General features: G+C 45.5%; 13 protein-coding genes and 1 pseudogene across 19 annotated transcripts in view; 5 read left to right on the top strand and 9 right to left on the bottom strand.

Moving 5' to 3' along the window:
- The window catches only part of POLR2F (RNA polymerase II, I and III subunit F), a 6734-nt gene extending 2393 nt beyond the window's left edge, over positions 1-4341 (bottom strand). Inside the window, exons 1-3 of the mRNA XM_083462437.1 lie at positions 4010-4341; positions 2340-2409; positions 1795-1925 (exon numbers count right to left, since the gene is read on the bottom strand). Of these exons, the coding sequence (XP_083318563.1) occupies positions 1795-1925; positions 2340-2409; positions 4010-4029 (221 nt within the window). The 5' untranslated portion in view covers positions 4030-4341. The remainder of the gene's footprint in view (positions 1-1794; positions 1926-2339; positions 2410-4009) is intronic.
- A 1584-nt stretch (positions 4342-5925) lies between these two features.
- On the top strand, positions 5926-12809 carry LOC310687365 (UPF0193 protein EVG1). Its single transcript, XM_083462406.1, has 6 exons — positions 5926-6084; positions 7769-7831; positions 8436-8621; positions 9463-9594; positions 11212-11312; positions 11564-12809. Exons 1-6 carry the CDS (start codon positions 5979-5981, stop codon positions 11684-11686), a joined length of 711 nt encoding a protein of 236 aa, XP_083318532.1. The 5' UTR covers positions 5926-5978; the 3' UTR covers positions 11687-12809.
- Positions 12797-45932, bottom strand: MICALL1 (MICAL like 1). Of its 4 annotated transcripts, none has more exons than XM_083462288.1 (17): positions 45492-45903; positions 45141-45396; positions 36666-36714; positions 33250-33391; positions 32042-32142; positions 30086-30222; positions 28005-28570; positions 26608-26671; positions 25038-25441; positions 23940-24427; positions 22210-22344; positions 21372-21501; positions 19974-20067; positions 19156-19229; positions 16757-16871; positions 16205-16251; positions 12797-14635 (listed from the first exon to the last, which is right to left on the bottom strand). In XM_083462288.1, exons 2-17 carry the CDS (start codon positions 45284-45286, stop codon positions 14514-14516), a joined length of 2814 nt encoding a protein of 937 aa, XP_083318414.1. In that variant the 5' UTR covers positions 45287-45396; positions 45492-45903; the 3' UTR covers positions 12797-14513. The 4 variants fall into 4 exon arrangements, with proteins under 4 accessions (XP_083318414.1, XP_083318416.1, XP_083318415.1 ...); XM_083462290.1 differs by having other exon boundaries at positions 19974-20064; XM_083462289.1 differs by having other exon boundaries at positions 19974-20064; positions 45141-45932.
- Positions 45933-54085: 8153 nt separating this feature from the next.
- On the bottom strand, positions 54086-70215 carry EIF3L (eukaryotic translation initiation factor 3 subunit L). The gene is made up of 13 exons (XM_083462339.1): positions 70076-70215; positions 69188-69236; positions 67600-67810; positions 66882-66961; positions 65844-65905; positions 65597-65666; positions 65017-65090; positions 64731-64902; positions 63039-63193; positions 61653-61823; positions 58153-58650; positions 55631-55711; positions 54086-54309 (listed from the first exon to the last, which is right to left on the bottom strand). The coding sequence occupies exons 1-13, from the start codon at positions 70103-70105 to the stop codon at positions 54271-54273; spliced, it is 1692 nt and encodes a 563-aa protein (XP_083318465.1). The 5' UTR covers positions 70106-70215; the 3' UTR covers positions 54086-54270.
- A 1483-nt stretch (positions 70216-71698) lies between these two features.
- On the top strand, positions 71699-80679 carry ANKRD54 (ankyrin repeat domain 54). The gene is made up of 8 exons (XM_083462403.1): positions 71699-72137; positions 74339-74386; positions 75124-75222; positions 76199-76270; positions 76937-76984; positions 77087-77211; positions 77679-77786; positions 78674-80679. The coding sequence occupies exons 1-8, from the start codon at positions 71900-71902 to the stop codon at positions 78746-78748; spliced, it is 813 nt and encodes a 270-aa protein (XP_083318529.1). The 5' UTR covers positions 71699-71899; the 3' UTR covers positions 78749-80679.
- A 22131-nt stretch (positions 80680-102810) lies between these two features.
- GALR3 (galanin receptor 3) lies at positions 102811-110818 on the bottom strand. 2 transcript variants are annotated; one of them, XM_083464305.1, is made up of 4 exons: positions 110214-110818; positions 105590-105756; positions 105384-105505; positions 102811-104170 (listed from the first exon to the last, which is right to left on the bottom strand). In XM_083464305.1, the coding sequence occupies exons 2-4, from the start codon at positions 105731-105733 to the stop codon at positions 103300-103302; spliced, it is 1137 nt and encodes a 378-aa protein (XP_083320431.1). In that variant the 5' UTR covers positions 105734-105756; positions 110214-110818; the 3' UTR covers positions 102811-103299. The 2 variants fall into 2 exon arrangements, with proteins under 2 accessions (XP_083320431.1, XP_083320430.1); XM_083464304.1 differs by having other exon boundaries at positions 105384-105756.
- A 7626-nt stretch (positions 110819-118444) lies between these two features.
- LOC310688142 (noggin-like) lies at positions 118445-119367 on the top strand (annotated as a pseudogene). The gene is made up of 2 exons: positions 118445-118461; positions 118569-119367. The product of its transcript is annotated as a noggin-like (transcript).
- A 9144-nt stretch (positions 119368-128511) lies between these two features.
- Positions 128512-141153, bottom strand: GCAT (glycine C-acetyltransferase). Its single transcript, XM_083462356.1, has 9 exons — positions 140912-141153; positions 138071-138201; positions 136047-136148; positions 134967-135113; positions 134676-134830; positions 133263-133345; positions 131977-132148; positions 131359-131480; positions 128512-128946 (listed from the first exon to the last, which is right to left on the bottom strand). Exons 1-9 carry the CDS (start codon positions 141111-141113, stop codon positions 128795-128797), a joined length of 1266 nt encoding a protein of 421 aa, XP_083318482.1. The 5' UTR covers positions 141114-141153; the 3' UTR covers positions 128512-128794.
- Positions 141154-146948: 5795 nt separating this feature from the next.
- On the bottom strand, positions 146949-149231 carry H1-0 (H1.0 linker histone). The gene has a single exon (XM_083462434.1). The coding sequence runs from the start codon at positions 148764-148766 to the stop codon at positions 148188-148190; it is 579 nt and encodes a 192-aa protein (XP_083318560.1). The 5' UTR covers positions 148767-149231; the 3' UTR covers positions 146949-148187.
- A 4460-nt stretch (positions 149232-153691) lies between these two features.
- Positions 153692-215976, bottom strand: TRIOBP (TRIO and F-actin binding protein). 2 transcript variants are annotated; one of them, XM_083462282.1, is made up of 21 exons: positions 215856-215976; positions 213526-213717; positions 206047-206183; positions 205422-205563; positions 204088-204262; positions 201688-202078; positions 200881-201013; positions 195643-197016; positions 172158-172214; positions 171547-171615; positions 169962-170051; positions 168601-168710; positions 165809-166370; positions 164128-164223; positions 162689-162836; positions 161740-161851; positions 160391-160550; positions 158894-159007; positions 157996-158082; positions 155704-155857; positions 153692-154482 (listed from the first exon to the last, which is right to left on the bottom strand). In XM_083462282.1, the coding sequence occupies exons 2-21, from the start codon at positions 213637-213639 to the stop codon at positions 154478-154480; spliced, it is 4230 nt and encodes a 1409-aa protein (XP_083318408.1). In that variant the 5' UTR covers positions 213640-213717; positions 215856-215976; the 3' UTR covers positions 153692-154477. The 2 variants fall into 2 exon arrangements, with proteins under 2 accessions (XP_083318408.1, XP_083318409.1); XM_083462283.1 differs by having other exon boundaries at positions 215918-215955.
- Positions 215977-225152: 9176 nt separating this feature from the next.
- NOL12 (nucleolar protein 12) lies at positions 225153-235133 on the bottom strand. The gene is made up of 6 exons (XM_083462412.1): positions 234976-235133; positions 232709-232814; positions 231311-231359; positions 230650-230792; positions 229170-229267; positions 225153-225791 (listed from the first exon to the last, which is right to left on the bottom strand). The coding sequence occupies exons 1-6, from the start codon at positions 235056-235058 to the stop codon at positions 225620-225622; spliced, it is 651 nt and encodes a 216-aa protein (XP_083318538.1). The 5' UTR covers positions 235059-235133; the 3' UTR covers positions 225153-225619.
- Positions 235134-235403: 270 nt separating this feature from the next.
- On the top strand, positions 235404-260834 carry LOC310687350 (arf-GAP with dual PH domain-containing protein 1-like). The gene is made up of 14 exons (XM_083462371.1): positions 235404-235619; positions 235771-235872; positions 243999-244165; positions 245324-245454; positions 247491-247582; positions 247679-247761; positions 250196-250308; positions 250571-250717; positions 251732-251815; positions 252554-252616; positions 253480-253551; positions 255135-255366; positions 256734-259444; positions 260307-260834. The coding sequence occupies exons 2-13, from the start codon at positions 235865-235867 to the stop codon at positions 256760-256762; spliced, it is 1221 nt and encodes a 406-aa protein (XP_083318497.1). The 5' UTR covers positions 235404-235619; positions 235771-235864; the 3' UTR covers positions 256763-259444; positions 260307-260834.
- A 959-nt stretch (positions 260835-261793) lies between these two features.
- Positions 261794-262834, top strand: LOC310688175 (urotensin-2 receptor-like; the record flags this gene model as incomplete). Its single annotated transcript, XM_083464303.1, has 1 exon — positions 261794-262834. One exon carries the CDS (start codon positions 261794-261796, stop codon positions 262832-262834), a length of 1041 nt encoding a protein of 346 aa, XP_083320429.1.
- Positions 262835-266942: 4108 nt separating this feature from the next.
- Positions 266943-273961, bottom strand: LGALS1 (galectin 1). Its single transcript, XM_083462423.1, has 4 exons — positions 273707-273961; positions 272068-272147; positions 268131-268302; positions 266943-267167 (listed from the first exon to the last, which is right to left on the bottom strand). Exons 1-4 carry the CDS (start codon positions 273944-273946, stop codon positions 267021-267023), a joined length of 639 nt encoding a protein of 212 aa, XP_083318549.1. The 5' UTR covers positions 273947-273961; the 3' UTR covers positions 266943-267020.
- Between the last annotated feature and the right edge of the window lie 10658 nt (positions 273962-284619).

The raw sequence follows: 284619 nt of genomic DNA, 5'->3' as shown, positions 1-284619 counted from the left end.
CAGATTTTACAGAATGCCAAGCAGGGAAAATCTCCATCTTCTGCAAGACATCAGGTATCTCAAGTAACAACAAACACAGGTGGAGCAAGGTACTTTCAGTACCTTACCCTAAGGCTTCCCTTTCTCTTTGCCCAGTAGACTGGAGTAGATGTAGTAATTTTGGTGCCTAGATAGATATCCCACCTCCTGCCCTTCATACCTTCCCTTGTGTGAACAGTGAAGTTATTATGTGCTAATATAAGTAGCATCAATGTACTAGAAAAAATTGTTTTACCAGGAAGCTTAAGAGACTTGGACCACACATCATTTATTCAGAGCATACAAAATGTCTAGACCAGGCATCCCCAAACTCAGCCCTCCAGATGTTTTGGGACTACAACTCCCATTATCCCTAGCTAACAGGACCAGTGGTCAAGGATGATGGGAACTGTAGTCCCAAAACATCTGGCAGGCCGAGTTTGGGGATGCCTGGTCTAGACAATACACCTTAAATTCAAGACAGTTTTTATTTTAACAATTATGGATGCAAATTAGCTTTCTAAAAATTCTGGTTTGCACATGAATAAGATTGCCTGGAAATACTGGTCTTTTTATGAAATAACCTGTATATTATTATAACCCAAACATGCACTAAGCCAATGCTGCATTCACATCTAATATTACACCTGGATGAGAAGTTGAAACATTCTCAGCAAAATAACTATGCATGCTATACTGATCTAGCTCCTACAGGCCTATATTCTGTATTCATGGCATATTAAGTTATGCAGCAACAGGTATTAACTCAGAGATACAGAATGGGAACCTCTTTAAGAAGAAGAAAACACTTTTCTCCTTGACTAAGCTTACTTATCAATGTAAAGAAGATTGTGCATCATATACATTCACTGAAAAATGAAATGTATTTACTAACTACAAGAATATAAAATATGAAGAGAAAAAATGAAATATTATGTACCATTTTGTTATATAATTAGTATGTAAGCTGATAAGTTTGTTTTTCCCTTTCATTTCCACTATTTTAAGTATAAACATTTTTTTTAATTGAGCTGATGCTTAAATTATTTTAAGTTTTAACCTTTTCAGGTTTTTTGTTGTTTATAATGCATTTATTGTTTGCTTGTTTGTGGACCCATAATAAAAAAGACCAACCCCCCCTTATCTTAGATACTTTAAAGCACATCTCCATAACAGCACTCTAGAAAAATGAGATACCTACATTTTATGACAATATAAGGGACTGGAATTATATGAAAACCTAGAACCAGAGTAAAAGCTTTCAGTGGGTGGCAGATTATATGCAACCTGTTCTTTGTCACCCCTTATGCACAGCTTACTTCTTTTGGTGATCCACTGCATGTGTAGTTGACACACATGTGGCCCCTCAAGACCAGAGTTTTGTGTGGGTGTATTCTGCAACATGTCACTGTCACAATAACCGTGTGTTACTGGCCGATCCACACATCATTCCACTTCATTAATTGTTCTGAAATGCTTCCCAAATGTTATTTTATTATTGGTTTCTGGAAGGGCACTGTTGCACAATGGGGCAAAAGAAGGGGGCAGACAATTATAGAAAAAGCCTAAAACCTTCTGGGATTTGGCTAAAACACCTAACTTGCTTTATAGCACAGGGGTATTATCCTTGGTTGGAGTGCCAAATCTTCTGAGGGGGAGAGGATTGAGATAAGAACTAGGTGTAGATCTAAACAGAAGTAACTTTAAACACATGAAATAAGTTCTACCAATTTTCATTGACGAATATCCATATTCCTGGACCAAAATCATACTTACGCTATCTGGAGGGCACGTGTACCAAGAACTCTGGCACGCTCATATTTGGTCATATAAGGAGTGGTGATTCGCTTCTGGTTTGCCTGCTGGCGTTCTCCAGAGGGGAGGATTTCTACATTTTCCTGACCCTCCTGTAACACAAATATAAGGAATTATAACCATATTCACAGAGTTATATGTGTATTAGATGTTAGAGCCACTTGAGATCAAATTCAAATCTACAGAGAAGATTTCAATAAAATATATTAAAATAAAGGTCTGAAAGAGGAAAACCATTAGAGAGAAGTATTTATTTGATTAACACAGAAGACTAAGTTTTACCATTTCAAAAAAAAAAAAGAAAGGCTATGAGATATGTTCACCTTAATAGATTAGAACTTGTTCCCTAATCTTTTTCTATTGTTCTCATCACATGAGTTTTGGAGTTGTTGACGTTAGACATAGGAACCGCGCAGGTACAGGTTACAGACACAGATACAAGAACTGCAGGTAAATGTTGGGATGTTTACATAGGCTATAGGACATCATATACTGAAGTCACTTACCTCCTCAGCATTTTCCAGATCATCCAGTCCTTCATCTTCCTCCACATCATCAAAATCATCTCCATCAAAACTGGAGGAAGAAATGTATCAAAGGCTTATATAAAATTTCAGAGCTCAAATCTTACTACATCACTTGTCTTCAAATACTCTCTTGCTTGTTTTCATAATAGCCAGTAAATACTCAAATAACTTTTTTTGTGGAATTGGCTAGTTACTGTATCTTGCTTAAACTTTACTAACAGCAAGATTCCCTTTGCAAAATCATCAACAAAATATGTTCAACTCATCTCCTTTGCCAAGGCTTCCAAGATTGGAGAACTGAAACCTGCCATCACAGCTCTCGTACATCTTCCAAGAATCTCCAAATCCCAGCATGAATCTTTTGCATATCGCAGAAGACTTGGGGAAAGGTTGGTGGCAACATGCAGTAGTGGCTAGTCAAAGTTTGTGGGCCACTAGTCCTGCTTCAAGGCCTAATGTGACTCACTGGATTCCTTCCAACTTTAAGACACTTTGGACCAGTTCAAAATACTATACATAATATGAGGTGAGAAACTTATGAGCATGGCTGCCATGACATGAGATACATAGCATGTACCTCCATGTAAACAATGCACCTTATTCTCACAATCCTTTCCATTGCATTGAGTGGAAGGTTTGGAAGCTAATAGTCAAATTAATTTATGAGAGTTTGAACTGACTGCTTGGCTTATGTTTCAGCTTGGCAACTAGTTTAAAGAGCGACCACAGACAAATCACAGCCTTTCAGTTTTTTTCACCTTAATACAGTATAAGAAAAAGGGAAAGAAAAGAACCCAACCACCACCTACCAAAATCTGGATTCAAGCACAAGACTGCTCTCCCCTCCATGGGCATAGCCAAAGGGGGCAGCTGCCCCGCCCCCCGATCAAGTAAAACAATAGAAATACAGTGGTACCTCGGGTTAAGCACTTAATTCGTTCCGGAGGTCCATTCTTAACCTGAAACTGTTCTTAACCTGAAGCACCACTTTAGCTAATGGGGCCTCCTGCTGCTGCTGCGCCGCCAGAGCACGATTTCTGTTCTCATCCTGAAGCAAAGTTCTTAACCCGAGGTACTATTTCTGGGTTAGCGGAATCTGTAACCTGAAGCGTATGTAACCCAAGGTACCACTGTACGTAACTAATTGACCAATCACATCACTTCTGCCCTCTCCCCTAACAAAAGTCCTCCCCCCCAAAAAAATCCCATGCTCCCCTCCTGTAGTTCTACAAACTGGTATTCAAAGAGATTACTGGTGGCAGCAGGGCATAGCCATTGTGGCCAAGAGCCACTGGCAATATTTGGTCGATCCTCTTCTAAAATCATCGAACTTTTGTGGCCATCACCACCACAAAACTGTTGGTCAGCCATGAAGCTCACTGGTTGAGTTTTGGCCAGTCCCTCTCTCTCCACCTAACCTACCTCACAGGGTTGTTGTGTGGATAGAATGTGGATAGGAATAACCAGGCAGGCTTCCCTGAGTTCCCTGGAGGGAGGACGTAATAAGAATAATGTCAATAATGGCGTTTAATATTTGGGAATCCAGCGGCACAGCACAAAATAAGCGCCCTGCGTAAATACCACCGCTGCTGCCTACAGAAACCCCAGCGACCCACCCCCATCACTTTCCCCTCACGAGGGTCCCTTACTTATCCTCGTTGTCAGACATGCTGAGGCTTTTCCGGGTTCGGCGCGACCTCTCGCGATACCAGAGGCTCCGACGAGAAGCGAGGCGCCCAGCACGAGGGAGCCAAGAAACGCCAAACGGCACCCCGGCCGCCGCGCACAAGCCTCGCAAACGTTCTACCGGCAACGATTTTGCTAGGCGCAAGTCCTTCCGGGTCGCAGGTGACGTCACCGGAAGTGGACGTCGGAGGCGGTTGCTATGGCGACGGGAGCCGCCAGCTCGGGCAAGAGGAGGAGGAGGATGTGAAGGATTCGTCTTACCCTTACAAATGAAGGGAACAATTAAGATCCTATGAGGGAAGGTAAAAGGGTGGAATTGGGGCGTCCACGGTATATGTAAGGCGGAAGAAGACTGTCCCTCCGTTGTTTGCGAGGCAACAAGCTGCTCCGTGGCATCACGTGCGATGCCAAAATGCCCCCTAGAACCAGTCAGGAATAAGAAATGCGCGCAGATTGTTGTAGCAACATGCACGAGGGGCTGTGTGTTCCCTTATGGGATTGCTGCTTTGTTTGTATTTTATTGTTTATGAAACGTGTTCTTATCTTGTATTTTTATACCGGGAACTGCCCTGAGATCTACGGATGAAGGGCGGTATACAAATTTAATAAAATAAAATAAGAAAGATATCATTTTTGTCTTTAAATTGGTCTTGTAAGATAATCTGGCTGAGTGCCACAAAGCACCACAACTGTAGTTTAGCCACCACTGAGCTGCAGTTCCAGCACCATTAACAAACTACAGTTCCCAGTATTTTTTGCAGGGGGGGGGGGAGGCATGTCGGCTTTAAATATATGGTGTGTATACAGCCTCAGCATGAGAAACTCATATGTTGCAATAATACCTGAAATATTTGGCTTCCTAGAATCATAGAGCTGGAGAGACCAAAGAATCAGCTAGTTCAGCCCTCCATCACATGACAGATGACCATCCTGCTTAAAACCCTCCAATGAAAGAGGGAGTTTCTGAGGGAGTTCATTCCACTGTTGAACAGCTCTTACTGTCATAATGTTCTTCCTGATGTTTAGTCAGAATCAGCGTTCGAAACTCCCATTGTTCTAGGCGCTTTGTATTCTTATTAAAAAGTGTGTCTAGACACTCCATTGTGGTGCCCATAACCTAGGTTTAAGGTGCCATTTAGCTCCTAGCTTTCATATCTCAGTTTGTAACACTGGTCAGAATATCTGTTCTTGTAACTTGAATCTATTGGCTTGAGTCCTACCCTCCAGAGCAGGAGAAAACAAGTTTTCTCAATCTTCTGTGTGACAACCCTTTAGATCTTACTTGGTACTAAGCCCCACTGAAGTCTGAAGGGCTGATTTCTGAGTTTTTATGTGTTTTTATTCATACGAGAGGCATATAATAAATTAATCAATATTTAAAATAGCATCTCAAACACAGTTCTAAAAAAAACCCCAGAACTGTAACAGCATCAGCTGCTTTTTGTAATTTGCCTCCTGTCCACCCAAATCAAAAGCCATTTGAAAGAGCCAAAGATTTGCAGCTTTTCAGGTCTGATATCATTATTCAGGATGAGAGCAAATGCTGTAAAAAATCTGCTTCTACCAACTGAGGTTCCCATCCCCTTCAATGATGGAATGCAAAGGGTTTTCAAGGTTAAAACCAGCACCATGAATATGGACTGGAAGCACATTAGCAACCAGTACCCAGTAAATATGCATAGGACTGGACTGCATATAAGGCAATCAAATCCTGAATTCATTTAAACCATTACCTGTAACTTCTCAAAGTATAATTTTCACTCCCCATCTTTTTTTCAGTAGTACCTGACAGCACAGTGAAAGGGTAAAATTTGTTGATGTTGACCAACGTTTATTTGAAAAACTATATTTAGTGTTGGAATATGTCTTAGAGCTGTAGTTCTAACCAATGCAGAAAATGCATTTCCCTACCTTTCTTTTAAAGGTGCTGCAATGGCTTCCCGAGAAAGGACCACACCTGCTGTGGCAAAAGGCTCTGGATTCTGGCATGTTCCCATTGTAACCGAATATAGCCAGGAAACACAGAAACTGTTGAAAGGTAATTAAGGCTGTTAAGCAGATATTAGAACAAGACTGAGCTTTCGTAGACCTTGCCCAGCAACTCTGTACCCTGCTTCATGCACCAGATCATTTGGCCATGCTGCCCTGTATAATCTTCTGTGTGAATGCATTCCCACGCACATAGGTCCTTGAGCTTGTAGATCCACATTCACTATCACAGTCTGCAGTCCATCTAGCACTCATCGCCCCTCTTTTGTGGCCTGTCTACACCTCGGGCAACAGCAAGTGCAGATACAGCAAAGTCTCTGCAGTTACATGAACACTGAAAGGTGCTTTCTACCAGGTCAGATCATTGAGTCATCCCAATCAGTATTGTCTGCAAAGATTGTATGCCGGGTGAGAATCTGGGGCTCTCCAGATGTTACTGAACTCCCACCATTCCTGTTTATTGTCAATGCTGGTTGGGCCTGATGGGAATTGGAGCCCAACAGCATCTAGAGGGCCACAGATGCCCCACCACTGCTCTGTGCTGACTGGCAACTGCTCTGCAGGGTTTCAGGCAGGAGTCTTACCCAGACTGCTTGGACAAACAAGGGGCTGACATCATGCATACTACCACCATGCTACAGGTTTTCTTTGAGCCAATTATTATTATTATTATTATTATTATTATTATTATTAATTATTATTTATACCCTGCCCATCTGACTGGGTTTCCCCAGCCACTCTGGGCGGCTTCCAACAAAGATTAAAAATACAATCCACATGGCATGAGTTTTATTGTATAAGTGCAAGAAAATGGACTTGCATTTCAGAGTTATCTAATTTGTGGGCTTCTCCCACTTCTGATTTAGCCCTCTTTATCCAAGTCTACACTTAAGAGCACAAGCCAAAGAATATATATTACGTCATAATACAAATAATTTTTAATGGTGTTGAAAGTGCAAATCGGGATTATAAAGTAAAGGCCTAGTTTCAGAACCAATTTCATAAATGATGACTACAGAAACAAACCTACATCAAGTCCCTTCTTTGCCTAGCATGTGCCAGGAAGGATTTCCACACCTGCCACGATGTAGTGGAAGCAGCTTTTGGCACACTACCATAAGCTGCCCAAGCTCCCAACGCATGGGGACAAGTGCATGTGTCCCATTTGCCATGCTCTGCGTTAGCTCCATGTCGGCAAATATTGGGTTTCTCTCACTGCTGCTATCCACTGAAGTTTTAATGGAAACAGATTCTAAACTGATCTGCAATTTTGTGTTAAAAAAAAAAAGCTTCTGTATAATGGCCTTTCTGAATAATACTTTTTAAAATGAAAGATCTAGTACAAACTCATAAAAGTGTCTCTTTTCTTTGGATTTCTATGGTTCAGAAGGTATTTAAATATTTGCATTCTTTTTCAGAAATATGGGGAAAATCAATTATTCCATTTGGGGGTCTCTTGAAAAGTTCAAATAGTCATCACCATTTCACCCAAGAATTCCACTTATTGAGATCAGTGGGAGCTGATGGCGAATCACACATTTGAAGATTTAAGTAGTTATTTTGCTGTATATACTTTAATCCCCCCCCAAAAAACCCACACACGTTACCTAAGATCTTTTAAGAATCTGTAGGACAATTGCTCTTCCTGTTTATGTTAAAACTAATCCTGTGAAGGTGATGATGTCCTAGGAATTTTCAGGCCATGATATTTACAGATAGCTTCTGTTTTTCAGTGATGATGCAAGAATCCAAACTTACCAACTTCCAGCAACGTCATCTCACAAACTGCATAAAGCGTGAGTTATGTCTAATTTCAGCCTTGCCGTTACACGTAGCATTGCTGCTGAGTTGTTGGTTGTTACTAGTCCAAATGCGGTTTAGTCACATTCATGTTATCCATTTACAAACAAACAAATCATCCCTTTGGAAAGGAAATTAGCATTGACTCAAGCAGCTAAACAGAATGTAAGTGGAAATGAGTCATGGATGATTCCCTAACAGATACTAGTTCTATCCAGCTGTCTCTGTAGGGACATAATAAAGGCTGTTTTATTGTTCTGGTCACTGCATATACTGTAAAACTAGATTTGTAAAACTAGATTTGGGTAGTTTTTATTAAAAGCTGAGAATCAAAAGATTCTGAACGTTAAATGTCATCTACCATGCTGCACCATGCATTTGCAGCCAAACCAATTGCCAGAGCCGCTGCTGAGAGGTTGTGAGTAGAGCACTGTGCATCTGCTTGGCTGTGTTAGGCCTTTGGTTCAAATCTGAGCTCTTGAAATGCTTGGTTTTTACCAGGTATACCTTTGAAGCCTCAGGATTACATTCACTTGCTTCTGTCAGTAAGTCACAAGATCTACTTCCTTGATCTTCTGCTCTTGGTCTTTCCTTCCTTAGGAGGTGACTCCCTTCCTGATAAATGCAGCCCAACATCCAGCAAGGAACCAGAGCTTTCCAAGCCTGTCTCACCACCAAAGGCTTTTTTGTCCATCAGTCCATATGGAAGACCTCGTCTCCGGCCTGCTGAGATGTGCCGGGCAGGCGATGCATACATCCGGGAGAAATTCAGGCCCCAGGCCACCCGTAAGGAAGCAAATGATAACATTCCCAGGGGACTAATTTTGAAGTGGGAGTTAAGTAACCCTGACAACATTTTGCATTTATGTAGCACTTCAGAATGTAAAATGGATTTAGCGCTCTTCACAACAGCCCTGTCAGGTCAGCATTAACAGTCCTTCCATGTGCAATGGGTGGGTGTGTTTGTGCTAAAGCGGATGGATAAGTGACTTGCCTAGGGCCACCAATAAGTTTATGGTTGAGGGCAGGATTTGAACTGGGAAATTCCTGGCTTCCAGCTCCTAGCCACTGCAGTGCAGTAGCTCACAAGTTTTCTTTGCAGTAATGTTTATGAAAGTTCCTGTTTGTGAAAGCTCAGCAGAATTTTTAGACCACACACTGAAATTTTCCAGGTGTTAAACCAGTTTTCACACCTCTCCTCTGAAAAGCTTAATAGAATCTAGTTTCCATTACTAAGGCTACAAGCCTTATGCATGTTTACCTGGGAGCAAGCCCTGTTGAACATAGTGGGACTTACTGCCAAGTAAATATGAATAGGATTGTGTTGCAACCTCTGCCCTCCTCTTCCCAGTTTTGGTGCCTGCCATACCTTGCTGTGTTCAGGTTGTTTCACATTACCATTGCTGATTGATTTGTGTCAGAACTTCTACCCAAAATGTTTGTCATTTTCATGATGCGTGGCCTCTGCAGCCTACAGTCTGTGGTGCCTGATTTTGATAAGTCTCCTATGCAGACACCTTTGTAGGAGCTCTGAATATCTAGCACAGAAACTGCCTGAAGAGCTTGCAATAGAAGAAAGCACTTCTCCCACATGTTGTACATCATCTGCTTGCTTTGGCATTTGTAGGAGACCTGGAGAAGGAGAAGGAAAGACTCCAAAACATTTTTGCAACAGGAAAGGACAAAGTTGAAAAAAAGCCGAAGAAAGAGCCAGTCAAGGTAGAAGAGAAGGTCCCAGAACCAGACCGGTTTGAAGAATGTATGTACAATGAATTGCCTTGGTTGAAAGCAGTGATCTGATGCTCTATGTATGGTAGGGAGGCTGCTCTCCCATTCTGAAGCATAGGAACTGGTCAGAGGAAAGTAAGGGTTGTATTATTGGGTTCAGGGAGAGCCCTAAGTAAAGAAATCTCCCTTATTGTGTCTTGTCAAAGAAGGTTACCTCACTAAGTAGGAACTATAGAGTGCAGGACAAATTCCACCCTATAAACATGGTCAGTAGTGCCCTCTGTTCCCCGTGATGGCACTACAGCAGTCTGATACAAGATTAATACATATTTAAGATGGGTATAATGAGTTACAAGGGCTAGTTTCATGTCTGAGCACATACAGTGCAGACCTGACTCAGTAAAGCTGTCCAAATATACAAGCAGACTAGGCAGGCAGCCTAGTTTTCCTAGTCAAATGAACTCCTGCCACAATAGAAACAGCACATGTATTGTGGGCTTGTGTCCTCTGTGTAAAGTGAATTCACACTGCAGACCCCCATTAGTTTAGGAGCCCCAGAGGTGCATCCCATGTGCATGGGAACACCTTCACAGTGCCAGTGACAGCTGTGGCATCAAAAACCTTGAGATGAGCTCATTCTGAAAAGCATCTGCCAATGGTGCGGGGGAATATTCTCATATTTGATTTGGAAAACATGCTGAATAGGTGATATACATACATGCAAGTTGGGAAAGCTATGTGTATTTTCCTCTGCATTCAAATATGTTGATTGGTGGTGATCAGGCAAAAGTCATTCATAAACAGGGCTGTACACTGCTCTGATGATTGGTGTGAGGATGGTATAAAATTAAATACTTTTATAAATAAAAATAAAATAAAAAGGAAACAAAATGTTATTTTAAATTTTTAGGACAGTATTTTTACAATATTTGTAATTGTTTACCATTTTTTAAAGTAATTGTTTTATACCATTTTTTAATAGAATTGTATTTTTAATGTATATTAAGGCACCCCAGTGTGGTGTATCAAAACTAGAAGGGCAGAATATAAATGCTCCGATGAAAGATTCCTTCTGGATCAGCGTAAGGGCCATCCAATCTAACATTCTGGCAAGCAACTGTTGGCCTGTACTTGTTGCCCTCCAAACACAGCAAATAGAATTTATATGTTCAGCTCCTCTGAATTTGGAGCTCCTATTTAGTTATTATAGCTCAGCCTTCACCAAGTGAGTAGTCCAAAACATCTGGAGGGCACCACACCCATCTTCCCTGGCCCTTGAGCCATGCTGCCTGGGGTTGATGTATATTGGACGCCAGCAAGTTGATATCCATAAATTTGCTCAGTCCCATTTTAAAGTTACTGAAGGCTCTGACCACCACTTTTCTATTGCAAGCAAATTTGACAAATTAATTAGGCACTTCCTTTTCATACATGTAAATAAACCAATTCAGTCATCAAGCTTTCTTTCCAAGAGAGCAATGGTCCTTTCCAAGTTTAAAGAGCATACTAAAAATGAATACAATATGTGTAGTAATTAGGAAATTGGATGAGTCAGAGTTCCGGGAGTACTTATGTGTTCCTGCCTTCAGGCTCCCTCATTCCATTGTTTCATTTTCTCTCCCCCTCCCCCCCCCAATAAAATGCTCAGTGGTTAATGAAGTTCAAGATCGAAAGAGGTTTCTGGAAGAAATGGAGGCCCTAGGACAAGGCAAATTGTATCGAGGGATCATCCTCACTGAAATATCACAGGTATGTGGCCTCTTCTGGTTTGGACATTCTGTCATGTATAGTACTGAGCATTACTGTTCTAGTCTGATAACTGGCCATAATGTATTTTGAGAAGGTGGGGAAAGAGATTGACCGACAGGTATATGAAAGACATGAAGATCCTTTAAAAAATGCTACAGGGGTGGGAGTAAATCTCTGATACTCGTTGCATGTGATTTTGTGATGAAAGTGTCTGGAATTCTCACTGCCTCCCCTTCCCCTGCTTTTTGCAGAAGGTTCGAGAGATGGAGATCATCGACAAACAGAGGAGTGCAGAACTGAAAGAGGCGATGGCTAAATCCTTCAATATAGGCAACAAACCTGACCCTGAATGCACAAGTCATGAAGACCAGTAGTCGTTTTCCACTTTTCATTTTCGACATGATTATTGCACAAGGGTGCCAGAACTAGGCTTTCCACAAGACAGTTTCAGAAATGCCTCTTAGTCCTTAAGTGGCAAATTGAAGAGTTTCAGTGCCCCCAGGGCTTTGTTTTTGCAGGAACTCAAAATATTCTATTTTCATAGTCTTTAACAGCAAGAGGCCTTTTCAAGGGTGTGGTTTAAAAGTTGCCATAGGATTAATGCCTGGCTACAATAAAGGGCATGAATGGGCATTTCCTCTTTAAACAGACCAGCAAGGGGTAGAACTTCCACACACCTATCTAGTCTCAATGTGAAGCAAAGCAGTATGCAGTTTTCTAGAAGGTTGTGCTTCTGCTTGTTAAAATCACAACAGCCTATTATAGGAAGTGTTTGGGTCAAAAGCTTCTGTCTAAGCTCATATCCTTTACTTTTCACACGTTTTCCGGTGAAAGCTGAAAGTTAATGCTGCCGTCTCTTACAATCTTGTATACAATTATACCTGACAAATAATGGTGCCTGCTGCTTCAGAGCTAGTAAGAACACCGAGAGGACTTGTTTTTAATTTTATGGCGACCTCAGTGAGATTGGGAGCATGTAGGAACATGTCAGGACCAACCTAGATATAACAGAGGACACCCATGTGTGTTTAGTCGCAGGCCTACCCCATTCATGACTAAAGCTGGGGCCAAGGAGGGCTGATATCTTATTTGCTTTAACTCACTGTGCTCGGTCACTTGAAACATTTTCTGCCTGTTTAGCTCATGGTTGGTATTGGAACCAGGGCAAATGCCTGAAGTGACAAGAGTGGAAAGAGGTAAATTTGGGAGGGAGGAGGCAACCGGCTCCCCTTACCTTTTATTGTAAAAAGAACACCCACTCCAGTTTAGTTGTGGGGCAGAAGTGTGAAAACAGAAAACAGCTGCCCCCTCAAGGCTAGTTTACCCCTCATATACTCTTCTCAGACTATTTTTTTAAAAAACAAGACTGTATGAAATATATACCTGAGACTTCTCTATTTTATATGCCCTGGGACTACCTTTATAAGAGAGGGTCTGTTTTGTTTCTACTGTGATTCAAAACGGAGAAATAAACACCAACACTGTTGCTAAATACAATAGTTTTATTTCATTTGTTTGTTCCCTGCATGTAAATGGAGATTGTGGTTAATACAGTGTAATTCTGTCCATCAGGGCTAGGGGAATTTGTGATGGGAGCGTCTCTGGTGGGATTTTGTAACAGTTTCATTTTAGAGGGGAATGTTGTGCTCTGGGATCAAACCCCAGGGTGGCCTTTCTGTGGAGAGCAGGATTCAGCAGGAGGTTGTCATCCACTTGTGGGGACTGATAACAAGGCCCCGAACTAGCGCTGGCAACACTGAAGAACTCAGATCCCCTTCTGGGACAGCGTAGGCTGAGCGTAATAGCCAGGGACTGGCCAAACATTCCATCATATTTGGATAAGGCAGCACAGCAATTTGCTCTGGGCTGGTAGTCTACTCTGCTAACAAGAACCCAAGACTAACAGCTGACTAACCAACACCTACAATACTATCAGTGTTTAACTCAGACCAAACAAACATCTCAATAAATAGCTCCTCCACTCGGAGAAGGCAGAAAGGAAGGTGGGAAGGCCCCTTCCCTCCCAGCACACACGCAAACACACACACACACGCAAACAAATAAAAACAAAGCTGGAAGGGAGAGGTGGAAATTCAAGCTAAGGAAGCAGTATAGAAAGGAGCCCTCTTGCACTCTTAGGAAAGTATATACATGTCAAGCCGAGGGGGGAGCAGCTGGAATCCCTCCCAAATGGGCTAAGGGTGGCACTGGTGAGCAAGGCAAAAAGGGAACCTTGTTGGCATTGAGTACAGCATGAGATCTTACGCCCTCACAGTAGAGGGGAACGCTGGACCTTTTCCCAGCCCACTGTGTCCCTTTGAAGAGCACCATGGATGAAATTTAGCAGCAGCAACCAAGAGGGTGAAAAGGCCCAGTGAGTGTCCGATTCAGACCTTACCAAGTACATGAAAATCCAACCCCCTTAAGCTTTCCTCCCTGCATTGCTAAAAACGGTTTCCAAGAGATTCGGCATTCACAGCACATTGGCAGCAGGAGAGAAATAGGCCACTGGTTAGGCTCTTGGCTGTTTCTATCCGCTCTTATGGCATGGAAGCGTTTCCCGTGATACTCAGTTTTAACAGTTTTAAGCCAAAACAAAAAAATCAACCATGCTCCAAAAGCCCAAAACCTTTCCAAACGACCCAAGTGGGATTTCTGACTAGCAGGCTAATGAGAAAAGGGATTTGGAGCAGGGGAGAGGAGTCCCCGTCCCTGGACTACTATGGAAAGTCTCTTCCTCCCCGAAGGAGAGGGGTACGAGGCACATGTGACTATCACAGTTGAGAGACGGGAGGGGGACAATTAGTGCAAGTTTCCCACAGACACCCAAATTCTGCACTGCTCAGAACCAGTAAGAAGAAGTACACATGTACAACCGAGGAAGCCTAAAGCTATTTCACTTTCCCACCCCTACCCAGAAGCCGAAGAGACAAGTAGCTTCCTCCTCCAGTCTGTCCCTCCAACAATTTCAGTGCTGACTAGGCTTGCCCCACCTCTCTCCCCTTTTACTAGGCAAAGGAGCTTCTGTTGATGGAAGCTGACGGAACTTCTCCAAGGGAAGCCAGCTTTGGTGTATGGCGAGGCACAGCATTGGTGGTGGCGGGAGGGCAGGGAAGGGGCAGGAGGCAGAAGCCCCATTTGCCAGGTGGCCGGCCAAACAGGACCGGTTTTGTCCCTCCCCGCTTCTGGCTGCCTCCTGCTTTAGCTTTTCTCCTTGGGCGACTTGCTCTTTGACTCATGTTTGTTCCCAAGCAGTTTCAACACTTTCATGGGCTTGAATTTCCCTCTCTTCTTGCTCTCAGCTTCGGTCTCCTTATGAAATTCTGGAGAAAGGAGGGAGGGGGAGAGAGAAAGTAGAGTGATCACTTTCTGTGGAATGCACCTGGGGTTGGGCAAGAGAGGAAGGTAAGAAACTGTTTTCAGCTGAGTCAGACAGGAGCTCAGCAACTGGCAGCAGCTCTCCAGGGTTTCAGACAGGAGACGCCAACACTATTTGGAGACGCCAGGGACTGAACATGGGCTAAAGCCCTCCCATATATACCAGGATCTCCATGCAACAAGTATACACAAAGCATACCCTGGCAAGTGCTTGTAACATCATGGATGCTACAGTTCTATACTAAAATTAGATCCAGTAACCAGAAAATCCAAATGCCTCAAGGGATTACATGAGCTAAATTAGCATAAATCTGTTTATTTGCATGCTTCAGACAACAGGCCATTTGTCAAGTCAGGACAAGCATTGTTTACAGAATCTGGAATTATTATTCTGCAAGGGATTGAGAAAGGAGGATCATCACCTGTGGAAAAATGCAAAAAGGGAGGAATAGCAACCACTAAATAGATTTGTGACCCTTGCTGTTTGCCAAAACAAATATGCACCTAAAGGGTGTGTTAGATGACTGTATTAGATACAGTCTCAAGCTGGAATTATGCCTGGGTGTTCAGGGTTGATCCCAAAGCTACGTATATCCTGCCATTCTGCAGGAGTCCAGAAAAAAACCATAATGTTTCCTTAGTCACTGAATTTAGTTTCCTGATTAAAAGAAAAAAGAAACCAGGAGGACAGAAAAAGGTTTCTAGCCTTTTTGGATGTGAAGAAAATGCTTGAAAATGCAGAGTTAAAATCTCAGAAGCCATAAAGGAGACTGAGTCTCCTATGTTTGGGGGCAGGGCTTTCAGTGCCTTGCATAGTTTCTTGCCCTGCCCTGTGGCTAGCAAAACCAGACTAAATTAGCAAATTAGCAAAAACAAGCATGCATCCATGAAAGAATTTCCATGGCTTTCATTCTTCCTCTAAAATAGTTGCTTCAGAAGGGAAGGGAAAGCTTAGATTCCCTTTGCCCCCCAGGGAAGGATTCAGATTTAGGTGCAATGTCTCAGAGCTTCCTCCTTCTGTATTGCAACTGCTTTCGAGATGAAGCACAAGACCTGGGCTATAAGAATTATGTGCTGTCCTGTGCTGGGAGCAATATTCCTCAACAACCGAGGGAACGTGCATGCACCACCCATGGCCAAAGGCAGTTTGGCGAGAAAGCTGAGGAGCATTTGACATCCTTTCCATCCCAAATTTCCCCGACCTCGGCTTCCTGCCCCTACTGCATCTGCAAGCAGAAGGCTACTTTCCTGAGTGATCAGCAGGATTACAAAAAATAAGAAAAATTATGCAAATTTGCTTAATTTTGCATTTAAGTCATACAATTCAGCTTTCATTGGAGCAGAATTCAAATTGCTTGGGTGCATACTTTTAGTGTGTTCAGTATGGAAAGGACACATAAGCACACTGTGTCCTGGTTAACAGTCGTTTTAAATATCTAAATGAAAGCTGAATTAGAAATATTTTAATAAAGAATATTCAGGAACCAATGCCTTAACTCCTGGACCTCTCTTACCTTTCTTTTTAATCATGGCTTCCAGCATTTTGTCCTCTTCTTCTTCCCTGGTAAAACAAGGGGAAGGAATAGTAAGATTCGGCCTTTGCCAGAACAGTTGAAGTGAAGCTTCTAAAAAGATGTCATTATGCCATAGAACACAAGAAGCTGCTCTTCTCCCGATTCTGCCCAGCCAATAGTTTCTATGCTGGGGGATAGGACCCTATGACCCTCCCCTAGAAGCTGCTGGGCTCCAACTCCCATCAGTCCCAGCCATCATGGCCAATGGTCAGGGATGATGGGAGCTGTAGTCCAGAAACAACTGACAGGCCACAGGTTCACCACCCTTGGCCCAAGTAGGAAAGCCATTTTTTCAGATCCCAAATGCACCACATCTTTGGGCAAGCTCCTAGCACCAGCTCCCTTGGACAAAGCTCTTGTGTCTTGTCTAGGGAAGATGTTCACTATAAGAATGGTATTTGGGGCCATGCAATTACAGCCACCTTTACAGTCACCCCAGCCTTGTTATTTAGAAGTAGGCAGGCCATTTCCAACCACTCCCCCTTCTGCTACCTTTGCCGGTCCTCGTCCAAGCAATTGACAATGGCGTTCCGCTGCTCAATAATGGTCACCAGTTCTTGCATCAGCACCTTCTCCCTCACACGGTCCTCATCTGTCCAGTCTTTCTCTGTCCGCCAAGAAAGAGAGAGGTGAGTAGGCGGTTATTTATTTACTAGGTGTTTGTACTTATAAGCCCACCTTCCTTGAAACCGTCCCGCAGCGGATGACAAAAAAAATGTGACAATTAAACAAGTACAGTTTACGTTAAAATCATAAAATGAAAGCACAAGAACACCCAGCAGCAAAACATCAGCACAGAATAGCAGCGAAGAGCAATGCAGGAGTTATGTGATGGAACTTCCTAGGGTTAGATGGTCGCACTTCTGCTCTGCGAAGGATTACATGACAAGTGTGCGCTTGAACCCAGCGTGCTCCTCCTCTTAACATGAACGGTGCTGGAAATATCACAAAGTCTGAGCGAGTTCTGGTTTTCTAGCTTAGCACGTGCCACCCAAAGGATGAAAGGTGGCCCTTATGAAGGGGCACAACCCGTGGGATTGTGTGGGACAGAGTGTGTCAATTCCAGATAAAATGGGTGAGAAAATCTGTGTCCTTCAGAAGTTGCTGGACTACAACCCACACTGTCCATGACGGGGTGTTGGCTAGGACAGAGAGGAGTTGTAGCTCAGCAACCTCTGGAGGGACCCAGGTTCGCTACTCCTGAGTTGAAGGGGTCTCAGGTAGTAAAGGAAAACCTCTGTCTGGGTCCCCAGAGAGCCACTGCCCTTCAGAGTACACAGAACTAGACTGGGCAAAGCAATGTGTAAGGCAGTGACTCAGAACAAGACTGCTCCATGTTCCTTTCTTGCCTGTGAGACTGAACATCTTCCAAGTTCTCCTCACAAAGGGTCAATTGTGGCTCAAGAAACACTGGTTTTGCTCACTATGTTCTTCCCCATACCTCTCTACAGATCATCCGTGCCTTGAGCCTGTTTCGAGAGCTTCCCCCTTGTTGGACTTTCATGAACTAACTAGGGCAGGAAATGTCATCAACTGAAGGCTGGCAGTAGGGAAAGAGCCTCTTGTTTTATTGAACAGTGCTCTCTGCTGGCAGTCAACGCGCGTTGAGATAATATTCTGCTCTGGGTAGTATTCCGCCTACATATAGGTTCATGTCGAAATTCTGAAATCCTTCAATCTCAGCAAGCCTTAGAATAGCTCTGTAAGGTAGGCCGCTATTATTCTGTTCATGCTGCAGATGAGATTGAGGCTGGGAATCTATGGCTTACCAAACGCCACCTAATGCGCCCATGGCAGAGAGAATGTTCAAACTAGGGAGTTCTCCTCTTAGCTGACACAGTAACAGCAGCTGTCTAAACTAGCAACACTCAGGCCATAGTGGAAGAACAGCTGCTGGGCCCCAGGTTTCCAAGCCTGCCATTCCATCAGCCTGAAGCATACAGAAGAAAGGACCGCTCCATCAGCTCCACTGAGAAGCCGTCTCCAGCAGGCTTTTCTTCTCCTTCAAATGCCATCTTGTCATTGTGTCATACTACAGCAGAGCAAAGGGAAGGGAAGCAGGACCACTTTACTGGCTCTGATGCAAAATCAGCAACTTTTGGCTGTTCCTCTCCTTGAGCAGTTTCCCTTCCAGCTAGTCAAAAGAACTCCATATCTAAGAACTAGTTTCTGAGTTTCGTTTCTTTCCTCCTCCTGCCCAATCCTTTTTCCTTTTGTGTTGTGTCTTTCAAATTTTAAACCTAGGGACAGGGGTGTTTGTGGAATGCCCTCCCTAGTGAGGTGTGTCTGTCTCCTTCATTACTGACTTTCAGGAGAACTCTAAAAACACTCCTGTTTCTCCAGGCATTTGATGGCTGAAAGACACTGCTCTTGGCAACCCTGAGGTCACTGACTGAAATAATGTATTTAGCTGGTTTTTAGAATGCGTTTAACATGCTTGTAACGGTTTTTGACTATTTTTAGTTGTGATTTATCATGGCTGTTTCTGCAGTCCTAGACTTTTTCGGCAGGAAAGGTAGGATATAAATTGGATGAATGATTTATTGATTGCTATTCAGTCTTTTTTTGGCTGAAGAGTAGGGTAAATAAACAAACAAACGGACATACACAATTTTAAGGATACTGAAGGAACTGTAAGCACCTTATGAAGAAACATACTTAGGCTAACACTCAAAGTGAGCAGCCTGGAGCACTGGCCATCCCAGCAAAGCCTGAGCACCCCAGGGGAACAAGAAACAGCTCGCATTGCCTGGCATGGTCTCCTCACGTAGGTCCTGTAAGGAACACTGTTCCTTTCAAAGGCATCCAAAATCATTTTCAAGTCATTCTCAAATGCTACGGCAAAGATCACTTTTTTAAAAACTGCTCGTATCACACCCTGAGAGACGTACCAGGTTTGTTGAGGAGGCATCGCAGCTCATACTCCACGTCAGCCTGACGCTGCTCCAAGTTCTGCTGCTTAAAGCTAAAAGGAAGGAAAAGAGGAGAGTTACATGCCAACACGAAGATGTGGGAGCAGCGGGATGGGAATCTTCAGCAAGGCATTTTTTTATTTTTAACAATATCTGCATACACCGCTTAACTGGAAGTAAAACTTCTAAGTGGTTTTCAAAAGGCATAAAATATACATTAGAATTATTGATAAAAGTTAAAGTTAGTTTTAAAAAACAAAATATATAAATAAAATCAGCTAGGCTAAAATGGCAGATTAAAATGTCTGTCAGTTTTTACATGTTTGGGTAAAGTTTCTGGCAGGTGCTGAAAAGAGTACAGTAAAGGCACCTGCCTGGTGTCAATAGGCAGTGAGTTCCAGAGTTTTGGTGGTGCCCCCTTGCAGAACAAGTGCAGAACTAATATTATGTGGCATCTGTAATAGTGCCAGTTAACTAGCTCATCCTCCTTGCCATTATGGCATTCCCTACCACAGCCAATTCAGCATAGTCCAGATTCTTTCAGAAGGTTGGAAGATCCACTCCTGGATGGGGAATCTGAGCCTCTCAAGATGCTTCTGGATGACAGTTCCCATCATTGCTGACCACTGGCCATGCTGGCTGGAGACGATGGGAGATGCAGCCCAACAACATATGGCGCCCCCCAAACCTCTGATCTACCTGTTTGGGGTGGCCTTTGGCGCTTGGGATTGAGCCTGCAAAGAGCGGCACTTGCCCCCTAGAAAGTGTGTGGCCATTCATCAACCATGTGTACTTACATATAGATGAGTTCAGACTCCCGGCGCACCAGCATGTGCTTCTCGTGGATGAGTTTGAACCAGTCAACCAGCAGGCCATCTTCAGGAATATCTGCTGGTCAAAGGGAGGAGGAAGGGAAAGAGCTCAGAAGGCCACACGGGTACGAAGCTACCTTATTGTCCTGGCTTATCTTGGATAAGGAAGATGCACGTCTGACAGTTAACTCTTTGTTAACTAGAGAACCACTTACAGCAGCTTCCATCGTGCTCTGGATACACATACTCAGACACTTCTAGCCTCTATGCAACTGTCCATAGGTCTGGGCCCTACGGAGAAGTTGCAGCAACAGTGGGGCCCCCTCCTATCCTCCGGCTTATCTGACAGGTGGCATGCCCTCAATCTGAGGCCTCCTGCACAGAAGTCGTCACTGCTCTTCCCTTTTCAAGCCCCTCCTGCTCCCAGGAGACAGTGGGACAGAGGAAGGTGGGGAATCTACTGACCTGTCCCTCGCCTGAACCGTCTCTCCTTCTGCCTTGAATTGCCCTGGCTCCTGCCTTGTGGGTGGCATGGCATCCCATAAATCACTGGTCCCTCTCTGGGGTCACTACCCTGTCCCCCTGCCTCTGCCACACACTCTTCAGAGCCTGACACCAATACTGAATTAGACCATTGGTTCATCTACCTTGGCAGTAGCTCTCCAGGGTTTCAGACCAGGGGACTTTCTCAGCCCTACGTAGAAATGCCAGGGACTGAACCCAGATCTTTGCCACGCACAGCATGTGCTCTACCACTGAGACCTTCCCTGAGATCTGCCCACCACAGAGGCAAAGGGATGAGGCAGCTACAGCAGCTCTTACTGTGAGTCCACATTAGCTTCAGGGCACCTGAAACCTAGAAATACTATTTTTGAAGCAGAAACACAACCAGGACACGCACAAAGGCATTTCCTCAATCACCTCCATCTCCGGACACAAATACCAAACATCCTGGAGGGTTGGCTATTGTTTTTAAACCTGACCCATCTTTTCCAAGTTGCCAACACTTAACCTCTTCCCTCCTTGCCTTTGCTCTGAACACAGAAACCCTTCTGCCTGAAAGTTCCCTAACCAAGTATTACGTGGCATATATTTTAACAAACATGGATAATTCATATACATAGAATATTTTTTAACATTCACCCCATGAATATACACAGTGGGATAAGCAAAGATGGGCAGGTGGTGCCCAAGCCATGGAAAAGCAAACTTGGCTGCTTTATATCAGGTGCGGGGGAACCTTTGGCCTTCCAGATGTTGCTGAACTACAACTCCCAGCAGCCCCAGCAAGCATGGCCAAAGATGACGCTCATATATCCTGCGAATATCCCTGCCTTCTGCCTCACCCTGCGCAGCCTCACAGGCAGCGATCCACCACCCTACCATTATTTTCCATGCTGCGAAGCTTCCTTTCCAGCTCAACCCCTCGATGCTCCAGCTCATCCAGCTGTTGCTCAATGCTGTCCATCTCGCCATAGATGTCCTCCACTGGAACATACTGGTCTGACTGAACCTGTAAAAAGGCAAGGAACCAAGGATCATGCTTCCTGTTTCTAACAAGGCAGGTGTGGCTTTCTAGAAGATAACTACTGACTCCAGGGTGGGAGGAGGGAGATAAGACTCATGGGGAATACATTTTAAAAAATATGTATCTGTGAATTAGGGCAAGATGTAGGGCAGAACCTGGCAGGGGTGTCCCACCCAAAATCCCTCCTAGCCCCCTTACCTAAAATTATCACTACTGAATGTTTCAGATGGTTTCCTACACAATCATGAGGGGCAGAAACTTGTTTTGGCCGACATTCTTAAGGAGACAAATTCTGGAGTCCAAATTCTGCCCCAGCACCTGCCCCACACCTGACCCCAGATAACTGTTCCTCTGCAAGCGAAGCTTGCCTTCAGCACCTTCAAAGCCAGGTTTCAGGCTCAGCATTTAGAATCTGCCCCAGCAGCCTTTGTTATGGTGTAGCTTTCAGAGGAAGCCACAACCACTGCATACAAATGCCTCACACCAGCCCTTAGCTCTCAATTAGCCCGCTAGAAAGTATGCAATCCCTCTCCACAGGGGTAGTATTCAATTAAGTTTTACTCAGAGTAGAACCCACTGATGTTAACAAACACGACTGAGTTAGCTCAGTTAATTTAAATACTCCTTTTGTGAGCAATTTGTAGGAAATTAAGTAGCATGGCAAATGAGGCAGAAGCCCCCAATCCTCGTTACCTTCCGTTTAATTAGTGGGAAGCCATGTCCCGGAGCAGGAGGCCTTGCTGGCTTGGGTCCCTTTGGAGTTTTCTTAATGGAGGGGGATGTGACAGGCGACGGCTTCCGGTTGAAGGGATTCTCTTTGCAGGATGACTGGGGACAAACACACCAAGCAGAATATCAAAATATACCTCTTGGGCTGCACCACAATGGTATCCTGAACCTGCCACTCCACCCTGGCACTTTTGAGGACCATATCTCTGGAGCAGGGACTCAGCTCTGGCACGGGGGGGGGGGGGGCGTAGTAGCCAGGCCTCTTTTGCAACAGACACAGGCCAGGGGCTCCTGATTCTGAGCAAGGGAAATGAGGCAGTGCACACGAGAAATCACAAATGCTGGGGACACTCCCGACAGCCATGCTCAGCAACTGAGGACAAGCCAGCCACAGTGAGACTGCCCTGCAGTTCAAGGGATCCTGGTGGAACAGGGAATTGCATGGTGGAGCAGTGAGTTTTATATTTCCCGGGGTAAAAGATAGAGGGGGGGGCTGACACGAAACCCTGCAGCACTCTGTGGCTGGGGAGTTTCGTGTCAGCCCCCTCCTCTGCAGCTCATGAGCCACAGGCAGCCTTCATTTCAAGCCCTCTGCATGTGATCAGTTTAGGCTTATGTTAATGGGAAGGGGGAGAGATTGGAGCAAAAAGCCAAAACTGATGGAGAGATAAAGCAGGGGTAGGGGAATCAGAAGCCCCCCAATCAGATCTGGCCCTAAGCACCATTAAACACAGCCCTAACAGACTTTCCCCATGAGAACAGCCTTTGTTGTGCATGCCATCTTTAAAGCAGCATTGACAGAGGATCTGAAACCCTGTGCAATACTAAGCAGTACATAACATAACCAGCGGGTGGTGCTAGAGGCGAGAGTGGAGAGCAGGCCAAGAAGTTGTCATGTCTCTGGGAATACAGTGGTGTCTTGGTTTACAACCATAACCTGTTCCGGAGGTCTGGTTGTAAACCAAAACAGGTTGTAACCCAAGGCGCGCTTTCGCCAATGGGGCCTCCCCCCAAAAATGGGTTGTAATCCAAAAAAAAGGGACACACACTTCCAGGTTTGACGTGGTTGTAATCCAAAGCAGTTGCAAACCAAGGTGCCACTGTAGGAAGACAGTAAAGCTGTAACTCTGACTGGGACTTCCTGGCCAGACGCTTTGTTACACACACAAACTGTTGAATGGTTTCTTTAAATGTAAAGGTTCATCATTGTTCCACTCCATGTGTATGTCTTTAAGGGGCCAGAGCAAGGGCCAGAGCAAGATAACGAGACCCAGCTTTACAGCTGTGAAACGTAGCAGGTGCTGCTGAGTTGTATTTGATTAAGGTGTGTCAGCATTTGGGTAGAGTATATAAGGAGCAGCACCTAGCTCTCCCATTACCCTGGGGAATGGGTTGGTGGTTGGGTCTGGTTTGTTGATGTATTTAGTGTAAATGGAGTTTTTGTTTTTCTTATTAAAACCTTTAAGTACTTTTTGAGTCCTTTCTTTTTAATGCATGATCTCCCCAGCAAGCTCTCTGCAGCGTTACTATACTGCGAAAAGCCAACACAAACATGCACACATAAAAACTTCTCAGTTCATTTCAGGGACCTTTCAAAGTAACAGAGCAAGGCAAAAGGTCATTGTTTTTCAAAAACCTGCAGGGACGAAGGATGGGTCTCACGACCAGAACCTAGGAAAGCGACTCCAACTTACCTTTGGCTGTGCTTTGGGTGATGGAGAGCTCCTGGCAGCCGCACCACTCAGCTCCGAGGCCAAGAGGATAGGCGTGGGAATGGCCCCGGCCGAAGGCTTGGGGGAGGCTCCCCCAGGAGAGGTTTTCAAGTTCCCAGATGAGGAGGTTCGGGCAGTCTGTGAATGTCCCCCTTGTGCCTCACTGCCATCGCCAGCCAAATCGCTGGAGGACGAAAAGGAGGAGTTGGCCGAGCTGCCGGGCAGGGCCGTGGGACACTCCTCACCAGAGGAGGAGAGGTGGGGGAGCGGAGGGGCTGAGGAGGAGACAATGGAAGTGGCGGCTGGGACGTGGACTGCGGGCTCCGAGGAGCTCTTGGGCACGGAGGTCTCGTCCAAGTCGTCCGCGCCCTTGGCCAAACACTCGGATGCGATGCTCTCCAGGCTCAGGGCGGGCGAGGGGGTGGAGGAAGACGGCTCCGAGCGGGAGAGTCGGGAGATGGAGTGGTGAGCTGCAACCAGGGGAAAGTACAGGTGAGACGAAAGTGGGGGAACTCAGGCCCAAGCATGGCTCTTTAGGCCTCTCTGCCCAGCCCTCTGAACCCTTCCCATGCCACACCTCCCACTGGCCTTGCTTTGGCCCTCAATTTGCCTGCATGGAATGCGTCCTTGAACTCCGATATTGCCTCTTGATTGTCCATTTGGAAGACAGAGAACGATGTGTGCGCGCAAAACCTAGCCTACTGGTCCAAAGGCAAAATTTATCTTTGCTGCCCCAGCCAATTTGCCCCCCCCCCCCACAAAGCACCCAGGAGTGAAGGCAGCGCTTGGGCAGAAAAAAAGTCATAGCATGACAGAACACCTTTTCCAGACAGGCCCACTTTAAAGATGGGGAACCTGAGCATCTCCCCTTCAACGTTGCTGGACTCCAACTCCCATCAGCCTCCACCAGCATGTCTAGTGGTCAGGGATGATGGGAGCTTGAGTCCAACAAAGCCCTGAGGGCACCCCAGCCACGGCAAGCATGGCAGGACCAGGCCTCAAACATCCAAGCCATGTCGGTGCAAGCCATGAGAGAGCTCATTCTTTTCCTTCCTGTCGGAAGGCAGGGTGGAGACTCACCAAGAGGGGATGCGTTGGGGGCCCTGGGAGCTGGCCGCTTCTTGGTCTTGGGGCTGCTGGTGGGGGTGATGCCATACCAGGGGTGAGCCCCCTTGGAGGTGGGCTCGCCCTCACTCTGCTCTTGCTTTGGTGTGCTCTGTTGCGCGACGACTCCCTCCTCTTCCTCCTCCTGCTGCTCTTCCTCATCCTCCTCAAAGGGGTTATACGGCTTGGGCTCCTCCGGAGTGGGCCTGCCTTCCCTGCCTTGTGCTTTCCCTTCTCCGCCTTCATCCTCCTCCGAAACCCTCGAGGGGCTCTCCTTGCGACCACCTGGCGGGGGAGGCGGAGGGGCCGGCTTCTTTTTGGGCTCTCCCTGGACCAATGCAATCCAGGGAGGGTCTTTGGGCCGCGGGCATTCCCCAGTTCTGGCAGGAGAAAATATATGGGGTAAGGAAGGATGAAAGGGGGAGAGTACAAAATGGAAAAGAGGCTCCTCCCAAGCAGGGAGGTGCCCACTGGTCTGTTGCTCGAGAGAAAGCAAGACGCTCGGTCTCTGAAGCCCAAAGCTGCACATATTCCGCAAGCGTGCCACACAAGACCACAAGCTGATACTGAACACAACATTCACTCCCCCCCTGCCAAAGCCTAATTTACTTCATAACCCTTTGCTTTTAAAAAAAGAAAAAAGAGAGACACATGTATAATTTGAAGGCTGAAAAGCAGAAAGCATATTTTCTTGGTACTGAATCATGACTTTGGTTGTTATGTTTAGAATATACACAGCCCTGTTATTTTTTTCTCCAGTCTTTCAGGCAGGAATACTGAGCAGCAGCTTTGGATTCTCAAGCTAAGGATAGTCGGATGCACTGAGAACAACCTTTTCCATCTGTGCTGGACTGGGAGACATCAAGTGACTCAGACATGACCCTGTGCCTTTCCATCTTCCCCTCTTTGTGGCTGAAATTGCTAAGAACTGCTTAAAGCATGATGAAGAGTCTTGTGACACATGGTCCAGGGAAAACTACCTGATTTCTTAGCTTTGCTAGTCCTTAAAGGTGCCACAAGACTCGTTGCAATAGTCTAACATAGCTACCCTTTGGAAATCAAGACATGCTGTTCTTCCTACACAGGGTTCATCTGCATGATTTACTATCTAGTCAGCCTTCCCAACTGGGTGCCCTCAATATGTTTTTTAACTCCACCTCCCATCAGCCCCAGACCGCACAGGAAGTGTTCAGGGATGGTGGGAGTTGCAGGCCAACAACATCTGGAGAGCACCAGGTTGGAGAAGTGTGGTCTACACAGTTGTTTGTTAACTTGCATTTTGACAAGAGGTACACAGATTGAAGGGGGGCTGTTGCTGTCTGTATTGCTCTGCAAGGACCCAGGATTCTCTCTTCAATAGACAGTGGGGGGAAGTGTCACTACTTCAGAATAACAAGTTCTGAATGAGCCTCCATCTCTCACTTAAAACCTCCAATGCATGCCCATCCTGCAGCTCAATTTGCATGAATAGGGGAAAAGGAAACTGGAGGGAAGGTTGACATTTATCTCGCTGTCTGAGTGTGATTTGCAAGCGAAAGGGACATACCGCTCGGAGGACGTGGGTCTGCCTCTGGGCTTCGGAACAGGAGGACAGGGCTCAGGAGGCCTACCTAATCCAGAAATGAAGAACACAAGAAAGGGTGCAACATTAGGGGCTTTTATGTTTAGGAGAGGGGGAAAGGCAAGTAAGGGAGAAAATGATAGATGTGTATACAATTATGAACAGTTTGGAGAAAGTGGATAGAGAAAGGATTTTTCTCCCTCTCTTGCAACAGTTTTCAAGCACTACTGAATTTGTTGGAAAATTCAGGACAACAGTTAATACTTCTTCACATAGCACACAGTTATATCTATGGGATTCATTCCCACAAGACATAGGGATAGCCAGCAAAATAGGTGCCTTAATGGAGGCTTAGACAAAGTCATGGCAGATTGCCATAATGGCTAATAGCTCTATGTTTTCCCCCTGTACTGTCAGAGGCAATCTGCTGCTGAATAATAGCTGCTGGGAACCACAAGTGGGGAGACTGCTCTTGAGCTCTAGTTTTGCTTGCAGGCTTACCATAGGCCTCTGGTTGGCAACTGTGAGAGCAGGATGCTGGACTAGATGGGCCTTTGGTCTGATCCAGCTGGGCTCTCCTGATGCTCTTAACATACCCATGTGTCTCATCTCCTAGCAAGGACGTCCAAATCCATTACGCTGGGATAACTTGTCTTTATAGCCAGGGATGAAAGCTCCCAACATGCAGCTGCGCGGCATCTTGCGAAACCTCAGAAACTAGGAAAGTGGCCAAATAAATCTTCTCTTGCCTTCTGGGAGCATGACTGCACAGCCGCACAGCTCCTTTTCCTCCACTCTGGCTGCGGCTCTCTGGTCTATGCCCAAGGCACACCCAGCCTTGAATCTCCACGCCCTTCTTTCCATCCACTCCACTGGTCCTTACCAGAAAATCATGCTTGTGGAAGAAGAATGAAGTATCACACAAGGAGTGAATGCAGTCAATTTGTGGGCACAGAATCCAGGTTATCTGTCCCATCAGAAGCGTATGTTTCACAGGACAAAAAGGCTTTTGCCAAGCTGCCCACTGCTACAACTGAAAGGTACCTCCAAAGGTTTTCTCGTACAACCCCCTGTCAACTGTATTTATTTATGCAGAAAATTCTATACTGCCCCTCAACAAGAATGGCTGCACTGCAGTTTACAAAAAAGAGACAGCAGGGACTCTGCTCCTGCAACATCACGGGTGGCCACCTACTAGAGATGTTGCAACACCAGGTTTCCTGCCTCAGGAGTCTAACTAGATGGCCTTTGAGGTTCCTTCTGTGATTCTAAGATTCCAATCCACACAAAGTGCAAATGAGGGCTCCCATTTCAGTTTGGCTATTGCCATGGTGCTGCAGATGGGTTTTTCACTGCTTCCCTCTGCGCACGCATTTCCTTACCATTGGCCAGTCCAGCGCCAGGCTCACTGGATCCCTCGCTTTGCACATTGGCTCTGGGCTTCGGAACAGGCTGGGAGCTTGGCGGTGACAGGGCTGCTGCTGTGTCTGTGCTCTTCCTGGGGGCAGGCGTGGGCCGAGCTTCCTTGAGCTGCCCGTGTTGCAGGCTAGCCTTCTCTTGCATGAGCAGAGGTGGCTTTGCTGGCACAGGAGGTTTGGGGGGTGTTTGGGAGCAGGTTTCAGATCCGGGAGCAGGGGCGAGTGTTTCGTTCTTTGGCTGCGCAAGAGGCATCTCGCTTTCCACTCCATCAGCTACCCTCTCCCCTGTTTTGCCTATCTCTTCCGCGGCGGATGGGTGCTCCTCCAGTATTCCGTTCTCTTCCTCCGCACCAGTGCTCACTATCCCGGTCTCTCTGCTTTCCCCCGCGTGCTGAAGATCTGGGCTTGGCCTGCGCTCCATCCTCCCGCTCAGGCCCAACTTGCCACGATGCTGGGTGCACACAAATGTGCCCAGTTCAGGTCCAGGCTTGTAAGAACCGGGGAGCAGAGTGCTGGAGCATTCCTTACACCTGCCAGAGACACAAGCAAATCCTGTCACCGAACAGTGGAGATAGGCAAGAATTGCGGAGTTGTGATCACAGGCACCCTTAGAAGAACAAACTTCCCTTTATAGCTTCGCCAAAGATGCCTTGTGACACTCTAGGCTAAGTCACTTAGCTTCTCTGTTTCTTGATTCCCCATTTGTCCACATAGAAATTACAACTGATTTGCACTTCTAACTCAGGCTATAGGGTTTTCAGAGCAGAGGCTGGTGCCGTCTCTCTCACATGACTTAAACTCAAAAGCAGTTTTGCTCTCCAGGGCTGGATCTGTCTTCCCTTTTTGTGTGGGCAAATATGACACCATAAAGTTAATCAAGTACATTTTATTCCTCAGAGAAAAGACATATTAAGTAAAACAATCAAAGCTGGTTTGGAAAATGTGCCTCTTTCCTGAGAAACAGATGTGCCCCTCACTTTTTCTACACTACAGTCGTACGCCAATAACACGGAAAGCAGGTCACAACTGGGAATGAGAGCGAGACTTATGAGCCTCATGGATTTAGTAGCAGAACATCACAGTAGAGTTCTATATTCCCACAGTTGCTCATGTTTTTGAAAAAAATTGATATGCCCTCATCATTTAACCTACAGTAGTGATGTGAAAAAGCCTTGAAGCCCCATCTGTTTCAGCTTTCTTTTTTCTTTTTAGGCTGTTGGGTTTTAGAGGACTGGGTTTTAATCTTCAGTTTATCTGGACATTCTGGCTATTTTTATGCTGGGCTGTACATTGTTTAAAAGTCTGACTACTTTGTAGCTACTATTCACTGGCTGCTGTTGCAATCTGTGTTTTACCTGATGTCATATTTTTGGAATCATCTCTTAGAGAGGACCTTGAGCTGTATCCAGTGTGGCAGCTCCACTACTACAACAGACTTTTGTGTGTGCAATGTCCTCTCCAGCACCCCTTCGTACCATCAAAATCAGCCCTGGAGGTTTGGGGGGACCCTCAGGAGCAGATTCTGGGCGTTGTGGGGAGAAGGACATGAAACAGAAGTCCTCCTATTGTACTGAAGTGCAGCCTTAAAAAGAAAGTTTTTAATTTAAATATTAATTAAAGGAGGACGTATCTGAAGAAGTGTGCATCCACACAAAAGCTTATACCAAGAACAAACTTAGTTGGTCTCTAAGGTGCTACTGAACTAACTATCTATCTAAACGAGGACAATATCCTATAAAGACAAATAGAGGACAACCACCAGCCAAGTAAAGCCCCTTCTGCCTGATTATCAGAACAGCAGCAATTATGGGACCCACTCAAGTACAGAAGTTTTAGGTTGCTGCTTATTTCTCTCTTTTCATAATGAAGTTACTGACCTCATGGTAGCTGGCAAAAATATGCAGGCAGTATGTTCTCACTACTCATAGAACAGAGATGATCTCCGTGGGCTTGGCATAATTAGAAGGCCATGCCTGGCAAAGAAGGATAAGGCTACAGGAGAGCAGGTGGCTCCACTTGGTCTTCAGTGAGGAGGAAGAGCTTACCTGAAGCACTGGCGGTGGTACAGCTTGCCATCAGCCAGGTAGCGCTGGACCAAGTGGACGTGTTGTTGGCAAGCTGCGCAAGTGCTGCTCAGGGTGGTTCGCTGGGACTGCTCCGCCAGGCCTGCAGCATCCTCATCCTGTGGCAACAGAAAGGTGGCGTAAGAATGCCTCCACAAACAAAGAGATTCAGACATTCTTGGGACTGGCCTCAAGAGAACTCTTGTCTAGCACAGCAGAGCCTCAAACCTGAAGAAAGATCTATTCAGGTACCAGGGTTGCTTACCAATTTAGGGCCCCACCCAGTTCAAAGTATTAAGAAGTGACTTATCCAACATCCGCAGCCCAGATCTCAGCAAGATGCTCTGGCTCTCAGCCAGTCTTGGAATGAATGGAGCATGATGCTCTTTCCTACGATGACTGCCAAGGAGGAAGAGGGGAATCTTCCAATACCAGTTCAATAATGTAAAATTCTCAACAGCTCATGGGAACTACTAAATCTCTCAACAAGACCCTTGAAAGAGGCACATATATAGCTTCCAGGTTACACTATTATTTTCAGAATAGAAGCCGTATCTTGACTTTCCTTCTTCTTCAGAAATTCAGTTGTTACCTCCAATTGGTTTGCATTATCTGGCTTATTCTCAATTTGCAGGTAACTGGTTTGTTTTCTGTAATCAGGAGTGGCCAAGCAGAGGTGTACATGCCACATCCACACACACACCAAAGCAATTTTCTATGGACTCTGATATTACACCTCCCCCCCGCAACCCTTCTGATTAAGTTATGGTAAAAGGTCTGTCTATATTTTCACTTGTAAACATGAAAGTTTCTGAGTTTCAGCAGAGAGGCATGCTATACTCTCTTTTGGATTTTTAATGTATTGTTAAGCCTGAGCAAATGTGCTGCACGACTTTGCAGGATCCCTAATTCACTGTCGCCTCTTTCTTCGCGTGCATGTTTCCATTCCTCGGATGATTGCAGGCTTCTGTGTTATTGTTTGACATGATCATGTGGAACTGTTGGCAGTAGAAAGTGTTATACTGAGAAGTCATGGAAGAAGCCAGTACTTTGTCTTCATGCATTATTGCTGACTGGAGAAAGACAGGTGTTTATCATACAGCAACCCTGTCCAGAGGCAAGCTCTGTTTCACGGTCTCTGTGTGCAACTGAATCCTAGTTTGAAATGTGCATGACAAGGTTTAACAGGTTTGCTATTTGCCCTGGGCAAAAACGTTGACCCCTGTCACAGGAAAAAAGGTTGTTTACAATAGAATCATTTTTATCCCAAGGTGAAACAAGATATGTAGGGCTGATATCCTGTAAACACAGAAACCACTGATGTGAGTTAAGGGATAGTTATTTCAAAATACTCAATTATGTTTAAAAAAAAAGGGCCCTCGGATACCAGGAATAACAGCAACTCTCTACACCAAACCTGCACAATTTACAACTCAGGTATTGTGGCATTCATGGTGCTCAAACACCCCTTTTTTGCAATCCCTGGCAGGTAGCATAAACATAAGGTTTAGCAAACCCTTACAAGAGAACCTCTAACCCTATAGATATTATTGGACTACAACTCCCACTCTCCCAGACCATTGGCCATGCTGCTGGGTCTGCTGGGAGTTGGAAGACTAACAATACCTAAAGGGCCACCCCTGCCTTTGTGGGCTGTTATTAGTGGCACAACGACTGCATTGAACTTTGTGAGTAACACCTGCTCTATACACTGCATTCCCCTTCCTGAAATATACATATCTCTGTGCCAAGTGCAGAAACAATATAAACCCTGCCACAGTAACCACAAAAGGAGAACCGCAAATTCTTCAAAGCTGAAGAGGACAGAATGATCAGCCATACTTTTTGAATCTATTGCTTTTGGAAAGAATCAATTCAGAAACTGGAACCTGAAGCAGGTTAGAGACATCTGACCGATCAGAGGAGCAGGCTCAGTACCTTGGGTGCTGATGTGGTCTCGGAGGCAGGCACAGGTTTGTGTGCTGGCAGAGTAGGTGAGGAGGCAACTGCAGGGTGCTTCATAGGCGGGAGGACTCTGGCTGCAAAGACAGATGGGAACCAATCCATGATGGTGGCTGATGAGTCAGTAAAAGACAGAAGCCCTCTTCAGGTGCTCACCTGAAAGCATGTGGGCTAAAAGTGGGCAGGGGGCAAGTACATGTACCCAAGCACATCTCTGAACACAAACCAGAGGGAAAGTCAGAAAAGGGAGTCTTAATGTGTTTGGGTGAGAGTGCTTAGCCTCCTTGCGATCGAGAACCCAGCTAAGGCATGGGGAGGCTCATGGGGAAGATTCTAGGCTAGTTGGGTGAACGCATTTAGAATCTCCCTTCACTTTCCCTCTCAACATGGCTCTAAAGCAGAGCTGGTAAATGCAGTGACACTGGAGATGGATTTGCTCATCTACCCTCACCCCCTTTTAGCCTGTATGCTTTCAGGGCCAGAAGTTGTAGAGTATCACTGCATTTGACAAAGTGGATTTTCTCACTTCGCTACTGTCTCATAGTTGAAAACACCTAGACAGGGGTGGCAGCACACAGCCTACATGAGTTTCTGTTCTTTCCGGTTGTTGTGGGCAAACTATTCACCCCACTCCTTTATACTTCAAAGCTGCGATGAGCCCTTAAGCTCAGCTTTCAGCCCAGAGCCCAGAAACATTAAGCAGCAGCATTAAAACCATGTGCAGTTCTGGGGATCTGCAAAATTTAGCAAATTAGGAGCAGGCAAGTGTTTGTGTCCTGCCCCACGGCAGTCTCAGGAAGGGTGATGGTGTATTGCTCCCAGTATGGTACTTCGGAATCTACTAACCCACTCACCAAAGGCAAGTATTTCATGCTCATGGGTGACTCAGCAGCTGAACTACAACTCCCATCACCCCAGCAAGTAAGGCCACAGACAAGGGATGATGGGAGTTGTAGTTCAGCAACTTCTGGAGGGCTAAAGGTTCTCCACACCTGCTCTAGGAGAAGGGCATGGATTCATCAAGCTTGGAGAAGTCAGTGCTCACCACTGCAAACAACTTTATGGACTGCAAGCGAGCAAAGGTGCCAATATTGTCATGGGGAGGGGAGTACAACTCCTCCTCTGTGTCATTCAGATCCCTGGAGGGGTAACTGTAGGGAAATGCCCCGCTTTGGAGCTCTCACCTTGGTTGGGGTTGTTGAAATGGTTGTAATACTGAGAGACGTAGGTCATGATGCTGAGGCAGTCGGGGACCTTCATGGAGACCATGTCACTGGGATCCAGCAGGGCAGGGATCCCCAGCTCTTGCTCAGCCACCTCAAAGGCCTGCAAAGGCAACAAAGAGCAGACAATCAGGAAGCGGAAGCTGACTCTGAGAAAGAGGCAGGCAAGCACCGCTGGTGGAACAAAATTAAGGGCAGAAGTCGCCAAGTAGAAACTTGCAGTACAGAAGAAACTAATAAGGAAGATGACACATATTGGGACCTAGGCCAATCATACCACCTCTTTCCATTAGCATTGCTACCAGTCACAATGACTATGTTTTGCCTCCACTGTCAGATGCAGTATGCCTCTGAATGCCAGGGGATCACAAGTTGTCAGGGATCACAGGTTGGAAGAGTGTTGCTGTGCTCAGGTCTGCTTTCAGGCTTCCCATAGGCATCTGGTGCCAGAAGAGGTGGGCCTTTGGCCTGAACCAGCAGAGCTTTTCTGTGGTTCACCCCTGAAATTTCAGCAAGGGTGCAATGATCATTTCCACCATTTTAGTTTAACACCCGCCCTTCCAAATTTCTCTCTCTTTCTCTCTCTCTCTCTATATATTACACACACACACACACACACACACACACACACTTTAATTGGGAAGAAGTTAGTGGCAACTGAAGTGCCCCTGCCAGGATATGGCAAAGTGAATTTCTCCAGTCATTAGCAATTGCTCGGGGACAGAGAATGAAGCAGAATAGAGATGACGATGCTATATTTGCTTCCAGCATGGCCCATTAGTCAGAATTTGGACTCTCACCAATTCTCAGCTGCACCACAGACTTACTGGGTGACCTTGAGGCTCTCTCCCTCAGTTTGAGAATGTTGGCGCTTATCAAATATAAAGAATAAACCATATTGTGCGGAGTATATTTTATTTATTTGTTTGCTTAAAATTGCTTTCTCCCATTCCCCCCCCCAAGAAATATGTGTTCAAAGCGGTTGCAATCAATATAAAACATAAGACAACAACACTGAACAAAACACTAGGAAGAGATGCATATTAAACAAATACCAGTCACACAGAAATGGGAGATCTGCCCACCACAGCAGTAGGAACCTAGGAATCTGTTTTATACTGAATCAGACCATAAGTCCCTCTAGCTCAGAATGGTCTATGCTCACAGGCAGTGGCTCTCAAGGATTTCAGTCTCTCCTAGTGCTACCTGGAGATACCAGGGATCAAACTTGAAAACTTCTGCTTGGTTCCATTTGGTCTTGGGCTGGGAATTTAAACACGGTGAGAAAGCCTGGTACCATGACTTTAGTGCCAAGGAAAACATAAAGGCAAAACTTCAATAAAGGCACTCTTGACTAAGTATGCCTGAACATTTGTACGTACATATAGTTTGCTCTGGTGTTTTCCAGAATGGAACCACAAAGGATTATGTCAGAACCAGCCCATCTCCAGCAGAAGTCTGCAATTACATCAACGCTTGTTTGCCCAGCTGAGATTATTATTTACACTTGCTTGGTATCGCTGGCAGGCCACAAAGAGAAATCTAAGCACATTCCTCCACTGCCATGGCAAGCCCATCATGCTGGGCTGCATATTTGGGTCTGCAAGTTTGCTGTGCAAATGTGGAATCTCATATGCTACCCTGGAAATCTGAACTTGAATTCTGTTTTTAAGGAACAGAGTCGAGGGTGGGGAGAGAGTTTCTAACAAATACAGTCTGGTTGCAACTAGTTTTATTCAGTCTGTTTCAATAAGGATGGAGCTGTACACTGACCACATTCAGATGGCCATATCTCATCTTAATAAGTCACAGCCTCCTTTGGGAGGAATGGTGGCATATGACATTAATAAATAACAAACAAATAACAAATAAATGAGGAAAGGAGAAGAGTCTTTGGGGCCTTTGCCCCATCCTTCACACAAGCAAGCAAACATATCAGGAAGTCTTCAATTTACATCTAGTTTCAAACTATGGGTGGTATTGAGCTAAGTTATTGGACCTAACTTAGTTTTCAGCATCAGTCTGTCTAGAGAGACAATGGAGTGTTCCTCCAAGGGTAAAACCAAACTGTTTTGTAGCAGCACTGAAATGATCTCCCTGGGACACAACCTGGGCAGTGTGACTGGAGGTCCTGGACTGCCCAGGCAACAAAACCCCCTCTTGGCCTCGCTGATGTGGTCCAAAGGAAAGCAGAGCAATATGTTTGGTACCAGCTTGGCTGCAGGAGTTGCCAGAAGGAGGTGTAAAAGGCACCCTCCAACCGTTTTGGGGACTCCAGATTTGTCTAGGGTTTACTCCTTAGCTTTTTCTCCTCCCAAAGATAGCCCACAAAACAGCAGAGGTTTAGGATTAGAGTTTCCCTCTTCCTAGATGGGTTTCCTTCCCAGGTTGCCAAGCCCCTTCTGCCCCTCACCATCCTAGTAATGTTCATTAGATTCCATGGCTCTACACTGATTAAAACTTAGCCAAAAGGTTTCATAATTCCAGCTTGTTCTGAAGCTATTAACCATAGTTTCCTAGTTCAGACAAAATGGGAAACTACAGCTAACGGTTTGATTGTTTGTACAAGGAAGAAAGGATCCAAGAGTCTGTGTGTGCAGCCAAAAGTCTAATTCGTATTTCAGCTTATTAATCCGAGATAAAATCATACAAACTGCCTAAGTGAACACATTCTTCCTTCTTTTCAGTACTGGCTGCTTTCAGTTTCATTTCTGCTCCTTTTCCTATACAAACCAATTCCCTTGCCAGGCCCATCTCTATCCCAGAAACATTAAGCAGCTCATGATCCAAAACTTTGGTCCACATGCCTTGCATGCATCCATTTAAACTTTACAGAAAACTGAAGGTCCAACACTTTCCAGAAGCAAAAGCTTGTAGTTACTGGACAAGGCAGTTCACATTCATCAGATGAAAAGGGAACATCTTCATTTCTTTATATAGACTGAACAATTGGAATTTGCAAGCAAGAACCCGGGTACTTAGAAGAACACAAAAACAGAAGCACACAGGATCATCCCGGTGGACACAGCAGATGATCTTTTGGGTGATTCTATATTTATTTATTATTAATTAATGACTATTTATATTTATTTATACTTCAATATCTTCACTCGCTGGATATCAACATATTTATATTTAGGTAGGAAGAGATAAGAGGGATAATCCCCTCTGTACTTCAAGAAGTGAATGCAGCCATCAGAAACACAATCATGCAGCCAGGGTTGGAAAGAGTTGCCAAAATATCTGAGTGCCAGCATCGTATTTTCTAGACACCTGGGCAACCAGGCACCTGGGATTTTTTCAAACCCTGCTGTAAGCCAGAATGGCGTCAGAATTAAGTGAAGTAATCAAGAGGGAAGACAGAGGTGGGGACTCACCAAGCGGTTGTTCTCGTATACATTGTCCTTGGAAAGCGAATTAAAGTCCCTGAAAGGAAAATAATAATAATAATAAATAAAGGAGGTGTTACAAGAGGAGCAGGAAGCACAGTTCAATCTATACCAGATCACACATGAGATTTGAGAGGCAGCATCTCTGGGTAACCATTAGTATAGAGACACTTCAAAGCACACTTTTCAAACCACAGAATCTTTGTAGTTTAATTGTCCTTGATGTTACAGGCAGGAAAAGAAAGCTTCCGACTATGGCATTTTACAAAACACAAAGGCAGGAAATGCAGGCCATAGAACCTTGATTTTAGGGCGACCAAAGATAAAAAGTGAGCTTTGGTTCTTATTATTATTTTCAAAAGAAAACCAACACTTCCACTGCTGCTCCACAAAGGTACTGTACAGTTCTACACCAATATTTTCATAGCCAGTACACATATGACATTTCAGTCTATCCAAATAGGGATATACCATCATGTGGACTGCTTCACACATGACATTTCCCCTAGCAGAGGGCTGCTATACGTCCAGAATTTTCTGGACATATCTGGGATTTGTCCGTTGGAAATAGCATCTGGGCACAATTTCCCAAAACCGGTAAAAATGTCAAGGAAAACCCGGGTGTATGGCAACCCATGTCAGAAGTGTTGGGTTTTTGGCAAATTTCCTTTAAAAAACAGCTCAAAAACTTCAATTTTTTTGGGGGGGGGAATTTTGGCCAAAACAACAACAAACAAAAAAACCTTTTTTGAAATATGGCAACTCTACCCTAGCATCCTGTAGTTGAAGAAAAACTTTGTGTACAGCAATGACAGCATCATAGGGGAAGGCTGTGGTTTGCCACACTGTGAAGTAAGTTAGTGCTTCCACCTAAAGGGGGTGGGCTGTAAGACCATTACATCCAGTGTCTAAAACTACCCAGTGGCACTTAATTGCTAATGGTGTGGACGCTTGTTCAGCAAAAGAGGTAACATTTGCCAAGATTTCCAGTACCTTTCGCAAAGGAGGAACCTTAACAAGCTAGGGCATGATCTGCAAATGTCTGAGTTGTTGCACATCCACCACAACAGCAACCATGATTGGTTATGATGGCACCATCTGCCCAATGATCTCAGCAATTGTGTGTGTATTTTAAACCTTTAATTAGACATCTCCACGGACCTGAGATGAAGTCAAAGATCATAGAATTGTAGGGCTGGAAGGGACCCAGAGCGTCATCTAGTCCAACCCCCTGCTGCTTCATGTGCAGGAAAACAAGCACTTTGATTAAGGATGGGGCTAAGCTCCCTTTCGTCACATGGATTCATTTCATCAGTTGCACAAGGATTTTATTTTTAATTTAGTCTATTCTCCTACTACCCTAGTCAACCCTGCAAAGCATAGAGTTTTAGCACTTACATTCTATGCAACGTGTCCTGTGTTAATTTATGAATTGTAGACTTAAGGATAACAAAATCTAACTCTGACTGAAATCTTATGAATACTTTCTCAGGAACTCCATATGGCTAACTTCCTGAACAAACATATGTAGGTCTGGTCTATGCATGTCTTTCTTTTCCTGTTATTCATGTTACTTATAAAAACTGCCAAGTAAGAAGAGTTTCAATTTGTGGGCCCTACCTAGCAATGCTCCTCACACAAAACACAGAGAGAACTTTGCCATCTCACTGGCATATTGCTGAGCGAGTGCCCTCAAGAGAAAAAAAAGGTGTACTTTTTTAGCCTTATATGCAGGTCCCGGAAACAAGAGGGACCTGAGAGTATAGAAATAGAATTCCGGCATTAGAGTAAACATTGCTTTTTGTGCACCACCCAGTATCATTACTGCATCTGTTTCAGGGATGCCCATTTCAGGCCCCCAAAAGTTTGATCTGCAAATCAGCCTAAGCAAACCTAGCTAGCACGGTGTGGGTATTCCAATTACTGAAGTGACCTCAGTGAAGAACCTTCTGGCCACTGACTAACTACTAGATCCTTCAGGGAAAGATGGAGTATAAGGCACTCCTGTTCTGCATGAGCTTTCCTTGAGCAACGTAAGCTTGCTGGGCAATAGTGAAAGAGGGAGGGAGGAATGAAGGAAAAGATGCAGCTGAGAGCAGCAGCTCAGAAACACGGTGTGAAATGTGCTAGTTATAGCCAGAGTCGAGGAAGTTCACAACTGGATAATCAAAGACACGTGAAGCTGAACATTCATTTTTCTCCAAGAGGACAAAACACTCTTTTTCTCATCCGAGCAAGGCTCATGCATTTCCCAGCAAGGCCTCCTAGCTTTTAAGCACATCCATCCAATGGAGACTCAACTGCAGGAACTACTCACTAAGAAAGGATGGGATTTCAGCACAGATACGACCAGGAGGGGCTCGGCTCAACACTGGAGCGGGTTTAGGCAACGCAGAAGCAAAAGTGGGTCATACGATACTGCAAGCTTCTCTCTCTGTGCTACTAATAATCTTAGAAACCCACTTTGAGAAGTGAGGGGGAGCTGATGGGCCTTAATCCCTATCCCATACCACAGATGCTGATTTCTCTATATCCATCTAGCCCCCAGGTTGGCAGCACAGAGAGCCAGGGAGCGCCTCTCAGGAGCCAGGTTTAGCCCAGGGCCTCCAGCTGCTAACTCTAAAGCAGCAGGGATTTCTCTTTGTGATGTATTTATTTGTTAATCTCAATATGAAACACCTCCTCTGTCATCATCTCACATGCAAAAAAATAAAGCACGGGAATGATATGCAGCCAGGACACAACATTGACTAGCTGCTCGTATATAAAAGGTGACTTAATGCTTGGCATGTATAGAGGCACCACAGCCCAGAGAAAACTTCACTGAGCCCAAGGATGGTATTAATACTGATATAGGAGAGAGAGAGACCTCATTGGTCAAATGGAACCAACACGCAACTCACTGGCCTGGGGTTTGAAAAGCTGTGTCTGATCCCAGGCTCCTCTGGTTCATTGTGTAGTCAGAAAAAAAAGCGACTACCCTGAAAACAAAAGGGCAAGGCTTATTCCAAGTGCGAGTGAATGACAAGGAACATATGGGTTGCCACACATCACCTTCACTGAATGGCCACAATGAACAGAGAGGGTGGAAGGGGTCTATCATCCTCTTCCTCAACCCATATCTGGTTCACCACCAATGATGTATATGAAGGCAGTTTCAGTGCCCCCTACAAATAGAGCTGTGTGTATTCCACACTGGTGCACAGGGAAGGGGAAAATAACATACTTCAGCTTCCTTGGTGCCTATACTTAAAAAAAATCAAGTTCCTAGTCCATAAGATTGTGAAGATATGCTTAAAAGCATGTTGACAACCCCTGGTGAAATCTCAGGTCAAAATGACTGCAAGATTTCACATGGCCAATAGGCAGGATATTCCTCCCCTATAACTAGCGCAAGCTGAATAAGTCAGTAAACATACAGACTAAATTACGCAAAATAAGAATTTAAAAGTATTCTATTCAAGTCACAGAAATCTTTCCTCAGTGGAGTTTTGATTTATTTGGTGGTAGCGTAGCTGGGACAGCTCAGTCAGTAGAGCATGAGGCTCCTAATCTCTGGGTTGTGGATTCAAGCCCCACTTTGGGCGAAAGATTCCGGCATTGAATGGGGGTTGAGCTAGATGATCCTCACCGTCCCTTCCAACTCAACAATTCTATTACTTTTTACCACACAAAGCCCTGATCATATGGTCTGTGGAAGCTGTGGCAATGATTAATAGCACAGCTGCATGTGAGCATTCAGGGCTTTTATAGAATTCACTGTGGTCTTAAGCAGATTCTTTGAGTTCTCCAAGGCCTCAGCTGAAACAGCCAGTCCATGTGGAGGACCTTGCAACCACAGCCAGAACCCATTAATATGAAGGGAAGGAGAGAGGGTCTGCTTTTGATCTGTTCGAGTGGTTCTTTCCACTCTTAGATCCCCTGCTTCCAAATGAAGGCATACTAAAGTGGTTAAAATGATTCAACACTCCCCTTAGATGCTGCTTCGAAAATCCTTTCTTAACGTGCCATGTCCTTGTAAGGTCCTATGTGTCAAGTCTGCAATATCGTTCACTAAACTGAGAAGTGCTTAGTTAGACCATCTGCTAGAAAAGAGATTTATGTCCTGGATATTTAGCAGCAACGACTTCTGCTTAATGGGATAGAAAAGCTGTTTGGCGAAGTTTGCCACTGCTGAATGTAGCTCTTCTGACCCACTTGTTCAGATGCTGGCTTAGGCCACATGCTCTTTAAACAACTGCTTTTTGGACCCTTAACAGCTGCCACACACATCTAAAAAGTGTATGAATTGTTCACTGTTCTCATGCCTGTCTGTCATCGCACGTCAATGTCACACAGTACTGTATGGAGACCCTTGGCAATAACTTCTCCACCTGTGAAGATAGAACAATGTCCTAGCAACAAACCCTTGTTTGCTACAGGTTGTGGGTTTACTCTCTTGCATGTGGTGTGGACCTGTGCTAAACCAAAGCTGATTTAATTAGAAGCTAACTTTCTGTGTCTACTGAAAACATCTCAAAATTAGAGTAGAAATCACCAAGATAATGTGTTAGCACAATTCAGTCTCCATTCTGAAGAGTAGCAAATGTTCTCATAAAAAGGGCCAATCATGATGATGATAATATAACATACATATTGTAGCAGGAACCCCCCCACCCCAATCATTCTGTTTGTACAAACTTCACACACACTCACACTCACACACACTACATACGCCACATTTCTGTTATAAATTCATAGAAAATCAACCATACATTGGATTTGCAGTGTTCCATTTTTATTTTACTCCATGTGACAAGGACCATCAAAGGGGGGGGGGTGGCTTGGTTCTGGTCAGCCATAATCCCTTCACCATCCCAGCACATCCACAGGAGCCCTGCCCAGTTGCTATGTCAACCCTGATGATCCCAGACAGAAGACAATCAGGATCACAAAGAACTTGCATATGGGAGTGGATTCAGCATGGACTGAAACAAAGGACAATGATCAGATCTTCCCTCTGGGGGCAGGAAACTGCAAACTCCCCTTTGTCTCCTGGAAGTGACTCATGGGCAGGGGGAAAGGAGGAACCAGCCAGGTGACAGGACACTCAGGTTACCACCACAACTCCTCCCTCAAACCCTCCTTTCTGTAATGTATGCATGATGTCAACCCCTTCTGTAATGTATGCATGATGTCAACCCCTCCTTTCTGTAATGTATGCATGATGTTTCTGGGGGTGGGCTTGACCTAGAGGATGGGAATTTCAAAAGTTTTTATAAGGTCTTGCACACCATCTTTCTGGGTCTTTCCTCTCTCTTGCAAGTGAGGGGAACACCCTGTTGCAACAGTTGAATAAAGGCCAAGCCTACAGGCTGCTGTTTTGCTCCAAGTTATCCTGGTTGGTGTCTTTGTTTTTGTCCAAGGGAGCCCTCGGATTTTTCCGGTAACAATATAACAAGGGAATATTTATTTTAACAATTACATTCTGCTTTTCTTCTGTTATGGAATCCAATGCAGGGTACCTAAGGTGCCCAGGTGGTCAGCTATCCAGGCAATTGCCTAGACTTTCTTAGACTTCAGCAAGTCTCATGCACTTTCAGGTCACACCTTGGCACCATTTACATACATTACCACAATAAATTATCCTTATGGCTTTGTAAGGTAGGCCAGTATTCTTGATTCCATATAGAAGAGTGATGGGCCTGAAGCTGAGAGACTACTGGCTTGTGTAAGGCCGCCTTGCAAGAAAATAAAAAACCAGAGACTTCACGTGTTTCTGGAAAATCTACCCCAGCAATCTGTCTCCTGCAGAGGTCAGTAAAATGCCCTGGGAACCTCTGAGGCAGAGCATGATGAAAACAAACCTACTGTCCATTACTGTTGCCATCAGTAGCCCTGTTCTGCCACCAAAAGAGGTGTGGCTAACAGTAAAAAGACCTTCTTGGTAACTACTCAATTGCTGAATTCTCTCTCCCAAAAGTTCAGTTGGCCCTTTTGTTCATAGTTTCCCAGTTGACAGACAAGACTTCTTTAAAAAAAATGATGGCCAAGTTTTTAATGAGTTTTAACTGTATGTTAAATTTGTTTTTATAACATTTTTACTATTTTAAATTTCTATCGTATCTAGACTGTTTTTGTTTGTTCCAAACTACCATGTTGTTGTTTAGTCGTGTCCGACTCTTCATGACCCCATGGACCAGAGCATGCCAGGCACTCCTGTCTTCCACTGCCTCCCGCATTTTGGTCAAACTCATGCTGGTAGCCTCAAGAACACCATCCAACCATCTCATCCTCTGTCGTCCCCTTCTCCTTGTGCCCTCCATCTTTCCCAACATCAGGGTCTTTCCCAGGGAGTCTTCTCTTCTCATGAGGTGGCCAAAGTATTGGCGCCTCAGCTTCATGATCTGTCCTTCCAGTGAGCACTCAGGGCTGATTTCCTTCAGAATGGAGAGGTTTGATCTTCTTGCAATCCATGGGCCTCTACCATACAGGTCCTAATTCAATATATATATATATATATTTAATGCCATCCCCTGTCTGCAGCAGGGCCCTCTAGATACTGCTGGACTCCAGCTCCCTCAGCCCCAGGCAGCATGGCCAAAGGTCAGGGATTATGGGGCTCGTAGTCCAGCAACATCTGGAAGGTCATGTTTCCCAGTTCTCACCTACATGGCTATTTGAAATGCTAGTTAATTTTTTTAAAAAATATTTTAAATTAAAATCTTTGCCAAGTAAGACTTGCATTTGAACACTCTCAAAGCTCTACATAAGGAAGTTTCCTGTTGAAACGGCACCAATTTTTCTCCCCAAACATTTAATCAGATCATAAGGAAGCAGCAACCAGATGCAACCGTCCATTGTAATACAAGCACAGAAGTCACTGAAGGACACAAACTAGGTCACATTCATCAATCTCTTGCTTTTGTCTATGGATGTTATTCTCCGGTGCTGCAATTCACAAGTCATGTTTATAAATAGTAATATGGAAGGAAGCAGCACATTGTCTGAGACAATGCAGGAAGCTTTCAAAATGAGATTAGAAGGTGAAGTATTAATTACTACACTAAATGGCAACGATAATACTGAATTGTCAGGAGAAGTTGGCACTATCACATATTAAAGGCAACCTGTCTCTCTTTCTAGAAAAAGGCTCAATCAGTTTGCAACAACCAGGTGTGTGATAAAGAAACTCCACAGTGTACTGGGTTAGATAAGGAAGCTGAACCAATCAAAGGTTGCACATGAATCTTGGCATTCAGATTTTAAGACAGCACCACCAGCACCCCAATAATCAGATGCCTCTCTTTGGCTGGAAAAGCTCCTCTATGATTTCAGAGCAGCTATGCCAATGGCAGTCTGAGGCCACCGCTCCCATCAGAGCAGCCCAAGCAAAGAGAAGCCCCATTATCAGGTTCAATCTGCTCCCTCCAAGTCCTCTTTGATAAAGATGTTTTCAACCGCCTAACTAGACCCCAGACTTCAGAAAAACAGTCTACAACCTCTCTTCCTTGATATGGGTTGAGGACTTCGTCTGGTATTCCCTTATATATGAGCCTAGTTTGCACGTAAAACTATGGCTTAGCACGAATGATCAATTATGCAAGTCCCTCCCAGCCTAACTGCAGCCATAGTGCTCCTCTCCCAGCCCTAATGTACTACCCATAGTTAAGTCATGGTTTGGCTTAGTGTCCCATCCAGACTCAGGCTTATGGTTTGTCTCCCGCTCTCAAAAAAGAGTGATAAACCAAAAACAGACTTTGGTTACAACGCACGGTGCCTCTGCAGCAAGACCGAACCACGAGACTGGGTTCAAGCATAACACTATGGCTTTGCTCGCTATAGCACAGCAGCTGCGGCTATGATCTTTGGTCTAGGAACTTATACGTCTGCTTGTTCAGGCTAAACCATGGTTACACGCAACCTGGGTCATGAGATCACTTTTAGGCAGATTAATTACTCCCACGTTTTAACTACCCTAATCTCTATATACAACTATGGGTGATCAAAGAAGGATTAAAAGGGCGGACTCTCCTTCCAGCCTTTTCTAGGCTCTCATTTTTGAGGCGAGGCCCTAATTTGTACTGGCAACTGTAATGAGCAAAGGACAGAAGTCACTCAGGATCAATGAATATGGAGCAGAAGGGTGTGCGCTTGGGTGCATGTTTCCGTTGACAAGAAGGCTTCCCCTCCTACCTGCCAGGTGTGGCAACCTGGGCTCCCTCTCCTCTTTCCTAAGGAGTCTAAATCCCACTCGAGGGCTACCCCACATCTACCCCATGGCCAGGGGGCTTCCTTCCTTCCTTCCTTCTCTACGGCTTGTTCCGCCCCTGCCCTCTTTTCAAATCTCCATTCCGCAGCCGCAGAGGAGTCGTCCCCCGGGCGGGCTGCTTGCCCAGGCGAGAGCGCGGCTGCTGGGCCTAGTCCCGGAGGGGGGCGCGGTGAGGTGGGGTCGGGGGTCTGAGGCGCTCGCCCGGTACTCACAGCAAATCAGGCCGGTTCCTATGGAGGATGGCGCAAAAGGCCAGGCCGTCCCGGAAGGAGCTGCTGAGGTCTCGGATCTCCACGCCCGGGTAGCCCTCGCACTGGCGGCGGCACCAGGCCTGCAAGGCGCTGCGGGGCCCCGACATCGGGGCGGGCGACGAGCCGAGCAGCGGGGCGCGGGTCCAGGCTCAGGGAGCCGCCGCCGCCCTCGCCCGGCCGAGGGACATGGATGGGGCGGAGAGGCAGCCGCGCCAGGCTGGCTGGGCGCGCCTTGGTTGGATGCGGGCGGCTCCTGCGCGGCTCGAGGCGGGTCTGTGCCTCCCAGCCCGGCGCGGCTCCTTTGCCCCGTGCTTGGGCGGGGAGGCTGAGCTCCGGGGCCCGCGCTCAGGTTCCCTCTGCCGGCTCCCGGCTCGCCTCCTACCCCCGGGGGGCGCCTCCTTCCTCTCTCGCCCAGCCACACCGCCGGGCTCTGCTCAGACCTGTCTCTGCCGCCGCTGCTTCTCCGCCCATGATGATGATCCCCGCGCCGACCCCACCGGAGCGGTTACTCATGGAGCGGCCCCGGGAGAGAAGCCCGTCTGGGCCGCGAGCTGGCGGGCGAAGGGAGGTGCGGCGCGGCCGCCGGGCTGGAGAGGAGCAGGAGGGCATGCCTCGCTCCCCGGCAGCCGAGAGGGGACGGACTCCGGCAGCGGAGCGCGCTGGCTGGAGATGCGGCAGTTTATTTTTAGGAACACCAAATGGAGCTTCCATGGGCAGAGGCAGCGGGCCGCTCAGCGCCAGCTGCATCCGCGGGAAACGGGTCTGTGAGCTTCCCGGAAGCACCGAAGTGGCTTCTGTGGGAAGCGGGATATTTGGTCTAGAGATCGGGGGGGGGGGGCAACCTTTGGTCCACCAGGTGTTGCTGTACTACAACTCCCAACACTCACACCCCGACCATCGGCCTCTGTTGGCGTGGGCTGGTGGGAGTTTTGAGTCCCTTAGTTGCTTCCGGTTCCCCACTTTTGGGGCTAGATGGGTTTTTGGTCTGCTCCATCAGGGCTCTTCATCACATGACGCTGGGCTGGAGGAGACCAGGCATACAAGCAAGAGTTTGGTGCTGAAGGATTGGTAGTTGTGGCAGAGAAGGCCTGAGCACTGGAGAGTTCAGCGGTCCTCCTGGGAATGCCAGACCAAACTCAAATCTGTAATATCACGCCCCAGACACAGACTGAGTCCTGCGGGCTAAGCTGATTTTCTGTAAAATGATGACTGCCTACGGCCATACATAGGTTACCTGTTTCTGAAATGCCCCCAAACAGTGGCGTAGCGTGGGTTGTCAGCACCCGCGGCAAGGCAAGTAATTTGCACCCCCTGAGAGAGAGTGAGTGAGCCAGGTAGGGGCAGAGAGGCGCGAGCGCCCCCCCCCCATCTTGTGCCCGGTGCGGCCAGCCCCCCCTGCACCCCCACGCTACGCCACTGCCCCCAAATAAGAGTATTAGACCCTTTAATCTATACATGAAGCTGAAATAATACTAAAGCCTGCCCCCTTTATTCCTTACAGTTACTAGGGTAAGGTTACCAGATTTTTTTCAATGAATCCAGGGACAATTTTCAACTTCAATGGATTTTGTATGGGGACTGATTTGTACATCTGGGGACTGTCCCCCAGGAAATGGGGATGTCTGGTAACCTTACACTAGGGGGAAATGGTATATGTATCTACTATTCACAGCTCTAGGGTTCTGGCCAACCAATGCAAATGTTTTGGAAAAAATCCAGCCTAGATAGTTGCACCTAATTCCCTTTGCAATCAGTGGGATTTAAGCAGGTCATCATAACTAATTTTTTCACATGGATTCTCATGGGACATAAGGGCAACTAGTTTAGTTAGTCTGGATCCAACTCAAAGACTTGTAAGCATATTGGACCACTTAATTTCAGGTTGTCATTTCACATTAATTTACAACACAAATACTACCTGCCTGGCACATATTATTGTTGCAGAATCTGGAAAGCCTGAATGGCCAAGGGGGGAATCTCTCTGGGAGAACTAATTATCAGAAGATGGTTTCTGGATGCAGAGATCGCTCAGAAATATTTGGGGCTGAAAAAGCCATCAGTGTGTGTCAGAAGAAGAAAGTAAGTTAAACCATTGTCTCTTGCTTCCCTTGGGCAGGTAGTGCTAATAATTGTTGCAGAGAGACAACACAACAACAGAGAGAGAGAGAGAGAGAGAGAGAGAGAGAGAGAGAGAGAGAGAGAGGAGTTGTGCCCTGGAGGCACCCGGTGAGTTGCAAGGTGCATCCCTCTGGAATGCCTGCGCCCCCAGATATGTTCTACCTGTATAATGGTAAATAAGCAAAATATTGCAGAAACACAGTTTCCAGTTCTCCACTCACACACATACCCCAAACGAAACCGAACTCTGGCAGTGCTGCTTTTTGAACTACTCACAGTTCAGGGAAGTGAGGAGCATGTGACATCTAAAAAGTTGCTGAGAATTGCCTGGCCTCTAGAGCTGAGCTAAATCAGAGTGAGCATTACTGCAGAAAAAAGGTACAAGTGTGAAGGAAGGAGAGGAGTCACAAGTGCCATGTGTGAAGCCTTTGGCCACTTTCAGACTCTGGTTATTTTGCAAGAGGGATTCAAGTACAAGCTGGAAATTTAGGTCTGTGCAATTTAAGTAGCTTAAAGTGCTCTGTTGCCCTTGCACAATGAATTCACTTTAAAAAAGAGACAACAGACTTCTTGTGGTTAGGGAAGTGTGCCCTTTGTGGTCTGCATGCAGTCTATGGCTGCCCAGTGCATGATATGTCTGCACAATGCTATACCAACCTGTGGGGCATTTCTTTGCAAACTGCACTGAAGAGCCAAGCTGGTCTGTACCAGCCCAACCAGCCTGGCAACCATAGCCTGAGCTTTCCAGCCACCAGTGGGGAAAGGGGGCAGCTGTAGTAGTGCAATACAACTCCATTCCACTCTCACCTGGTAATCCAGTTTTTCAATGAAATAGTCAAGTCAGCATTCCACAACTTGGTCCTCAATGTGCTCTTTTTGTTGTCGTCCCCTTTTGTATTTTTAAAATCTGCAAACCTTGGGGTTTTCCCCAACCTCCAGCAAGTGTATGTGTGGTGCCGTTGCCTATTTTGCCTACATAAGCCAAGAATGGAGAACCTCTGGCCTGGGAGCCAAATGAAGACTTCCAAGGCTCTCTCTGCCCCTTGGAACTCTCCTGAGGCCACACCCGTCACTGATCTTGCTTCAGAGCATAGAATGAATATCTGACCCAGTTTCTCAGGGAAGGCTCTAATAGAGGAGGCAAGGGAGGGGGGGCATTCATTGATTCTTACAGTAGTTGGTTGTCCCCAAAACAATGCAGCAAATAAACTTCTTGATGGCTCAGGCTAAAGTTATCAAAATTCTAACTCCAACCCTCCCGTTAACACTCAAGACAGTTGCCTCACTAGAACATACAGAGTTTGTACTGCCTGTTTTTTGATCATTTGAATGCATCTGAAAGACAGAAATTCAGCATCGAAAGGAAGGCCGTATTTAGCATATATTGCTTCTTGTTTGTTTGGCTTTGGATCCCCCGATGAAAAACCAGGACTCTACTAAAACTGTATAAATCTACAGAAATCACATACATTATGGCATTAGTGAGTTCCAGTTGGCATCTTTCAAAACGTCGTTGCCCATCCTCTCTGGGAATGAAAGAGAAGCAGATTTTGGTCCCACGCTGTGACACTAATGAATGTGCATATTGTTACATGTTCCCCGCTGCCAAGCGTTGAGAAGTTCCAGGGACAGCACTACAGAATTAGTTTCTTTTGAATGAGAGAGCACAGGACTATTGTGGCATCATTATTATTTTTTGTAATATTTGCTTTTAAAACAGATAGGCAAGCCAAGCATAGTGGAGGTGAGAGCTACTAATCCTTCATGAAGTCTACAAAAGGTGCAACTTTACACCAAGGATGCTTCAGCCAAATCAACACACACTCTGCCTCTGAAATTCATACTGCAGAACTGGCGCTAAACCATTTCACCTCAGTATCTGCTGGGAATAGTCCATTCCAAGGGCTGGAGAGGGAGACCCAGCTATTAAGGAGCATTAGCATTCATGTGATCAAAAGTCACTAGCCATTCATTCAGAATTATCAAAACCAGGCATAAACTCAACCACATTGTGTAAACCTCTGGAGGGCTAAGGTTCTCCACACTGAATTAAGCTAAGGAATATGATTGAAAGAACCACATATTCATCTCTTGCTTGCCCATTTCCTCCCAACACTTTCCTCAGTTTCCCTGTCTGTATTTTAGCTTGTAAGCCCTTTGGGGCAGAAACCTGTCATACATGGTTCTTCTTAAAAGCACCATACATATTGCTAGGTAAAATGATGATGATGTGGTGAGAAAGGAATAATTAAAAACAGGAACAATATCGTTTGTTTCCCCCCCCCCCCACAAGTTTGATATTCTGCTTGACGGTAATAAAACCTCAAATAACATAATGTTGGATCAGTTGTTTGGGAAAGCAAACACGGCTAGTCCAAGTCGTCTCCCAAGAAACCCATGCAAAAACTGGTCAGACCAGGGGAACTAGAATGAGGAGCTAAGCAAGGTAGGTGTGGAAGGGCGTGTCCTGCATCCAGGCAGAGCTGTGACTTCACCTTTACACAAGAGGATTTTGGGCTCTTAACAGCCAGTCACCTGGCAGCGGTGCGATGAACCAGCCCTGCTGCAAGGAGCTTTGGAAAACAGCGGCATTTTCAGACCAGCGGATACAATGAGTTCTTTGTGGTCTCCAAAGCCGAAAGGGCAGGAGTAGGCGAGCAGAAAGGCTGGAGGCCAAGCAATTCGGAATATGACATGCTCCTTCCAGAGATAGCTGCAGATGTTATGGCCTTAGCTAAGCCAGAAAAGATCCCCTTTGCTGCAGTCAGACTGCCCCCCTTCACATGTTTTCAAACAGTTTTGTGGCTTCCTTGATCCAGGTAACGAGGTGTACATGTCTCGAACTCTTCACAGAGGGTCCTTTCTTCTCGTTCTCTATGCTGCTCTTAACCTGAGAACAGAACACTCCTGAGGAGAACCTTTATTTCCAGAGCCTACTTACTCTATTGTTATCAATAAGGGACTCAGCAGCCACATAAGATGATCTGTGGAATTAAGAATGGTTTACCTTAAAAGCAAAAGTATTTTTTTTTTTTCATTTGACTGCAAGCAAGAGGAGAGATAGCTTCTTTGCTGTTGGCTCTTTTTTCTTGAGCTGGATTCCTGTGAGGGATTAAAACTGAGAGAAACAGCGCTTTAGTTGAGAGTCCCGCATGGCAGGCGTTTGGACTAGATGACCCTCAGGGATCCCTTCCAACTTTAGAAGTTATGAAGTGATTGCTGGAAAAAAACCGGGCCTACCGTGTTCAGCTAATTATCACTGAGACTGCTGGGAGGAGAACTGTTAAGTTTCCCGTGTTACAGAGGCCAGACTAACCTCATGGGTCCCATGTTGTGAAAACCTTCTTCCAGCAGAAATTCGATAGGCACCCTCACTTGTGACTTTCAAGCATCTGTTGAACACTTTTTAATGCCAACGGGTCTATGCAGAATTTTAAAACTTTATTATTAGCCCTATTGTTTTGTATTGTTTTTAAGGGTGTTTTACATCTTAAGTATTGCTGTGTACCTGTTCTATATTGCCTGGAAAAATAAACCACAATGCTAAATGTGCAACAAATAAATAAATGAACTGCATACAGCGTGTCTTGTTCAGACAGAGTTGCTTCAGTATGTGCATGCAATTTTAGCGTGCCAGGGATCAGATGTCTGAACAGGCACCATGCTAGCATGTTATTACCGGGCGCAGAGTTGGCCAATGGTCCAGTTTAAACTATGAAGCCAGGAGCAGTATGGCATGGTGTGGAGATAAGTGCTTCTTCCTGATCTGGTAGCATGGTTGCTTTGCAGCACCTCCTTGTCCCCGCCCCTCTTTGCGTCACCTTTTGCTCACACGAGAGGTCTTGAAGAGCTCGTCGCTATTTAGTCATACTTTGGTTGATTGATTTTGGAGAGTTCTTTTTTAAATGGACTAACACCTTTGCTTTTTACGCCTCACTCCAAAATCTCATGAATGATAACTTTCTTTTCTGATCTGACAAGAGTGTTTTACCTACCCAACGGCTACCAACTTTCAGAATCTATCACAGCAGCTGAGCCTGGAGAGGAGAACCAACAACAATGTTGCTCCACAAAGGCTTCACCAGCGTTTCAACAATTGGACTCTGTTGATGTGGCTGCGTGCTCCAAATTCCTTTTGCCTTCTGTCGGTGCCAGGCACAGACTCTTGACGGAGACCAGCCTTCCTCTCGCAGCAAAGAGCAACTGGCCTGATTTCTTTCCAGGAGGTCAACTGTGGTGAGTGGAGTGAATCTCTCCTAACCTTTAGCGGCTTGAGGGGGGATCACAGTGGCTTAAGTGTGCAACGCATGACATAAGCCATTCCCTACTAAATTCCTGGGAATGCGTAACAGGTGCAAGATGCACAAGTTCCATATTTAAGCCCCAAGCAAAGGCTGCTTTGTGTGCTGTACTCTTTTTATCACACATGTTGAAAACGCAACACGTAGAAGTAGGGATCATTTGGAAAGGAACTGAAAAACTGCCAATAAACTGCATTATAAAAATCTATGGTGCAACTGCTCTTGGAATATTGGGTAGAGTTCTGGTCGCCTCACCTCAAAAAGAAAAAGGAAATTCACACCCACCAGAGGTTGCGATGGTCACTTCAATGGCATTAGAAGAGGATTAGACAAATTCATGGAGGATGGGCTATCAATAGCTACATTCTCCCTCCACTGTCACAAACAGTATGTCTCTGCATGCATTGCTGGGAATCATAGGTGGGGAGGGTGCTGTTCTGCTCAGGTTCAGATTGCAGAATTCCCATGGGCATCGGGCTGGCTACTGTGAGAACAAGATGTAGGACTAGACAGGCCTTTGGCCTGATCCAGCAGAATTCTTCTGATGCATGATGGATAGGGGGTATGTCACAATAGGCTGCAATTCTTTGTAGCATGTAAATCTCCTAGAACAAATATTTCTGCCTCTTTTGTCTCACATGGCACTAGCCATTCTGAAATGGTAATATATGTGCAGGTAGTCCTATTCCCTCTGTCATCATGAGGCTATGTGCATGACTACAGCCAACTGTTACATTGGCTTTTCTCTTTTTCTTTGGAAAGCTCACTATGACAAAGTTGGAGAACCAGTTTGTTAACGGTCCTGCAAACTACATAAGCTTCTGACACCCATTCATATAAACAGATCTTCCCAGACAAATGAACAGGACCTTCAGTCGAGAGTCATCATACATTGCAAATACGTACCGTACATCAACCACCCATTAATACCATTTAGGCTTATGCAGAATGGTAGAAGGTTTAAGTATTCTCTGACTGTACAAATAGTTGCTGCATGCATTTCAAATAAATATCACCCAGCAGCACGAAGCAGTTATATGAAATGTGTTCAGCAAAGTTGCGAAATACAGTGTTTGCAGGACTCTGGTTTTATATGGATCTGATATCTCCCTCCATTTTGGAGGTGAGTAGACAGTACAAGGAAACTCTCACCAGGAGGCAGAAACTGGGGACTGACAGCTGTGTTCTGTCCAAAACTGCTTTCAAAGCCTTCAAGCATCACCCATTCATTACGAAGCCTTATTCCGCAGCCAGGAATGAAAAACGTTTAAGAAAAAGGAACAGAGAGCAGATGCAGGTTCTTAGGATGCCAAATTGTGAGAAGGATCCAATTTTGCTCTTCTGTGGCAAACCTCTGAAGTGAGAGATAAACATAGGCCTACTTACAGTTCTCTCAAGCAAATCCTTGGGCGGCTGCAGCATATGCATTAACAGAGCTCATTATAAGACGCCTCTTACAGGATGCATACGAGGTTTCCAACAGGTGCTAACCTAACACTGAGAGGATGGATGAAAGCTATTTACAGTCAGTTTCACATACTTGCTCCTGGCTGGGGAAATTAGGAAGGAGTCTAACTTGAACAATGTGCTCATGGTTCTTTCAGCACATTGTTCCATCACTGCAATAAGCCTTCCCCAACACCTGTTGCCCTCACTTACACTCTCTGAAAGCTATCCTGGCATCGGATTTAAATATAAATAAGATAGATTTGTGCTTTGTGCAGCTTGATCCTGCGCATGAGTACTCTGAAATCAACCCCAATGAGTTCAATGGGAGTTACTGTCACGTATGTATCGACAGGACCCCAGCCGCAGGTTCTTTTATTTTATACAAAGGGAAACTGAAAGGGCCATTCAGACCTTCATTGCTGTATTTTCTGCTGTAAAAGACTTTTTAAAAGGACCAATAAAAACCGTAAGTTTCAGCATGAACTATACAACACAAGGAAGTCTGAAAACCATTTGATATTGTAGATCTCGTAACAATCCACTGTTACAGTACGTAGCGTACGTTTACCAAAAGGACACCTAGTGATAGTAACGCCCCTGAAAGGTAAGCAGTGAATAGCTTGAGATCGGGATAATACTCTCTAGCAAATTGGATTGAACTCACATGACAGTCTAGAAAGGCCTAGGAGAGATATAGCCAAGCCCTTTCTTTCTTTTAACAGTATACAGCATGTCAAGTCTCCTTCCTATGTTAGGAAACAAAGCAACAGGGGAAAGGGCAGGTGCAAGCTTTTCATTGTAGGTTGTTTCTTAAAAGAAAGAAAGAAAAAAGGACAGCATCTATGGATCACTTTTCAAAGTAGTGGACGGCTGTCTCAGTGTCCTCATGTGTGCTCTGTCTGTCAGCTATCCTGACACACCTCTCACAGAGTGGAAGTGGGTGCTCTCCACAGGCTTAGTTAAGATATCAAAAGAAGCTACGAAATCGGCCACCTCCCCCTGAAGGGACAAATGAACTAGAACTCCAGAGACATAAGAGATATTTCACTCATTTAATTAGATTTCTTAGTCCTTTTATATGAGCTCAGCTGTCTGCTATCCAAGTAAAAACTGCAGAGCCCTACAGAAAATTCCAAAATTCTTAGCTCATTCTCTCTCCCCACCCCCCGCTTGCCCACTTAACAGAAAGAACCAGGCGGTTGATGACGAGTTCAAGATGACTTTCAAGGTCTTTGGCCCATCTTTTTCAGAGTGCGATTCAGCTGAAAGAGACAGACATCTAATTACAAGGGAATTCTTGGAGGCAGGGTAGAAAACACACACACACACACACACACACACACACACACACACACACGGTACTATCTGAATTATGCATTTTTCTCTCAAGGATTTGGGCACCATGCAAGAATGCCAAGTGCAGACATGGGGGAAATTAAACCACTTAGACCCTACCAAGATGAGGTCAGAACACAGAAGAGTTGAACATCAAATAGAAGTTTGCATAACTGCCTAAGTTGCAAAGGACTGCAAGGATATTGAGTAATTTAGAATTTAGTAACAGGCAGCAAAAGGCTCCCCTAAGCTAACTTGTGGCCCTCCAGTGCTGTTGGACTTTTAATTCCCATCAGCCCAAGCCGACAGACAGGGATAATCAGAGTTATAATCCAAAAATGTGGAGGGCCACAGGCTCCCCACCCCTACCCATATGCCCAGTCTTAAACAAAATCAAGCCCTGTCCATGTTCTTGCAGCTGGGAAGCAGCCAGCCAGACTGAAGTAGGCTGCATAAAACCTGTATCCAGAATCTTCCTTCAATGTATTTTTGCTTTCTTGGACTGCATTTTAGAATGCCGAATACCACTCTACTACTATCTCTGCCTCTCCGACATTCTGTGCTACATATTCCCAGTTCTTTCCCTAATCCCTAACCTAGCAATCTTAAAAAACTCAACCCTTAACTTACTGCTCACCTGCAAATCTTGTATTTATCCTTACTCTTACATCTTTAAGTCATGCACAGTACAGCAGATGATGCCCATCTGTTACCAAGAAGGGCACTCTTCCACCTGTGGTGCTGTGCTCAGTGCTTTTGGTTAACCCAGCTCAAAGTGGCACTCTCCATGTGAGTCAAAACAACACAATGGCTATTTCCCCTTCATAGAGCTTTCATCACCAGGAGTCCCACCCAAGGGAATGAATAATAATAATTTAATTATGAATAATAAAAATTATTATTATTCATTCCCTCGGGTGGGACTCCTGGTGATGCAGCGCCCTCTGTGGTAGAGCTCGAACAACTACACTATGTTCCCCCTTGCAAGCAGCAGGAGACAGATGAGGGTAGGTGACATTGGGAGAACTCCTTCCACTCACAGATAGATGGCACTGCTGCCATCTACGTTTTCATTTCTGGCATTCATAGCAATGCTGTTTAGATTTCACTCTCTCCTGCACAGAGAGAGACACACAGATACAGCTCTTCCTCAAACCCTTGCTGAAAGCATGCAGATAGGTCACCCCATCAAATTTTGCAAATGGTAACAATAGTATATTTCGCCTGCTCTGTCAGCAAGTAGCTTACCTCTTCAAACTTATGGATCTGGCGGATGAAGAAATCCCCATAGCGGCGAGCAACCTTTGTGTCTGCGATGTGGATCATGTCCTGCCAGGAGATAGGCAACAGTAAGGAACAGCTCAGGGGTGCTAACAGGCAACAGCTCTGTATGAAGTTCACTCTAGCCTGGAACTAGGGATATTTTTTCAGATAGGCTTCTTCATTCCTGAAGGAGTGAGGCCAACATTAACGTCTTCTTGGTGCCAGGTAAGATCTACATCTTTTCCCAGGCATTTGAAATAATCTGAATACTTGGCTATCTTGGTCCATAAACACTGTGATGTTTATATTTTGCTGATGCATTATTAATTCCAAGCGGCTATCAATGATTTGTTTCTATATATCCCCACTTTCTGCAAGTTGCCTACAGACTGTTTTATGATGCCACAAATAAACATAATACTACTCCATACTTATAAAGAAGAAAAGGATGAGCCTGTCAGGTAGTAAGACAGGGTGCTTCAACCAATGCTTTCTCCGCTGAAGACTGTCCTTGTATTCACCCCTCTCCCTAGGAAACATTATATATATATATATATATATATATATGCAGGTTTTGGTGTCTTCGGGTGTCTTCCCGTGTAAGAGTTGGGGTGTCTAGGCGACGTTTCGACGAGGTCTCACTCGTCATCTTCAGGCTGGTGCTTTCGGCTTCTTGTTACTGGAACAGAGCAGGATCTCAGTGTTTGAGTTCCTATAAATACTGTTGAGGAGGTGTGGTGTATAGCCTCCAACGTTCTGGGCAGAGAGGAAGTTCCCAGGTTAGTGTGCCTTTTCTTCTTTTGTTCCTTAATTACTTGAGGGATATCTTGAGTGATTTCTTGAGTGATATTCTGAGTACCACTTAGGTGGGTCATTAGGTGTGGATTAGTTGCTAAAGCTTTCGTGTCTTGATCTCTTGAGCTTGTGAAGAGTTTTTCTGAGAAGATGGCTGTTCTGCACTTAGTTGTGCTCTGGCTTGGCTTCGTGTATAGGGGCGAGCTGTGGTTTTGTGCCCTGTGCCAGCCAGATCTGTGTAGGGATTGCAGGGGGGTGCAGCATCCGGAGGTGCCACTATGGTTTGGCTACTGGATGGTGTCTGTAATTTATCTGTGGAGAGGGTCTGGGTTTGGGTCTGGTGTGGTTGATTGGCACCTCCGGATGCTGCACCCCCCTGCAATCCCTACACAGATCTGGCTGGCACAGGGCACAAAACCACAGCTCGCCCCTATACACGAAGCCAAGCCAGAGCACAACTAAGTGCAGAACAGCCATCTTCTCAGAAAAACTCTTCACAAGCTCAAGAGGTCAAGACACGAAAGCTTTAGCAACTAATCCACACCTAATGACCCACCTAAGTGGTACTCAGAATATCACTCAAGAAATCACTCAAGATATCCCTCAAGTAATTAAGGAACAAAAGAAGAAAAGGCACACTAACCTGGGAACTTCCTCTCTGCCCAGAACGTTGGAGGCTATACACCACACCTCCTCAACAGTATTTATAGGAACTCAAACACTGAGATCCTGCTCTGTTCCAGTAACAAGAAGCCGAAAGCACCAGCCTGAAGATGACGAGTGAGACCTCGTCGAAACGTCGCCTAGACACCCCAACTCTTACACGGGAAGACACCCGAAGACACCAAAACCTGCATTCCTGTACCCGTGAAAATCTACGAAAGTATATATATATATATATATATATATATATATATATATTACACATACACATGCAACTTCATCCAAGCAGATGAGAATGGGAATTGATTTGATGATGATGTATATCAGGTATCAGGATATAGCCCTCCAGATGTTCATGGGAGCTAGAAGTTGAACAACATCTGGAGAGCCACAGGGTTCCCATCCCTGGTGTATAATCACTAATGTATATGCCTTTAATCTGATGTATTTGCAGCAGATAAACTGATGGAGAAAACTGGGTGAGTAAGGGTAGTTCTAAAGGTGAGAGTGAATGGAACTCTTTGGGACAAGATTCATAGCTTTGTCCCTTTTAGAATGAAATGGGGGGGGGGGCGCTGATAGTACTGGGAAACAAAGTACCTCCTATGGTAGGTGGCACTATGAATTTTTAAAAAGCATGCATCTATTCTTGGGAAAGCCTCTAACCTCTGCCTTTCCCAGCTTAAAACTCATTTTCATTCCAGGAACTCTGCAGTGAGGAGCTCATTTCTAGCAGGTACCTCTGGCTGCCTGGAGAAGGGCGCTCTAGGAACTCTGCAATAAGCTGCTTTCCAACAAGTTAGACCACTAGTTCATCTAGCTCTGTCTTGCCTACTCTTAGTGGCAGTGAACCCAGGCTTTCAGACAAGAGCTTTTCTCAGCCCTACCTGGAGACCCCCAAGATGGAACAAGAGCCCTTTCGCACGCAAGGCAGATGCTCTACCACTGAGTTATGGTCCTTCCCCACGTCACCTATGCAATCTGACCAACCCGGAAAGCTTCTCGTAAGGGATGGAGAGAGGTGAACAGACAGGCGGGAATGGACAGACCTTGTCAATGTAGAAGTCCACCTCGGAAGCAGACTGGAACTCGCCATCCAGGGCAGAGATGCCGCTGGTCCAGACCAGGTTCTTCATTTTGTGTTTGAAGACGAGCAACTGGATACGGAACTCCTGCTCTGTCAGGTCCAGGAAGCCGGCTAGCTTGGCAACCGGCATAGTGGTGTAGAGCTTCAGGAAGCTGCGGATGGTAGAAAGCTGGGCCTGCTGCTGGACCTCATCGGCAAAGACCTTCAGCTGCTGCAGGAAAGGCTCCTTGTGGTAGTTGGGGTGAACGTTGTCATAGTTGGGGACCACAGGGGAGAGGAATTTGGGGCAGGCGTAGCTGAAGAGCTCTTCGTACACCTGAGGGTCGCCTTTCTGCATGCGCAGCATCTTGTCCCCGTATTTCTCTCGGAGCTGCAGGTGGATGCTTTCGTCGATGCGCATAGGGTACATGGTGAGCGCAATGGCCAGCAGGGCGTGCATCTGCTCGTTTTGTTTGTTGATCTGCGACACAAAGAAAGCTCGATAGAAACACTCCGCTCTGTATTTTCAAATTTCCACGTAAGGACTCGTGCAGCGCAGTGGCCAAAAGTCTGAGTGACAGAAGCCTCCAGTCAAATCTCACCTCTGCTTTGAGTTGACAGGTAACTTTCATGGAGATCAAAACAGAATAGACAGGCACACAGCCTGAACTGCCAGGATTAAACTGGAAGCTGCCACTGGCCATTTCGCTACACGGATTCAGGCAACGGAGTCACTCTTACCCTGCATTTCCATAGTAAGGCCTATGTGCCCTTGCACTGGTAACTGAAGAGTGACGACTTCAGAAATGCCAATTAGGAGCGCTTTAGGATCATACTCTCTTGGTAGCCTTAGGTAAGCCACTGCTTAGAGATTTCTAGGTGTTATTAATGTTTTTAAAATGTTTTCAATATGTCTTATCTGCCATATATTTTAAGAAACTAAATTTTGCATGATTGTTCCCAAGATCCAAGTGCACATTTGCATTTATGTTTGGATACAATTGGATGCAGTTTTGAATCAATATGGCAGACCGAACCTTTCAAAACTGCACTGATTTTTTTTGGTTTCTTAGAATTTCTGAGCAGTGCTGGATATGAGGCTGCTAGTATAAAATACACAGAATAAAGTGTATTATTTTGCAAATTTGTTATTCCTCTCTTCCCCAGGATAGAAATGTAATAAATCAATCTTTTGAGTCTCTTCCTCCCAGCTGCAGAACAGGAATAATGATACTGATCTACAGGGCTGTTGTAAAAATTACTGAGATAATGTACATGAAACATTTTCTACAAGTATTACTATGTGAACCTAAGCAAATATAATGGTGCATTATTATATAAGACAAGCATGTTACTAACCCACAGGGAGAAGCCTAGAAATATGTTGTCCGAGGGGGGGGGGATGTCAAGAAAGCTTCCTCCAGCTATTTCCCACCTATTCTTACTCTCTATTACTTCCCCTCCTCACCCTTCAGTTCCCCACACAAAACAAATGTAACTGAACTGGGCTTTAAAGTAGATACATGCAATTTTGGTAAACAAGTTTAATTTGTACAGGTTATTCTGGACAGAGAACCTGGAGTACCTACGGATATGATAATAGCATTCCAAACAGACTCTTCCCACTACAATGGGACAGGTAATAACCAGAAGCGGAATGGCCTGTGTTGAGTGTTGCCCCCTGACTCCTGAAAGATTTAATCAGCTGCATTCTGGAGGAGTTTGGCAGAAGATGTGAGTCCTGCAGGTAGTATAAAATCTTCTAAAATACTATAGAATGAAGCAGCAAGAGTGTGCGTAAAGCAGTGAGGTTTAAGGCCACTGTACTCACACATTGCTAGCTGACTGAAACACTGCAAAAAAGCCTGAGTGGGGCAATTACACCCAAAGATTCATCATTCGTGATACCCTATACTGACTTACTGGTTTTAGGGATCCAGAGAACAAACTCAATAAAGAGAGCAACAGTTCTGGCAGATCATTTTGGCAGATCACAATGATGAAGCTGTTTCAAAATTGGCTCCTACTATTGCAAGTAGGATTAATACAGTGAAGGGGTGGGGGGGGTGGATACACACACAGAGAGAACATCACAGCTGGTATTAATGGCAAGAGAAAGTGTGTGAGCAATGTAACAAGAGACAAGGTCAGATTAGCAGAAGAAAGCCTTGAAGGTGAAGACTAATTTTGATGTATTTGGGGCAGACAGCAAGGAGCCAGGGAGAAACTGGCTCCTGAAAAATTTAATCTGTTGCCTTCTGGATGAAGATATAGGTCCCAGGAAGGCCAGTAAGTCTGTGGCCAAATCAGGCTTAACCACAGGTAATATAAAATGGTGTTTTTTTTATAAAAAAAAGGGGGGGGAGAAAACTTGATAATCTGGTTAGAACACGAGGCTAGAAAGAATAAAGCAGTGATTTTGGTGTAGTCCAATTAAATACAATGGGAGTTACTTCTGGGTAGACAATGCATTAAATTACTCTGGACGTAGAGGAGCATGGTTTGTTTTACATGTAGTGCTAAGACATAGTTTATTTAGCCTAACTATGGTTGTCTGAATGTGCAAACCCAGCCCAGCAGACTAAGCAAGGCTTATTTTCTGCCAACAAACCATGATGCAAAGTCCTAGTTCATGGGTAGGCAAACTAAGGCCCGGGGGCCGGATCCAGCCCAATCGCCTTCTAAATCCGGCCTGTGGATGGTTTGGGAATCAGCATGTTTATACATGAGTAGAATGTGCCCTTTTATTTAAAATGCATCTCTGGGTTACTTGTGGGGCATAGGAATTCGTTCATATTTTTCTTCAAATTATAGTCTGGCCCCCCACAAGGTCTGAGGGACAGTGGACTGGCCCCCTGCTGAAAAAGTTTGCTGACCCCTGACCGTTAAGTCCAGTGATGGTCGACACTGGGGTTGCAGAGCTCATCTCACTTTACTGGCCGAGGGAGCCAGCATTTGTCTGCAGACAGCTTCCGGGTCATGTGGCCAGCATGACTAAGTTGCTTCTGGCGAACCAGAGCAGCACACGGAAACGCGTTTACCTTCCCGCAGGAGCAGTACCTGTTTATCTACTTGCACATTGACGTGCTTTCGAACTGCTAGGTTGGCAGGAGCAGGGACTGAGCAACGGGAGCTCACCCTGTTGTGGGGATTTGAACCGCCAACCTTCTGATCAGCAAGCCCTAGGCTCTGTGGTTTAGACCACAGCGCCACCCGGCGCCACCTCACCAGCTTACCATGCTACAAAAGTCAAGGGCAGCTGGAAAACAAGCCATACTTTAGAGAAACAAGTCATGACTTGTCTGCCTGTTTGTGAGACAACTTGTGGTTAATTGGACAAATGGAAGTTCAAACAAATAATAGTTTAGCATTGTGTACAAATTTGGTCCATGCCTGGGAGGAAATAATCAAAAGCATCAAGAAAAGGCGCTCAGAACAGAAGGAACAAGCAACTGTTTACCATGTGGCTTCAGGGCACCTTACCATCTCATACTTGTAGGTTGTCCTCTGGAACATGCTCTTGGTCCTCTGAATATACAGGAGGATATTTGCAAAGACACGGATGGCATCTTGGTAGCGTCGCATCATGAGGTATGCAAAGCCGACGTAATAATAGGTCGTGACCTGGCACTCTGGCACACGTGAATACATACTCTGGGAAGGGAAAAGATTCAAGTGAGATGCCTGGAAAAAATAATTTTCAATCACTACTGAGGACAGCTTTCTTCCAAAGGATATGGTGCAGGAATTCTGCTCAAGTTCTTTATGTTAGAAAGGGGATCAGTGGTAGTCCTGAAGTGGTACAACAGTGCAGCTCCGTGCTATCTTTTTAAACCAGGCTTGGGGCTTAATATATTATTTATTCCAGTTTTACACTGGGCATGACTGTTGCCTTTCTAATAGGTGTAACATTTTATTTGATTTACTAACAAACCTGAGCAAAATTTACAATTTATTTATTTTTCAGCATGAAAAAGGGGAATGGGGTGTGCCTATTTTCCTGCAGATGTACAAACATTTACACTTGACACTTCCTCAGTGCTAAGATCCCATGTTGTGTTCTCAATTCACTGTACTTGGTCACAATGGCTGACAATGCAATTAACACTTTGATAGATTTATCTGCTTTTATTGAGACCAGTATGTTTGTGTGTACACAACATGCATGCTTTATTTAGAACCAGATGCTCAATGATGATTGTATATATATGAATGAGAGAGAAACATGGCATTTGGGAAAGGGTACTAGAGAGAGAGCAGGTAATTCCTGATCTGGAAAACAGAAGTGGCAACATAGAGAAATGGGCAGGTCATATTTGTAGCTTGCCTTCTCAGAAACATGCTCTTGGGCCTCTGAATGATATTGGAGAAGTACAGAAATAGCATCATGGTGCAAAGGATACAACAAGCAAGATAACAGGACACCTAGCATTTGGGTACTTCAGAATATTAACTCAGGGAATTAAAGAAAATGACAAAACAGATGCTTTGAAGGAGATTCTTTGCATATTTTCAAATATACACCTCTAATTTGGAGAGCAAAAAAGGTTTTTTTCAGAAGAGCTGGATTCTCAAACCCCAAAACTTTGACTGTGCATGGAACTGAAAATGAAGGATTATTCACAGTACCCTCCATTTACACAAAATGGCTGTACACACAGCACTTAAATGGGGCAGCAGAGATTTATATTTGACACACATGACAGCATAGGAGAGAAGAGCATTCAGAAATCATTAGGTGCACAAACCTCCTTGAAATCCAGAGGATTCCTCAACAACAAAAATGAGTGTAACACCCAAGAAGAGAAAAGGAATGTTCTATTTTAATGCTCTAGCATCTGGCAGGATTTGAGTCCTGTGCTCAGTTACCTTCTTGTTAAGTTCAATGTTCTCCAGAACCTTGATGGCTTGATAGTAATCTCCAAGGAGTGAATGGAGGCGCAGCAAGCCCACAAGACTGAAATAGCCCAACATCTTATAGAGAGAATGGCGGCCATACTCTCCAGCTACACTCTCAGGGTCACCTACGGGAGGAAAATAGTATTTGCATATTTAATAGGAATTTGAAAGTACCACTAGGCATTCTATAGCAGGACAGGAGTGAAGAGACCAAATGCAACTTTCAACATGTTGTTTTATAATCAGCTTGATCAAACTTTCCATACAGAAATAGTTTATTTGGATTCATCTATGGTAGTAGAGGCTAGATCAAGAACTGAAAGTGTTTTAAGAACCTTTACAGGAGTTTGAGAATTTACTAGTTCCACTGAGACATTAGAAGAATCAGATCCTCCTGTCTGAACAAACATCCCTATTGTGCACATTAATCTATCCGAAATAAGCACCATCCTCTGGTTTTGTACTTACAGTCACAACTACATCAGTGTACACAAATCGAGTAAAAAAAGATCAATTTCAACATATATAAAAATGTAAGAGTAAGGAACAAAGAGCCTGATCTATTTTTATTCAGAAATAAAACCAATGATTTCAACTGGGATTACTTTCAAGTAAGTATGCAAGCATAATGTCAGGAGTGGGAAACCGGTGGGCTTCCAGATGTTGATGGACTAAAAATCCCATCATCCTTGATCACTGACCATATAGACAAGGGTGGATAGAACCAGAGTCCCACAGCATCTGGAGGGCCACAGCTTCCCCACCTTGAATTACAACCTAAGGCTGCCGCCCCAACCCCACTTACTTGGAAGTAAACCCCATTAAATTCAACTTCTTCTGAGAAGACATGGTTAGGCACTCAGTAAGCTCACTGAACTCAGCAAGACTTACTTCTGGGTAAACCTGATGAAAACTGCACTATAAATGCACTGGAATGAAAATGATCCATATTATGCAATCTCAAGCATGCACTTTACCAATCCAACTGAAGTAATTTACCACTAGTAAATTGTTTTTATGAACTGTTGATTGTTTTATGTATATTTGTTTTTCATCTTATCATTTACAGTCTGCTGTTTTTGTTTTTTAAAAAAATGAGTATCTTATACTATTATGTAAACTGCTAAGACTCATGTTTGATTAAAAGACCTACAAAACAAAACAAATATATTCAAAATGCAGTTTCCTTCCTGGCTAATCTACACACTGGCTAAACCCAAGCATTAGATTTAAGACTATTTAGCTTCATGTAAATAAAGTGAGCAGGATAGAATTAGCTTAACAGGCTTGCGGATTAAACTGTACCTATCACACAGATAAGGAGAGCTATAGCTCAAAGCCTCTCAGTGATAGGATTCTGCAGAAAGAATACTAATAAAGGTATTGGAGGATAAAACCACAACAAATTATGTTACTTGTAGAAAACTACACACATACAGAGCTGGTTTTATACAAGAGAACTTACAGCCTCTACAGGTTTCCAATCAGGCAGGAACTCAGGGAATAAGGCTTTGTTTTATTATTTAATCTATTTATATGTTGCCTTTCCTTGATCATGGAAACCAACACATTGTGGTGAATGCATGGTTCTTCATGTGCCTTCACACCACAACCTGGAACCACTTCTATTCTCTCTAACATGCACCTTTGATTCCTTCTTACCTCCACTAGTGTAGACCTCTAGTTGCCGGTTGATGTTGGATTTGTCCACCAGGGAATGCAGCACATTGAGAACGCTGTGGACATTCCAGATCTTGGGGTTTGAACGCAAGAAATCAATTTCTTCATCTGACTTCTTGGCTGTCTTGCAGCGGTACTGACTGAAGGACTGGAACTGTGAAGGAATACAGAGAACAATGTTGGAGAAAACTGGGTCATTATTTATGTTCACCTCCAATAGTTTGTGCATAGAGAAAGAACACAAATCCCAAACTTAAAGCTACTGCACCTGATAGATGAATTCATCTATGATATCCCAGAGCCACTGGTTGGGCAGTTCCAGGGGAGCTGGTCCATCTGCATCTAGAGAAGAACATTCACAAAGAATTTATAGTGCTTCAGAGACTGAAAGAGCAATCAAACCCCCTTGATGTTGTCTGCTGGAGGGAGCAACCTGCATGCACAGAGAGACTGGCAGATGAAAAGCTACCGTTGGTGGTATTCCCACAAGTGATAGAAAGAATAGTGCTTCACGACAGGGCATTCTGGGTTGGAGCAGAGCTGGCTATGGATCCACAGCTGCTCTGTTCCCCCAAGAGGGGCCCAATTTAGGTCCTTAGCTGTACCTGACTTGAGGTAACATAGCTAATTGCCCCCATTGCTTTCAGTATGTGTGAGTGGGTGAGGGGGATTAAACATAAAAGTATCTGCTGGACAGAAAAGTTCAGCTAAACAGCCACCGACATTGTTTTGTGCATGGGTAGGATAGCATTCTAGGTTGATTAAACCCACCCCGGTATATAAATTATCCTTGTTTTCTCTTTCACAATAAAAGAAAGAAGTTACATATACAGATCCCAGGAACTCACTGAGAATATAGTTGAATAGATTGCAGTAGTTGTAATATGACTCAAATCTCTGTTCCAAAGATGGACCACCCTGTAATTAAAAAAAGAATCAGAGTTGAGATGGTATATAGCTTAGGAGTTTAATTTTCTGGGCTTCAAATACTAGCTGAGCATCTCAGCTAATGATAAGCCCAAGTCAAGACAACCCAGGGATTCAAGGTGGATAAGCAACTGAATAAGTCAATTCACTTTCCATCACAGTACTTACACTGACTTTAGCATAGATGTGTCTATAATACAGCTCCTTGTACAAAATCAGGAAGACAGCATCTTCAAGAAAAAATAGATATATTATCTTATTTAAAATATTTGCATCCTATTTTTTCACCCAAATAATTGATTCAATTTCAAACAACTTTTGCCAACCCGCTGCTCACCAACCTGGCTGGGGCTGATGGCAGGAGGGTCCCATTGGGGGAAAAGGTGATAATAATGATAACGTTAGTTACAACAACAACAAAAAATCCAAAATATTTGGAGGACTCCAAGTTGGTGAAGGCTGATACAGAACAACCAAACAAGATCAAAACCACATCTAGATGCATAAACCTTTCCAATCAACAGCAGTAATAAGACAGAAAAGGTGCAGTAGGAACGTAACAGAATAAAGCTTGGGGAAATAAAGTATGATGAAAAAGAGAGGAAAGTGTTTCTCTCAAAATTACCATCAATTAAAAACTCTCTTCTCTGCGCTCGGACATTTATGAAAGAAGTAGGAATCTGCAAAACTAAAGGATCTAGACATAATCTAAAGGCTCCTTTGTGACCAAGCAGAAACAAGTTTCTTAGAACCCACACAATGGTGGTCGTAAGTATCTAGATTACATAGTGCAGATGCCTTTGGTTTCTTTTCCTGCCACCTTCCCAATCTAGCTTTTTTCAGTTAAATTAATGCAGTTGAATTAATTGTCGGCCAATCGGCCATTACAATACAGAATAACCGTATCACAGGTGTCAAAGACAACTAAGCATTTCCAAGCATAAGTGGGAGCCCAGGTGAAAATGCAGCACAGAGTAAAGCTTGCTTCCGCTCACTGTAAATTCCCAAACTGTCATGGTTCCATTTCTATTTATTTTTAATAATAGGTTAACTGTTCCAATGTATGACAAAGGCCACAATGAGTCTTTACCTTAAGGAAGTGATAAGAGAACCTGCAGCCCTCCAGAGCTCCATCAGTTCTGGAGGGCCGCAAGCTCCCCATTACTTTTCCTTATTAAGCTGACCAAGGGAAATGAAAATACTTACCATTTCCAACCTGCGGTGCAATAGCCTCTGCCTCCGGCCATGGTGTGTTTTTAAAGAATCTTTCTGTCAGTTTGGTCCAACTGCAACACACAGAAATGTTTAGTAAATCAAGTGCTTCACTCATTAGTACTAAAGAAACCAAGACATTTCATGGTCAATAGTCATTAAGTCATTGCTGCTGCAACTTGCATTGCTTTTTCCAATTTTTTAAATCAAGCATATGTAAATATGGATTACTGATTTGCTGTGAGAAAGAAATCTACCATCTATAGACAGCAATAGCAAGACTTTTCATTTACACATGTCTGTTGGTGAGACCTGAAGGACCCCCTTCAGAATGGAATGAAAAAAAGTCGTCTTCTGTAAGGACTATAAGCTCTGCAGCACAGAAACCCCCAGGTTCAACCCCAAGCATCTCTGCTAAAAAAGATCCTCAATATTATGGCTTAGAAAACAACCTGCCAGAGATTTTGGACAGCCACTACCTGAGATGTTTTGCCAAAATAAACAGAACTAGGCTAGTTGCATGATTGGACCAACAATATAAACCAACTTCCTACACAAACCTCAGCTAACTTCCCAGAATTTATAAACAAGGCAACTGCTGCGCACTTTGAATTATTCATTCTCTTACAAGTGTTGATGTGAGGGACTCGATGAAACCACAAGACGTTTATATTTGCAAACTTCACACTTCCCTGAGAAAACCGAATCTTACCTGTTTTCATAGATGTCTTGGATCTCATAAACCTTCTGATCAATAACATCACTAGATACACGACTGGCCTGAAGCTCATACACTTTCTGGTCAATCAAGTCGGACACAGTCTTATGAAAGTACTGGATAAAGTTTTTTATCACCTCAGGAATCACTTGATAGGTTTGCTGCTCATACTGTCTTTCATAGGCAAGATCCTGTTTTGGATCTCCTGTGAGACAGAAGAGATGAAAGAATATTAAAACAGAACAGGAAGATGTAGAACAAGGTGGCATTCCAGATGTTGTTGAACTCAAAGTCCCATAATCTATGCCAATCGTCATGCTAGCTGGACGGAAATTGGAGTCCAACAACACATGGAGGGCTACAGTTTCCCCACTTTTGATGTGGATTAATAGGAAAAAGTTTGCACTCCAGCCTTCAAAAGCACTTGGCACTTAGAACCCCACTTCCCTTCATAATTTCTTTACATGCTTAATTTCCAAACATCCATACACATTACGTAAAATAATACTGGAACCCAGGAACAGCAAGATCGTTTTAATCTAAGAAATACAAATAACCATCATGTTTACTAAAAAGAAAAGTTTTAGGTCTTTACCTAAATTTAGGTCTTTACCAAATTTAGACATTAAATTTGGTAAATAGATATAATTCAAGTTAATCCCCCTCATACCAAATAAAATACAAGAATATAAAATCAGTAACAGTTTAATAGTTACTTTGCTCTGTCAAGATTTTCCTATTAATTAGTACTAATGGAAGGAGACAACACTGAGGGTAGCAAAGTAGCAGGAAGAAGGACCCTCATCAAGAACCTCAGGTATGGGGAATTTATGGTGCTCCAGATGATGGATTACAATTTCCGTCAGGAATAATACAAATTTTAATCAGAAAAGTACCTTATCTAATCTTCAAGGGTTGTCAGATTCAACACAGGAAAAAGTTTGGTTCTTTTAATAGTGGCCCAAAACAGAAAATTCCAAACAATGTTGTAGAATTCTGATGCAGCACTTGCTGCTGGTAAAATTCTCTTAGCAACTTTTGTACAGCAACCCCTTTTTTATTAAATATCAGCTCTGGCCTGTGCATATCCCACAATGTCCCGGCCTAATGTACCATGAAAACATCTTGTGTAGCACATCCACTTTGTCAGCATGTACTGGGAGTGGGCAAGGTCCATGTGTCTTCTTGGTACTCCAGGTCTAGAGGGGAGCCTCATTCCATAAGGACACTTTTTTCAAAAGCGGCACCCTGTTTGCGGACTGCCCTCCTGTTACAAGTACATTTCCATTTTGGCACCAAGTGAAGACATGTATCTGTCTACTCAGGCTTTGTAGATTTTTAAGGAAGGAGTGGGTGGTGGGTTAACCGTCTCTGCTTATTTGTTTCTAGCCTAGTGTTTCCTGGTGTTTAAAAAAATCCCAGCTTTTGGTTGTTGTACTACAGCCTGAGATGAGAGAGTAACAAAAACATTCTAAAAAGTTTGGGGGGGTTAACCCCAAAAGATCTTACAATTTAGCAACGGTACTGATGAAGAGCAGACCACCATATTTTTAACAAATAAAATAAGAACAAAATAACTCACCTGTGTGCATATCATACTCCCCTGGATAAGTATAGGGATCATATGAGCCCTGAAAACAGAGAGAGACCAGAATATCAACACACCTGACCAGTGTCAGATTTACGTATAAGCTAAACAGGCTATAGCTTGGGGCCTCACTCTCTCGGGGGGGGGGGGGGCCAAAAAACTTAAAAAGGGGAAAAAACCTGGATGTACATTTCCAAAATATAAGATAAAATCAAATCAAATAAAACCTACATACAGCAACAGTGTTTTGTGTTGTGTATGGACCTATTAGGTCCATAAATTACCATATAGCATACAGTGGTACCTTAGGTTAAGTACTTAATTCGTTCCGGAGGTCCATATTTAACCTGAAACTGTTCTTAACCTGAAGCACCACTTTAGCTAATGGGGCCTCCTGCTGCCGCCGGATCACAATTTCTGTTCTCAACCTGAAGCAAAGTTCTTAACCTGAAGCACTATTTCTGGGTTAGCGGAGTCTAACCTGAAGCGTATGTAACCTGAAGCATATGTAACCCGAGGTACCACTGTATATTCAACACAAAAAAGAGCGACAATTTGTTGTTGACAAAGGACAGCCGGACATATAAAGGGCCCCATTACCTTCAGTAGCCTGGGGCCTCATCAAACCTAAATCCAGCCCTGCACCCGACACACCCATAAGATGCTTTGCCCTTTCCCTACTCAGATGCGGACTGCCAGCTAACCAGAACGCGACACACACGGCCTCGCCTTCCTTGGGCTGCTCGGCCGCCCGACAAAAACCGCCCTCGCCGCCTCCCAAGGCCAGCAGGGCTGTCCTCGCACCCCCAAGACCGGCCAGGCGAGTTATTTCCACCCGCCGACCAAGACCCCGGGTGGGGAGTGAGCAGGCGAGGCCGGTACCTCTTCGTAATCCTCCGCCGGGTAGGACATGGCGAAGCTTTCGGAGCGAAGGCGAGAGGAGCGCACACCGTCAGGGAAGGAGCGTTGCGGCAAAGAAAGCGCTCCGGTCAGCAACCCTTCCGGTGCCGACCGTCGGCGGAAGTACTCCGGGTGTTCGCTGAATATTGGCTATGGGAGGAACGGAAACGCAAGAAGCGGTTCCTTTTAAGCGCGGTTTAACGCGGGTTGTTGTGGCGCAGCACGACTGAGGATGAGCCCCGCTGGCGCATATTTGGCACGGGAGGGGTTAAAAGAATGAGGAGAGTGCTGTTAGAAAAGAGCGAAAGGCGCATTTAGCGCGGTATCCTATTCCCACTGGCCACCAGCCAGATCGAGGAAGCCTGGTGAGAAACATCTCGTTTCTCACAAGGTATCAGATGTAATAAACAAAAAATCTACAGTTATTCCTTTATGGGGGACACAAGAGCCCTTATAGAGTCCTTTGTAGGTTGTCCATCGGTCGGAGGAAAAAACAAGTGGCCAACCAGAGAATATTGAGAAGCAAAGCAGGTAGTAAGCCTGATCTTTATTGATCTGTTGTAACTCACCACACGCAGGAGGGAGGAGGAACCTAGAACAATGGCACGCAAGGCCTTATTTAGACATTTTAAATTCCCTGCCCTGGAGCTCAAGACCACCCCTCCATACATCACAGAAGGGGTGTAACCCAAGACCACCCCCCACAAACCTACATCACAGAAAAGGTGGTTAAAACAGAAATTTGAATGCTGTTTTTCCTGTTTGCCAGGTTATCTGATTGCCTTTCCTGATAGTCTGTCACCCATTAAAATACTGATTACTCAATACCTGAGACAATGGGAAGGCTCCCTGACCCCCCTCCCTCCTTGCAGGGAAAACATTTGGTCAGTTTGGGAATCAAAATGGTTTCAGGTCGGACTTCCTGTGCTGATCTATGTACGTGCTTGGTTGGTACACGTATGAACATTTAGCATATATCTAAGACCTCAAAATTCCTATCACAGTATGAAATAAACTTGACAAGAATATCACTTCTCCCACCCCCTGATGGCGTTTTAAAATACATCATGGCAGGCAGCAATTCTGCAGATAGAAATGCCGCAATGTTAAAAGCTTCACCGGTTGAATTTACACAAGCAAAGGCTCAGGAATGTACCTTACGCCTTCTTTCTGCTGCAATTGCTTTGAAAGCATTTCTGAAATGGGGCAAAAATAGTTTTTCTTTAAGGGAGAAAGCGAAAGGGTATTTTAACCTTGCTGTATAATGCAAATCATTGTGGATTCCTACATGTGAAAAGTGCAACAAAGGGAGCACTTTGCACATGTCTGGAGCTCCAGCCGGCTATCCCATCCTCCCAAGATACTCCATTTTACTTCCCTTCCACAGTTAGCATTCCCACCCAGCCACATCAAGCTTTTTTATTAAAAGAAAAGAAAACTATTATTAACATTAACAGCTTGCCCCGTCGATGTAGCCCCGCATATGGCGGATTCCTGCGTGGTGGCTCCTTTCTCATATAAAACATCTCTTTGGCGCACGACCCCTCTTCTGACGTCATTTGCCCCGCCTCTTAGAGTCGCTCGCCTTCTGCCATTGGCTACGCGGCGGCTTCTGGGGAGCTCCTGAGTGGATGTTTGCGGTGGCGGCGGCCGGACTATCTCTTCTTCCCTCTTCCCCCTCCCCCACCTCCTCGCCCCACATTCTATTGTTCCTATGGTTACGCGAGTTCGCCCCCGCCTTCGCGCTCTGAGCCTGGGCCCGCTTCGCTTGAGATCCGGACGCGCAGTGGCGCCTCGACGGCGGGGATGGAAGGCGGAGGCGGCGGCAGCGCGGGAGACCCGAGTCCGGCCTCCGCGAACATGTTCTCCCTGACGGGCCTCGGCGCCGCGTTGCGGGCCGTTCCCGAGGCGCCGGATCCCGCCTCGCTGCACTACCTGCAGCTGCCGTGGCAGTGCGAGCACCGCGTGTGCAAGCTCGTCAGCCGCCGCCGCAAGGCCGCCCGGCTGCACCGCAGGGTGGGGCCTACCGGCAAGGAGATCCACGGTGAGGGGCTGGGCGCGGAAGGGGGCTGTCCCCGTCCGCCTTGTCGGCGCGCCGCTTGAGGGAACCTCCAGGCCGCCGCCGGGCCTGTGCTGGGAAAGATTTGTCCAGGAGATTGCGGGACGGTGGTAGCCCAGAGTGGCTGGGGCAACTCAGTCAGATGGGCGGGGTATAAATAATAAATTTAATATTATTAGTATTTATTATTGGTAGCCTAGAGTGGCTGGGGCAACTCAGTCAGATGGGCAGGGTATAAATAATAAACTTAATATTACTATTTATTATTGGTAGCCCAGAGTGGCTGGGACAACTCAGTCAGATGGGCAGGGTATAAATAATAAACTTTTTTTAAACTGTTGCACGACTAACAAGCCCAACCTGTGGCATGCTTTACTGGGAGGAAATCCTAATGGGTTCAGCAGGGCTTGCACCCATGCAAATATGCATTAGGGGAGTGTAACTTCAGTGGGGATTCTTGGGCAGCTGTGCCCCAATAAACACGCACAGAGTTGGGCTTCCATCCCAAATGTGCTTTCTAGGAAGTGAGGCCTGTTGTGCACTGAATCAACAGCCACAGGACTGGGCTTTCATGCTTGGTCACATGGTCAGGTATTTCAGCTACACTGCCTGGAAGTTGTGGTCCACTGTGCTTCAGCTCTTATGTTGCTCTATTGAAGACCCACTGTAGTGTAGCGACCAAAGTGTGCTTATGGGGCACAAAGAACCATGCTGAGCTCCCCAGAAAAAGGGTGGGATGCAATAGTGACACACAAATCTGAATTAACTATAGTGGCTTGGTTTTATAGTAACTGGAACCTTCATTTTACCTGTTTTACCTATTGAAGGTTTGGGGCATGTTGTTGTCTTGATTGGGAGTAGAAAGGGTATCTGAAGTTTAATTGATCTGTTTTGAATAATTCTGAGTATGCAGCCTTACAAGAGCAAGACTATTAAGCATGCTTATGCAGTGGAAAGACCACTGGAGCTTGCTCCTGGGTAAGTGTGCATAGGACTGCAGCCCAAGTGAAGTCAGTTTTGGCTTTGCAGAACCTGGAGAAATAGCAAGCAAAAGAGAAGGGGGAAAGATACTCTCTTCTGGGTCACTGCATGGGAAGAAAAGAGATGGGAATACCCTGTCAAATCACACTTGTCTCTTTATACAAATACAGCATCACTTGAAGAGTTTCTTCAGAGTGCACTTGTATGAGAGGGTGCAAAATGAGGAAGTGATGTGAGAGAGAAAACAGTTTGCAGGTAGACTGGCTACATGAATGCAGCCAGGCTGTGGGTAAATTTACACTCCCATGTACAAGATGGGGCAGTGCAAAACCTTCAAAATCTTTTGTAAAACTTTACAAAATAATGAGACTATCAGACAGGGTGGGGGAGGCCTTGCTGCTGTTTGCACCTGTAGTTTTTTTCCCCTTAACAGATGAGCGCTCTTGCACAGGAGTTATATGGTGGGGAAGCAGATGGCCTTCTAGATATTTTTTTAAGGAGTGCATATGAAAGTAGAAGAGTGTTGAAATGCAGGAAATACCCAGTTTAGTGTCAGTGGGAATTGAACAAGCACCTTCTGCATGGCAGTCACAATGAATATTATCTAGACAAAAACTGTATTTAGCTGGGTGAAATAAATTGCATTATGTAAAAATCTTAAATGCAGACATAAATTAGAAATATTATTTGTATAATCAGTCCTAACTTTTATCATGCATATAACATAGCATTATGTTAAGTTCTTATCCTTAAACAATTACAAATGTCATTCCATTCTTTGTAGTTTCTTCTTTGTTTCTAATATTATATAAAATTATACTACAAATCCAAAGCCCTCTCTAGGTTTTCTTTTAATTTAATAGGTCATCAGCACCATGCTCAGTAAGTTTCTATTCCATTCATCTAATAATGGAGATTGCTGACTTTTCCAGTTTTTCTGACATTTCCAGTTTCCCCCCTTCAGTATCAGAGCAGTTAATTAACATAGTTCCTGCTAACTTTCAAAGGTTGTATCCCATAAAATAAGTTCAGCCTTGTGAAAAGGTATGGCTTGTGTACAGGAAACGAGAAACTAATAAGCATCTGTTTTGCAAAACCTGAATTATTGAATTATTATTTTTTAGAACAAGCCTAGGAGTCAGGAATTAAGCAGTTCTTCTTGTCCTATTTGCTTTCCAAAAAACTCACCCTCTCTTTTTCCACAGCTTTGAAACGCTTGAGAGAAGCTGCCAATTCTAATGATTTAGAAACAGGTACGGTTACATGATTTGGGCCCTAGTGTATATCTTTGTGTGTGGTTGTCTTCTACATCAGTTCTGGTGATGTGTATCTTGTAAGCTAGAAATGTGGCCAGCAAGAATGTGGTTTCCTGCATGGTAAGGAGAATGCTTTGAACTGTGGATTTCGGTGGTTTCAAAATCCCCTTGGAAGGAACATCTTTAAAAGACTCTTGTCAATAGATTCAAGGAAATTAGTGGACTGAGGAAGTATCTAGTGACCAAGCTATAAGCTTCACTTATTTAAAGCATTTTTACCCACTCTTCAGCTGTCAAATGCCTTCAGAGTAGCTTACAACAGTCCCTCCTAAGGAGGCCAGTGCCCTCAAGCCAGAATCCATTGTGCACCTTACAAGGCCTGCCTCCTCATTTTGGCCATGCCCACCTGCCCTGTACCTGCTGCCAAATCTGACATCATGTGTGGGGCAGATGAAAGGGGTTTGCAGGCAAAACCTCATGCAAAGGGCTTCAAAAGACTTGGCTCTTTGGCAAATCCTGTAAAGTGCTTGAAAGGCACTTTGTGAAATATGCATTTGCCCTGCCCAGCTATCAGATTTGGCTCAAGGGGACTTAGTTGGGGCGGTGGGGAATAACAGTCTAGCCCACCAGCTAGATCTAGTTCCACAGCCCGGACACAGAAGTTGGAATTTGAATGATGAATCACCAACAGAACAGCTCTCTGACTGCTGTCTTGTCTTCCTTGGTGGCACCAGTGCAGCAGCTTCTGGAAGATGGGGTGGACCCCTGTGCAGCTGACGACAAAGGTCGGACGGCCCTGCACTTTGCTTCCTGCAATGGAAATGACAGTATTGGTGAGTCACATTGAAATGAGGTGGGCCTGTCAGCTTCTGGCCCCATTTCTCCAGGATAGATTGCTAATCATTTTCTTTCTATCTTTAAAAGCTGAGCTTCAGAAAACAAAACAAAAAACCCCATATCCTTTTTGCAAGCATCCCACCCAGCTTGTGCAAGGAGACTGAGGAGTGATGTTATGCACACTGATAAAATTTTGGAATATTCTTCCTAAAATACTGTGTCACGCAAGATTGTCAGAATATTTCTGAACAACTTCAAGAGGAGCTGAAGTTTTGTGTCATGAGTCCTGAAATGCTTAGTTAAAAGAATCTTAGAAAGCAGGAATAGGGAGGAATTTTGAAAGCGCCAGAAGCTCCTTCCAAGGAAGAATGGCACATTGATGCATATGATGGCTTCTTAATACTCTGTGTGCAAACTTAAAAGAGTTTCAGGGGACATAAAATAGGCATTTTACTACAGGAGATCCTAGTTCCTGTGGAGCACTTTGTGAGGGATGGATTTGGGGAGATTCAGGCAAGGGTACTTTTGCCATAAGGGATACGATTGCTCCCCTTCTTGTTATCATTTAGAAGGGCTCAAAAAATGTTCTTCTTAATGTCTGCTTTTAGTGAGCATATATAAGAGCTAGGGGGCTCTTGGTTTTTTATGGATGGCTGATGGGATGGAATTGAAGTAGAAGTAGTATTGATATTTGTAAGTCAGTCCAAGAGCCTTTTTGGCTAAAGGGTGGGGTTTAAATGCAAGAAACCAATCATTAAAAAGTGAAATGTTTTACTGCTACTATGATTAGAGCATTGCTTTATGTTATATATGCTTTTAAAATTTGAATGGTAACATATTTGTAACATTAATGAGTCGGCTCTGTTGAATAGCCAGTCTTATCGATTGTAGAGGTAAATAGTTCAGATCTGGTGGGTTTTCTTTGCCCATCATGTTCAAGACACACTTAGGATGGGTCTGTTTGTGTTTTAGTGCACTTGCTTTTGGACCATGGAGCCAACCCAAACCAGCGAGATGGGCTGGGGAACACCCCCCTGCATTTGGGTAAGCGTCTCTCACACCCACCGGACTGCAGCAATGTTGTCACATTTGGCCTTACCTTTGACCTGCCTATTTCTTTCCTTTATATCTTCTTTCCTTCCTTTGCCTCACAGTAGCAACTTGTGTGATTAAGTATATTTGGATTTTCTTCAGCACTACAAGGAGAGAGTTAGAAGAAGCTGTTCTGCCTTAGGGAGTTTGAAGCCAAACTGAGGCTAGATTTGTATACCGCCCTATACCCATAGATCTCGGGGCGGTTCGCAACACAAAATGACAATATAAAAAACACAAAACACATTAGGAACTGAAAGTAAATGCAGGTGAAGAGTTTCTCCTGGCTGTGCAGGAGGACAAAAGATGTGTGCATGAGGTTTTGCTCTGAATTGTTCCGGCTTCTGGGTGTAGCACTAAAAGCCATGGTTTAGGTTACATGCTAATGGGGACATTATCTCTAGAATCCTTATCTCCATACTGTTGAAAGTGATTGCTGAGGCTGAGGCAGTATTGGCTTGTTTAAGGCCGCCTAGGGATTCAAAGTTGAGATATTGAGGATTTCTTGGCACCTTTGTGAGAGTGCCATGTGCCAACCATTACCCCATTAAGCAGAGTCTGTCCCCCACCAAGTTACTGTAACTACTTAGTTGTGTGTCTCGTGTTTTCCCTCCCCAGCTGCCTGCACGAACCATGTACCCATCATCACCACACTGCTTCGTGGAGGTAATGCCAATTAGAAAGCTGCCTTCTCTGTTTATAGATACCCGGAGGGGGCTATCTTCATCCTTAAAACACCCTTTCTTCTTCTGCATGTGCATCTTCCAGGAGCTCGAGTGGACGCCTTAGATCGAGCTGGACGGACCCCTCTGCACTTGGCCAAGTCGAAGCTGAACATCTTGCAGGAGGGCCTCTCACAGAGTCTGGAAGCTGTGTGCCTGGAAGTAAAGCAGGTGATAAGGATAAGGAGAATGGGTGGGCAAGAAATCTAATACATAATATAGTATAATAGAGCCTGGTTGCAAAATGTTGATCTTCTGTGCATAGAAGTTTCTTATGGAACTTTTCCCATAAAAGCCATTTTCCCTCCAGGAACCCTTGAGGAAAACAGGCTCCTGCCATGCGCTTCTCAGATTTAATATGCATATAAAAGTTCAATCTTAATAGTAGCAAAGTAGTCTGCAGATCTGAAAAGTATATTTAGTTTGTTTCTGTGCCAGTGGAAAAGCCATGGTGTTTGCCGCCATTTAGTTCTCATTTGTTCTGTTTTATTTATTTCAAATGTGCTTCCATTTTATTTCAGAATTCATCAAAACCTATAGCAGAATTACAGTACTTAAATTTTGACCTGATACTTAGAAGTGTGAACCCTCTCCATTGCTCATAGTAAATCCCATCTCTCCTATGCTGCTTGTTTCAGATCATCCAGATGTTGCGGGAATACCTTGAACGCCTCGGGCGCCATGAACATCGGGAACAGCTGGATGATCTTTGCTCCAGGCTACAGAAGACTAGTACAAAAGAGCAGGTGAATGAATGATGGGGGATTTTGTATATTTAATTAAAATCTGACTTAACCAAGTTTAAATATATTTCAGTGTTGCAAAATGACAGTGCCTTTTTGAGACTCCTGAAGGGTAGAGAAAAATATATTTATTAAATGATACACTATTTAGTTACAAGACATTGTGGGGGGAAAGCTTTAGTTTAATAATACTTTGTCAAATTAGTGACAGCACATTACTTTCTATTATTAGAAACACAAGGATGAAAAGTTCAAGACCCATCAGTACAGTTGGAGAAGTTTAAATTTTAAAGGCTATCCTGATTTCAACAGAGCATTGCCCACTCCACTTGCACGTGGTTCTTCTTGCTAGAAGCAATGTTGCAATAGCTTTGCTGTGAAAATAAAATGATTTAGTAGCTGTGGCTCCACTTAGAAGGAAAAGCCATGGTCCTGATTTCTTTTCCATCAAATCTGGTACAGGAGGAAGCCTGTGCAACTCTGCTTCTGCATGGCAGCACATCCTTTTAACAGTCCCAAGTCTCACTGCCAGCCCTCATGAATCGGGGACCAAATTTTAAAATGTGGCTTTTGTTGATGAATTGCACCATTTTCAAAGCTTGCAATGGTCATTGTTGGAAAATGATTATTGTTGAAAAATGATTATTGTTAAAAAAAATTCTCTTTTCCTGACCATACCCATTCTTCAAGGTCTCTTACTTTTGTAGACATACTTCTCTTTACTCTATGTCCTTCAGTAGCAGAAATTTCTCTGGCTCAACAGGACAATACCAAGTCCCAGTCTTCGTGAATTAATGAATTCTGTCACCTCACAAATTTCATTTCCTTCATCATATTCTTATTTGACTTCTGTAACATGTTCTTATGCTTTTTTCCCTCCCCTCTGGAAGGTGGACGAGGTTACTGACCTCCTGGCCAGCTTCACCTCCCTCAGCTTGCAGAAGCAGAAGATTGAGAAGAGGTAACGGGATTTCCCACTGTTTCGTCAATCAAACAGAGAAGCCATGGGAGAAAGAGCAACTGGAGCTCCTCAGCAAGACTTCAGACTTGCTGCTGCTGGTACCAGGCATGCTTTTCCTATTGGATATATTTGCTCAGCTGCCCAAGACTTGTTGGGCCGCTATTACTGCCGTGGAAGCTTCCTTCAGGACAAGAGGTTCATACTGAGGCCCTGACTTTCAGAACAATGAACCACTCTTTTTTTTTTAATGCATCAGTGACAACTGTTTTAGTAAATGCGGTCACCTTGTACAGGGGAGTTGCCCCATTTCAGAAGCCTCTTCATGGTCCTACAAGTGACAAATCCAACGTGCTTTGAGAACATTTGGGGAAACTGAAGCTGTTGGGCACAGCATCCCACACGAGTTGTCTGACTTCTAAGGACATGAATTGTTGAGCAATTGCATAAACAGTGAGAAACTACACCCTGTTGGGCAACTAAGTTTTAAATGAGGTTTATTTTAAACTGAGAAAGGGCTAAAGGGCCAGCAATGCTAGCTCTGCCCACTAAAATGCTATTTAATTCCCTCCTCCTCTGTCCCATCCTCCAAAATAGCAGTGGAAGATTTTTACAGGGTTCTTTGCTTATGCTCCTCTCTTATGAACCATATCGTTATCATTTCCTGCCTTTCTCATGTACCTGCATCAGTAGCTGAGGTGTGCAAGAGAAGAATTCTGCCAAAATCTCTTGTCTGAGAGGGCGAGTAAGAGACTTAAAGAATTCCTTGCTTGCATCTGTCAGCTTGCACCAATATTTTTTATTTTTCATAGTTATGGGCTGCCTGGGATTCAGGCCTAATAGGGAGCTATAATGAGTCGCCAGGCTACCCATTGCCTACTCCTGCTTGTTACTGTTCCTTGGACTTTCTTTTGCTCTCTGTGCCAGTTAACATAATCTATGTCAGTCCTCAAAAACCTGAGCTGGAAGTAATGGTGTCTCTCAGGGCTGCTTCGTACACTACTTTTCTTCCTTCAAAGACAGGACTGATTCAGAAGTAACACAAAACCAGTTTGGCAAGTTTAGACGCAGTGACAAATCACAAGTTGTTCTGAAACCGGAACAGAAGCTTTAAATCCCTACACACACACACAAGAAAGGGAGAGGGAAGAGTGTGAGCCCAAGGTTTGTGATCACAGCAGCAAACCAAGGCAGTACTCCCAATGTGGATATTGCCATAAAGGGAAGAGAGGTTGCTTTCTCAGTGTGTGGGCACATGCCTAGGACAGATATTTTCTTGATGACAATGCTGTACGTTGCTTTGGTTGAATGGGCCTTGGAAATGTATGTCTTCCCATTTGCAGTAGTTGCCTGTCACTGAAGCGAGGGAAGCTTGACTTCTCATTCTGCCGCTAAAATTAAAAAACACAAAAAGACTTAGCAGCCCTTATGCTCACAATGAGAGAAGAACTCGTTTTGCCTGATACATGCCAACTCATCGGATTCAAGGATGTTGCTGCCACATAACAGCGTGTTTTGACTTCAGCCAACCCACATTTTTTAATCGGAGGAGGCAGGGGGCATTTGTAGCAAATCCATTATTGTGATCTGATTCCTGCATCATTGAAATTCCAAGGCTGCTTCTGAACCTTGAGCCTAGTAGGCTATTATGACTGTCTTTTGTTGTTGCTTTAAAAAGTGTGCTGCTTTTGTGAAAGACAAGATTGAATGGGATTCGTATCTTTCGACAGAAGTCCACGTTTTCGATTTCATAAGCTAAGCAGCTTTGATAGGAGAAATCCTGAATGCTCAGGGGAGGAAAGTTGGGGACTGACTTGACTCTGACCTTGCCAGAGCTGTCACTGTGAATACGGAGAACTTTAATACAATGTGCAAGGAGGGTGGGAGGTGATTTGAACTTTTCCATTGTAAACTTCAATAAAGTGCTGTCTGCTTTCAGGGTGGCTTTGCACATTTCTGCCTGCCTACTTTTCCTCTTTCTCCCCCACCGCCCTGTTGTCTTCTCTGCCTGGGGCCTGGAGGTGGACTCGGTAGTTTCTTCACTTGAGCAAACTGCATTGAAATGAAAGCTGACAGTGTCTCATTGCCTTAAGCTCAAAGACTGAGGCAGTCTGTAGACCTGATGTAATTTGCTGCCTCCGTCTTGTGTTTGCGGCTCTGATCCCACGGTTGCGGCCTCCTAACTCTTAATAGACTTGCTGAGGACTCCATGAAAATCAATGTCTCTGCTACCCCCTGCTAGTTTCCTGGCAGTCACTTACGTGCACTGTACCTGGGAAACAGCGAGGCTGTCTAACTGAATCACATTTTCATATTGAGCTCCTTTAGTGTGCAGCCGGCGAAAACATTAATCACCGTTGGGGGGAGGGGAATAGCCGAGAGGAGGGTGCAGAATGTCCTTATATTTAAAGCAATTCACCAGGTTGTGGGAAACGTGGGCGGTTTTTTTCAACAGGAGGACAAGTAGGAAAGGGCAGCACATACAAAGGGCCGTTCTGGTGATAGGAAAAGTATGTAGTACAAGAAGCATAACCTACTCTTCGTTTCTGAGAACATCTCATTAGCCACATTTTAAGACAGGTGTTGCTAAACTATACCTCTTGTCAGCCAGTGTGGGGCGAGGTGTAGTTCACCTGTTTAAAATGAGGAAAGGTCTATGTTGGAGGTGTGGTAAAGCAGAGGGGACATTTATACATGTTTGGCGGAGCTGTGAAAAAAATAGCTTCTGGGACATGGTGTATGATGAACTTTAGAAAATGTTTTAAGTATAACTTTATGAAAAATACAGAAGCTTTCCTATTGGGGATAACGGACACAGGTATAACAAGAGAGGATCAGAAAATATCCCTCTATGCCACAAGCATGGCAAGGGCCTTAATTGCCAGAAATTTGGGAAAAATTCGTGCCAACAAAAACGGAATGGCAGGATAAATTACTAAACTATATCGAATTGGCTAGATTAACAGAGGCAATTAGGGGACTCTCCAGACAAGTATTTCAAAAAGAATGGGGGAAATGTAAAGAATACTTTACAAAACAGTGCCCTAAAATATACACCTGGACTTGTTTCAATTAATGTCTGCAGGAGACTTTGTGGTTTGTTTTTAAGTCATAATTTGAAAAATTGTAATAACAGCTCATAAAAGAAACAGTTCATAAGAAGTAAACAAGGCGGCCATGTCTTTTCTTTTGTTGTTTGTTATATTTTATGTTATGTTTATTTTTTGTTATGTTTATGTCAAATGGTGGTGGATTTGTTTATTTGAGTTGTGGTGGATTTATGTTGTAAATAAATAAAATAAAAATGAGGAACGGTCACTGCAAGTTCTCACCGTGTGGGTAAAGGAAGCAATAAAGGACCATGCCTTTCTGCTTAAGATACCCATCCACACTTGAAAAATGAAAATGGGGAACAATTCCATGGGAAGCTCTCCGGTGCAAGCCCTTTGGAAGAACAGGAGCTGCGTAAGACATAAGAAGCTGCCTCACACCAAGCCAGGCGGTTGGCAGTGGCTCTTGAGGGTTTCAGAGAAGTGTACATACCCAGCCTTGTGTGAAACCTGCTGGAAATTGAACCTGGAACTTTCCACCCACAAAGCAGATGCTCTTCCTTTGAGGGACAGTCCCTCTCCAGTGGAAGCAGCCTGGTTCGTTGGCAAGGCAAACTGAAACACCCTTGTGTAGGAGAGGAACAACCTCTTTTCTTCTGCTGTGTAGTTAGCCTCTGCTGTAAACTGGGCCCTCCTCGCCAACTGTTTACTCCCAAGAAAAAGGGTTAGGGAGGGGTAATGAAATCCAGGCTTCAGCTCAGGCAGGCATGCATGCAGGGGACCTGATCCACTACAAAGTTCACCTCCAGTGTGAATGCTGGGAAGCTTGTAGTGCTCCTACACCATATATTTGCACCATCCTTGACTTAATGCACAGACTAAAAAGTTCTACACTCATGCATGTTATTTCAGGCTCTGCCCCTTGTTACCGCTTCCATTTCAGAAGTAGTCTAAACTATACACACATCACAGAAAATGTCAGGTGCTTCGTACTTCACCATTGTCCTTTGACTAGACATAATTACCATGTTTGTTTATTCATAACAAGGGCCTGAAGAAGTGTGCATGCACACAAAAGCTTACGCCCAGAACAAACTGAGTTGGTCTCTAAGGTGCTGCTGGACAATTTTTTTAATTTACTTTGATTGCGTCATACCAACACGGCTACCTACCTGAATCTCTAGTATCATGGGCCTGAAAGCTTCACCTTTCCTAGATAGATCTGTTTCCTGATTCAAAGATAGTATGGACATCTTTGTATTATCTATATACCATGGTACAATAAAGGTAGTTTGGCATGTAGTGTTAACAAATACCAGGGGGCACATAATAATGGGAATGGGAGAGAGAGTCTGCTCAGAAGCAAGTTTCACTGTGTTCAGATCTCTCCCACATAACGGCATAGGATTGCAACCTTGAAATAAGCTGGAAATTGGAGTAGTTGATAGCACTTAATGTTAGTAGCCCTCAATGTGCTATTGGACTGTACAGGGTTTGGAAACCTTGTGCCTTGTCGGAACCTACGTTCGATCGAGCTCCTCCAGAATCGCCTCTGACGTGATTAACGACCTGAGCCCCTGATAAGGCTCCAGGCACATTCCCCGTTACGCAGAGTTTCAAAGCAGCATGCGGAAGGACGAGAGAGTATGAGCTACATTGCAAAGAGTTTTATTCCTAACTACGCAGACAGAAAAGAAATAAACATGCTTTCTCTGTGAGAGCAGAGAGCAACTGAACAACAAAGGAACAGGAAACCAGTAACATCACATCCGTCTCCTGTCTTCCGTGAGACTTCTAACAGCCTAGAATGTCTCTGGAATGTAAACAGAGTCTTGTGACTCCAAGAGCACTGCACAGTGGCAACACACAGAAACCAACAGGCCTGGGGGCCAAATACAGCCCCCGGTCTGGCCCTTGGAATGCTCCCCGGCCACACCCACCACCACTTGCTTTGCATCCTCCTTTATTTTTGCCTCGAAATGTGCCTTTGAACTCTGATTATGGCTTGCTTGCTTGCTTGCTTGCTTGGATGGAGGACAGAATGTCTGTAGAAAGTAGCCCTACTGCAGCGAGGCCAAATTTACATCCATTGCTCCACCCACTTTCACCTCTGGCGCCTCCTACCTCCTCAGGGTCACCCAGAAGGGGAGTGCAGTTGTCAGGCTGAAAAGCCATTTTCTAACCCCAGGCTATAGCTCCTGTCCTCCCTGAGCATTGGCTTTGCAAGAGCTTCAGCAAAGGCCACAGATCTCCCCTTTCCCTAGCGCAGCATTTCCCCATAGTTATTTGCAGGTTGCTTTGTTAGTGTGGGGCATGCATTTCTTAAGAGCTAGCGAATGAGAGCAGGGATTGTAGTTCTGTGGTGTAATCTATTCCCAGGGATTTAGAGGACACCTGCGTGAACTTCACACTCTGTGCTGGGCAATGATGATACGAAGAGGACCATTGACCCTACAGGGCCACAGGTTCTCCACCCCTTGCTATAGGCCATCAGCATTGTGATAACTACAAAAATCCAGCTCTGCCGCACTGTTTATCTTCATCTGGGGTGCATCTGCTATCATGAAGAATTCATAAATTCCAGATACTGCGGCAGATGTAGCCATACAACCTAAAATGAGCACCACCAGCTCCTCAGCTACTGAAATATTTAAGCTAGGCTTTGAGACAACTGGCATTTCTAGAATCAAAATATACCTTTGTCTTCCCCTCCTGTTAATTTCATACTCCAATCATTTGTATTCATTATCCCTCATTGGACCTTTGATCCGACTTTTGGGATGACACGTTTCTCGCTACCCGTTCTTTGAACTCTCTTTGTTTATTGCAGAACATGTTTGTAAAACAAGGTTCTTATTCACTGCAATGAGCAAGGCCACTGCGGGGAGAGAGCAGCCATGTCTGTGGAGGAGAAGCATTTGATGAACGTGTGGATAAGTAAGAACTGACAAAGTAGGCTTTCATAACGTCTTTTTAAAATTAAGGCCCCTTACAATGATGCTGTTAGCAAAGGGTTCACCAAGCAGCCAACTGGGAAGGTATTACAAAAACATTGAAGACTGAAAAATGCTGATACATATATACATACACATTCTTCGAGGCAGTGGAGTAAACGAAGAGGCAGAATGTATTGCTCATCACATCCCTAATGGTTTTAGTAACTACTGGAAGAGAGAATAAGAACTGCAGAACAACTGATACTAATGGCCAGTGAAACTGAACAAAATAAAAAGGTGTCTTTATTACAAACAGCTTTAGTTGGTGGTATAATGTTTTCAGTTCGGACCACGAAGCCCTGGATTCAAATCCCTTCTCAGTCTTCAAGTTTGCTGCATGATCTTGGGTCACTCACTGTTCATCCTCAAAGGGTTGTGAGGATAAAATATGTATCAGAGGTGAAGAGTTTTGCATTCTGAGCTCTTTGGAAGAGGGGAAACAAGTGCCTAAGAAATAATAAACATCTTTCATTGCAAGTTGGACTCAAATTTGATGGTAAAACCACAGGATATTCTATTAACTGAATTGCAAGCCATGTGAATCAACAGTTTTGCTGATAAGAATTGTATTACGACTACGTGGTCCTTTCTGGCTGACTCAGAACAAATCCAAGTTATCATCCGTAGCTATTATGCACAGTACATTTTCACAGTCCTAATGGCACTATGTTAGGTTGACAAACAGGTCAGTTTGACCCAGATTCTTGCTGTTCTTGTTTAAAGCATCCTCTGGTAACAAAGGGCAGGGTGGGGGTACTAGGAAATGGAGAATTATTCAGAGAGTGTGAATACCCTGCATGGCAGTGGTGGTGGTGGTCCAATTCCTCATGGGTGTTATAGTGATGAACCAGAGAACAAAGACTGCAAAGGACTTCCAGTGGCGAAAAGAGGATAGAGAGTTTGATAAGGCGCACTGGCAAAACATGAAGTCCCAGAAAAATGTTTTGCCCAGTGTCCTCACTGCCTGGCATTGGATTGTGAAAATAGTCAAAGTAAGTAATCTATTTTCACTGTTTAGAACTGTTTGTCGTTATTAGCACGATCCGTTCCATGTCTACTCAGAAGCAAGATCCACTGAGTTCAGTGGGACATACTCCCAGGCCAGCAGGATATAAATAAAATAACAACGACAATAATCCATATAGCTCAGTTGGCAGAGTGTGAGACTCTTAATCTCAGGGTTGTGGGTTCGAGCCCCACGTTGGGCAAAGGATTCCTGCATTGCAGGGGGTTGGACGAGATGAACCTCATGGTCTCTTCCAACTCTACAATTCTGTGATTCTATGCACTCATACAAAAAGGTTGCAGCATTTAAGGCTTTTTAGTTGAGATAAAGGGCAAGGTAGAAGTTTTTAAAGTGATGAACAGCATGGAGAAAGTATTTGTCCTTTATAACACTGGCACTCATAGACGTCCAATGAATCCGAATGTTGGGAGATTCAGGACAGAGAAAATAAAGTTATTATTCGCACACCACATCACACCACATCATCCACACCACACCAGGGAACCTACTTCCACAGGAGCCAGTAATGGCCACCAACTTTAAAAGAGGGTTTGGCAGATTCATGGAGGACAATGCTATCAACAACTACTAGCCATGATTGTTTTGCTCTGTCTTCATGGTTGGAGGCATTATTCCTCCTTTTGCCACTTGTTGGGACTCCCAGATGAGCAGAGTTATGTGGTGCTCTGGTCCTACTTGAGAGTTTCCCATATGCATCTGGTTGGCCACTGTGAGAACAGGATGCTGGACTACAGTGGACCAACAATCTTGTCTTCTGCTCCTACGTAACCCTGGCACCAGAGGACCCTGCACTGCCTCATTTTGTTGCAGTTCCCTTTTGTATAAGCTAATAGTGAATTCAATTCTCTCAGTGCCAGACCTTAATGCAACCAAAACAGCATCGCCCACACACGCAAAAGAGAGGTATCAGCAGGCTCAGGGAAATCCCCAAGGTTTGCAGGCTTAAAAGTAAGATTTATAAAGCCTGTAAAGCTGTGCTATGACTTTCCTGAGTGAAATTTTCCATTCAGACAGATTCAGCAGAAAAGCAAGGTAAAACAACGCATTAAGAACTCCTTGCATTCATCTAGTAAGTGAGACAGGAGAACAGCAAACCTCAACCCACAAAGTAAATGATTTTAATTAAAGACAGTGCCCAAGAGCTGAAACTCCAAATTAATTCATTTGGAGGAAGCAGCAGAGTTCTCCAGAAGCCAAAGGAAATATTAGAAATGTTCTTTTCCCTGTGAGCAGCTGTGGCAAAGGCAACAACAGCAAAATACCCTTGTGGCGCTTTTTTGCTCCTCTTCCAATGAAACTCAGCAGCTCAGGAACATGGCTGCCCTTTGCTCGCTAATATTGATTCTCCTCAAAAATTTATTGTATTACTAGCTAGAGGCCTGTGGGAGAGGGGAGCAGGTTGCATTTGCAGGAAGGGGGGAAAGGCATCCACCATTTCCCTTTTCACTTCAGTAGTCCAGCTCCTTTTTCTCCACTGCGACCCCGTCTTCCAGTGACAGCCCAATATATTTTGTTGCCTGAAGTGAGGGACAAAATGGCTTCCCCTTCCTCTTCCACATACAGAAGCCAGCTAAACTGGCAGGTTACTTGGATGCTGGCAACAGGACTGTGCCCTCCTCTCACTACACCTGCAAGCAGGCTATATCACAGGCTATATACGAGATCTTATTCAGTACATCTCTGTCACTTCCTGCCACATCTTCTGCCTGAAGTGACTGTCTTAATTTGCCAGTGCAGGGATGGGGATCCTGTGGGCCTCCAGATGTTGGACTACAACTCCTATCACCTCTGACTATTGGTCATGCTTGCTGCGACCGATGGAGTTGGAGTCCAGCAGTGTCTGGAGAGCATCACATTGACTATCCCAGGCCTAGGGCAAGCAGTGTCGGAAAACCTGAAGTGCATGGGAGATGGTGCTGGGTGATAACAAGAAGTATTGCAGAGGCCCAAGAGGAGCCTTCCCCACTGTGGCTGGGACTGATGGGAGTTGTAGTCAAAAACTGTTGCCTGGGACTATACCCATTACACTGCATTGCTTCTCAGAGTAGGATTGTCAACACTGCTGCAGCTGCCAAGACTAGGCAAACAGTGTGCAGTGGGAACTAGAAGATTAGTTAAAGACCATAAACAGAGAACAGATGATGGTATTGGTTCCATAAGAAGCATTGGTGTCCACTGCAAGACAATACAAACATAATTACAGAATGCGAAACCCAATTATGAAGCTCCCAGAAGCTGCAGCAAACAGGAACAAAACAGCCCTGAAGTGACAAAAAAGCAAACAGCTACAGAACAGGGTCAACAAAAGTTCAAACGAACAGTGAACAAACAGGTACCCTATAGAGAATGGCATCCCTACTTGACAGGCTGCAATTGACTCCCACCTGTAAATACAGTGGTACCTTGGTTTACAAACTTAATGCGTTCTGGAAGTCTGTTCTTAAACCAAAATGTTATTAAACCAAGGCATGCTTTCCCATAGCAGCAGGGGACTCAATTTACAAATGGAACACACTCAACAGGAAGCAGAACATGTTTTGTTTCCAAGGCAAAGTTCATAAACCAAAACACCCACTTCTAGGTTTGCAGTGTTCTTAATCCAAGTTGTTCATAAACTAAGCTGTTCTTAAACCAAGGTACCACTGTAGTGATATTCTAAAAGTGCCCATAGTCTTCCCCACTTTGGTGAGATACATTGTATTTATGTTTAAATTATAGTATTTATTTATAAATTGGCACCTGTACTTATTAATTAGCACATGAAACCAGAGTACTTTTTTGCATTTCTTCTTTTTTTTTGGCAGTGCATAAGTGTGGACACCTTAACTTAGTTGGGAGTAAGTCTCATTAAGTGCACTTCTGAGTAGATATGTATAGGACTGCACTCTAAAAACAATACGGTAATTATAGTGAAAGCACCAAGATTCTTCCGTTGTCATGCAAACTTCAGACCATGGGTCTTCAGCTCAGATGCTGCTGCTCCTGTCATCAGTTGCATAACCAGCTTATTAGTGGCTTTTGTGAAAGTGCAAAAAAAAACAATTGAGGCTGCAGGGGACCCCTTCAGAACATTAAATCCAGGCCACCTCCTTCCTACCAGTCTGCTCTGTGACTGAAAGGATGGTGCTCAGCAGACAAGAGCTGACTATGGGAGACAATGATGTGGGCTGCAATCCTATAATCATTTACCTGGGAGCAAGTTCCATTGAACCCAATGGATCTAGACACATACAGAATTGCACTGTTGGAATAATAACAACAATGGGTTTTATATGTGGCTCATCTGACTGGGTTCCCCAGGCACTCTGGACAACTTCCAACAATCACAGTAACACACCAAGCTTTAACAACTTCCCTAAGCAGGGCTGCCTTCAGATGTCTTCTAAAAGTCAGGTATTTGTTTATTTCCTTGACATCTGATGGGAGGGCGTTCCACAGGGTGAGCGCCACTGCTGAGAAAGCCCTCTACCTAGTTCCCTACAACCTCACTTCTTGCAGTGAGGGAACTGCCAGAAGGCCCTCGGAGCTGGATCTCAGTGCCCAGGCTTAACGATGGGGGTGGAGATGCTCCTTCAGGTATACAGGAAGCTTCAGGAAGCTTGATAAAAGTCCTGTCCTTCCTTCCTTTCTCAAGAGCTGCAGCCACAAACCTCCATGCTGGCGGCATGCATGTGTGAATAGAGCCATCAGCAGTGACTGGGTTAGCATTCTGTTGTAAACAAATTGTGACATCCCTCCCTCAATATCTTTTCCCTCTTTAAAGCAGCAAGGGGCCTGGAGTACACTCTCTTTCAGACTCCTGTACGGAATATAATTTCCTTCTCTTTCTAATTACAGTCACTGCTTCTGCTCTCTATTGCATTAGCTGGAATTATAGATTCTAGCCTGCGGGATCAATGAATTATTCACATGTCCCCCCCCCCCCATTTGGTTCCCCACGCTTCTGTTTGCTTACTCCTTGTCTTTGACATTATTCATATCAAGGCTGGCAGTACAATGTGTGTGATCCCAAAAACCAGTCCTAGTCCTTGGGTAGGCTTTTAAAAAAGCCTGTAATATCCACACACAACCCAGGGATTCTGATGTCAGCTCTGTTCTCCTCTCTGATACTCAGTTAATTAGCTGACTGGTGTACCATCTTTACATAAAACCCAGAACAGTGCATGAACTTTTGCAGTTCTGCAGCTACCGAATTCTCCACAGTCATTTTCTTTGGTTCTCAAAAAAGGTAGAATTTTATTTTAACCAGTGAGGTACCGTATTTTTTGCACCATAACACTCACTTTTTTCCTCCTAGAAAGTAAGGGGAAATGTCTGTGCGTGTTATGGAGGAAATGCCTACGGGTGGCATGCCCACGGATTTTCCTCCTCTAAAAACTACGTGCGTGTTATGGTCGGGTGCGTGTTATAGAGCGAAAAATACGGTACCTGGTAAAAAAGTCCAGGGGCTCAACACTGCGGAGTCCATAGCTATACCCCCAAGGTGTGTCCAAAAATGTTGGCAGTTCTGTTGATACATTATTTATACTAATACCCCCCTGAAAAAATCTTCCAGTAGTACATAGCATATTACCCATTTTATTAGGATCAGCTGACAGTTACAGAATTATGAGCTGGCAAAGGGTGATTTGTAGGCATGGGCAAACATGTCAATTTTTGTTACTCTCAGTTTCTCATTTTTCCAATTCAGTTTGCAATTTTTGCGAAAAAAGAAGTTCTCATGAAAATTCATCAGCAATTTTAGTGCAAATTTCTCCTAATAAACATATACAATTTCCCAAACTATAAAGCATTTTTGCATGTTATTTTCACCAATTATTTTCACTAATATGTGCATTTATATGTACACTTAACACTAATAAACACACACTCTCATTCATATACAGTAAGCCTGCAAGAGTTATATTCCAGGAATCAAACCTAAACCAAAATCATGTATCGTCAAAACCCATTGGACTCAATAGTGGCTGGGATCCCCAGATGCCTGCCCCCTTTCCACACACACACACACACACACACACACACACACACACACATATATATATATATAATGTGTATAGCATATATATATATATATATATATTATGTGTATAGCATATATATATATATATATATATATATGCTATACACATAATGCACACAAGCTGAATGCATGTAAGTTGCAGACTTAACTGTACAGTGGTACCTCGGGTTAAGTGCTTAATTCATTCCGGAGGTTTGTTCTTAATCTGAAACTGTTCTTAACCTGAAGCACCACTTTAGCTAATGGGGCCTCCTGCTGCCGCCGCGCCGCCAGAGCACGATTTCTGTTCTCGTCCTGAAGCAAAGATCTTAACCTGAGGTAATATTTCTGGATTAGCGGAGTCTGTAACCTGAAGCGTATGTAATCTGAAGCGTATGTAACCCCAGGTACCAATATACTGCAAACTCCAAATTAGCATGAATTTTGGAGGAGGGTGGTGTTTAGGTTCACATCTTGTTTTGGAAAGCAAGTTTGCCTTTACGTATGAACTGAATCGGATTTTGCCCCCACTTCTGGAGGTGTCAGGGTTTGCACGTTGGACTTAGGCCAGGTTCACACCCCAATCAACCCTGAAGCTCACTCAGTGACCCTGGATCAGGAGGGGCTGAAGAAGTAGAGGAGAGCTGAAGCAACAGCCGCCTGGCAGGGATACCACTGCTGCTTACCAGGAAGCTGTGGGGTGAGGCAGCGTTGAGGTTGGGGCTGCCCCAGCAGAGCCAATCCAACACTTCCACTGCTGTGTCTGCACCTCCCTGACTTTTCTGCCACACTCCATCCCTCCACCTCCTGGCGAACATCAGTCACACCAATGTGGGAAGACTTACCACTGCAGCGGCACTCCCTTGCTCCTGGCTACCTGATGAACTTCAGGACTGACCGGGGGGGGGGGGAAACATGTTAAATGCAGCCGCACATACAGGGCCAGATTTAGGTTTGATGAGGCCCTAAGCTACTGGAGGTAATGGGGCCCTTTATATGTCCAGCTGTCCTTTGTCAACAACAAATTATCGCTGTTTTTTGTGTTGAATGTATGCTATATGGTAATTTATGGACCTAATAGGGATCTAAAGCCATTTGCACATGCTGCCATGCAACCAGTCCATGCAGAATGTAGGCACCCTATATATAGAAATGAGCAAACCCGTGCTATTTTACGGAGCCGGCTAGCAGGCAGGGCCCATTACTTATATCACAACACAAAACACTGTTGCTGTATGTAGGTTTTATTTTATTTTTTTTTATCTTATATTTTGGAATCAATATTTTTTTCCCCTTTACATTTTTTGTGGGAGGCCCCAAGAGAGTGGGGCCCTATGCTATAGCTTGTTTAGCTTATACGTAAATCCGGCACTGCAAGCATATAACGTATATATGTTTTGAAATTCAGGAAGTCAAAAAATCAGGTAAGACCATTTGTAATTTTACATAGAACCATATAATTGTAGAGTTGAAAGGGAGCCCAGGGATCATGTGACCCAACCCCCTGCAATGCAGGGATATCAGCTGAAGCATCCAGGACAGGTGGCCATCCAAAATGGGTTGGGGTTTTTTGGGGGGGTTGGGGTTGGTGCACCACTCTTATCTCCTTAGGGAGGAAAACACGATAGAAAATTGTAAATTGCAAAAAGTAATAAATGAAAAAGGGCTCGTTTATTCAAAGGGCTGCTGTGCATATCTTTGACCACCCTGGCAATAGCCATGAGTCATGGATAATACCTGTAATAAGATACTTTCTGCTTCTTCCCTTCCTTGCAATCTGAAAATGCTTCACCATGGTGACAACTAGCTACTTTGCAGTTCTGAGACATGTTCCTCCCCAAAGAATTCCATTTGGAGAATGTAAGCAACATTCAGCAACTGCTTTGATTAGGCAGGATCATTAGGAATTGATGATACAAAAGGGCATCTCTTCAGACTGGCAGCCGGATAGATTTAAATTGGTCCGTTTTCCACTTTTCGCCTTAGTTCTATCCAAATGCTAACCCATGCTGATTATTATTTTTATATAGAAAGAAAAACAGTATACATTGAAATGAACTGACATTTGCACATGAACAGGAGACAGGATTTTTGTTTTGAGTTGCCTAGCTGGGAGGCTGCATATCATCACTGAAGACTTCACAGAGCAGGGAGGAACACATCTTTCCATGGTGGAACCATCACCTGCAAAATCACGTCTAGATCTAAGACCAAAACACTGTGCATGATAACTTGGGAGGACACCCCACGGAACTCAGTGGGGCTTATTTCCAAGTAAACATACAATGTACAGGGCTGTGCAAATCATATTGGCCACAGGATGTTGAAAAAAATGGCTGCATTTCAGAGGAAGACTAGAGGAAATTATTTATTATAGGAGAAGATGAAAGTCTATTTCACATAGGTCTGATAGTCAGAAGGGAAGACTGTACAATAACTATTCAGAAGCCAAACCAAAACCATCAAAGCCCCTGAATGGTCAAAATAAACATAAATTCATAATTATGTATTTGGAGTAACACTCTTATGCCCAAAGGAGCTGTATACTGACAGGAAAATTGGGGATGAGTAAGGAAGATTCATAATTCATAATTTTGAATTATGGTGCTGGAGGAGACTCTTGAGAGTCCCCTGGACTGCAAGAAGATCAAACCTATCCATTCTTAAGGAAATCAGCCCTGAGTGCTCACTGGAAGAACAGATCCTGAAGCTGATGCTCCAATACTCATGAGAAGAGAAGACTCCTTGGAAAAGACCCTGATGTTGGGAAAGATGGAGGGCACAAGAAGAAGGGGACAACAGACAACAGTTGGACAGTGTTCGCGAAGCTACCAGCATGGGTTTCACCAAACTGCGGGAGGCAGTGGAAGACAGGAGCACCTGGCATGCTCTGGTCCATGGGGTCACGAAGAGTTGGACACGACTAAATGACTAAACAACAAGGAAGAGCAGGGGAGAAATACATACAATAGGGTTGCACTGTATCTTATTTTGCAGAGTACAGACCTCTGTTTGAACAGCTGTCCAATTTGAAGATAAAGAGCACCAAAAAGCCCTGGAATTGCTTATCAGCAGTCAGAGCTTGGACAACAGACAGAGGTAAATCCATCACCCGGTCACAGCCCACTACAGTGACAGCCATCCGGAATGAGAGGCAGACACAATCAGGACAGGAGGAGGGCTAGGAGAGAGAGATGCAGCAGGCTGCTGAAGAACCCAGGGAGTCTCTCCCTCTTGCTGTAACCAGTTCCCCTCTCCCCCTGCTCTCCCAGAATCCAAAGGGGTTCGAAGAGGGGAGAGCAACAAGATACAAGGCAAGAGAGCTTTGGGTTGCTTGGGAAGGAACTGAGGTAGAATCTACACACATAAAAAAACCGCTGTGAAAATGCTTAAAAAAAATTTTTTTTTTTGAAAAATACATTGAAATTTGCATAGCTCACTCTGTCGCCATCTAGTGCCACATTTGCATATCACACATTAAAACGTTTTATTTGCAGGTGTATAGCTGAGTCCCAGGAGAGGAGCCTTAGAGACCAGTGGGAAGGCAGGGACCTTCAGTCCTCACAACTGTCTCATTGGGGCCAAGGCCTATTGGGAAGAGTTGCTGTTCTCACTAGGCCTATGCTGTTTTGGTTTCTTTGAATAAAGTGTTAAATTCACTGACACTGTTGATTTTATTGCTACTCCTACTCCTGACAGTAATTATTTCTAAATATGCACATTTGCAATTGTGGTATATGCAGATAGGAACATAAAAATGTTATGCAAATCTGAGTCTTCCTATGTTCTTTTAAAAAATATGCAGTCCTCTTCTTTACTTCTGTTTCAAAATCTAAATCTATATATTTGCATATGCAAATTTTAGGTTAATTTGTGTCCTTTTATGATGATTAATTTGTTATTTTTGGTGATATAGAGATAGCCACCCTAATATAAAATGATATGCTACATTTTTCTTTAGCATGCTTGCCTACAAAATGGTGTTTGAACAACTGCACAGAGCCTGTTACCTTCATATGGCTATGCACATACTGTTCTCTGAATGATGAGAGGTCTTGGGGATCCAGTGTCTATCTTGGTTTTGGTTTCCCTGGAATTAAGGTCGCTGCAGTGAAAACCGATACCATTTCTTAAGATGTAATGTTTGTTTACACAGACATATAGGCTTAGTGTGAGGTGGAAGGCTCCAGCCAAGAGGTCTTGCTCCTAATCATTTGGGGGGGACGACGGGGGGAGGAACCCAAGCCATAGCTTTGGTTTATCACGGAGAACAAGCTAAGCCTCTGTGTCACTTTCACTTCCAGTTACAATACTGAATCCCAGACGGCAGGCTGGCTTGCCCACCTCCCACTCCACATAGGCAGAGGATAGAACAGGGGTCGGCGAAGTTTTTGTGGCTTGGGCCAGTTCACGGTCCATCAGACGCCGCGGTGGGCCAGAGTGTGTGTGCATGCATGCGCAAATGCTGTTTCTGGTGCTCCTTTTGGCGCAGAGGAGGCGTGCGCCGCTTCCCATTGGCTGCAGGAGCTTCTTGCAGCCAATGGGAAGCCAGCCAGCATCGTGGAAGGCGGTCCCCACTCTGCTCCATGCCGGTTTAGCACGGCGCACAGGAGGCGACTGAGCGAGTGTTGGGACTCCCCAATCAGGCGGCGGAGGTCCATGGGCCAGTTAAATGACCCCCATGGGCCTTAGGTTGCCGACCCCTGGGATAGAAGCATGAGTTATCCCTCACCTAGAACCCATCTGCACTGTATATTTAAAGCACTATGATACCACTTTAAACACTCATGGCTTCCCCCAAATAATTAGGGGGGTTGTTCTTTGTTAAGGGTGCTGGGAGCTGTTAGGGAACCCCTATTCCCCTATAGGGGGCCCTGAGGGGGTTTATCAATCAATTGCTATTTACAAGGAATTCTGGGAATTGTAGTCTCCTAACAGCTCCCAGCACCCTTAACAAAGAACAACTCCCACAATTTTGGAGGGGAAGCCACGAGTGTTTAAAGTGGTATCATAGTGCTTTCAAAGTATAGTGTGAATGAGGGTCATAGAGGAAGCTCCTCAGTATGTCTAACTGACTTATTTGGTTTCCCTGCTCCTGAACACCTCCCACCAAACTCCTATTCACCTGCACATCGGTGTCTATTTGGGCATTTGCAACGGCTGTCTTAAATGTGCACACCTGGCTCAAATACAAAGCAAAAGAGGCTTAACTTTTCTAGGTAGAGTGATGCTGGTTTGAGGGGGGGGGGATGCATCAAACAGCCGTATTTGTCAAGAAACTACAGGGGCAGATGCGCCTTGTCAACTTGGGAAGGTAGCCCATTTAGGAGAAGGAAAACTTTAATCCGAAACCTCCACTGCCTTGCAGGGTATCTTTGGGAGAAGAAAAGGCTAAGGGAGCAAACACTACAGAAATCCCGAGTGGAGTCCCTAAGATGGTTGGGTGGTACTTTTTTGCCTCCTTCCAGCAACTCCTACAAGCCAAGCTGGTGCCAAATGTATTTCTCTGCTTTCATTTAGACCACTTCAGTGAGGCCGGGGAGTTCTTGTCATCTGGGCAGCCCAGGACCTCCATATACACCATCCAGGTTTGTGCCCGGGGGGGGGGCGGTCACTTCAGCAGTGGCGTAGCGTGGGTTGTCAGCACCCGGGGCAAGGCAAGTAATTTGCGCCCCCTAACCCGTGGATTTGCGCCCCCTAACCCTAACCCCAGATGTTGCGCCCGGTGCGGCCGGCCCCCCCTGCACCCCCACGCTACGCCACTGCACTTCAGTGCTACTAATGCAGCAGTTTGACTTCACCTGTGGAGGTGCACTCCATTGTCTCTGAAGACAGATGTCAACAACAACAGGAAGAAGAGGTTTGACGTGGATTGTGGCTAACATCATGTGAATGCAACTCCAAAAACTAGCACTGGGGACACACCAGGATGTGGAGTAAGCAATATCGTGTGCACAGGAACAAGCTGGGGACATTAAAATGTAGGCAGAGGACAGATGATTGCGTTTTCAGCAAACTGAAGGCAATTTGGAAAAGGGATTACAGTGGTACCTCAGGTTACATACGCTTCAAGTTACAGACTCCGCTAACCCAGAAATAGTGCTTCAGGTTAAGAACTTTGCTTCAGAATGAGAACAGAAATTGTACTCCGGCAGCGCGGCGGCAGCAGGAGGCCCCATTAGCTAAAGTGGTGCTTCAGGTTAAGGACAGTTTCAGGTTAAGAACAGACCTCCGGAACGAATTAAGTACTTAACCCGAGGTACCACTGTACTTTTCATCCTGCTTTTGCCACAGCAGATTTGGGAAGCTTTTGCGTTGTTTCCAAAACCCGGACAACCTATTTGAACGGCGTCAACAGTGGGACAAAAGAACTAGACGTGTGCAGCTTCAGAACCAAAGTCTCAAGCAACTTCCATCTGACATAAAAATCTTGCCTGCCTCAACGCGGCCTTCAGAATGAATTTGAGCGGGGAGATGGCTGGCGGAAAGGTCAGCCTGATGAGTGATTAGACCTTTTCCGTCTGTAGCTTCTGTTTCCATCAACCAGCAGAGAGTTGGAATGGCAACAACAACATGTAAGAAAAGCAGGAAGGTTTCCATATCCTCCCTTCCCCTCAAGCTTCAGTTATTCTGTTGAGCCATAGCTCCCGGGGTGAAAATGGAATAATAAGCTTTTTATATGAGCTGCCAGCTTTCCTTCTGGTTAGGGCTTAGTAGGAACAGGATTGAAAATGAGGCTCTCCAATACAAAGCAGCAAAACAGAAGAGGCAAAGGATTAACCTCCAAATGCACCATGATCATGCTGCAGTTTTCAGAGAGAAGAGAGAGGCAGGAACTGAATTGCAATGCGTATCACTTGCACATATGAAAAGCCTTAGAATAATAGTATCAGAGCTGGAAGTGACCCCAAGGGTCATCTAGTCCAACCCTCTGCAATGCAGGAATCTCAACTAAAGCATCCATGGCAGATGGTCATTGAACCTGTGCATGAAAACCTCCAAGGAAGGGAGAGTCCACCACCTCCCAAGGGAGTCTCTTCTACTGTCAAACAGCTCTTACAGTCAGAAAGTTCTTCCTGATGTTGGAATCTCCTTTCTTGTAACTTGAAGCCATTGGCTTGTGTCTTACCCTCTTGAGCAGGAGAAAACAAGCTTCCTCCATCTTCCATGTGACTGCCCTTAAGATATTTTTGAAGATGGTTATTATATCAGCTCAATATGGAGGTCAAATGGCCGAAATATTGGGAAATTTTGGAACAAGATGGAGATAGATTGAAATTGCAGAGTTTTGAAAAACTAAAAAACAAAGTGCGTGATTGGCTTCATTATTATCAGATAATGGAGGCATACAATTTGGATAAGAAAATCAGCTTCCAGGTGGAAAAATCAAAATTAGAAACAGAATTGTTAGAACCCAAAACTAAGACTTTGTCAAAGATGTATAACTTGCTGTTGAAATGGAATACTCAGGATGAAACGGTGAAATCTGCGATGATTAAATGGGCACAAGACGTTGGACATAACATAATGATGGCTGACTGGGAACAGTTATGGACCACAGGTATGAAGTTTACGGCATGCAATGCCTTAAGAGAGAATATTATGAAAATGATATACAGGTGGTACATAACCCCAGTCAAGCTTGCAAAAATCTACCATTTGCCCGATAACAAATGTTGGAAATGTAAAGAAACTGAAGGTACATTCTTTCACCTTTGGTGGACGTGCCCAAGGATTAAGGCTTTCTGGGAGATGATATATAATGAATTGAAAAAGGTATTTAAATATACCTTCTTGAAGAAACCAGAGGCCTTTCTCCTGGGCATAGTCGGCCAATCGGTGTTAAAGAAGGACAGAACTTTCTTTATGTATGCTACAACAGCAGCAAGAATACTTATTGCAAAGTATTGGAAGACACAAGACTTACCCACTCTGGAAGAATGGCAGATGAAAATGATGGACTACATGGAATTGGCGGAAATGACTGGCAGAATCCGAGACCAGGGAGAAGAGTCGGTGGAAGAAGATTGGAAGAAATTTAAAGACTATTTACAGAAATATTGCAAAATTAATGAATGTTAGAATGATGTTTGATTGAAGTTAAGTGGTTTCTAGCTGTAATGGTATAAAAGAATATGGAAAAATTGGATTTTTAATAGGTAAAAAATTAATGCTACAATATATTAAGATTAAAGATCAGGATAATAAGGAGGGAAAGGAATTGCTGAACTAATAAATTGAACTGGAATACAAAAAAGGGAGGTATGAGGAGGTCCGGGAAACAAGTAAATGAAAGATAAGTGACGAAAAGATGGAATTATTTTTAACTGTTTTTTATTTTGTATTTTTTCTTTTTCATTATGTAATACTGTGACAACTTTAATAAATATTTATATATATATAAAAAAGATGGTTATTATATCTCTTGGGATGCGGGTGGCGCTGTGGGTTAAACCACAGAGCCTAGGGCTTGTTGATCAGAAGGTCGGCATTTCGAATCCCTGTGACGGGGTGAGCTCCCGTTGCTCAGTCCCTGTTCCTGCCAACCTAGCAATTCAAAAGCACGTCAAAGTGCAAGTAGATAAATAGGTACCGCTCCGGTGGGAAGGTAAACGGCATTTCCATGTGCTGCTCTGGTTCTCCAGAAGCGGCTTAGTCATGCTGGCCACATGACCCGGAAGCTGTACGTCGGCTCCCTCGGCCAATAAAGCGAGATGAGTGCCGCAACCCCAGAATCGTCTGCGACTGGACCTAATGGTCAGGGGTCCCTTTACCTTCACCTTTATTATATTTCTCTGTCTCCTCTTTTCCAGGCTAAACATACCCAGCTCCTTCAACGGTTCCTCGTAAACCTTGGTTTCCAGACCCTTGATTATCTTGGTTGCCCTCCTCTGCACACATTCCAGCTTGTCAACATCCTTCTTAAATCGTGGCGCCCAGAACTGGGCACAGCATTCCAGTACCAGAGTGGTACTGTTACTTTCCTTGATCTGGATTCTGGACACTATACTTCTGTTGATGCAGCATAGAAAGCATTAGCTTTTTTTTTTTTTTTTTTTTTTTGCTGTTGCATCACACTGTTGACTCATTACAAGCTTGCGGTCCACTAAGACCCCCAGATCCTTTTCACAAATACTGCTAGTAAGCCAGGTGTCCCCCATCTTATATTTGTGCATCTGGTTCTTTTTGCCTAAGTGCACAACCTTACATTTGTCCCTACTGAAATTCATTTTGTTAGCTTGGGCCCAGTTCTCCAGTCTGTTGATGTCACTTTGAATTCTGATACTGTTTTCTGCGACATGAACTACCCCTCCTAGTTTGGTGTCATCTGCAAATTTGATGAGCATCCCCTCAATTCCTTCATCCAAGTCAATTATAAAGACGTTGAACAACAGGCCCAGGACCGAACCCTGCGGCACCCCACTTATCTCTTTTTTCCAGGATGACAAGGAACCATGACAAGTGAGTACTCTTTGGGTTCGATAAGTCAACCAGCTACAAATCCACCTAACAGTTACCTCGTTCAACCCACATTTTACCAGCTTCCTCACAACAAGAATACCATGGGAGACTTTGTCAAAAGTCAAGATACACTACGACCACAGCTTTCCCCTGATCTACCAATCTTGTTCTAACCATGTCTACTTGGAAGCCAGCTGCATTGATCTGAACCCAAAGCATGATTCTAAACATGCTAAACTAAATGCATACTCCTGAATCTGATAAAAGACTCTACTCCCAAGCAAACATGCTCAGCATGGTACATGCACACATACAGAAGCAAGAGTGGGGAAGACACACTTTCCTTTCCTATTCCCCTGAAATTTCTCCTTGCCCCCCCTCAAATGTTCAAGCTCTGAGCCTGAATCCTTCAGCACCTCTGGGTCCCTCCTGATTGGTGTCTTTCTCGCAGGCTGCAATGCATCACTGGTGAGATAATAGTACATTAGTGGTGGGTTTATACTGGACCATCCATCCATCATTCTGCTTTCATAGTTCTTTGGTGATGCTTTCCCCATGTTATTGCATTCTTGCGAACCTGACATTCTTACATTATAGTGCTGCAAAAGCAGGACACACAAACCCAGAACGTTTGCAGTATGAAAAGTTACAGGATTTCAGCAGGAAACTATGGGACACAAATCATTTGGAAATGAAGCAGTGTGCCCACCTCAAAACTTTTGCAAGCGTAAACAGTTGGACAGTGGGATCACGTATAACCACCTTGATTCTGTCATGAGCACAAATAATCACAAATGCACAAGAAAAAGGGCATATGGAGCCCATAGTAGACATATTCCTGTAAGGGACTGGGGGATGCACGCAATGACATTTTTTTGTGGGTCTGTGTTCTGGCTTTCAGCAGGAGCAAGACTTGTGCTATCAGCCATCCCCCGTGTCACTCTGAAAGGCAACTTCCTCACTTCTCAGAACAGCACCAACCTGGTGTTGCAGAGAGTCTTTAAAAATATAAAATAAAAGCACTGAACAAATTTTTGGTTCAATAGACATGTGGTCTCTTGCGGAGAGGGGAGGAAACAAAGCAGACATGTCTGAAGACAGAGGTGGTGGGGCAAAGAGGAAACAGCAATCCACAGGATGTACATGTATCAGTGCAGGAAGGGGCTGATCAAACAAACAAAAACCTCAACAACCTCTTCTCTTTCCAGGTATTTTTGCTTTTATTATCATTATTTATTGAATTTATCAGTCACTTTCCACAGAACATCTCAAAAGCAACTTACAAAAATAGCAGCACACGGTACAAAAATGTTTAAAACCAGTTATAATACTTGTAGCAACATCAAAAAGTGTTGATGTTCCTCAACAACAACAACCACCCCAAAATAACAAATCCCGCCCCCACTCCATGCTCCCCACCAAAGAATTAACTAGCTAAAATACCATCAACTGCTGCAGAAATTAATACTGCCCAGGAGAAGAAAGACAGCTTCATCTGGCAATGAAAATACATTGGTGTTGATGCCAGGCAAGCCACTCTGGAGAAAGCAGCTCACAGATGTGGGAGCCAGTACTGAGAAGACCTGTTCTTACCACTTTCTGGACAACACAGAATAAGGCCTCTGATGATGACCTCAGGCTCCAGTCAGGCTCGTATGGGAAGAGGGGTCTTGTAGAAAATGGGATCCCAATCTGTATAAGGCTTTACAAGTCAGAATCAGCACTTTGAATTGAACCAAGAAACACATTGGTATCCTCTGTAATCAAGCCAGAATTGGTGTTACATGTTCAAAGCACCTGGTCTCCACCAATAAACTGGCTGCTGAATTTTGCCCCAGCTGCAGTTTCCCCAAACCATTGTCAAAGGCAGCTCCACATACAATGCATTGCAGTAATCCAGCCATAAGTCATAGCTGGGCTGACAGGTAGAGCTGAAAGAAGGCATTCTATGCCATTTGCATCTCCGGTCACAGCAATGGAACAAGAAGTATCCCCAATCTGTGCATCTGATTATACAGTGGGGAGATCCAGTTGCACATCACCTACCTGGACCAAGGAACCACCTAGTAGCAGTATCTCTGGCTTAGCTGGATTGAGTTACAGGTAGGTAGCCATGTTGGTCTGCCATAGTCGGGGGGGGGGGGGAATCCTTCCAGCAAAGTGGGCGTCACTGTTTTGCGGCGGTTCCTCTCCTGTTTGGGTGGTCCACTCCAAAAAGTGCACACAAAGGCTCATACCAATAACAAACTTAGTTGGTCTCTAAGGTGCTACTGGAAGGGGGGGGGGGTTATTTTGTTTTAACTGGATTGAGTTTCAGATGTTTTCCCTCATCCAGTTGTTTACTGCAATCAGGCACTGATTCAGTAAATCCATGGAGGGATATGATGAATCCCTGTGAAACCCCACAGTGAAGGCTCCACAGGACTGAACAATAATTCTAAGCATCACTTTTTGAAGTGGACCTCCCAAACAGGAGAGGAACCACCACAAAACAGTGACACCCACTTTCCATTCTGACAGAAGGTCCATGCCTGGATTTGGTCAGCAACTACCCGCTGAATAACTTTGCTGAGAAAGAGGTTGTTTGCCACCAGTTTGTAATTATTCAGCTAGATCTTCCAGATCTAGGGATGGCTTTTTCATGTTTTAGCGCCATCGCCATTAGCTAGTCTGGGACCATCCACTCTTGTCAAGAGACATTAATAAATTCTCTGACCCAACTGACCATCCCTTCACTGCTGGGTACATCTCTATGCACCCCTTATTTCTACAACCATTTGGTGGCTTCATTAATAGTTTTTGTAGCCATTACCCAAGGACAGGGTGTAAATGGAACCATTAAAATGCAGTCTCAGCTGGGAAACGTTGACATTCTCATTGAGAAATTCTGGGTAGTTTGTGTGTTTTGAGAAAAGCTATCTAAAGCCAACCCATTCCACATCTGATGCTGATGGGGATAGGACTGTGATGCTCAGAGGCACTGCCCTCCATTTAAATCATCTGCCATGGATAATTAGTAGGTTACAGTCCCTCGTGTGTTGTCACAGCCGGTAGATTGTTGTCAGTTGCCCCAGAACCTTCTTCATTCATTAGCTCTCTCTGATCCGAGATGGCCGTGTCTTCTAACTGATGAGACCATGCCTCAGGCACCCCCCCTTCAGTTTCTTTCAGCAACAGGCCCTGGTAGCATCGGATATTTTCCTCATGGAGTTGGGTTACCTCAGTGTTCCCTCCACAGAAGCCTGCTGTATGGTTGGCTAAACCATTGTTGACATTGGCTACGTGGACCTTGTTGCCTGCTCGCTTCTTCTTGTTCTTGTCCTGAATGAGGAGGCAGGTGAAGACCTGCTTGAATCTCTTGCGGAAGTGCTTGGAGATGAGAGCGTAGACAATTGGGTTGAGGCAAGAATTGGCGTAGGACAGGCAATGGGAAGCCAAGCGGCAGGCGTAGGTGGCCCGGTTAAAGGGGAAATAGCCAAACCAGAAGCACAAGATCACTAGGTGGTGGGGCAGCCAGCACAGGCAGAAGAGGACAGCCACTGCTATGATCATCTTGGTGACCCTGCGCTTGGCTTTACGGGACTCCGAGATCCTCTCAATGGGATCTACAGCGGTCCACAAGAACTTAATGGTCCTAGCGTAAGCCAGGCTGACGACAAAGACTGGGAGGACGTAGCCAAATACGAAGGTGAGGATGTCCAAGATCTTGCGGCGCTGGTCCTCCCAAATAGGGACACAGATGGGCACCTCCTGGTAGTGGACTATTTGGTAGTAGCTGAGATATGGCCCTGCAAAAAGCAGCGACAGCGTCCAGATCATTACAATGGCAAGCGCTGCATTGCGAGAGGTCCGGAGATCCCGGGATTTCAGGGGGTAACGGATAGCCAGATACCTGGAAGCAGAGTGGGTGTGGGGTAAAGGGGTTAGTTTCTTGAACACAATAAATTTTGAGAAGCCCCATAAACATCACCTTCCCTTTCCTACGGTTGCTTCAGTGCCTGACCTCCTTATTCTCATTTCCACATATTATCTCGGGTCACAGCCATACCATATGTTGGGAAAGCACATGACTTCCCCCAAAGAACCTTGGGAAGTGTTGTTTATTGAGTGTGTTAGGAATTGTAGCTCCATGAGGGGGTAAACTACAGTTCCCATGATTCTTTGATGGAAGCTATGTGCTTTAAATGCCTGGTGAGGGTGTGACCTTGGTGACAAGCCAACAGAGTTATTTTCTAGGCTCTTCCCAAAACATCTCAAGTTTAAACTGCCAACGAAAACTCCAAATTGGGGCCCACAACAACTTGTGCAGATCTAGGAAGAGCTTCCATAATTCACAAATATTTTCATATGTGTACAATGTGTTTCCTTCCTCCATCAATACAGAAAACTGAGTGCAGAAACACATATGCCTGAGGAATGCCAAAAATCCAAGTGAACTGGGAGACTGCATGTTCAGGCACGAGTTTATTAAGGTGCCCCCTATGCAGAAACAGCAAGAGGTGCTAAGTGGGATTAGGTTGCTAAGGACAAAGGAATGGAGAAAACTTGAGAAGGGTATTGAGAAATTTATGTGGAGCAGGTTTGGAAGGATCTTTCATTTTTCCAGTCTTAAATTCAGCTCTCCTCATTTTGTAGCAATTTAAGATTCATTCATTTATTTTAAATTATCATGAAAATTCATCAGCATTTTAGTGAAAATTTCTCCTGCTATAAATATTTTTCTATACAATCTTTTCTTATAACCAATCTTCCCTAATACAATCCATTTTTGTATGCTATTTTTGGTGATGTGTGCATTTTAATAAACACTTTACTTTAGTATATGCATCTTTGTACACTGGAAAACTGACTGCAAAATTCAGAAAAGCGTGACTTTGGAAACAGAGCTGTGTTTCTGTTCCCAAGCGCAAATTTGGTAGGTTCACCTTTAAATTCAAAGTGGATCAAATTTCTCTCCCATCCCTGAAAGGCATTCAAAGGAGCAATATTTTTTGTCCTCTATTCCTTCCTATGGAAGAAGTAGTATTCTTCTATTGATCAAGCAATATATTGGTTTGGAGAACAGAGAGGGAGACATGCCAGAGAGGAGGAGTGCTTATACTTACCTGTCCACCGAGACAGCTGCCAGGGTGAAACTGCTGGCATACATGGTGAGGTAGATGAGAAAGTGCACTGCCTTGCAGGCAAAGGCACCAAAGAGCCACCCATCCAGCGTGTAGATGGTGGCCTGGAAGGGGACACAGAAGACAATGAAGCACAGGTCTGCCACCGCCAGGTTAAGGATGAAGAGGTTGGTGGTGTTGTATTTCACCTGTCCATTGCGCAGCAGCACAACCAGCACCAAGCCGTTCCCTACTGTGCCCACGAAGAAGATGAGGGAGAAGACCACTGGCACAATAATGCCTGCAGTTCGTGCTTCTAAGCTGTCTGAAGATGTGTTCCAGCTGTCTGGCATCTCCCCATCTGAGAGAAAGGGGCCTGGAGAAATAGGAAGAGATGAAATGAACAGAGGTAAAAGTAGGAAATCATGGGACAAGCCCTGCCTCAGATCCCTGCACTAGTTTCCTGTCCGCTCCCGGATCCTGCACATGCTTCTTGTCCCTTCAAAGCTCTCCAGGGCCTTGTCTTCCATTGTCTCTTGTATCCCAATTTATCCCTGCTCAGGATATTCACTCCTCCAGCTCTACCTTCTTCACCAGCACACACAGCAAACATACACATAATTTCATTTTTCTCTCGTATGTGTGCGCGCACACAGAAACACACACTCATAAAGACACCATCATACCATCATAAAATTGTACCACACACACAAGATTGCTTTCAGTCACGTTTTATTAATAAGTGGGGAAATAGTCCAGATTTATCAATAAGTGAAAAAAGAGTAGCCAACCAAGAGGTTGATGTTGTTTCATATATCATCTGGACCTGTTGATTGCCCACTGAGGAATACCAGGAGGCAGATATAGCTGCAAGTTATAGGAACCATTTTATAGGAACCTTTTGATGATGGTTAAAGACGGCCTTAAAATGGTTCTCCCAAACCCTGGCAGGTACAAGACAAATAGACCACTCACATTAAGGACTAAAATTCCCGAAGCTAATTGCCCAATATTTTCAGAATTTCAAGAATGGGAGGCCATTATCAGTTGATGCTATTAACTTAATACAGCCTGAACTGTGAGAATTATAAGGGTCTTGTACTTTTTTTGTGGATCATAATAAGAGGTATCAAAAGACTTCTGTCATTCATATGATAATTTATATATCGGGTATGCGATTTACTCCTAAGAATCTCTTTATCAACCAAATCTTGTACAAATAGCCATTTCGGAAAGCATGCACTAGATTGTCAATCTGAGCATATTTTAGGCACAATGGATTCAAGCCTTAATGTACCGTGCTCAAGTGAAGAGTCTACTATTATTCTGCCTAAGCACTTCTGTATCGTGTCTTGAGAACTGAATCCATATGCCAGCCACAGCTCTAATAAGCAGGAAAGATTACATTAGATCATGATGCATCAAACACAGCCAATGTCCCCTCACACACCAATGCAACTCCAGTGAGGGTAAGATACTAGAGTTAGTTCCCAGTTCCTTACTTGCCCATTAGCCTGGATTGGTCAAATTGTGTGCATTTGAAATTGCATTAAATGGAATGTTCAGGAATGGGTTATGGCTGGCAACTTGCACTTATCAGACTCTGTTGGGTACCAGCATGAAACAAGTTAATTTAACAGTGACATCAGGATCTGTAAAGCTCCTCTGTGATGTAAATGGCTCAGATTACATTGGCATGAGACTGGATTAACTCTAGGTCACTCTGGGTGTCTGGGTTCAAGACCCCTTTCTCCTTCAGCAGGCACAAGCCTTAACCCTGACCACCAATCCATCGTGGAGAAAGCCTCTGCCAAGCACTACTTGACCCTCTTTAGTTCATTACATCCCCAAAGCTCTTAAGCCTCTTGTTTTGGTGAATTAAAATGCCCACCTTTGTTTGACAGGACTCAGCTGCTGCAACCAGCCTGGAAAAAGCTGGAAGGAGGGAACAGAACATTTAAAGAGAATGGTGGTGAAAAGGGAGGGCAGGCCTGGACTGCATTTTGAAGTTGTTGATTAATCATAGACTGGATTTGAAGTATCTCTTTTAAGGTTGTATTTCCTCCCTCTGCACTTTTAACAGTGGCATGTTGAACAGATGCAAGTTTCCCCACCTGCAGACTGTATCTTCATCCAGGAAATCTGAACCTGCTGAATTCCTGCAGGGTAACCTGTGCTTCCAGGAATGGGATTGGTGGGGCAGGGGTCATGGCAGCCAGAGCGCTCCGTGCACCTAGTGCCTTTGCCTGCCCTCACATTCCATGGGGAAGCGAGTGCCAGACTGCCAGGCAAACTGCGATGAGAGCCTGGTTCCTCTTTCAACCAAAGAGGAATGCAGATAATGAAATTCCCCCATCATTATCTGATTATCTTGGTCTGTCTCGCTCCCGCAGTGTTGGGAGACTCTGTTCCTGGTGCACGGGAAACAGGAAGCCTCCTGCAGATACCATCTTATCAGGAGAACTATCCCACACAAAGTAGGAATTGGGACTTTAGCATGGTAGCACCTACCCTTTGGAATTCCTTCCTTTTGAATATGTTAAGTAGAATTGTTTAATTGTACATTGAAATGGAAAATGACTCTGAATATGTATTGCTAAAGGGAACATTGGGGAAATTCCACTGAAGAGCTTTCTGAGCAATAGGTTGATCATTAACTTAGGATGTATCTCTGCTGCTCTCTCTTGTGGTGTTTAACTGTAGATCACATGGGAGGTTTATTCAGTTACAAATCACCCTTTTGAGGGAGTCTGTGTTCTCAAGCCAAAGGTGAAGACAAAGGTGTTCTAATGTCTCCCCTGGAAAGAAAACAGCCTCCAGATTAATGGATGTGGGAGAGACAGAGCTCTGTGTGTCAGCTCTGATTATAAATAGTATTTCATATTTGTAAGAAGCTGAACATGTGCTTTTATGTAACTATTTGGATGTATCATTATTTGTTTTTGAGACTGTTTGAACAGAGTTCTGTTAGTAAAGCTTTAAAACCATATTTTGGGTCTGGACAATTTTTATTCCAAGAGTTTTTATTCATCGTATTGCTTCAAGCTGCACAATATTAATATTTGCAATAGAATACTAGATTTGCACCAATTTTGTTGTCTTTTTGATGCCTATAGACCTTCCTTTTTCAGCAAGCTTTTTAAGTTGAAATCTTTCCCAGTCTGCCTCTGTATTGGAATTGTTTTAAAGATATTTTTACTCTTCCCCCCACCTATTGTTTGCTGTCCTGGGCAGGATATAAAATTAATAAATAATAAACAATAAACAAAAAGTTATAATCTATTTCCAATCTTAGCATCATTAGGCTGTGGTAGTAAATCATTTACTCTGGACTAGTTTTGGGACTAAAGCTGCACCCCAAGCCAGCAGGGGCTGATGGGAATTCTAGTCCAAAACACCTGGAAGGAACAAGTTTGGCAAAGGTTGCAGTATGATCTGATGCACACAACTGCCTTGCCTGTAGCAGCTGCTTTTATATTGCTTTTCCCTGCTCATGTTGAATGAATAATTTTATTTGCTGCAAGCAGAAGCGAATTATTTGAACACTACCAATCAACCCACATATAAGTGGCTTATGGTGGCGTGCAATATTCCAGGTGCTCTTTGTGACAAAATGAGTCCAACCACCCCATTTGTTGCGAATGTGGGGTTGCACACAAATGGGTGCCCTTGTCCCTAGCTGGGTTGAGTATGGCAGCTTTCTTGAACAGAACACACACAGCTTGGAGGTGTGAAGTTTGATCCATCCGAGCAGCCAATAAAATCACATATGTTTTAGTAGTGGATTCAGAATCAGAAAGACTTTGCAATGTTAAGATGCCATTTTCGGAATTTGGGAGGGGGTGGGAATCACTCAGAGCTGGGGTTGGGTGGAACTCACATGGTTTTATAGCATGCTGAAGATTAACATTGAACATGGCTTTTAATTTCTACTGTGGCGCTTGTGTCATGCATCAGCTACACTCATAATTAAAATATAAAACATTAGCAAGCTCTACAAAACTGAGAGTGGGTAGGGGGAAAGGATAGATCATTGCTACAGAAGGAAGAATGCTGTTTTGTTTCAGCTGTGATTTGCTTCTTTAGCTTTTAAGCCTTTCCGCATGTATACCAGAAAGATTGCTGTGTGAGCAAGGTTTGTGCCTTTGCCCCTCCTTCCCAGAATTCTCTTGAGCCCCCTACCCCCGCTTGCTTCCAGGCTGCACTCGTTCTCTCCACAAGATCATTCTTTCTTTAAAAGAATAGTCATTTCCTTATTGCAAAGGGTTGCGTACATAATAACCCTTGTAAGCCAAGTATCACAATGAAGAAAATCTATATTTATAAATCATATGGCAGAGCTTATAAAATAGAAGCTACAATATAGCTATAGAACACTCAACATTCAAATACATCGTTAAAGTAAAGCCATAACATATCCACGGCTGTTCATCGCTTGCCCAAAGAGAAGATGCTCAGATTCTGTCCCATTGTGGAAGGTGTCATTTCCCCCCCGCCTCCCGTTCCAGCCCATCTGCCTCACACTGAACAGAACTGTCTCTGAGCTGGAATAAAGACGCAGCCCTTTCCGATCTCTTACTTCCCTGCCTCTGAAGAATACAAGAGAGTGAAGCAGCATCTGCTGAAATTCTCCCCTCGGTACAGCAATTAAAAGCAGGCAGGAGCCTTGCCTACTGAATTTTATCACTCTAGGAGGAACTCCACACACATACACACACCCTCTTGAAAAACCCCCTTTGAGCCACATTGGGGGGGGGGGGAGACAGGGAACCCTCCTCTTGTTTCGATACCATTTCTATTTTTTGTTTTACTTCTCAAAAGCTGTGTACTCACTTGTTAGAAAAGAGGTGAGATCCTCCTGGCTTCCTTTGAGTCTTCGCTATCCGGCACCGATGCTTGGGCAACACGAAGAAGCCCTTGCCCTGCTTCTCTCCAGTGCCAAGGGAAAAGAAACTGCCCGGAGGGGACTCTGCAAGTTGAGGTGCTCAGCAGGTCTTCCCTGTGCCTCTTCCTCTAGCTACTTCTCAGTGCATCCACCTTGCTGCATCTGCTTTCTTCTTTCTCTCTCTCTCTCCTCCCTTGATCTCTCTCTCTAGATCTCTGCTCCCCCTCTCCTGCTCTTGCTGTGCCAAGCCCATTGATCCTTTTTTTCTTTCCTTGAGGTTTGGTTGGGTGTTAACCCTCCTATGGCCAGATCTCCAGTACTATCTAGCTGCCTATCGATCCACCTACTTACCTTCCTAATCTAAATGTCTATCTGCTTATCTACCTACCTAACCTATTTTATCTGCCTATCTATCTATCTATCTGATCTCTCTGCTAGCCTCCTTTCCTGACACAGCTGGTTCTATTCTTCAGGGATCCACAGGCATGAAGATGCGAATATATATCCATATATCACGGGTTGCCCTCCACACCCTCTCTACGAGCGCTGCATATTTTACCACCGGCTTTTAAGTGGCAAGATCACTTTTGCAGCTACAGCCAAAAAACGTATTTACAAAACCATCTTGATAGCCAATAGGGAAAGAGCATATTCTGCCCCCTCCGTCTCTCCCAAGCTGTACAAAAAATGCAGGCATGCCAAGGATCAGGCACTGGGGACATCTAAGTTTCTGAATACTTCTTGGGGTGTGCTATGTTTCTGCATGTGGCATTGAAAGCCACCAGCTCCCCTTGGACTTAGCATCACCGCACAAAGGCTTTCCCAGAGCTTTTCTCACAGCCTACGTGAGCCTGACCATTGTGTTTCGTTTCTGCCAGGCTCACTGGATCCAGGTGCTGATGGAAGTCATAATCCAGGTGCTGATGGAAGTCATAATCTAAAACATCTGGAAGGCACTAGCTTGGCAAAGGCTGGCATAAATCCTGCAGGGCCCATTACCAGATTCTGAAATGTGTAGTCTGGAACATCTGGAGGGCACCAGCTTGGCAAAGGCCGACTTCTACAACAGTAGAGCAAACATTTTGCATGCAAAAGATCCCAGATTAAACTCCTGGCACTTTCATTTTAAAAAAGGAATGGGTAGTAGATCCCATTCTACACATCAAGGAGAAAGAGAGCAGTGCATTTGCTACCCAGTGAAACAGATCACATTTTCCCAGGGACACCCCACTCCCACCCAAAAAAACACATTTTGAATGCTGGGGAAATGTGACATGTAATAGCTTGAGGAAACATGCCCAGATCCCTCCTTGTAATTAAGCGTTTTATGCACTTATACCATAGCAAAAGCTGATGGGCATGAGTCAGCCAACGATCAATACTATGAAGTCCCATTAACTGCAAGATGGGGATGTTAAGCACATTCTTAATGCTTCTATGGAAATGTATGGTGAAAACCTAAAATCGTACCCTGTGTCCAGAAGGGTCTTGTCTCTCTCATATTGTGAGCTCTCTTTGTTTGTGTGCTGCACATATATACGCATGTACATTTGAAGGCTGACTGGAGAGAAACATACTCCTCCAAGTGCAGAAGGCTTTCCTCACCATCTCTATTAACAAGAGACACTGCTAACTTCCAGCCATCTGGGACTAGGCGGTGCACAGCTTTGAACTAGGCCTCATCAGTTACGGCGCTTCGCTTTCCACAGATTGAACACATCAATATCCCCACTTTAAATCTAAGGCGCTGAAACGAAAAGTAGGCCAATAAAAATTATGCTGTAAGTCTGCAGCAGGGTTTTTAAACACAGTTCTCCATGTTGCACTGCAATGTACTCTGCAATGCACTCGTGCTCAAAGATGTGCCGCGCGGCTCAGCGACTTGCAAAACTTGCTCGTGGCAGCGGCTAGCAGATGGGGACATATTTCTCTACGTTTTATTTCACAGAATCTGTATACCACTTAATTGTAAATTAAACCTCTAAGCAGTTTACAAGAATGCTAAAAAATACATTCAAACTGTCCATAAAAGTTTAAAAAAAAAAGTTAAGAATCAAAACATAAATAAAGTCAACAGATTTAAAGTATACACAATAAGCTTAAAATTTCAGATTAAAGTACTTGCATGTCTGGGTAAGCTTGCTTAATTTTTTTTTAGTAGATGCTGAAAATAATACTGTTTAGTGAAGGCACCTGCCTCATGTCAATAGGCAGGGAGTTCCATAGTGTAGGAGTTGTCACACTAAAAGATTGATTTGTTAACAAGTGCAGAATGAATGGAGCTTGTGAAAGTAGCAGACTCATTAACAAGTAAACAAAGCAAGTGAAGTAGCAGCTGTGCCCATAGCCCTGCCCACTAACTTCTCCCAAACACACCCTTAGCAATGCTTCACATACAAGCCTCATTCTCAAACCTTCCAATTATCCACAAAGATAACACTGCTAATCCCCTGCCAACCAGCAAGCATCTGGTCTACAAAAATAGAGCCGCATTAAGCAATATAGTGTCATACAAACAGCAACATATCAACTCTCTATGGGGGGGGGACGGGACCACTAAAACAAATTGTCCCCGAAGAAGGATCAGCGGCAGTTTTTCCTTTATCACTGTAAAGTTAAGGATATAAAAACCCTACCATACTGCATCAAAATGGTATCGGATATCCATTTACTGCTGTCATGAACTGGTAGGACACTGGGGAGGAGGAAGATCCCAGCAAGGACTGGGACACACTGGGGCAAGCAGGGGAAAGAAGTACAGTGGTACCTTGGGTTACAGATGCTTCAGGTTACAGACTCCACTAACCCAGAAATAGTACCTCAGGTTAAGAACTTTGCTTCAGGATGAGAACAGAAATCGTGCGGCGGTGGCACGGCGGCAGCAGGAGGCCCCATTAGCTAAAGTGGTACCTCAGGTTAAGAACAGTTTCAGGTTAAGAACGGAGCTCCAGAACGAATTAGGTTCTTAACCCGAGGTACCACTGTACTCACAGGGTGACGGAGCATAGTGAGGAGATGGGGGTCAGGACACAGGAACCAGAGCAGCAGGACCCATCACCAGAGTCAGAGAGTCCCCTCTTTTCATGAACACGGAGGGCTCTGAGGTGTAGGGAGCAGCAGGCTGGGCACTGCAGGAGGCTGAGGCAAGCAAGGGCCCACAGCCCAGCTCCCTACTTGGCCAGGTGGGTCTTGCTAGCTCTGGGAAGAGGTGTGTGATTCCTCAGCTGGAGGAGGCTTGGAGCAGGTGAGGGTCACATGTCTCATCAAGCCCAGATGCTGCAATCAGCAGGCAAAGTACAAAAGGGCAGCAGAGATGCGGGGCTGTCTCTGCTCAACTGCCCATGTTGGTGGACTGTGGCTTGGTTGTTTCTGGAACTCTATGGGACTGTGCTTCTGGTTTGACTCTGGACTGTATCCTGACTGCTGGACTTTAGACTTGGCTACTTGGATTGACCCTGGAATGTGTTTCCTGACTTTGGACTTTGGTTTTGGTATACAGTACTGACTTGCTGCCAGGTAGGCCAGGGGTGCAGGACAACGGCAGGTATGGGGAACCCATGGCCCTCCAAGGGATGCTAGGAAATTACGATGGAAAAGGAAGTGGAAATTGCCACAGTTTGCATGTTCATCTGGTCAGGAGCAGAAATCAGTCAAGCATATATGATCAATATTCACATTGTTATTGGTTTTTTTAATCCGCAGAAAGTAATTGCTTTTTGGTTGTTTCCTTTGTTTGAAATGTGGGTTAGCTGCATAACATAAAGGCAGACAACAAGGCAAATATAGTATTTGGAGAAACCGAACTGCAGCAGAATGTAAATAGAGCTGATTGTAATGAGGACAGGTCAGAACAGAACCCACTGCCTTCTTACACTCCAAGCCCTCCAGATGTTGCTGTGCTCACTTCCATCAGTCCTTGCACCCCAAACCAGCATGCCCAATGGTCATCGACACGTAGACCAACATTTAGAGAGCCACAGATTCCTTATGCCCGCTTTACGATCAGCCTTTACCAGCACATCATCTCCGATATCTTAATGTAAATATTTTCCCAACTTTTAACTGGAGAGAATCAAGACGATCCAATGTGCAATATTTCTGTGGGCTTAAAAGAAATGGGATAGGTGAATCCCATTACATATTGTGAAACCCTCTTAGCTCAACAAAGCAGATAGTTAGACTTGTGGTGGCAATGCAGAGAAACAGATGTAGCAATGAAGCTAAGCATTATTTAGTTCTGGAGTGAGAAACCTGTGGCCCTCCAGATGTCATTAGGCCCAGCCATCATTGCCAATGGTCAGGGATGATGTGAGTTGTGTAGCCCAAACATATTCATGGCTTCCCAATGCTTGATTTACTTAATATGTTTTATTACTACAATATTTGTTTTTCCATTTCATCTTGTGCTGCAGGTAGCTTATCTGCTGGTGTGACCTAGCCACGTAGCCAGCTGACTTACAGAAGCATGGTGTGAGTAGGTCTAAGGGTATGACTGCGTAAGATTTTTTTTACAAGGATGATTTGCTGTGGAGGTTTCTTGGACCACTGGGGGAATTAGACATTCTCATGGCTGGGCTCAAGGACTCGTTACATGAGCTTCCAGTGAGGTGGCAGCCTCTAAGGCTCAAACCCAGATAAGGAGGGAAGACGTTGGCAGAAAGAAATGTTCCGGTACAATGTAACAGACATCCTTGGATTTTGTTGTTGAGTTCATATTCTGGATCGTTTATGATAGGCTGCTTAGGGCACCAGAAATGATGTGTGATTGCTGTGTAAACACAGTTGCTAATCCCTAAGGACATATTTCTGTCTGATCATTTCTGGTGCTGATTATTTTTAAGGTCAATGGGACACACGTAAGGAGCTTTTTCAATTGAGATTCTAAAGTGAACCAAACCTGCTGTGAGACAGGATGCATAAGGTATCACCCACTCAATGGCTGAGCGCAGACTGTCCCACATACTTTACCTCCGACCAAGGGACCTCCTGTTGCTCTAACCCAGCCTTCTTCATGCTGTGGGCCCACCAGATGTTGTTGTGTTCCAGCTCCCACCAGCCCCAGCCAGCATGACCAACAGACAGGGATGAGAGTTGCAGTCCATCAACATCTGGAAGGCAGCAGTTTGAGGAAGGATGTTCTAGCACAAGATGCTGATGTTTCTGTTATGTGTGAGCTACAGTACAGATATCTATTTTAGTTGCACACCGAGTTACTGACTGATGAAGCTGAAAGGGGGGGGGAGTGCTCACATCCTCTTGTAAGTGCTTTGTTGCCTTGGAAACAGAAGCATCTAGAGGTATTTGGCCTTGTCAGTGTGCACTGCAAGTGAAGGATTTCTCTCTATTTTTTACTGCCCAATGTGCTTTTCTGATTAAGAGAAATCAATACATTTTGGATGAAAGTAGGAATGTTTTTCCCCTCATCATGCTCGAAACTGGAAAAAGTATACCTTGCCAGGCAATACCAGTAGAGGCTTACGGAAGGTCTTATAAATGTTCTTGTGCTTCTGTTGACCTCCTCTATTGCTTTCTCACAAAAACATGCTCTATTGAGATGATACAGGAGCGGAGCCATCCCTGTCTTGAGGCAGATTGAGGCAACCACCTCAGGCAGCAAATGGTGAAGGGCAGGGAATGGAAGCAGCTGCATGTGTCATGTGGTCTGACTTGTCCTACCTAAGCAAGCCTGCTGTCCTCAGAGTGGAGTATGCTCCCATTGCCAGTGTCAAAATAAGATCCAACTGCTGTCAATCTGATCAGCTTTTGTACATGAAAAGGGGAAAGTGTCCTTAGGTGGTAAAATGTATTTGGTTGGCACTGCACAAGAGGTTTAAATGGAATCCAGCTTTCCTGAGTGGGCTGGAGAAGTGCAATTTATTATGCTTGGGAGCTGGGATGGTAGAGAATGTTTACTGGAAACTTGTTTTACTTGAAAATTCAGAGATGCAGAATACTCTTCTCAGTTCTAAGCTTCAACCAAGGGCATTACTAGCTACTTAAGACTCCAGACTAGGGATGTAAGGAGGCCTTGTTTTCCGTTCTGCCCTGTATTTGTCACACGCAGCACTATTCCCATTCTGCTGTATTTCATCTTCTGCCAAAAACTTTGTTTTTCATCTATGTATCTGCTGTGGTAGGCTGTATATTGTCCCCCTGCTTATTTAACTTATATGCAGAATTCATCATGCGAAAGGCTGGGCTGGATGAATCCCAAACCGGAATTAAGATTGCCGGAAGAAATATCAACAACCTCAGATATGCAGATGACACAACCTTGATGGCAGAAAGTGAGGAGGAATTAAAGAACCTTTTAATGAGGGTGAAAGAGGAGAGCGCAAAATATGGTCTGAGGCTCAACATAAAAAAACTAAGGCCACTGGTCCCATCACCTCCTGGCAAATAGAAGGGGAAGAAATGGAGGCAGTGAGTGATTTTACTTTCTTGGGCTCCATGATCACTGCAGATGGTGACAGCAGTCACAAAATTAAAAGACACCTGCTTCTTGGGAGAAAAGCAATGACAAACCTAGACAGTATCTTAAAAAGCAGAGACATCACCTTGCGACAAAGGTCTGTATAGTTAAAGCTATGGTTTTCCCAGTAGTGATGTATGGAAGTGAGAGCTGGACCATAAAGAAGGCTGATCGCCAAAGAATTGATGCTTTTGAATTATGGTGCTGGAGGAGACTCTTGAGAGTCCCATTGACTGCAAGAAGATCAAACCTATCCATTCTTAAGGAAATCAGCCCTGAGTGCTCACTGGAAGGACAGATCGTGAAGCTGAGGCTCCAATACTTTGGCCACCTCATGAGAAGAGAAGACTCCCTGGAAAAGACCCTGATGTTGGGAAAGATGGAGAGCACAAGGAGAAGGGGACGACAGAGGATGAGATGGTTGGACAGTGTTCTCGAAGCTACCAGCATGAGTTTGACCAAACTGCAGGAGGCAGTGGACGACAAGAGTGCCTGGCATGCTCTGGTCCATGGGGTCATGAAGAATTGGACACGACTAAATGATTAAACAACAACAATCTGCTGTGGTAAAATTAGGTAACTTATATATTTTATGTACTGGGAATTAGTTATGTAAGTTATATTTTGGGAGGTCAGTTTGGGAGGTCAGTTTGAATGATATCCTTGGATCCCTTCCAGACCTGTGATCCTATTTCCATTAAGAGTTGGAATCTAGTTGAAGCGGCTGTGGAACCTGCCAAACTGGTTCCTTTGTTATGGTAATGGTTTTATCTGGCCACTGAAATGGCCTTATTAGTATCTCAAAGAATGAACTAGATCGCAGCAGCTAAGTCACAGAATCATAGAATTGTAGGGTTAGAAGGAGTCTAACCCTCTGCAATGGAAGGCAAGCCACCCTGGCTTTTAGGCAGAACAACAATAGCCAGAGCTGTGGTGTATGTGAGCGGAAACAGAGTGGGAAACAGAGACATGTGCTGCTCTGGTTTGGACCACCCCCAAACAATGCCCCTGGCTTCAACCCCACAGTTCAACAACTTGTTTTGCAGTTAGGGAAGTGAGAGAATTGCACTGTGTGATGAACAAATCATAGACTACATAAGCAACCCAGGATGGCTGCAGGATGAATGCTCACTGCCACATAATCTCCCCACAAGCAAATCAGAACAAATGCTCCAGAAGAACTGGACATAATCTAACCTCCATGTAAGCTTTGTGCAGGCAAACCAGGATGAACTCTTAATAAGATGCTGAGTTTGAGATTTTAAACAAAGGTTGGATGGCCATCTGTCAGGGATTCTTTAGCTGTGATTCCTGCATTGCAGGCGGTTGGAATAGACCATTTGGTTCCCTTCCAACTCTCCAATTCTATGATCTGGAGAAGGCCTAAGGTAGACAATAGCATAACATAGAAAAGCATGGGGCCCAGATAGACACTCACTCTAGATATTCATTATTGGCCTCTGCTCATGGTAAAAAAATATTTTAAAAGCCCCCTTCTTGGTTTCTTTTCATCTTTATAATTGTTTGTGTCTGGGAGCAACACTGCAATCTGATATCAAAGTCTGTAGCAGGGAGAAAGGGAAGCTAGGAGGTTCTTAGCCCAAAGGATCTGCTGATTTAAAAGGGGGGTGGGTTGAGAGACGCATCCCGCATACTTTGTTTGCTGCAGCTGAGAGGCACACAAGTCTTGAAGGCTCTGCGGCAAGCATGGGTGTCAAAGCTTGGTTCGTCTGTCTCCTGCTTCTGGAGCCCTGGTCCAGAGAACCGGAGCAATTTCCTCCTCTCAGGAAAGAGACTTTCCCCTTGGAGAGGCTCCCCTGCTTCCTGATAGGATCGGCAAGCAGCACAACCCTGACGTCCATTTCATCTGGAGTGAGCTGGTTGCTCAGGCGAGGCCCTACAGCCTCTCCCTCTCCCTGGATGACTACAACCGCTATTTGCCCAAGCCCAAGCTCCTGCGTGCCACACGGCTGATGAAACTGCTGGACTCTTTCTACAACCCCTTCTGGATGTCTCTCAAGGACCCCCGAGTATCAACACAAGCCTAAAAGAAGTGAGCATCCTCAGCCAGGACTTGGGCAAGTGTACAGCATGCTTTAGGAAGAAGCTTCTTCAGCAGGCAAAGGGTTTAGATCTTTCCTAGCTGCTGCCTGTTGTGGATGGGATCTCCCTCGGCCTGAGCAAAACCCTCCTCCACCACTTCCATCAGTGGCTTGTAGATAGTGCTACCTGCTGCCTGACCTCTTCCTGGGTGGACATGGGACCCATCTTCTGGCTACGCTGGGTACACCATACGGACTACAACCAGACTCGCGTAGGGTGTTCTTGGCCTCCAGGCATGACTTGCCAGCCTGCCCAAGTCACCCAGATCAAACTCCAAGCGTGGCACTGCTGGGCAAGGAATGACCACATGCTGAGGCCGGGGAAGTCCTCACAGCAATACACTTGGAGGCAAGTCCCTTACCCTGTGGTGGCTACGTGCAAGTGTTCCTGCTGATGACAAGGTGATGTGGGTTTCGCATTGCCATGCTACGGATTTCTCAAGGAGTTTGCTGCCGTTTGCTGATGAGTTGAAATCTGCAGAGCTGGTGGTCACCCATAGTCTCAATGGGTCTCTGAACCAGAGGGTAACGGTAGCAAGGGACGCCAGAAAGCAGTGAAGATATTAAAGACTGCGTCTCAGTGAGATGTTTACAGCAAGCAAAGAAAACTAGACTTTGGGGTATTGCTGCCGTCTTTCAGGAAAGGAAGTCAAGGCAGTGGTATCTCGTGGGAAGCAGAGATGGCCAACATCTTTTGTGGACTGACAGGCGTGATGACAAACTGACAGCAGAAATGGAAAGCATTTCACCATTGACCTCCTGGGAGGCAATGTACTTTGGAAAGTCAAGGAATTGTGCCCATCATCACTGTTGGTGAAACCTGTTCTCTTTTTTTGGTGGAGAAATAAATGGTTTTAATAAGTGTTTGGGATACTTAGCCTCATTTAATTTTTCTCTGGGCCAGAGCAATTGCTATGCTGTTGGGTGTAGAGGGCTGCAGTTTTGCTTGAACATAATTTAGTAAGGTGGGTTTTCTACACTTCCTGTTTTCCATGAGACTTATGCTAGTGAATTGTGCCCCATGATAATCTAGCTGGGTAGCTATAAAGATGGGAAAATACTGGTTTAGTTGACTTTGACCTAGGTCTTTGATTCTGAAGGGTTGCTGTGCAGTTTACTTTTCTCTCCATTAGTTTTTAATATCCATTTGTGGCAGGCATGGGGAAACTGTGGCTTTCCAGATGTTGAACGCCAAGTCCCATCATCCATTACCATTAGCCGTGCTTGTTGGGGCTGACTGGGAGGTCAACAACATTTGGAGGACTTCCTCATCCTTGATTTAAGAAAGTGGATGGAAGACGGCTGCATATGTAAGTTAAATCTAATAGGGCATGGGTCTCGCAACACTCATTTTGCAACCTCCAAAGAAGCCCACTAGACTCTGAGATACACACCTGGCAACTTACAAGTTACAAAAATGCCCAATTTCTACTCCCTTTGCACCTCTTGCCTTGTTGTTGTTTAGTCGTTTAGTCGTGTCCGACTCTTTGTGACCCCATGGACCAGAGCACGCCAGGCACTTCTGTCCTCCACTGCCTCCTGCAGTTTGATCAAACTCATGCTGGAAGCTTCAAGAACACCATCCAACCATCTCATCCTCTGTCGTCCCCTTCTCCTTGTGCCCTCCATCTTTTCCAACATCAGGGTCTTTTCCAGGGAGTCTTCTCTTCTCATGAGGTGGCCAAAGTATTAGAGCCTCAGCTTCACGATCTGTCCTTCCAGTGAGCACTCAGGGCTGATTTCCTTCAGAATGGATAGGTTTGATGTTCTTGCAGTCCATGGGACTCTCAAGAGTCTCCTCCAGCACCATAATTCAAAAGCATCAATTCTTTGACGATCAGCCTTCTTTATGGTCCAGCTCTCACTTCCATACATCACTACTGGGAAAACCATAGCTTTTATTATACGGACCTTTGTTGGCAAGGTGATGTCTCTACTTTTTAAGATGCTGCCTAGGTTTGTCATTGCTTTTCTCCCAAGAAGCAGGCGTTTTTTAATTTCGTGACTGCTGTCACCATCTGCAGTGATCATGGAGCCCAAGAAAGTAAAACCTCTTACTGCCTCCATTTCTTCCCCGTCTATTTGCCAGGAGGTGATGGGACCAGTGGCCATGATCTTCGTTTTTTTGATGTTGAGCTTCAGACCATATTTTGCGCTCTCCTCTTTCACCCTCATTAAAAGGTTATTTAATACCTCCTCACTTTCTGCCATCAAGGTTGTGTCATCTGCATATCTGAGGTTGTTGATATTTCTTCCGGCAATCTTAATTCTGGCTTGGGATTCATCCAGCCCAGCCTTTCGCATGATGAATTCTGCATATAAGTTAAATAAGCAGGGGGACAATATACAGCCTTGCCGTACTCCTTTCCCAATTTTGAACCAATCAGTTGTTCCATATCCAGTTCTAACTGGAGCTTCTTATCCCACATAGAGATTTATCAGGAGACAGATGAGGTGATCAGGCACTCCCATTTCTTTAAGAACTTGCCATAGTTTGCTGTGGTCGACACAGTCAAAGGCTTTTGCATAGTCAATGAAGCAGAAGTAGATGTCTTTCTGGAACTCTCTAGCTTTCTCCATAATCCAGCGCATGTTTGCAATTTGGTCTCTGGTTCCTCTGCCTCTTCTAAATCCAGCTTGCACTTCTGGGAGTTCTCAGTCCACATACTGCTTGAGCCTTCCTTGTAGAATTTTAAGCATAACCTTGCTAGCGTGTGAAATGAGTGAAATTGTGCGGTAGTTGGAGCATTCTTTGGCACTGCCCTTCTTTGGGATTGGGATGTAGACTGATCTTCTCCAGTCCTCTGGCCACTGCTGAGTTTTCCAAACTTGCTGGCATATTGAGTGTAGCACCTTAACAGCATCATCTTCTAAAATTTTAAATAGTTCAGCTGGAATACCATCACTTCCACTGGCCTTGTTATTTGCAGTGCTTTCTAAGGCCCATTTGACTTCACTCTCCAGGATGTCTGGCTCAAGGTCAGCAACCACACTACCTGGGGTGTACGAGACATCCACATTTTTCTGGTATAATTCCTCTGTGTATTCTTGCCACCTCTTCTTGATGTCTTCTGCTTCTGTTAGGTCCTTACAACTTTTGTCCTTTATTATGGTAATCTTTGTACGAAATGTTCCTTTCATATTTCTGATTTTCTTGAACAGATCTCTGTTTCTTCCCATTCTGTTGTTTTCCTCTATTTCTTTGCATTGCTCGTTTAAGAAGGCCTTCTTGTCTCTCCTTGCTATTCTTTGGAAATCTGCATTCAATTTCTTGTATCTTTCACTATCTCCCTCGCATTTTGCTTGCCTTCTCTCCCCCGCTATTTGTAAGGCCTCATTGGACAGCCACTGTGCTTTCTTGCATTTCCTTTTTATTGGGATGGTTTTAGTTGCTGCCTCTTGTATAATGTTACGAGCCTCCATCCATAGTTCTTCAGGTACTCTGTCCACCAAATCTAAATCCTTAAACCTGTTCCTCACTTCCACTGTATATTCATAAGGGATTTGGTTTAGATTGTATCTTACCGGCCCAGTGGTTTTTCCTACTTTCTTCAGTTTAAGCTTGAATTTTGCTATAAGAAGCTGATGATCTGAGCCACAGTCAGCTCCAGGTCTTGTTTTTGCTGACTGTATAGAGCTTCTCCATCTTTGGCTGCAGAGAATATAATCAATCTGATTTCGATGTTGCCCATCTGGTGATGTCCATGTGTAGAGTCATCTCTTGTGTTGTTGGAAAAGCATGTTTGTGATGACCAGCTTGTTCTCTTGACAGAACTCTATTAGTCTTTGCCCTGCTTCGTTTTGATCTCCAAGGCCAAACTTGCCAGTTGTTCCTTTTATCTCTTGATTCCCTACTTTAGCATTCCAATCCCCTATAATGAGAAGAACCTTCTTTGGTGTCACTTCTATACGGTCTTGTAAGTCTTCATAGAATTGGTCAATTTCAGTTTCTTCAGCACCAGTAGTTGGTGCATAAACTTGGATTACTGTGATGTTAAAAGGTCTGCCTTGGATTCGTATAGAGATCATTCTATCATTTTTGAGATTGCATCCCAGTACAGCTTTCGCCACTCTTTTATTGACTATGAGGGCCACTCCATTTCTTTTACAGGTTTCTTGCCCACAGTAGTAGATATGATAGTGATCCGAACTGAATTCGCCCATTCCCGTCCATTTTAGTTCACTGATGCCCAGGATGTCAATATTTATTCTTGCCATCTCATTTTTGACCACATCCAACTTACCCAGGTTAATGGTTCTTACATTCCAGGTTCCTATGCAATATTTTTCTTTACAGCATTGGACTTTCCTTTTGCTTCCAGGCATATCCGCAACTGAGCGTCCTTTCGGCTTTGGCCCAGCCGCTTCATCAGCTCAGGATCTACTTGTACTTGTCCTCCGCTCTTCCCCAGTAGCATGTTGGACACCTTCCGACCTGAGGGGCTCATCTTCCAGCGTCATAACTTTTATATGCCTGTTTTCTTTGTCCATGGAGTTTTCTTGGCAGGGATACTGGAGTGGCTTGCTGGTTCCTCCTCCAGGTGGATCACGTTTGGTCAAAACTCTCCACTATGACCTGTTCATCTTGGGAGCCCTGCTCGGCATACTTCATAGCTTCTCTGAGTTCTTCAAGCCCCTTCGCCATGGCAAGGCAGTGATCCATGAAGGGGCCTCTTGCCTTAGAGTTATTAAATTTGTATCCCACCTTTCTTCAATAGAACCCCAGGCAATCCCCATCCAGGTACTGATCAGACCTAGAACGTTTCAGCAAGTGCAAGGCTTCTGCTGCATTTTGTACCTTCATCCCATAACTTCTCTTAAAGATGTGTGCAGGGAAATATTACAAAAGACAACTCAAGGACCTGCTACTTAGTGATAAAATGTGACCTTCCCAAAACAGAATACTTCCTGTACTTCTGTATTTGAGTATATCCACACTACAGGCTTGAACTTGTTCAACAGTTCCTTTTTTCCTGGGACTCCCAGGATTCATAATTTTCCCAGGGACCCCCAGGAACAGTAGTCTTCTGAGGGAGCCCTAGGAATTGATGTTTGGTGAAGGGAGGATGCCAGGAAACCTCTAAGGTCTTAGAATCCAAACCAAACTGAAATTCTTAGCATTGTCTGCTGGAAGTGATGACTGAGGGTATTGATTTAGGTGTGGATGTATGGGATCAGAGCGCTAGTCCTGGGTTCAACTTCTGCCTACTGTCGATAGCAAGTCTGAAAGTAAGGTCAGGTCCTGATTTGCACAACTATTGTTTACCTTGCTTGGTTCAGGCAGCCTTTTTAATCAAAAGAGCCCCAGGATTTTGTAAAACAATGAGCACCAATTTCTAAATGGAGGCCCGCTAGAGGAGAGCAGGTATGTTGGAAATATAAGCAGGACAGCGATGCTTTTAAAGTATTGCTACCTTGAACTCCTTTGTCCTCGCAATTTCAAGGCTGCAATTTGTTTCCATGTTACAACAGGAGAAATTGCAGATGAGAGCAACTCTATTGATGGCTCATAATCTCTAAAGACAGGAATCATCGGCGACAGGAATGAGACAGGAATTTAGTAATTAAGGAAATTGCAGCCCTGGGATGCACTGATGGATCTGACAGTGACCGAACCAGAGTAGCAGAAAAGCTGTGGCTGGAGCAACAAAAGGTGTGTGTGTGTGTGTGTGTGTTGCTTTTGGCAGTGCATTGTGATGGATGGCAAGACAGACGCTGCATATGAATGTTGCAGGTTACATTAAAAGGAAGGGCTGTGGTTCAGTGCTAGAAAACATGCTTTGAACCTGGGCCTCTTTGCATGCAGTCTCTACCACCATCAGGTAAGGATGGGAAAGAGCCACTATTTGTTACTATAGAGAGTTGGTGCATCTAGCTCTGTATTATGTGACTTGGTAATCTAGAAGCTATCTTCCTTTGTCCCAGTGTGGTTCAGCTGCAGACCGGCAGCCTGCCGTACATCATGGATGCCGACAAATCAGAAACTAGCCATGACCTTTTTATAAACATGAACATTTTGATCGAAACCAATTGCATTATTCATCTTTCCCCTCTGCCAAATCTTTTGATACTGCAGCCCTTTTTATTTCCCAGCATGCCTCTTGCTGCAGGCCAGTGCAGCACTTGGCTGCCAAAAAATGTGGGAGGTGGGAGCAGAGAAAAGGTGGACAGAGATAAAATATTTGGAAGCAGAAAGTGGAGAAGGGCCATCTATCCTTTTGGAAACCAACGGAATCACTGGAAACTGAGCAACCTTTATTTGAGTGATTTAACCAACCCCAAAAAAACAACAGTTGTTGAATTTCTTGAAGGGCAAACCTGATTGTGAGGTACGGCAGAAACGATATGGTTTGTTTTCAGTAAGGAACTGGAAGGGAACAGCAGCAGTGGGGTTTGCTGGAAGTACCAAGACATTGTTTGCCAGGGCAAATTTGATTTTCCCGAAGTAGCATTTCTGAAACAGGTTCCCCTTGTAAAAAAAATACCCAATTTTGTACCCAGGGCTAGCCCAAGACTTTTTCCTGCTTGAGGCAAAAGATAAGCTGACATTTCACTTGCTTCCCATTCCCTTTACAAGCATGGAGCAGGCAAGCCGTTGAATTTCACTTCAACATTGTAAACAGGGCAGTCCTCCACTCCAATGATCGTGAGAGCAGCAGCTATCTCACGGCAAGCTGCATGGCACACATAGGTCAACATCTTCCCTGTTTGAAGTATGAGTATGCAGAGATCCACACATGCTGTCATATGTACGTGCACAGCCTGTTCTTGTGTATGAGTATCTCTGGACTGGGAAATTAATCCAGCAATCGAAATACAAGGGGGGCTGGGAGAGAAAGAAAAAGCACCCTTGTGTTCCTCTCCCAAAGTTTGTTTATAGTGTAGAATCACAAAACCAGATTGCTGGTGGAGGGTTTTTTGTTTGTTTTTTGTTTAGCATTCTGTAGTGCATCATGATGAACACATCAAAATGATGGGTTTTTTAACGATGCATTATCATTGACCTCTTGAGACAGTTCTTCCCTTATGCAAGAGCAACTCATTTGGGATTGTTACAAGGATGCCCTCTAGTGAGCAGGCTGAAGCAGCTGTTTAAATAAAGATGGCATCTTTTGCTAGTCCATCAATGCATGGCAGGAGAAAGAACAAAAAAACTCATTGCTAACTCCCCATATTTTTAATAAATTATATTATTATTATTATCATTATCATCATTATTATTATTACCCCACCCATCTGGCTGAGTTTCCCCAGCCACTCTGGACAGCTCCCAATTGAGTATTAAAAACAATGCAGCATTAAATATTAAAAACTTCCCTGAACAGGGCTGCCTTCAGATGTCTTTTAAAGATAAGCAGCTATCTTCTTTCCTTGACATCTGATGGGAGGGTGTTCCACAGGGCAGGCGCCACTACCGAGAAGGCCCTCTGTCTGGTTCCCTGTAACCTCACTTCTCACAATGAGGGAACCGCCAGAAGGCTCTCGGCGCTAGATCTTGGTGTTCAGGCTGAACGATGGGGGTGGAGATGCTCCTTCAGGTATACTGGGCTGAGGCCGTTTAGGGCTTTAAAGGTCAGCACCAACACTTTGAATTGTGCTTGGAAATGTACTGGGAGCCAATGCAGATCTCTCAGGACTGGTGTTACCATGGTCTCGGCAGCCCCTCCCAGTCACCAGTCTAGCTACCGCATTCTGGATTAATTGTAGTTTCCAGGTCACCTTCAAAGGTAGCCCCACGTAGAGCACATTGCAGTAGTCCAAGCAGGAGATAACTAGAGCATGCACCACTCTGGCAAGACAGTCTATGGGCAGGTAGGGTCTCAGCCTGCATACCAGATGGAGCTGGTAGACAGCTGCCCTGGACACAGAATTGACCTGCGCCTCATGGACAGCTGTGAGTCCAAATGACTCCCAGTCTGCGCACCTGGTCCTTCAGGGGCACAGTTACCCCATGCAGGACCAGGGAGTCCCCAACACCCACCTGCCCCCTGTCCCCCCAAAACAGTACTTCTGTCTTGTCATGATTCAACCTCAATCTGTTAGCCGCCATCTATCCTCCATTTATATCTCAACAATCCTGAAAGGTACGTTATGCTGAGAAAGTGACTGGCCCATGGTCAGCTAGTGAGCTGCATCTATACACACACAAAAGTGTGTATAGATTAGGTATGAACTGCATTGGTAGCAATCACACACATGCCTAACAGTCCAGCTACACAGTAGTTAATTCTGTTTCCCCAGTGTTTCCCTGTTCTATTTTACATTGTGTGAAAACTCAGATAGAATGCAAACATCAGCCTCGCTTTAAGGCATTCCTAGCCCCTGGAAATCTTGCTGAGCCGTGTTTTGACTTCTGAAACTGTGTCAGGTATTCCTTTCACTTGCCCAAAGCTATCCTTGAAGCCCTAAGGCTAAAATCCATGCTTTAAAGAACTTTAAAGAAGAAGCAGAAATCCTCAGTTTCTGCAACCAGTACCAAACGCCAGGCTTGTGTAGCTCAGCCACAGGATCCTACGATATCAGAGAATAAACCATGTCATCTAGGGCAATCGGTCAGGTACTAGGTGCAGCAAAGGAAAAAGAAGAGGGCACTAGGACAGGGAAGGAGGTGGTAGCTGGGCCCACATATAAAGCAGTCCAAGGAATGTTTAATCAGGAGTGAGTCCCACTATGATCAGTGGCTCTAGATCCTGGAGATGAGCCTACTGGGTAGTACAACAGACTGTTCTCTCCGGAGAAATGAGGCACAAAATCAGCTACAGGGCCTAGTTAAGGGCATAAAAAAAGCCTGGCTGCATCAGACCAAAGGCCCATCTAGTGAGCCAGTGTGGTGTAGTGGTTAAGAGCAGTGGACTCGTAATCTGGTGAACCGGGTTCGCTTCCCCGCTCCTCCACATGCAGCTGCTGGGCTAGTCACACTTCTCTGAAGTCTCTCAGCCTCACTCACCTCACAGAGTGTTTGTTGTGGGGGAGGAAGGGAAAGGAGAATGTTAGCCGCTTTGAGACTCCTTTGGGTAGTGATAAAGCGGGATATCAAATCCAAACTCCTCTTCTTCTAGTCTAGCATCCTGGGTCCCACATCAGACAACCAAATGCCCATGAGAAGCAGGACCTGAAAACAGCACTCTCCCCAGTTATGTTCTCCTGCAACTGGTATTCAGAGCCACACTGCCTCTTATGGCTTTAGCAGAGGAACAGATTCATGATAGATGGGCTCTCAATAGCTACTAGCCTCCAGAGTTGGAGGGGCTGAACAGCAGCTGCTGGAAACCACGAGAGAAGGGGATGCTCTTCTGCTCAAGACCTGCCTGAGGATTTCTCACAAGCATCTGGCTGGACACAATGAGAAGAGGATGCTGGACTAGATGGGCCCCTGGCCTGATCCTGCAGCCTCTTCTTAAATTCTTATTCTGGAGGGAGTATATAGTCATCATAACTAATAGCTGTGAATAAGTTCCTCCTCCATGAATTTGTACAATCGCCTTTCAAAGCTACCCAAGTAGGTGGACTTTTGACACTACGGAAATTGGTCCGAAGCCAACTCTTTTCATTGTATTACCCATTCCTGCCTTTAGCGTCATTTCAGGGCAGGGGAGGGGGAAATATCAGCAGATCAAGATATATACAAAGGCAAATATGCATCATTGATGCACAAGATAAAAGTACCAGCACTGTCTCTCCATGAGCAAATTTATTTCAGCAGATGTGTTGTACCAACAAAAAGCTTCCTTCAGTCTAGGGTCAGTATCACCTTTATTACTCTCCTCCAGGCACATTGCGGTCCTCCTTAAGCAGAGGTAGAATGCACAGGTTCTAGAGTCTGGCAACAGAGCACCAAAAGTGATGTGAGCAACGCCTCTTTTCAAAGCCACTACCACCTCTCTGAAAAGCAGCACGGTCCACCTGCAGGTTTCAGGGTTCGAAAGGCACCCTACAGCTCACGATCTTCAGCCATTCAAGGCAAGGCTCCGTGCTTACGGCCAACTTCCACAAAGGCCTCCACACACCGATCAATATCCTCGTCACTGTGAACAGCCGAGATCTGCACCCGGATGCGAGCTTTTCCCTTGGGCACCACGGGGTAGCTGAATCCAATGACGTAGATGCCTGACAGGTGAGAAAGGGGCGGGGGGAGAGAGATGAGTGTTAGCAGAGGCAGCAGATCAACTGCATAAGCAAGACCTTGTTTTGTTTCTTTAATAAATGAGTAAAATAAATAATAAACAGAGATTAATAAATAAAACCCTTTCACAAGGCAGCACACAAAAATGCATAAACAAATATATCACAAGAATATAAGATTACACAATTTAAGAAAACAATGCATTAAAATATCAGCATCCATCCCTGTAACTCATATGGGGGCATGCCACGTTTGACTAACGTCCACAATTTCATGAACTTCACTGCCAGGCTGACCTACAGAATATACATTTGATGCGGATTGTTAAGCATCACTCGGGATAAAACCCAACACTGTATCAATGGTTAAATTCCATCTCCATTGTGCAGATATTTCTGTACAACAGCACATGCAAGCTTCTTGCCAGGCAACTTGCAGGAAGCCGGTGACAGATCCCCACTCCCTGAATCTCTTATTTATGTTCTTAGTGTTTTGCTGAGAATAGCAAAGCTCCACATGCTCAGAAACTGCACCAGGGTCCCCAACCCTATTATTATTATTATTATTGGAAGTTTTTAATATTTGATGTTTTACCATGTTGGACGCACCCAGAGTCAGAGAAAATAAAGATATACACATGGTGGCAGAGGGAAAGCTAAGAAGTAAGAGGACTTGGTTTGGCTGCCTTCACTACCCTCTCGCACTGCAGACTATCACCCTAGCTGTCATACAGCCCAGGAGGACCAAAAAGGCAGTTGGCAAGGTGACAATGCTATACTGCTCTGAACTAGCCAACCACTTCTTGGGTTGCAGACTGTTGTTTAGTACTGCCCAAGATTTATTCCAGTGTGGCAGATGGCGCACCTCTTGGATCAGGTCTTGTCTTAGGCCAGCTCTGGATTGCGACCAAGAGTACAATAAGGGGTGTGTGTTTACCAGTGTCAAACTTCCAGGATGGTTTTCTGGAGACAATGCTGCCCTCTACAGAGCTGCCAGGGAAATTCCTGTTGGAAGATGCAGGAGGGGCTCTGTGACAGGTTAGAGGGACTTCTGCTGCTGTTAAGGTGTGATTGAAACCAAAGCAGAAAGGCAGCTCTGGAAGGACGTCACTTGACTGAGCAAATCTGGGTTGAAAAGGGGGAAAGTAGCACTGAATCAAGGAGCAGGAATCTGCAGGAGTGGAGAGCGCTGGTTGGTCACTGTGAGAACAGGATGCCAGCAGGCTGTTCTTATCCATAATGTTTTTGGATGTGTAGCAAACATCGTTTTAGGAACTTAAGTGAGAGAAAAGCAGAAATGCCTCTTAAGACTGGCCAACTGAAGTTTTTTTAAAGTTGCAATTACTTAGTATTTTTATATGCTTATTTTCAGATGGCAGATTATTATTATTTTTTTAAAAAATGGATCAAACAGATTTGATTCAATGCTGCAGCTTTATGCTGTCCTTGTCAGACAGCACTATGATGCCCCTCTTATACTTAACAGTGTACAACAAGCAAAAAGTTCGACAAATGGCATTCATCCCAGCTTCCGCCCAGGGTGGAGGCACAAGTGGGTATATTGAATTGCTGCCTGTTCTGGAGTAACCCCTCAGAACAGGAAGAAAGAGGGAAACTGAGCAAGAAGCAACATGGGTTGGAGGCATGAGGTCTAGTCTCTACATGTGGCGCATTCTCAAAACAGTCTCTGAAATGAAAGTAGCAGGAGCAGCAACACATATTGGCAGGCAGATTATGGTTCATGACCACTGGTATAGGGGATCGGGGATAATGCCACTGCCAAATCATTAAGAGAAATGCAGGAACACTTAAGAGTCAAGACAGGGAGGAGAAAAACAAAGGAGGTTTAAATAAGAGTCCCATGCTGTGTCTATGGTAAAGCAACTGGTACACAGCATGGAGGTTAGGGATCTGAAGACAGAATTGCCATGCCTTAACCAGGAACAGGGTCTGTATTATTAAATACCTATTTTACAAGAAGTGCTGAGAATGCTAGTTAGTATAGCATAATGCACAATATAAAGCAAAACAAAAAACAGCCCAGCCAATTTTATTAGCTCTGAAATGCAAAACACAATTCATGCTTGATATATAAAGATGCACTCTGTGTCTTAAAGCAAGAATTAGCTCATCAGGTTTCCTCCTTTTGTCCTCAGAGGCTGCCTGGGAGTTCCCTTTACTTGCTTCCCTGAGTTACTTGCTGTGCAGAATTGGCTTCACATGAAATGGGGATACAAGGAGAGCCACACCGATTGTGACAGCTTCCAAAGCAAAGAAGGGTCTCTGGGTTTTTCCTCCCAACTCAAAAGTTCTTAAAGCCATCCCAGGGCTTTTCAGGCAGTAACACCCAAAGATATCATAAGCTACGTGAAGCATCCCCTGTCCCACATTGGTTACCTCTCTTCAGCATGTCATCAGCCATCAAGGACGCCAGCCGGGCATCACCCAACATCACAGGGCAAATAGGGTGGTCATTCCCTGAAATGGTGAATCCAGCTGCCGCCATCTTGCTTCGGAAACTGCAAGGAAGAGGAACGCCTTCAGCGTGGGACCTGCTTTGCCTGTCCCCTCTACGGAGCACTCCCTCCCTCTCCCATTTACGTCTGTGGAAGGGACTGTGTACTATTTTGCTTCCATTCTGACACAGAAACTCTTCTGACAGCAGAAAACATCACACCCTCTAATAAAGCACCGGTGTGTGGAGTGCCGACAGCTATAAGTCAAAATGTGACCAGTGACAAATGAAAGGAAGACGACAGTATATTTGGAGGAACCAAAAGATGTACAAAAGTACAAATAGTACTTTCGGGGGGAACGGGACTAGCTGAGCAAACTCCCCCCCAAAAAAGCCCAATGAGGGTTCAGCATGTTCAGTGGCCAAAGAAGGTGGAAAACCAGGAAGGAAAATGGAGTATCCTAAGAAGGGGTGAGCACTGTGGGTTGTAAACCATCTTGAGGACAATTTGAACAAAAGGTAGGGTATAAATGCTCTAGATAAATGACAGGCTCCCTTACCGTGTGGTCTTGGCAGCCATGGACTGTGCAATGGCATTGCTCTCCATGAGGAGATCCAGAGCCTTGGAGGCACAGCCCACCACGGCAGGAGGCAAACTATTGGAAAAGAGGTAAGGGCGCGAACGTTGGCGCAGAAGGTCAATGAGCGCTTTGGGGCCGGTTGTGTAGCCACCTGCAAAGAGAAGCAAGACAAGGTTAGTTCAAGGCCCCAATGGGCCACCATAGATGACATAGATGACTGTGCTCTTCAAGGGGGCGGAGGGAGACACTCATTTGTTGTGCTCATCTGCTCTACCCAACGGAGGTGTGGGAAACCTTTGACCCTCCAGATGTTGCTGGCCTACAACTGCCATCATCCCTGCTGCGGCCATGCTTGCTGGGGGTGATGGGAGCTGTCGTTCAGCAACGACGGGAGGGCCAATAGGTCCTCACACCAGCTCTAGAGCAATCCCTTCTAGATTGTAAAATGGATTTTGTCAATGGCAGATGCTCAGAAATGAACCACTCTTCCTTTAAGGCAGGGGCAGGGAGAGGGACGAAAGTGGGCAGAGCCAAGGATGCACTTTTACCTTTACACAGCAGGCTGCATTGCAACCACACACACACACACACACACACACACACACACACACAGGTTTTCTACACACACAAACACACACCTCTCTCTTCTCCATCCAAGCAAGTGAAATACATTATCACAGTTCAAGGGTATATTCCAGCCAGGCAAAAGCATTTGAGCACAGAGCAGAGACAGTAAGGGCTGTGGTCTACGGAGAAGGGGGCTGGCCAGACGAGGGGCATTGCCTCCGAAGAGTTCCAGGGGCCAGGCAGAGAAGCCTGGAGGGCCACATTCTGCCCCAATGCCTGAGATTCCCAATCTGCGCTTTAAGGTATCAGGTGCTGCCAAAGTCAAGGCAGAATTGGGGGCTGGGGACTTTGCTGCTCTCCAATTTTTACTTGAAACGGCTTCCTTCAACTCAGTGGTTTCTCTTGACTCTATTCCCTGCCCCCATATTCAAGGATGTTCCTTGTGTTTAACCTCTCTAGCTCTGGCTCAAAGATGACATAACCAACCTGCCTCTCAAATCATCTCTGTGAAAGAGAAGTGAGAGGAAGAATAATGAACAGGGGGAGCTCTGGGAAATGGATGGTGGTGAAGAAGATGTCAGCTGTTCTGAGTTTGGAAAGCCAAGCAGGGCAGAATTTATTAATACAAAAAATAAATAAATAAATGTATTTTTCTCCCCTACACTTCTAATTAGGGTACTACAAGTTAACAACTGCACCTGCTGCTCCCCCAAGCGCCTTCCCAAGTGTGGAGTTGATTATAGTGACTTGGTCCATCACTCCCAAGAGTTCGTCAGTGCCCCTGCAAGGAGAAAATAACTGTTATTAGCTTAGGCTTCAGAATTCTCCCATTCGTCTGTGCCAGAGCTGGGGAAGCTTTCTCCTCCAGGTGCTGCTGGACTACAACTCCCATCATCCCCAGCAACTGGAAATGCTGTGACGGCCTGCACATCATCTGGGAAACAGCTATGAATATAAATGTAGGCCAGTCACCAACTCTCAGCCTAACCTACCTAAATAGTAAGGCAGGTTGGTGAGACAGTGCCCCATTCACTCTAATGGAACAGACTCCACAGCAGGTTTGCTTCCCTTCTAAGAAGCCCGAACTGCTAGCCAGGATTAAACCATGGTTTGTTGTTTGCTTACAGACTGTGGTTTGTTACAGAACAGCAAACCATGATCTTGAGTTCAAACAGAAGACAAAGCAATCTCCTTCCTGATTTTTTGCCCTCTTTCCATTAATATTATTATTTATCCAATTTGTATACAGCCCTTACATCACAAGATTACAAGGAGGTCCACAACATAGGCCAGTTAATGGGTGTTCTATAAAAGCCATAAAAAAGTACAGTGTGGTTTATTAAGCTTCCTGTTTTACTGCTATGAGCTAACTTAGCCAGGGCATAAAAGATATCACTCTTCTTCAACCATCCCATTGGTCTTTTTATGATGACCGAACTGCTGTTCTCGCCCCAGAGTCTGCTTTATATTCTGCTATTTTAAGTCATTATTATCATTGTCACTATCATCTTATAATGCAACGCTGGGTTTTATATAGTGTGTTTGATACTGTATTTTCACTGGTGTGCCACTTTGGGGGCTAAAAAGCAGCACAAAATTAATCCTGACTCATTATTCTCAGGGCTGCTACCCTTGCTCACTTCGTTTGCCAACCTCCCTCCCCGCTCCCTATGCTTGACCAACCCCCCTCCCTTTACACTTGGCCCACCTTGCCAAACCCACCCTTACAGGTCACTCAAACCCCAGCACAGGTAAGCTACAGAGCAAGAGGCAGGACAGGCTGGGGCAACTCTCCAGCAACCATCTGGCTCTGGGATCATTTCCCTCCTCCTCGGTCTCTGACCCTGCTGAGGCCAAAATAGCAGCATCAGTATGGTGTCCTGGTGTTCCTCTGTGGTTTGCCATGACCACCTGTTCATTCACCTGCCTGCCTGGGCTGCCCACATGCTATTCGCTGCCTTGCTGCAGCTCACATGGCTGCAGCAAACTGCACCTTGACAACATCCTTACAATTTTATTATATAGTTAGAAATCACTTGCGATAATTTTTCTTTGCTAAAAACGACAGCAACAAAGAATGCGACAAAATAGAATAATTTGATATTTTTTACCGTCCGTTGGGCCCAAGAAATCCAGTGGCATGACATTCATCAACAAAAACAATGGCTTTGTATTTCTGGGAAAGCCTACAGATTTCCTGCAAGGGAGCAATGTCACCATCCATGGAGAAAGCACCATCCGTAGCCACCATCCTCAAACGATATTTCTGCGTAGGAGAGCGAGCAGGGATGTGGTCAGTGGAGAGCAAGTAAGCAAGAACCTAAGGAAAATTGCTCATGGGGAGGTGGACACTTGGGAAAGCAGCAATCTGACATTGCTTTGGAGCCACAGCACCAACTTACTTGGGCATCCTGCAACTTGGCTTCCAGGTCCTGCATGTCCATGTGCTTGTAGCGATATTTGTTGGCTTTACACAGCCGGATCCCATCAATGATCGAGGCATGATTCAGTTCATCTGAAAGTATTGCGTCTTCAGGGGTCAGTAGAGCCTGTAGGTGCCGGAAGGCAGAGAGAATAGTTACAGCAAGCACCTGCTTAAGATACATCACTTAACAACTGATGTTTCATACTTCCCTAAAATAATAGGCTACTCCACATACTATTAAAAAATGCCCACAAGGGTCCTGTGGCATTTTTCTTTCCCAATACAAGGGCTATCTAACTTAAGCCAGTGTTGTATAATGGTTAGACCTGGGAGACCAGGGTTTGAATCCCCACTCATGCATGAAGCTCACTAGGTGATCTTGGGCCAGTCACCATCTCTTAGCCTAACCTCCCTCACAGGGTTGATGTGAGGATGAAATGGGGAGGACAAGAACCATGTACACTACCTTGAGCCCCTTCAAAGAAAAAGGTGGTATATAAACTAATAAATAAAATAACTATGTTGTGACGCTTGTGTTATCCATTATGGTCATTGTGAATGCTCTGTGTGATTTTTTGGATACATAGAAGTTTAACACAGGGGTTGCTAACCTGTGGCCCAGATGTTACTCCACCCAGTGTGGCTAATGGTCAGGGATATTGGGATCTGTAGCCCAGCAGATTCTGAAGAGCCATAACTTCCCCAAGTCCACTTTAACAAAATTGTCATGAACTATCTGTATTTTTTGCACGCTCTTTCCTTTTGTTCTCACTGACACACACACACCTCCCAGTATGTGGCTGTGCATGTCTGCCAACTGAAGATAACCATGCATATTATGAAGTAAACCTTAGTCCACAAAAACTTATGCTATAATAAAGTTGCTTAGTTTCTAAGTGCCGTGAGATTCTTAGTTCCCTGTTGGTGCAACATATTAACATGGCTACCCCTCCAGAAATCTGTCACAAAGAGAGTTGCTCGGGATTTTGATGCTTTCCACTGACCCCCCCACCACCACCACCAACACCCAACTTCCTACACACAAAGTGCTATGAACCTCAAAGATCCCAGCATTGGCATCAAAGCAGCTGGCGTAGAGAATGGTGTCTTCTCTCTGATGGAAACGGGCAATCTTCTCCTCCAGATCCTTGTGTATATTCTAATGAGAAAGCACAGAAGATTCCAATGGTTATCCTGTTATGTTGCTTTGAGACATTTTCTTTTCCTCATACAGCAGCTAACAAATTTAATACATTATATATTATTGTCATCATTAATGCTATAGCCAGACATCCTAGATCACTTATTTATAAACACTGAAAGTTAAATTGGGATCCTCTTTTGTTCCAGGGTTCCATCCCTGCTAAGATTTGTAGAGGTACCTTGGTTGTTGAATGGCTTGGCTCCTGAACAAATCGGCTCCTGAACGCCACAAACCTGGAAGTGTGTGTTCAGGTTTGCAAATGTTTTTTGGAAGCCAAACAAACAACATGGCTTCTGATTAAGTGTAGGAAGCTCCTGCAGCCAATTGGAAGCCACACCTTGGTTTTTGAATGGTTCTGGGAGTCGAATGGACTCCCGGAATGGATTAAGTTCAACAACCAAGGTACCACTGTACTCCAGTCCTCCTTAGCCAGTCTGCTTGCCCCCAGGGCCCAGCACTGAAACATCTACATGACTATACCTTTTATTCTGTAGGATCTACCTTGACTGAAACAGGCATATGGGAAAGGCTATCACTTCCCACCATCCAAAACAGGCCCAGCTTTCTTGCCAGAAACATCTTGATGACTGTGGAAATACCACCATTAAGGAGAGTCGTGCTGGATCAGGCCAAAAGCACATTTATTCCAGCATCCTGTTCCCCCAATGGTCAAACAGATGCCTATGGGGAGACAGCAAGAAGGACCTGAACGCAACAGCACTCTCTCTACTTGCGCTTCCCAGCAAACGGGAAGCAGAGACATACCGCTTCCAGCTATGAAATTTAAGATATAAATTCATTTCCCCCGAGGTTGTATATTGGCAAATTGATATACAGTGGTACCTCGGGTTACATACGCTTCAGGTTATAGATGCTTCAGGTTACAGACTCCGCTAACCCAGAAATAATACCTCGGGTTAAGAACTTTGTTTCAGGATGAGAACAGAAATTGCGCAGCGGCAGCACAGCAGCCCCCATTAGCTAAAGTGGTGCTTCAGGTTAAGAACAGTTTCAGGTTAAGAACGAACCTCCGGAATGAATTAAGTACATAACCAGAGGTACCACTGTACCGATAAGTTTGGCAGCTCTGTGTGTGTGGTGGTGGATAGGCGTGTACAGTGATCCTTCCCATTATTATTTTTTCTTGGGGAGTGGGTGATGGAAGGTGTATGTGTCCGCACTCAATTCAAAGGCTAATTCCTGTGCATGATGACAGGTTCTTCATCAATGAAGGTGCACTGAAGCCTTAGAAAGATGTCTTTTGTTGTTCAGGACCACTTCTGAGACACATGAGAAAATTTCCCCAAGAGGAGCTGCGTCATCATTCTATGGGGATAGTTTTAGGTGGGGCTGTGTAGCTGCCTAGGGGCAGAAATTGTTAACTTGCGCATCGTGGGAATCTTTTCCCTTAAAGTGATGTTTCTAGCCTGTACATGTTGAGAGTGTGTGGGTAACATCTGATAATATCAAATAGTCAGCTATGGGGTGGAGACAGGGTGCTCTGTGTGGTTTCTTCTTACTGCTTCTTCCCACAACCATAAGAAGTGTAAAATTATGCATAGCATGCAAATACACGTAAATATGCTTATTCTGCATCATTACTGCTACACACTTTCATTGTTTTCTTCATGCAGAACTTTGAATTTCCTTCTCCCCTCCCCCCCCCACAAAAATGCAAAGTCCTTGGATTACAGCTGCTTGTGAATTAATAAAAAAGCATCAATGCAGCCAGAGCTTTTCCTTAATTGCTAAAACAATAGCAGTTTTAATCAAGAAGCTTGCCCTCAAAGCAATTACTTGAAGCAGGCCAGAGGCATTTTCAGACGCTTGCACTGCAAATATGGTTAGGTCTTTGCAACACTCCTGCTCATCCCTACTTGTGTTCCACAGATGAAGCGGACGGAACTGAGGCCAGCTCCATACTTCTCCAGGGCCTCCAGTCCAGAACGGATCACCTTGGGATGGCTGGACAATCCTAGGTAATTGTTGGCACAAAAATTCAGGATATCTGCAACAACGAGAAGAAGATTGAAACAAACGAGTGATGCACACACACTCTTACCTTATTCATCTTCTTAAGTAGTTGCACATTTCTCACTTTGATTCTAGGAACATAGGAAGTCGCCTTGGACCACGCCAGGCTATTTAGCTCTCTACTGTCTTCAGTGATGCTCTTTAGGATCTCCAGCAGGTGTTTTCTCTACCACCCACTATCTGATCCCTTTAACTGGAGATGGTGGGGGCTGAAACTGGAGCCTTCTACATGCAAACCATGAGTTCCCCCATCAAGCCGGCCTCCCCCCCCCCCACCTGGCGATACCCAGATATTTTGCACTGCAACTCCCATCATCTCTCACCATTCACTATTCCTTCTTGGGCAGATGGGAGTTGTAGTCCAAAATATACAGAAGGCACCTGGTTAGAGAAGACTGCACCCAGTTATAGTCTCTTCCCTATAGTTGGAGCTAGAGGTCAGGTGGTGTTCATAGCATAATGCTTCTGTAGAGGGAAATGAGAAAAGAAGTCACTGCTGTTGCAATACTCATATGCCATGTCCACCCTACCTTACCCAGCTTAAGGAAATTTGGGGTGGAGAGGGTTGGCTGGCTGGCTGGCTAGGGAGAGAGATTTTATTACAAATCAAGCAGCAAATTTTATTAAACGAAACAAACAATTTACTGGTAGCTTTGGACATGTTTGTAAAACAGAGGATATTAAATGCCTACTTTGTGACGAAGCACTATGCCCACTTGAAATGCTAGGAATTTAAAGTTAAAATCCCAAATCAAACTTTCTAGCCCATTTTTGATGCTGAGAATTTGCGCTTATGTAACGCACTGTATTTTTAGCCACTTGAAATGTACAGATAACTTGAAAGAACTGGCTGCTTGAAATCTTTGGAGGAGGAGAATTTGATTCATGAGAAATTACAGTTCAAAGCAGAGCTCCATCAAGTGCCCCCCACCCCAGTTTGTGTGTGCAGCAGCTACATAGTTCAAACACAGGTCAAGTATCTGTGGCCTCCAGATGTCGTTGGACAGTCATCAACTCCAGCCACCATGACTAATCTTCCTTATTAAGGGTGGTGCAAACTGTGTCAAACCACATTGGGAAGGCCACAGATTCCTCATCCCTGATGAATTAAATGGAAAGGATACAGCTTTTTCTCAAAAATGACAACTCAACTCAAAAGACATTAGGCAATAAGTCAAAATTCTGGAGTTTACACAAAAAGACCTGGCAATTGGTAAGAAAAGCAGAACTAAAACTCTCTCTCCATTTGTTTAACAACGCTACTTGGAACCAGGTCAACTAATCAAGCCTCCATGAGATAAAGAGCTAAAACAAACACACCAAGAGTACTGAGCACAGGATCAGAACTATGGAAACAGTCCAGTTAAGGAATGTTCCATCAAACATATGCTAAGTTTCTACTGGCTATATCAATTACAACAATATATATTCTCACAATTGTGGCTCATTTTGTAAGAATAAATAATACTTAGTAATCTATATAATAGGCTATTACAGACATGATTAGTTTTCATATCAAGTCAGTTTTAAGGAAATCGCTTTACGTTTGGTGGGGAAAAAATCAGTTCAGTGTTATTAGTCTAGCCGTGGCTGAAGTTAGAGAATGGTAACTCATATTGATAGAAGGGAGGGCTTTTACAGTGCCCAAAGAGTGTGAAAACATGGATTGGGGCACAGGAAAAGAGGTAGTTGTAGGGGATGAGTGTATTGTTTAAAAGGTTGGATCCAGCTGATCCATCAGTTTCACAAGGCAGATGAATAGCAAAACAGAAACAAGCTTAATCCACAACATTCAGGCCCTGTGTCAGTTTTTCCTTCCTCCTTTTTGTTTGTGAGCAGGCTATTAGCCAACACCTGTTTGCAAGTATACTTTTCGTTCTGCATAGCTCAGTGGAACTGCAGCACTCACTAGATAAATTACATTGCTGAGGGTAATAGGAGCCATGATGCTTTTCCTTATAACCAGCACCTAAGTTCAACAAGTTTAACAGGCCAAGGAACCCTGATGGAAGGGGGAAGAAAGGCGGCTATGTTCTCTTGGAGCTGTCAAAAGGAATCCTATTTGCCTAAGGCAAAAACTTTCCTCTGTAACAAGGCCTTTAACTACCTGTTGCCTTTTAGAAGTGAGTGCAATGTTTTAATCTCTTTCCTCTTGGTTTTAATGTATCTATGCAGGCAGTGCTTTTTTCTGGGGGGAAGCATACCCCTAAACATTTTGCAAATTTAAGTTTGGCCTCATTGAGGGGCAGTATTTCAATATGAGTAGGAAAATGAGAGTATCCTAGAACATTTTTTGTAATTATAATTTTAGAAATGTGGAGAAAGTAAGGAAACGAAGGAATATCAGATGGGTTGAGGGAAGTCAACAAGGAGAAATGGGATGTAACTAAGTTGTATGGACTGTATAATTTTGTATTGGAAAGTGAATAAAAATATTATGAAAAAGAAAACAAAACAAAACTTTTTTTAGGGGAAAAAGCACTGTATTTAGGGTTTATTGTCTGTCTGTTTTGGTTGTTAAGTCGCTTTAGGTTGCCCTGGGCATGATAAAGCGACTGGCAAAATTCAATTCATTAATTTAATATAATAATAAGGCAACTCCAGCCGAAGCTCTCTTTCTCCTATCCAAGTCCCCGCCCCGGGATTTTGCCTCCAGCAGGGTGCCTTCCCGCCTGCCCACCTACCTCCGCGGCTGCCTTCCACCTGGATGCGCGGTCCTTGCCTCGAGGTGATCACCCTCTCGTCCTTCCAGGTGCCCGCGCCGCGGATGCCCTCGAGCTCCCCCTCCAGCACCTGCTGCAGCTGCGCCAGGGCAGACTGGGCCCGGGAGGGGCTGCCCAGGCCCGAAGAAAGCGGGGTCCTCAAGAGGTGTCTGCACCACCACATCGCCGAGCTCCGCGTGCAAAGCAAAAGAGAGGAGGAAGAAGAAGAGGCGAGAGGCAGGTCGCTGGAGGCGTAGGCCGAGCCAGCCAATCAGGCCTCCGCGGAAGCACGACCAATGGGCGGCGGAGCTCATTTAAAGGGGCAGAGAAGAAGACGCGGGCTGCGGGAAGAGGTGCCAATTGCAGGATGCTCTCAGCTTCGTGGATATGACTTTCACTGCTTTTTTTTGGGTAAGTTTCCATGATTTTTAACGCAAGCTTCCAGTGCACGATATGGAGCGGGACCTTACGGTGGTGTATTCGGGCTAGCCCTTTTCTCCATCCATATCTATTCAGCCCCCGCACCCTGCTTCAATTTATACTTGGGGGAGGATTGTCATTCGCTTCCATGGGACATTTCCCCCGTATGCGAACTGCAGGCATGGATCCGGGTCGGGACCGTTTTGTGTGCAGACGACAAATGCTTATTACCGCCTCCCGCCTCACACACTCTTTTTTTTTTAAGCGATCTAAAATTTTAAAATAAATTAATAGTTGTTCGGTCTTAAGTTCCATACCAGCGGCAAAGCAGGTGCTTTGGAAGGAAAAAGGTTCGAGGTTCACTCCGTTCTCTCGTATGAAGCCCAGGAGAGCCGCTGCTGCCGGTCAGTGTCCACAGTACTGAGCTTAGATGGGCCACTGAACTGGCCTGACTTCCTACGGCCCGGTCAGCAGGACCTGCGGTAGAAAAGGTGTTGCGCCGATCCCTAGAAGCGGCCTAGGGATGGATGAGGGACAATAAGAGCGTGGCTAAGATTAGAGGTTTCGACCGAAGAGGTTTCATGGAGCTAAGAGGGCTGCTTACATGGGTTTGGCTTGGCTAGGAAACACCAGGAAGGTCCTGAAAGGGGCATATGTCTTTCTGACCCCCTGCCACCTGCACCCTAGCTAAGGATGACGTGCTTTAGGTCTGTGAAAAAGAAAATAAGCTAGAGAGGGAGAGATCTGAGGCTCTGTTCTGGGGCAGTAGGCTTTAGCTGTTTGTTGGAATGTTTAAGCTGTTCCTCCACCTATTACCAACCTATATATCAATATATAATATGTATACTTCTAGGTTAGAGTGCATTTGATTTATACTATGTCCATTCATTATGAATTAATTTTAATGACACAATGCACTTCTAAAAGGGGAATTTCCTCCCATGGAAAGAGAGATTACTGGAAGCAGGGTTGCACTGCTGGCCCCACCTTCAGATATCCACAGTTAGGCTAGACTGTGTGCATATGGAAAGGTTCACATTCCTGTTCAGTGACAAAATTTTCTTGGGAATATGGTCACCATTATCTCTCAGCCTAACCTACCACAAGTGAAATGGGAAGGAAGAAACCCTGAGCTTGGAGGGTTGGATAGAAATAAATGAGAACTATAAGGAGGACAGGGAGGTGTGGTGGACAAGTTTGATGCTTTCAGATGTGGGTTCCATAGAAACTGAAGTGCCTAGTTCAGCACATAAAATAATAGGGGTGTGTGTGCACTCATGACACATGCATTAGTGCTTAAGAAAGTGCAGAGCATAAGTATATAAGAAGAGCTCTGCAGGATCAGACCAAAGGCCCATTTATTTCAGCATCCTGTCCGTAGAGAGGGCAACTTGATACCCCAAGGGTGCTCCCAAGCAGGCCCTGAGTGCAAGAGCACTCTCTCCACTTGTGATTCCTCGCAATTGACAGGCAGTCTCATACTGCCTTTGACAGTAGAGGGAGAACATAGCCAACATGGGTAGTAGCCACTGATAGCCTTATCCTCCGTGAATTTGTCTAATCCTCTTTTAAAGACACCCAAATTGGTGGTCATTGCATCATCTTGTGGGAGCTTTCTCCATAGTTTGACTATGTGCCTTTCCTCTGTCTGTTTTGTCCTGAATCTTTCAGTATTCAGCTTCAGTGGATGGACAGGTCCCTGCCACAAGGAGCTTACATTTTTTAAAAAATCTAATCAAAGGAGGCACTTGGGTCAGTAAGGGACAAAAAGCAGTCTTTGAAGTGTGCTGGAAAGCTGTGGATGGTGGTCAATGTGGAGGAGGAGGGCTGGAGAAGTGAAGACCACAGGGCAGGGATTTATTGGAACATAAAAGCAGAGAGAGAAGCAAGGAGGACACAGATGGCTTTGACGAGAAGGACAAGGAACTTGTGTTGGATGCAGGAACAGGCAGAAAGCCAATGCAGGAATTTTAAAAAGTGTGTCACATGATCAGAACAATGTGAGAGGTGAATGCTGTTGGTGACAGAGTACTAAATAATTGATATGATTGGCATCAGTGGCAGGGCAATGAAAATTACCCTTAATTTTATAAAATTTGTATATTCTGGAAGAAATTTATGGAGTCAACTGACTTGAAGTTTAGCCTGGGATCTTCAGCACCTTCTTCCCATCTTTTAAATTTGATAATGAATGATCTAGCTGTTTGTTCTCCCACCTTTCACAGAAGCATTGGCAGAGAGATGTGTTTCCCTCCTCTGTAGTTACACAACCTCACATTTGCTTGCCTCTTTCCTTCTTCATTCTTTTAAAAGTGCTCAGAGAGTCTGAGTCTGCGACTATTCCCAGAAGATTCCGGCATCACACCTAAGTGGATGTTGTTTGTATAAATGTGTGCAATGTGCTGGCAAAGTATTGCAGTGGTTTAATTTGCAATGCAATCCTAACCACATCTGCTCAGAAGTAAGTCCTATTGGATTTAATGGGGTTCAGTCCCAAGTGAGTAGGGTTAAGACTGCAGCCTAAATCCAATTTATCCCCATTGATTAAAAAATAATAATTGCAGTTCCTTATAAACCTTTGCTACTTTTAATATACTGTTTATAGGTTTTAATTGTTTTAATTCTGTTTTAAGTATGCATCTGTAAGTCAGCCTACGAGCTTGCATGAAGGCAAAAAGCATTTTAATAGTAACACCACCAACCACTGCTGCTCTGGATTTTGCTCACAAAATTATGTTACTAGACAATGAAATAATGGATTAATAACTCATTATAAAAGGTAGCAGCACAAACTGAAGCCAATGCAATCTCTATATATTTAGAGTAAGCAGCGGCCTCTACTAGTTAAGCCATAGATTTGTGTTGAAAATGCAAGCATTGGAAATCTCAAACTGGATTAGGATTTGGGCAGAGAGCTGGGGGAGAGGCAACAGAATTCTTCATCAGAGATACATATACTGAATTTTCTTTTTGGGTCATCTGTTTTCCACAGCTACCAGCTGTGCATTAGAACAAAGCTTTCTTTTATATTCCACGCTGGCTTGCCCTGAGCTTTACCCACTACCCAACCCAACCTGTGCTACAAGCTATCTATCTACTCAGCCAGAATCTGCTCAGACTTTGTTTATGGCTAGGGCAGCCAGAGACAGACACTTGCTACAGGAGAGACAGCTGCCTGCAGTTTCTTCCTTGTCATAGAGTAGGGTTTCTCGTGCCTTTTCCAGGCACAGGCTGGGCACCCAACTTTCAAAACTCGACTTATAAAGTGATACCAAGAACGTTATTGCAATAGAGCCACAAATTGAAACTATATTTTGTGTTCCATCTGCAGGCTTTCATTCTGCTTGGTGACACTGGGACCTTCAACATGGCAGTATAGTGTGGAGCTGTTCATGCATGCACATTTTGTTCAGTGTCTACAAGTCAGCCTCATCAAAACAGTGCTCCATACACCTACTCCCAATTCAATACAGATTTATCATTCCCTTGGTTGTTTTCACTTATCAAAATTTCTGGAGAAAATATGGAATGAACAGAAAACAGCATGGGATGGCATTTTTATGAGGGAGCCATCATGTGAGTGTTGCACAAAACTTGCACCATGATCAGCACCCATTGGCCCTGATGTTGCACATAACAGTGCACTACAAAGACTAGCAAAATGCAGTTAACAAGCGCACTGGCCTGAGGCAGTGGTTTTACATGGACGTACCTGATCTGCATCACAAGCAGATGAGGAAATGTGCATTGCCACTATGTAGCATGGTGAGAGATTGTGGTGGATGCACTATACAATATGCAGACACACATCAGCATCCAACATATTCCACAGGGTGGGTCCTGCATGTGACCCCCGCATTGGAAACCACATGAAGCTCCTAACCCTGGATGTAGGGAATCAGTGTGGAGAACTCTGCATGTTGAAGGTCTCAAGGTTTAGTTCTCAGCCTCTCCAACTAGGGATGGGAAAGACCCCTTTATGAAACCTTGACAAGTCTGGATTGGTCAGGGTAGACAATACTAAGGCTATGTACACCTGTTTACTCAGCATCCAGAGTGCTCCCATCACCGATTGGAGAAATGGTGTACGCACAGCATTAACCACAATCCACATGTAATCTGTAATTTGTTATAATCAAGTACCTTTTGATGCCTTTCCCCACAAACCAGCTTCAATCTCAATTAAAATAACAGTTTAGCTGCAGTTTAAGCCAGTAATGTGTAGACAGCCAAAGTTAAATGGACCAAAATTCTGAATTTGGATAGGACCTAGATTTACATGGGGGAAGTGGTAATATGGTGATCAGCAGAGAAGTCCCTTTCCCACCTAAAATTTCCATCTATAAGCATGCCACACATATTTCATTGATTTTAATTTCATAGAACTTCACGGGCATTTCAAGCGATCCGATGCATTCATTCTGTAAATCTGTTTCCTGCATTCCCATGTATGCTGCCCTTTATTCTTACCCGAAACAGTAATTGTAGACCAGCATGGGCCTTGGGGCATCTCACTGTGTTACTATGCAACAGAAAAGTAACTGCTCCCCTCCCCCACAGTTATCTTCAGTGAAGTGGGCAAGTATAAGAACATGTAGTGGCAAACCAGTGTTTGGATAGGAACTGTGTTTGCCATGTGGACTTTAGAATGAAGCACTGTTTTAAACATATAATGGACACACCTCAAGGAGCAAAGTTGGGTAGCAAAGGGAGAGAAATTCAGTTCTTTTAACATTAAATGTGTGATCTACTCTACTGAACCAAGTGAAATACAGCCATCCTTAAAAATTCATACTTATCTGAATTTTGTAATGTAGTTCTCCAAGTAAACTGTTTGCAAAAATGCATATATTAGGGAAAAGTGTGGATAAAAATGAATGTATCCATGGAAGTAACATACAAAATTGCATATGGCCAATTCATTGCAAAAAAAGAAATGTACATTGGTTAAAGCTGCATACAAAAATGTGATTAGGAGAAATTTAAAATGCTGGTGGCTTTTCATGAGGATTTTTTTTAAAAAACCAAACTGCTACAGAAATGTGGAAAATTTAAGATTGGAAAAATGAAAAAGTGGGAGAACTGAAATTGACAGTTGGGTTTTCATGCACGTGTCTATTGTGCTCACAAATACATTTACATTCCATAGTACTTAATCACTGCATTTGCTGAAACATGCTTGCCACATATTGTGGATCAGTTTGCATAGGACTAAGGAACCTACTTGCAAATTGGTTGGCCTTTTCCTTGTGAAACACACAACTATTTCTTAACTGCCTTTTTTCCATTGTAAAGTGAGATCATGCCTTGCTAGGCTGCCATCTAGTGGCTAATTATGTGGAGGTTTTCATGGTGAAACTTTCCATTCATCCAGATTCTTCACAATAACCCAAGAAAGTATTCCCATAGTTTAGACACCAACAGAAGTTTGTTTCCTTCCATTGCACTTTCACTGATGCAGAACTCTTTCCCCCTTCAAACTTTACAGAATCAACCGCGCATGGTCCCATTTTGAGAATGTACAGCTGAGCCTGAATTTTCAATGTTGTTTTATATAGCTGTATTGCAAAAGACAGTACACCGTGGGAAACCTAAGCCATTATGCTGTTTACATTTTATTTTTAACTCTAAAATTACAAAGACAGCTAAATCCTTCTTGCACAAAATTACACATACAAAATAAAATGGACAATCAGCTATCAGTCCTATGAGAATCTTCCGTTGTTTAAACAAGCATATCTTTTTAAAATGAAAATAAAAATGGGAGTACTGAAAATTATCCTTTCCATTCCCCCTCCTCATGGGGAAAAACCCCAATCCCAAACCTAAGCAATGGTAACACAGCTTTATAAAGTTACCTCAATAACAAGTCTGCCCCCTCTACATTCATTCTTCCCTCCCTGCCCCATTCAAGATCCACAGTTGAAAAAATAAAGATTGCTGGAGGTGTAGGATGCACTGCAGACACAAGACTTTAAACACAAAAAGCTGTGGATAGGCACTGAAGGGTTGGGAAGAATGGAGCTTCTGTTAACACCTGGAAGTTGGCAGCGACCAAGACAGTGGTCAGACTTGTTTGGAAAGAGACAGGAAATTAAATTTTCACTCTATCCCCACTTTGTTGTGGTCAAACTATCATGATTTTAAATAGAGGATCTCTCTCCCCCCCCCCCATTCATTTTAATTCCTTGTCTCCAACTCTACCACCCACTCCAGACAACAGCACAGTCCCCCCCCCCTTGAAAGAGCAGTGAAAAGCTTATCTCAGTCCATCCCAGGGCTGGAAAGACATCTTCCTACATGTATGCAGTTACATTAGAATCTTAGCCACCATGAAATTTTGAAGTTCTGTAAAAAATGAAGTTACCCTATTCCATCTTAGGTGGCTTCCACTATTAGTTATTTTCTTAATCCCACCATTTCAGGGCCTTGGCTAAGAAAGTCATCCAATGCAAGTCCCTTTCTTAATTCAAATATTTCTAAAAATCATCTCCAAGCAATAGGAACACTAAAATATTCCCTTATCTGACCTGGTCTTCCCTCATGCTCAAAACACAAACAAGTATTGCATACCTTTAAGAGGGAGAAGAAAGATGAACACAGAAATCTATTTTAAAAATTCTAATTGGGGGAAAAAATTCAAACCAAAAAAAAAGGGGGGGGGACTTTCATATTGATGAGTGTCATTTAAAAAAGCTATTGATTGAAAGCATTATAGGCGGAATAGTTCAGTCTTTTATAAAGCTGCAATAGAAAGGAGTAGAGAACAAAGAAGGAATCTATTTACAGAGTAGAGGTCAAGAAGAAAGTCCAAGAAAGAAGGTCCCAAGCTTGCACTTCACTTTTTCTTGGCCGACTTCTTTGCACTGGACTTTGCTTTGGGTTTCGACGCTTTTGCCTTTTTAGGCTTTGACGCCTTCACTGGCTTAGCCTTGACAGTCTTTGGCTTCTTGGCTTTCTTTGGAGCAGGCGCTGGCTTCTTTTTGGCTTTTTTGGGCGCAGGTTTGGGCTTCTTGGCCGGCGACTTGGCAGCAGCCTTCTTGGGCTTGGCTGCTTTCTTGGGTGTTGCGGCCTTCTTGACTTCCTTCTTGGCCTTCTTGACGGGCGCTTTCTTGGGCTCATCCCCCTTGGCCAGGCGGAAGGACCCCGAGGCACCGACGCCTTTTGTCTGCTTGAGAACACCTGTCGTCACCAACCTCTTGATGGACAACTTGATCTGGGAGTCGGCGTTCTCCCCCACTTTGTAGTGGCTCTTGATGTATTTCTGGATGGACTGGCGCGAGGAGCCAGCTCGGCTCTTTTCGGCTTGGATGGCGGCCACTATCATGTCCGAGTACTTGGGGTGGTCCGTCGACTTCTTGGCGGCCTTGGCCCGCTTGGGCTTGGCAGCAGGTGCCGTGGACGAGTTCTCGGTCATCCTCGCTTTGGAAGTTTCCCTTCAGGAAAACTGGCTCTTCGCCTCTGCCACGGGTGCACGTGGGACTCCTCCCTTGTTGATGAGGGGAGCAACACTTTTCACCCCCCTCAAAGAGTCTCCTCGTGGCTTAAAACAACACCACGCGCGAGTGTGGCTGTCGCCCCCCTTAAGGCTCCTGCTGGCGGGGTGTGGTCTGGGCAGCCGTCCCAGCGAATGCCCCCCACGGAAACTTAAGGAGCTCCCGGGCTCAGGCTTCTGCTGTGCACCTGACCAGCTTCTTCCGCGGGCAAGCGGCCACGGTCAGCCCTCGCTGGCGTAGCTCTGTCCAGCGGCCCAGGCCCTGCTCGCCCCCCTCTTTCCCCGCTTCTCTCTCCGGGGCGCCACTGGACACCTCCTTCCTCCGCCGCCGCTGCTGCCTGTGCCTCCCGCTCTGCGTCTGGCTCTCTAGGCAGCAGCCGGCGCATCCGGGTATTTAGCGCTCAGGCGCGGACCGCGGTGAGGACAGGGCTGCTGGCTGCCTGTTCAGGCCCCGAATGGCGCCGCGCCGCTGACATCTGTGTTTCTTCCGCCGCCTAAAGCGGCTTTTTCCCGCGTCCCCCGGCGCCTCCTGGGCCCCGCACCGCGGCCGCCGGCTGCTCCGGTCCTTGAGCTCTTGGGCCCCGCCGCCGGCTCGCTCTCCCGCCGTCCCGCGCCTCCTCAGGGCGCCCCAAACGGCGCTGGGTGCGAGTGGGGCGCGGCGACATTTCCCCTTTGCGCCCCCATAGCCGAGCAGCCGAGGGGAGCCCCGGCAGGGGGAAAGGCGAGGACCAAGGGGCACCCCTGAGCCACCGGGGGACCCCCGTCCCGGCCCTCTGAGCGCCCCGAGAGCCGCGCAGGGGCCCCGGGAGCAGACCCCAACTAACACAGGGAGCCCCGAGCCAGGCGAGGCTCAGCTCAGACCTGGCCGGGGAGGGGGGAGGAGTGACTCCCCCAAGGGTGGGGGGTCTTTAGGGGGACCCTTGCCCCCCATCCCGTGGACCCCCTCCTCCAGACGCCCCCTCCCCGAAGCCCTAGCGCTGCGAAAACTTTCCTTTTTGTCGGATGGGAAGTTTGCAGCCATCCCCTCCCCCAAGGAGCACCTGGCAGCCCCCTGCTTGGACTTGGGGGTCTGTGGCCAGGGTGGGGGGCACAGGCCTGCCTTGCTTGACCTAAGGGGTAGAAAGGGACGGAGGGGGAGTTTGCCTCGCTAACTCTTGTTCCCCCAAAAAGTATTTCACTGGCCGCAGTGGTTTTCTAAATAATAACAAGTATGCCTATATAGGAAAGGATTGGGGAGGGGGGACGCGAAGCCCCCATATCTTAGTCAACCTAGGGTCGGCGCCTTTTCAGAAAACCCCCCTATTCGTGCACTACACCTGTCCCCCCGCCCTCGGATCACTTTGAACCCCCACAAAAATGTTATCGAGATTTACATAGGCTGTTTTGTTCCTCCTTGGATTTTCAAGGTGGAGTCGATCCTATTACTTAAAAATACTTTCTCGACAAAAGTTATCGGGGAGGGGGGAAAGGTAGGTGACGAATTGGGGTGCAGGGCAGTTTCTTTAAATGTGTTAACCCTAATTTGCCAGTCCTGTGGGAGTGCTTAACTGTTGTTAGGAGATTAAATGTACGTGCCATCGCCATCTTGCTGGAAGAACTGAGGTTGTTTTTTCCCCATCTCCCCTCTTCAGATTTTTTTCTTCCTTAATAAAGATATTAATTAAAAGCGTTGTGGATGCAAAATTGAAGATGCGGAGCTGCAATCTGACGGCTTGTGGTATTGAGTAACTCCGGGGTGGGAAAGTAAAAAGCACCTCTAGAATACTTTTTAAGAATTATAAAAACAACCTGGGATCCTAGCAACACGGAGAGCACACTAGCAACAAATATATGTATATATAATCGGGCACTTTGGTACCTCTGTCTCCACCTCCCCCCATCCTCATAGGATCACCCCCCAACCCCATCGCAGCTCAATTTAAGGCTTTTAAATGTGCGCTTTGCCTTTAGCTTTATTTAAAAATGATCATGGGGATTGCAGTTCTATGGCTGTGGCAGGCGAATAAACGTCAATATCTTTGAAATGCTCGTATCTTTTCTAGTGTTTTTATCTAGTAGAGTTCTTCCTCCAAAAGCAATCGGACTGATGTTTGTCTACTTGGAATAAGTGCAAACACTAATTTACATATTTTAAAAGGAGTCTTGTGTCCGGATATGATTCTGCTCAGTGAGGGAGAGCTACAGACTTGCGTGGTAGTGTTAACCCACCACTAAACACGGTTAAGTTGCTTAGGGGAGTTCCAAAGTGAAATGATAGCAGGGGACGGTCGGGGAGACCCGTCCACACACACCTAGCCCCTTTCCATTGTTTGGATTCCCGGTCTGGATAAGGGTGTGGGGCTTTTTTGCCAAGATACAGAGTTCCGGGATCGTCTTCCTTCAAGTAGCCTCCACCCTTTACCACTATCCTGATGAGTGCATGTATATAAACTGTATATATAAGTTTTTGCATCTAAGTTAAGAGAGTTAACACTTGGGTGCGAGGATGGAGAGGCGAGTAGATAACGTGCTGTTTTGAAACTCTCTTTTTAAGATGTCTTTCCTCTTGACTTTCTGATAACGTATCAGAAACGTTGTTAACAGGGGAGAGGATTGCATTAATGTAAATTCTACATGCCCCGCTAACCAATATTTTAGGGGGGGGGCGTGGATTTTTCTGTAGGAACAAAGTTATCGATGCAGCAGATAGAGTAAAAAGGCAAAACTGCAATAGGTGTTTTTCGAAAAAGGCAAAGATGGAGTGTTTTTAGTGAAATAATGACAACGACAAAAGGTGACATCGCGCTTTTAAAAAAAATTGTGGGCTGAGAAAATTGTTCTCATGGAAGTGGCTTTATGAGGGCTGGGCGAGTGTTTAGTGAAGAGTTGAGAATGATCCTGAAAAAGGACCATGGAAGAAGCAGCCCCGTGCACAATAGCCCATTGACAGCCCTCTGTTGACAGTAGTCATAGTTGCTTTGAAGAGCCTCTCATCAGTCAGCTGATTAATTCTTAAAGAGGGTACAGCCGAGGCGAAAGCTCGCGTCGCTCTGGGCCACCGTAGGATGCCCGAGCCGTGGCTTGTGGGAAATGTAGTCTGCACGCTGCTGGGTGCCCTCTGATGGGCAGCAGCAAATGTAGAGCTCTCAAAAATGCGACGGGATAGGATTGCCGTAAGCAGCCGCTGGCTGGCCAATGCACGGCGCCTGTCAAGAACTCGCCTTCTTGCACTGTGCAAGGAGTGCCCCTTCCTGCTCTCCACATTACGCGCACACACAATATAACAATTTTTTTTTGCAGATTTCGTTCTCCTCAACCGTAAGCAAGATTTCGCTGCCTTTGTTGTAACCGCTGATCGAAGCCACTACAGTGGTTTTCTTTTTGATTTCTCGCGGTAGGTATTATACTTCCCTTTTTGTGGTTTGCCACAGAACTAGTGGCTTCCTCTCGTATCTCTACCGATGCATCAGACGTTTTTTGGAGCGCACCTCGGTGACAGAAATAAGATCGGAAACGGCTTTTTAATGGGCTGTTGTTCTACTACATGCGTTAGAAAGGCTGTTGAGCTCAGTTTCTTACTTCCGAGTAGGCATGCCTAAGACTGCACTGACAGCCATTTTGAAGAACAAATTTGCATTCTTAAAAAGAAACTTCGATTGAAAAGGGAATTTTAAGCAGTAGGTTTACATACAAACCTGTGACAATTACTAATAGTGATTCATATTTAAGATAATTCTATTTTAAAACTCAGGATTTTAATGCCTAGCCCCATCACAAATCTTATTACTAAGGCAAGAGGTGGAGATAAGCAATGGTGTATGACTTATTTTAAAAAACATATAAATGCAGGGCACTAGCTTTCTGCCACGCTAGACAAGAATGGCATTTCCTTTGCGAGTTACCTCATTACCAGGTACTGAAGATACCCATCCCCAGTTTTGTCTATCTTTATTTCACCCCCTGCAGATGCTCCACCTGTCAATCATCTGGCAGGTGACTGGCAGGTAGATGGCCCCATTCACCTGTCAATGATGGCAAGTGGGAAATGACGACCAAGCAGAATTGAACCCTGTCACCCATCAGCTGAGCAGTGGGGGTTCAATCCCGCTTTCTGCAAGGATCTACTGTTAATGTCACCAGCCCACTGGGGTGATTGACAGGTGAGCATGGTTTCAGAAAAACTGATGTGGGCCAAACTGCAGCCTCTGACAGGCCAGAGGTCCCCCCCCCCCTTCAGGACTTTTGTCACAATGCAACGAAGGCCATGGGTGAGGCATGAGGTTACCATATTATTGAAGCTAAGATGATCTGGGTAAATTCTGAAGTACTGGTGCTTTTTGTGACCACTCTCATAGCCATGCTGCTTCCAAGGATTAACTTTGGGCCAATGGATGCATTATATGTAACTTTAATGTCAAGCCAGCTGTTTCTCACAAACCAACTCACTGTGCTCAACATCCAGATTGATGAATAATTTTTGTGAACTCAGAACCACATTTACGTCACCTTGGGTTCCACAATGGAAGAAAACCAGGAAACTAATGTAAGAAATAAAATTAAATGAGCACCGTAAGGACTGCTGTGGTCCTTTCTGGGTCTATGATGATAGCCTTGGGTGGGGGAAATCTCAAGACTGGTGCTTGTGAGGTTTATAAATGCACAGATGGATCTGCAAGAACTATGGTTTCTTGCTTTACAATATGTACTTAACAGTCAAACAAGCTACAGATAAGTGCCAATTATGACGATACCAGAGAAGTAGACATCGCTCTTCTGCGAATGCAGAAGTTGAATATTTACCAAGGCTTAAGTTAACTGTAAAGAATTCATGTTAACTTCTTTTGCCCATGCCAAAAAGCAACACCATCTTTGGTATTTGAGGATTTTTATTAAGTTAGTTTATAATTGTGCAGAAAGAAAGAAAATTCAGCCACCTTCATCATTTGGCTCTGGCGACATTAGCAGTGACATCCCTCCCCACAGGAACACACAGGTGGAAGACTAGCTTCTGGAATGTGGCCGGTGCTGACTTTGCAGTAGGATGCATAGACGTTTCATCGGCATAAGGGGGGAAACAACTGCCTTTGCTTTTAGTACGTGAAAACAAACGGCTGGTCCCAAACAAAAAACAAACCAACCCATATTCTCGGAACAAAACCAGTTTCATTTGAAGAACATCCTCCTCCTCCTCCTGGCACAGTGCATCTCAAAACATGGATCACTGTGGATCAACACTGTCCGTCCAAGGAGACTTGCCATAAACTTGGAACATGTGTAAATTGTGTCTCTTTGCTTGGAAGAGAATTGGAAGCAAGAGGTCATGTGTGGTTTCATATATATTCAAGGACCTGGAACAAGGATTCTGTTGTGACTAAAAGAAGGCTGGGGAGAATCTCTGGCTCACTTCTCTTGTCAACTGCTGGTTAAAAACGTAATACAGGATTTTAAAATATAACACCCCACCCCCATATAAAATATATTTTCATGTATAAAATCCCAAAGAAGGTGCAAGTAGTAGGATCCAGCCCCAAACACGCCGAGTTATGTAGGTGCACGTGATGGATAATCTGATGGAGGCTTGGTCCATTTCCTGGAGAGGGATGCTGGTTGCTAGGATACAGCTTTGTCCTCCAAAGCAAGGTACACAAAGCTGACTAACCTATGGAGCAAACAGACAAAGTTAGGGATATTGACTTACACCTGAAACGTACCAAAATGTGCAAGGCTTAGGAGATGGCAGTCATCATACCACAGGTTTAACAGTTCTTGTTTATAAACTTTTTTTAGTCCCGGGACCATTTTAAGGAAGCACAGGCTTGAATTCAGGCCTATATAACTGTTTCAGGATATTTACCATATTGGCCTGAATACAAGACGCACATGCAAATAAGCCACACCTTTAAAATTCAAGGCTTATTTGCGGGTGCGGCCCGCCTTCTGGCTCTACCGCCATGAATGGGGTGGGGGTGGGGGCGGCTGGCACTCACTTCTGAGCGCGCTGTGCGCCCACCTGGCACTACCTCCCCAAGCCAGCGCCTGGTGGGGGTGGGGCTTGGGCCCCCACGACCCTGTGGGCAGCTGTTTCAGCAGCGATACCGTAAGGTCGTGAATACAAGCCGCACTTAAACTTTTCACAATCGGAATTTGGGGGGGAAATGCGGCTTATATTCAAGCCAATACAGTAGATCCTGTAGAGCAGAGATAGCACTGTGGAATACAGCTCCCATCATCCATGCATGTTGGCTGGGGCTGATAGCAGTTGGAGTCCAAAGGAAAACTAGAGAGGGGAAAACATTGTGCTACTCTTCCTGCCGAGAACAAAGGAAGTGTTCACATCTTAATGTTGGTATTTTTAGATTCTTGGGTCACCAGAAGAATTCTACAGGCCCATTCTGAGCTTATGCAGGGAGGGCAGCCTGCTGCTCTAGGCCTAGCTTCAAAAACACAGGGAAAGTTGGCAATTCAGACCTGTGGCAAGTGAAATTTGTCCCTTCCCCTGGAGCCTGTTGGGCAACATGGAAAAGGGGGAGAGAAAAAAGGAATGGCCCCATCCATTTTGGGGTATGAACCACCCTACTCACCACTAGCATGTGTGCTGCCACATGCTACACCCACACCCATGCATGAGAATGGAGGCAAGAAAATAGCAGCCCCTAAAACACTATTCTTGAAGGAATAGCTTCACATTGTTTTATGTTAAGACTAGTTTTGATCATTGGCAAGCAGAAGGCAGAAATGCCATGTCCAATATAAGTGCCATCCCCCGGGCTGGAAGCAAAGGTGGCCTCTCAAATCCTGTCCCTGCCTCTGCACCCTTGCTCATTCATAGCTATACCCGACGTTCTCTTGCCAGGCCTGATAGCTGCTCTCGTCTACTTGCCGATACTGTTGTGCAGCATCTCCTTCTCTTGCAGGGCTGCCATGGCCAGGCGCAGGTGTTCCTTCAGCTGCTCAATCTCTCGCTCTGACCGCTGTTTGACGTGGTTCAGCTCCATGTAGACATCCTGGTATTTCCCCGAGGCAAACCTCTTATCCTGCAGGGCAAAAGGAATCCACACACTGATATCCAACCCAGAGTTGAGACTCAGTTCAAATCCTATTCTCCAGGATCTCCTGCAGTCTACACACCAGGGATATGGAACCTGTGGCTCACCAGATGTTGTTCAGACTCCAGCCCCCAGCTAGCAAGGCTAACCAACAGGGATAATGGGAGATGGAGTTCAACAACATCTGTCTGTGCTGTCCTCTGCAACAGTCTCAGTAGCTGATAAACAGAAGTAGAAGATTTGGAACAGGGGCAGGGGACCTCAGACCTGAGGGCCAAATGTGGCCCTCAATACTTTCCCCAGGAAACACCTTCCACTCAAGTGCTCTTTACCCAGCTCTGCATTCAAATGCTTTTGGCCTGGCTGGAACATGTCCTTGAAATGTGATAATGCTTTTTGCTTGCCAGGATGTAAGCGTGTGTTTCTCCCTGTATAAACCTCTGACATGTACATGGCAGGAACACAGCCTACTGTTCAGAGTTGAAAATCTCCTCCGTTGCTCTACCTACTTTTTGCCTCTGGCCCTGCCTACCATCTGGTTAACCACTGTGAGAAGGTGGGCCGTTGTCTGGTCCAGCAGGGCTATTCTTCTGAAGATCTGCCGTTCTTTCCCATTTTTCCAAAGTCTATGCCTTCAGCTTCCACTGGCCCTCGATGGTCCAGAAAGGATGGAAGCAAGGAAATGAGTGCAGGGGAGACTTACTCTGACCTAACTTAAGAAGCTGCCTTATACCAAGCCAGACCATGGGTCATAGAATCATAGAGTTGGAAGAGACCCCAAGGGCCATCGAGTCCAACCCCCTGCCAAGCAGGAAACACCATCAGAGCACTCCTGACATATGGTTGTCAAGCCTCTGCTTAAAGATTTCCAAAGGAGCAGACTCCACCACACTCCTTGGCAGCAAATTCCACTGTCGAACAGCTCTTACTGTCAGGAAGTTCTTCCTAATGTTTAGGTGGAATCTTCTTTCTTGTAGTTTGGATCCATTGCTCCGTGTCCGCTTCTCTGGAGCAGCAGAAAACAACCTTTCTCCCTCCTCTATATGACATCCTTTTATATATTTGAACATGGCTATCATATCACCCCTTAACCTCCTCTTCTCCAGGCTAAACATGCCCAGCTCCCTTAACCGTTCCTCATAAGGCATCGTTTCCAGGCCTTTGACCATTTTGGTTGCCCTCCTCTGGACACGTTCCAGTTTGTCAGTGTCCTTCTTGAATTGTGGTGCCCAGAACTGGACACAGTACTCCAGGTGAGGTCTGATCAGAGCAGAATACAGTGGCACTATTACTTCCCTTCATCTAGATGCTATACTCCTATTGATGCAGCCCAGAATTGCATTGGCTTTTTTAGCTGCCGCGTCACACTGTTGGCTCATGTCAAGTTTGTGGTCAACCAAGACTCCTAGATCCTTTTCACATGTACTGCTCTCAAGCCAGGTGTCCCCCATCTTGTATTTGTGCCTCTCATTTTTTTTGCCCAAGTGCAATACTTTACATTTGTCCCTGTTAAAATTCATCTTGTTTGTTTTTGCCCAGTTCTCTAATCTGTCGAGGTCGTTTTGAAGTGTGATCCTGTCCTCTGGGGTGTTAGCCACCCCTCCCAGTTTGGTGTCATCTGCATATTTGATCAGGGTGCCCTTGGGTCCATCATCCAAGTCGTTGATAAAGATGTTGAATAAGACCGGGCCCAAGACAGAACCCTGTGGCACCCCACTAGTCACTCTTCTCCAGGATGAAGAGGAACCATTGATGAGCACCCTTTGGGTTCGGTCAGTCAGCCAGTTACAAATCCACTGAGTGGTAGGGTCCATCTAGCTTAGTAGTGTCTGTACTGAGTGGCAGTGCATCTCCAAAATTTCAAATGGGACTCTTCCAGCCCTCCTTGGAGATGCCAAGAATTGAACCTGGAACTTTCTGCATGAAAGCAGATGCTCTACAGAGCAGATTGATGTTGCAGGTGGGAATCGCACAGTGACATCAGCATCAGGGTACCAAACGACACCACACAGAAGTCAGCGTACAGAATACAACTAACCCTGGCCCTGCCTGCGGGACTTGAGCAAAGGAAGGGCTCTGCCTTTTCCCTGCTGACGAGCGAACCTGACTTGCTCCTAGGAATCTACCTTTTGCATCATTTGGAGTTCATCCCTAAGACACCGGATTTCTTGCTTCAGGTACAGAAGTTCGTTCTCTTTCACTCGCAGCAGCACCTGCAAGAGAAGAGCAGAAGGGGAGAGGTAAGGAAATGGGGTTGAAAACTTGCTGAGGGCACAGGTAAAATAGGCTTCCTAATCCCCTTGGGAGAATAAGCAACAATAGCTAGGTTGCTCAAGTGTCCCATATAGCATATTTGCAAAATGGCTTCTGGTACGAAGCAGAAGATCAGAACACACACACACATTTTCATGAATGGGCCAAGTGGTCGTCTAAGAGTGCAGCTACATTCAGCAAGTCATCCATCTTGAGCAACAACAATTGGGCCTCATCACAAGCTTCTTCAAATAACTACTTCACAGCCTATGGCAGCTTTCCTATTGCAAACTGCTTTGATTTTTTTAATGATGTGGTATATAAATGTTTTTATAAATAAAACATATAACTCTTTGCTACTTCATCATGGCATTGCTTGAGTAAGAAAAGCTTCACCGTCTTTACAGTGCTCACAACCGCCATCTTTTTACGGACTGGGCTGCCCTAAGATTACTCAGGAAGCCCAAAGCCAAGGGTCACTCACACAAAGTCAGACAATATCCACTGTCCTCCATATCAAAATCACTCTCCTTAGTTGCTGTCCTCTGTGTTTTATCTGCTTTACAACCATTCCAAGCACAGTTCTCACAGGCAACTGCACAAACGTTTCCCCTTTCCAGCCTTTGATATCTACTCCTTTCCAAACTGATTACTCTTCTCCTGACACTTTGAAAGCAGCAAGCTCTCAGATATAAGCAGCATTTCATATCTGAGACACTTGGCACACAATGGGCATTGAACCAGGTTATAAAAAGAAACAAGAGTCCTTACCTCCAGCTCACAAGAGTTCCTCTCGTTGTTGTGTGAAGCACCATCACGTGAGCCTTGGGCTGCAATGAAGGCTCGTAGTTGCCCAATTTCCTCCGATAGGCGCCTCTGTAACTCCTGGGGACAAGGAGCAGAAGAGTCAGGCTTCATTTATCTGTTGCTCTTAAACAGGCAGATACTTGGCATCTTACAAAGCCTGTCTTTCCAGGGATCCTCAATGGAAATGGTCAAATCCTAAATGCCTCCAGCTTTAAAATATGCCCCCTGCACAAGAATCCTATGAATTGGCCATCATCATAATCACAGCTGTTGCCAACACCAGTCAGTAGCATGAACCACCACCAGCAGCTCAATAGGAATTTTAGGTCATCGCTGTAAGCCTGACTATCATGGCTACCAGTTCATTTCTGGTCTCCACCCAAAGTGCTGGTTTTGACCTATAAAGCCTTAGGACCCTAAAACCTCAAGGACTGCCCCTCCCCACATGAATGAGCCCAGATCCTGTGGATAGTCATCAGAGGCCCTTTTCCGTGTGTCTCATCTAAGGGAAGGGCAGAGAATGGCCACAAAAAATTGTGCCTTTTTGGTGGTCTTCCCACCAATATTTGTGGAACACTCTCCCCAGGGAACCTTGCCTAGTACTATCATTGTCAGTTTTTAGGTGCCAGACTAAGGGGTTGGTTAGTTATTTTTGTATAGGGAAATTATTTAATGTTTGATGTTTTATTGTGTCTTTATATTTTATTGGAAGCAAAAAAAAATTATCATCATCATCCCAGGCCTTTGGGAATGAAGTTAGCTTCTACTGCAGCACTCATATTTTTGTGTGGTGACAGTCTTCCTCATGTTGCTGGATGCCCATTTTAGGGCTTTTTTCTTTTGGCTTTTAATTAATTGATTTTATCTCTTTATATTTTATATTGTGCAGTTGCTTTGATACCCTTTCATATAAAGCAATTAATAAATGCAATTAATGAAAATACAGTAATGAAATTAATGAAAATCACCATCGTTATTATAATTTATCATTTATACCCCACCCATCTGGCTGGGTTTTCCCAACCACTCTGGGCAGCTTCCAACAAAATATTTAAAATACAATAAAACATCAGACATTAATAAAATTCCCTAAACAGGACTGCCTTCAGATGTCTTCTAAAAGTCAGATAGTTGTTTATTTCCTTGACATCTGGTGGGAGGGCGTTCCACAAGGCGGGTGCAACTACTGAGAAGGCCCTCTGCCTGGTTCCCTGTAACTTCGCTTCTCGCGGTGAAGGTAAATAATGATGAAGATGAAGAAGATACTCTCTTCCACACCAACTTTCTTCTTCCCAATTCCCACCCTTGGATCAGGTGTGGGAAACCTTTGGCCTTTCCAATGTTGCTGAGCAATAATTCCCCTCATTCCCCAGCAACTGCTAGGTCTGATGGAAGTTGTAGTTCAGCAACATCTGGCGGTCCAAAGGTCCTCCACTCCTGTCTACGCAGAAAGCCACTCGCCTGGTTTTGCCGCAGCAACTCCTTTCCCTCCTGTTGGCAGTGCTGCAGCATAAGCTCCTGCTCTTCTGCCTTCTGCACAAGGCCCCCAATCTCCAGGCACTTCTGGGAATACTGCTCTGAAAGCACCTGCAGCTCCCTCTTCAGGGACTCGACGTCAGACCTGCAGCAGAGGTAAAAAAAATAATGCTGTTGCCAAGAGCTGTCATCCCATCCCAGGGCTCTTCCACAAACACGGCTGACTTCCCCGTCTCTGATGGTCTCTTCTGCCGTCACTGGTATCCCAGGGTTCCCCTTGTGGGCTGCACAAGCTGCCCCTTGACCAGAGAACAAAGGTGCTAGATGACAGGTGGGATTGGTCACGACTCTGCACAAATGACCATTGATTACAAGATCATTGTAATCCAGTGAAAACTGATAGCATCTATTATACAACAGCACTTTGGCTTAAGATAGCTGCATGCTCAGAAACACTAAAAGCTGGACAGAGACAGTATTCAGGGCACTTTCCTAACCTAATCTGATTTCCAGTGTATCTTGGGATAAGAGAGTGTCCCAAACCAAGCCATGTGTGTCGCTTCAGGAGAAGGGCTCTTATCAACTTCCCTGAATCACTTTTTGCTTGGTGGGGATATGGTAGTTTAAAGAAAAGACACCGACAAACAGTTTTAGGTGGGAATTTTCTATCCCAAGCCAAATTCAAATGTGCCTCAAGGTGGGAAAATGCCCCAAAATAAAACCATTTGTGGTGTGTCAGATGAAGGGCTCTAATCTGTTTTTCCTGGATTGGTTTTTCTTGGAGAAACCACATGGGACTTTAAAAAACAAACAAACAAGCAAAAGCCAACCAAAAAACTACAACCCAGTACATGAATATTGATCAGAGCAAAAAAGCACCCCAATAGTAAACATCAAAAGTCTTCATTATTATTTTCTTCTCCAGATGTTTTTCATTTACATAACCAAAATGCTAAATTGTTAAGGGTCTGAAACTTCTGGACAGTGTTTACTACCAGGGAGGTAACAATTATTTCTGGAGACTTATTTCTATGTAAATTCTGCAATGTAAAGTGATCTCAGGCTGGATTTCCACCCACACTTATGTGGAAGAGCTGCATGTTGGACAAAAGATCCCGGCATTGGATTAGATGACCCTCCCTTTCAACTCTACAATTCTATGATTCTGTGATTAGTTATCAGGATCCCACAATCCACCCCCATCCCTCCTTTTTATCAGACCCAACGATGTCCCAAGCTGCACTTGGGAACAGACAACCCTTCCCTCCTCTCTAAACTCAGGGACACAATTCCAAGTTCAGAATGGAGGCCGAAGAGCCATTTAAGTTACTTACTGATGCTGCCGCCGGAGTGTGTCGGTGTCTAAACCACCCTTCTGGAAGCTGCGGGTCCTGCCCAGTTCTTTATTCAGCTCTTCCCTGTGTGCCTTCTTCAGTGCTTCAATTGCTAGAGGGAAAGAAAATTTGAAAAATGGGCAAAAGAAACAGAAGCCGGGGAAGACACGCGAGATGTGCTGAAGTAGAAACTGTAATGCATTTTAATGCTTCCTAGCTAAATGGGAGAAGCCAAGCCTTCTTGGGGAAGGGACAGAGCTCAGTGGGGACACAGCACAAGCGTTAAATTCAATCTCTGCCATCTCGCCAGTTTAAACAACAGCAGCAACTGAGAAGGCAGCAGGAAACAAGGAAGATCCTTTGTGCAGGAACCTGGAGAGATTCTGCCAGTCAAGGTAGACAACAGTGGGTTAGATAGACCAATGGTCTGTCTCAGTAGAAGTAAGCCTCAAATGCACACAAAACACCCATTATTCTATTCCATGTATCAGAGAAGATGCTTGAAGATGTCTAGACAATATGCATAAACGCACATACACCTATGTATATAGACATGGCATGTGTCCTGATGATATCAAATTATGTCCCACCTTTCTAAGGAGCTTTAAAAGATGGAAAAGACAGTCACCCCCCAGCCTGCATTCTACCCTCACGATCATGCTGTGCAATAGGTTAGGTTGAGGGTGGTTGGCTAGCCCAAAGTCATCCAATGGGCTTCATATCCATTTAGAGCTGGATTTCCCCAATCCTAGGGCCCGTCTGCACTACACATTTAAAGCAATATCATGCCACTTGAAACAGTCACAGTTTCTCCCAAAGAATCCTGGGAGCTGTAGTCTGTTAAAGCTGCCAGGAATTGTTAGGAGACCGAAGGGACCGCTCTAATGACCATATCTTAGCTAGGCAAAGGGGCACATCCAGCAACCCAAGAACACACAGTAGCTCCTACCTGCCGCTGTAGCAGCTGCCTCCTCAGACAGAAGCCGCTCCTTCTCTTGCCGCAACCGCTCCATCTCCTGCTGGTGATGCCGCTGCAGTTCCGTCATAACCTGTTGATGGGAAGTCTCCATCTCTGCTAAACTGCGCTCACATGCCTCCTGCCAGAGAGACCGGGAGTTGGGGGTGGCGGGGGCGAGAGGAGAGGAGAAGAAAAGAGAATGAAATGCTGCAGGCAGCCTGACTGCGAGACTTAAGTGGGGGGAAATCTAGGGTGAACAAAGGCTAAGCTTGGCAAACCAAGCCATGGACCCCGATTCAAGAGAGATTTCAGGTGCTTAAAAGACAGCTGGCTCAGTGGCCATGTATACCCAACTTTTTCCTATAAGTAGCAGCAGCAGCAGCTGTAGTCATCATGATGTCATCCTACAGCTCTCCCCTTTGTTCAGGGATGGGGAACTTGTAGCCCTGCAGATGATATCGGGCTCCAAGTCCCTTCAGCCCAAGTCATCATGGCCAAGGATCAGGGATGATGGGAGTTGTAGTTTAGTGGCATCTGGAGGGCAATAAGGTTCTCCGCTCCGGCCAGAGCTGGTTGCATGTCTTGAAAACACACACACACACACACACACACACACACACACACACGGTGAAATGGAAATATTCAGAAGTGCCTTTCCCTCTCATGCTTATATCTTGGGTTGCCACATGGGGGCACCCGAAGAGCAAATGATCGCAAAAGAATGGTAGAGATCCCCCATCACAGACACTGTACACTAGATGGAGTCGTATGACCGTTTGTTTATAAAAACCACATCGCAAATGGAAAGAAACGTATAAAAAACACAAAAGCGGGGCAAAACTGAGCCTTTATAAGGCTTACAGTTCATTACATGAAGACTGCAAACCAGTTCTCAATTTCTTCCCGCGGCTTTAATTTATGTACCAACAATTTTTAAAATGTAGTGTGCAAATATACGTATTTTACACTTGTTTCTAGACTGTGATTCAGCAGATGGCTGCAATCATATGGCAACTTGCTTCAGGGGCCAAGAGTGCAATAAACACTTTCAGTGTTAGCTAAACTTGCCGCTCTTTCCTCCAGACCTACGCTTTGCTTATTTTTGGTGCATAAATAGACCAACGAAGGTGACGCATAAGGGCAGGCCAGGATCAGGCTCCCTTCTGATCTTTCCTAAAGCAGACTGCCCTGGCCATGCATTAGGCAGGGAGGTCTTTGCATACAACAGTTACAAATAATTAGCATTGATTACAGATGGGTCTGATTGTGGTTGCTATGGCAGCAATAAGCTATATTAAGTGCAAGCAAATGAGGTTGACTCCACACACACCCAGTCCTTGCTTCCCTGCCCTTATGGCATGGGCTTGGTGGGGAGGAGAGAAAATGAAAAGCTGGCAGATTCAGATCAGCACATTAAGCTATGTTGTTACCTGAGAGATGTAGCCTCGGGGTGCATGCCCATCTCGGTGAGATTTTGCTTCACTGTGAGCACGCAAGGACTCTAGCTGTGACCTCAGAACCTGGACCTGTGTAGGGGGAAAAATGAGGTCTAACCATACTGAAGGATTTCTTCAAATCAACATGCCGCACTAACCTCTGTCTGCCCTTATCCAGTCCCCACCTGCCTGCCATCTTGCCAGTTTAAGGGGTGGGCACTGCCTGGCAGCTTTCCCCTCCTCCTTAGTCTCCATGGTGGTCCTTGCAGGACCTAGCAGGGAGGAGGAGGGAGGATAAAGCTGGAATCAGTGCGTTCTGCCTGTCATGGGCTTTGGCTCCCCCTACTGCCCGTCTCCCTGCCTGCCACCCTACCAATCTCAAGGGGCACCAGCCACCACTGCTCTTTGCAACAAGGCAATATACACTCAGAACAGAGAGAGGCCGAGGCACCCAGAGCAGGGTCAGAAATGAGCCAAGCGCTTTTTGCGACTGGCGAGGGTCCAACTGCGACGGTGTGGAGATCTCTGGATTCTGGGTTGGCAACTGACATCTGGCTGGCCTCTCCAGCTCTCCTAAGCAGGCAAACCAAAGAGCTAATTTACTGCATTTAAATCCCACCTTTTTCTCCAAGGAATACATTGTTCAACCCGTTCCTCAGTTAATCCCTACAACAGGCATGTCCAAAGTTAGTTTCGGGGGCCTAATCCGGCCCGCTGGTCGGTTTAATCCGGCCCCTGGGGCAGTTGTTTAACTCCTGAGGTAAAATCCTAAAAAAAGCTCAACAACTTCGGCCGGCCCTCACATATGTTCACTTCATCAAATCTGGCCCTCTTTGGAAAAAGTCTGGACACCCCTGTTAAGAGGCTGTGAGTTGCCCAAGGTCACCTAGTGAGCTTCATAACTGAGTGGGGAATTGAACCCTGATCTCCCAGGTCTTAGTCTTGACACGCTTAAACACTACACTACCCTGGCTTCCTACAGTACTTCTGCTATGGAGCAGCTATATAAAATAAGTAGGAAAATAAACATGGGGAAAAGCCACATGTCATTTAGAGAAGGATCTGAAAGATTTTCCTGGAAGCTTGAATTTGTTTTATTCTGGATTGTTTTATTTGATGTTTTAATGTGTTGTAAAACCGCTTTGAGATTCCACCCCCCTTTAAAATATAAAGCAATATAGAAATGAAATGAAGAATAATAATAGCAGTAATTAAAAAAAATCTCATTTTACGAGATCACTGTAAGCAGATGAAAACATTAGCAGGATTTTAATCTCACTTGTAATGTGACAAACACTATGGATAATATGGATAGATACAAAATATAAATTATGAAATAATACGCAGTTGAAAATGTTAACAATAGGACCCATGGAGGGGATGGGGGGGGGGAGTCTTGAGATTCAGAGAAATCTCTTTATACGGATATGTATTTGGTATTGTTATAAATTTATATTTGTAAAATCAAATAAAAGCGATATAAATAAATAAATAAATAAATAAATAAATAAATAAAATCTCATTGCAAAAAAGGCACCTAGACATACCAAGGGTTAAGGTGCCATTGGGCAATTAGTTTTTAACACTGACACAAAATATGAAACAAGCTTGTGCAAAAAAGGAAACAGCACTTTCTTCCCCAAAACGCTTAAGGCCACACCATGACTAACCGTACCTCTTTCTCCAGCGCCTCGCTTGCCCCCTCGTGGGCTCCTCTGCCCTGGTTCAGCAGTGCCATCAGGGGCACCCGCTTAGATTCCTTCAGGGGCAAGCGCTCCAGCTCCTGCCACTTCTTCTCTATCTCTTCGCTCAGCCGAGTCCTCTGGGCTTCGGAGAGGGGCCCCCCCGGAGCCTCGTGGCCTCCTGCTTTAGGGCAGACGTCCCCTGCCAGGCCATCTGTCTGCAGGACCCCAGTGGCCGGAGACTCAAACCACTTCCGCCTTTCCTCGGAGCGCAGAGCCAGGTCCCTCTCCAGCTCCTCGCGCTTGGCCACGCCCTCCGTGGCTCTCACACTCCCTCTTGTCCATTGCGGAGATCCGTGGCCCGTGGGCCCCTGCTGCAAGGGGGACAGCTCCACATAGTCAAAAGCGTGGCGCGGCCCATCTGCTCTCCTGCTGCTGCCGCCGCTCCTGGTTACCGCCTCAGATCCTGTGCTTGGCCGCTGCTCCTCTGTCCTGACGGAGCTCTTGGGGGATCCGTAGCTGCGGAAGGAATTCTCCTTATTGCTGTCAGATAGCCTAGAATCAGGAAGAGAGGTGGGAATGGCGCAGGTAAGCACTGCGAAAGTGGGCCATACAAAATTCTCCCCAATCCTGTTATGTGGTCATGCCCAGACCTGGGAACAGCCCAGGTGCAGTCAGCCCTGCTACGTCACGTGGCGACACAAAAGGAAATTTTGTGTGTGGCTGCAGCATCAGGCCAAAGACCCGTCGAGCATCCTGCCTAGGCCTGGGAAATGTATTGATATACAGTGGTGCCTCTGGTTGTGAACAGGATCCGTTCTGGAGGCCCACCTGCAACCTGAACAGAACGCAACCCGCGTCTGCGCAGGTGACGACTTGCCGCTTCTGCGCATGCACATGACGTGATTTTGCGCGTCTGCGCATGCGGAGAAACCCGGAAGTAACCCGTTCCGTTACTTCTGGGTTGCCATGGGATGCAACCTGAAAATGCTTAACCTGAAGCAAACGTAACATGAGGTATGACTGTATCGCCCAGGACAGGTATGAGGGGCAGACCATGACAGAGGCTTCACCTGGCAGTATACTGGCAGCTGTTACAGCTTGTTCCTTCCTCGGCTACTTTAAACTGCTCTGTGGAAGCACAGACAGCTACGTGCTTCTCAGTGGAGCAACTGAAAGAAGCCTCTGGCTTGTGCAAGCCAGAGGTGGGGTGAGAGCAGTTTAATGCTCAGCTGGGGGGTCGGGATCGGGAGCCTTCGTGCCCCCCGGCTGAGCAGTGCAAGTTCCCTCCATGCCAAGTGCTGGGGATGGAGGGAATCCCTCCGCCCCCAGCGCCGGTTACAACTTGCACCGTCCCCGGCCCCACGAGGCGCTGAAGTGAAACTGCCTTAGCTCCCTCGGACAGCAGCAGTTTCAACCTGGCGCCTCGAGGGCAGGGGTCAATGCAGCTTGCTGTGTCAACATCGCAGTGTATCGCCAGATCGTGATGTTTGGTGGGTGATAACATCGTGATGTTGAAAACCCGGCATCGCCCAACCCTAATCCTGTTCTTACAGAGGCCTGCCAGATTGCAGAGGCTTGGCATGTAGGAAGTCTCAGATTCAATCTCCTGCATCTCCAATGAGGACTTCGAAAGACCCCTGCCTGATACCCTGGAGAGTGACTGATGGTTACTATAGACAACACTGAGCAAGATCAGTGGGCCGGCTCATACCTGCTGGGAGAGCTCCGTTGGTAGAGCATGAAACTCTTAATCTCAGAGTTGTGGGTTCAAGGCTTACACTGGGCAAAAGGTTCCTACATTGCAGGGTGTTGGGATAGATGGCAGCTGTTACAGCTTGGTCCCTTCCAGCTCTACAATTTTATGATTCTAGGTGGGCAGAGTGACATCAGACGACTGTTGTTTTTTTGGCTGCCAGGGTCTTGCAGAGCACTTTGTAATGCATGTTGCCGCTTTGACCATCGGCAGACAACAAGCTGATGGGTGGTGCCTGCAAACCCCCTTTTCAGGTGAGCCAGGTTTTTTACCCATCTCACCCGATGCCATGTCTGACCTCTGGTATAGGGCAGGTGGGTCTGCCATGGCTCCAATGGCCAGCAGGGCCAAATGGGGAGGTCTGGCACACAGGCTGGAGACTCCTTAATCTCAAGCTAGATAGATGCAGCTTCCGAACTCTGTAAAAACTCTCTGCCAGACTCTTTAGCATCACAGTTCTACCATGTTTGTTCTGAACATGGCCTCCAGAACTCCCCACTCAAAGGATATGAGTATTAACCTACTGTCAGAAGTACCAAAAGAGAACTTGTGCGTGTTTATTTGCTTGTTTGGCTAAGAGGTCATTACTGCCCACCAGCCCCTAAGCAGCAGCTAATGATTTGCTGCAGCAAGCAACTGTCTATTACAGGAGTAATATCAGATAGCTTATCTGTGACATAGGATAACACACTGAGCAACTGCAATGGCCAAAGGAACAAAACCAGATTTACTGAAACAAGTGTTCTTGGCTTGTTCTCATGTATTTTTGGAGAGAGAGAGAAATGGTGAGCATTTGTTTCTTGCCTAATGCCAAGCCAGTGCTCTGATCCGTTTCCTCCCAGTGTGGCAGGAGGAGGAGAGGACCCATTTGAGCACCACACACCAACCCCCTCAATCATCCCCAGTAAGCCACAGTTTGTTTAACTTTGGCTTACTGTTTCATACAAATCAGGCCAATTAATAAATCAGGAAAACGGATCAAAATTGCTGTGCTGTCAGACAAGGGGGGAAATATCAGAAGGTGCCTACTTTGTGACATCTGGCACACTGGCAGGGCGTATACTTTTCCTCAGAGCTTCTATCCAGTTCCGCCGGATTCCCGATGTCATTGCAGACAACGTAAAGACGCCATCTTTAGTCTGAAAGGGGAAAACCGGACACAGACATGTATTCTCCTTCCGACACAGCAAAGAGATCTGAAGATGCAATGCAAGGCTTCATTGCCACTGAACCCTTCAAGCATATCTGGCAAACATATCTATTTCCACAGAGCCTAAAAATGTGGGGCTTGGCTAAACAGGGCCTCGTATATGCTCATCCCAATAGCAACTGCCAAGCCCCCCCTGAGCTCCCCTCCCCCACCACATTATTATTCTATTATTCTATTATTATTGTTGTTTTCAATTGAGTTGTTTTGGATTTAGGAGGGTTGCCTAATTTTTTGGCCTGGTGCCATTGGTGATTCATGAATTTTGCCTGTTTGGAGGCCCTGAGCACGACCAGTTTTTCTTCCGTGAAATGGGTATTTCTTATATTTCCAAAATCTAAAGAGGAGAGCCTTTTGAATTAAGTGAGACTTGAGTCCAAGACTCTTTGGTCCAAACCAAACTCTTTATTTACTGGGTCTCACTTTCTACATGTAAATTACAGACACGTTTTGCAGACACTTGGTCCTTGACTCCGCTCCCCCTTCTCCTTTCTGGCTGCAGGTGCTCCTGTTCCATGGGATTGAAGCCAAGTTACAGGGAACCAGGCAGAGGGCCTTCTCGGTAGTGGCACCCGCCCTGTGGAACGCCCTCCCAACAGATGTCAAAGAGAAAAATAACTACCAAACGTTTAGAAGACATCTGAAGGCAGCCCTGTTTAGGGAAGCTTTTAACGTTTAATAGGTTACTGTATTTTAGTGTTCTGTTGGAAGCTGCCCAGAGTGGCTGGGGAAACGCAGCCAGATGGGCGGGGTATAATAATAATAATAATAATAATAATAATAATAATAATAATAATATATCCATTAGAAAAGAGAGCTCACTGAAGCTGGCAGCAGACAGCCCTCTCCAAGCATCCCCAGGGGTGCTTGCCACCTGGAAGTGTGTCCATGGGCTGTGGTACCTCTTCCTTTCCTCGAGGAGCAACGTTATCAATCAAGAATTGGGCCAAGAATAGAAGAAGCCCCTTGCCACTCAACCACCCAACACATGTGCCCTGGTGTTAGAATGAAGAACTTGTACACTGTATAATCAAGGACTGAAGTGAACTGCAGGCAGAAATATCTACCCCACCTCCGCACTTCAAACAACATGGTTATTGCAGCAGTATCTAATAATCTAAAATACGCATAGGCCAGATGGCCTTTTTGCTCCATCCAGACTCTACGGGTTCTAAGCACTCACGTGTATCTGGAAGCCATAGTTCCGCTGCACTGCATATTCTGTCACGTCGGTGCAAGAGCGAAGGTCAATCTCTCCATCCAGTTCATCGGCCTGAAATAACCACCAGACCAACAGCTTAAACAAGGAACCTCACTTAATAGCACCACCACCAACAACAACAAGCATGCATGTACACACACAAACACACACACACTGCACTTGTCTATCACATCCTATCTACTTTCCTCCAATATTTTCCCCCATACCCCACAGACCTGACATTATTAAACTTCTAGTTTACTATTCCTCCTCAGTTAATAGAAAATAAATAGGATATAGGATTCCCATAGTTTCCACTCTGCCCTTACAAGCTGTGTCCCATGTACACTTTTTGCTTGTCCCCCCCCCCAAATAATAATGTCCAACAAGCAGAAACTGTAACAAAGTGTTGCAGTGTGATGTGTTCAGGATTCCAGCCATTCCCACTCCCACCCCTCCAGTTTTCTATTTTTAGACCAACAGTCAGCATTGGGGTGAGCACTGAGCATGCTCAGTCCTCCTTGAGCTGGTTTGGGTTCCACCCCCTCAAAGATTCTTGCACTTTTGCAAAATGGATTTCCCCCAAGCCTGCCAATGCCTCCCCTGCCTACATCTGCACCATACATTGAAAGCAAGTTCCCAAGGAAGGGGGATTCATTGTTAAACCACTCTATTAATATCAGGCAGCACCTTCACTGTACTCTTTGTGACTGCTGCAAAAAAAACTTTTTGTTTAAGAAAACCTATCCAGACAATGTAAAATATCTGCATGTGTTTCAATCAGGTTTTTAGCTGATCGGTGATTCTGATTACATTTTGAATGTTTTAAATCACTGCTTTTAACAGTTTCTTACTTGTAGTTTTATAAACTGCTTGGAGGTTTTATTACAATAAAGTGGTATCTAAATCTTGTGAAACAAATTTAGGGCATCCTCCCATCAGATGCCAAGGACATATAAGGACATAAACAACTACAGTTGTACCTCTGAAGTTGAACGGAATCCCTTCCAGAAGTCTGTTCGACTTCCAAATGTTCAGAAACCAAGGTGCGGCTTCCGATTGGCTGCAGGAAGCTCCTGCAGCCAATCAGAAGCCGCGTCAGACGTTCAGGTTCCAAAGAACATTTGCAAACCAGAACACTTAATTCCAGGTTTGTGGCGTTTGGGAGCCAAAACATTTGATTCACAAGGCTTTCGGGATCTAAGGTATGACTGTATCTGACTTTTAGAAGACATCTGGAGGCAGTCCTGTTTAGGGAGGTTTTTAAGGATTGATGTTTTTAGATATGTTGTAAGCCGCCCAGAGTGAATGAGGAAATAATTTTTTTTTTATTATTATTATTAAACAAACACATGGTGCAACCAGGACCTGTGCTTGTGTGGTGCTGTGTGGGCTACACAAGGAACGACACTCACAACCTGAAAATTGGAAACAAGAGGTAATAATGGCATGCTGTGCTTTTAACAAAGAACACCTGTAAATTTCTCTCCATCGCTGTGCAAGTCCCGTCCCCGTCCCCCCCCCCCCCGTGCAGGAGAGGTCATGAAGACCAGGAAGCTTTTCTTACCTCCTCAGCATTGGAGTCCCTGTAATACCTCAGGCTCGAGTCTGTCAACACAAACCAATGCTTCGTCCACTGCAGACAGAACCATTAAAAAGGGAAGGAAAAGGGGGAGGGCAAGACAAGAGGGGAGAGCTAAATTAAAACATCGACGGAAGTGCACAGCGTTCATTGACCTTTCAAACTTGCACTCAATAAAAAAAGGAGAAGGTGCCAAACTCAACTCTGACCACTCCATCTGCTCAGGAGACACCTCCCTCCCAGCGTTTATTCAATGAGATGTAGGGCGGAGATTGACAGGAAACGTGCAACAGGGGTTGTGGAATACACAAAGCATGCTAGGTAAAAGTAGCAGTAAGAAGGCCTAGTCTTGGGGTTCCCAGGTTCTCAGCTGTGCATCCATTTCATTCCAAAAAGGAATTCTGCAAGAGAGGTTCGTTTTCTGTACATTTATTGGCTTGTTTTTTAAATCCAGAGAGATTTTCACGCACCAGGCACAAGAAAAGTTTCCGAGAAACAGCACATTCAACCATGAAGGGAAGTCAAAAGCAACAGTCATCCCTGCTGCTTGTTGGGGAGGAGGGAGAAGAGGAATACACTTATTTCTTTGGACCTACCTCTCCTGGCTCCTCCAATATGGACATCCATCCCTTCTTGAAATTGAGAAGATCCGGCTGGAAAGAGGGAGGGGAAAACACACAGAGACATTTATGAAATGGCATGAGATTGAAAACAAATGTAGACGTCTGCAAGAAATCTGTATGTCTGAGATCTAACAATACCTGAACAAAAAAATGAAGACTTTCTTTTTATTCTAGCAGGCGTTATCACTGAATTCTGATTTTATAGTCTGTATATGATGAAAATAATGGGCTGAGTTTCTGTATACCCAATTGTAATTAAGATGGATTAAATGGTTGAAATAAATATCTGGAAAACTGGAGCGTAGAAAGATGACACTTGTGGCAATTAGAAGAATCAAGTTCTACGCTTACTTGTAATGAGCAGAGGAGGTGTCTGGCTAGTCTCTGGTTGTGCAAAAATGAAAATGATACATTTCCCCAACCTGCTGGCCTGCAGAAGGTTTGGAGTAGAATTCCCTGGTCCCTGACTATTGAGCATGCTGGCTGGGGCTGATGCGAGGCCAAAACATCTGCAGATCAAGGAAGGCAGGATCAGACAGACCCTTAAGCTGATTCAGGAAGTTTTTTTAAAAAGAGAGGCACCCCAGACTTTTTACTATGCCCCTGGTTAAAGCACTCCAAGAGAGAAAATTCATGCTAGATCTAATTTGCCTAGCCCCAATAACTATTACAGTTCAGCACTCCAGGGATTTCTGTTCTTTGGAGAGGAGCAATTATCCCCAGCAAACATGGTGCAATGGTTAGAGTGTCTGACTAGGACCTGAGAGATCAGGGTTCAAATCCCCACTCAGCCATGAAGCTCACTGGGTGACCTTGGGCCAGTCACTGTTTTGCAGCCTAATCTACCTAACAGGGTTGTTGTGAAAACCATATATGCCAACTTAAAGCTCACTGGAGGAAAATTGGGATATAAATGCAATAATAAATAATTGCACAATCTTATGCTTGCCATTAATTGATGCTACTGTGAGATTTTTGTGTGTGTGAAGCATTTTTATTTTAACCGCACTGTATTTTCCTGAAGCCAAAACATAATATATATTTATCTGGTTCTTTGGGTTTTGTTTAAAAAACCCACAATGCTGAGTGTATATACACATACATAAACAGTGAATTAGCCTCCTGATTCAATCAGATAGCACACAGCATCTAACAATTTCTTTTGTAAGCAGCACGCCAGGAACAGAGAAACAGGAGACACCAGATTTAAATTACGTATTCCTTAGGGACGCTGCTAAATTATTTCAGTTCAGATTTTTAGTAACACTTATAGCATCACTGTAGTACCGAATCATAGAATCTTAGAGTTGAAAGGGACGTCAGGGGTCATCTAGTCCACCCCCCTTCTATAGGGGAATCTCAACTAAAGCATCCCTGACAGATGGCCATCCAACCTCTGCTTAAAAACCTCCAAGGAAGGAGAGCCCACGACTTCCCAAGGGAGTCTGCTCCACTGCTGAACAGTATAAAAACTCACAGCTGCTCATTTGTGCAAGTAATTCTGGCTGCCCCCCAATGATTTCCTCACTCATAATGAATATTGTGTCAAGTTGAGAGACATGATTTGAAGAAACGGACAGACCATTTCCTATCATTAGCTTTCCTTCAGAAATTGCATCTTTTCATTATTAACTAGAATCATTACCATGAAGTAGAAAGACTGGGTTCTGTTTTGTTTGTGAAAATGAAAAAAGAATCCAAAGCGTATTTTCATCGGCTTTCGTTTGAACAAGCAAACAAGCATTCGTTTTGTCATGTCCACACAAGAGAGGAGTAAACATACAATATATTAAAATTACTTGCCCAAGGCTATGGAACAAGTCAGATCTGAGATTAAAAGCACTTTTCTTGAAGCGCAAGGGAGGTTCAACCTGCCCCCCCACTTTCCACCATCACCCCATCTGCTGGCAAAGGCCTTGTGCACAGTCAACAGAAACAGGGTGGATGCCATGCGAAATCAAAGCCAAAATGCCACACACTCACTCACTCTCTCACCAAACGGCTGCTACAGCCGAACCAGTTTTGCCTCCCAGTTCAGAAGAGCTGACATAGAGCAACATTCATCCCTCTTGCTTCACAAAATCAAACATGGGCATAGCTCCCACCCACACAGCACACACACAATAAAAATCCGGAGAAAACAATTAAATATTTGGACGCACCGCTTACTATAAATATCAAGGGGGAACGGAGGGACAAATAAAGGTATCAAAAGCAGCAAGCTAGATACACCCCCATTCACAAGCAAAATGTACCCCCACTACACACAAAAACCTTCCTATCTTGCCTCTCCTCCAATTCTCTTGGATTTCGGTACTTTTCAGAACCGTTTCAACTTTGCTAATGACGCTGCCTGCCTTGCAGAGGTTTCATTTACTCTGCTTCCCCACATAGATCCGTTCCTAGTGAGGCAGGGAAGATCTGCTTTTCCTCAAAAAGGAATTGGGGGTGCCTCAGGCCCAGTCTGAACACAAGTCAGTAGGTGTATATCTGGATTCTACAATCCTGAGACTTCAAGATGGGTTTCCATGCCATAGCGAGACCAGACAGGTGCCTCTCTCCACCCCTGAAATGGGAAAAGCAGAAGGGGACATATCCATACCAGAGAGTCATCTGCATCAAGATGGCCATTCGCAGGAAAGCTGTCCAGCCACCGTGCCACATCCTGCCACATCCTCCACACCTGGGAAGAAGGTAAGAGTAGGAAGCAGCTCCTTCCAGGTGGGTGCTCAGAGTTCCCTGCAGTTTTCCTAAGAAAGCATCCGTAAGGGTGGCCAGGTGATTTTGCAAACCCAGCTCAGCGAAACTTTCCCTGCTTTCATCTCCCAAGGCTGAGTTATTGGGTTACACCCAAGGTTATGGCAGGCAGGCTCAAAGCACAGAGGAGTCCCGGCCCGCCCCAAACGGTACAACCGGATTGGACACGGGGCAGGGCCACCTGTTGCTACAACTGCCATTCCCAGCCTATCGCTGCCCGGGCTGGGCTGGGGTGTCCGATTGCAGGGAATGAATGTCAACAGGAAGGAGGGGAAAGAAAAGCCACATGGAAACCAGAGCCAGGTGACCCAGGCTCCTTCACTCTGCACCTCCAGGATTGCTAAACACCCCAGGGAGGAGGCAGGGGACGCAAAGTCAACAAATGGGACTGTGCGGTCCTCACGTCCTCACTGCTTCATGCTCAAACCACCCTTTCTCTGCCGAGGTACAGTTGCACCTCTGCCCATCCATACAGAAGGATTTAAAACTCTCAAGCCCAGAAGAACGTTTAACTTTTAAAAGGGATCGGACGTTGTTTGTTCCACTTTATTGTTTTGCAACTTGTTAAGTTGCCACGGAATGATCCCTACCTTTTAGAAGTCAGGATTATTATTATTAACATTTCAATGTCATTCTGTTATTGTTACGTTATCCTGTGTCTTCTTTTGTTTCTTCCCTCCCCCAATTCCTATTTACTTTACTGTAAAAATGTATAATAAAATTTAAAATTTTAAAATAATAAAAGAGTTATTATTTAACAACAGTAACAACAATGCACCCACGATGACGACAAAAAGTGGAGCATACACCAAATTTGGCAGATCCTTCCTCCTGGAGCAAGTGTAGAAGCAACACTTGCATTCAATAGTGACATTTTTAATTTTGTCTTGGATGCATACAGTGGCTTTTGTTCAGGTATGCAGCCAGTCTCCAAGAGAGATCTCGTTGCATTGTCTTTTACCCATTTCCAGGCACCCCTTTAAGGCCACATTCAAACCATACATTCAAAGCACTATGATACCACTTTAAACAGTTGTGGCTTCCTCCAAATAATTCCGGGGACTGTAGTTTGTTAAGGGTGCTGAGAGTTGTTAGAAGACCCTTATTTCACTCACAGAGCTATAAATTCCCAGAGTGGTGTAAATCAATCCCTCTTCATAGGGAACTTTGGGAATTGTAGCTTTGGGAGGGGAATAGGGTTCTCCTAACAACTCTCAGGAGGTGGTTGGAGGATGGATGGCGGCTAACAGATTGAGGTTGAATCCTGACAAGACAGAAGTACTGTTTTGGGGGGACAGGAGGCGGGCAGGTGTGGAGGATTCCCTGGTCCTGAATGGGGTAACTGTGCCCCTGAAGGACCAGGTGCGCAGCCTAGGAGTCATTTTGGACTCACAGCTGTCCATGGAGGCACAGGTCAAATCTGTGTCCAGGGCAGCTGTATACCAGCTCCATCTGGTACGTAGGCTGAGACCCTATCTGCCTGCGGACTGTCTCGCCAGAGTGGTGCATGCTCTGGTTATCTCCCGCTTGGACTACTGCAATGCGCTCTACGTGGGGCTACCTTTGAAGGTGACCCGGAAACTGCAATTAATCCAGAATGCGGCAGCTAGACTGGTGACTGGGGGCGGCCACCAAGACCATATAACACCGGTTTTGAAAGACCTACATTGGCTCCCAGTATGTTTCCGAGCACAATTCAAAGTGTTGGTGCTGACCTTTAAAGCCCTAAACGGCCTCGATCCAGTATATCTGAAGGAGCGTCTCCACCCCCATCGTTCTACCTGGACACTGAGGTCCAGCACCGAGGGCCTTCTGGCAGTTCCCTCACTGCGAGAAGCCAAGTTACAGGGAACCAGGCAGAGGGCCTTCTCGGTAGTGGCGCCCACCCTGTGGAACGCCCTCCCACCAGATGTCAAAGAGAACAACAACTACCAGACTTTTAGAAGACATCTGAAGGCAGTCCTGTTTAGGGAAGCTTTTAATGTTTGATGTATTACAGTATTTTAATATTTTTTTGGAAGCCGCCCCATGGGCGGGATATAAATAATAAATAATAATAATAATTATCATCATCATCATCATCATCATCTCAGCACCCTTAATATACATTTCCAGAAATATTCAGGGGAAGCAACAACTGTTTAAAACGGGATCATAGTGCTTTAAATGTATCGCATGACTATGGCCTAGAAGTCTAGTGCGGGAGTCAAGTGTTTTTAGCAAATTTGAAAAAAACCCACAGAATTGTCCTGTCCAACCCAGACATACATACGCCCCAATGGTCTTTTTGTTGCCTCAGATCAACAGAGACGTCACGTTACAAATCAACTCGGAAGTGGAGTGATGAGCCATCTGGTTGAAACCAAAAGGCCTCCCTTGGCCAGCAACGAGGCAAGAATGAAAAAGTCACAGGAAGCCAAGGAACTCATGCTGACAATTGGGATGTGATAAAAAAATGACCGCAGTCTAAACATTGCTAGAGCATGAATACCGAAACAATTGCTTGGGCAGCACATTGGGGGAGGGAGGGAGGGAAAGGAGTGAAGAGCCACTGAAGAACACTGTCAGAATGTGCTGAGTTAGGAAGCCAGTGCCCATTCTGCTTCTCAGAAAGGCAACTAGAAATCACGGCGGAAGGTAGAAAATGGTGCAAACAGCAGCAAGCAACAGCAGTTAGAATCATAGAATTGGAAGGGATCTCAAACAACATCAAGCCCAACCATTTGCCAATGCAGAAAATCTGTTGCTACAGCATCTCCAATTAGCAGAGGCCTAAAAATATCGAACCAAGTAAAGCCCACAAATTTCTGAGGCAGTCTGCTTTCACTGCAAAATGGCTCTTACTTTCAGGAAGTTCCTCCTGACGTTCTTTCTCGTAATTTAAACCAGCTGGTCCAGGTCCTAGGACTGTGTATGCACCATACATTTCCCGCTCCATCCAAAGAAGACTGGGAACTGTAGTTTAAAGGTACTGGGAACAGTGTGGGGTTAACTACAGTTCCCAGAATTATTTGGGAGAAGTCGTGTATTTTAAATGTATGCAGATTCCATTCAACAACAATTTAAGATGGCTATGCTAAAAAATGTGCAATTAACCATGAACTTCAATTTTACTCCATTGCCCACCCGCCCCTGGGTCACAACAAGCAATGCTAAATTCAAGTAACCCTAGCAGCACTGTGCAAGGCAACAACAAATCTAGATCATCTCCAATGACTTCAGATTCGTTAGGATTGCTGTTCTAGCTTCGTTAAGAGTCAGTCCCATTTGATCCCAGAATACCACATATGTTGTACAGTACTACAGTGGTGCCTCGCAAGACGAAAAGAATTCGTTCCACGAGTCTTTTCGTCTTGTGATGTTTTTCGTCTTGCGAAGCAAGCCCATAGGGAAATTCGTCTAGCGAAGCAACGCAAAACCGAAAAACCCTTTCGTCTAGCAAGTTTTTCGTCTTGCGAGGCATTCGTCTTGCGGGGCACCACTGTAAAACATTTGATGCACCAGAAGCATCATTGCATCATTTACCAAACCAGAGAACCATGCTCTTATCCACTTCCTAGTTTCCTCCATCTCATTCCAGATTAACCACCAATGTCTGGGTTGCTAATTCCAGAAGAAGAAATACACGAGGAGTTTTGCAAGAAAATCCCTAGGTATTTAGATGGTTACAGAAACATGAACAATAAACAGCAAGCGATTATAATGGATCACTCGAGCCAGTTACACCCAGGTTTCAAAAGGGGCCAAAGGAATGCAGCATGTGTAATATATTTGCATTTTTGCAGCCAAATGTTGTACTGCGTCTCCATGGCATTTTAAGTCCAAATAGACTGGGCCGTCACGCAGATTAGAAGCAAGATAGCACACAAGTAGTAGCCGCAACAAACATCAAAGTAATGAGATGGAGTACATTTATCTAAGAAAGATGCATGGTGTGTCAGGCATTTTCCCCAGTGGAAAAAGCGCAAGGATAAAATTTAACCCTGTATGATGGCAACACTAAAATGATGGAGAGCTGCAAGCCCCACGGACCAGGCTTCAGCTTGTGGATCTTCCACATTATACAGTGTGAACCTGTGATATTGCTGGACTCTGAACTCTCTGTCAAGTTCAACCCAGCCAGCATCGCTAATGGTCAGGGCTGATGGGAGTGGTAGGCTAAGCACATCTGGAGGATCAGCAGGAAATGCCAATTTTAAAATGACCGTTGCATGATTCTGCAGGAAACAGCCAAAGCAATTTAGCAGCACTGCCATGTGTTGTGTTTCGTCTTAGGACACCATGCCATTTGACACAGAAACAAAGCCAAACTGATCAGAGGGATGAATCGGCTGCATTGCATGAAAAGATTAAAGGGAATTAAATATGCTGAGCCGGCAAAAGCAGGTCTACAGGGGGGAGCATGATAATAGAGTGCAAAGAACGCAAGCACCAAAAGAAGGAAAGGAATTGCATAGGATGGCCCAAACGGGTAAAGGAGGAACAAGAAAGAAAGCTCAGAAGGCTTGTATGGAGATAATTCGGTCCAGTGGTGAGCATGCAACTAGCCTGAATAAAAAGGCAGTCCATAATTTCCTGAGAGTATGGAAGATATTTAACCTCCTGAGGGTGAAAGCTCAATTCATGGCTGGTTACATCCTCACCACAGAGTCTATCTGGTCCTGGAACAAACCAGAAGGCCGAGCTGGAAAAGGATGCTGGAGAAAGCCAGTCCCGAGACTGACAAGAGAGAGAAGGGTAGTTGGGTGGGTTTGGCACATACAGTGGTGCACCGCAAGACAAATGCCTCGCAAGACGAAAAACTCGCTAGACGAAAGGGTTTTTCGGTTTTGCTAGACGAGTTTCCCTATGGGCTTGCTTCGCAAGACGAAAACGTCTTGCGCTTTTTTCTTAAAGCCGCTTGAAGAGGTGCAGTTGCGACGGACCGTGCTTCACAAGACGAAAAACATCGCAAGACGAAAAGACTCGCGGAACGAATTATTTTCGTCTTGCGAGGCACCACTGTAATAGCAACTGACCCACGTCTGGTGCAAAAGAGGAGAATTCTGCTGTGAGGAATCAAAATTTTAATCCCTGTTTACTCGCAAATCTTACTGGCTGTTCTGGCAAAGTTACTATGTATTGACCCTCTTCAACAGGCTGTTATGATGATTAAAGTGGTACAAAGTTTTCAAACATGCTTTGGACCCCAACAGAAATGATATGGCAATTTGTAACAGAATCACTAAGACACCCTAGCACCGCATTTCCTCTCCTTGTCTATTTTCCATTGGGGCAACTGAAAAAGGAAGTAGATATTGTCAAAATGGCAGATCTTTTCTATGTGTAAATTACACACTAAAAATAGTGAAAACCAGTCTAGAAAATTTAAGTGGACAAAAGTTAAGGCAAGCACAAGGGCTCACCCAAACCACTACCCAAAAGCTCGGTGAGAGGACATCTGGTAACAGAGGGCCAATGAACAGAGAGCTGGATCTGATCTGCAGGAAGACCTAAGTTTGGCTGCATCCGCACTACACATTAGAAGCACCATACCACTTTAAAGTCATGGGTTGCCCCAAGGAATCCTGGGAACTTGCAGAAAAGTCCCACTTCCAGCCAAGATCAACCTCTAAACCACCTGAACTGCACATCCCTTTCCCTACACACCAAAAACTGGCATTAAAAAACCCTGTTTACGTTGATAACATGGAAAGAGTCCACATCCCGATCAAAATTATTCAGGATTCAAACTCCATCAAGTCAGTTGACCAGCTCACCCCAGCTGAAGGCCCCCATTAAAGTAAACAGTGCATGGTATCCAGGGCAAGGAAAAACAAACACACACTTTATTAAAAATAGGTTGTGTGACAGATAGGGATGAGATAAGGAGGACGCAATATCGGCTACAAGGAAAAAAACCCAAACACAGCATGCTGTTCCTTTGCTTAGGGTCTTTTAACCCATTCCACATCTGGTTTTCACTAATGAAGTTTGACCAGCAATAAGAAAGGTCTTACGCTTAGTGTTGCATTATCCTGCTGTGGAGTCTGGCTCCCGCTTCCACTCTGGATAATCATTTTATGGAGCTCAGAGTCTTATCTAGCAGTGTAGTGGCAAATTCAGAGGTGTGGGGTCCCTTCATGACAGTCACAGCTATGCGCCTTCTAAGATTATACAATAATCCTATAATTATGCAATAATAACTAGGGATGCATTCCTGCAAATCTTCATGCACTGCCTTTCAGCTAGATCTGTGCGTATCTATCGTGCAAAGCCAGCCGTGCGGGTTCAAGCACAGGAGGAATTGTAACGAGTTAAGATCTATGCAAACAACTTGCTGCAGGAACCAAAGCAGCGTCAAAAGCAGCATTGCCAGTAGCTACAGTGGTGCCTCGCAAGACAAAAAGAATTCGTTCCGCGAGTCTTTTCGTCTTGCGATGTTTTTCGTCTTGCGAAGCACAGTCCGTCGCAATTGCACCTCTTCAAGCAGCTTTAAAAAAAAGCACAAGACGTTTCCGTCTTGCGAAGCAAGCCCATAGGGAAATTCGTCTAGCGAAGCAATGCAAAAACGGAAAACCCTTTCGTCTAGCGAGTTTTTCGTCTTGCGAGGCATTCGTCTTGCGGGGCACCACTGTACTTTGAATGTAAGTAGAAAAGCAGCAATTTTTTTTTATTTAAATAAAAATAAAGTGGTGCAGATAGTAGTAGCTAAATACCAGAAACACAATATTCCACAACCAGGATATTAATGGATCTTCATCACTACCACACAGAAGCAGTTAGCATCACTGTACCATGTGCCCAGTTTGCCAACAAACTAGATTTGTTGTGGGGCAATTCAGGTGACTGTAGATGTAAAAAAAACACCCACAACAACCCACAGAAACAGTTAAGCAAGGGAGGGTGGAATGGAAGGGAAGGGAAGGGAAGGGAAGGGAAGGGAAGGGAAGGGAAGGGAAGGGAAGGGAAGGGAAGGGAAGGGAGAAAACGATGTCCTCTGCTTTCTTTAAAAGCTTTGATGTGTCTCTACTTCCTAATTTTTAAATGCAAACCCTTCTGCTGGGTGCACAATTAATCTATGCTTTACAACATTGTCCTGATTCACAACACTAGTAATATGATCTTTCAAGTAGCACGGTCATGTGTTTTTTAAACAGGCATTCAGCTAGTTGCTTACCTGGAGTAAAAAATCAACCTTAGGTGACAGAGCAGGAACACTTTTGTAAACTCCGTGTTAGGTCTCTCCCGCCTCACCCAACAAAACAGGCTATTACCATGTCACAAATTACTTTTTTTTAAAAAAGGTATGTGCATGCAGGCTAGCTAGTAACTTTCCAAACATACTTGAGGGCAAAAAAAGCTGCCGGCAATCCCTGCTAGAAACCCTTCCCTAGCCAGAACAACTCCTCACAGGGCTATCAAAATAGTCAGGATACTTCCAGATGATCTTTCAAGATTAATTGTGGGACACGCAGCTGAAAGAACTCCGATTTTGAATAAAAGTTGAGGACAGAACATTTGCAAATCTCTTCCCTGAACGTGAGTGGGGAGATGAACTGTATGCCTAAATAGTTAAGTGATTTCAAACCCACCTGTAAAGCGTACATTGAACAGACAACTCAGCCCTATTTAGGTGTTCACTTTCCACGCGTAATCAGAATAGTGTAAGGGAGAACGAGGAAGAGGCCTGCTGCCTCTATCAGGGACCCTTTGTGTGGCCATGCTGCCTTCCATGTGTAAGTGCCCCTAGCAGGAAGCCTGCTGTCCACAAGAAGATATGCCACACAGTTTGGACTCCTAATTGTTCAGGGTTCTAGACTGCACAAGGAGCTTCTCAGCAGATGCCTGGCTGGAAATGTGTAGAGGGATTGGCATCTGGGCACAACTGGGGTGCAGGTTAGCACATTTTCACATATGAGAAGAATGCATGAGCAGCTTATTATCAACAATGGAAAACTGTGAAAGGAAAATAAAAGATGAAACTAATAGTCAAGACCCAAGACAAAGGTTTATCTTGATTGGGACTCAGATTGGTTAGGGAAGCAGCCAGGAACATGCATTTAGGCTGGCACAACTCCTGCTTTCCTAAGATATTCCAAGCCAGTAAATGGCCCTAACCCAGGGGTCTGCAACCTTTAAGACGAAAAGAGCCACTTGGACCCGTTCCCAAAGGAAAAAAAAACTGGGAGCCGCAAAACTCGTCATTATAAAAACAACTTTTTGTCACTTTATTATTTCTTTGTTTGACCCCTCAGAATTACTCCTCCTCATAGAAATAAACGTTAAATTAACAAGTTACTTTTTTTTGTGTGTGTGTTCTTCACTCCCCTTCAAAACAGTGACCAGCGTACATGCCCCCTTTCAATGCAGTGACCAGCGTACATGCCCCTTACAATGTAGCAGGCGGGCGGGCGGGAAGGCGACGTCGGGACGGTGCGTGACTAACGCACGCACCGCCCCCATGCGATGTCACAGCCAGTACAGCGCCCACCACAGTGGGGAGTGTCGGGGCGCACAATGCGCCTCCTCCCCTCGCTAGTATCCACCCTGGAGCCGCAGCAAAAGTGTAAAAGAGCCACATGTGGCTCCGGAGCCGCGGGTTGCAGACCCCTGCCCTAACCTGAAAGCTTTGCTCCTTGGGAACTGCTGGAACAGCCTAGCTCTAGAGAATGTGTGGAGAGCAGACAATTAAAGGAGGTGGTACATCACTACCCAATGCCCCCCTGCGAAGCCACATGGGCCATTATAGGCCTCCCCAATCCAGTTTAGGACGGTGGGGAGAGAATGGAGAGGCATGATCTGAGTAGCCTCAGATGGGTCATGATAAAAGCTACTTTACTCTGGGCTTGTTCAGACATATCACTAAACCATGGTTTGGTCTCATCAACCCTGTCCTCATAAGTTCTCTTTTCCCCTGATCTATGGCACTTAGAGGCAGCCAAACTTTGCTTTGCAGCAAGCCGTAGTTTGGTGTTTCATCTCACTGGGTAGACGATGGTTTGAATCAGGATCCCAAATACGTTTGGCTTTGCAGCCCATTGCAAACCAGAGTTTGCCCAGCAGGACAAAAGGGCAGAGTATGGCTCAATACAATACATGGATCAGATGTTTCCAATTGCCATGAGCACAAAGAATGAGCCGAATGCTCATTACATTCTCAACATACCCTACATGGGCAAAAGCTACAGCTGACTGGTTCTCCGTGTATTTCTATAAATATTGCTCTAGGTATGCGCCTGTTAAACTTCTGCCTTCTCACCCTTTTTGGTGAAACTCTGAGGATCAGGAGGCACGTCTTTCCAACCAATCCTTACATGAGCACCGATTACAATCTCCTTTCTGCCCAGATTTGTCCTGGGGTGAGTCTATCTAGTTAACCATGTTCTATGCTCGGAAAAGCAGTGAGAAGGTTAATCAGATAACAAAGCGCCATGAAATGATCTGGAGGAGGAGGCACCCAATAGATGCTGAACTGGGAACAAGACCACGCCGGCAGAGGAAAATGGGTGGCGGTGCCTACTTCAGTCTTGCGTATCTGATGAGATGGAATCCAACCCTCCTAGAGATTAAAAACAGCTCCCTTTCTGCTAGGCTTGGCTATCGACCAAAGACACCCACTCCCTCCCCTCCCCAGCCTCCCCCAACAAAAGGCAGGGGGGACGCAAAACAAACAGGGCGAGCTTGGTTAGGATTTATGCCACTGTTAGGCAAAAGGGTTAAGGGGGGAGGAAGTTATTACAATTCTACCCTTCAGGCCTCAAACAGGGGGAAGAGCATTTTCACATGTCAGTTTCTTCCTCTCCCACTCCATTAGCAATTATGCTTGGTTTGGGTGCCAGAGGGTGTGGAGGGAGAGGAAAAGGAGCGGTGTCTCCAGGAAGGATAGGAAGGGCTGCAGGATGTTGTGAGGCTGTAGGAAGCACAGGCCAAGAGAACTCACCGCCGAGCTCAGAGCTGTGGGTCATTGCCTTCCCCTAATATAGATGTGCACGCAGGCATGATGCCTCCGTTCCCCACGCAGCCAGCCATAGCTAATTGCCATCACATACACACATACACCTCATTTGCACCGGGCCTTTTTTCCACACACAAACTACAATGCCAATGGCTACAGAGGTGGAGAGAGGAAGGGAAAGGAGCCAATGTGCTCATTCATTTTTGCCTCCTCTTGATTTCAGGAGTTTTCACGTAGGAGTCTCCTGACAAATCTCCCATTAGACCAGGGCTGGCAGCAAAAGCAGCAGCCTTCCTCATCCTTGGGTCCCCAGATGTTGCTGGATGATAATTTCCATCATCCCCTAATCATTGGAAATTCTGGCTGGAGGCATTGCGGGGTGGAATGTTTATAGCTGCTCAGCCATGTCCGGTTGGTGGACATTGGTCCCCAACAGAGCCAGGGAACCTTTGGCTCTCCAGCTGTTGCTGAACTGCATCCAGTGTTAGAAATTAGCCAGGCACCAGGTGCATTTTGCGGCTGGTGCAAGTCCAATTGCGACCACACGGAGATCTTCTGGACGCCAGGTTGGCGACTGGGGAAAGCAAAAGGCCACTTAGAGAAGGACCTGAACTATTTTCCTGAAAGCTTAAATTTGTTTTATTCTGGATTGTTTTATCTGATGTTTTAATGTGTAGTAAAGTGCTGTGAGATTTGTTCTTTAAAATATAAAGCAATATAGAAATAGAATTATTATTATTAATAATAAACTCAATTGCAAAAAAGCACCTAGGCATTCCATTGTGGCAACTGTAATCCAAGTTTAAGGTGCTGTTTGGCAATCAGATTTTATATAGCTGCATTTCTAACACGGACCACAACTCCCATCAGCCCGAGCTGGCATGGCCAAGGGTGATGGGAATTGTAGTTCAGCAACATCTGGAGGGCCAGAGATATTCTCCACACCTGCTGTACAAGAACAGAAAGTGAGCTATGTAGCGACCTATAGCCAACATTTGCAAGAAGCAGCCATGACTTCTTGCTCTCCCCATCAGGAACGCACACCACACTTATCTGTCCCAGTTGTGATCAGCAATCCCATTAAATGCTCACTCAGGTAGAATAGGAAACTCATTCTCAGGGTTGTGGGTTCAAGCCCCATGTTAGGCAAAAGATTCCTGCATTGCAGGTGGTTGGCCTAGATGACCCTCATGATCCCTTCAAACTCTGTGATTCTGTGACACTGTCTGCAATGAGCCATGGAGATGGGGACTGGACCCTTAAAAAACCTTTGCAGGAGGAGAAGCAGGGAGGAAGAGATAGGAGAGTTAGAAGAGAACAGGAAGGCCAAAAGGTGAGGCAGCCCCAGAGCTTTCTAAATCCTTTGGCTGCTTTGTAATGTTTTCTGACATTGCAAAAGAAAGCAAAAAGACACAGGCCAAAACAAGGGAAATAATCGGGGCTTTTCCAAAAACAGCATAATGATCATGTCCAAAACAGAGAGTGAATCCATTCCATGATTGCAGCACACCCACCCACTCCCAGGAGGCCAGGGTGGGGGAGGAAAGGGGCTGGAGGAAGGACTGCAGTTGTGCAAACTGGCTCCTGGAGCACCTCCGAAGGCCAGGACGGGAAGCAGCTTCCCAGAGGCAACGATCCCTCCTCGGACAGGGAAACATTTCCCTAACCCGGCCGCAGAGACAGCAGTTCTTCCTGGTTACATACACGCCTGCTCCAAGGGCGATTTTAGGGGTGGGAACAGAGTCCATCGAGGAAGATCGCTTGCTTCCTAACCCCGCTTTTTGGAACGGAGAGAATATATAATATTAAAATAAAAATGGAGACCTATGTATGCTGGCTTTCCCGTTAACACAGAACTCTTTCCGCAGTCGCCCTGTTTTGAACTCGGAACTGGCACGCGCCTAGCCAAGCGGAAGGTGATCTTAAAAAAAATTAAAATGTATCGTGCTCTCTCTATAGTCTCTAACGGCCCTGGAACACGGCAACACTTCGTCCTCCACGCCCGTGTTCGAACGTGTGAATCCTGCCAGCCTCGGCACAACAGCAGCGTTGAGGAAACTGGGCCTAGGAAGGGGCACGTTAGCTCCGGGGGTGTGATGGAGGTCTAGCCCGGAAACCTTTACGAATGGGAGGGTGGGCGGAAAAAAGGGGCGGCAGACTGGCACGGAATCCAGCACCCCTCTTCTGCCGCAAGAGGAAGCCCCCCCCACCCGCCCCGCGCCAAGCAGGAATCCGGATCTTGTGGCCGAGGAGTAGCTGCCTACCTGTCCTTGCCCTCCAACCCCTTAACAGAAACAACTGCACGAATACGGTGGAAGGAAACCAAGCCAGAAAGTGGCAACTCACCGTCATGCTGCCGGCTGCGCTCAAAGCGGTTAGAGAAGTTCGCTGGTTACTTTTCAAAACCAAGCAAGGCAAAATCGAAATCACCTCCAAGCAGTAGCGGCGGCAGCCTCGATGTCCATTTCCCCACCCTCCCCCTTTCTCTCCCTCCGCTCTCCGCGCTCCCAACCTCTTCTATCCGCCCAGAATAAACTTTTTTTCCTCTCTCTTTCTTTAAAACTTCCTGGGAGGACCCTTCCTAGCCAATGGGAGGAGATCAAATTTGCAACTTTTGCAGAGCGCAAGTCGCGGGCAGCCAATGAGCAGGCGAGGAGGAGGAGGCGGGGGCGGAGCCCGGCTGCCCGAATGCAAAGAGAGAGAGAGAGAGAGAGAGAGAGAGAGAGAGAGAAGCGCCAATGAGGAAGCGGAGGGGCAAGGCTTCAGCCATAATAATGGAAAAAAGAGAGATACAGGCTAAATGTTAAGAGAGGCGCCCGTGAGTCCCCTTTGCCTTGCCAGAGGACAGAGAGAGCGTGCCAGGCAGCGCTGCCAAGGGTCAGTGGCAAGCCGTTGATGGTGGCTGGGGGGGGGGGGGAGTGCTGTCTGGTTGCCGGCAGGCTGGACAAAGCTACCGCACCATTTATGCAAAGCCACAATATTTTGCACCCCACCCTGGTTATAATTCGAGCAAAGCTGCAGAGGACAAGATCTGAGCCTTAAAGTTCTGCTAGTTTCTTCGTGCTTTTTCCCAACGCTGGAATTGGGGGTTGGGGACCGGCATCTGGTTGCAATTTACAGAAAGGAAAGGAGCCCGTTTGACCTACTGCGGAGGCCTTGCACCTCTGCATTCCTGGCTTCCGAATGTTCAACTTGTGTAAAGACGCCCCAGCATCGCAGTAAGAAGCAGTGGGGCTGAGGGGGCAACAGAAAGATGGGGAATTGAGAGGAGGTGATGTTTAAGTGGATTTCACGATGGTTTAACTGGCAACTTTTTCCTTGCACAAGTGGCAGTCTGATGATCCTAGTGCCCCCAAGCTATAAAGCAAACAAGCACATTGGCTGTATTTTAACACCAGGTTAAAATCAATGGGGCTTACTTCTGAGCTGCATGGTCACCTCTAAACTGTCAATATTTTTGCAGGAGGATCATAGCAAATACCTGGAAATTTAGGTCAATACTCTTTGTCTTCCTAGTATAAAAAATCCACTTTAAAAAAAGAAACACAGTGAAACAGGAAAGTGACTGTGAAATGCACTGAAAAATGTGGGATGAACTAATTATTAATGGGGAAATGTACGAACACAGTGCAAGCAAATCACAGCGAATGCTCAATAGACAGGTCATCTGAGTGTGGTTACTCATAAATATTCAGTCAGAATAAAAATGTTCAGCTTTCCCTTACACCAGAGATCTAACAATTACACACATATTGGACTCAGAAATCAGAATGCTACTGAATGGTAACAGCTCACATATGAATTTTGTTTCCATGAAGTTCCTAAAATTAAAGTTAATGCCACTTAAAACAATCAAGGTTCAAGTTCCTTTGCTGGCAATTCACACACGCACACCTCAACATACAAAGACATTTAAGGTCGAAAAGGACCCCCATGAAGTCCACAAAACGCAGTAACCAAAAAAGAAACTAATATTGACCAGTACATAGTAGCTCCCTTGCCTACTCCAAGCACTAGAAAATTGTCTACCTCCACTGCACAGATGCACACAAGGGCACAGAACAATTTGGCCCGTAAAAACTCACATTCAAATAGAGTGCGTGCACATAGAGACACACATGCCTCCCCCTGCTTGAACCATCTTAGGGAAGCCTGCCTCACAGCAAGACTCATACCACTGAGAGAATGTTAGGAATGCCATAAAGAATTTGTAAATATAAGGAGTAGGAACTGCACAGAACATACCTTCCAATGTTTCTTCTCTGTTATCCTTATTATTATAGAGATCTGCAATTATGTTAGGCGCTTTGGAGTGTTTGGTTGGTTATATCTGCCAGCTGTGTTTATTCCAGCATACAGCACTGGGGACAGACGGAAGAAGACTCTCCTTTGCTTTGCCTACAAGCCCTCTGAATATTACAAGGTTAGCAAGTTGCCTTTCCTTCTTTCTCCCACAGTCCTTTACAAACCAGGCTCTCATGCCTGCAGTTCAGCCTGGAGTGTATCATGTAAGCAGGTGATTCTCCTTTCCAATCATGCTCAACTGAAATTCAATCTAACAGCTGAACTTCACACTGTCTTAGCTGTGCCGTCCTGCATTTGAAGGAAGGTCCCGTTCACCTGCGGCAAGCACTAGGGAGTTGCCACACACCCACCGCCTCATCTGTTATGATTCCTATCACATCTCTGGTTGCATAAGTGAGTAGCAGCACAATAGCAAGCTATAACTGAACACAGATACCCGGCTCCAGTATTCAGTAATTCAATGCGTTAAACCAGCATTCAGAGATCTCAGGGCCAATTCCTGCTGGAGGTGAATGGCTTCGCATTGCCATCTGCTTCCCTGGAGAACCAGGGCACTGAAGCTTTCGGGGCATGAAGCAGCCCTCTGCCCTTGCAACAAGCTGAAGACCAGCCAGTAGCAAGCTCACTTTGCATGTGTGTGTATCAGCAATGATGGGGAACCTCTCTCAGAAATTTATTTTTCTTGCCCATACAGTGGTACCTCGGGTTAAGAACTTAATTCGTTCTGGAGGTCTGTTCTTAACCTGAAACTGTTCTTAAGCTGAAGCACCACTTTAGCTAATGGGGCCTCCTGCTGCCGCCGCGCCACCAGAGCACAATTTCTGTCCTTATCCTGAAGCAAAGTTCTTAACCCAAAGTACTATTTCTGGGTTAGCGGAGTCTGTAACCTGAAGCGTCTGTAACATGAGGTACCACTGTATTTTATAACATCACTTATAAACTATACATTGTGTTAAGAAGGCAGTGTGGGAGTTTCCTGAGCCTTGAAAAAGAATATCAATCCTATTCCAAGGGTAACGTAGCATGGGTTTGACCTGGGTCAAAGTTACTTAAAGGACCCTATCACTGTATGCACCTAACAGTACAACAGGAGTGGGGAACCTCCAGCCCTCAGGCAAGATTTGATCCACCCATTTGGCCTGTAAGGCTGTTTCCCCTAAACCACACTCAACTGCCCACACCAGACAAAATGACATGGCTACAAAAGAACAATCTATCAGAAGCTTAAAATCAGTGCCCAATTGTTCATTTGCTGGAGCAAGGCACGACTGATGCATAGGGGAAGTGCACCTTGCTCCAATAGTACCAATCAATTGCCATTTAAATTTCTGCTAAAAATGAGGCTTCCACCTCTGTTTTGGCAGTAGCTTTAATGCAAACCATTCGGTGCAGCAAAACCCCTTGTGCTGTGGTACCTAAGTGACTAACAAGCAAGTTAGGTGCTGGGCACCTGGGAAGCACTGGGCAGCAGATTTCTGACCGGTGGGCTGGACGACCCAGCTGTCAGACAGAGGACATCAGCTGATCGGCAGATGGGTTGTCCCAACTACCTGTCAACTTTGGTCCCCTACACCAAAAAGGTTCTTCACCCCTGCAGTACAATCACATATTCAGTGGAGTCGAGGACCTTCTTAGTGGTGGTGCCCCAGTTATGGAACGCTCTCCCTAGAGAAGTTTGCCTGGCACCTACTTTATTTTAGTGCCCTTTTTATTTTTCTGAACTTTTTAGATACAATTTGAATATTGACTGTTTTATGTCACTTTTACCATTTTGTGGCTCATGTTTACATTTTGTCTCATTCATTTTGTAGCCCATGCTATAAGAGTAAGCCAAAGCACTATAAAACCAACCTCATCTTGCTAAGCATCAAGGATCCCCAAATATTGTTCTTGCAGCCTATGTAAAGTTTGCCATCTCTAAAGCCAGTTAAGTAATCCAGCATAGGAGCAAGCTGTCAGCTGTAAGGTCAAGGCCACTCTAGAGCAGAATTAACACATAATCCTATGCTTGTACCCCCAGAAGTTAGTTCCACTGAATTCTATGGAGCTTCCTCTCAGTTAAGTGTGTATAAGACTGTAGCTTTAAACAGGTTGTGGAGCAAAAGGAAACAACTGGGAGACAGTTACCTGATTACTTTACATCCTAGTAGTAAAAAACCTCTACATTTTTAAAGAGTTTCACTTGGATCAAGAAGCCACTGAAATGAAGTCATTTTTTGGCTGATCTTGTTTCAGTAGATTCCGAAAGGATGCAGGAGAAAAAAGACATCAAGAATGCACACCTCCAGAGAAAGCAAGATAGGCTAGCTATCACCTGTACACTATATCCAAGGTGTTAAGCGACTGCCTCTGCCTCCCATCTGTCTGTCTTACTCAGGAATACATCTGTCGTAGCAAATTATTGTCCTGCTCCTTCTTAAGCTTAAGTTACACAGCTCACCTTGACAGGGGGCTTTCAGACAGGGGGTTTAATATTGCAGACAGGCCATTCAGCTATCCCAAATAGGGCATTGGCAACAGGTTTTGTTTTGTGTCTAATGTAATCTATTTCGCTCAGAAAGGGTAAGTTTGGACTTAAATGGGGAAGTGGGGATAGAGGCTGGCATTTTGATGCTGATGCCATTGTGTGAACACCCTTCTAGAAGCATGCATAATTTTTTTCCTTTTGCATTTTTACGGGTCACCTAGCATAATGCACATGCATTCAAAGCAAATATCAGGAGCCATTAGCTGGGTGCCTGTATTTAACATCACTCTGTTCCCAGCGTTCAGGGTGTGAGGTGCTGTTTCTTGTGTAGCCAAAACAGCACCACATAGGGAGGTATCAACAGGCATGGGAGAAGGCCAAGGTTTGCAGAAGTACAAAAATATTTTGAGAAAAATACCCAGGGGGTGGGAGCCCACACACGCCAAACAATCCAATGGAGGACACCAAATTCTTGGATGTTTTGGGGTAGGGAAATGAACAGGGGGAAAAGAAGAAATGGAACAGAATAGCTGAACTCCTGAACAGCAGCAATCTATGCTACCACATTTTCTTGCAGGCCTTGCTTATGAATTGTATATTTGTGCAGATGCCTCAAATGTCTCTACAAATATCACCCACCTTGTGATGATGAATATAGTCTGAGCACATGGTGAGAAATGTTTCTAGCCTGGGCCTTTGCCAAAGGCACTGTGGCCTTGGGATACTTCACTCAATTCACCTCTGAATAGGAATTAATTGAACTCTTGGGCTATTTGCTTTACTGCTCTTACAATTAAGGTGTGTTGCATGCTCAGCAGCAGAGAGGCAATGTCTGGAAAAGAGATGAGATGCAGGTGCTAGGCTTGCCCAAGGCGTACAGGTAGACACATATCATTCCATTTCAGCTGCATTTCGAGCAGAGGCTTGTTCAGGAGGGTGGGGGGGCATTGTATAAAAGGTACGTGCCGCTGCACAGGTTGAGGAATCAGGCAGCAAGCAGTGGGAAGGATCCCTGCCTAACAGCCGCTGCCAGACAGAGTAGACAAATGTTGAGCTCATATAAGGCTGCTTCTAATGTTACCTAGATAGGTCTCAAATCCATTTCCCCAGGATATCATTGCTTCCACTCAGTGGCGGAGCTTTGCTGGGGATGATCTGGCGGCAGGAGCCTCCCAGGCTGCGCCCCCCACCCCCACCGGCGGGCAGTGTTCGCTTTCCCCGGCAGCCATCGGGCGTATTTGCACGATCAGCGGTCAGATTTTTGCAAAGACAGTTGGGCCAATTGTGAAAATCTGCCCAATGGGGGTGCCAGTGCTGCCATGCCCAGGGGGGATTTTGTCACACACACCCCTAGGCATGGCACCCGGGGCAGATCGCATCCCGCTTGTGACGCCCCTGCTGCTACTGTCCTAGAACTGTGACCAAACATTCCTTAACTGAAGAAACCAGGGACTGAACATGAGGCCAAGCCTGCCGTCCTACCACCAAACTACAGCCTTACAGAGATAATATCCACTGCTCTATTGATCCTTGCCTGTATTACCAGCATACATTACGGTGGCCCATTTTGGACATTCATCATGGCTTCTCTGGTTTAATGTCCACATCTCATGGACACAGCTAAATTGAAATCCTTCCATTTCATAAACTATTGACCTTTATGAACAATAGCTTCTTGGAGCCCAGAAATGAACATCAGGGCTATGTTCTCCTGCCTTAATGTACTGCCTTCAGAGCTATGATCCTGGTTTGCATTAAACCTTACTTCCCCATTTCAGACACAGAATAGAACCCAGGTTTAAAAGATTAACTAACTAACCAGGGTATTATTTCCTTTGGTTTACATCTGCCCTTCCTTCTGAAAGTGTCCACAGGGCGCTTAACAATGTAGAATCTGAAAAAAACTATACTTCTGGCAAAACTGACAGTTATTAAAACGACAGTGCCTCCGTGTATCTACCCCTTTCCAAAGGACTGGGCAAATAAAATGTTCTGTCTGAACACAGTTGGAAAAGGGAATGGATTTCACCTGAGAGGGAGTTCCTGAGACAGGGTGCCACTATGAAGAAAGCCCCGTCTCGCGGTCACACCCTCCTCGCCACCCACAGTGATGTTACTGCGAGAAGAGTCCCTCCCTCATGAGTTGCATGTGAGAGACAGATGGAGAAAGGTGCTCCTTCAACTATACAGTTTAAATGTATTTAAGTATATGCAAGTATATTTAGATTAAATCTAATCCTGCTTTAATATCCTGCTTAGCTTTTAGCCCAATAAATATTTATTGCTTGCAGCCATACGTCACTGCAAATACAGTAAAATGCCTATTAGCACAGACATAAAACATGAATAAATATATTAAAATCACCCATAAATCTTCCAGGGGTTACTCTTAAGACTTAGCTTGCTCAAGTTAACATGTAACCTTTACAAACCACTGACATTCGGTTTGAGATTTCTTTGTTGAAATTGCAAACAGTGGGAGGGAGAAAGGTTGTTTTCTGCTGCTCCAGAGAAGCGGACACGGAGCAATGGATCCAAACTACAAGAAAGAAGATTCCACCTAAACATTAGGAAGAACTTCCTGACAGTAAGAGCTGTTCGACAGTGGAATTTGCTGCCAAGGAGTGTGGTGGAGTCTCCTACTTTGGAGGTCTTTAAGCAGAGGCTTGACAACCATATGTCAGGAGTGCTCTGAGGGTGTTTCCTGCTTGGCAGGGGGTTGGACTCGATGGCCCTTGTGGTCTATTCCAACTCTATGATTCTATATATACTCATTTTCATCAGATAACAAGTTAATTACTATCTCCTGTATTGGACACCCACCACATTGTGACACAAGATAACAGTTTCGCTTTCTAGGATAGGCATACGGTGGTCTATCCCCATGCAACTCTTTCCAAAGGACACACAATCTGTTTCTTACAGGGATATGACAGTGCCTGCCATCCAAATAAGTGGGTAGCATCTGTTTAACTGTTAATCCGCAAAAGCATTCCTCAACTGCGGGTAGGTAGTGTAAAATAAACTTTTTTATCTTTTTTAAAGTGCAGCGTACCAGTGAGAGGAGCGATTATTATTAATCACTTCCCTATCCCAGGACAGATGGAATGTTCCCATTTAAAGTGGGCTGAACGCCAAGGATGGCTGGCTGCATGCTCTGTAGGAACTGAGTACAGATTAATTCTGTCCCGGCTGATCTTCCTTCCCCATAGCTCTCAGGTGTTCATATTAACACATCTTTTGGAACCCTGAGCCAGCCATTTCATGGCATGTGTATCTATCCTGGATCATGCTTTCATTAACTCTCAATCCCAGTTTAATATCCTGGTTAGTTGCCAACATTAAACCCAAGCTTTCCTTTTGGGGCAAAATGGGGAACACTGGTTTAATGCAAACCAGGTTTGCAACACCAAAGACCTTGCACAAGAGGAGCATGCATTAGGGGGAAAGTGTGCATGGAAATGAATATATTCATGAAAATAAAATACAAATGCATCATGTTAGGGGAAAATGCTTGCAAAAATATGTACACTGGGTCAAAACTGCGTATAAATATGTGTCTACTAGGAGAAAATTACACTAAAATGCTGATGAATTTTCATGCTGTTTTTACCATATTGTTAGCAGCCTCAAGTGTCCTTGGACAAAAAGGTGGGAGAGAAACTGATTAAAGACCAGATAAACACTCCATTCCTTGTGCAACTTGATTTGTTGTATGCCATTATGAGGAAACCTTCGTGACCCAAGTTTTGAATATTAGGCGCAACAAATTTAGTCTCCGTTTAGTCCAGAGGACAAAGAGCAAGCAATCCTGACTAAAGGATGGGAGAAGTGTAAGAGTTGGTGGGTGCTCCTTTGCAAGCAGTATTTAACATTTGAAGGTGGCTGATATATGAGCATACTGATGCCAGGGAGATGCTGGGGATTGAACCTGTGACCTTCTGCATGCTAAGCAGATGCTCTACCACTGTGCTATATGGTCACCTTCTTACCTGATACAAGAGCTTCTCTTTGTTGCTCCGGTCACTCTCCGGCTGACTCTCTGGCCTTGCAGGACTTGGACACTTTCCCCGATTCGTACGTTCATCCTCTACCTGTTCCATTGGACTCCCTTGATTTCTCCAGTGACCCTCCAATTGCTGCTGCTGCTGCCCAGGCTTTGCCGAATGAGGACATTCTCCTTGGCTCATCCAGTCTCTCTCCAAGAGCTGCATTGGATGCACGTGGCACAAGGACCCTTCATGGCTCTTTGGGCTAGCCTCCAGCCTTGCGGGGCAAGAGGGGTCTCCTGGGCCAGCCCTCTTCAGCTCAGCCACCGGCAGGCTGGCGAGGCACAGGGATGTGCTGCTATCCTCCCAGTTGTCCTGTCTCCTGGGATCAAAAGGGTTGACCGGCTCTTCTTCGCCCGGCCAGTCAGTGTCTAGACTTGTCCGTAGGGTCCTGCTACAGGCCTCCCTTGGGCTTTTCCAACTGCCCTCTGTATGCTGCTTGCTCACAGCGCAACACCTCGCCTGCTGTGGATATGCGCGGCTACTTTCTGCCAGCCGCCCAGGACTGGGAGACCGCCTGACCTCCCCAGAGCTATGCCGGCCACTTTCTCTGCAGCTCCCCGGGCTCAGGGAGCGCCTGGTCTCTCTTTGGCCACCCCCAGGACTAAACAGACCCCCAACCTCCCCACGGTTTTTCAAACCAATCCCTGCATCTCTCCCTGGGCCGAGAGACTGCCTAGCCTCCCCTTGAGCCCCTCGGCTATCTTCCCTGGGCCTCGGTGGACTCAGGGTCTGCCCTCGGCCTGCCATGGCCCTCCCCGGGCTGAAATCGCACACAGCTCCCCGGTAGTCTCTCGGCTCCTTCCTCGGGTGCTCGCCCGTGTCAAAGGGGAGCAAAGGCTTGCCCCGTGCCTTCCGGTCACTCTCCTTGTACCTCTCCAGCTGCCTCGCTTGACCCTTGTCCAAGCTCCTCCTGGAGTGGGCTGTGCTCACGGCGCCCAGGCAGCTTTTCCACTTGGTCTCCGTGCTTTTCCCAGAGCTGTGCGAGAGCTGCGGTTGGCTTTTCCTCCCGTCACCCGTTGGCTTCCCGTGACTCGTGGGACTGCGGAGAGGAGCCCTGTCCCTGTCACCTTTCGGATGGGGCACAGGGTCCGCCCATTTCCGCCGCTCCGCCGGCTGCTGAGGGACCACCAAGTGTGGAGACACGGCCCTGCTCCTGCTGTCTCTCTCCAGGCGCTGAGGGGAGCTCCCAGAGCGACTGGGCTCCCCTTGGCTCCTGCTGCTTCGCTCAGGGCGCTGCTCTGGTCTCCCTAGGCGCTGGGGGCCTCCTCTGCTCCTGCTGGGCTGCTCTGGCTCCCAGGGAAGTCTTTTGCTAACCTGAAAAATAAGAAGGAAATAAGTAGCCTTGTGAGAGCAAAAGGCTAACACTCTGGTCGTATGTTGGGACTTAAAATTGCCTTGGATCGCATCCATCTTTTTCTCCAACTCAATAACTGTCTCCCCTGACTGACAGTGTGGAAGCAGACTAAATTAAATCAGCTGCTGCTGCTTCAACTGTGTCCAAAACGCATCACTTCTTTCGGGAATTATAGGGACAGAACTACCTAAACTGTATAGAAACTTATTCATGTATGCTACTACAGCGGCAAGAATGTTACTTGCCCCAAAATGGAAAACAGTAGATGTCCCAGCAAAGGAAGACTGGATACAAAAACTTATGGAATATGCAGGAATGGCGGAACTTACCAGAAGAATAAGAAATCAAGATAACAAACTTTTTTATATATAAAAGAATGGAAATGGTTTATTGAATATTTACAGATAAATTTTGAACAGATAAGAATGTTGGCAGGATTATTGTAATAACCTGCAGTTTCATAAGAGTATATATTTAAAGTAGATGAATAAACGAGCAAATTAAGTTAATTTGGATTTGCAGAAGGTATTTAAAATAAATTTAAGGAACCGCAGAAAAAGGGAGAAGGAAGTCAAGTTCTGAAATGTCAAAATGATTGTAGTATCAGTGAAATGTATAAACCTGAAAAGAGTGTGTGTGTGTGTGTGTGTGTGTGTGTGTGTGTGTGTGTATCTGTAATGCATCACTTCATCCCACACCATGAGAGAGTCAGTCTTACTTATGCTCAAGACCAACTGGGCTTGAACGCCACCTCCTTCCTGGGCTACTGTGATCTTTCGGCCTAACACCACACAGCATTAGACCTATTTTTATTTCAATGCCTGAAGTAACCAAGTAACAGAGCCATTTGCATCCAGGCAGTGCTTGGAAAATAAAGCCCAACTGCAGAAAAGTATCACCAATTGCCCAGTGCACAGATGGGGAACCTGATCTGGACAGTGGTCCCCCACAGGCAGAAAGTGAGAGGTAGGCAGGGCCGCTCACCTGTCAATCACCTGACGTCAGAACAACATCAACGATTGCTGGGACTTCAAAGCACCATGTAGGGTTTGCAAACAGCTAACCAGGTGCTTCAAAGTGCTGCTGATCAACAGGCTTGAAGCCACCACCTACCAGCTGACGGGTGTCAATGCCAAGACTGCTTTCTGCAGGGATTGGCTGCGTGACTGAGCTCCCCATTTCCTCAGGCCCCTCACATCAGATGTCACACGAGACTTCAGATGCGGGGCAGGTGGGAATGGTTTGGGGAAAACATCCTTGTGGGCCAAATTGGGACTTGCACTGGCCTGCGGGATGGAGCTTATCACCAGTACCCAGGAAGCCTCATAAAAGATCAAAGTGCTCCTTCCTCTTTTCATCCATCCATCAGCTGTTCCCAATGGTTCTCAATGGGGCTAGGAAGGCATCAAAGTTGGGAGCTGCCATTTCAAGGTGTGCATGCATGTGTGCAACCTGGGTATGTGAAAAAGAAAACTCAGCCCTTGGGCTGGGAAAGGTTTTCCACCCCTGCTGTATACGTTAGGGAAATTAAGCAAGATTGGTGATTTCTTTTCCATAGTTTGGCATTAATTTGTTGTGTAAGCAGCCATGCAAGCCACTTTAAGACCAGCTTCCTGGAGATGCCCCCAAAGTTCAGGATGCTTGGCCTTCTTTGGATCCAAACACCCAAACAGCTGCCAGAGGTTAACGCTACATAGCTATGCTGCCACCTCTATCATTACTGACCACAAATTGCTTTAGGCATCTTTTGAAGACCTGCCTTCTTACCCACAAGCTTTCCCCAGTTGTTAAAACTGTCTTCTGGATGTTACAAGGCTTGATTGCATCTCTGTACTTTTTAAATTGCTGTCCTTGGTAGTTTGTACTGATGCTTTTATTGCATATTTTTTGTAATATTTGTGGTCTTTTGGTTTGCTTTAAACCACTTGAGGTATTTTATACAATAAGGCACATAGAAATGATCTTAAATAAACACCACTCAGCCCCTTTCTTACAGCCTCAGAAATTTCACTAGCCATTGGCAACACAAGCCTTCTTCGTAGTAGCAGAGGCTGGGAACTAGGGTGTGTGTTTACTTGTCATAAAGAAAGCCAAGTCAGTGAGGATGCTGGACTTGACACTGGTAAAGAATTGCAAAACATGCAGAATGTGTTGATAATCCACAGAAAGCAAACATGGCACAGGCCAAACTGGTCAGCATTGGACTAACTTGTCCAACAGGCTGTCCCCAGCTGATGACTTCTGATCCCAGGCATATCACCTGTGCTCTGTACCCCTTCATCATATTCTTTCCCTTTTTTAAAGGATCACTAGGTGGAAATACAGTTGTACCTTGGAAGTCGAACAGAATCCGTTCCAGAAGTCTGTTTGACTTCCAAAACATTCAGAAACAAAAGCGTGGCTTCTGATTGGCTGCAGGAAGCTGCAGCAGCCAATCAGAAGCCACAGAAGCCGCGCCCGGATGTTCAGCTTCCAAAAATCGTTCGAAAACTGGAACACTCACTTCTGCGTTTTGATCGTTCGGGAGCCAAGGCGTTTGAGATCCAAGGTACAACTGTACAAACTGAACAGCCGCGCTGCCTCCCATTTATGTATAGTGCTAGTATTTTAAAAGACTACGCATGCATGTGCATGCCTAGCACCACAAAAGGAGAGGGGAACCCCACAGAAACTGGGACTGTGGCACTGGCAGACACAAATAGCAAAAGGTAGTAGGGAAGTACAAGCAGTCTGCAGCAATTTTGGTCACCCAGCTGTACCGCTGCCACCCTTTGGCAAACGCAATGAGTGGCCAGACTTCCTTCCAACGCAGATATGGCAGAGATGGGCGGGGAACATCTGAATATCAGTGTGGTGATCCCTTCCCCAATCTAAGGATGCAAGAAAGGCTCGAGGCAGAAGCTTCGAAGCTCAGCCATCCTGATTTTCGGCTTGGCTGGCAATGCACGTCAAAATGGTCCACAAACACACAGAGACACATACTAGTGGTGCTAGGAGGGAGCAGAAAAGGTTCAAGCGGCTTTGAGTAGGGATGGAGAACTGGCATCCTTCCAGAAATGGCTGGAATTCAGCTTCCCATCAGCTCTGGCCAACATGAGCCCATGGTCAGTGATGATGTCTCCCAGTGGTGCAATGGGTCAGTGCAGTTGGCTGTTAGCTAGAAGGTTGGTGGTTTGAGCCTACCCAGGGACGGCTGTGGGTAGGATTCCTGCATTAAATGACCCTTGAGGTCCCTTCCAACTCTATAATTCTACAATCTCTGATGCGGGAGGGTGGAGCCCAAAAACATCTGGCTGACCCCCAGATTCCCCAATACTGGCTTTGAGGATCTGGTGCGGCCAGAGGCTGCCAATTGAGGGAAAGGGAAGCTGGTTAATTGTGTGCCAGGAGGGGGCAGCAAAGGAGGCACAATGCAACAAGGTAGTCAACTCTCAAACCAGTGCACCTTCTGAGGTGGCGCAGTCTTCTGTTAAGACGGTACCCTGGGTGGACCTGAACAGCCTCATTCTCTTCAGCAGGCATCCCCAACCTGAGGCCCTCCAGATGTTTTGACCTACAACTCCCATGATCCCTAGCTAACAGGACCAGTGGTCAGGGATGATGGGAATTGTAGTCCAAAACATCTGGAGGGCCGAAGGTTGGGGGTGCCTGCTCTGGAGTAAAGATTAGAAAGCAAGAGCTTTGCCCTTTGAGGAGGAGTGTTGTAAATACATGGAAACAAAATGAGGAAAATAAAGGCCAAGAGAGAATACAGTTTAAGCAGGCCCCATTCTCCTCCCCCTTAGCACCACACTGCCATTCCTCACTACGGATTAGCCACTCACATCTCTGCGCAGACTGGGGCTTGATTGCCTCCTGACTAATCGCCCTTCCTTTGCCAGCTTCAGGGTCTTACTATCCAGTCGCTCCAAGAGTCCCTCTTCCAGGGCTTGGAATGCCCCCAGCGTCTCCGACTTCCTAAACATCAGAAAAGGGGGAAAGGTGGCGGTGGGGGAGAACAGATAGTTACGAGGTGCTGAATTAACAGCTGGCCTTCAAAAAAAGCACATGACAAGGGACTTTGGGCCCGTTATCGGATCTTGGAGGGTGGTGTTACCTTCCTCACACTGGCATTGTTGAGGCTTAGCTGGGTAAAAAAATATATGTAAAGGTAAAGGACCCCTGGACTGCTAAGTCCAGTCAAAGGCAACTATGGGGTGTGGCGCTCATCTCACTTTCAGGCCGAGGGAGCCGGTGTTTGTCCACAGACAGCTTTCCAGGTCATATGGCCAGCATGACTAAACCGCTTCTGGTGCAACGGAACACTGTGATGGAAACCAGAGCGCACGGAAATACCGTTTAGCTTCCCAACACAGTGGTACCTATTTATCTACTTGCACTGGCATGCTTTCGAACTGCTAGGCTAGCAGGAGCTGGGACAGAGGAACAGGAACTTGCCCCATTGCTGGGTACGTCAGGGTGGTAGCCAGGTCAGAGATGTGCAGGTGCCCTTCTGAAAAAACTGGATTGGTTCTGCTGGCCCACTGACTCTGCCTTAGCCCTACTGCCAGGGCAGTGGTGCTTGTTTCAGGAGACCAGCTCCACACAAAAAGACAAGGCGCGAATCTCCCAGGGCTGCCCCATTTCCTCACCTGCGCTCGTGGCCAAAGATCCGTTCCACCTCCGCCCGGCCAGGACTTCTGGTGCGGCTGCGCTCTTTTTCAAAAGCTTGCCGGTGGTCCAGCCGCTTCACCTTGGGCAAGTCAGCCAGCATGCTGTACTCCTGCTTCATCAGGCCGTGGCGACCCTCGCTGCTGCCGCTCGTGCGCCAGCTCTGGTCCGAGTCAGCGGAGCTGATGGAGGAAGCAGGCCACCTGCTGGGGCCAGAGGCATCACCACGGGCAGGCAAAGCGCCACGGCCCGCACGGGGAGGGGAAGGGGCCCGGCTCGGCTCGGACTTGCGTCGCTCTAGAGAGAAATAGCCACTCTCGGCTTGATGCTTCCTCCTGCCGTCCCCTTGGTCCTGGCTCACAGCCCTGGAAACTGGGAGGGGGGAAAGATCTTGCAGCAATTCCTCCCATGCTCAAAGTGTGTGCACAGGCAGGAAAAGAGCACAAACCAGCAGCAAACTTGATGTGCCAAATGGAAATGGGTATTAGCTCAGGACACCCAGTTGCCTCTCCAAGCAGAAGAGATTTATTTTTGGCCAGAAGTGGGCAGCACAGGAGCCATAGAAAGGGAAGCTGTGACCCTCCAGATGTTGTGGGACTCCAATAATCATCAGCTCCAGCCAGCATGGTTGATGGTCAGGGTTGATGGGAGCTGTTGTTGGCATCCGTCTGTCTCAAGAGACAATGGCGTGCGCCCCCGGGGGTGAAGTCAAACTACTGTAATAGCAGCATGGAAGTGACCTTTCCGGGGCACAAGCCTGGGCAGGGTGTATGGAGGTCCAGGGCTGCCCAGATTACAAGACACCCCTCTCGACAGCTTCACTGATGTGGTCCAAGGGAAAGCAGGGCAATACATTTGGCACCAGCTTGGCTGCAGAAGTTGCTGGAAGGAGGCGTACAAGGCGCCATCCAACCGCCTTAGGGACTCCACCCTGGATTTATGTAAGGTTTACTCTATAGCCTTTTCTTCTCCCAAGATATCCTGCAAGGTAGTGGAGGTGTAGGATCAGAATTTTCTCTCTCCTACATGGGCTACCTAACCAGGTAATTCCTTCTACAGCACGTGCAGAAACCACCTTCTTGACTGTTGAACCCACTATTGGTCTCGTCCACACAATCCGCCAGAGCCTATCCTCACATGCAGGGGAAGCCCCTAATTCACCGAGGCTTTGAAACCCATCGGCTACTCTCACCTGTTTTAGCCAGCCAGTCAAAGCCATTTCCTGGGGCATGGTCGCTGTCGTATGTTGACAGCATCTAGGAGCCACAAGTGAGAGCTGAGTGCAGGGTGGGGACCAAAAGAGGGCAAACTGCCCCAGAAGGAGCATGACATGTCCCCCATCATGAGAGCCAGTGTGGTGTAGTGGTTAAGAGCGGTGGACTCGTAATCTGGTGAACTGGGTTCGATTCCCCGCTCCTCCACATTCAGCTGCTGGGTGACCTTGGGCTAGTCATACTTCTCTGAAGTCTCTCAGCCTCACTCACCTCACAGAGTGTTTGTTGTGGGGGAGGAAGGGAAAGGAGAATGTTAGCTGCTTTAGACTCCTTAGGGTAGTGATAAAGCAGGATATCAAATCCAAACTCCATCAGAGCTAATATCCATCCCCTAACCGCGAGGACTGCAGGTTCTCCGTCCCTGCCCTGTTGCATAATGAAATGGCTGGTCCCCTAAGCTCAGCCCTTTTGGAATATCCAGAGGGCCACGTCCTCAACCACACTAGGGGTACGTGTGCATTATAAAGATGATGACATCTACATTTATTATAAGCACCTCACCAGCAGGTCCCAGGTCAGGTGATAACAATTATAAACGACATCCTTCCATTAGGTTATTGTACTGTGGGCAGAATCCAGTTTCTGGCATTTCCAGATTGACTTTTCAATGTAAAAGCTCCCCACTCTTAATAGCCCTCCTGGTCAAGGAACAAAGGGAGGGATCCGAGTAGCACGTCTCATCAGACAAGGATTTCTGATTGTGCAATGGGACTTTTTCTCTTCTCCCCACTGCATGCCAAATCTGCCCCGAAAGGCTGGGGGAACCCCATAACAGATTTAGGGGGTATGTTTACGAAGTCCCATCAAACAAGTGGAAATTATTGCAGGGACAGGATGCTTGACTCAGCACATTTTGCCCTTTGCCATCTCAGAATCCCGCTAAAAGTTGCTTGAGATCCTAATCAGTGGGAGAACTGATTATGCAAATGTATTCCTGTTTATTAAATCCAGGCACAGGATTTGGGTTCCTAGTGCAACGCTGCAGTTACAGTTCTTTCCTTTGGGATGGTGTGTTCCCACCCTCGGAAGAAACAAGATCTACGGAAAGATCTGTGCTGGCAGGAGGTGGGGAGAGGTCAGGAGACTGAGGAGGGGGATGACACATACCTGCTTTTGGGCAATTCCAGGACTCTGTTCTCCCAGAGGATGCTGGGTCCGCCCATCTGGGTCTATCAGCATGCAGTTTTTCAGGTCGTGCCTCTTGCTTCTGGCCTGCATAGTACATCGTGCTGTCTTTGTCAGGCTCCAAAATGCTCTCAAGCAGCCTGGTCATTTCCCAGTCCTATGTAAAGGGGAGGCAGGGAACACACAGAAAAAGAGAGGCTGTTTCCTACACTGCCCTGCTGCCTCTGTCCGTCAGCAGGAAAGCCTGTGTGTCAGAGATACCAAACATCAGGTCCCTAGGAGAAGGGCCCCAGATGCTTTAAGTCAGGAACGGGGGGGGGGGTGTCTTTTTTCAAACTGAGGGCCACATTCCCACCTAGGCAAACATCTGGAGGCCACATGCCACTGGTAGGCAGGCCATGCAAATTTCACCTTTGTACAGTAGGCTAGTTTTGACCCTCCATTCAGGCATGCAGGATGCCATATCAGAGCCCAAGGGCACATTCCAGCTGAGCCAAAACACTCAAGGAAGGTGTGAAGTGGGGGGTAGCCTGCAGAAAGCTCCGAGGGCTTTGGTATACAGTCTGAGCACTGGTGCCAACTCTATAGGGCCGAGGTGTTTTTGCCGCCCCTTCTGTGGGGTGTGGGCCAGGCCCTCTCAATGTTGAGGGGGCAAAGGAGGCCAAGTGCGCTGTGGCTTCAGTGGCCGGCTCCTCCTGAGAGCAAAAGAGAAGGAGCTGCTGGCCACTGAAGCAGTGCCACATTGGGCTCCGCACTTGGTCTTCTCCTGATGATGCGACATTGCATGTGCAATATGCACCGGCTCTCTCGATCTCAGGCGCAAGTCGGTGCCTCTGAATCTGAGGTTCCCCAAGTTACTGTACATATAGAGCATGTGGCTTCCCCCAAAGTCTCTCGGAAACTGTACTTTACCCCTCACAAAGCTACAGTTCCCTTAAACTACGGTTCCCAGGACTTTTATTTTAGGGAGAACTGCAGAGTTGGAAAGGACCACAAGGGTCACCTAGTTCAACCCCCTGCAATGCAGGAATCATTTGCCCCATGTGAGGCTCGAACCCATGGCCCTGAGGTTAAGAGTCTCGTGCTCTACCAGCTGAGCTATCCGGGAGGCAGCCCTGTGCTTGAAATGCATGGTGTAAAGGTGACCTTAAACTGCAAGGCAATGTATAAGGATCTGCTCTGCCTCCCTTTGCTTGGTGAGCAGGGATGCAGTGGTGCCTCAGCAGGGATCTAAAGAGGCTCAGAAATAAGGAATATTACAAAGGGAACATGAGGCTGCCAAGAGACGTGTACACATACACACAGTTCCATCTCACCTCGAGCGTGGCACGGGCATCTGTGTCAACAACATCCGCTTCTGCATCAAGGACGGTGCTGGTGCTGGGACAGGTACTAACTTCTGTGGGTTCTTCCTCAGCTCTGCAGCTCAGCTGGGTGTACTCCAAGCTTTCCTGCCAGCTGTAGGGCGGCAAAAACACACACAAATGGTTGACAACCACCCAGCAGGTGAGGGCTAAAGCCAAGCGCTGGGCCCATGGCAGAAAGTTGCTCAAGATGGCCGAGCATTGCCAGTGTAAAGGTAGCCAACGCTAAGAGCCAAGGAAGGCCTCAGCGGCCACCTTATTGTTACACCAGCAGACAATCTGAACCTGGGGCTTCCTCAGAAATTGCTGGACTACCTTTTCCCACATTCCTTACCCCCTGCCAACGCTGGTTGGGGCTGATGGGAATTGGAGTCCCAACACAGCTCCCATGCTCTAAAAAAATTGTGCTAGCTGCGCATGCACTACCAAGCCAGGTTCAAGGTTCCTCTATTAATCTACAAGGCCCTTAATCATTTGGGCCTAGGATACCTCCCTAATCACTCATATTCCGTTCACCAACAGGAATCACCGTGGGGGGGGGGCGTTTCCCCCCTCCCGGCACAATCAGAAAACTTACGTCTCATCTTTGTCCTCAGAGCCCACACAGACATAGAGTTCACACTGGGGCACTAAAATGCACAAGGGGTCACAGGGACTGGCCACGTTGTCACCATCGAGGGAATTGGGAGTTTTCGCTGCGTGTTCCTTCAATTCCTGTCAGAAAGAAATGGGAGTCGGTGGGAGATATTTCAGGGGCACCATGGTGCTCCCTCTGTACTCTTCAGGGCACATAAAATGTCTTGCTTGCACAGCAGAGAGCAATAAAGAACGTTGCCACATTCCATACACCCACACCCCAGTTGCCTTCTCAGTCTGCTTGATGAAGAGTTCTGTATAAGCTTTAAAGACTGCAGTGTCCTTTACATAAAAAAGCTCTTTGAGACACTGTGTACCACTTGTATAGGAAAGTAATAGGTGGATCCACTTTTTGTTTTTATCCTCTTCTTATTTAGGCAACAGAACTTTTTTTTTTAACAATCTGATCCTTGGTTATTTCACTCCAACCCAAGCCCATTGTGCAATTTCCCAAGATAAATCGAAAGATCAAATACAGCACAGCCTTCTTGATGGTGGCTCCTCAACTGTGGCACTCCCTCCTAGCATATTTTGATGGGTTCATCTAGCAACCCTATTAAAACAGCGACCTGTGTCGGATTTACGTACAATGGTATGTCAGGTTACATACGCTTCAGGTTACAGACTCTGCTAACCCAGAAATAGTGCTTCAGGTTAAAAACTTTGCTTCAGGATGAGAACAGAAATTGTGCTCCGGCGGCGCAGGGGCAGCAGGAAGCCCCATTAGCCAAAGTGGTGCTTCAGGTTAAGAACAGTTTCAGGTTAAGTACGGACCTCCGGAACAAATTAAGTACTTAACCTGAGGTACCACTGTATAAGCTAAACAAGCTATAGTTTAGGACCCCACTCTCTTGGGGGCCCCAAAAAAATTTAAAGGAAAAAAACCTGGATGTACATTTCCAAAATATAAGATTAAAAACAAATAAAATAAAACCTATATACAGCAACAGTGTTTTGTGTTGTGTAGGCTCCTATGATGTAAATAATGGGCCCCGCCTGCTAGCCTGCTCCCTAAAATAGCACTGGCTTGCTCTTTTTTGTATACAGGGTGCCTACATTCTGCATGAACTGGATGCATTGCAACATGTGCAAATGGCTTTACAGTAGATACCTGTTACGTCCATCAATTACCATATATTCGACACAAAAAACAGTGACAATTTGTTTTTGACAAAGGACAGCTGGACATATAAAGGGCCCCATTACCTTCAGTAGCTTAGGGCCTCATCAAACCTAAATCCAGCCCTGTTTGAAAAGAGGGTTGAGGAACCACATGACCAAGAGCCAAATATCTCCCTCTGCTTTTTGTACATCCCAGCCACACAAAGGTACAACTCTCATTCAACATTCATTGCTATGCCCACTTTTATCTCTGCCCCCCCCACTCACACAGCCCCCAGACGTTTGTCCACAAACTTTGGACTAAAAAACAAAAGGCACACCCCCCCCCACAAAAAAATAATAATAATCCCTGGCTGAAAAGGCTATTTTGCTTCACATTGTTGCAAAAATTTATTATTGTATTTTGTAATCATTGGCTTGGGTCCTAAGTGAGCACAAGGGAGTTCACAGAAGGAAGGGTCTGTCTCCTCCAAACTCCAGCAGACTCCTGTACCCGGCACCACAAGGTTTTCTTGAGAAAATCAGGAAGAACTTCCTGACCAATGATATATGGGGTGCAGGGAGCAGCTGCAGAAAAGCACTGATGGGGTGGGGAAGCACATCCTGCCTCTTTCACAGCAGAACCTGGAACTCCTAACAAGAGGAATATAACTTTAGGGCCACTTTTGCCGGAGACTGCAGGAACTTTATTGTCTTTACAGGAACACCAGAAAGTGGAAGACCAGTCCCTAGGGTTTAAACCAACATATGGATTTTATGACAACCAAATTTCACATAGATATACAGACACATGCAAACATATATATTCCTATTTATAGAAATGTGTGCTATTATTGTGTGGGAATTGTTTTTATCACAACAGCGATGGTTTCTCCAGAGCGAATAGTTGCAGCTTTTTGGTTTTGCTGATTGTGGTTATGTAAGACAACTATAAAATGACAATAAAAAGTTAATTCCCCCCTCTTTTAAAACTTTTAACAGCATCTGGCTCCACTGCAAAGCACAGCTGGTGAGAACCTAGCCCAGCCACCCAAATTTTCCACAGCAATCTATACATCTAAATTTTTTTTTGAAAATTTGGACCACAGGCCTTTGCTCTGAGTCCTTCAAGTGCCTAGCAACACCTTGCGGGTGGGGGGTGGGAGAGAGAGAGAATCAACCCAGATTAGTCTTGGATCTTAAATTAACTTTAATTCAAGGAAGGAAAACTCCATTACTTCCTTCCAGTACAGCTCCCCATGCCCCATTGTTCTGGAGGGGGTCCTGATCCTCCAGAGAGCCTTTTTCTGAGGGGGTCACAGATGCTTTCAGAGAAGGGAGGGATGGGCAAACTTTGCTTTTGTGAATTTGCTTAAGGCAACTCATGAGATCCAGGCTTTTGGCTTGGAGCTATACAGTAATTCGCTCTGAGGACAGTGGCTTAAAGAGCAAGTTACGGGTTCCTAAAGAGAGAGAAAACATTCTCAGACTCTAGCATGCTTAGCGACTGAAAGTCTGAGAGTCATTTGTTAAGACGAAGTATTCTTTGTGTTAAGGCTCAACCAGGGTCTGAACCAAAAAGCTTGCAAACCAAAAATATAAATAGCATATGCCAAACGCCGTTCTCCCAATTGATCAACCGTGGCAATCAATAGCCGGCAAAGGGCACGCTGCCTCCTGCGCTACATTAACTGGAAGGTGTAGACTGGATGAGCAACGCTTGCCTTGCGCTGTCACAAACGTAAACAGAGCACTCCTCTCTTGACAACCATCCTCTCATGGAGCCCTGCTCTCAAAAGGTGCCTGCAGCATCTCCAAAGCTGAGGAGACTTCCTTGTTTCTTCAGGCATGGCACCGGGTCACCTAGATGTCACAGGCTAATCGGGCAGAGATATAGAAAATCTTCCTGCCTTGTGCAGGAGGTTGCTCATCACCCAATCCTATGGTTCAGGAAGTCTCCACTCCATCCCTCCTACTCAGCCCCACAAGCAAGGCAGGGAAGCACCCCGGAAGCACAGGCGGGCTCAGCAACATAGGAAGCACTCCTTATTGCTTGACCTCCAGTGCTTGGGAGAGGGGATTTCACAAGGCTCCAGAAGCAAAGACAAACAGCAGGTCCTTCCCTGCTCAGATCCAGAGTTCCATTTCAAGCGCGCCTGTCCCTTTAAGAGCTTCCTCGCTGCCCTAGCCAGCTGGAGAGTCATCCCACCCACCCCGCCTTCACCCCAGCCCAGTTACCTTAGCAGGTTATGATCTCCAAAAGGGAGGGTCCCTAGCAGGCTGGTTGTCAGCACCACTTCCCCTCCATTGTCCTGATCAAGTGGGGGGGGGGGGTTGAGCAGGGATGGCTCTGAGCAGATCGCAGGCGAGCCAGGAGGAAATTCTAGAGGGCCAGGACTGGGGAGAGAGGGAACCTCATTACTATTTCATAACCCCAGGCTGATCCAGCGCAGCAAACAATGAACAACACGAAACCCTTTGTTAACAGGACACCAGCTGGCACCCCATAGGGAGGGATGGAGTTTACACCTGGCCAGCCAGCGAATGGGCCAGGAGCTGACAGGTGACTAAGGCTGCCTGGCCTTTTAATCCAGGGCCGCAGTTAAAGACCAACACTTGCTAAACAGTCCCTTGTCAGGTTGGCATCTCTATCCCAGAGCAGGGACAGGGAAGGTGCAGAGCTCCACATCCTGCTGGATTACCGCCCTGTCATTCCTAACCCCTGGCCATGGTGTCTAGGGCTGGTGGGAGCTGGAGTTCAGAAACATCTGCAGAACCACAGGCTCCCCCCCACCCCGATCCTGGAAGGAACTTATAAACTCTGGGCAGTAGAAGCAAAAGCATGACTTGCCAAAGTGAAGCGAGATTCACAGGTTGCAGTTATTTCTAATGTGGAGTGGAGGAATTAAGGTGCCTCTCTCTCCCCGTTATCCACACCTGTGAAATGTCGTTCTGCGGGGAGATTCGGGAGCTTTTAGAATGGCCTGTATGAATTTCTTGCTGAAACCAAGACAGGAACGCAGGTTTCAAGCCAGATCAATGTTTATAGTGTAGAAGTCGCTTCGGTACTTTCCTGAGCGGAGGAGAGGGGTGTAACTTTGACCACGACCATTTCAGGCATCCTCTTAAAACTGTAAGGAAGATTAAAAAGTGGGGGCTTGACACTCCACTGTTAGAAATATCACAGCCGATCCACTTTTCCTAGGTGTGGACTCCTAGTGCGGCAATTAAACTGTTTTATTTAGCACAGAAGAGCCTGCGTTAGTCCTGAGAAACTTAGGAAAGTCAATCATTTAAAGCACTGCAGGTGACCCCTAAATTTGTAGCAGCTTCTCCTCTGCTCCAATTAAACAATTGGTGAGTGTTAATGCTGTGGCATCCATACTCCTTTATTCGTTGCAAGAGATCAGTTCCTGAATTTATTTGTTTTTAAATGCTGGAATGCCTATCTACTAGGCAAGGTCAAATGTAGGCAGGAGATGCATGATCTGTAGTTTCTTCGGCCAATGAGCATTGCATTTTTTGTGCCCATGGGAAAACATGACCAGATTCAACCGCTGGCATCTTCAGGTGCAGCTGGGAAAGGGCTGCCAGTCAGTAAATAGATAATACTGAGCTGAAGGGAACAATAGTCTGACTCAAATTAAAGGTAAATCAGACAAGCCATCCTGACCGCTGCATTTCAGGCTTGCAAGCTCCTTGAAGAACAGCCTCTTAAAGCACCAAGCCCATTGATAAGTGTGTTTATCAAACAATACTGGGGAAGTTTTTCCTGCTGAACTACTCCCTGCCCCACAGTTGTTAAAAATACAGAGCCCATCTCCATTAAAACAAGGAGACCACTAACTACACTGCCCAGCAGCCATTGAGACCTCATTTGCAGCCTTTTACACCTCTTGTCGGAACCCTTAGTATCTCATTAACACATAATCTAGCAGCCTCTGTGGTCTCATTCAAAGTCCACATTCACAAACAGCACTCAAATGCCTTTCCTTTCTTGCTGCTTGTCAGCAGGGGAAGCCCCTGCTTCCCTCCAATAGCTGCTCGGATTACCAGAGCCAGTTCCCGACACTGCCCCCCTCCCCCCAAAAGTTGCTCTAAGATATGAAAATGGATGAGCTGGGCAAAGGCCAGATCCATTTCCTGCTCTGTGGCAGGGATGCTCAGCCTTTTGACACTGCGACAGCCGCAGAAAAAGGACATTTCAGCAGGTGGAGCTCGTCACATCGCAACAGGGCAAGGGGAAGAAAAAGCGGAATTTACCAACATTCCCTCTTCTACCCAGCTCTTAAAGGTATAAGAACCCTAATGTTGGAAGTTTGGTGCTCCTCACTTTCTGGGTCCAGCCTTGATTACAGCCTGCAGATACATTAAAGCCAAAGGAATTACAATGAGGATGTGGGAAGGGCTATAGCTCAGTGGCAGAGCGTCTGATTTGCATGTAGAAGGTTGCAGGTTCAATCCCTGGCCTCTCCAAGGCCCCTGTCTGAAGAGCTGCTGCCAGAAAGGGCAGACAGTCCTCAGCTAGATGGAGCAACCCGTCTCAACTCTGCATGAGCTGGCTTTCTATGTTGAGAGAAACTGATGTGATGAATCTGGGAAGAGAGACCAAGCGTGAGCATAGGCAGCAATTCCAAACAATGAAGGGGGGGGGGGGCTGATCCATTGAGGAGGCAGAGTTCCATCCCCAGGCTGCCCTTAGAACAGGGGTAGGCAACCTAAGGCCCGTGGGCCGAATGCGGCCCAATCGCCTTCTAAATCTGGCCCGCGTACGGTTCGGGACTCAGTGTGTTTTAACATGAGTAGAATGTGTCCTTTTATTTAAAATGCATCTCTGGGTTATTTGTGGGGCATAGGAATTTGTTCATATTTCCCCCCCAAAAAATATAGTCCAGCCCACCACATGGTCTGAGGGACGGTGGACCAGCCCATGGCTGAAAAAGGTTGCTGACTCCTGCCTTAGAACAACCCAGTATAAAAGACCATGATGAAAGGACCGGAATTGGAAGAGAGGATGGCAAGCAGAGGCTGGAAGGCAGCAGTTTACTCCAAGACAACCTGTGAGTCCGTGACTGAGATATTAACCCAGTTCTCCAGATCACAGTCAAAACATTAAACCACTAAACCACATGGGCAATCGTCATGAAAGAGCTAACATCTAAGGAAAATATTATGAACACCCAAGCTGTGGCGATGGTCACACTCAGTGATCTCTGTGTGTTGCTGCAAATTTAAAGGCACCAGCCTCTCTCGTGATCCTGCACATGCCTCAGTCCTTGGCTACCGAATCATTTCACAGTTATGCTTCAGTCCCATTCACTCAGCTCTGCCGATAACTCACGCCACACCATTTTCTTATTTTCCCAGCCTTTAAAAAAAACTTACCCCTCCCTATGATGCACATGCCATGCTGCTCTGGCAATTGTCATGCTCTGTCACCTGTCAAATTGCCAACTTTGGGGAAGGTTTAAAGTTATTTATTAAAGAGATCTATCGACTGCTTTTCAGGCCTCATTGTCCTCACTGGGCAATTTTACCAAAAAAAAAAAAAAAAAAAAAAGGGAAAGAGAAAAGATTAAGGCATGCAGCATAACCACCACAATTACGTGCGCCAAAGAGCCTACTAAGTTAGAAACAGCAGCAAGAAACATTTCAAAGCACAGCACATTGAAACTAACTGAACACAGACTGGAATGAAAATGTCTCTGACGTTCTCTTCAAGACAGCAGTTATGGGTCCCATTCCTATTTCCCAAGGAAAGATATTCTAAACGGGTGGAGCCACAACCAAAAAGGCCCTGTTCATGGTAGGAGAAGGCCTACTCTCAAGGGCAGAGCGTCTGCTTTACATGTACAAGGTCCCAGGTTCAATTCCTGGCATCTCCAGGTAGGGCTTTTGGGGTGGGCTACTGCTTTGATGCAGTATAAGGCAGCTTCCTATGATGCCCAACAAGTCAATGGCTCAGTGCATCTGGCTGTTAACCCAAAAAAAGTTGGTGGTTTGAGGCCACCCAGGGATGGTTGTGGATAGGATTTCTGCATTGCAGGGGGCTGGGCGAGATCACCCTTAGAATTGTCGAGTTGGAAGAGATCCCATGATTTTTTTATCAACAGAGCAGTGCATCTTATGCAGATCATAAATCTTGGAAAGCCTTATACAACTGCTCGTTTAGGAATATTGCCTCTTAACATTACTTCGCCATGGAATGTTCTGCTTCCTACATTTCCTTGGGAACAGCACCCCCCCCAAAAAAAAAAACATGCAATAGAGGATACTCTCCCCCTCTGCCCACAATAACCAAGGTCAAATATAAGCTCACCTGGTTACCACGCTTGTGAGCAGTGAGAGTTCGAAAGCAGTTCTGGCACCGGGTCTTGGCAAATACATTGGCCTCGAATTTCTCACACAGAGTGCTCTCTGACATTTCTGACATGGTCCATGCAGGGAAGGGAAGATTCCCCCAGGCATGCAGTTTTAGGGAACTAGCTTCAGGGTAGGGGTGGGGAAACAGCTGCAACGAAAGGATCATAAGACATAAGACACAATACATCAGTACACCCCCCCCCCCAGTTTCCTCCAGCCTTATCAAAGAGAAAATGTTCTGTATAGCCTGGTGCTCATTGGCACCAAGCAGCAGGAAGTGTCTCGTGCTCCAAGAACATCAGAGGAGAAGGAGGAATCTTCAAAGAGCATCAAAGTCTGCAGGCCAAAAACAGACCCGTCCCATATGTGGGGCAGTGTGGTGTAATAGTTAGTGATGATAAGTGGGGAGACAGCAGCTCAGATCCCTGCTCAAACCATGAAGCTCACTCAGACAGTCATTATCATTCAGCCTCACCTACTTCACAGGGCTGTCGTGAGGATAATACTATTGGGTCGTGTAGCTCAGCTGGTTACAGTGAGGTGCTGACAACGCCAAGGTTGCAGGTTCGATCCCCATATGGGACAGTTGCATATTCCTGCACTGCAGGGGGTTGGACTAGATGATCCTCAGGGTCCCTTCCAACTCTACAATTCTGGAAGCCTCATTTTAAAATTATACAGGACAAGTCAGACATGTAATAAATCTGTGGAGTGCTCTTGTTCAGCATACTCCGTTCCAGAGGAAGCCAATACCCTCTACAGAGGTTGTTGAGCTACAACTCCCATCAGATCTAACTGGCCATATTGACCAAGAGATGTCGAACTCCACAACATCTGGAGAGCACAACTTCAGTTATGTCTGCCCTGTTCCATTCCTCTCCCCACCCTACTTTTCAAGTTTACACGCACATCTAGCAAACAGTTACGTCAGCATTCTAGGGCCATTGAGCTTGCTGAATTCTCATTGGGCTTTTTCTTGGGGGGGTGGTGTTCAATTTTTTGGGTACTTTTGCAAGCTTCATGGTTTTTCTGAGCCAGCAGCTACTGCTCTCTTATGTTGGGGCGGTGACATTTTAGCTATATTAGCAAGGGTACTCATAGTCTGGACATTAGCATGAGAAAGAATAGCATTTAGCATGCAGTAAGATTATCACATTCACCCCTTCACCAGGTGGGTTAGGTAAGCAACTTTAATTTGACAGACACTGGAAATGGAAAGGGCCAAGTTCATGCAGAAGGGACAACTTGGGGGAGGGAGAACACATGCTTGGTCACCAGATTAATTTTAACAGTGAGGCATCAATCAATGGGTGTTTCCATAAGCATTATGTCTGGATTAATAACCATTGGCACCTACCCTTGCTTTTAATCTATTCGTGCTCATGAGGACATAAGGAAAGATGAATAAAATGAGGTTACTTGAACCAAGCATGAAACAAAATTGCCTTTGCAATTTCGCAACTTTAAAATAAATGTAGGCCTAATTTGTTTCCCACCGCCAACAGGATATTTCTTCAGAGTTTCGACACATACTATTTCTGTGTGCTGGATTTTATGAGCCACCACAGTAATTTTATTTCTTTGAAAGAGGTTGCTGTGCTCTTCTTTTAAGAAATAATCCATCCATATCAAACACCACTGTGGGAAGCAAAAGGCTGTGAAGAACAGACCAAACCACCATACAATTATCATGTGCACACATCACAAAGCACCATATCTAGTCCGGCTAAACAATCAAAAGACCATTTTAGTATTAATCAGAACTACCATAATATTTTTGGTTAAAGCCAGTTAAAATGAATTTATCCTACTGCCAGTGGCGTAGCGTGGCTTGTCAGCACCCGGGGCAAGGCAAGTAATTTGCGCCCCCTAACCCGTGGATTTGCGCCCCCTAACCCTAACCCCCAGATGTTGCGCCCGGTGCGGCCGCCCCCCCCCTGCACCCCCCACGCTACGCCACTGCCTACTGCAGAAGACAAACTCTCACAATTAACACATGCTCTCCAAAGCTTCTTCACTTCTCAGCCTTGCAGGACTTCAAATTTCTTTTTTTGGCCCCCATTTGCAACGCCTCTGCAGCAATAAAACCAGGTTTTATCATATCACCTGGGGAAGCCACAAACACCTGACAATCCACTTTCTGCCTTTAAACGAGAGTGGGGCGGGGGCGCGTTAGGTAGTTTCACGTGTGTTTATCAAAATTCGGAAGATACCACTAAAATACTTCCGTGTTGCTTCCCCCAATTAAGTTTATCAATATGCTCGCAACTTATCAATAAAACATACCGACAGAAAACAGCAGAAACGCGCGCACCCTTCAAAATGCAATCCTAGATATATATACACACGCGACTACAGCTGGAGCCCTTCCGCCGCTGTCTTCTCTCGCTCTCTTTTTTTTAACAATGAATACAAACGGGGAGGTGGACTGAGAATACAAGCACCGGCCCCTTTCCCATTGGCTGAACGAATCACCTTCATTTAAATACTACGTTTTAAGTGGCTGTTTGGGAGAGGGGGGGTGGGCTAATTCGGTAGCGAATCAAAACCGCCGGAATGCTGATCAGTGCTTGGAACTTTCGGAGTCGAAACTTTTGTTTTGTTGCGTTGTTTTATACATAATTAGCTCGGCGCCTCTTCATGTTTTGCGAGCCACGTTGCAGCGGCGCTGGGGATGTGATCGATTTCTCCCTCCCTCCCTTTGCAGCGTGAGCTCGCTTGGCCTTCGTGCCAAACCAGCGTCTCGCTGACGCTCCGAGTATTTTAAGTAATGGGAAAAGAAACGTGGAATCTACGCAAACGCAGCCACATGTGTTTTTGAGTCCCTGCGGAGTTCTCTGCCTCTGCTTTCGCCGTCACGGAAGCCTCTGCCTCGCTCTCTCGGCTTAGCACTCTTCAAAGGGTCGGCGCAATGTGTTTTGCAGGTTGTTCAGGGAGCAGCAGCAAATGACGCCGCCTCTCCAGCCCCGCCCCGCCCCCCAACAAGGTGCATCTTAGTACCTTGGGGCAGTTAATTTATTTTGGCACCTTAAGCAGAAAAACAAAAATCCCATAAACACCTCTTCGCTTACCTGGCAGTAAAAACAAACGTCAAATTAAATAGCTAAACCATTTGCTGACCTTTCCCTGACACTCAAAATCAGCTGCCTTAGGCAACCGCCTCACTGCTTAATAATGGAAGGGCCAGCCCTGATTATTCGTCTCCCCTGATCGCCTCCTTCCATCTTGCTCAGGCAACTAGTTCATGATCATCATCATCATGATCATCATCATTGCAAGAATGCTGTCCTCAGTCATTTTACATATTACCGTCTGGGGAGCTTATTTTAAAACAGCAGTCCTAAAAATGCCACAAGGCTCTGGATTGTGTTTGCTGCTGTTGAGTGCACTATGATTGGAACACAGGAAGTAGTGTTATGCCTGGTGGTCAAACCACTGGTTCACTTAAGCTCAAGTATTGCCACGGGGACTTGAGGTCCTCCTGATGTTGCCAGATTACAACTCTCATCATCCCAGACCATTGACCATGCTGGCTGGGGCTGATGGGATTTGGAGTCCAACTGTATCTGGAGGGCCACAGGCTTCCCATCCCAGTTCTATCTTGACTGACAGCAGGTACAAGGGTTCAGATAATACAGTATTATTTCCCAGCCTTATCTGAAAATGGTGGATCTAGCAACTGAGAACATTCATATGCAAAGCATGCGAACTTCCCCTGCCTCTATGAGTTACCTGTGCATTGGTGTAATTTTGACTCTGGACTAGGCTTTGTAAAACTCTGTATCCTGAAGAAGCTTACTGGGGATTTATTAAGAAGATGATCATCAGTATGGAGGACTAGGTTTCCTTAATGACTGCTGGCCAACTGCAGCTGATATTCCCTTCAAATTTGCAGCAGCAAGGGTGGCTGTGGTCCAAGGTGTCCCTCTGAGTTCAAGATGGGTGACAATACGAGAACACACATCAGAATTTGGTGCAGCTCTGGTTTTGCAGCAGACAGTCCAATCTGGAAATGAATCCCCAGAAGGTAGAGTTTCAAAGCCGCTGTCCTTATGTACAGACCAAGTAAGCTCTACAGCATAGAACTGAGACTATAAGGTTATATCGAAGGATAGTCATGCTCAGAACAGACCCATTGAAGTTCTATGCACAGCCAGGCTCAAAGGCTAACCTGTTCCTGTCCAGACCTGCAAAAACTTCCATTACCTGTGCCACACACCTATGCAGTAAAAGGCTGGGTGCAAACCAACTCAAACTACATCTGTCTCCCTTTGTTCCATTCATTTTCATTTCTCCTTGTTGCACCCAGTTGTTGTTTTGGCCTAGTGCAGTCTAATCCCAGCTTCACTTGTGGAAATGGTGCACCTGTCATTTCTAAACACACCCTTCGAGGGGAAAAAGGGGTCAACAGAAGGCCCAGATTAGCCTTTCAAAATAGAAAATTACTAGCCCAATCAGAGCAGATGAGTGGAACAAACTGGGTCCTGCACCTGTGTGAGAGACTAAACAAAGTCACATTTGCAAAGGGAGGCCAGCACTTCCAGCCGCAGCCCCACATTCCTGCTCTCTCCAAGCTACCCTCTAAGGACGCTCAGAGGTATTTCTCACTAGCTTTCAAGCTGCAGCATTGGGCACCACATGCTAGAAGCAGTTTCTGAGATCTTGGTCACAGGCAGAAGACGTGAGTGTGGGTACCCTCAGTCCTGGGGGCCAAATCCTGCCCTCTGGTCCTCTCTGTCTGGCCCTTGCAACTCTTCCAAAACCACATCTGCTTTCACATATCCCCAAGTGTTGTTGTTTTTTTTGGCCTGATTGGAATGTGACCTTCAACTCTGATAAACCCCTCTTGTTTGTCTGGACGGAGGATAGAGAAGGGTGTGTGAGTGTGCACAGAATATAGCCTACTGTACAGAAGTAACGATAACAACAATAGCTTTCATTGCTTGACCCGTTTCTGCCTCTGGCCTCACCCACCACTGGCACGGGGCTTCCTGGAGGTTGCCCAGAAAGGAATGCAATCTTCTTATTGAAAAAAAATCTCCGCAATTCTATTACATAGATAATATGTTTGGTGCCTGTGAGATGGTGTTGAACTTCAAGCATGATCAGGGATGATAGGAGTTATGGTCCAATGACCTCTGGTGAGCACCCTGTTGGATACTCTGCGTGTGGACTATCTGCATAAGAGTTTGAATATGAGCTCCTGGCATCCCCTTCCCAGGACGGAGAACCTATAGTCACGCTTTAGGTGTTATTGGACTCCAAGTCCCATCATCATCCCCACTCAGCATGGGCAATCAATGACCAGGGAGAATGGAAGTTGTATAGAATCAAAGAATTGTAGAGTTGGAAGGGACCTCAAAGGTCATTGAGTCCAACTCCCTGCAATGCAGGAATCTCATCTAAAGCATCCATGACAGATGGCCATCCAACCTCTGCTTTAAAACCTCCAAGGAAGGAGAGTTCACCACCTCCCATGGGAGACTGTTGTAGCAATACCCAAAAGGACAAACTTTCATGAATACTTGCATGGGCTGCATCTACTGAAATTAGCTCCATTTTCATAGACCTTTTCAATTCTCATAAAATCTGGGGTCCCTGCAAGCATGTCTGGAGCCTCCTTTCTCTGACGCTCAGTCTACCTGCCCCCCAAGGTGGGACGACAGCCTCATGGAAGCTTTGGCTTTGATACCCTTGGCCATGTTGTTCTCACTCTCCGCAGGGGGAAACTCACTAGAGCAAAGCCTGCGCATCTCTTCATTAGACCACCCAGCCACTGAAAGCTGCTCTTCCGCCCATCAAGAGGAAAGCTAATTCATTGCACATTCAAGCACATTTCTAATTGTGGGCAATTCCCAGATGGAAGCAGCCGACTGCAGACAGGCCTTGCAATCCTACGGTGCAGCTAAGCTGGCAACTGCTACACAATAGGCAATGATGACGTTGCTAGCTGGGGTCCTGCACTCCCGCATCACTCTGACACACTGCAGCACAGACAGAGGGGCAGGGAGAAAGTGCAACCCTTGGGACTGCCAGAGGAAGAGGCACACCCCCCTCCTGTCCCCAAGACCACCGGTGCCAAAGGCTTCAGGTCCAATACGAAGAGTGAAAACACAGTATGCATCTTTGGACCTGGAGATATTGGTCTAGTTGTGAGTAAGGGGTCTACTCATGAGTAAGCAATCCCTGATACTCCTCTACTGCCAGCAGCTGTGGTTAGGGTGTGGTTTAGGAGGCCAGAGTATAAGCCTTCTTTGCAGGATCAGGCCCATGATCCATCTAGTCCAGGGGTAGGCAACCTAAGGCCCAGGGGCTGAATGCGGCCCAATCGCCTTCTAAATCCGGCCCACAGAGAGTCCGGGAATCAGCGTGTTTTTACATGAGTAGAAATGTGTCTTTTTCTTTAAAATGCATCTCTGGGTTATTTGTGGGGCATAGGAATTCGTTCATTCCCTCTCCCCAAATACAGCACAGCCCCCCACAAGGTCTGAGGGACAGTGGACCGGCCCACGCCTGAAAAAGGTTGCTGACCCCTGATCTAGTCCAGCATCCTGTTCTGGACAGTGGCCAACTAGATGTCTGTAGGGCATGCAATGTTCATGGCTGTTTGGCTGCCTGTATACTCATCTCACTCCTTGGGGGCTTCAGAAGTGGGGAGTGCAGGAGACACATCTTTTTCCATAACCTCCTTCCACTATTTAACTTCTGGTGGAGAACTGCAATGAGCTCTGGATTAGCTAGAATCCGATTCTCCAGTGTGGTGGGAGTAAGGCTGACATCTTCAGCTCCCCATCAACTACAGCGGGTGCCTATTCAGCTCAGGAATTATTTTGCTAGTGTAATTTCACATACAAGAGAGCAGCAGACTTTGGGCTCTCAAATATCAGCAGCGCCCTGCGAAACGCTAACATTTGGTACTCCCCCCTTCTACAACATCACTGCAGTGCCCAGTGCAGCTGAACTGGCCATGCTACCCTAAAACTGCCTCTGGAGGGACCCAGTCATGTAGAAGACCGGGATCTGAACTGAGGGTGCTCACCATGCCCTTAACTTCGCCCCCGCCTCTCTGCACCATTATAATTATGAGGGGCATTTAGAACAGTAGAGCCACGATATTGTCCGAAATTCACTAGGCTTTTGGCTAGGTCATCTAGCTTGAAGGAGTGATGGCATCTTCTGACCACTCATGTAACCCTGATACTGCTTTGTACTGTTGACCTGTTTTGTTTTTATTGTTTGGAATAAAAATGATATTTTATATAAGAACTTCATTAGGCTGGCACAAGGAATCGAGTGAATAGCTCTCTTATCTTCATCCAGCTGCTGCAACGCAGGGCTAGGACTGCTCCCCCCCCCCCCCGCAAACACTGGCATTTGACAGAAATTCTTTTAAGAATCGACATTTGAAATTTTCACCCCAATCTTGTATGATTTCAACAGAGGCAATGGCAAGCTAATGCCCTCCGGTTTCAGAGGATTATACATGGTTAAATAAAACAGTGAAAAAATAGGAGCACTGAGCTGTGGAATGTGACAGAACCAGACCATTACGAGTTACTCAGAAGTAGGGCAAACCCATTGATATTTCTTCATTTACCACCAAAACATCTGGCCTTTTTCCAACTCAATTTCCATTCTCTTTGCTAGTTAACAACTTTGGGGTACAGAAAACACTTCAGAGGCTGTCCAAGAGCCAAACACTGCTGCTTAGCAGCAGCCAATAGCCAATAAGAAAAATATAAAAGACATCATTTACACCCCCCTATTAAAAGAAATAAACAGAGAAAGGGTTCTATAGCAACCTAGGAAGCAGAAGATGTAACGAAAAAGCAGAAATACTTCTGATTGTCACGAAAATGGTGCTTTTTGCATTTATCCATGCACCAGGAGTGGCGTAAATATTTAATCCTATGAGCTGCATACCAAAAATCCTCATATGATCGGGAGTCACAAGACACACACACAACTATGCCTCTTCACAGTCGGATGCAGTAATGCTTCTTAACACCAGTTGCTGAAAACCCCAGGAGGAGAGAGGGCTCTTGTGCTTGGATTCTGCTTGCAACTTTCTCACTGGCATCTGATTGGCCACTGTGAGAACAGGATGCTGGAGTAGATGGACCACTGGTCTGATGCAACAGGCTCTTCTTATGTTCTCTCCTCTTCCCATCCCCACACTTATCCAAGAATCCCAAATATCTCACAAAGAAGACAAAAAACAAGCTGCTTTAACAGTCAGACATTCCTACAGTCCTCCTGTGAGGGGCATTTTGGATACTTATGCTTGCTGTTTACAAATGTCTACGTACTATATCTTGCTTACATGAGTAAATTACTCCCCCAGTTCCTTGGCGCACTGATTGTTACTTCTACAATACAACTCATAATTAAAAATGGCACAAGACCAAATGGGACAGATTAAGACAATCCAGCATGAACATGAAGGCTAGGTCTCTTGACTGATGTCAAAAAGATATGAAACTTGGGGCAAGAATCCTGCACAAGGTATTCCATATACAGGCTGTCCCAACTGATAAGCCTCTCTGACCCATTAAGAAGTGGTGCCTGAGTTTGCTTTTTTCCTCCTCCTTCTCATCTCCTTTTCCTTTTATGTTGGACCTTTTAAGCCCAAGCGCAGGGATTTGTCTTGTGTAACTGATTTGAAAGCAGAGACTTTTTTGTCCAAAGAGAGGTGGTGGTGCGTGCTTTAAAATACCGTAAGTAAATTATAACCACAGAAGGCAGGAGGACTCAGTTGATGAATGTAAGGTTCACACAGTCTCATATGGGAGAAGACTGTCCTTACATACCTGAGTGTCTCAGGTTTTAAAATGTGCAAAACCAGCACTTTTGAATTGTGTGCAGAAACAGAACAGCACCCACTGCAGCAGTTTAAAAACATGTTCCTTGAAGCCCTTTCCAGTTACTGGCTAAGCAGCTGCATTTGAACTAAGCGAATCAAAGAATTGTGGAGTTGGAAGGGACCCTGAGGGTCATCTAGCCCAACCGCCTGCAATGCAGGAATCTGAAGTTTCTGGACAGTCAAAGGCAGCTTTGCAACCGTCTAATCTTGACGTTTTCATCCCCCCAAAAGTTTTTGATTTGAGTTTCCATTGAAATGAGGCTGTATTTTAATGTTGCATTTTAATCTTGTTTTTAAGTTGCATTTCAATCAATTTGTTTTTATATTGGGTGTTAGCCGCCCTGAGCCCGGTCTTTGCTGGGGAGGGCGGGGTATAAATACAAATTTATTATTATTATTATTATTATTATTATTATTATTATTATTATTATCAATAGGTTGCCAGAACACAGATAAGTGCAGTCAACCTTTCTATCTACATCTCATCCCACACTTAGGGCTCCAATGACAATGCCCGATCTATCAGTGGACCAAGAATGAACGCAATTCTTTAGAAGTGCTATTCCCACTAGAACAGGTTAAATATCGCCTCACCATTATGGGGCGGAGGGTTTATACGGAAGTCAGTCAGTGGGCAATGCAATGTTGCTGGCCCTTTCTAGCCTTTGCTCAATTAAAAAAACCACACGTCCCTTGTGAAAACTACCGCTGCAAATCTGGCTTCTATGATTTCAAAACATGCACACTATATAAGCAATGAATTATCCTGCAATATTTAGACAGGCCTGTGAGGGTTGTCTTCAGCACATCCTTCTCTACGCACCATTATTTTTAAAAAATTGGTGCCTCCTCCAATTGAGAAACAGTGCTAATGAATACCAGCTACCACGTAGACTCGTAGTATCCAAAAAGCAAAGCAGAGCCTGATTTTTAACATGTTCACTGAACAGCTGTTTTGAGAATAACCTCCAAGGCAGTTCTAAAAGTTCAAAGGGGGAAACCCCAGTCTGTGCTGCTGCTACTCCACAAGAGGCAGACAACAGACGTCTGAGGGGCTCTGTCTGTATTGGTGGAGTGGACATACTGAAGCAAATGCCAGGTCACGACACATGAAATCCCAGCCTTTAGTAGCTGAAGAGATTACTTTCCTCCTAACACCACCCAGCTCCAGATAAGCAAGAAGCACTGTCCAGGATCTGAAGAACTATGCTACAAGATCTACAGACAGAGAAACATGGGCCTCGTGTTTTCCAGAAATCCTCCACCCCCATCAATGCATAGATATTCCATTTTTGAAATTCAGGGGAGATTCTGTAACATTTTACATAACAGCACAGGGTCCGTTGTTAGGGGGAAAAAGACTAAGAGAGGCAGTGTGGCGTTGCAGTTTTGAGTGCTGGATTAGGACCTGGCCGACCAGGGACAGACTCCCCATTTAGCTATGAGGCTCACAGCGTGACTTTGGGCTAGTCAGTTTCTAAGCCTAACCTACTTCACAGGGTTGTTGCGAGGATAAAATGGGGAGGGGGATAAGATGTGTGTACACCATCTGGAGCTGCTTGGAGAAATGCTAAGATATAAATGTAGTGGTAGTAGTAATAGTAATAACAGCAGCAGCTGGAATACCCAAACTTACCCTCTTTGCCCTCCCCAGCACTTTCCTTTTGCTGCTACTGCTAGCTTCCTTTGGCTACCCCATTGATAAGACCCCCAGCCCCCTTGGCACTGAATTTAAGACAAGTTAAATAGCCACCTGTCATGGATACTTTAGTTGGAATTTCTGAATTGCAGGGGGTTGGACTAGAAGACCCTTGGGGTCCCTTCAAACTCTATGATTCTAGGACTCTAAGTTTCTGGTCATTTGGAGGACAGCAGGACTAACTTTTTGTTGCATGGGTTAGCTTTAGTGAGTGAGTGTCTGTGCACGCTAAGTTTGATTTTGCTCTGCATTTACATATTAAGTCTAGATTTACAGTGGTACCTCGGGTTACATACACTTCAGGTTCCAGACTCCGCTAACCCAGAAATAGTACCTCCAGTTAAGAACTTTGCTTCAGGATGAGAACAGAAATCATGCTCCGGCGGCACGGCGGCAGAAGGAGGCCCCATTAGCTAAAGCAGTGCTTCAGGTTAAGAACAGACCTCCGGAACGAATTAAGTACTTAACTGTATTTCTTTAATAAATCCTATTTGAATTTATTAAGATGTTCTGTAATCATTTTTCCCCTCCAAATGTCTTGTATTTTGACCGTCACTGTGGTTTTATTAATTAAGCAAGATTTATATACCACTTAATCAAAAATAGCTATCTCAGTAGTTTGCATGATGCTAATGCTGTGAGTGGCTTTGGGCATTGTGGGAAATGACACCAAAAATATCTTTGAAAAATCCCATCAGGTAAATGCAAACCCAGGGATGCAACTAAGCTAAAGTAGCTCTTGGATCCTGGCCATGCTATTTGTTTGGATGGAGCAACAGCCTTTGATCTGGGAGACCTGCCTTCCATCCCCTTCTCTGCTGTAGACTCACTGTCTGTGACCACAAGGAAGTAACTGTGTGTGTTTTCACATCTAAAATGAGAATAGCACAAATCTTTTATGAGGGTAAAGCAGAGAGTTACAAAGCCCTTTGTCGCAGATGCTCTATAAATAATAGTACCCAGCAGATTCTCCTACAATCCAAGTGTCAGAAGAGTTCGTGAGAAATAAAGGCATACAAAGTTTCCTCCCAACAGACATTTATATAACAAAATAAAAAAATGATGCAGGCAGAAGAAAGAAGTTTGCCTGGGGCCTATGTGGTCACTCACTAAGCATTCATAGCACCAGATCTCCCAGTGAGGAAGGACACAGACCCTGGACTTCTATGCAGACGTAACCATTTACCAGTTTAGCTGTTATCAATACTTGGGAAAAGTGCATCTGCTCTTTCTTTCTTTTGTGTGGGCAGTTACAGAGCAATGGGCCTACACACAACAATCACACTTGCTTAGTCAAAGTAGGCTGTTGTGCACAAAAATAATTTTACTTTTCCAAGCAACAGGCCCAGCACTCCTTGGCTCATGAACTAGTTTCAAGAAAGTTTTGCACTTCCACTGAAGCTCTGAACGAAAGAGACATCGCTGACACAAAATGAGCTTTCCAAGTAACCCAGAGCTCTCAAAACTTAGCAGGCTACTGTCTTCACTTCAGTCTTGGAAATGCCTCCCTTTGCCTGTCATTCTTCGGCGCAGGGTCTTGCTCGTCCGCCCTGTACTTGGCTTCTGGGCTTTCTTCCTCGATCCTTGGCTGTGTCTGGCCTGCCTTCCTTTGGTCTTTTTCTGGCTACGGGAATGCAGTGTGGCCGTGAGCGAAGAAATCCTGTAACGGGGAGGAGAACAAATAAATGAATTCCAGAGGCAAACCAGTTCCCAGTCTTCATTTATAAAACGCTTCAGCCCCAGCTACACTTCCCACACCCATTTCTTGCTTCAGCTGAAGTTAGGCAGTTCGGTTATTGCTGAAGTTAGGCAGATCTGGCCCTGTATGCTACCTAGATGGGAGATCACCTGGGAGAAGGCATAGCTCAGCGGTATGAGCATACAGCTGGCATGTGGAGGGTTGTGGGTTCAATTCCTGGCATCTCCAGGGATCTCAGTAGGTAAGACCCACACTCGAGACATGCTGCCACTGTAGATTGTACAAGGACCAACTGGCCTGACTCGATACATGGGATACATCATATGCTCTGAATGCCATATTCTAGCCACTCCTTGTAGAAAGAAGAGGGATAGCCAATGTGGCGCCCTCCAGTTGTTGTTGGAGCCCCAACCAACATAACCAATAGTCAAAGGTGACAGGAATAGGCAGTCCAACAACATTAAACCTCATCAGATGTCTCCCTTCTCTCTGCAACCTGCCAGAGTTTCCCCCTGTACCAGGAATATTAATCAGTCCTCTTCTCTCTCCTTAAGACCCCCCTTTCCCCCCAACCTCAGTCTAGGTAACTCTGACCTGCATAACCAGAGGCCTGTTGGACCAGGCCAAAGGCTCATCTAGTCTTGCATCCTGCTTCCCCACAGTGGCAGCCCAACCAGATGCCCCTGGAAGACCGCAAGCAGGGCATGAGGGCAACCATCTTCTCTTGCTATTGCTTCCTGCTAACTGGTATCCAGACACATGCTGTGTCTGGTTCTGGAGGTGGTATAGAGGCATTACTAACAGCCACTGATAGCCTTGTTCTCTGTGAATTGCTCTTATTGCATTTGAAAGCCATCTAAGTTGGTGGCCATCGCCACGTCTCATGCAAGCCATTTCTGCAGGCTAACCCAAACTTTGCCAAGCTGGTCCTCTCAATATGTTTTGGACTGCAACTCCCATCAGCCCCAGCAGCATCTGATGTCATAGGACAGCGGCCCAGTCAACAGCCTGGGTCAAGAGGCTTGGCTAGATCCAGTCCCCCACCTTGACAACCTCTTTCGTCGAGTGCTAATCCTAAGGAAACCCATTGCAATGTGACAGCAAATTGATGCAGGAATGGAAAAGGTCTTCAGAGGAACCAAAACCTAACCAAACAAACATACACACATGTTCGGGATAAAGGCAAAACTCCAAAACAACACCAACACCCATTCCCAATGAAGAATGAGCATGATCAGTGGGCACAGAACATTGGCTGACTATTTTGGACAGGATGTGGGAGAGGGAGGAATGTGAACCAGGCTTCCTGGAACCCTGAACTGGAGCTCTGCACACAGCAAGACTTTTTAAAAATGCACTTGCTAACATACAGTATTTAAAAAGGATAGATTACAACACAAACAATGTCATTAATGGTGGAATAAAAACATTCTCATATGAACACGTGTGATGCAGATAGCTGCTTGGACAACAATAGTTTTTTCCTTGCCTCCTAAAAATTTAGAAAGTGAGTGAATGGTGCTGAGACAAGGCAGAGAATGCCCTCTTGTGGTGCAGCATGGTTATCAACCCTTTTTGCTACATAATGGTATTTCAGCATTGAACCCATGTTGCATTTAACAACACAGTAGCCACTGGTGACCAGGAATTCCATGCAGGTGAGTGAGTGGGATGGTTGAGGAGAGGCAAATCTCTCCATTCCTCCTCCAGCACTCTGCTTGGTTTCTGGGCTGGTTGCAGAGGAAGGCAAGACAGTACATTTGCATTGTCCTCTCTGCACCACTGTTTGCTAGAAGGCTTTACAGTGGTACCCCGCAAGACGAACGCCTCGCGAGACGAAAAACTCGCAAAACGAAAGGTTTTTTCGTTTTCGAGTTGCCTCGCAAGACGAATTTCCCTATGGGCTTGCTTCGCAAAACGAAGCTTGCCCCGGGGACAGCGGGTCTTCCCTTTTGAAGCAAGGGGCTGCGGGGAGATCGCTTCTCCCCACCGCCCCTTGCTTCAAAAGAGGTCCGGGGGCAGCGGGAAGCGAAGCGCTTCTTCCCCGCTGCCCCCGGACCTCTTTTGAAGCAAGGGGCTGCGGGGAGATCGCGATCTCCCCGCAGCCCCTTGCTTCAAAAGACGTCCGTGGGCAGCGGGGAAGAAGCGCTTCGCTTCCCGCTGCCCTCGGACCTCTTTTGAAGCAAGGGGCAGCGGGGAGATCGCTTCTCCCGGTGCTCCGAAGCCGGGCGGGGGGCAGGGGACACCTCCCGCCGCCGCGGGGACACCTTTTGAAGGCAGGCGGGGGGGAGCAAAGACTTTCGCCCCCCGCCCGCCTTCAGAAGAGGTCCAGGACCTCTTCTGAAGGCTGGCGGGGGGCAAAAGTCTTTGTCCCCCCTGCCTGCCTTCCCAGGGGCTTTTAAATCGCCCCGGACAGCGGAGAGGTCCTCCGCTGTCCCGGGGTTTTTTAAAATGCTGGGGGTGGGAAGAAAAGCCCTTGTCCGTCCCCCCCAGCCTTCAGAAGAGGTCCGGGGACAGACTGTCCCCGGACCTGGTCTGAAGGCGGTTTCCCTAGGAACGCATTAATTGATTTTCAATGCATTCCTATGGGAAACCGTGCATCGCAAGACGAAAAAACCGCAAGACGAAGAGACTTGCGGAACGAATTAATTTCGTCTTGCGAGGCACCACTGTACTTTCCTTTTTTCTTAACCAGGCTGTGAAAAGTTACAACCTTGCACTTCCACAGCGGCCCCAGAAGATGGCATTTCTCCTCTGTGCCCACCATCATGGAGGCAGTTTTGGGTAACTAACAGTGCAAACCTAACTATTTCTACCCAGGAGTAAGTCGTATCTAGCTCAATGGGGCTCAAATCCAAGGTAAGTAGGATTGCAACGTAACTTATTTACAAGGCTGTCCTTAAGACTCAAGGTCCTTGGCACACCGCTGACATTCAAGACAGTTTGTTCACAGATCGGCTTGTGAGTGGGCGAAAAAGAGCAAGGGGAGGGTCTCTTCCAACCCCAGAATTATCTCTCTGAGGGAGAGCAAACCCCTATAGCCCTGCAGTTATGTAAGAGGAGTCCTGGTGGATGAGAATTAAAGCCCATCTATTCCATCATCTGGTTCTCACAGAAGCAAACCAGATCCCTATGGGAAGCCCATCAGCAAGGCATGAGTGCAATTAACTAGAATACAGAGGCATGGGGCCTCTGATACTGAGCTCACATCAGCCCCAACCAGCATAGCTAATGGTCAGGGATGAAATGAGTTGCATTCCAGCAGTACTTGGGAGAGCCACAGATGTTCTGAACTTGGTTTTGAAGGTTAAAAGGTGAGGGTTAACCAATCATAACTACCTCTGAGACAGGAAAGGATCTCTAGATTTCTTAGGAAAGATGCACGCAGGTTTGCTTGAAGCATCTTCGTCTTTTTTTTCCATTCCAGCATCTTCTCCCTAAAAAAAATAAAAAAGAGGCATATGAGCCACACAGAAATCTAGGCACTGCTAGTGTAAACATATATGAACCCGGGTCAATTTGACAAGTAACTTACTTACTAAGCTAGTTTCAAAATCAGCTATTGCATCAGACTTGTCTTCTTTTGTAGGGTAAATCAGAACTTGCAGCATGGGTGTAAAAACCTCTCGCACATATTCATTAAGTGTGGTGGCTATCAGTGTGACCTATGACTCAGGAAGTCTCAGCTTGAATCATAGAATCATAGAATCATAGAGTTGGAAGAGACCACAAGGGCCATCGAGTCCAACCCCCTGCCAAGCAGGAAACACCATCAGAGCACTCCTGACATATGGTTGTCAAGCCTCTGCTTAAAGACCTCCAAAGGAGACTCTACCACACTCCTTGGCAGCAAATTCCACTGTCGAACAGCTCTTACTATCAGGAATCAAGGATACCATGTGCGGTTATGCAAGCTTCCATCACCATCTCTAATACTGGCCTGTCATACAGTGCTATTGTGGGTATTAATGAGATCTAGGATGTTAAATCCTTCAAATACACGGAGCACCGTATGTGACAGTCAGGATGCAGGACCAGGGAGATCCAGGAACAGATCCTCACTCCATCATTTTATTCTAGCCTACATTAGAGAATGTGAAGCCATGTGTTTATATAAAGATCTATTTTTTTTATTTTGAAGAAACAATTCTGATCAAAAGCAGATTTGACTGAACAGCACAGAGCTTGTGCTGGGCTTTGAAAAAGCAGCTTGTGGGAATCTGGCTGATGCCAAAAGAGGCAAGGACTCAGCACAGAAAATGCTCCTCCCTCCAGCTGTTCACGTTTATCCCAAGTGACTAATGTTGAGGATTTCCCTTGTCAAGCACTGCAGGAGTTGCAAAGCATATGGCAAGAGACGCTTATATTGAACTTCTCCAAGTACCACTTTGGACAGAGACACAGTTCCTACTTAGCAATAGCATATTCTCTTGAGAAACGGTCGGCCCTGAAAAATGCTTAGATGGCTTTTCTATCTTACAAGACGTCTCATGAAATGAAACATTTTCAAACTTGGCTGGTTCAGAGGTTCAGTCTTCAAAAACGCAAATGTGAAGCTCCATGGAAATTAAGTCCAACTACAAGGTCCAAACTGAATGCATATTCTTCCACCCCCAATGCCTTCTCTATGCTGAATTGTAGGCTGCAGGCTCCTTGGGGCAGCAACCTTTTTTTGTGGCACATCCCACACACATGGGATTGTTAAATAATTTAAGAGAGATGCCAGACCTAAACTCCAGTAGTTAGTTAATCAACAAATATACACCTCTAGAAAAAAATAGAATTGGGCTGAACATACAAGCTTGCAGAGAGGAATTACCTCGTTGGTGCTTAGTCCCACCAGACGTGCTCCTGAGAGGTCCAAGTCACTGATGGTAGTAACAGTGACTGTGTGGTTTGGGTGGTCATAGCTCACAGACTCCGTTTGCGATGTTACCAGTTGCTCTAGCTCATCAGCTTCCTCTGGGAAGATTAAATAAGGAACCCAAAGAAATCACAAGTGTCAAAACAGTTTCTTCAACGTAAAGGATGGAGAATTTAGGGCAGAAACTCAGCTGAGTTTGAACTTCTCAGACAAACTGCTACATATTCTATTTCTTCATACACACAGGCGTTTGAGACTCCCAACTACTTTTTGTTGTAACTAGATGATTTCTGCCACGGTTTTTAGAATTCTAATGAACTATACCAATACGCTCCAGGTGATTTGAACTACAAATCCCATCAGCCATTCAAGAGGGCTGATCTTTGCTAGGATTCCTGCAACGTCATACAATAACTATCCTTCTAAAGGAAGGTGGAGGAGAGGGAAAGTCCATCAGTAACACATAACCAAAAAGATGCACAAAATGAACCGCTATCTCCACAGTCTTGACATTTGTAAATTCCCTTGCGACACATGTAAAAGGGGATTAAATAACAATACATTAAATAACAACACAGACAACTTTAACAGTTACACCTTCAGAAAGGACACGTACCCAAGGCTTCTTCTCTCTCTTTCAACATCTTCATGTATTCTTTGTGCCTCTAAAAACAAAAAATTCCACAAATAATTAGAATGCTTTCAGATAAACAGTTGCTTGGTCTCATCCGAGACATCAGCCAAAATCCCAGAAACCAGAACTTGCACACCTTCTCCTTTGGAGCCAAGTAGTAAGTCAGCAGCTACCTGGGGAAATTCCAGCATTTAGTTTCTCAGATAACAACACTGTGTCCATCAAGCCTGCAATCCCAGGGTTGTTGCTTTTTTTACTGTGGAGTAAACAAACACAACCTAGCAGTTCGAAAGCACGTCAAAGTGCAAGTAGATAAATAGGTACCGCTCTGGTGGGAAGGTAAACGGCGTTTCCATGTGCTGCTCTGGTTCTCCAGAAGCGGCTTAGTCATGCTGGCCACATGACCTGGAAGCTGTACGCCAGCTCCCTCGGCCAATAAAGTGAGATGAGTGCCGCAACCCCAGAGTCAGTCACGACTGGACCTAATGGTCAGGGGTCCCTTTACCTTTAAACAAACACAGGTCTGGGCTGCATGTCTAGAATGAGATGATGAGTAGGAAAGACAGGGAGGAATAGGTTGTCAGGATAGTGAACAAGTGCAATTTTGCATACTTTTGTGTGGTGTTAAAGGGCACGAAGGGAAAATGGAAGGCAGGCTTCTGAGAGGTAGGACTGAAAGGAGACTCGAGGTTATGACCAAGTCAAAATAAAAGGAGAGCAAGCCTAGAAAGAGACCTTTGGAAGAGCCATGAGGATCAGGGTGCGGTAAACAACAAGGGATGTAGCCCAGTTGCAGAGTATCTGCTTTACATGCTCACGTTCCCATGTGCAACCCTGGGCATCTTCAGATAAGGATGGGACAGAACCCTATTCTGAAACCCTCAAGAGCTGCTACCAGTCCATGTAGACAATACTGACCTAACCGGACCAATAGTCTGGCTCAGTATTAGGCAGCTCCCTAAATGATCTTTTGGGGGCCAAACCAGTCATTGTAGGAATCTCATGTTCCTTGAGAAATCCTGTCTGTCAGGCTATTCTGTTGGTCATAGGCTCCCAGAAGGGATAGGAAACCTGGGGCCCCCAAACAATGCTGGACTCCAACTCCCATCAGGTCTGGCCAACAGTCAGGGATGATGGGAGTTGTAGCTTGGCAACATCTAGAGGGCCACAGATTTCCTGGCAAAAACTGTTTCTGACCAGGAGGAAACTCTAACGAAACTCATTCAATAGTTCCTAGGCAACCATTGCTTCACTACAGCTTCACGAACCATGCAGCATTACTTAATACAGTGACACTTCATCAGAGAATTGGAAAAGCTGACAAAGGTCTGATATTTTATTGTTTGCTTTGAAAATACACCCCCCCCCGGGAGTATATACCTCTTCCTTCATCTTCTTTTGCTCATCTTTCAGTTTGCGTTTTATCTCCTCCACAGCCGCTTTCCTCCTCTCAACCTTACGCTTGTGGAACCCAGTCAAGTAATCCCTGGGAAGAGTAAATATACCAAAGAGCAAGTTAGAGACAGTGGAAGAACAACTATCCCCTAGCAGATCAAAAGCCATCTTTCTCAATCACAATCACCTCATAAAGCCACAAACAGCACAAAACCATCAGCATCATGGGCTAAGCTCCTTTTGTGGGGTTTGGCGCACACATGCAGTAGAATAAGGAGTTACAATCTGGACAGGGATAGCCTAACTTCTGTTATCTACGCTCTGGTAACCTCTAGGTTAGATTACTGCAACACATTATACGCTGCCCCTGAAGGTGGGTGATTATTCACAGGGACAAGACAGTTTGAACATATTACAGTGGTACCTCAGGTTACTGATGCTTCAGGTTACAGACTCCACTAACCCAGAAATAGTACCTCGGGTTAAGAACTTTGCTTCAGGATGAGAACAGAAATCGTGCAGCGGCAGCGGGAGGCCCCATTAGCTAAAGTGGTATCTCAGGTTAAGAACGGACCTCCAGAATGAATTAAGTTCTTAACCCAAGGTACCACTGTACACTGCTCCTGGGTCGACAGCACTGGCTGCCGAATTGTTTCTGGGCCCAATTCAAAGGGCTGGTTCTGACCTATACAACCTTGAAACGACTCAGGACCACCTCTCCCAATATGAACTGACCTGGACCCTGCAATCATTGTATGCGGCCCTTCTTCGTATGCTTCCTCCCAGAGAGGTCTGGAGCGTGGCAACACAAGAGTGGGCCTTTTCTGCTGTGGCTCCCCATTTGGGGAACGCTCTCCCCAGGGAGGCTTGCCTGGCACATTCATTAAAAAACATTTAGGCGCCAGGCAAAAACATTCCTCTTCTCCCAGGCCTTTGGCTAATTACACAACCCATGGCCTTTCAAACTGTATGAGAGGATTAATGTTTTGTTTGTTTGTTACTCTGGTATGCTTGTGGTTTTATGTTGTACACTGGGGAATCTGAGCAGTATAGAAATTCAGTAAATACATAAAATAGGCAGAATGGACTTTACAGTATTATAAAACTCAGTCCAGCTATCTGCCGGTTATACACCTTTAGGCACCAGGCAAACCCGTTGCTTTTTAACTAGGCCTTTGGTTGATCTTATTGACACCCAACACCCTTTTAGAACGTGGCTGGGGGTGGGGTATTGGGTTACTGCTTTTAGTTTGATTTTTATATGTTATGATTTTGTTGTGAACTGCCCTGAGACCTCCGGGTATAGGGCAGTGTATAAGTTGAATAAATAATAATTATACTTGTTTGCTTTGTGGGAATGTTGTGTGTGTACAGGGGGCACCTTGGTTCTCAAATGCTTTGGTAGAACTTGGAACTCAAACACTGCAAAAAACCTGGAAATAAGTGTTCCAATTTGCAAACATTTTTCGGAAGCCGAACATGCTCCATTTTGAGTGCCACGCTTCCGATTTGAGTGTTACGCTGAGGTCTGTTTTTGCAGGTTTTTTGTGACTGTGTGGAACTCAGTTCAGCTACTGATTGATTGATTGTGTGGCTGCAGTACATTGTTTATTGCTTTCATTTTATGGATCAATGGTCTCGTTAGATAGTAAAATTCATGTTAAATTGCTGCTTTAGGTTCAGGTGGTAGCCGTGTTGGTCTGATGCAGTCGAAATATATATATAAAAAATAAAAATTATTCAGTAGCACCTTAGAGACCAACTAAGTTTGCTCTTGGTATAAGCTTTTGTGTGCATGCATTAAAGTTGGTCTCTAAGGTGATGCTGGACAGTTCTGCTGCTTTAGGGTTTGTTTTTAAAAGTCTGGAATGGATTAATCCATTTTGCATTACTTTCTATGGGAAAGCGCGCCTTAGTTTGGGAACGCTTTGGTCTTGGAACGGATTTCTGGAACGGATTAAGTTTGAGAACCATGTACCACTGTATATGTATGTGTTTCCCTCGCCCCGTTGAAGCACACGCCACTGCACCCCCGTCCCGCTGCACGCGTGCACAAGACCCTCGGATCGCAGTGCTCGCGCGGTTTGCTTCCGAGGGTTTCGCAGCTGCCCTCCGGGCGCGAAACCCCGCTGCCTCCCGCGGCGAGAGGCACTTCTGGACGGGAGACCTCGTGCAGGGAAGCCGCGCCCGTCGCCTCGCGCGGGGAGGGAGAAGCAGCTTGCCGCCCGGCCGCCCGCTTTGCCTGCACTCACCGCCGGTTCTCCTCGTCGAAAGTGACGACCCTGCGAAGCGCCGCCGCGCGACGCTCCTGCTTCTGCTTCTTCTTGCGGCCCATGCTGGGCTCCGGAGGCCGAGGCGCGCTTCTTCCGGGGCCGGAGCCTCGACGCCGCCTCTTCCGCCTGGTCCCTTCCTCCACCGAGCACAACCGACTGGCGGCGCCCGGCTGCCTCTTCAGGAGGCGTGTCGCTCCCCAAGCCTTGCATTAAGAGAAAGAAAGAAAAAGCAATGCAAGACTGTGTGCACGCGGCATATTCGAATTACGTCCCCCTCTCCACCGCTTCAAAGAATTCTGGGCGCTGATATTAATATTGGACTAAGTTTAGTTTTGATTTGTGTTTGTTTGTTTGTTTAAAAATGTGGAAAATTAATTAAAAAATTGGGGAAAAAAGAATTCTGGACTCGATCGGTAGAGCAGCTCGAGACTCTTCATTTCAGGGTTATGGGTTTGAGCCTCATAGGTAGACTAAAAGATTCCTGCACAGCTAGGGGTTGGACTAGATGACCCACGGGGTCCCTTGCAACTCTACCATTCTAGGATTCTAAGGGGCAAACTATATAGTGTCCAGAATTGTCTTGAAGGGGAAAATGCACCGAGAATCTGCTCTCAAGAGTTACAGTGCAGTTTGGTGGCGCCATAAAAGACTAGCCCGGTTTATTGTTGCAAGAGGCAAGCTTTTCCCTCTGGAAATTGCTTCATGCATCTAAGGGAGTGGATCTGTATGCCGTAACAAATTGGTCGAAGGTGCCCCGTTTCTTGTTTTTTTAAGACATGGCTGCTGACCTGGGAAAGGTTTTAGTTCTGTGGTTAACTGCAGTCCTGTGCATGTCTACTCAGAAGAAAGACCCATTGAGTTCAACAGGATGTACTTGTAACTGTGTACTGGACTGCAGCCTAAAAGAAACCATCAGCTACAATTGCCAACCACTGTACAGTGGTACCTCGGGTTACAGACTCCGCTAACCCAGAAATAGTACCTCGGGTAAAGAACTTTGCTTCAGGATGAGAACAGAAATCGTGCAGCGGCGGCACAGCGGCAGTGGGAGGCCCCATTAGCTAAACTGGTGCTTCAGGTTAAGGACAGTTTCAGGTTAAGAACGGACATCCGGAATGAATTAAGTTCTTAACCCGAGGTACCACTGTATTGCTATGCATCTCCTCTCATTCAGTAAGCTGATGTTTTCTATTTCTATTATTATTATTATTATTATTATTATTATTATTATTATTATTAAAATTTGTATACTACCCTATACAGATCTCAGGGCAGTTTGCAGCACAAAATTACAATATGAAAGGCACAAAATATGGTACATAATAAAAATAAGAACAAAAACCAATAATCCCCACTTCCACAACACATTTAAGTGGGCATCTATAGAGTCCAGTGGGCCTTATTCCCAAGTAAGGGTGCATACGATTGCAGCCTAAGCTTTAAAGGGGGCTTGTATGCGTGCAATACTGTCAGCTTAACATTTTTAGATGATAGCATTGCTGGTGGGAGATGAGAGTCCCAAAAGCATCTCAGGGGCACCAGGTTGGCAAAGGTTGCTGCAGGGAGACTTCTTTTTTTGTTTTTTAAAAATGATTTTTATTAGTTTTTTAACACATATTTAAAACAAACAATACACAATACAATGACAAACAAACACATAAACATGTAAAATTTCAAAACCTTTTTTTTAAATAGTTTTTATTGCATTTTTTCAAACATAAACAGAAGACAGAAGAAGAAAAAGGAAAAGAAATAAAAAGAAAATAAAAAGAGTCATAACCCTTCAACAGCTTATTTCAACTTTCTATCGAACTTCCCCACATCTCCCGCACAATGCATTCTTAACAATAAATTTATCAGCAAATTATAACCTTGTTTCATGTGTTTCTTTGGTACTTTCAATTGCAGTTTAAGTTTAAATCCCTTATTGTCCATTTACTCTGAAAACAAAACATATTATCATTTTTAACATTTAAACTTTGATTCCTTCAATATTGTTATCCAATTTCATAAATGTTGCACTCTCATTGCTGGGGCTAGCATTTCAAATTATGCGTCATTTTATAGTTCATATAACTTATAAAATTTTTGCAGATAATTCTTAAATTTTTTCCAGTCCTCCTCCATTGCTTCTTCTCCCAGGTCTCGGATTCTGGCAGTCATTTCGGCCAACTCCATGTAGTCAATCAGTTGCGTTTGCCACTCTTCCAGCGTGGGCAAATCTTGAGTCTTCCAGTATTTGGCGATCAGAATTCTTGCTGCAGTAGTAGCATACATAAAAAACGTTCTATCCTTCTTTAGGACCTTTTGGCCGACAATACCCAAGAGGAAGGCCTCCGGTTTTTTAAGGAAGGTGTACTTAAACACCTTTTTTAACTCGTTATAGATCATTTCCCAGAAGACCTTCACTCTTGGGCAAGTCCACCAAAGGTGAAAGAATGTTCCTTCAGCCTCCTTGCACTTCCAACATTTGTTGTCAGACAAATGGTATATCTTAGCAAGCTTGACTGGGGTCATGTACCACCTGTATATCATTTTCATAATGTTTTCTTTCAAGGCATTACATGCCGTAAATTTCATACCGGTGGTCCATAACCTTTCCCAGTCTTCAAACACAATATTGTAACCAATGTCTTGAGCCCACTTTATCATGGCTGATTTGACTGTCTCATCCTGTGTATTCCCTTTAAGCAGCAAGTTGTACATTCTCGATAATACCTTGGTCTTTGGTTCTAACAACTCTGTCTCAAGTTTCGATTTTTCCACCTGGAATCCTGTTTTTTTATCCAACTTAACAACCTCGTTAATTTGGGCATAGTGAAACCAATCTTGCACCTTATCCTTTAAATTTTCAAAGCTCCGCAACCTCCAATTGTCACCAATTTTTTCTATTAGTTCCCAATATTTCGGCCAGCCGGCCTCCATATTGCGTTTTTTCCACGCCTTAGCCTCCACTGGTGATAGCCACCTCGGAGTCTTACTTTCAAGTAAGTCTTTGTATTTCATCCAGACCATAAAAATTGCTTTCCTGACAATATGGTTTTTGAACATTCCATGTGTTTTTGCCTTGCCGTACCACAGATACGCATGCCATCCTAACGAATTGTTGAAACCTTCCAGGTCTAGGACATCTGTATTCTCTAATAAAATCCAATCTTTCAACCAGCAGAAGGCTGCCACCTCATAGTATAACCTTAAGTCTGGCAGGGCAAACCCCCCTCTTTCTTTTGCATCAGTTAGTATTTTAAACTTTATTCGGGGCTTTTTGCCCTGCCAGACAAACTTTGAGATATCCCTCTGCCACTTTCCAAAACATTCCACTCTGTCCACGACCTGCAAGGTTTGAAATAAAAACAACATTTTTGGCAAAACATTCATCTTAACAGCAGCAATTCGGCCCAGCAAGGAAAGCTTCAGTCTCGACCAAGTTTCCAAATCTTTCTTAACTTCTGACCAGCATTTCTCATAGTTATCCTTAAACAAATTCAAATTTTTAGGCGTCAAGTTTACCCCCAGGTATTTCACCTTCTTAACCACAGTTAACTCTGTTTCCTTCTGAAACCCCTCTATTTCTAAAGGCGTCAAGTTTTCCCCCAAAACTTTAGTTTTTTGTTTGTTCAGCTTAAATCCTGCCACCCGACCAAATTCTTGTATCAGTTCCAGAACTCTTTTTGTACTAGATTCTGGCTCCTGTAGTGTTATTACTAAGTCATCTGCAAATGCTTTCAGTTTATATTGTTTCACTCCGACCGTGATCCCCTGTATTTGCCGGTTCCTCCTAATCATGTTCAGCAAAACCTCCAGGACTGATATAAATAGTAGGGGGGATAGGGGGCACCCCTGGCGTGTTCCTTTTTCAATATGGAACTCCTCTGTCACCACATTGTTCACTATCAACTTAGCTTTTTGTTCTGAATAAATTGCTTCTATACCATTTTCAAACCCTCGTCCCACTCCCATCCCTTCCAAGTTTTTCTTCATAAATTTCCAAGAAATGTTGTCAAAGGCCTTCTCTGCATCAATAAAAATTAACACTGCTTTAGTGTTAATATTTGTTTGTAAAAGTTCCAGAATATCGATAATATTCCTAGTATTGTCAAACAAATGCCTGCCAGGGAGAAAGCCTGCTTGGTCCTTGTGAATTACTTCATTTAAAACTTTTTTCAATCTACTTGCCAAAATGTCTGCAAATATTTTGTAATCCACATTTAGGAGTGAGATGGGACGGTAGTTCCTAAGTTGAGTCTTTTCAGTTTCCACTTTGGGTATCAATGTGATGAAAGCTTCTTTCCACGTTTCCGGTGCCCTTCCTCCCCCCAAAATCTGATTGCAAACCTCCATTAGTGGTAGAATCAAATAGTCTTTTAATGTCTTATAGTACTTGGAGGTAAGCCCATCTGGGCCTGGAGATTTGCCCAGCTGCATATTCTGAATGGCATCCTCAATTTCCTGTTGTGTTATTTTACAGTTCAAAATTTATCTCTTCTCCTGAGACAGTTCTGGTAAGCCGTTGAGTTTCAAAAATCGTTCCATCTCAGACACTTCCTCAGGCCCTTGTGTATACAACTTTTTGAAGTATTTCTGGAAACACTTTCTAATTTCACCTGGTTTCTGAATATTTTTCCCTTCCACCTCTAGATTGGTAACGTAGTTAAGTTTCTGTCTTTTTTTCAACTGCCATGCCAGCAGTTTCCCACATTTGTTTGCTGACTCAAAGGATCTTTGTCTCATTTGTTTAATTTTCCATTCCACTTCTTGATTTATCAATTTCACATATTGTGCCTGATGAAATTTAATTTCTCGCAAGATCTCTTTGGATTTTGGTTTAGATCTCAACCTTTTTTCTCCATCTCTTATCTTCTCTAATATTTTATCCTTTTTCCCATTCCAGAGTTTTTTCTTAATTGTGTTTTGTTGTATCAGAAACCCCCTCATTACAGCTTTACTAGCGTCCCAGATTGTTCTTTTTTCCACTGAAGTGTTCAAGTTGATTTCAAAATAGTCCTTTAAAGTTTTTTGGGCCTTCTTTACGATCTCTTGATCTCTAAAGAGGGTGTCATTCATTTTCCATCTGAAGGAGCCAGCTGGAGTAAGTCTCAATTCCATTTTCAGGGCGTTGTGGTCGGAGCAAGTCTTTGGGCAGATTTCCATTCTTATAATCTTCGGTGCCAGCCCTCTAGTTGTCCAAATTTGGTCGATTCTCGTCCATGATGAGTGGGCCTCAGAAAAGAAAGTTCCCTCTCTACCTAGGGGGTTCCTTGTCCGCCAAATGTCAATCAAATCCATATTGTCTGTCAGTTCAAAAAAAGTTTTCGGTAGTCTGCCGTCCTTAGTTATTTGGCTTTGTGACTTATCCATCAAGGTAGAGACCACCCCATTCATATCTCCCATCATAATGATGTTCGAATAGTCCAGATAGTCCAGTAATGTCTCATGTAGCTTCTTATAAAATTCTGCTTTCCCCTCATTTGGTGCATAAATTCCTAATATCAAAACTTTTTCTCCTTGAGATTGTATTTCAATTGCCAAAATTCTCCCTTGCTCATCTTTAAACAAAAATTTCGGTGCTAGGTTCTCCTTTACGTAGATCACCAGGCCTCTCTTTTTTACTTTGTCTGATGAAATAAATTCTTGGCCTAGTCTTTTGTTAATTAGTACTTTCCTGTGGAGCCTAGTCACGTGCGTTTCTTGCAAGCAAATTATATCCAAATTTTCCTTTTTCAAAATATGGAAGATCCTTTTTCGTTTTTCCGGGGAGTTTGCGCCATTAATGTTCCAACTGTACAGCTGCAGAGACATCCTGTATCAATCTGTTGTTGCTCTTTATGGGGTGTCCTCCTTTTTGTCCGGGTCCGAGGGAGATGGTGTTGGTTCCAATTCAGGCTGTGGCGGGGACCAAGGAACTGCTATTCCCTTCTGGAGATCCTCTCCGTGGTCGTGCAGGAACTTCTGGTTGTCCTCTTTTGTCTTAATTCTAACCTTCTTTCCTTTGTGTTTAAATGATAAGCCTTGTGGGAACTCCCACCTATAAGGTATTCCGTTGCCTCTCAAGAGTCTTGCTAGGTCAGTATAGATGGCTCTGAGATCCAGTAATTGTTTTGGTATATCCTTATAAATTTCCGCTCTTCTATCCTGGATCTCAAGTGATTTATTAAAATGAAGGTCAAGTATTTTGTCTCTCTCCTGTTTGGTCCTTAGAATAATCAGGCAATCTCTGGGTCTGTCCTTCCTGGTAACACTTCCCAGTCTAAATGCCGTTGTTATTTTAAAGTCTTTGTCTTCCTTTATTCCCCAGAATTTGGAAAATTCTGCTGTCAAAAAGCCAGTCAAATCTTCTTTTTCGACCTCTGGGATAGAACGTAATCTTAAATTATTTTCCCGGTTTCTCAATTCCACCATGGACAGGTAGGCCTGCTGGTCAGTGATGTGCTTGTGTAGTGGCCTTACCTCTCCTTTCAGTTCATCCACTTTTTGAATTGCTTGGTCAGCTTTTTCGTTCGCAGCTTCGGCCAGTTTCCGATTCTCAGAAGTAGCGTCTTTTAGATTCCCAATTGCTTGTGAGTGCTGTGCCACTTGTTCCGATAGCTTTGTGATAGAGGATGTGGCTAAGTCAATTTTTGCTGTTTGGTCATCAACCTTCTTATTTAAAATCGCAAATTGTTGTAGCATCTCCTTCATAAGTGCATCAGATCCACCTGCAGCCATATCCTCTATTGCTGTTTGTTCAGCTTCCTTTAGTTCAGCTGTTGTTGAAGGTTCAGTTCCCTTCAATTCAGCTACTGTTGGAAGTTCAATTCCCTTCAGTACAGCAGGAACTGATGATCTACGTGACTGAGAAGTCAGAGTTGTTTGCACAAGCTGGCCTTTTGTTGCTTTCGCTTTTGCAGATCTTGTTTTCGGTTGGCCACTCATTCCCCACCTGTCTATGAGTCAAGGTCAAGCTGTCAAAAGTTCCATGGGAAGGACAGGCCTCAGTGTAGATAACAACAGCGGAGAGACAAAACAAAGTTAGTTCCCAAGAAGTTGTAAATCCCAGTCTCCACTAGAGGGAGTACAGTTAGAGGGAGTACAGTTGGAGTTCAGGAGAGAAGGAAAAAAGTTTTGGTCGCCATTAAAGTTCCTGCAGCTAAATAGTTTGCCAATAGTCCTTAAAACTTTTTCCACTAGCAGAGCCCTTCCAAAGTTGACACAAGTTTCACCTCTCAAGGCGCAGGATACAGTTACTTAGTTATGTAGTCCAAAGTTGCCTTTATGTATCTATTTCAATTTTATAAATTGTATCCGCAAAAGACATTCTTTTCCCCTGCCATCCCGAGGCTGGGTCTTAAACTTTAAAGTCCACCAGAGGAGAAGGTTCCCAAATTACTTCCACCCTATAGAGTGAATTAATAAGAAAACTTGCCTTTCATTTCCAACCTCAGTTCTGTCAGACGCATAATGCTTCCACTTTTAAAATCCTTTTCCACTGCTTCCAGCCTGTCAGTTCCTTTGCCTTTGATCTGTAAGCCTTGCCGGAAGACGGACTTCCTGTTTATCATCACTCCGCTTTCAGCCAAATTCTAAATCTTGAGAGTCTTAAAATTGTAAAGTCCAAATTACTCACGGGTTGTAACTTTCCGAATTTGAAGGTTTCAAGAAGAAAGGTCAGCGCTGACCGGCAACAGCAACGCGGCTTCGCTCCGTTGACTGCGAAACGTCCCTCAGCGCCGCTACCCCCTCCGCGATCCGGAGCCCCGTTACGGGGTCCCTTCAACGTTTTAGGGGCTGCTTCTGGCACCCGCCGGGTCCCGAGACCACAGGCTTCTACCACCTGTGGTTTTCCTAAGTGGGTCTCCGCTTCGCCGTAGCGGGCGATCCGTTTTCAGCGGAGCTTCCCTCTCCTTACAAGGAGCAGGCAGCCATTACCGGACGCGCCGCCTCCGGAAGTTCCAAAACCTTCTTTTCTTGAACCCTGTTCCTCCGACTTCCCCATACCTTCCCTTTCTGCATCCCTATTTTCAAATTTCTTCCAGCAAATCCTCACTTCAGAATTTAACTAATTCACCTTTTGCTCCCCCTATCTTTTACCAAATCAATACAGCTGTAACTTATTAATTTCCCTAACCTTGGCATTTTAGCACTCATTAATTTTACAATAGTTCTGAAGATATTCTTTAAATTTCTTCCAATCTTCCTCCACCGTCTCTTTTCCTTGGTCTCGGATTCTGCCGGTCATCTCGGCCAGTCCCATGTAGTCAATCACCTTCGTCTGCCATTCTTCCAGTGTGGGTAGATCTTGTGTCTTCCAATACTTAGCGATGAGTATTCTTGCTGCTGTTGTGGCGTACATAAAAAAAGTTCTGTCTTTCTTTGGCACCAATTGGCCGACCACGCCCAGGAGAAAAGCCTCTGGTTTCTTAAGAAAGGTATACTTAAATACCTTTTTCATTTCGTTATAAATCATCTCCCAGAAGGCCTTAATCCTTGGGCAAGTCCACCAAAGGTGAAAGAACGTACCTTCAGTTTCCTTACAGCTGCAGGGAGACTTCTAGCCTTTGCCACTGCTTTGTTGTGTGGGCTTGGTCAAGCTACAATCTCTTGTCTCTTAGATAAGACCAATACCAGCTGCAAAGGGAGTGTTAGTGTAAGCTTAGGAGTGCTCTTAAGAATCTTTTTAACAAACAAGGGCATAGTAACGAATGTGGGTTGTGCTGCATTTTATCACTTTGCGTGCTGCTTGAGTTCCTTTTTCTGGGGCTTGGCCTTTAGCGCTGTGAGATGTGGAAAAACCGGTTTTTATGTTTAATAGCTGCACTTCCCTTACTACCCACAGGCACAGCCTCCTTTGCCGCGGCTGCTGCCTCGCCTGCAGCTAACACCTCGGCCTGTGCTGCTTTCCCTTGCAAGCATTTTCTTACCACTCCAGCTGCCTCACACAGAGGCAGCTGTGTCTCTGCCTCTCCCTCCTTTAAAAGGAAAAAAAAACCCCTCTAAAAGTTCTCTAAATCTACCTCTTGTGCAAGGTGGACGTGTGATCACAGGTACCAAGGAAGCAGATTTCCGCTCTGCCCCAGAGGGTTCCAAGGCATTCCAGCGATGATGGCTACAGAAGATGGCAGGAATGTGAACCGCCTCAAGGAAGTGTGGAGCAGAGAAGAGAATGCCTTGTGTGCAGATTGCGGGGAACCCGGTAAATCAATTTTTGAGGCTTCAGGGCAGAAGTGGAGGGCAAATGTGATGGACGTCTGAGGCAGTCAAAGAAATGACCGTTCCTTGGAAGGTGTGGCGGGTTGTGGGGAATTAATGAAGGAGAAGCAGCGCTGGCACGTTTGGGCATTGTGTTTTTAATCTAGCCTGGAGCTCCTCCAGATAACTTATGCCTTGTGCAAAGCTTCCATGGAGATTAGATTATATCTGGTATTTGGTGAGTGTTCGTTCTGATTTGTTTGCGGGTATGTTATGTGACAAGGAGCATTCATCCTAAAGTGTGCGCAGGGCATTCATATATATTTCCATTAATCACTCGTTCATTCCTTGCTGTTTTAAAAGTGAATTTGTTGTGCTAGAATCATAGAATCATAGAGTTGGAAGAGACCACAAGGGCCATCGAGTCCAACCGCCTGCCAAGCAGGAAACAAACCTCTGCTAGGGCAGAGGTTTGGGGACCTCAAGCCTGGGAGGCCAAATGTGGCCCTCTGTACCTCTCTGTTTGGCCCTTGCACCCTTCTCAGGCCACACCCATGGCTTCACCCCCTCGAAGTGTTTCTGGCTGATTGGAAAGTGTTCTTGGATTCTAATAATGGTCCTTGGGTTGTTATTTTTACGAACCGCCATGTGACAGGAAATCCCAGGGTGGGCCAAAACGAAGTGAAATACAGCATTTATAAACAGTCTTGAACAAATTTCAGTCAGTGGGGCCTAAAATGAATGCCTCTCAAGGGTCAATGGGCTTGGTGAAGGGCTGCATCTTCAAAACCCTTGAAGAAAGCTTGACAATGAAGGTGACAGAAACATCTTTGTGGTGAGGGAATTCCACCACTTGGGGGCCGCTGCAGAAAATGCCCTCTCACTAGCCCTGAGTTTGGGGCTGTCAAGATGGCGGATAGAGAGTGGACCTTAGAAGATTGCCCTGGAATGATTGTGGCAAACCTAAACTGTGCTCCTGTCCTGCTTGTGGGATTACCACAGGCATCTGGCTGGTGAAGGGCCTTTGTCTCCATCCAGCAGGACTCCTCTTATATATTAGTCAAACAAGGCCTATCAAGAACTTTGGGGTGGGTTAGAACCTGTTTATTAAATAAATATAATACCCAGTCTCCAACCACTGATACACTTTTATTCCCCTTAGACCCTGACTGGGCCTCCTATACTTTGGGCGTCTTCCTCTGCTTAAACTGCTCAGGGATTCATCGCAACATCTCTGACATCAGCAAAGTCAAGTCACTAAGGATGGACCACTGGGATGAAGGTCAGGTGCAGGTGAGTCTTGTGTCCCCAAGAAGCTACTCACTCGATAATATATTTGCATAGGAGATGCAAACAATTCGCCCCTCTTTTCTCTCAAGAATGCTGGGAGTAAAGAGGGAAGGGAAGAAAAGAAAAGAAAAGAAAAGAAAAGAGAGCACCAAGCTTCAGAAATGTAAGACTGATAATCATGGAGGATGAGAAAAGGTTGAGTTCTCCTGAGGTTGCTGTGTCAGGGAAGGAGGGGACCCCGGGGCCTTGTAGAGGTCAAATGGCATGGTGGTGTGGCTGGTGCATAAGCGTGGAATAGGGAAGATAGGGATTTGTGTTAGATGAGGAGCCACTCAGGTGGCTTCTTCCTCTCCCCCCACCAAAGCCTGGATTGCTTTGTGAGTGTAGCAAAAGGGTTTGAATTGTTTGTCACAGATCTGAAACAGTGAGCTGGGGCATAGCCACAGATCTCATTAGCAGGGAGTTCAATAGTGGCAGGATTCTGTGATCAAGAACAAAGCTTGCCAACTGCCTGAAAGTGACTGGTCCATGCTCAAGAATGAAAACATTTGGGTGCCAGTCTAATAGACATGCAATTTTATTATGTGTACTTGTTTTTAATTTTTGTTGATTTCATCTGTATTTTTGGATGAGCATTTTATACTGGGCTGCACATAAATCATACATTTTAAACACCCCCCAAATAATCTTGCAAATCGTAGTTTTTTCAGGTTGCTGAGAACTGTAGCTTTGTGATGGGGTAAACTACAGTTCCCATGATTATTTTGGAGGGGCGTGTATGCTTTAAATGTGCTTTAAATCGGTGGTTCCCAAACTATTTCAGGCCACTGCCCTCTTGGTTCCATAAACTCATCCCCAGGGCCCCCTACCCGACAAAAAGCATCATTCAGAATAGTGGTTTGCGTGACCCACCAAGGACGATAATAGAACAATAAAATTCAAAACAGTATCACTTAATTCAAAAGCCAATTGAAACAATTGAGTTTAACAATTCAACAAAATTGATGAACTGGATCGAGTGATACCAGCTTTAACAAGAGTCTTAAATACATTTAGTAACTATTTCACTGTTCAGCAAATTCTAAATGTGTTGGATGGGCTTGATGAAGTGATACCAGTGTCCCAGTGCCTGGTTTAAAGTCACGTAGCAAGAGTCTTAAGTCACCACCTTTAGTAATCTTGGAGTCTGTTTCATTGCTTGGAGAGAAGTTGGATGACCACACTAAAACCACGTTCCACCGAATATGTTGTTGGAAATGCAACATGGAGCTTTTTGACCACTGTGTTTAGAAATTTCCTTCTGTAACCAAACCTCTTGGTACAATTTCTTAAGCTTTGGCTTCAGCTCAATGCCATTTTGTAGCTCAGGGCTTGTCCACCTGTTAGATGACTGCTGTCCAAGTTGACCTGTGTGGGGTACAGGCTGGAGGGGTCAGTGGAGAATTCAGTCCTGCTGGCTGCAGGGGTCTCCTTTGTCAGTATGTTTCCGCTTGGAATACACTGGGAAAACTGCACCCAGCAGGAATGAACCCTGCCCATCCGTTGATATCACCCAGTAACATCAGATGATTGACAGGTGGATGTGGTTTGGAGAAATTGCCTTGCAGGCCAACTTGGACCCTTCGGCAGCCCAAGACTGGCATTCAGCCTGGAGGTTTTCTCCTCCCCACCAACCCGCTATAGCGTATAGTTGGAGGACAGCTTTGCAATGTGTAAAATGGCCCTGATTCCATTGATAACAGAATCCCAGAATGTGATTTCAGCCTAATCTCCGCATTTCACCGTGTTCTGATTTTGGGAGACAATTAGCTGCACAGACAATGGATATTGCACAGAGTTGTAGGTGGCAAGGCTTTTGAAAATTTATGGGGTGGTACATAAAAGTAGGACTACCCAGGAGAGCATCTCTGCCAGCTGATCCTGGCTAGCTGGAGCTGATGGGAGTTGGAGTCCAAAACATGTCAAGGGCACCAGGTTGAGGAAGCGTGACTTACATGAAAAGGGTATGAGCATTAACTTGTCCATCTTCCCCTTTTTAGTTTTTGATGCAGCATGGGAATGCAGTGGCCAAGGCAATGTATGAGGCCCATGTTCCTATGTACTATTACCGCCCAGTCCACACTGATTGCCAGTAAGTGCCAAATCTCCATCGGGGAAGGGAGAAAGGGTTGTGCATTGTGAGATTTCTCTTACCTGTCACCATATCATCTCTCTCGACTTCCCACAGAGTTCTGAGAGAGCAGTGGGTACGAGCCAAATACGAACGGAAAGAATTCACAGAGCCAGGAAAACATCCGCCATATTCCAATGGTAATCCTTCTGCAGTGGAATCAATCCCTCTGAAAAGCTAGCAGCCTTGTGACCAGTGCCAGATTTACATATAAGCTAAACAAGCTATAGCTTAGGGCCCCACTCTCTTGGGGGCCCCCAAAAAATTTAAAGGGGAAAAAACCTGACATTTTCAAAATATAAGATAAAAAACAAATAAAATAAAAACAGTTTACATACAGCAACAGTGTTTTGTGTTGTGTAGGCTCCTATGATGAAGTAATGGGCCCCGCCTGCTAGCCTGCTCCCTAAATTATCACTGGTTTGCTCATTTCTATATATAGGGTGCCTACATTCTGCGTGGACTGGTTGCATGGCAATATGTGCAAATGGCTTTAGATCCCTATTAGGTCCATAAATTACCATATAGCATACATTCAACACAAAAAACAGCGACAATTTGTTGTTGACAAAGGACAGCTGGACAAAAGGGCAAAATTACCTCCTGTAGTTTAGGGCCTCATCAAACCTAATCCGGCCCTGCTTGTGACAAGTGTTTTTAGGGGGGCCTGTCAAGATCCTGGGGTTCTGGTGACTGCACCGGGATGCCAGGTGCAGCCTCCAAGAGTTTTAAAGAAGAAGACAATTTGGCACATTGTTTTCCCTCCTTCAAACACCCAGAGTGAGTCATGAAATGACATAATCAGGGCTGCTCACCAGAGGAAATGGTTTCCCTGTGAAACAGGAAGAATTATAATTCAGTGCTTGTGGCCTGTATGTAGCAAAGGGTGTGAAAACAGAGTGGAAGACCATCTCTATGTGTGAATGCTTCCTCAGTGGGGGCAGGCAGAGCAGTTTTCACGTCCACCTTCCACCCTTTTAGAACTGAAGTACTTACAGCATAGCTGCTACTTTTTCTTATTGCAAAGCCTCCCCCCCCAAAAAAAAAGACACAAGGAATGGTCAGAGGAAAAGTGGAAGCTAGAACTTAAGTAGCTAGTCCTTAATAACCGCAGATCAAATAATTCCTCGACCATCTCTCATCTAGGATGTCTCTCACCCTGACGGCATGGAGGAGAATGCACTGTGCTAAAATATGTAGACTTTTGGAGTAGAATGATGGAGGGGTTTGGTCTCTGTAGGGCAGTATGTATCTGCTGTACAGAAACCTCAGTGGTCAGTGCGCAGAGGTCATAGCTTAGTGGCAGAGCCCCCCCCCCTGCATGCAGAAGACCCCAGGTTCAGTCCTCTTGAGATCGCCAATTAAAAGATGAGGGAGACCCTGAATGACTGCTGCCAACCGAAACAGAGAATATTGGGCTAGATGGACAAATAGCCTGGTATAATCTGTTTACTAGGTAAGTGAGGTGCAGGAGCAACTACACTAGGTAAGTGAGGTGCAGGAGCAACTATACAGACCTCTTCCAGACAACCTTTTCATTGAGCATTAATTCTTATTTGCTTGCATAAAGCCTATGCAGAGGTTAGGCAATGTCTGGTCTTTATTGAAAATAAAAAAATTCCTTCCAGTAGCACCTTAAAGACCAACTAAGTTAGTTCTTGGTATGAGCTTTCGTGTGCATGCACACTTCTTCAGATACACTGAAACAGAAGTTGCCAGATCCTTCTATATAGTGAGAAGGTGGGGAGGGGTATTACTCAGAAGGGTGGTGGGAATGGGTGATTGGCAGATAGCTGAGATGAGCCTGTTGACGACTCTTAAAGACTGCAATAGGTCTTACAGGAAAAGGCAAGGGGTGAGAAGGTGAAAAATGGCTTAGTCATGTATAATGAGATAAGAATCCAATGTCTTTGTTCAGACCAGGTCTCTCCATGGTTTTAAGTTTGGTAATGAGTTGCAATTCAGCAGCTTCTCTTTCCAGTCTATTTCTGAAATTCTGTAGATCTATTTTAGTTCTGAAAAGGTTTGCTGTAGATCTGTAGATCTACAGCAAACCTTTTCAGAACTAAAATACCCAGCAGATGAAGTTAGACAACAGATCAACAGAGCCAGACTGTTTTATTTTGACTATGGCAGACCAACACGGCTACCTGTAACTGGTCTTTATTGAGTATTTGTTGTGATTTGCTTGCAAGGAGGTTCATCCTCCCGTGCTTGCTTCTTCCCCTTAATCATTTGTTCATTCCACACTTTTCAGTGCATTCCCCCATTGCTTTCCTAACTGCAAAAAGTCTCTCTCTCTCTCTCTCTCTCTCTCTCTCTCTCTCTCTCTCTCTGTGTGTGTGTGTGTGTGTGTGTGTGTTTAAGTGGATTTTTTGCGTTAGGATGACAGGGCACTTTAATCCACTTCAGTTGCATGAACCTAAATTCCTAGTATATGCTGGAATTTCTCCCACAACATACTGGCAGTCTGTAGGCAACCCTGATACATGGCAGCTTCCTGTGTGTCTTGTGCTGTCTGATGTTTTCATTCTGGCCAGGGCATGTAATCTCCAGCTTGCATTTTCCTCCTAGGATTGAAGGAAGGGATTCTGTGGAAGCGAGGCAGAGACAACGGGCAGTATCTTCCGCGCAGGTTTCTGCTGTCCGAGAGAGAGGGCTGTCTCAAGTATTTTGTCAAACAGGATGTGAGTAGCAATCTACCTCTGTGAGTGCGTCCCAACCCGGAACGGGCAACCTTTCCTACAGTCTTCAGAAGGATGCTTCAGAATTTTCTTTGCAGTACCGTAAGGAAACCTGAGTTGCCCTTGCACTGCCCCTGTCATCTCCCATCTCTTCACACTTTAAACTGTTAAGGGCCTGCCTGTTTTTATTTTTGCTTATGAAGCTCTGCAAGATCCCTTGTGCACCAGTGGTGTTGTATAAATACCAACATTATTTTCTTTTCAGGCCAAAGAACCAAAAGTAGTTGTTAAAATTGACACTATCAATGCCACGTTCCAGCCGGAGAAGACAGGGAACCCAAATGGCCTGCAGATCACCTACCTGAAAGAGAACAAGACTCGCAACATCTTCCTTTATCATGAGAATGGGAAGGTACAGGGGCCGTGGCTAGCAGTATGGTGTGGCACTCTGTAGGAAATTGTGGAGAAAGCCTGGATTTGACAGAGTCAGCGTCTTCTATCAGAAGATGGTCTAGATAAGGAGAACAAGCATTGCCTGCAACAGCTGCAAATTAAATACAAGTCCTTAGCACTGCTAGGAAATATGGCCATGGTAGGAAACCATCATGGGGCAGGATGCTGATTGGATTATTATGAATTCTAGCTGTGGGAGATGTTCACTGATGCTGCCCAGGAACTTTCTTCAATTGGACTTTGAGTTCCTCAGACGCATGCTGCAAACTTACCAGGAAGAAAGTTCCATAGGCATAGGGGATTAGACAAATTCATGGAGGATAAGGCTATCAGTGTTTACTTGTCACAATGGCTAAGTTCTGCCTACATTGTCGGAGGCAGTGTGCCTCTAAATATCAGCTGCTGGGGATCACAAGTGGAGAGAGTGCTGTTGCATTTACATTCTGCAGGTGGGCTTCCCATGGGTTGGCTGCTATAAGAGCCGGAAGCTAGTCTAGATTGGCTTTTAGCCTTGTCCAACAGGTTTCTTAGAAACCAACAAGATTTGCTTCTGAGTAGACCTGAGGGACACAGGTGGCACTGTGGGTTAAACCACAGAGCCTAGGATTTGCTGATCAGAAGGTTGGCAGTTCGAATCCCTGCGACGGGGTGAGCTCCCATTGCTCTGTCCCTCCTCCTGCCAACCTAGCAGTTCGAAAGCATGTCAAAGTGCAAGTAGATAAATTGGTATCGCTTCAGTGGGAAGGTAAACGCCATTTCCGTGTTCTGCTCTGGTTTGCCAGAAGCGGCTTAGTCATGCTTGCCGCATGACCCGGAAGCTGCACGCCAGCTCCCTTGGCCAATAAAGCGAGATGAGCGCCGCAACCCCAGAGTCGGTCACTACTGGACCTAATGGTTAGGGGTCCCTTTACCTTTACCTAGACATACTTAGGGTCAAGCTCATTGTTCTTTTGTGTGCCATTCCTCTATCTAGGAAATTGTGGACTGGTTCAATGCAATCCGCGCAGTACAATTCCACTATTTGAAGGTGGCCTTTCCTGTTGCCAGTGATCAAGAGGTAAGGAAGTCATGGAACAAGATTGGCCTCCTTCAGGCAACCTGTTTATCCAACATTCATCCTGATTTTCTTGCACAAAGTTTGTGCAGAGAATAGACTATGGCTGGTCTTTATTCATTTTGATTTCTTTGCAGGAAAGTTATGTGATAGCAGCATTCATCCTGATTGTCATGTCAGGTGTTTGTTTGGTGTTTACACATTGCCTTGTCAACCACTTGTTTATCCCACACTTTTCAGTGCATTCAATTTATTAGCTGCATTATCTTTTTAAAGTTGGTTTGATTTCTTTAAAAGTGGATCTCTTGTGCTGGGGCAACAGAGCACTTGAATCCACTTTGACTGCACAAACCTAAATTTCTGGCATGTGCTTGCATTCCTTCTGCATAGCCTGCTTGCAAGGCTGCACTACAGACTTAACTGGCTTCCTAGTGTCATTGCAAATCTAATTACTTTCAGCTCTTTGGCCATCTTTGACTCAAAGTGAAATTGGGTAGAGTGTGTGTGTTTGGTTGGATCAGCATTAGGCATTTTGTGTGTGGTGGGGGGGGGTGTCTGTGGAGCTGGCATGTTTGGGTTTGGCTGGACAGAACTAGTTGTTTTGATACCTTGGGTAAAAAGACGTTTCCCCCCTACCCTAGCCCACCCAATTTCCTGTCTATCCAAACCTCTGATTATGCATAGTGTTTGAGTGCCTTCCCAGCCATTTCTGATAAGCCAAAAGCTGTCCTTCTGTTGCAGCTCAAAAGCCGCCTGACTCGGAATTTCCTGAAAGAAGGCTACATGGAGAAGACTGGGCCCAGGGTATATCAATTTATTTATTTAGGTTTCTATGTTTATTTTGCGGACACAGGTGGCGCTGTGGGTTAAACCACAGAGCCTAGGACTTGCCGATCAGAAGGTCGGCGGTTCAAATCCCTGCAACGGGGTGAGCTCCCATTGCTCAGTCCCTGCTCCTGCCAACCTAGCAGTTTGAAAGCACGTCAAAGTGCAAGTAGATAAATAGGTACCGCTCTGGTGGGAAGGTAAACAGCGTTTCCGTGCACTGCTCTGGTTTGCCAGAAGAGGCTTAGTCATGCTGGCCACATGACCCAGAAGCTGTACTCCGGCCCCCTCGGCCAGTAAAGCGAGATGAGCGCCGCAACCCCAGAGTCAGTCACGACTGCACCTAGTGGTCAGGGGTCCCTTTACCTTTTTATGTTTATTTTAAATCCCCTGCCCGAGGTTTAACCAAGAGTAAACTACCAGCAAAATGAAAACAGCAAGAAGGCATCTTGCGAGATTAAGGTTGAGGCAGTCACACTGCTTCACTTCCAATCAGTACATATCCCATAATGTTTTATGCCACAAGTGTTCTGGTATATTTTTGTCCTGCTTTGGTATCCTCTAACACCCTCCCCCCCCCCGACAGCTTTAATGTGGTAGCACTGGGGAAGTACTGTAGAACAAATTAAAGTAGGGGGGGAAATCCACTACTAATGCATTATTATTGTGTTAAGAACTTGTTGTGGAATACCTGCAATAAACAACAGTCTGGGTGGGCCCTCTTAACTCTGTGCTACTAGGGCAGATGTGATATAGGAATTGAATGCACTTCTAAAGCCACTATCGAAGATTGACCAGGAGAGGGCTCCCTCCTCTTGTAAACATCTCTGGTTCTTCTGCAGCAAAAGGAGTCTTTCAAGAAGCGCTGGTTCACTCTGGACCACCGAAGGCTGATGTACTTCAAGGATCCTATGGTAAGCCAGCAATCGGATTGCCCCTTATCCCCTCCCACCTTGCTCTGCTCTCAGTTCTTTACTAGGTTACACTGTCTTCCAGCAGATGAATAGCCATCTTGTGTTGCTTGAAACAGGAGCAGGGTTGCTGCCTATCAAACCTGCTCCTGTTGCCATGCTGATTTAGGAACCTAAAGTTTTAGTGCTTGCTTTCTGCCCGTCAGACTTTCGTTAAAGCTGGGTTTCCCCCCTCTCTGACCAGTGGCAAGCTCAAAACAGGTGCAAAGAGACAGCTCCTGAAACCGTGGGACTCCCCACAGGATGGCCTCCAACTTGGATGGCTTTAAGAGGGTGGGAGAAATTCATGGAGCAGACGGCGATCGGTGGCTACTAGCCATGATGGCTGTCCTCTGCATCCATGGCTGGAGGCAGTAATGCCTCTGAATATCAGCTGCTGGAAACCACAGGGCATGAGGGAGTGGTCTTGTGTTCAAGTCCTGATTGCAGGCTTCCTGCAGGCACTTGGCTGGCCATTGTCAAAACAAGACAATTGGCAGGAATGGGAAACCAGGTTTCCTTGGACTGTAGCCCCCATCACTCCTGACCGCTGGCCATGCTACCTGGGGCTGATGGGACTTGGAGCCCAACAGCATGTCAGGCCATCTGTCAGGGATGCTTTATTTGAGATCCCTGCATCACAGGGGCTTGGACGAGATGACCCTTGCGGTCCCTGTCAACTTCATAATTCTACAATTCTATGATTACCTTCTAGAGGCCCATAGGTTTCTTATTCCTGTTATGGAGGGAACAATGGTGGAAAATGTCCACTACCCCAGGCTGCTGCTTCAACTGTCTGAGCTGCTTCTGCTCTTTCTAGCATTAAAGGGTGGGGGTTAAGATAGTGGGACATCATCAAGCTTTACTCTCTCCCCATTGTGCCACCACACACCCTGGGAAACTGTTTTGATGACCCCTTCAGAGTTTTCTTTCCCCAAAAAAAATCTTTTTTAAAAAAAGTTTTACATTGCAAATTTAAATTCAAACATTAAACACCAACACCATCATTTAGGATTCCCTGAATCCTTCGACTCCCCTCCACCCTTCTATAGTTACCACTATCAATCTTTTTTCAACGGCTTCTCTTATTTTTTTCTATTTTTCTTAAATAATCAATTTTTACCATAATTTTTAGTACATTACAAGCACCCCTCAAATCCTGCCAAAGTTTTTAGTTTCTTACAGTGTTCTCTTAAATACATTGTAAATTTTCCCCATTCCTTCTTAAAGTTCTTCTCTTCCTGGTTTCTGATTTTCCCAGTCAATTTTGCCATTTTGGCATAGTCCATCATCTTCATCAACCTTTCGTCTCTGGTCAGGACTTTGTCTTCTTTCCACCTCTGGGCCTGTAGTATCCGCGCTGCTGTCATTACATACATAAATAATCGTTTTTGCTCCTTTGGTATATCTGCGCCTAAAATTCCTAATAAAAAAGCCTCTGGTTGACGACCCCATCAGAGTTTTCATCCTGGTCCAGTGTGTGCTCTCGGTCGCTAACATGGACTGGAATCCTAAGGCACGTCTCCTATTTCTCTCCTACTTTGCAGGATGCTTTTGCGAAAGGTGAAGTGTTCATAGGTAGTGATGGGCATGGATATGGTGTCCGGCAAGGGCTGCCGACCGGCACGCAGGGCACCTTCACCTGGCCGTACGGCATCACCATTATCACACCTGACCGGGAGTACCTCTTCACCTGTGAGACTGAGAGGGAGCAGCAAGAGTGGATTGCAGCCTTCAGGCATGTTATAGAGCAGCCCATGACACCCCAGGAATATGCAAGTAAGTGCCAGAAAGACTTTCTTCTTGGGCACTTGGGTCTGAGGGGTGTGTGTGGCAGGGATCTATATTGAGAAGTAAAGTGCTGTCATTCATATATATATATATTTCTAATTTACATTTCAAAATATTCATTTAAACATCCTTGAATCAATGACTTCCTTTCTTCTCTTTCCGTGGTCCATTTTGCATACCATACATCCCTGCATGTTTCACATGAACTAAACAATTCTGTAATCCATTGTTACATCCATCAAAACTTATTTACACTGTTGAATTTATCTTAATGCTACCAGCGTTTTTAAATGCACACAATTTTCACCCATATATTCAGTAAACATTTTCCAGTACATTTAAATGTACATTCTTCTTGTTCTCTTATTCTATATGTTAAATCTGCAAGCTGCACTTATACCATCAGTTTAAGTTGCCATTCTTCTTTAGTTGGGACTTTGCTCATTTTCCATTTCTGGGCTAACAAAACACGGGCCGCAGTAGTAGCATACATAAATAGTCTTTTTTGACACCTGGGAATTTCCCTCTGAATTATTCCCAACAGAAAGGACTCTGGGGTTTTTTTTGGAAAGGTACTTTTAAACAATTTTTTCAATTCATTATATATCATTTCCCAATACCCTTTTACAAGTCCACCACATATGATATCATATCACACCACAACGCTCTCTTCTCCCCACCTCCAGAAAACACATGTACATGTTCAGGAGGCTCAGATGAACAGCTTTCATACATGCTCACATACATTGTAGCATTTTTGCTCTTAAAGCAGCACTGGGGAGCGGGGGTCTCCTACACCAGAACTGGCCTGGAGAAGCAAAAATTCATCTTCCCTGCCTCTCTATCTTCTTCTTTCTAACTTACCTGTTGCAGCTAACTCTTCTTTTTACAGTGAGTGTGCTGCTGCATTCGGAGCAAACAGTTATTCCCATTCTCTCCAGTGCTCAAACTGCCCCACACCTGTTTGCTTTGCTTGCAGCAGTGCCTGGACTGTAAAAAGATTTTTTTTTAAAGATGCTGGAGACTGCCAATTATTGTGCGGACATTGTTTTAGGAAACCCAGAGGCTGCAGGGCCTCTGACCTGTGCCCCAGAATCTGGTCTTGTTGGTGCTTCTGGTCTTGTTGGTGCTTCTGTGGCTGACCTCTGGAAACCCCACCCTGACTTCTGTGATTTTACCAGGCACTGTCCACATCCTTGAAAGCTTGTCTCTGCATCCTTGAGAACTAGAAACTTAAATTATGAGATAAAACAAAAGCTGCATTCCGTGTGCCCAACACTAAATTCTGTTTGAGAATATACGTAATTGCAGAACTCGTCCATCCCTGCTCTAATGCCTCCTCTGTTTTCCTACAGTTGAAGCTTATTTCAAGCTGAAGCCCTAACATCTTTGAAGGAGAGAGACTTGCTGCTTTTCTACTTGTTGGTCTGCCCTCTTGGGAAACACAGGGTTAAAGAAGGCACCCTTTCTCAAAGAAGCTGCTATGCTATATTCCAGTGCCTCGTGGTTGGGATCCATTTGGACAGCAGAGCTTTCTGCCATTTTGATCAGCAATGGATCCAGATGGAAAGCGCAGGAGCTGATCAACTGAGGCATTATTTGTCCTGTCCCACCATAGGCCTGGCAGACTTGCTTTCTATTGGTCACACTATTTCTGGGGGCCCTCCTCAGTGGCTTACTACTGCTTGCTGCTGATTGGCTGCTGTCTATTCAAGGCTTCAACAGGAAGATAGAAAACAACCACTCATCAAAACAGCTGTGTGTATATGTACCAAACTGATGAGTATTTTATTTTGCTCCTGTTTCTGCTGCTGCCCCATGTCTCTTACTCTCTGATTATTCTGATGTCCCGGCTGCCAGGTTTCCCCACTTTGCTATCTATTCAAAACCATGATAAACCTGCTATCTTTCTCTTGACTTCCAAGTTCCTGGCAGCCTGCAGCAGTACTTGTCTTTTGAGTTCATATTGTTGCCTCCAGTAGAAAAACGAGGACTGTCCTGAGTGCTGAGGCTGTTCTGGGTGGTCCAGTCATGCATGCCACTCCACTGCCTGTAACTTCTGTGTTTTCTATTCAAATGCAATGAAATTTCTACTTATTTCCCCAAAGCATCGGACCAGCCAAATAATTTCAGGAAGATTGGTCAAAGGGTATCAGTTTTATAAGGCATTGAAAATATCATTGCATATCCTCCAAGGTACTCCAAAGTTTTGATGGAGAACCAACTACCTATTCCTCTGCTTGTAACTTGGCATGATAATTTTGGTGTGCCTTTTTACTAGACCCCATTTTATACCTGACAGATGCATTGATCTCTCTGCCTCTTGTCCTCTCCACATCAACTTTCTGTGACCTTTATAGGCTGCTCCAGACTGTTTCTGTTTCTTCAGCTCAGCGGAAATGAGTGAAAAATAATCAAATGAAAGATGTTTTTGTTGTTGTTCAGAACTCTTCAATTTAAATTCACGTATGTTATCCTAACTAAAACAAATGAAACTAATGGGGCTTGTTCCTTTTATTTTCCATTCATTTCCCACAATGAACGTGGAGATAGCTATAACAACACAACTTGCTCTTCTTTATAGACAAGCTCTTGAGGATTCTTGCCAGCCTGCTTAGCCCTCTTCTCTGATCCAATGGGCTTCTCCTTATATCAATTAGCCCTCTCTGACAGATAAAGAACTCGAATTCAGGTTTCTCTGTCTGCCCAGTTATTTAATGTAGGCAGAGGAAAGGCAAGGGTTAAAGGTCCATCAGGCATAGGAGCCAACTCCTAGGGGCTGAGGTCAAAAGATATGAGGGGGCTATCATTCCCCCTCATAAGTTGATGGGCATTGCGATTCAAATAGTGTGTGTGTGCTGTGTCATGTGATTGATTATCACATGACAGGCCAAATGTGTGGCTAAGTATGAGCTGAGACATTGATCCAACAAGTGACACACTCCCTCCCACTCCTTTCTTTTGAAGAGCAGGGAGGGCACAAGCCTTAGCCCACCTGAACCTACTCCAGGCTACCTGCTCCCCTGACGCTCCTCTGTCTCAGACATTTTGCCTCCCTCACCCTGTTCAGACCCTCCGCCAGGTCATCCAGCTCCCTGATCTCTTCCTCTTCGGGATTAAACTGTCCCCTCTGCGACATCCCTGAGGGGCTGATGATAGTGGAGAGGGCAGCTTTGCAAACTGTCTCAAGTCCCAGAAGCAGAGGCAGATTTATGGGAGCACATCCGGTATGCCTAAATTGAGCTCTGAGCCGAGAGAGTGTCACAGGGAGTTCTGCAATAATGACGAGCGATGGAAGGCAGGCGGGGGGGGGGGGCACCAAATTTTGGCATTGCACTGGGCACCACTGAAATGTTAAAGTCTGCACTGCCAGAAGTGGGGGGGGGGGTAGATTTTTTTCTGTTTCATGAAATGCCTTGCAGAAAATGACTAGAGATGTATCAGGTTGCATGTGAGCAAGGATGTTGTGTGTGTGTGTTGGGTTCAAGAAGATGAGTTCTGAGTGGCTCAGTAGGAATGCTGGAAATGTTTGTAGGAGTATTATTTTATTAAACTGACTCCAGAAAGAGCACTGAAACAATCGGTTATGCTGCCAAACCCTTTGCAGTCATGCTTTCCTCTCGGCCGATTAAGCTGGGCTGATGGAATGGCTCATCTAGCACCAAATTGCCAAGGCAGCTGTTTGCAGCTGGATTTCCCCATAACTACGTTTGTGGAGCTTAAGAGGAGGGAAAATGGTTGGCTAGAGAATTCCACTTAGTGCTATCAGAGATCCCTGGCATTAGCATTACTGCTGACTACATGGCATAAACTAAGGGTATTGTTCCAAGCCATGACATGCAAGCAAAAACCTCACTGCAAGCGTGTGCATGCCTCCTTACACGTTACTGGTAAGCAACGGCCAACAGGATAGAGTTTTGTCATTTCTATGCTGTAGGGAATCTCAGGTCCAGGAAACAAATGCAACTTTCCAGACCTCTCAAGTCTGGTCACCTCAAAAGGCTCCCTTGGCCATTCCCTGCACTGGCCTCCCTTCACACCCTGAAAGTTTTTGTCTGACCGGAATGTGCCCTTAAAAGGTAAAGGTAAAGGTACCCCTGCCGGTACGGGCCAGTCTTGACAGACTCTAGGGCAGTGTTTCCCAAACGTTTTTGGGCAACGGCACACCTGTTTACTGAAAAAAAATCTCGCGGTACACCACCATTAAAGCCCCGCCCCGTGACGTCAGCGCGCAGCGTCACGCCGGGAGGGACGCACAAAAGTGAAAGTGTTTTCCCTCGGCAGCTCCTCTCAGCTGCGCTCAATCCGCCTCGGAGCGCAGGAGCGATGCCTCTCTCTGGCTCTCCCTCCGCGCAGGCTGAGGGAGGGAGGGAGGGGCGCGTGTGACCCGTCTCTGCTGGGAGACCAAACCCAGCGAGGCAGAGTCGCGCGGAGGCGCCCAGGCAGCGCTGCCGGCTGCGAGGAGGAGCGCCAGGCAGCAGCAGGAGGCGCGGCCTCTCCTCGCCGCCGCCGCCCCGCCTCTCGCCGCCCGACTCGCCCGCCTCCCTCCAGGCATCTCGCGGCACACCAGCCGATGTCTCACGGCACACTCGTGTGCCGCGGAACACCGGTTGGGAAACACTGCTCTAGGGTTGTGCGCTCATCTCACTCTAGAGGCCGGGAGCCAGCGCTGTCCGAAGACACTTCCGGGTCACGTGGCCAGTGTAACGAAGCTGCTCTGGCGAGCCAGCGCAGCACACGGAAACGCCGTTTACCTTCCCGCTAGTAAGCGGTCCCTAGTTATCTACTTGCACCCGGGGGTGCTTTCGAACTGCTAGGTTGGCAGGCGCTGGGACCGAGCAACGGGAGCGCACCCCGCCGGGGGGATTCGAACCGCCGACCATGCGATTGGCAAGTCCTAGTCGCTGAGGTTTTACCCACAGTGCCAGCCATGTCCCTTGGACTCTGACAATGCCGCAAGCCTATCTGGACAGAGGATGGAGAAGGGTTTGTGTTAAACTATCCTAGAGGTCAAAGATGAAATGTACATTCATTGGGCCACCCACTTTTGCTTCTGGCCTTGCCTGCCACTGGTATGTGGTCCTTGGACAGTGGTCAAAAAGGGTCAAATAAAGGGCTAAGATAGATTGCCCACCCCTGCTGCATGCCTGTTGCGTAGAATTGAGAAATGTCCTGATTTTGATCAAGATAGGGAAATTTGCAGGGGCAAGGTAATATCCAGAATGTTTAAAACAAAACTACAAGCAAGCAGCTGTGTTGGTCCTGCATTAAAAACAAAAAAATAACAATAACATTTGAGGACCTATTAATGTTGTAAACAGCTTTTATAAAGCTGTGTATGTGCTTAATCTTTAAAGCTCATTTGAAATTCTTACTCCAAAGAGTCCTGGGCACTGTAGTTTGTCAAGGGTTGTTCAGAATTGTAACTCTGTGATCCTAAAAGTAAAAATTAAAAATGAGATGCTGCCCTTTGGGTTTTTGACTGCCAGGCTTAGTTGACTTGATGCATGTTAAATGCAGCTGGCTGTGCACCATCTATGCGCCATCCAGCTATGATGACATCCTTGTGTGTGGTTTCTACTGCAACAGGCAGATATTTGCACTGAATACAGCTACCCCTCTGCAGCATGTTCATTGCTCTGCTTCCCAAAAATATTTTAAAAAGGAACTTATCTCAGAGAATTGTTCTCTTTCCTAGTCCCTATTTGATCCAGTTCCTTAACCACATCTGTATTAATTCTGGACCTTCCATTCATCTCTTTACGGGGTTGAGGGCAGAGAAAGGAAACAAGCAGAGGCAAGGTTAAAAATAAAGGAAATACAGACAGAAACAGGAATGTTGAAGAGAAAAGAATTCTGCAATCTGCTGGGTGGTCGCACTACAGTGCCATTAGCTATTGCTGAGTGTGTTTGCACTTGAGTGTGAAGCCATGAGTCAGAGATGCTCCGCCACTCAGCAGCGAATGATGTTTTTGAGGAGGGCTGCCGTTGGGAAAGCACAACTGCCCTGCATCTCTTGTTGGGGAGAAGAAGACGAGGAAGAAAGCATCTTGGCTGCCGTGGGGCTAGTTTTATTTGTGTCAACAAATGCTTGATGACAGAAGTCGCGGAGGGCCAGCTGGAGAGAGTATGAGAACTCTGCAGCAACAGAAAGCAGCAAGAGGATGCCATGCCGTCAAATCTGTAAGCGTGGAACGGATGTGCCTTCAAGAATGGTAAGATGAGCATGGGATGCAATGAGGACAGCCATCCCAATAGCCTACATAATTCCCTATGAGGCTCACACCCACCCACACCTAAGTGATTTTAGTTTCTTCCCATCATCCTTTGCCTCCCTGCCAAGCCAAGGCTATCAAAAACACACACTGTGTGTGGTTGGTCGTTCCTCTTAGAACCAGAGTGCCTCAGCTAGCCAATGACGACGGAGCTCATTGAAGAAGCTTCCTTGGGCAATTTCTCCTATGACGCTGAGCGTGGAGAAGAAAGTCCTGTCACCAGGGCCTTGGGCACAGTCCTCCTCCTCATGTGTCTCTTTGGGACAACGGGCAATATCTATACGCTGGTGGTAGCATTTGGTGGCATGTCTGTTCGCTCGGCGGGTTCTTTGCGCATCTACGTGGTCAACCTGGCCTTAGCCGATCTGCTCTACCTTTCCACCATCCCCTTTGTGGTGTGCACATATTTCGCCCAGGACTGGTTCTTTGGGGATGTGGGCTGCCGGTTTCTCCTCAGCTTGGACCTGCTGACAATGCACGCCAGCATATTCCTGCTGACGGCCATGAGCGTGGAGCGTTATTGGGCCGTGACCAAACCGCTAAGGGCCAGGCAGGCCGGAAACAGCTACCGCAGGCTTGCTTGCATTGCCGTGTGGCTCGTCTCGTCTTTGCTTATGGTGCCCATGATGGTCATGATCCAGCAGCGGGAGGGCAGGAGCGGAAAGCTCATCTGCTTCCCCACGTGGACGCCTGGTGCTTTCCAAGTGTACCTCACGGTTTTGTTTGGCACGAGCGTCCTCGGGCCTGGTTTGGTTCTGGGGGTCGTGTACTCCCGGCTTGTGCAGGCTTATTGGGCTTCCACAAAAGTCATGTGGTCGCCTGTGGCGAGCAGGGCCCTGAAGCAGAAGCTGTTTCCCAGGATCTTCAGCATCATCGTAGCCTACTGGGCCTGTTTTGTACCGTTCTGGGCCTGGCAACTCACCAAGCTATACTGGCCAGAGGACTTGGAGATCGGGCCGACCGCCCAGGCTTACCTCAACTTTGGCGTTACCTGCTTGACCTATGGCAACAGCTGCGTCAACCCTTTCCTGTATACCTTGCTCACCAGGAATTACCGCGAGTACATGGCTGCTCAGGGCGGAGAACAGCCACGTAGGAGGCATGCTTTCTTCAAGAAGAAAACACATGAAATGCCTCAAGCAGAACGTGTGTCTGTGGCAGAGGGAGGAGGGCTTGGATAAAGGAGGCAAAGGGTGGCCATCAGTAATCTACCCCAAGGATGCCTTTGCCTCTGCCTGCACAGCTGGGCTTAGCCTTGGAGAGCAGCAGCAGCAGCAGCAAGATGGGGAACAGTGACTGCAGACTTCGCTCTGGGAACCTGCATGTTTACTTGTTCACACTAAACCGTTTTTGGCTTAGTGTTGGGTTGTAACTGGGCCATAGTGTATACCAGAGGTAGGAAACCTCTGTCCCATGGGGCAGATTTGGCATACCAGGCCATTTCCCCCAAACCACACTGACCCGACCTATAGCTGCTGTTTGGCCTGGCTTCTAAGTTTTCTATGCAATTCTGTTTAACCTTCTTTTCTGCAGATCAGTTTTCCCTAATGTACAGTTTTGTATGTTATTTTCACTAATACAGTGGTACCTCGGGTTAAGTACTTAATTTGTTCCGGAGGTTCGTTCTTAACCTGAAACTGTTCTTAACCTGAAGCACCACTTTAGCTAATGGGGCCTCCCGCTGCTGCCGGAGCACGATTTCTGTTCTCATCCTGAAGCAATGTTCTTAACCCGAGGTACTATTTCTGGGTTAGCGGAGTGTGTAACCTGAAGCATATGCAACCTGAAGCGTATGTAACCCGAGGTACCACTGTATATGTATTTTTATGCACACTTTACCCGAGTACATACGTTATGGCTGGAGAAGTGCCTTGCAAGATTTGAAGCAGTGTAAATTTCCAAGTTTGGCTGTGTCTCGATGTTTGTGTTGTTTCAGAAATTTCAAATTGGGTAGGTTTGCCTTTAAATGTGAACTGAACTGAATTTCTCCCCATTCCTACCTATAGCTCCCAATCGAGACAGTGAATGCCATTTGGAAGTCTTTGTGTTGCAGCTGTCCTGTAATAAGTACAGCCAGATCCGTAGCTGCAGTAATCACATATCCTTCCCCTGTTGGCTCCTGTTTTCATTTCTCTCTCCTTCATCTGTTGCCTTCCTTGTGTTGACAGCTAGACTGTAAGCCCTTTGAGGGCAGGGACCTCTCCTTTGATTCTTCAGTTAATTTATATGGAGGATGCTTTAATAATAGTAGCAACAAACATTCTGTTCTCCACCCCACCCCCAAATAAGCATGTATTGTGATCCATTTGCTAATACAAGCAGCTTTAGTAGGCAGTGTAGGACAAATTATTGAGGACTAAATAAATGCAGCATACAGGAGGCAGAAAAGAGATTTCAGCAACAATGTTAAGTGAGAGTGCGGAGGAAGGAGTCCAGTGATGATCTTTGGTGCAAGAATAGATGTTTCAAATACACAAATGTCTCTAGTTTCATCTGTGAAATATTGGCACGGCATGAGACCAGCTTAGCAGCAGCCGGAGAAAGAATGTCTTATGTGGCTGTAACATACCTCATAGCACGAGAACTTCAGAAGGCAGGAAAATATGTGGAGAGAGAAGGGTTGGGAGGTCACACTTTCCTGTGACTAACGGAGTAGTTTGTAGAATATAACAAGGCCTTTAAAAAGTTGGTACGTAGTTGATCCACAGCAAGGTGAGTTTTTTCTACTGCACACATATAAGTGCTTGTTGCACCAGATCAATCTACATACAGGAGTTAATAAGTTTTTAGCGCTTTATAAACATTAAGAATAGTCATCGGTAAAATCCTGCTGAATGAAGAAAAGCAGAATCCTTTGCAACTGTCTCAGCTGCAGACTGTCACTGTTTTGTGAGAGGGGCTCAATAATTTGTAGGTTCCTGAAATCAGAATGGATTAAAGAGGTCTGCCACTCTGGTGCAACAAGGCCAGCTTTTTAAAATAAAATAAAAACCCTGACTTTTTGTGGTTTGGCAAGCAACACCCCTGCTGTAACGGTTGTGCAGAGGATGTGGTTTTGTCTGGCATGCCTTTTCTAAGCTCAGCAGCATAGTGGCAGGGCAAGCACCACCAGCCACATTCCCCTCCAAAATGATTCTGCTTGCTCTTTGAGATCTGTGGAGGAGGTCTGTGTGGTGCATATGGGCAGGGCCTTTTCTGTCATGGTGCCCAGACTTCAGAACTTCCTCCCTCAGAGTGCCTGTGAAGAAGAAGAAGAAGAAGAAGAAGAAGAAGAAGAAGAAGAAGAAGAAGAAGAAGAAGAAGAAGAAGTTTGGATATGATACCCCGCTTTATCACTAGCCTAAGGAGTCTCAAAGCGGCTAACATTCTCCTTTCCCTTCCTCCCCCACAACAAACACTCTATGAGGTGAGTGAGGCTGAGAGACTTCAGAGAAGTGTGACTAGCCCAGGTCACCCAGCAGCTGCATGTGGAGGAGCAGGGAAGCGAACCCAGTTCACCAGATTACAAGTCCACTGCTCTTAACTACTGCACCAAAGACTTCATTGTCTGCAGTCATTTGCGTATTCTGAGGCTGCAAACATCCTATACATTTAAAACGCACAAGTTCCCCGTGGAACTTTGCTCAGCGTGCTGGGAATTGTAGTTTTGCAAGGGGTAAACTCCAGTTCCAGGATTTGTTGGGGGAAGTCATGTGCTTTAAGTGTATGGTGTGTATGATGAATTCAGCAATGCAGTGGGGAATTCAAGAGTGCAGAGTCCCTTCATGATAGCCACGCCCTCTGACAGCCACACCCCTTCCAAGATTATACGATAATCTTAATACATTAATAATAATTAGGGATGTTTTGCAATGATCAATGGTCTATCTCAATATGTTGCCTTTCAACTGCATCTACTATTTTCTGTGTGCGTGTATCAGCAAATGATTCGGAATGCTCTGTCTCCTTTTGGAGTGACTTAAGTTGCGTCTCCCTTGACATTCCATTGTGCATAACAGATCCTGCACACCATTCAAGAACCTGTGTTTTCGGTGTTCCTAAATGCTTAGCTTTGGAGCATACAGGACAACTTCTCCCTGGTGATCTTCCCTAGGAGCCAGTCCTCCATAGCTGACTCACCTCCTTTCACTCTGGCTGACTCTTAAGCATCATAAAAGCTAAGCAGTTCCCCTTTCATGCTGATTGTGTAGTTCTAGGATGCTGGAGACATGGTCCCTTCTGCAGAAATAGTAAAGGGTCTCTGACACCCCACCTCCCACGACCCCAAATCACTACACATCTGAATGAATTTGACTGGGCTTTACTCCTCACTTTATTTCCAGAAGGGTCCATGCTCTGCTTTTTATTATATTTTTATTGAGGCTTTTATTGTGTTCTAAAATACAATTGCATGCCACTTCAGGAGACCTCTCCTTAAAAAGCATGCATGCATATAAATATGTAAAATAAACTAACTATTCAAGGGATTGTCTCCCACCAATGCATTCTCAACTGATCCACTGACATTAATAGACGTAAGATAGTCATTAACTCCAATGGATCTACTCAGAGTATGTCTACCATTGGCTACAGCCCAAGGTAAATAAAAACACTATCCGCTCTTGCACTTGATGACCCCAGTAGGTTTATGTGTATTTGTGTGTTGTGCACACCTATGATACAGCGACGGTGCCTAAGAACATGTGAGCAGCACCTGATGGAGGAGTCTCATCAATTGGCCAAGCAGGCAGTGTTGGCTGGTGCCCATTGGTACCAGTAGGGCAGAAAGCAGGGAGATCAGCAGTAGGTGGCGCTAGAGCCAATGGGCTATTCTAGTTTTGTCCCTATCATCCTACAAGGGCAACATGGAGACTAAGGAGGAGGAAGATACCAGGCATGGCCACCCCTTGGACTTGTTATAAGAAGACAGGCAGATGATGCTGTGTGCAGACTTAGGTTGGAGGGATGGTGCCCCATTCCACCCTACCCCCTGCTCAGTCTCCACTGCTTCCAGTTGCTAGAGAGATCAGGCTTCAGTGTTCTGCTTAACTCCTTGCCCCTCTCTATGGTTACTGGACGCAGGCCACATTAAAACAATAAAATAAAGAAATGAAATGTGCACCTGCATATTATTATTTTTTTAAAATTCAGAATTGTGGTTAGATGTGTCAGAAGTGTTGGCTCTTAGTCTCTCCCCCCCCCCCATTCCACAAGCATCTACTACTACTGACCACAAACATCATCTGTCTCCATGGCAATGATGGCCCTGGAAGAACCATGTGGCAAAGACTCGGAAAGACACATCACCAGTTTACACCAGAATTCAGCTGTGTTTATTTTGCTGCCTTATTAAGCAGGAGAGGTGAGCAAGACAAGACCGGGAGAGGCTTAACCGAGAGATATGCCTTTGAAGTTAAAGTCGCCTTCTACGCAGACATATTCAATGCCTTCCAAGTGAGCGCTGTTGGGGATCTTGAACTGATGGTTGCCAGGCAATGTGATGGTCACCTCGTTTTTGTCATGAGCGAAGAGCACCTGAAGGAGGAAAAAAAGGGGGGGTTCAGCATGAGAAGAGCACCAACCATCAGTTATCCCAACTGCTGGGAGGGATAGCTCACTTGGCAGAGCATGAGACTCTTAAATCACAGGGTCATGTGTTCGAGCCACACGGTGGGCAAAATATCCCTGCATTCTTTTTTTGGGGGGGTGGACTAGATGATCCTTGTGTTCCCTTCCAACTCTTCTATGATTCTAGTTATCAAGCGACTGGACTGGAGTTATGGCTGCTAGTGGAAGATGCACATCTATCCTGGGCTTGCTGGCTTTTGACAGAATTCCTGAGCCTTTTCAGAACAGCAGAAGAGGCAGGAGTCCAGCAGGTAGTGTTTCCTTTCCATACTAACAGGATTGGGATCCTGTCCCCCCCCCCCACACACTAAGGGCCGTTTTCCTTCCTGGGCAACTGTCTGGGGGCCACAGGCCAGTGTTGGGTGGGGCCAAACAGGTGACACAAAACAGGTAAATGTCACCTTTGGACAGCAGGCTAGTTACTACGCACACACTTAACACACCTGTCCCTAGCACCCATCCAGGCAAGGAAAAGGCAATGTCAGCATTTGAGGAAACATTCAGCCAGGCCAAAGCGCACGAGGAGGGTGTCAAGGGTTGTGGCCTTGGGAGAGCCTCAAAAGCCTGCATTCCAAGGCAGCTCAACCTGTTGAATGTTTGCTTCTCCTTCAGCTGCTAAGTGCACAGACAGGAAGCTGGAATAGGGGTGGGCAGGGAAGCATCATCTCAGTTTGGATCAGTTGCATAGGAACTGGGCCTCCAGTCCAAACCTCAGCAGCACCTTCGCCCCATATTCATGCATTACAGAGTCCTCCATCCATGCCGCTTTCAAACGTGGCTTTGTCGCCTCTCCTTATGACCCTTTCCCACTCAAACTCACATGCGGTCCCTCCTTTCCCCTGCCACAACCTGTGCAGATCAGAGTCTCACCTCCGCGCTGCTGCCCTCTTGGAAGGGGAAGTTGGTCTCCCTGTGTTCTTGGCCCCATTTGCCGTTGATCTTGGAGTTGCAGACAATGGTTCGGATGTCCCCGTGAGCATCGAAGCGTGCGTTGAAATGCAGCATGATGTCATTTTCGCCTTTGCCCAGGTTGATGACCCAACTGAAACAGGGGGCAGACAGTTAACTGCAAAGCCCTCATGTCTCAGGGATCCACTGCTACGCTCTTCAAATGCTCAATGAAGACTGGATGCAATCTAAATGCATATAAGCACACATACCCTGCAATCTTTGTGCTAGCAAATCAGGAGAGATGCTCAATAAACAGATCGTGTGGAGGAGCCCTTAGTGTCTCCACATTTACTTCAGAGTTGCCCAGAGAACCACAGTGGCAGCTGCTCCGCGTTCAGAAATTATTTCACAGACTCATAGAATTAGGCTACGTAGACGTTGCCCACTTAAAACTCAGCAAGGTCATTTCCCTCCCCTCACTGTGTTTCAAGGCGCATCAGTACGCTTGGATTTGTTTCCAAGTTGTCTGTCCACACATAGAAGCCAACTCCTAGGGGCTGAGGTCCCTTCAGCCCTCCCTCCAAAGTATTTGAGGGTGCCAGCCTCCCCCCATTGATGGGCATTGCAATTCAAATGGTGTGTGTGACCACATCTTGTGATTATGTGGGGCAGGGCCTACCTGCCCCCCACCATATTTTACTCAAGTTGGTACCTTTGCAAGGGGGGTGGGACTGCCTCTGTCCGATGGATTATGGTTTATGTTTTCAAATTGGGTTGAAGCTGGCTTTGAAGTGGGGAACACATCAAGCCACAGTATTTCACAAGAAGCTACTCTGTCGTGGGTATCATTGTGTGTACAGGAATTCAAAAACCAGTGGTGGGAGAACAATGGAGCCACAGTACATGGCCATATGTACACAACTGTGGAGATCATCTTGTAGCAGCAACCAACAGTTCACCAGATGTTGGACAGCAACTCCCAGCCAGCATGGCAAATGGCCAGGGGTGATGGGAGTTGCAATCCAGCAACATCTGGAGGTCCTACAAGTTAAGCTTCCTTGATCTAGTTTCTATTCATGGAAAAATGCAAGCTGCTTCTACCTGTCCTAGAGGCAAGTTGAAGCAATCCCACAACACTTATCGAAGAATATTATCTGCCTCTTTTGAGTGACCCTCCCTACCCTTGAGGCGTCACCATGTAGGTGCAAGCCAGGGAGGTTTGGGGAATGAAAAACTAGGAAGCTTCACTGATGGTATCACAAGGAGATGGGAAGAGTTTGGGCATGTTCACCTTCAAGCGTTCCCAGTGATGGAGCCAAAATCCCTCTGATTTGGCCCTGAGGCCCCCTGCTGTCCAACCACAGACCTCCTCTTGCATTGCTGGAATTTCCCAACATTTGCTCATTAAGCCCTCTCTTTGAACAGTTACAGTTCCTCATATAATGAGAATTCAGAAGAAACAAAGGCAGCTCCAACCCTTGTCTTCTGGAAGCACTAGAACCACCTCCAGTGGCTAGATTTCACTGCTGTAGCATGTGATCGTGCAGCAGACAGAAAGGGGTGTGGTGCTGTCTCCCCGCTACTGTCTTTTTGGCAAAAGAAATCTGTCAGCCAGCAGAACTACTCAGCTGGGCCTTTGATGGGGCTGGTTTCTGGCCTATGCAATTGCAGCCTCCTTCAGTTTGCTGCTTTATGAGAGCCCTTATTCCCCACCCCTGATTCCTAAACTCTTCTCCTTTCATCTCAATCCAATTCCCACAAGCTAAATTTTGCTCAGGATTGAATCCAACCTGGTGCGGATTAGGGGGGTGTCTCAAACATGCAGATTCTTTTGGCAAATGTTCCGTTTTCTTCCTGCCCCTATTTGCGCTCCATCGCTCTGTGAGATCTAGAAGCGGCTTGGCGTAGTATTTCAGAGGTATACGTAGGTCAATGTGGGAAAGGCGGTGGCTCTGCGGCAGAAAATCTCCTTCAGATGCAGAAAGTTCCAGGTTCGACCCCTGGTATCTCCAGAAAGGGCTGGGAGAGACCCTTTCCCGAAATCTTGGGAGAGCTGTTGCCAGTCACTGCAGGCGGTTTAGAGCTAGATGAAGCAACAGTCTGACTTAGCTCTGGCATTAAGTCCTGGGCTGGCATGCCAGTACCCACGCAGGTGCCGAGGTTGCCATACCTGCTCAGGACATTTTGCCGCTTGAGGCAAAAAGGGAAAATGGCGGAGGGAGGCACCGCCTTTTCTCTGCTGCCGCCTCATGTGATGCCCAGTGAAGCCCTAGCGTGGTGAAGGTGGCGGCGGAGAGAAAAAGAAAGCTGGAGAGGAGCAGGTGGCAGTGGTGGGAGTATTGGAGGAAGCGTGGTGGTGGCTGAGTTGGAGGCAGCAACAGTGGAGGCGGCAGGGAGTGGTCCAGATCTGATGCCACTCCTAGCTCCGCCCAGCCTGCCACCCGAGGTGACTGCCTCACTGAGCCTCATGAGTGTGCTGGCTTTGGACCCTGGACTTTGGTTCCAATGGCCAGCCCCAGATGCTCCACTGCTGCTAAGTGAAGCCCCCCATTGGCTGCTATTTGCATCTCTGACCTCCCACACATTCATTGCTCTTACACAACTGTGCCTGCTCCTTGAAAGTAGGCAAAGTTCTGTGCTCTCGTTTAAATGCTTACCCTGATTGCTGTGGGATGGATTGTACAGCTTGCCCTACAAAAACGAGACGCTTGTAAATCTGGGACAGGGGAGGGACTCCCAAGCGGAAAACCACAATGAGGAAAGAGAAAAAGCAGTGCATTCATCTGGAGAAGTTGTACATTCTTCCTGGCAACAGCACCAAGCGGGTCTTGACTGTGTACAGTGGGCATTCAGGGGAGAAAGGCTTTGCAAGAGGAGACTGAAGGGGCGGATGGGGGGGGAGGGAGAAGGATGGTAGCTTCCAACATCTGGTTCTGTTTAGGCTCTTGGCAGGAGCAGCACAAGCATGGGGGAGGGGAGGCCATGAGCTGGTCTAAGTTCCGATGTAACGCACTGGAAAATACTGCTGGGGGTGGGCATTACTCCTTCCCCTCCTTGGCAATTTCCACAAAAGCAAGGGTTTCTCCACAATAGAGAAAAATGTGTCTTTGCACCGGCTTGTTTCCCCATTCCTGTTGGGACACATGGCATAAACACCTCCCATCTCAGGGTTGCCCTTTTAAATGTGGGTGTGTCCCCCCCCCAATCCTTAGAATGTCTGACATGGCCAGGATCCGGGGGGGGGGGGGAATCCACATTTAAGGAGGGAGGAGATCTGGAGACAACCTGGGATGGGGTCCACCTTTTGCTCTGGTGTGGACACACCCTAAGACCAAGGGAAATGGGCTTCCTCTCTGTAGAGCAGTTTTACCCCTAGGTCTCCCTCCTCCCTCCCATGTCACCAAGGGCATAGCTACAGACTTATCCATATTGCTTTTTAAGGTGGGCAGTAAGTTTCCTGAATCTTCATTAATTCTCTGTTGTGTATATGAAGTTTTTTTTCCCAATCACTGCCTTTTCATGCTTCCTTCTCTCTCCTTAATCCAGACTTTCTCATATCGAGGATACTCCAGAAAGGAGAGGGAATGAGAAAATCTGGATTAAGAGCAGGGAAAGGGGTGGGCAGCCAGTGATTTTGAGGAGAATGTCATACAGGGAACATCATTACTGTCAAACGACAATGGAGATGAGCCCTAGCGCGCCACACTAGTTTAACCGTCATTCCGATGAATCCCTTGGAGTTTGGATATCTGGAAGACGAGGGGCAGTGCAGGTCTGCAACAGAGTTCTCAGAATGTTGTGAACGATGCCCAGGATTCTTTGGGGGAAGCCATGAGAGCCAAAGCTTCCCAAGGCCCATGCAAGTTTGGAATGTCTGTGTGCTCAAAGGTAATCTCTCCCTATGAAACCAGCTTACCTCTTAGCTCCTGCTGGGATATCACCTTTCACAGCAAGACGGACGCCGGGGGCCACATGCAGGCTGGTGCAAGTAATTCCCTAGAGAAGGAATTGAGAGAGGAGTGATTCGTTCTCTCCCTTTGCCAAGCAGCAGTAAATTCTGGTCTGATTATATTATTGCAGATGAACTGCCCTCAAGAAACTTGCCCCCATTTTCCTGCTTAACTAAGAGGGGGACAGGGAATCTGCGGCCCTCCAGATATCCCTAGACTCCAGTTCCCATCAGCCCCAGCTGGCATGGCTAGTGGTCAGAGATGATGGGAGTTGTAGTCAACAGCACCCAGAGGGCCACCTCTAATGAAAGAAGATGTCATGTTATTCGTCGCCCACCAAAAAGAAATCCGAAACAAAAATGTGGGCATGTAGCACATTTGATTCCTAAGCTTCAAAGGAGGTTAATATTTTTTAAAAATCACCTAGTCTTGAAATAACTAAATATCTGGCAATTTTTATGGCATTAGGTTTGGCAGGCAAGAGTCTGTTTTCATCAGATGAATTAAATCAACCAGGACACTCTTAAGCACCAGCTTGTCGGGCGGTGATGGGGAACCTGTGGATGTTGGAACTACAACTCCCATCAGCCCAGACTATTGGGCATGTGGCTCTGAGTGTCCTGCTCCCAGACTCCCTGATACCCCATGCAAGAGAGTATGGTCCTTACCTCTCCTGCTTCAGATGAACAGAGAAGTTAGTGCACTACTTGCAACCTCAGCCATCCAATCAGTAAAATGGGTATAAAACCTTGCTCCTTTTAAGCAGCAGCCTGAATTAAACAAGTGGGGCTTTTCCTGCCACAGAGAAAGAGCTGGAGGAAAAGCACCCTCATCTTAGTTCCTGTGTTGGGAGCAGGGCCAGCAACAAGAAGGTAGCAGCCTAAGGTACAAAACTTCCCTAGAAAGAAGTGAAAATGATATCTATTTTTTCCTCCTAGCAAGAAGAGAAAGGCTTAACTGGCGAAGGCCGCCGGCAGATGTTCCGAGCCACGCCCAGCTGCCTTTGAACATTCCCATCTCTCACATCCAACAGGTGCCTTTAAGTGCTTATAATTCATGGATTATTACTCCAGGCTCCGAGCAAGTTTCAAAAATGGGATTAGAGAGTCTGGGCACAAGATAGGCTGGCGCCAGAAGTAGCTAGTTCCAGCAACTTTCCCTATCTGGTGCATGTCTCTGTGTGCGGTGGGAAGCTTATAGGCTGAAGACTAGGAGAAATGAATCATTGCAAACGCAAATCTTAGCAGAACTCCAGTCTTCGCCTTGCTACAAAAATGCCCTTCTGAGAAAGAGAGGGTTGCAGGATCCCCATTGCTATGGGGTTCTCCCCTGACCACATCCCTCCTCCTGATTGCAGCATGTGAGGAGAACGCACAGTCTAATAGCCGAACATCCTCTTGCACTACAGATGAATCAGCACAACTCCTGAAAAAAGCATCATCAATCGATAGCAGGACTCTCTCCCTTCAGCCTCCCTGACATGCCTGCAGATTTCCAGCACTAAGAGAGGCTGGCACTCCAGTGCCCTTGGTGCATTGGAACGCCTGCCCCTGTGGGCAGTCAGTGATACCCACCAGCTGCCCCCCACCTTCTCCCCAGACTCACAGGCATGATGCTGTCCTTCCAAGCTGTTTGCTCCTGTAGCTCACTTGGGTCCTTGCTCAAAGTTGTGGGGGACGAGAGTGCCACTCCCTTGCCCTTATATAGGCTAGCAGCTGAGGAGTCACAAGCTCCAATGACCAATCCAAAGGCAGCAGCAGAAGATGGGCGGAGAAGGGGGTGGCGGCAGCTATTTGTGGGGGATGTGGCACAGCCTTCTTTGTGGATGCTGAAGGCGGCTTTCATGATGCGTCCCAGCCATTTGCTGGGAGAGGGAACATCCAGCTAAGTGCGGCAGTGATGAAGCCAGTGGAAAAATAGTTTTACAATGAGAGGGTTTTATTGTCCAGGATCTTTTTAAAAATTAAACATGGCAGTTGGCAGGAACAGTCCTGGGCCTCTTTGTTTAAAAAAAAGAGCTGAGAGCAGCTAGAAGTACCAAAGCCAAAAGATGCAGAGAGATATTGGAATAAATGGCCTTTATAGAAGAAAGCAAAAGAATAAAATCAACGTACGGAAGAAACGGCGTGTATTTATGTAACACAGATATGAAAATGTTTGGAAACTTTACAGACAGTTAAGTCTGTGGCCTGTGGCCAAACACTCTAATGTTTCTTCACAGCTCTGAAATGCAGGGAAAAAACAGGATTTACTGAGCTGGAAGTGTCTTGACTATTTAACCCATTATCCATGCTCAAATCAACTTATCACATGTTTGTCCAACAAGGAGTGATGGACACTCAACAACATCTTCTAATAATTGGTTCTGCCGCCCAACTCTTCTCCCACTTTGAGATTGTAACCTAAAGATTTGCTCCTTTTTGCCATTATCTCCAGAATTGGAGTGGGGAGAGAAAGAGAAGCCTAGCCCTCTTTAGTTTTTGCACATCTTGGCGTGCATGGCTTCTTCTGTCCCAAAGCCACCACTAGGGGCTCACCTAAATGACACATATGAAGAACCACACCCCTGTTCTCCACATTTATCCATCTGGAATAGCTACCACACCACACCCTAGTCCCATGCTTTTAGCTACCATATTGGAAGATTAACCTCGTTACCAGCCCATTGTTACCAGCTAGGTGGATGTTAAACACAACCAGGGTAAGGCTGGGAAACCCAATAGTAACAGCCCCACCCAATGAACGATCAATTTCCTTGCCCATTCCAAGAATGTAGAAAATACTGTCATCAAAATACACACACACCCTGTAGTTGAGAAGACCTATGGAGGGCCAAAGATTCCTCACACCTTCATTAAAGACATTATATGACAGGGTTACTTTATAAGTCTATAGTGACACTAAGCACTTCAAACTGTGGCTGGCTTGTTCCCACGGAACATCTCAAGTCTCCAGACTGCCAGCTTTTCCATTTGTAGTACATGACAGAATAAATGTACAACAGACAGGCAGCATCATATACCCCAACAGGTGCGATTAAGAACAAATTCAGTAGAAGCCAACAACCCGTACCACAACTTCCAATATCCGAGGGAAGGATATCACTGCACTTATTCCATATTGCAAGAACAAAGGGTTATTGCTGAAAATTCCAACCTTTGCTTGGTTTGTGCTCACATTGTCCAGTGAGTATGTTCACATGCTGTTCTTGTGCTGGATATGTGCCGCCAAACAGAGGGACAGTCTTCTCAAATGTTACAGCAAGGAACATTGGCTTGTGGATGTGGGTTTCAAATCGAGGCATCTTCCTCACCCCTTCCACGCTAGCAGCCAGTCAGTGCTTGATAGCATTGACTTGACTCTTGGTTTGGTGATTCCTTCTTTGCAGAGATACAGGAGAATGCATGTTGCATGCAAGGATCTCTGGTTCAGCTCCCCACCGAGAAGATAAGTGATACAACTATCAGCCTGCTGGATGGCTGTGATGGTGGTGGGGGCAAGTATCATTTGTAACCATTCTAATAAGTACAGCGGAAATGCATGTAACAAGAAACAAAGATCTGTCTTGCTTTTCTGCTAAAGCACCCAGCACAGAATGGAATCCAGCGTGCTGGCTGGGGCTGATGGGATTTGTAGTCCAGAACATCTGGAGGGCATCAGGTTGGCGAAGCTTGGTGCATCTCGGTCGATCCCTGTTGTTAATCCGCACCTGCACTCAAGCACCTGAGAAAGCCACCAGGTGGGGATGACTCATGCATGGCTGCTAAAAGGGGAAGAGGGTGAAGCTTGCCAGCTTGGGGTCTCAGGGTTTGTTCGGCTGGTGACCAAACCTCCCATCCATCCTTGGCTAGGCGTGTCTTGAGGCAGCCCTAATGCTTCTTTCAAAAAGAGCGAGCAAACCGTTTGGTGCAAAAGGCCCTTCCAGAAAATTCCGCATCTTTTGAAATCTACCCACATTTGGTAGACCAGACCAATTGTGACTCATTCTAAACGGAAAATGCTTTTTTTTTTTTTTTTGAAGGGGGGACGAAATAACTTCTCTGCAAGAGCAGCATCTGTATAATTAAATCTGTAGCACAGCGCAAAACCAGGCTGCAGGCCAAACGTCTGCTTTTGTGGTTTGTGTGGCTTTGCTCGCCTTGTGTTCTTCCACCCCTCCCCTCATCACAAGATAGGCTGAAGCTCTTCCAAGAGATTCAGAACAAATCTTTCTTTCTTCCTCTACTAGGTTCGTTTCTCTATGCTTATGGCAACAGCATTAATGGTTCACGTATCATTTTAGCCCTCTAGCATAAATTCCAGAGTTTAATAACAGTTTGATGGTGTGTAGTAGAAAAGACAGGAGGCACTGCAGAACTTTGGTGGGTGGTGGTAGCACAGGACAGGAAAAAAAGAAATCTTGTGGGGAGGGATAATTCTCAACTCTTGTTCAGCAACAGAGCAACTTCCCTATTACCATCGCACTAGCCCCAATGTAGCACTTGCAGCTTGATAACTGTATGCTGGTAACAAGGCCTCTGAATTGCAGCCATCTTTGTCAACAATTCCATCCAAGTCAACAGAATCATGAAATTGACTATGGCAGCCAACAAGCTGTTTCGGGCCTGGTGTCAATTTCGTGCCCACCCGAGAGTGTTTTGGAGATGGGGAAGAGGGGTGGGGAAAGAAAAAAAGTGCTTTTGAATGACAGATCACTGCTGAGAGTGAGAAACGGCTTTGCACTGCTGCTTCTCCCTTTTGAAAAGTCTGCATCGGTGCATGTGTGGAAAATCAGGCACGCAGAGTTCAAGTGGAGTGGGGTGGGAGGTGTATGGGTGGGTGTGTCCCGCTTTCCCAACCAGAAACGTTGGAAGGCTTGCAATGAACATCACTGTCCAACCTGGGATAATCAGGGAAGTAACTACAGAGAGGACAGTCAAGGAAGCCTCTTTACAGATGAACAAGTCCAATGCTATTCTCTCACCTGGACAAAAGCTTCTGGTTCTCACCTGCTGGTCTCAGCTACTAGCTCTGTTCTTGCTGGCTATAAACTGTCTCCACCCTCAGCTTCACAGAAGCTGAGTTAGACATGCGAGAAGTCTGCAGACCAGAAGAGAGATATTATCTATCAATTTGGGGAAGAGGAAGGAAACAGAGAGAATTAAATAGATCAAAAGTCACTCCTTGCAACTCCCCCCTCAACAGAAGCAATTCTGTTATATTCCTCTTTTAGCATTGAGTTCCCCATCAGTCTCCAACCTTCCCTTGCCTACAGGAGATCTTGCATCAGAAACATGTACTGCAACCCAGTGCTTGCTAGCTAGGCTGCCACACCTTTGTGTGAGTCATTCCTAAGACATTGGCCCCCAAAGCACCTGGCAACATCTGCCCGGCACCTGAGAGAGATTTTAATTATGATGAACGGTGGCAAGACCAGAAAGAGTGTTAACAAGTATATTAAGTCAATGGAATGCTTTCTATGCAACAAGGACTGAGAAGGCCCATTCACACACCAAAACATCCCTGGATGTTGCAGTAATCGAAGAATGGACATACAGGCATGAACTAGGCTTGGCACAGGCACCCAGTGGTGACTGGTGGTCTTTGGTGCTGACAGGAAGGGCCATCGTAAAGATTATCACACACTGCCCTGGCTTCCTCAAGCCAATCCAAGAGGGACACTCCTGCTTTGGAGCAGGTCGGCAGGAATAGAGAACATTAGTTCAAGCTGAGGGCTGCCACCCCTTCACGACGCATCTTCTGGAGGGGTTCCATGGCAGTGGTGGGAAGGGCTGGAGCCAAATGTGGGTGGGGCCAGAGCCACATTCTCTTTTCCTTATACGCATACAGATTCTAAGCAGTAGAAATAATAGTAAAATACAATAGCGGCCTATGTACTGTGGACCTGCCCTGACACTGAGGTTGATTCTACACAGTGGTTGCTCCCCGTCTCCATGTCACTGAGATCAGTAATAAGGTCAAGTCTACACCATACATGGTCCACCTCCCCCAAAGAATCCTCAGAACTGTCACTTGTTAAGAGTGATGGGAATCATAGCTCTGTAAGGGGTAAACTACAGTGCCCAGAATTCTTTTGGGGAAGCCATGCACTTAAAATATATAGTGTGGGTGTGAAGTAGAACTGCTTTAGGGGAGTAACCACATCATCTAATTCTCCCTTGTCATGACCAGAAAGAAGTGGCAACAGAACATCACAGGGTTTTTTTTTTAAAAAGCAGCCCAAATTTCAAAGTTACAATCATGAATACTCCCTTTTTTATGCATATTGGTTGTTAACAGTCCAGGCTAATCCACTGAAATTTCATCAGTGGGAACTAACCATTAAGACATTTTTTTGGGGTGGGGTGGGGTGGGGGGTGGAATCCCTAATATGGAATGAGAATCTTTCTTATGGGCCAACATGGGCTTTTCCTGTGACTTGGAAAATGCCAAATTTAGCCATTCAACAAGGGAGGATAATAAACTGGAGGAAGAGGGTTTTATGCCACCAGAAAATGGGACTCCATTCTCTGAGGGAACAGTTCCCTCTGACAGCTGGGTGAAGCTACCCAATTTGTCATCTATTGACTTATTGTCTAGCACGCCACCAAAAATTAATCTCCACCTTTGCTGGTAGAAACACTGCCTGGTTTCTTTGGATTCCTGTTCTCTGCTTATCAAGGAGCTTATGCATTTTGCCGACGGATGGAGACAGACCTGGGCAGAAGCCAGTTCTTGTGTCTGATGGGGAAATCAAACTATTGTTCTGCTTCTTCTTCCCAGCAGGCTTTGCTGCAACTACCTGAAACCTGTCTAGCACCTTAAAGAGCTTCATCTGAATGTCTGCCACCTTCTTGCCCCATTCTGCCTTAAGGCCAAGACCAGATGCAGACTCCATGGCTTCTGTGTTAGCTCAATCCATTTCCCCCCCTCCCTCCCCCAGTTTATTTCCTTACCATCTTGTCTGGTGAAGCGATCTACACCATGCATTTGAAAATTCTAAAGCACATCGAGTGCACATTTAAACTCCATGGGTTTCTGAAAAGAACCATGAGAACAGTAGTTTCTTAAAGAGTGCTGGGAATTGATGTTTGAGGGGACGGGAAGACAGCAGTTGGAAGTCTTGTGGTTAAACGTGCATTGAATGTGCTTTAAATGTATAGTGTGGAAGGTAAAGGTAAAGGACGCAGGTGGTTCTGTGGTCTAAACCACTGAGCCTCTTGGGCTTGCTGATCAGAAAGTCAGCGGTTCAAATTCCCGCGACGGGGTGCGCTCCCATTGCTCTGTCCCAGCACCTGCCAACTAGCAGTTCGAAAGCACACTAGTGCAAGTAGATAAATAGGTACCGCTGCAGCGGGAAGATGAACGGCATTTCTGTGTGCTCTGGTTTCCAACAAGGTGCTCCATTGCGCCAGAAGCGGTTTAGTCATGCTGGCCACGTGATCTGGAAAGCTGTCTGTGGACAAACACCAGCTCCCTTGGCCTGAAATCGAGATGAACGCCACACCCCATAGTCGCCTTTTACTGGACTTAACTGTCCAAGGGTTCTTTACCTTTTTTTAATAGTGTAGACCTAGCTTGAAAGCAGGTACAATATTTTGTGCTGTTTTGATTGGCCTGATAAATGGATTTTTGAACTGTTCTTAGGAGCCAACAGGGCCACTTTTACTTTCAGAGTTTATGGAAGATGCAAGAAGTAGAGAGTGATCCCTAAACAGTCTTTTTTGGAGCTAACAGTAACTGGAGTACAGTTATGGGGTCTACACATGTATGTTGCTGGGAAATCTGCCTTGTGAGAGGAGCTGTTTGCCTCCCCTCTTGCTTTGTTTGGGTGTTAATAAATATAGCAACTATTTATTAATATATGCTGTAAGTCACCTCCAACATCCAAATAAAACTAAGCCTGGTAGTTCTGCACTTAGGGTTTCTCACCACTCTGGGAAGTCAGGTTCAATGTTAGTGCAATGTAGCGGATCATAGTGCAACTATTTGTTTGTGTCATATTTTATGATGCTTTAATTCATTGTAGCTCATGGATACATTGCAGTGTATTGTTCACAATTTTAAGGCGCAATTGAGGCGCCCTGAGGAGACTTTTGAGTCAAGTTGGTGGAATACAAGATCGTGCATTGCTTATAAAACACCTACAATTTACTAAGCACTCTACAGAGTCTCAAAGATAAGACAGTCGCTGGTCGCAGGCTTACAACTTAATAGACCCAACACAGAATATAAATCCAATGAATGAAAGAATGACAGTCACTAGGCATGAAGACCAAAGCTTCAGGCTTGAAGGTGTGGCCTTCTCAAATGAAAATCCCCAATCTATGGGCCACACAAAAAAGAACAATAGAGCAGATATCCCCTATAGCAGGGCTGTCCAACTTCCAAGAGACTGTGATCTACTCCCACTATAAAAAACTAGCAGTGATCCACCCATTGGATTGACCAAAGTTATTGAGCTTTTTTGGGAGCCAGAGTTGCTGAGCTTCCACCTCTTTCTACTTTAGAACTGGTTGGTTCTCTGTGTGTATTTGTGGCCAAGATAAACTTCCATTGCTGTGTAATTACCAGGGAGATGGTGCTCTCACTGCAAAGCTACGTGGGTAGTCCACACCCTCTCCCTGATTTTCGTGGCCACAGTGATGTTGCCTGCAGCTTTGCAAGCCCACACAAACACTTAATTCTCAGGCTTCCAGGCTGAGCTTAGAGCTTGCAAAATGGGACTAACCTGTTGGGTCTGATATCTTGCCGCCTGTTTTGTGTATGGGACAAGTCGTAACTATGTAAACGTCCCACACATGCTGTCTTGGACTTCTCTTGGGAAAAAGAAATGAATGATTCTGAAACAGCTTAAAATAAATATTGTTTAACACAAAGTGGAAAAGTTCCTCTTTTGCATTTATTTATTTATTGCTAATGTGTCTTTTGCTTTATCTTTCTCTGTGTTTCCTCTCTTTATTTCTATTGCCCTTTTCTTGTCTTCTGTTTTTGTGATTGGATAGTTTTAGAAAATGGCAACAGTTACATTGTTCTGGAACTCTATTTTAGCAGGCCGACTGAACTCCTCAGCTCAGTTATGTTCCAGCTTACAAATAAAGAGCTGCTTTGGAAGTATCGCTGTGTCGTCTGATATGCTCGCCCACAACTTAGCACAAGCCATCTGCTCATTATTTGAACATCACCTGCTTATCTCTAGCTAAGAACATAAGAGCAATTTTGCTGGATCCACCTAAAGGCCTATCTAGCTCAACATCCTTCTTCCCATTATGGTCAACGTGATTCCTGTTTGACACCCACAAGCAGGTCACGAGGGCCAAGAGCACTCACTCCCTGATCATGTTTTCCAGAGATTGGTATTCAGATGTTGATGCCTCTAATTCTGAAGTTAGCACGTCAATAGGGACCACTGGTAGGAGTCAGTGTAGCTGGGATCCTGAGCATGCCGCTTACCAGTAACTCCTGGGCTTACTGCAATGCAAGCCTTATGCAGAACACAGACTACTTGTCCTAATGATACATTAGATTTTAAAAGCAGGAGTCAAATAAACCAAGCAGCAGGCAATCTAATTCAAAACCAAAAGCCCACCAGAATAGAAAAATCTTTGCTTTTATTTTCAGAGCTGCAGGAATGTTTGCTGCAGGAAAGACTGTAGGAATATCTTTGCTGCAGGAAGGGCTATATGCTGCCTTCATACACACCTAAATATTGCACCCAACATTCTGCTGTGGTTCTCTGTTGATGGTCAATCACCATATAACATAGTGCTATGCGTTTGTGGGTGCTAGACCACTGCAATCTCTGAATCAAGCAAATGTTAGAATTTAATCTTTTCTTTTTAATTATATTTATTGGGAATTTAAAGTTACAGAAAAAAGAGAAGAAGGAAAAGCAAAGAAAAAAAAAGATTAAACAATACAAATCAATAAAAAGAAAATAAAAAATACCAAACATACAATACACCAAAATCAAAAACAAGAACAAAAAAATAAATTTAAAAACAAACCCAATATTCCCATACCCTTATCTTCATTAACTTGTTTCCTCAACCTCCTCACACTTCCCTTTTTTGTATTCTAATTATTAATTATCTCAGCAAATCCTTTCCATCTTTCACTGTATTCTGTCCTTTAGTTGTCTTAATTTATTTTAGCCTTATCTTACCATAAAAAACCCTAGAACTTAAAAACTTATTTATACATAACTCCTTATAACATTTCTACTAAAGCCTAATAGTTTCAATCCAAGATTTTCCTAACAGTCGTTAATTTTGCAATATTTCTCTAAATGAATTTTTAAACTTTCTGCCAATCTTCATCCACCGTCTCTTCTTCCTGGTCTTGGGTTCTGTCAGTCCTTTCTATCTGTTCCATCTAGTCCATCAACCTGGTGATCTTATGTCCGAGGCTCTTAACTCTTTTCCATGTCCCTTCTGCAGATCTTCTTCATAATTGTACCTGCACTTTACTTTGTCTTCTGCTGGTCTTGTTCTTAATTTCCTTCCTTTGTCTCTGAGGAGTAGATCTCAGGGGAACAACCTAAGAGTGTCTTTACCCCTTCTCGGCCGGTCAGCCCGTTCTCCATGGTTAGCACTAAAATCCAAAAAGTATTCCAAAACATACTTCAATGCCCCTCCAAAGTTAAGTGCCTCGACCACTCCAATCTCCTCCTGGCCCAAAACCAAATCCCAAAGGTCAGAGCATCCCTGCATAGGAGGATCTGACCAACTTGCCATCTCCAGTCCCGACAGGACTCCGTCTCTCCAAGTCTGCCTCACTCCAGATTCAGTCCTCAGAAATGACAGCTTATGCTCCTGCAGGGCCGCATCTCTCTCAACTTGTATTACTTGAGATTCAACAACAACCTCCTCCTTTGTCTTCTCCTCAACTTGCCCTGTCAGGGCAGATTCCTGGGTCAGTTGTTGAGCAGGCAAATGTTAGAATTTAATCAATGCTTGGAGTGTTGAGACATGGGTGCCAGACTCATATGCATTAATCCAGACCCATGTGTATTAAGTTGTGTGGAAGACAATGCCAATCCCCCAGAATCAACAAGTCTTAAATACAGTCATACCTCATGTTATGTTTCCTTCAGGTTGAGCGTTTTCAGGTCGCATCCCGTGGTGACCTGGCAGTACCGGAAAGGGTTACTTCCGGGTTTCGCTGCTTGCGCATGCGCAGACGTGCAAAATGACGTCACACGCATGCGCAGAAGCGACAAATCGTGACCCGCGCAAGCACAGATGCGGGTTGTATTCTGCTCATGTTGCGAACGGGCCTCCAGAACGGATCCCATTTGCAACCAGAGGTACCACTGTACTAATTAAGCAAGGGTAACTTCCTCTTCAGGTGATAGCCTGGGGGATGAACCATTAGGACTACGAAGGACCAAAGGAACTCAAGTGTGAGATGGAAAATGGTTGGGGCCTCTCCCTCAACTCAGAGTTAGTAGAAGATCAAGCTTAGAGAGGTTGGAGGGAGGAGTGATGTCACCGGGAAAAAAGGCGGCAAGGTGAGGAGACAGAAGCAGAGCACAATGCTTGATATCTGTGCCCATGGAGGAAGAAGGGCCCTCTTGGGGTGCTGATGCTGTGAGCTCCTCCATCATAGGCTCAGGTGGTATATATGTGTAAATAAACCATACACCATAAAGTCACCCCAGTCTCTGCTGTGCCACATGATATTTCAGCTTTCCATATCATGTGGAAGGATTTCTGTGGTAACCCCATGAGTCATTATGAGTCATTCAGCAACTGAGGCTCAACGGTTTTGATACAGCTAGGATGGGATCCATAGAGCTGTGCAACAGACAGATGCTTTATAGGCTGCACAGCAGCCACTTCTGAAATGGAGGGGGACTTCCCATACTAGCGTGTGATACGGCCTGGGAGTCTGCTGACCAAAGAAGTGGAGAAGAAAAAGAAGGAGGCAGCAAAAGTTCAGCCTGCTAACCACATCTGGGTCCTTGAGTTTGCCTAATGCAGCTCTTTGGCTCCTTGCCTATATTGCTTAATTTCAGAGCATGTGAAATCCTTCCAGAAAAATGAGCTCGAGGGTTAAACCCTGGCAAACTCTGGTTTACATTATGATAATGCACAGAACACTTTGGCCCATGCATGTTGCCAATGTGGTTCTTAATAGGTGCTTCCTAATGTCGCTCTACTCAGCCATTGCCATGGAATCAGGACACGCAATTCCTGGAAGTAAGATGGGTCATTCTCCCCCGTCACTGCATTTAATCAAGAAGCACGACTGGTGTCTGTTGGGTCTTATCAGCCATAATCTATTACTTCTCCTGAAATATGTCTTTTTTATATATAAAAGGGCTCTGGCATGATGTTGGCTGTGGAGCGTGGGAAACTTTTACTGTCACACCCTTTTTATTGTCACACACCAGCATCTTAATTTGGGTGGAGAGAGCAATAAAAATAAAAAAAAGGGATCCATACGGGTCGAGATAAGATTGCTTGCCAGCAATCTAGCGGAACGGAGGGGAGAAACTCTTTGTGGTTTGAATGAATGGAGCAAGACTAGTATAA

Source organism: Podarcis liolepis, assembly GCF_965112155.1.
Source record: "Podarcis liolepis genome assembly, chromosome: 10".
Taxonomy (NCBI): Eukaryota; Metazoa; Chordata; class Lepidosauria; order Squamata; family Lacertidae; genus Podarcis; species Podarcis liolepis.
The sequence above is the reverse complement of the archived record's forward strand: the minus strand, read 5'-3'. Positions and strand labels throughout refer to the sequence as shown.

Coding starts and splice junctions, on each gene's coding strand:
- LOC310687365 (XM_083462406.1), top strand. CDS start 5,979: ATGGCTTCCCGAGAAAGGACCACACCTGCTGTGGCAAAAGGCTCTGGA. Junction 6,085..7,768: donor AACACAGAAACTGTTGAAAG/GTAATTAAGGCT, acceptor TCTGTTTTTCAG/TGATGATGCAAGAATCCAAA. Junction 11,313..11,563: donor TCCTCACTGAAATATCACAG/GTATGTGGCCTC, acceptor TGCTTTTTGCAG/AAGGTTCGAGAGATGGAGAT.
- MICALL1 (XM_083462287.1), bottom strand. CDS start 45,286: ATGTCGGGGCCCCGCAGCGCCTTGCAGGCCTGGTGCCGCCGCCAGTGC. Junction 19,230..19,973: donor GAGTCTGAACTCATCTATAT/GTAAGTACACAT, acceptor CCTTCCTTTTAG/CTTTAAGCAGCAGAACTTGG. Junction 16,252..16,756: donor TTGGACGAGGACCGGCAAAG/GTAGCAGAAGGG, acceptor TTGTTTTACCAG/GGAAGAAGAAGAGGACAAAA.
- EIF3L (XM_083462339.1), bottom strand. CDS start 70,105: ATGTCCTACCCGGCGGAGGATTACGAAGAG. Junction 66,962..67,599: donor CAAGACATCTATGAAAACAG/GTAAGATTCGGT, acceptor TGTGTGTTGCAG/TTGGACCAAACTGACAGAAA. Junction 63,194..64,730: donor AGAGGTCTACACTAGTGGAG/GTAAGAAGGAAT, acceptor TTCCTCCCGTAG/GTGACCCTGAGAGTGTAGCT.
- ANKRD54 (XM_083462403.1), top strand. CDS start 71,900: ATGGAAGGCGGAGGCGGCGGCAGCGCGGGAGACCCGAGTCCGGCCTCC. Junction 75,223..76,198: donor CAATGGAAATGACAGTATTG/GTGAGTCACATT, acceptor TTTGTGTTTTAG/TGCACTTGCTTTTGGACCAT. Junction 77,212..77,678: donor TGTGCCTGGAAGTAAAGCAG/GTGATAAGGATA, acceptor TGCTTGTTTCAG/ATCATCCAGATGTTGCGGGA.
- GALR3 (XM_083464304.1), bottom strand. CDS start 105,733: ATGCCAGACAGCTGGAACACATCTTCAGACAGCTTAGAAGCACGAACT. Junction 104,171..105,383: donor GCAGCTGTCTCGGTGGACAG/GTAAGTATAAGC, acceptor CTCTGCTTCCAG/GTATCTGGCTATCCGTTACC.
- GCAT (XM_083462356.1), bottom strand. CDS start 141,113: ATGTGGTGGTGCAGACACCTCTTGAGGACCCCGCTTTCTTCGGGCCTG. Junction 136,149..138,070: donor GCTTCATCTGTGGAACACAA/GTAGGGATGAGC, acceptor CTTTCTCATTAG/AATATACACAAGGATCTGGA. Junction 132,149..133,262: donor GGCGCTTGGGGGAGCAGCAG/GTGCAGTTGTTA, acceptor TTCTCTTTGCAG/GTGGCTACACAACCGGCCCC.
- H1-0 (XM_083462434.1), bottom strand. CDS start 148,766: ATGACCGAGAACTCGTCCACGGCACCTGCTGCCAAGCCCAAGCGGGCC.
- TRIOBP (XM_083462282.1), bottom strand. CDS start 213,639: ATGTCAGAAATGTCAGAGAGCACTCTGTGTGAGAAATTCGAGGCCAAT. Junction 161,852..162,688: donor GGCAGCTGCTACAGCGGCAG/GTAGGAGCTACT, acceptor CTTTCCCTCTAG/CAATTGAAGCACTGAAGAAG. Junction 160,551..161,739: donor ACACTCCGGCGGCAGCATCA/GTAAGTAACTTA, acceptor CCTCTGCTGCAG/GTCTGACGTCGAGTCCCTGA.
- NOL12 (XM_083462412.1), bottom strand. CDS start 235,058: ATGGGCCGCAAGAAGAAGCAGAAGCAGGAGCGTCGCGCGGCGGCGCTT. Junction 229,268..230,649: donor TGGGACTAAGCACCAACGAG/GTAATTCCTCTC, acceptor TATTTTTTTTAG/GGAGAAGATGCTGGAATGGA. Junction 225,792..229,169: donor GATCCTTTCCTGTCTCAGAG/GTAGTTATGATT, acceptor TCCCCGTTACAG/GATTTCTTCGCTCACGGCCA.
- LOC310687350 (XM_083462371.1), top strand. Junction 247,762..250,195: donor ACATCCGCCATATTCCAATG/GTAATCCTTCTG, acceptor TTTTCCTCCTAG/GATTGAAGGAAGGGATTCTG. Junction 255,367..256,733: donor GACACCCCAGGAATATGCAA/GTAAGTGCCAGA, acceptor GTTTTCCTACAG/TTGAAGCTTATTTCAAGCTG.
- LGALS1 (XM_083462423.1), bottom strand. CDS start 273,946: ATGAAAGCCGCCTTCAGCATCCACAAAGAAGGCTGTGCCACATCCCCC. Junction 268,303..272,067: donor ATCCCAGCAGGAGCTAAGAG/GTAAGCTGGTTT, acceptor CCCCTGTTTCAG/TTGGGTCATCAACCTGGGCA. Junction 267,168..268,130: donor AAGAGGGCAGCAGCGCGGAG/GTGAGACTCTGA, acceptor TTCCTCCTTCAG/GTGCTCTTCGCTCATGACAA.